Genomic DNA, 288,358 nt, shown 5'->3' with positions numbered 1-288,358 from the left:
AAAACACCTGAATCCAAAACACACCTGAATCCGACAAAATTTCAGGGAGGTTTTGCCAAAACGCGTCCGAATCCAAAACACGGCCGCGGAACCGAATTCAAAACCAAAACCCAAAACCCAAAATCCAAAAAATGTCCGGTACACATCACTAAAAAATACAGGGGCAGGAAGCTGGAAAGACAGGGGGCAGGATATTGTAAAAGACAGGAGGCTGGAGAGACACAAGTAGCAAGGGGCTGGAATGGATTTGGGGGGTAGGAGATGACACAGGGGGCACTAGTCTGGTTGAACCTCTGTTGTATGATGATAGGTATCTTCTGGACCATGTAATCCCCCATGTGAATATTGAATACTGACTTAAGACTGTCCAGGGAGGATACAATTCTTCATAGGTTCACCACTGCATAGAAACAACCATAAAGGTAAGGTGCATTTGAAATGGAATGGATAGGAATGTACCCAGAGTGATGAGAAATGGATGCTGTGTCATGCTGACAGACCACCCATTTTCAAGTGGCCATGCCATTTGTGACATGTAACCATTGCCATTTTTTGTGCCACTAAGAAATTGTCTTTACTTGCACCACCACTTTTACTGCAAATATAATTTGCAAATTTCTAATAATAAATATGAATTCAGGCACAGCAGCCTCTAGGCTAGTTAAGCTTAAAATCTGAATCCCCTACTAGAGGCAGACACACCCATAGGGCAAGATAACCAGAAAACTAATTGTCTCGACTATGGACAATACATTATTCACAGTTTTAAATCTGTACAGAGCTAGCATGTTGTCCATGTTGCATGGGTTTTGTCCAGGTGGTCTGATTTTCAGGCATCATTTATTGGTGGTTACTGTATTTAATAGTATTGAAAAGGAAAAAAAGTTCACCACTGACAATACTTAGGTATCCCTTTTTATAGAAATCGCAGTAGTTGAGTAGTGACTTCATTAACAGTGTTGTTCAAAGTTGTAAATAAGCTCGGACTCTAATGAGCAATACTCATATATATCTAGCTCCTGGGTTTTCCAAACTGAAGTCTGTGGGCTAAATCTTGCCAGCCACCTACTGTGATACCATTGGCTCTTTAGGAGGCTGCCAAAAAGGGACAAGCCAGAAACCAAAAAGTAATTCAGTTTTTACACAAATACAGCTGAGAGTGGAGTGAAGTGCTGTTGATCTATAAGCCTTGACTGAGCAAGTGTCAAAGTCAAAATGGGGCTATAGACCTCTGTAGAAGTGCCAGAAGAGTGATTCTAAAATCCTGTGTCAGCACTGGGAACCACAGCAGAGATCTCTGGAGGAGTGTGAGTTTAAACTGATAAAGGAAGATGTCTCTATTGAGTACAGTATATTCTGAGAATATTGTAAATATATTGAAAAGTACAGTATATTTAAAGTATATTTGGAGTATTTTGAAAGTAGTTCCGAGTAACCCTAACAATGACAAGAGACTGAATTAGAAATATAAACCTGCTGACAGCATACGCGCCCCATTTGAGTAACTTTTGAACCAGTGACCGTGTCTATCCATATAAAGAGAGGAAGCCATTTTGTGATAGAATGCTAAGCTGATTAAAGTGCACGTTGAGACTGAACTTTTGATACTATTAAGTGCTGAAGATAACTGTGCTACTAAAAGTGGAACTGTGTTTATTGTCTTAATCATTGTAAAGTCAAAGCTAGTGATCACTGGAATCCAGAAAGTCCAGCATTACATGCTATTCTATTACATCTGCCTACTGTGGATTACAAGCACATGGATGTTATACAGTAGTACAGTGACCATCTAGCAGAGACTACTCCAATGACAGAACTTCATGTTACTCTTAAAGTGAATGACTGAAAAGTCTGCAATTTTGGTCTGTTGAGTAAAAATCTGATTTGCAATTGTATTCATGTTTGTTTTTGGAAAGATATTGTTTGATTAGTGTCCAGTGCATTGCAGTATATTAATTGAGAAACACATTTTCCCCAATTATACTCAAAGATGTGATGGAGCAGTCAAGATAAAATAGCCTATTAAACTATCTGAAAGAGTTATTGCCCATTACCTATGTACTACTATACTGAGACTTGTCTTAGATTTACCATATTCCTTTTGTGCTGTAATTGCCATTCATATATATGGTGATTATTATTATTATTATTATTATTATTATTATTATTAATAATATAAAGAACAGTGACCTGCACTGGACTCATGTCCTCTTACACTCCCTTTAATAAATCTACTTGATTATTCTGTTTATCAAGGCTGTATGGGGCTAGCCTCTCTGCTAAAGCCTGAGGTGGATAAAGCATGTGGAATCAGAGAAGAAGACAAATCCTTTGGAGCTGCCATTTCAGCTGTAAGGTACCATCTACACCTGTTTTATCCTTTCCTGAACCAACACCTGGGAAACCACACTGCTGCAGTACATTTCTGATGTTTTTTTTAGTGTCTCTGTTGTGGTAAACTGCTAAAAGGACCACTGTCCTGATTTCAGCCTGCTCTCAGAAACTGCAAAGAAAGGGAGAATGGTGTGGAAGATGGCGCTATTGTAGGGGGGTTGGGTGATTTGGATCATAGATGAAGTATACTTATCCTAAAATGATGGTCAGTAGGAAAGGCCAGAAAAACAGATGGTGGATCAGATCTCAGACATCATATTTCCGGTGTTTGAAAGTTCCATTATAATCCAGATGGTTCCATTGATACCTTACTTACACTCTTATGGTGTCTGAAGCATAAATAAATATATCTTTAACAATGAAGGGCTTCTTTAAGTATTTCCTTAGATGACAAAGTGCAAGATTCATACCTAACTTACAGTATTAAGGTGTAAAGCACATATATAGCAGGTTATTTTATAAAAGACGTTAAGGATGCATACTGGTACTCACAGCTGGTGTAATAGGTTGACTCGCATCAGTGACCAGACCTCTTGGTTATTTGTTGTCCAATTTGGGTCGTCTTGTCTATGAGTGGAGGCACAGTACCCCACATGATAATTTTTTTCTATAGTTCATTCTATTATGTTTATAGTACGTATGTAAACTAGAGATGTGCTGCAGACACTTTTAAGGTTTTGTGTTTTTGGTTCTGGATTCCCGCTCATGTTTTGGATCTGGATTAGTTTTGCCAAAACCACCTTTTCGAGTTTTGGTTTTGGATCTGGATGATTTAAAAAAAAAACTGCTAAAATCACAGAATTTGGGGGTAATTTTGATCCTACGGTATTATTAACCTCAATAACATTCATTTCCACTCATTTCCAATCTATTCTGCACACTTCACAATATTGTTTTTAGGCCAAAAGGTTGCACCAAGGTCACTGGATGACTAAGCTAAGCGACACAAGTGAGCAGCACAAACACCTGGCACATCTAGGAGTGGCACTGCAGTGGCAGACAGGATGGCAGATTTAAAAACTAGGCCTCAAAGAGCACATAATGCAAAGAAAAAAAAAAGGTGCAAGATGGTATTGTCCTTGGGCCCTCCCACCCACCTTATGTTGTATAAACAGGACATGCACACTTTAACAAACCAATCATTTCAGCCACAGGGTCTGCCACATGACTGTGGCTGAAATGACTGGTTGGTTTGGGCCCCCACAAAAAAAGAAGCAATTAATCTCTCCTTGTGCAAAATGGCTCTACAATGGCTCCTCTGATTCCTCACCCCTTTCAGTGTGTACATCCTCATCCTCAATGAGTATTTAGTTCGTCCCCACTGGAATCCACTATCACAGGTCCCTGTGTACTTTCTAGAGGCAATTGCTGATAAATGTCTTCCTAGAGGAATTTATAATTCATTTTGATGAACATCATCATTTTGCAAAAGTAACCTCCTACGGCGATCAAGGTTACCGGCTGCACTAAACACTCTTTCAGAGTACACACTGGAGGGGAAGGGGGGCAACTTAGGTAAAATAAAACCAGTTTGTACAATGGACTCCAAATTGCCTCTTTTTCCTGCCAGTATACATACGGACTGTCTGACATGCCTACTTGGATGCTGTCACCAATATAATCTTCCACCATTCTTTCAGTGGTGACAGCATCATATGCAGTGACAGTAGACATGTCAGTAATTGTTGACATGTCCTTCAGTCCAGACCAGATGTCAACACTTGCTCCTGACTGCCCTTCATCACCACCAGCAGATGGGCTCCGAAATTTTATCCTTTTCCTCAAAGCCCCAGTTGCTGGAGAAAATGAAGAAGGAGCTGTTGACGGGTCTCGTTCCGCTTGAGTTGACAATTTTCTTACCAGCAGGTCTTTGAACCTCTGCAGTCTTGTGTCTCCTGGAAAGAGAGATAAAATGTAGGTTTTAAACCTAGGATTGAGCATGGTGGTCAAAATGTAGTACTCTGATTTCAACAAATTGACCACCCTTGAATCCTGGCAAAGCGAATGAAGGGCTCCATCCACAAGTCCCACATACTTTGCGGAATCGCTCCGTATTAGCTCAGCCTTCAATTTCTCCAGCTGCTTCATCAAAATCCTGATGAGGGGAATGACCTGACTCAAGCTGGCAGTGTCTGAACTGACTTTACGTGTGGCAAGTTTGCAGCATTGGAGAACCTTGCATAACACGGAAATCATTTATGACTGCGCTTGAGTCAGGTGCATTCCCCCTCCTTTGCCTATATCGTAGGTGGAAGTATAGGCTTGAATGGCCTTTTGCTGCTCCTCCATTCTCTGAAGCATATAGAATGCTGAATTCCACCTCATTACCACCTCTTGCTTCAGGTGATAGCAGGGCAGGTTCAGGAGTGTTTGCGTGTGCTCCTGTCTTCGGCATGCAGTCGCTAAATGTCAAAAGTAGCTCGTAATTTTTTGGGCCACCAACAACATCTCCTGCATACCCCTGTCATTTAAAAAAAAAATTCTGCACCACTAAATTAATTGTACGTGCAAAACATGGGACATGCTCAATTTTGCCCAGATGTAATGCATGCACAATATTGGTGGCATTGTCAGATATCACAAATCCCCAGGAGAGTCTTAGTGGAATAAGCCCATGTGCGATGATGTCCCTCAGTTTCCGTAAGAGGTTGTCAGTGGTGTGCCACTTACGGAAACTGGTGGTACACAGCATAGCCTGTCTAGGAAATATTTGGCATTTTTGAGATGCTGCTACTGGTACCGCTGCTGTTGTTGCTGTGGGAGGCAATATATATACCCAGTGGGCTGTCACAGTCATGTAGTCCTTAGTTTGCCCTGTTTCACTTGTCTACATGTCCGTAGTTAAGTGGACAGTGGGTACAACCGTATTTTTCAGGACACTGAGTACTTTTTTCTTAATGTCCCTGTACAGTCCGGGAATTGCTTGCCTAGTGAAGTGTCATCTAGAAGGGATTTGGTACCAGGGACACAGTACGTCCATCAAATGTCCAAATCCCACTGCACTAATGCCGGATACCGGATGCACGTCTAACATCATCATAGTTGTTATAGCTATAGCTATATTAACAACACCCATGTAAAGCTGCAGCACCCCTAACATCACATGAAACACCAGTGACAGCCAGGACAGCACCCCTAACATCACACGTACACCATAGTGACAGTAGCAGCACCCCTACAGAGCACACACTGACTTCACCCAACGCCACCACCCACAGGGAGACAGAGCTATGTCTCAATCACTCTCCAAGTCTGGAGTGAAAATGCCGGCAATGCACAGTTGTTTACATGGAATACAAAACCTGCGAGAATCTGACAGCGGGATGATGAAGTTTTTTTCGCTCGTTCTTGTTTCCGAGTCTGGCCGGAAGTCTCAATCCCAGATCCCGACTAGGAACGTGAAGTTTGACTGGGTTTGGTTCTCTGTGAACTGTACCCGCTCATCTCTAATGTAAACCAGTGTTTTTATTAAAACCTCTCCTTTACAAGATCTGACTGTAACCTCACATGCACCACTAAGAAACCCTGATGGGAGTCAATCTACTACAGCCACTATGATTACCGGTACTCATCCTTACCATACTGTATTTTATAAAAGAAACTATGCCTTGATCTAAATTGTACCCAAGTTGTTTTGGAAGGCAGCAATGGTAAACCTTGGTTCCAGTGCCCGAACTTTATAATATAATTTATCCTCAGTAGATGGTAAACCTGAATTCTAGCTGAATAACTAATTAAGCAGCATACCTGAAAGGGACCGATTGTGACAAATTGTTTTCTATGCCCAGGCCCACCTGCAGGCAAAGCACCTGTCTTTTAGAGACCACGTATAATCTGGCATCGAGTACCATAATCCGTTCTACAGTCACAATTTGTATTATGTGAGTGGATGGGCTAACATGGCAATGTTTGCCTCTTTGTAAGATGTGTTCTCATAGACCTAATATTTATGAGTCATATGGTGTAAGATGCATTGTGCAACTTAGACGCTCCACCATGGGTAGTGATTCCCTGGCTTTTGTACCTTTTCCTTAATTTTGCATCTTATTCACATCAAAGCTGCCTCAAAATGGCAGTGTCCAGGGCATTTAGGATTAGTACTTTTGATGCATTGGCATAAAGTGGCAAATTAACCACATCACTGTGTGGTGCGACGTATGGCATGGCTCAGTTGTCCTGGTCCTCAGTCTTCTGCCTTTTTACCCAGATTAGCATTTGAGTTGCATACAGTAAATGTAAGCAATGCACCAGTACCCAGACCACCTGTGCATTGCACTTTTGTTGCATTATTGATGGTAATACTTTATGATGCATTTTTTGTATAAAAAGAATGTGTGTGGCAGTATACACAGCTCAGCTTATTCTTAAAGACTGTGGTCTGGCAGAAAGAGGGTTGCTTAAGTACACATCCGTACAGTGGCGTAAGTTTGTCCCAGTTGCCCGGAGGCAAGATAAATATTGGTGCCCCCCTATTTCCTATATTAAGATAAATATATGTATGTACAGTATGTGTGCGGATATGTGCGCGTGTGTGTGTGTGTGTGTGTGTGTGTGTGTGTGTGTGTGTGTGTGTGTGTGTGTGTGTGTGTGTTTATGGGGTGTTCTGAAAAAAATGTATATACTGTTTTTATACATTTAATTGTCTTTTATTTTAAATCACACATTTCTTAGCAGTTATACCCAGGATTAGGACCCATGACCTGTTACACTGACAGCAGACACTTTACTGATGGAGCTATTTGCTTCTGTTCAGGAAACATGAGAATTCTAACTATATGAAGTTACATGTAATTGTCAGAGAAGTATCTTCATATAGTTAGAATTCTCATATTTCCTATACAGGAGCAAACAGCTTCATCAGTAAGGTGTCTGCTTCCAGTGTAATAGGTTGTGGTTTCTAATCCTGGGTGTGACACTTGTAAAATGTGTATATTCAGTATAATAAAGAGGGTGTAATGTGTAAGGTGCAGGGACCAGTGAGGAAGTCGGTCACTGAAAAGACAGCAGCAGTTATCAATTAACTTAATGCAATGGTGTCACAGAATGGGAGGAGAGGTGCCCCCTTCAGAGCAGGAGCCCGGCGGCAGATGACTCTGTTGCCTCCCAGAGTTCTGCCTCTGCATCCGTAGTCAGTGGGTGGAGTGAGAGACAGATTGTGACCCCGTGGGATCCTAAACAAGACACAGTTTTATTGCCTTCTCCCTTTCTCTGGCAAATTAGCCAGTGTGTCCAAGTTCAGCCACACAAGGGTTGGGAGAAATTTCATTGAAAATTGGTGGGGTTTGAAGTAGGTGATGGTGTAAGTAAGGCTTACGGCTTACGGTCATTAGGTCAATCAGACTTAAGTCGACAGTCATTAGGTCGACCACTATTGATCAACATGCACTAGGTCGACATGGCCGTCAGGTCGACATGGAAAAAGGTCAACATTTGTTTTTCACATTTAGTTTCTTTTTTTTCACTTTTTCATACTTTACGATCCACGTGGACTACGATTGGAACGGTAACCTGTGCCGAGTGCAGTGGTAGTGGAGCGAGGCACCTTGCCCGAAGCATGGTAAGCAAAGTGAGCCATGCAAGTGGACATGGTGCACTAATTGGGGTTCTCCATCACTTTACGAAGGAAGCAACACCATAAAAAGTAAAAAAAACTCATGTCAACCTTTTTCAAGGTCTACATTGTTTGTGTCTACCTAATGACCATGTCGACCTAATGACCCATACCCATAAGTAATGTAAGCAGTCATGCAGTGGGCAGGAACAGGCAGGAAAGGGCAGAGCCGGACTGCCCATCTGGCACTTCTGGCAAATGCCAGAAGGACTGATAGGCTGATGAGCTGGTTCGGTCACTCAGAGAACTGCACTGGAAAAGCAGCTCGGAATCCCGATGATCTGCTCGGCTGCCCGGCCCACATAGACAGGGGTTGGCTGAGCAAGCTCTGCCTCCTGGTGCTCTGCTTGGCCAGAGAGAGATGGCAGCAATCTGTGAGGCCAAACCCTCCATGACTCATGGTACACCCCCATGAGATGCAACCACACAATAACATAAACCAGTTCATCCCTGGGAAAGGGTAGCCTGCAACTATTTTTTTTTTTTACTGATTTACATTTATTTTCTATACTGGTTTATGTTCAGGTCTTAGAAAAAAATGCTCTTATCTCCAATATCTTGTTATATATATTCTTCAGGCACCAGCAACAGCCCGAAACTGTATTTATTCACCTTTAAATATTGACGTCTGCAACATTATTAAGTATTCTCACAGATAACACCATACAGAAACTCGGTTCCGCCGCTCTACATTACTACAGTTCAGTTGGTGTTTGACATGAACATGTTTAAATATTCAAATATGTACTAGGATTACATTTAAACTGAATTTCCCCCAAATATTTCACTTATTTTACAAAGAGAGCCGGTACAGTTTTCCTGCATCCTGCTCTAATCTCCAATATAAGCCACAGCTAAAATATAGTGCAATAGGTAGCAGTTTAAACTCCATGAATATTTTCTCCTTGATCTATATAAAATAGACCCAGGTGGCACTAAAATTCATAACACGTGAAAATTAAAAGCTTTAGGAAGCAGCGGAGGCAGTAGGGAAACATATTTCTCTGTCCATATCAAAAGGAAATCATCCAAATAATTAAAATGTCTACAAATGAAAAGTCAGAACAGTGTGTTTTTGTATCTTATATTCAAACAATGATATTAAACTTTAAGTACTGTACTTTACACCAGAAAAAAAAATACATTGAAAATGTACTAAACTGTTAATAGTAGTATTCTGAAACTTTTAATTGCAAACATTTGGCCCTCAAACGGCAATTATGGATAGAAGAAAAAGTGCAGACTCCCATTTCATTGTGCCCAATAATTCATTATATTACTGTTGCAAAGCAAATTGCACTACAAATGCCTCTATAATCATCTGCAGAGTCTTGCAGTTAAACATATATCTGGGACATCATAGAGGAAAAGTGTTATTACTCCCTGATGTGCAGAGAGACAACACTGCACAATGTAGATGAGAGTTAAAATGGAAAGTTGTAACTAATGGAATTCATGGGAAACAGAGGGAAGGAGTTGGGAAAAGAAAAAAGGATTTACCAGAGGCTTACTGTAAATCTTTTTAGAATGAAAGCAGGATTTTATTGTAGCGAGATAGAGCACAATACATCTTATGCAGACTTGGGACACCATCGGGTGTATCCAGGGCTGTAGAGAGATTGACCGGGACCCTATATAGAGGGGGGGGCATGGCCTAATAACAGAGGTTTGGTAATGCCCACTATTGGGGATAAATTGGGGAAAAAAATTGTATTTGTGTGCCGCTGAGCAATACCGACCTTAATGGGGGTGGGGGTGGGGTTTGGGAGTGAGCCCCCCAGCCATGAGCAGCACAGTGGGGGGCAGTGATCATCATGATTGCTACCACCCATGCAGGTAGAGAGACTGCAGCTGCCGGCTGGCAGATGGGTACTATAAGGGGGGTGAGAGGGAAGCACTTAACTCTGGACCCAGGTCTGGGAAATTACTACCTGATTTCTCCCCTCTCCCCTCTATCGGCCACTGGGTGTATCAGGGTATTGCTGGGCACTTGCACCAGTGGCACAAACCTGCTGCAGAGGTATACACTGCTGGGTCTGCTCTAATGTTTGTTGCTGGAGGTGTTAATGTGATAACTTGCAAATGCTAGTGTCAGCCTTTTCCTTGTGTACTAGCATGTGAATGAATATTCAAGCCCTGAGATGCCCACTTTGATCATCCATGCACACAGTAACACTGTAGTTCTAGACAATCTACCATTGGTGCTCCATCGCAAGCACCTGTCATGTGCACCATTGACACTTGCACCTGCCCTATGGAAGTTTCTCTGTCTGAGCATTTCCTCTATGAAAGTATCTATGCATGTAATATATACTATCCTAAAACTGGATCTTCAATATATATATTTTTATAGGGACCATTCCACTAGATACAGCGGGAATTGGAAAAATTCTTGTACCTATACCTTTTTCAGGTGCACACAATCTTTTGTATTTTGCTATTATGTTTATATATATGTAGTATTAGTGTAATTGGCACCTTGGGGTTGTTATAACACTTCTATTTTTGTGACAGAATGACCTAATGTCAAATAAAATCTGGTTTAGGAAAACAAACCATATGTTCCAATATGCAAAATTTATTAAAATTTATAAAAGATCATCTGATACTGTATTGATATAACTGTCCATAAAACATTTCAACCACCACTAACATCCAGTGGTGGTCCACATAAGAGCAGATGTACAAATATTTTTTTTTGCAAATTCCTCCTTCAAGGATTGTAAATTGGAGGTCAGATCACAACAAATTTGATAACCCAACACGTTTCATCTCTCGTAGAGACTTCATCAGGGGTACATCTTATTCGAGTAATTAGCCTCTAACAATCAATGGCTTTATTTGCTCTGGGATATTAACATCGGTAAAAAGTGGATCATCCACTATGAGTACATAGCCAATAATGCCTGGCCAATCAGGAGGGATAAAAGTGTGAAAATTATGGAATAAAAAACCCACTGGAGATTCATATAATTCACAACCTGATCAATCTTTAAAATCGGCATGTGATACTCAAAGAATCAAAATCAGTAGTAGCACTCAATGGTTTTGTACCAATAGTGTGCTGTGCTGTGCTGTGTCCCAGTATCACTTATGTTTATATATATGAATATATGTTTATATATAGGTGAAGGGACCACCTAGTGGTTGTTGCTGCACCTTTTTTAAAGCACTGGTTTATAATTTGTTGGGTTAATGAAAGTGTGACTTTGCTGGCAGGGGTAGGAAGGAGTAACACACACTTCTGTTGTCCTGACTGCTGCCCCCTTATCACTTGTATACAGAGCACATTGCAGTGGCATGGAAGAGCTGCAATCTGGATGAGAGAGTGTGATGAGTATCTGTAGACAGCTAGTGACCGTGTTCCTGACACTGGGTGCATGAGCGCCAGTATCTCAGAGTGGATTTTGTGTGGCAAATGCTTCTCCTCATGCTACCAAGTCCAGTAGTGCTGGCGGGAAACCCAGAAGTGGTGCATCCAATGATGCTGTGGATGACGTACGTTTCACCAAGGGCTTGCTCACATACAGTGATGCAAGGTTACAATACTTACAGTACTTCCCATGCTGCATAGAAAAGTACAAGGTACTGTACCAAGAATTTATACATGTAATGGGCTTGATATTTGAATCTTGAAGATAAGTATACATATTTCACCTGATCACTTTTGGCAGTCCTCTTGTGGTAGGGAGATATTAGATTGAAACTCTTTCTCCTCTTCCAACAGTATATATAGTAGGTGGAGATCTTTTGGTCCAATATCTATCTGCCAATACCAACAAGATAGTACACATGCAAAATTGGATATGCAGTATTAAGAATTACCATGGGGTATATTTACGAATGTTCGATTTTCAGTTTTGAGGGATTGCCATTCAATTTACTGTATATTTAATTTCAGTTGGATCTTGACTTTGGAGATTTACTAAAGGCAAAATAGAATATCAAATCGAACATAAAACTGAATTCCACGAATTTCTGCAAAACATAGATGTTTTACCATAGTCGAATATAGGATCATTCATTTAATAACATTCGATTTGCAAATCAAATGCAATTCGAACTCAAAATCAAACTCAAAATTGAACTTCAAACCCTCAAATAAATAGAATAATAAGAGACACCATTCTATTGGTAGGCAGGCAGAGGTTTTGTTACCAACAACTATGTGGGCACATAAAGTGGAAGGCACATTAGGGCTACACTTATTGCAAAGTATTTCAGCTGTATTTTTATATTTTTACAATTAAATATATATTATACAGTTATTTATGTACTGTATAACACAGTGTAAATACGGATTTTTTGGTAATGTTCTAATTTTGTATGGGCCAACAATAATCACTTTAAACTTATATGATTATCTAAAATTAAACAACAAACATTAGTTTAGTATGGTTAGGAAAAGAAAATAACTCCCTTTTACATTCACTTTCAGTTTTCTAGAGTGTGTATAAGTGTTTCCAATTGTCCCCCTGTTAGTTAGTGTATATGTGCTACATTTGGCCCAATAGGAAGGAATGAGAGAGTTGAGTTGAATTTTGCATTCGATTTTGCATCCGAGTTTGCATTCGATTAGGCAGGCGATTTCATGTTCATTTTTGGAAAAGAATTCCAAAACCGAACACAAAACTCCTTGCTGAAAGCAACCAAAATCGAATTTGACTTGAAAATTGAATGCAAAATCGAATATTAGTAAATGAGGCATTTTTTAAAGGATTTTGCAGATCGATTAGAATCGATTTCAGGTTTTCTTGGTTCATAAAATTGAATCCCAAATCGACTTTTAGTAAATTTACCCCCAGATATACTGAGCCATAAGACTTAATCATCATTTAAATATTCATGTTTTGTCTGAATAATTTTTTTGTTTTAACAAAATGAATAATAAAAGCTATGTTTTAGATTAACAAAATTTACCAAGAGTGCACCAATAAGGAGTATATCTTCTTGTTTTCTCCTAGAGACCACAACCTATATGTGTACCTTTGTAATTTACTACCAGCGCACCACCAATGCACGACAATACTGGTGCCCTGTTTATCCAAAGTAAGATAGTAATTGTATAGTTGGTCACATACTATAACACTTTTCATTCATTTCCTTTGTCTTGTGCAGAACCAAACTGTTTCTTTAGTAACATTGCAAGGTGCATAACGTCTTTCCAGAGATGAAAATAATAGAGGAAAACTCTTTATAAGATATTAAGGGTATCCGGTCTTTAGGTTGACCACACTTTGGTCAACAGTCATTCGGTTGACCACTATTGGTCGACATGCTTTAGGTCGACATGATCTTTAGGTTGACATGGTCAGTAGGTCGACATGACACATGAAAAAGTCGACTGGAGTTTTCCACTTTTTTTTCTTCATTTTTTTGTACTTTTTCATACTTTACAGTCCATGTGGACTGCGACTGGGAATAGTAACATATGCCAAGTGCAGCAGTAGCGGAGTGAGGCACCTTGCCTGAAGCATGGCGAGTGATACGAGCCATGCGAGGGGACACGTTGCACTAATTGGGGTTCCCAGTCACTTTATGAAGAAAACAACACCATTTAAAAAAAAAACCTCATGTAGACCTTTTTCCATGTTGACTTTTTCCATGTTAACCTAATGACCGTGTCGACCTATTTCAGGTGTTGACCTAGTCACTGTCGACAAATAGTGGTTGACCTAATGACTGTTGACCTAGTTAGGGTCAACTCAATGATCCACACCTAATATTAAGTTACTTGTCATGAATAACCTTCTTTGGTTTATCCCAAAATTTCTGAGAAAATGTGTCTCTTTCCTCATCCGTATATAAAGGATAATAATAATAATAATAATAGTAGTAATAATAATAATAATAAAAAGAAGAAGAAGAAGAAGAAGAAGAAGAAGAAGTAGCTGCAGTATGTATGAGGGGAGAGAAAAAGATGCTTATACATTCTAACAGTGAAAATAACAGTAGCAGTAACTATCTATAGTGGCTATATACTGTATTTGAATTTTAACACAAAGGGTTAAATGTAAAATAGCCTGCGAGCTGTCAGAAAGCGGCAATCATTTACACAGAAAAAACAGTTGTTTTTTTTTTATATAAATGCCTGCCACTTTAAAAATATGTCCTGTACCTCCATCGCCTCGTTGGCTATTACATTTAGCCTCAAGTTAAACAGCACAAATGTAGGTTATCATACAGTTGGCATTTAAAATGTTATTAGAATTTAGAATTTAGTATTTTCCATGTCTGTTGAAATGTTGAGGGGTTTATTCAAAGTAAAACTCCCATACACTTTAATCAACATTATTAATGATTAGTCAGTATACAAGACTGCATTAAGAAGTGCATTAATCATTACATTTATGAAAACCTGCCAGCGACCTAATGCAGCTATATTTGGTTATTGCCCCCGAAATCTAGGAAGGGTTCCAGGCAGTCCCAATTATCATACTGATCACATCAAGGTAATGATTCAGGCTTGGCAGACATACTATTCTCCTTTACCAAGAAACTAATAGAGACATACTAAATCTTGATATACTTATCAAATTTTGCTGTCATGTATGCATAATTATATTCAGGCAAGTATCCTACATCGCAATGAATTTCCAATTCGCCATGTAATGAAAAATGGGAATAAGCTCAGCATTAAAAACCAATATTGTTTCATTACTGAATAGCTATAATCAATTACAGTAATATAGGACAAGTGGTGCATCTTCATGTAAGGACATAGCTAATTCTGAGTTGGGAACAAACCATGTTTCAATGTACAGTATGGGGTGCAAATACTGTACATTATTTGTGTTTGCATGGAGATAAATACTGGCTGCTTTTGCATGTAGCTCGCAGATGCTGGACAGCTTTAGTCTGACCCTGCAATTTAAATCTGAGTTTGGACACTGCCCACACAAAACGTAATGTCTCTGCACATTTTACATCTGCTTCCTTGCAGTACAAGTTGCACAAAGTTATTTGCTTTAGTTTTGCTTTGTTCCCAATTTGGAATCATCCCAATAGTCATTTTATTTGTCCCACTCACAGAAGTGTGCGACAATAGCTAAGACTGCTAGGACCAACTCTGTTCAGAAGGTCCAGTTAAGCTGAAATTAAGTCATCAAATTTACAGTAAACACGCAAAGACAGAGTACACAGTCTGAAAGTTACAGTAAGAGAAAAAGGGTCTCGATGATTGCTAATGAAAAACAGGAACAAAGGTTAAACAATGAGTAAGATGGTCACGTTTTGGTCTGGCTTCTGAGAACACAAATTGTTGCAATCCTGTTATGGCAATCTATTTAACTGGTAAAGGCAAAAATATAATAACTACTGTCGCTGAAGTTCCTGTCTTTGCCCAGGTTTATATCTTCAAGTTATTACGTTTTCAGTGAGTTGGATGTAACTGTCAATTTTTTTTAAATAATTAGCAGCTTTGCAGCTCTTCCAACACACCCATGAGGTGGCTACCAAGTATTTTTTTGCTTTTTTTGTTGTTGTTTTTTTGGGTGTTGCCAGTAGCCCTAATCCCCAGCTTTCCTTTCTGTACAATTTTATAATCATATGGGTTTAAAGTTTTTCTTCTGTTATCCGTGTTGCAAATTCAAGGCTTTTGGGTACACAATATGTTTTAGTTCATTGATTTATGGTCATTTCAGCCAGTTATTACAGTTCATTCAAGTTTTTAGGCAAATCCATCCAGTGGAAAGCCCAGAACTGGCTCCCTGTGTCAAAATTCCTTCATGCGTACGCCAATGGGAGATCCAAACAGGAACTCAACCTTTTAGTATGTCTTTGGACTCAATGTTATAACTCTGTGAAGTTTTCTTCCAAATACATCCAGTAGAAGGCCCAGAACAGGCTCACAGGGTCAAAATTCTGCCTGGTGAACACTAGCAGGAGGTCCTACCAGGACTCCAATACCACAATATGTCTTCTGGGAGCTAATGTTACCACTTTGTGAATTTTCAGCCAAGGCTCAGAATATGCTCTCCCAGTCACAGTTCTAACCAGCGTACACCAACAGGAGGTCCGATGAGAACCCTAATCCACCTATAACCTAATCAGGATCCAACTGGACCATCTCACATTGGTTTTATCCCAATCTGTGCAGGTGTATCGGAATGCATAATTGGATAGACAAACAAACAGACCAATTCATTTTATATATTAGATTAACAGATTCTGCAATTTATGCTGCAACCTGAGCCTCCACTTATCACAGTGTCCCTTGTAATATTAAAGAGAACTGGAGGAGTGGTCTCTTTTTGACAACTTTTATAAAGCTCTGAGATGGTCAGCATATGTAAGGCTATTTGGATTTGTGGCCCCTTGTCTACTACAATCTGCAAATATGCTACAAAACCAACTGTCACTGATGATCAGAAAGTAAAGCAGATTCCAAAGAGTATCCCATGTACTGTACTAGTGTAATTTATCAGGGATTAATAAATCCAACATAAAATAATTTTTTAAAATATACTGTTATAAATGAAGTTTCATGAAAACAAACACCATGTTTTTAGTGTATTTTATCGCAACTTTGACGTCTAGTAACCTTGTGATTCCCATCATAGGATACAATGTAGCAATAAAAATACAGTAATGTTTCCCACCATTGAAGTCTACGAGGGAAAGTTTGATTGACAGTGTCGCTGCTCACAAGCAATCAGCAGGCTGCTGCTCCTATGGTGGTACCCACTGATTGTTTGGTGGCTCTACTAATGACAGGACTCTCATGGGTCCTGGTCATTTGCGTACAGGAAGTGTATGTCTTAACACATACACTTCCTAGTGTCCGTCTTACCAGGAAAAGGTAAGTATGGATTTTTTTATTACTGGCAATGAGATGCTACTGGATAAGAGGACCGGATGGCTACAGGGAGTGTAGGTAAGTATGTGTGAGGACTACACCAAGAACTGGGTGTTTGTTCTTCTAAATTCAGAGGAACCTCACACATGTTTTTTCCTGAATTTTAAGAACCAGGTCCGGCCAGTCAGTAGTATGGAAATTGATGGAAACACTCTTAAAAGAAAGAGTTGTAGATTATCTCAAAACCAGAAATTTACAGGATCCCAAACAGCATGGATTCACTGGGGGAGATCATGTCAAACAAATCCTACTGACTTTTTTGACTGTGTGACTAAAGTGATGGATAAAGGTGGAAACGTGGATATAGCTTATCTACACTTTAGTAAGGCTGTTGACACTGTTCCACATCGCAGACTGCTAAATAAACTTGAAAGCTTGGATTGGATACTAGGATTATTGAATGGATAAGATCCTGGTTGCAGGAAAGAAAACAGAGAGTTGTGGTAAATGGAGTGCATTCACAGGAGGGAAATGTTACCAGTGGAGTACCCCAGGGATCTGTACTTGGACCAGTGCTTTTAATATCTTTAATTGTGACATTGCAAATGGCATTAAATGGAAAGTCTGCCTTTTTGAAGATGACACAAATGTATGCAACAGGGTAGACACACCAGGTGGGGTAAAACAAATGACTGAGGATCTAGGTAACCTAGAGGAATGGTCAAGAGTGTTGCAATTACAGTTTAATGCCAAAAAATGCTAAATCATGCACTTGGGTCTCAAAAATCCAAAGTCTAAATATAGTATTAATGGCACTATACTGTAAACTACTGAGGAGGAAAGGGATCTACTGTAGGAGTCACTATTTCAGGTAACTTAAAGACAGGTAAGCAATGTAACAAAGCAATGAGGAAGGCTAGTCAGATGCTTGGCTGCATTGGGAGAGGAATCAGCAGTAGAAAGAAAGAAGTAATAATGCCACTGTATAGTTCATTGATATGGCCTCATCTAGGATACTGTGTTCAATTCTGGAGGCCATATCTTCAGAAGGATATAAATACATTAGAGACTGTACAAAGAAGGGCAACTAAAATGGTGCATGGCCTACATCACAAAACATATCCAGAAAGACTAAAAAATCTAAATATGTATAGTTTGGAGCAGAGAAGGGAAAGGGGGGGTCATGATAGAAACTTTCACCTATATCAAGGGTTTTAACAAATCCAGGATGGAAACATTCTCCAAATGAAGAGAAGCAATAGGACACAAGGACAAGCACTGATAGTAGAGGGGGGTGAGGTTAAGGGGAAATTTGAGGAAAAATTACTTCACAGAAAGGGTAGTGGACAAGTGGAATAGCCTCCCATCAGAGGTGGTATAGGCTAAGACAGTAGAGCAATTTAAACATACATGGGATAGACATAAGGATATCCTTACAAAGAAATAAGGATCAAATAAGGTTTGAGGTAAAAATATGGTTAAAAAAAAGGGCAGACTAGATGGGCCAAGTGGTTCTTATCTGCCATCAAATTCTATGTCTCTATGTTTTGACCACAAAATGTACAGCTACAATAATATATGTAATAGTCACAGGAAAATCCAGTGTAGAATATTAATGAAAGCTATGCTTAAAGGACACCGTCCAGATGTGTATGTAAAGGATTGAAATGTACATACCTGTAATAAACCCATGATGCTTTCAGGATTGCTCTACTTTTCACTCTTTAAGAGTTGATCAATCTGCTTTATAAAAATAGACTTCTGTTCCAAACTACCTTATAACTACCTGATGCTACACAGAATACACATGACTTGTCGGCGGACAGAATGCCGGCGGCCACACAGCCGACCAAGGCATCCCGACATTGAAGATGCCGACATCAGAGGGAGTATTTATAGCCCCCCTGTCCCCTACCCTAACCCTCCGGGGGTGTCGGCTACTGCTAACCCTCAGGGAGGTGGCTATGGCTAGTGCCTAACCATAACCCCCCCAGTGCCTAACCCTCCCCTCCGTGCCCTAACCCTTAGCCTGAACTCTGATACCCACCTTTGGAATGTCGCTATCGGTGTGCCGAAGCTAGTCTTCTGGCTTAATGTTTTAATGTGCCCATTTCTAGATAATTACCTATGTATCCCATAAAGAAAGCAGAAAAGCACTTATGCTTAAAATCGGGAGCAAAATAAGTTGATATTGTACATTTAATAAGCAGTGAAATAATATTGCTGGTTGCTCAGTAAATCTAGCGCAGACGTTTGATACTCGTAAGTAAATAACACAGTACAGGGTGAAAGTGAGATAAGGTTGCAAAAAAAGTCTAATCAGTTTAATATTAAACTGCATTTACACCTACTCACTGAGGCGGCTCGTTTCAACATCAATTCATTAAGCTGAATGTTTTAAAACAAGATACACTTCCATCAGATCATTATCTCCATTAATTGTCATTCTTTTTGTCCATGCCCTGAGAATTACCTTTCAAGGACTCCATCCAGTACTCATTGTTCTGCAGTGATTAATTAGATGTTGGTGTTTACGAAATTGACTGATTTTATATGGTCAACTAGAGAGATGATTTAACCTGATTACCAGGACTCATTTAAAAGAATTGACAAGTGATAATATATGCAGTCGGTAAATGCAGGGAGACTTTTATGGTCAATTAAGGTGGTGTAAATATCTGGCTACCAACCAATGTTATAATAGATATTGGCAGTGTCATTTAATATCTCAGTCGAGGTCAAACAGCAAAAGGTTTTGCTATTTACAGTTTACTAATCAAATGTCTAAGCGTTACTGCCTAGTGACAACTCTGAAAGTTATCGGTTTGAAATGTACAAGCTAATTTATATTCTCATTAAATTTATGCAAATTAAGTGTCGTACTGTCAAGATTTATAGTGTCAGTATAACGATCCACAAATTTCACCTACAGTACGTCTTTTCATGAACAAAAAAATGTTAGACCCCCCACACGGCGCTGCTAAAATAATAATGTGATATATTTTAGTCATTTACAGGCAATGAACCCGCTGCTGATCTCTGGAGATACAGACTGTAAACTTTCTCTCATTAGTGAGACAATATACCAAATATTCAAGTTGATACAATGTAAAAAGTTTAGGCAATTCTTCCAATTCCAGGAAATTCTTTTTTCAGTATTTTCTGGCTTTGATAAACTAAAGCAGGCAACACAGATGCTATTGGTAATTGTCCCAAAAAAACAAACTTTAAATAATGCATTGGTTGAATGAAATCTTCAGTACATTTTACGGAAGTTGGTAATGCTCTTAAATCAATGCAGGGCTAGATGAACAATGGTGGATGGGCCTCCATATAAAAATAGGACTATCATCGTCATGACAGCATGATGGTGACTAGCCGCCCAGCTGGCCACAAATTCCCCATTGATAGCAAGTTTTACAATTATGCTACTTTTTTACCTTTACGCATATAGGGAGACAATGGGGCTGATTGTGAATGTGTTGTACATGCCCACATGGTACTAGCCACACCCACACAAATCTGGACACACCCACACCATGGGGGTCATTCCGAGTTGATCGTAGCTGTGCTAAATTTAGCACAGCTACGATCATTCACACTGACATGCGGGGGGAACGCCCAGCTAGCCCGCCCCGCATGTCAGTGCCAGCCCCCCCGCAGAAGTGCAAAGGCATCGCACAGCGGCGATGCCTTTGCACTTCAAGAGTAGCTCCCGGACAGCACAGCTTTAGCGTGCTGGCTGGGAGATATTCATCGCTTCCCGGCCCGCAGCTGCGTGTGACATCATGCAGCCGCTGCGCCACCCCCCCCGTTTGGTCTGGCCATGCCTGCGTTGGCCGAACCGCTCCCACGAAACGGCGGCCAAATGCCGCTGTTCCGCCCCCTCCTGCCCAGCGATCACCTCTGCCTGTCAATCTGGCAGAGGCAATTGCAGCCCTGCTACGGCCTTCGGCCGTCTAGCATGCGCCAGCACACTGCGGCGCCGGGGCATGCGCAGTAGGGACCCATTCGCTCAGCTGCGACAAAAATCAGCTAGCGAATGGGTCAGAATGACCCCCCTTATCAGTCACACCCACATGGTCTGGCCCCACCCACACAGCAGCGGTCGCATCTTCTAAGCTTCACACGATACGTCCTTGATCATTTTCAGCCCTAGGCCGTTGAGGCTTTTAAACTACAGTAGGTCTAAATCCAAGCTTTTCTTTTAACTCACCCCTGCAATACACTTTCTGTTCAAGTCAAAGTACACTGGTGGTGGAGAACGTGCACGGGTTACAACAAGACAGACAACTAATGTCAGGTGTCAGTTATATTAGAGATGTGCGGCTGGCACTTTTCGTGTTTTGTGTTTTGGTTTTGGTTCTAATTCCACTTTCGTGTTTGTGTTTTGGCTTGGTTTTGCCAAAACCACCTTTTCGTGTTTTGGTTTTGGATCTGGATGATTTTTGAAAAAAAACAAACATAAAAACAGCTAAAATCACAGAATTTGGGGGTAATTTTGCTCCTACGGTATTATTAACCTCAATAGCATTCATTCCACTCATTTCCATTCTATTCTGAACACCTCACACCTCACAATATTGTTTTTATGCCTAAAAGTTGCACCGAGGTGGCTTTATGACCAAGCTAAGTGACACAAGTGGGCGGCACAAACACCTGGCCCATCTAGGAGTGGCACTGCAGTTGCAGACAAGATGGCACTATTCAAAAACTAGTCCCCAAACAGCACATGATGCAAAGAAGAAAAAGAGGTGCCATGAGATAGCTGGATGGCCTAGCTAAGCGACACAAGTGTGCGGCACAAACACATGGCCCATCTAGGAGTGGCACTGCAGCGGCAGACAGAATGGCACTTTTCAAAAGTTAGGCCCCAAACAGCACATCATGCAAAGATGTAGAAGAGGTGCATTGAGGTAGTTGTATGACTAAGCCAAGCAACACAAACAATTGACCCATCTAGGAGTGGCACTGCAGTGGCAGACAGGAGGGCAGATATCAATAAAAGGCTGAATGTCGAGAGTGGGCTGCAATTGTTCGGTCCACTGACAGCATCTCCAGCACGCCCCTGTCATTTAAAAAAAAATTCTGCAATTGATGGACTTATACGGCAGTACCCCAGGACTAATACAGCAGTATACCCCTGGACTCATATGGCAGTATCAGATAGGATGGCCCTTTTCAAAAACTAGGCCCCAAACAGCACATCATGCAAAGATGTCAAAGAGGTGCAATGAGGTAGCTGTATGACTAAGCCAAGCAACACAAACAAATCCCACTGGAATTATACGTCCAAATCACTGGAATTAAATGGCAAAATCACTGGAATTATAATGCAAAATCACTGGAATTATAATGCAAAATCACTGTAATGGTACTGCAAAATCACTGTAATTATACGTCTAAATCTCTGGAACTATACTGCAAAATCACTGTAATTATATGTCCAAATCACTTGAATTATACATCCAAATCACTACAATTGTACTGCAAAATCACTGGAATTATACGTCCAAATCACTGTAATTATACTACAGAATCACTGTAATTATACGTCCAAATCGCTGTAATTATACGTCCAAATCACTGGAATTATATGTCCAAATCACTGGAATTAAATGGCAAAATCACTGGAATTATACTTCCAAATCACTGGAATTATACTGCAAAATCACTGGAATTATACATCCAAATCTCTGGAATTGTACGGCAAAATCACTGGAATTATACAGCAAAATCACTGGAATTAAATGGCAGTACCACTGGACATATTCGGAAGTGTCAGACAGGATGGCACTTTAAAATTAGTCCCCAAACAGCACATCATACCAAGAAGTAAAGGAGGTGCAATGAGGTAGCTGTATGACTAACAAAGCGACACAAGTGTGCGGCAGAAACACCTGGCCCATCTAGGGTTGGCACTGCAGTCCTACTGCACTAATGGTGGATACCGGACGCACGTCTAACACCAGCATAGTTGTTATGGCCTCAGTAATTGGCTTTGCAACAGGGTATACATAAATATATATATATATATATATATATATATATACGGCAGTATCACTGGACTAGACTTATACGCCGGTACCACTGTAATTATACGGCAGGATCACTGGACTTATACGGCAAGATCACTGGATTTATACGGCAGGATCACTGTAATTATACGCCAGTACGACTGTAATTATATGGCAGGATTACTGGAATTAAATGGCAAAATCACTGGAATTATGCGTCCAAATCACTGGAATTAAATGGCAAAATCACTGGAATGATACATCAAAATCACTGTAATTATAAGGCCAAATCACTGGAATTATGCGTCCAAATCACTGGAATTATAAGCCAAAATCACTGAAATTATATGTCAGAATCACTAGAATTATATGTCCAAATCACTGGAATTATACTGCAATATCACTGGAATTATACTGCAAAATCACTGGAATTATACTTCCAAATCACTGGCATTAAATTGCAAAATCACTGGAATTATACATCCAAATTACTGGAATTAATTGGCAAAAAGGAGGTTGAGGGCTTCTATCGTCATGTGAAGCTGAACCACTAGTCATGAACATAGGCCAGGGCCTTAGCCATTCCTTGCCACTCCGTGTTGTAAATGGCATATTGGCAAGTTTACGCTTCTCCTCAGACCATTTAAATGTATTTTTTTGGGTGTTTTTACTGAATTTTGGCTTTTTGGATTTTACATGCCCTCTACTATTACATTAGGCATCGGCCTTGGCAGACGACGTTGATGGCATTTCATCATCTCTGTCATGGCTAGTGGCAGCAGCTTCAGAACTAGGAGAAAGTTATTCTTGATTTTTCCCTATTTTATCCTCCAAATGTTTGTTCTCCATTATTTTTCTGGAGTTATGTAACACAATATGCGACACAGAATAGCATACCTCTACACCTCACAGGGCAAAACCTGTAAAAATTATTTGGATTAAATATTAATAACCCCTTTATTTGGCGTAAATAATATACAGCACAGGGCAGCACCACTGGACTGGATTTATATGGAATTATATTGATTTATATGGAATTATACGGCAGGATAACTGGAATTATATGGCAGTATCATGGGAATTATATGGCAATTTCACTGGAATTATACGGCAATATCACAGGGCTTATACGCCAGTATCGCTGGAATTTTATGTCAATATCACTGGAATTATACAGCAATATCACAGGAATTATACGGCAAATATCACAAGAATTATACAGCAATATCACAGGAATTATACGGCAAATATCACAGGAATTATACGCCAGTATTCCGAGAATTATACGGCAACATCACTGGAATTATACGCCAGTATCACAGGAATTATATGGCAATATCACTGGAATTATACGGCAATATCACAGGAATTATACACCAGTATCACGGGAATTATACGGCAATATCACGGGAATTATACGGCAATATCACTAGTATTATACGCCAGTAACACTGGATATATAGTCTTCCGGTTCCGGCATGAAGGAGTTAGCAGCAGCTCCCATGCGCTCCTCCGTGCCGCCAGCCTCCCCGCTCGCTTTACCCGCTCACAGAGCCAACCTATAACCCCCGCTGACTGCAGCAAGCTCCGGACACTCTCCCTTATTATCCCCCGCCGCTATGGAGAAATTTCTGGGCCCGCTGGCGCCATCCAAGCTACCGCCGCCGGCGCTCCCTCCCAGGCAGGAGAAGCGCCGTGTTGAACAGACTGTTCCATCCTGCACGGATTCTAGCCCTGAGAAGCCGGCAGCAAAGAAGGCAATTCTTGCCGCTACGGGGGATTCTAAGGTGCGTTATGATATTGGTACAGTGGCTTCTTCCTCTCCCACCTACGCAGACATTGTAGCTGCAATCCATGACACGATGGCGCCACTGCTGCAGAAAGCAGTCAGCGACATCACAGCACAGATTCAGCAGCTTACACATCGAGTTACTGACACTGAGACTCGTTTAGGAACCACAATGGATGATGTTTCTGGTTTACAGAAGGCTGTTACATATCTGGAAAGGGATAACAAGCGCCTTCTAGAGAAAATTGATAATATTGAAAACCATACACGGAGGTGTAACCTCCGTATAGTTGGCTTGCCGGAATCACTAACGGGCCCGGGGCTGGAAAATTTTGTGCGGATTACTCTTCCAAAATTTCTTCATATTGAGGCTGAGTGTGCCGATTTAGTTATAGAAAGAGTTCACAGAATGGGAGACCGCATGCTCATAATAATAAACCGCCTCATAATAATAAACCGCGTGTAGTCATCTTTAAGACGACTTTGAACTTTCTACACAAATCTGCTATATGGAGAGCCTATCGTAAAACAGATTGTCTTAAATGGGAGGGAGCTACGCTTCGCATTTTTCAAGATTATTCCGTGGAACTTTCCCGCCTCCGCAAATCTTTCTCCCCTATCTGTGCCCTATTGATACAGAAGAAATGCAAATTTGCGTTGTTGTATCCCGCCCGTTTGAGAGTGTTTCAAGGATCCTCTTTCCTGGATTTCACCAACCCACAGGATGCCGAAGCATACTTTAAGGAGGTCTCTGCCTATTGTACGGATGACATTGCTGATACTGTCGAAGATTGACCCTCCTGCTGTACTGCGTATCTTCTCATTTCATGGTTATGTCATTCTGATTAGGCCTGTGATGCTTTATTTTACAATCCATTTTGAATGCAGCTGCGAGGCTAATCTTCCTTGCCAGACGTTCATCGTCTGCAGATCCGCTCTGTCAGTCCCTCCATTGGTTACCGGTATTCTACCGTATTAAATATAAAATACTTTTACTCACATACAAGGCTATTAACCAAACTGCACCAACATACATCTCTTCACTCATCTCAAAATATCTCCCTACCCGACCTCTCCGCTCTGCACAAGATCTACGTCTCTCATCCACACGCATTACTTGTTCACACTCAAAATTACAGGACTTTATCCGGGCTTCACCCACTCTGTGGAATGCCCTCCCACGCACAGTAAGACTCGCCTCTAGTCTCCAAACCTTTAAATGTTCCCTGAAAACTCACCTCTTCAGACAAGCCTATCAAATTCCAGACCCACCCACATAACCTTCAGTGCTTCCCTATCTAATTACATCCTCTGTAGAGTATTCATAACATCACATATCTTGTCTTTCTTTAGTCTCACACCCTCCTGACACTTGGATAACTTTGTGGGGTATCATCATACAACCCATTAAGAACCTAGCAATCAGGTGGACCATTATGCAATAGGTAGCATCTATCCTTGTGTATCTATGCCTATTTCCCTATAGATTGTAATCTTGCGAGCAGGGCCTTCCTACCTCTATGTCTGTCTGTTTTTACCCAGTTTTGTTCTATTACTGTTGTTCTAATTGTAAAGCGCAACGGTATATGCTGCGCTATATAAGAAACTGTTAATAAATAAATAAATAAATATTTTGTATTCAATCTTGCTGGCAACGGATGAACAGCCCTGCCGTTGGTCTAAATAATTGACGTTAGATGTTAAATAATATCTGTGTTCACCTGAAGTCTAATTTTTTCTTATGGGTTATTCTGATGCTTGCATCAGTCCATATTGATATGCTGTTTAAATTGATATTGCTCTTTCTTTCTTGTATATTGTCTGGGTTCCCCTATGTCTTTGTTTACTTTCCTTGTGTTTTTTCCTCCCCTCTTCCTTCCCTGTCCCTTGTTCTTAGAGTTGTTAGCAGCTTTTATGTTGCCCCGCTACCAGCCTTTGTAATTTATTTGTATACAGCAAAGTATGTCTTCTATTAAGATAGGCACTTTGAATGTGGGAGGAATTAACACTCCGGCAAAACGATGTAAAATATTGATGTATCTTAGCAAACAATCTATTGATATAGCTTGCTTACAGGAGACGCACCTGGTTTTACATGAGATGAAAAAATTGCAGATGTTGAATTGGGTAGTCCTAGGTGCAGCTTCTCTTAATTCAAAGTCGTGTGGTGTAGCCATTCTGGCGAAAAAATCTTTATCGGTTGAAGTGTTATCTACTACGGTAGACCCTGATGGCAGGTATGTCCTCATAGAATGTCAATTAGGAGACAAGAAATATTTTATCTGTAATGTTTATGCACCTAATGCATATAAGAAATCCTTTTTTATTTCCCTCCTAACTATGCTAAACAAATGTGATCTGTCCTCCCTATGTGTGGAGACCTGAATTTGGTTTCTTCTCTATATTTAGATAAGTCCCATTTTATTAAAACTTCTAGACACTTACCCAAGATAGGTGTCCCATGGATAACTAAAAGACTTAATCTTATTGATACATGGAGAGCGCTAAATCCAATCGAGAAGGAATTTACTGGTATATCGATGGCCCATAATACCTGGTCTCGGATTGACTATATATTAATTGCTTCTGTGCTTTTTCCGTATATACGTCAAGCAATTATAGAGCCGGTTTCTATATCAGATCATGGTTTGGTCTGGATAGAATTGGTTTACACGAAAGAACAATCTGGCCGACCTTTGTGGAAATTTCCCTCGCATTTGGGGAATTCAGAGGGCTTTAAAAATAAGATTTTGTCAGTTTGGGAAACATATAAAAGGACTAATGCAGTACATGAATCAGAAAACCCTTCTCTTTTCTGGCTTACTGCGAAATCTGTTTTAAGAGGCGAGGTAATTTCTTATGAATCTCACATTAAAAGACAATGTAATACCCTATATTTAGAGAGTCAACAAAACCTATCTCTGGCCTATCAAGCCTATAAAATTATCCCTACAACACGAACTAAAAACTCCTATTTAATAGCTAAAACTAGTTTTAATGATCTTTTACATTCCTCTGGTGAGAAGTATTATTTCAATGTTAGTTATAAGTTTCACCGCTTTGGAAACAAATCGGGGGAAACTTCTTACCACTCTGTTAAAGGGATCTAGAAAACCAATGACTATCCACCCCCTAAGGTTAGCTGATGGCTCTTACACATCTTCAAATGCCCATATTTCTAAGGTTATGAGGGTTTTTTATGCTAAATTATATTCTCCCCCTATTTCTCCTGTAGATGATACTTCTCCAAATCTGTCAACCTCCCATGAGCCCTATTCACAACAGTTCTGGGATAGCATATCATTACCTCAGGTTCCTTCGGCCTATGTCTCCTCTTTAACCTCTCCTATTTCAATTACTGAAATCTCCAATACTATTAAACAACTTAAACCATGTAAAGCCCCTGGCCCAGACGGGTATTCCTATGAATTTTATAAACTACTGGCATCACAAATATGCCCTACTCTACAAGCCGTTTATAATCATATTATGACTGATGGGACTCTCCCTTTATATTTTACTGACGCTGTGATCAAGGTCTTACCAAAAGAGGGTGGAGATCTTTCCCTACCGGGCTCATATAGACCGATATCACTGCTTAATGTTGATTTTAAAATTTTTACATCTATTTTAGCGCAAAGACTTAAAAATATTCTTCCTGTCCTGATCCACAAAGATCAAACTGGCTTTATTGCCGGTAGGCACTCAGTGGTGAATCTTCGGAGAGTTCTATCAGTCATACAACATGAAAATATTAATTTATCCCCAGACCCACCTCATAGTTTGATTCTTACCTTAGACGCAGAAAAGGCCTTCGACCTTTTATTGTGGCCCCACCTGTACCATACGTTGGAAAACTTCGGTTTCCCGGAGTCTTTTGTTTCTTTTATAAAAATCCTGTATTCCTCCCCTTCGTCTTATGTATCTTGCAATGGAGTAATGTCCCCTCCTTTCCTATTACAACAGGGAACGAGACAAGGGTGTCCCCTTTCCCCTCTCCTTTTTGACTTATCGATCGAACCGCTAGCTGTGGCCGTTCGTGAATCTAATCTTATTCAGGGGATAACAATAGGGTCGGAAACATTAAAAATAGCTTTATTCGCTGATGACACGCTTTTATTTTTTAACTAACCCAGAACAATCATTACCAGCTTTAATTCATTTAATTTCTTCCTTTGGGAAAATTGCAGGTTATAAGATTAATATTACGAAATCGGAAATTTTATTGTTAGGTAAAACCTCACCGACTACCTTTTTACGCCCTGATATTCCTCCTTTTAAAATATCCAAATCTCACTTTAAGTATCTAGGTATTAATATCTGCCCTGACCTAGTTAACTTGTATAAGATTCATTTTTCTCAGGCTATAGGTAATATAACTTTTAAATTAGAAGCATGGAAGGACCTTCCACTATCTCTACTTGGTAGAATAGAAGTTATTAAAAGTGTTCTGTTCCCCAAATTATTTTATTACATATAAATGCTTCCGCTTTCTCTCACACATTTTGATATTCTCAAACTTGAAGTTCTGTTTTCAAAATTTATATGGCGTGGTAAACGTCCAAGGATTGCTAAATTGAAGATGAAATCTGCTAAAAAAGATGGAGGTTTCGATTTCCCGGACTTAAAGGCCTACTCCCTGGCAGTACATTTCCGTTACATACTTGACTGGTTCCATAATACCTCACTTTATACTGACTTAGAGTTAGAACAAGCTATTTTTTCCCCATACTCGCCTGCTGCCTTAGTTCATTTACGCCCCTCTCAAATACCGCCTAAGATTAAGGACCACATTTTATTTAAGGACACCTTTTTAGCTTGGACCACTATTAACAAAAAGTGTAATAGAAATCCTTATTTTTCTCAGTTTGTTCCCTTTTGGGGCAACCCAGCTTTTTTGCCCTCATTACAAAACACTGCTTTTTTACTGTGGAAATCTAAGGGTCTCGACTCGTTTAACAAGATTTTTGATCCTGGTGGCTCTATCTATTCGTTTTCAGAATTGTGCCACAAATTTGACCTCCCTAAACATCACATGTTCATGTACTTCCAGGTGCGTCACTTTGTATATTCTATCAGCTCCCCTTCTCATTCAACCATGCCTAGTGGCTTAAAAACACTTCCTAATATTATTGATACTCTGCTTAAGTCTGTTTGTTTACTCCCCTATAAAGTGCAGTCCTTATATGCTGTTATACTGACCTGCTCCCCCACTGTTCAATGGTATAATATGTTATTAAAATGGAAAAGTGATATTCCAGCCTTGACAGGATGTCGCTGAACTTATTGACCCTTGCTTACGATCCCTTAAGTATCTCGGTTCATCGTATCTACAAGAGGTGCATTTGAGAACGATTCACAGGGCGTATATTACCCCGCTACAACGTAAACATATGATACCTAGTGAAACAGGGAACTGAATTAAATGCGGATTTTCTTCGGCATCCTTTCTACATTGTATGTGGGAGTGCAGGAAAGTTAAATTCCTTTGGAATAAACTTATAGCGTTTATTAACCAGTTGTTTTCCATAAATGTCCAACCAGATCCACTAGCATGCTTGTGTTAAAATTTTAAGAATTGGAACCTAAAACAGAGGATTTGTCCCTTGCTTAGTATTATACTCACACTTGGTAGAACATGTATATTGATTCGGAGGGTTCAACGTTCTGTTCCTTCTATTACTGAGGTTAAACAAAAGCTCTTACAACTAATGTATTATGATTGGAGAATGCTGTTGACATTATATTCCTCATTTGGACTCTGCAAATTCTGTTTAAAATGGAATTGTTTCATTGAATCTCTAGAACCTTCTACAAAAGCTCATGTTCTAAAAATGATAGACTGTAAAGTGGTGACATATAACCTGTATGTACAGGATTATTGATGTAATTTAGTATCTTTAATGCCTATTTTGAATTTCTAACTTACGGTAATATTTTGAGATATCTCAAAGGCTAGCCTCTATTATGCCATTATTTTAGAGCCGCTAACACCCCACTCTTTCCCTTCCCTTACCTCCCTTATGTGTGCTCCCCTTGTCTTTCTTTTTTCTTTCTCTTCTCTTTCCTTATCTATCTTTATTCAGTAATTAATACAGAGTCAGATTGTTCAAGGTTACATAGTAACATAGTAACATAGTATCTGAGGTTGAAAAAAGACAATTGTCCATCAAGTTCAACCTATTTGTGGTCTCCTATGCATGATGATTTGACTAAAATTTCTGACTGATGCTGCTGTCAGCCGTTACATTTTATCCCTATTTATAGTAACTAGAATGCATGACTATGCACCATACCCCTGGATATCCTTATCCATTAGGAATTTATCTAACCCATTCTTAAAGGTGTTGACAGATTCCGCCATTACAACTCCCTCGGGCAGGGAATTCCAAACATGTATTGTCCTTACCGTGAAAAAGCCTTTACGCCGTATTGTGCGGAATCTCCTCTCCTTTAACCTGAGCGAGTGTCCACAAGTCCTCTGTGTTGATCTAACCAAAAACAGGTCCCGCGCAAGCTCTGTGTATTGTCCCCTTATATATTTGTAGATGTTGATCATATCCCCTCTTAGTCTCCGCTTTTCCAATGTAAACATGCCTAGTCTTTCAAGCCTTTCCTTGTATTCCATCGTCTCCATGCCCATAATTAGTTTGGTCGCCCTCCTCTGTACCTTTTCAAGCTCCAAGATATCCTTTTTGTAGTACGGTGCCCAGAATTGTACACAGTATTCAAGGTGTGGCCTCACTAGTGATTTATATAACGGGAGTATAATACTCTCGTCCCTAGCATCAATACCCCATTTTATGCATGCTAATATCTTATTAGCCTTCTTTGCTGCAGTCCTACTTTGGGTACTACTGCTTAGCTTGCTATCTATGAGGACACCTAAGTCCTTTTCCAGTACAGAATCCCCTAATTTTACCCCATTTAGTAGGTAGGTGTAATTTATGTTCTTGTTACCACAGTGCATTACCTTACACTTGTCTGTGTTGAAGCGCATTCTCCATTTGGCTGCCCATGCTTCTAATTTAACTAAGTCGTTCTAAAGAGACTCGGCATCCTCCTCTGTATTTATAGCCTTACACAATTTGGTATCATCTGCAAAAATTTACACCATGCTCTCTAGACCTTCTGTTAGGTCGTTAATGAAAATATTGAACAATAGCGGTCCTAATACTGAGCCTTGCGGCACACCACTTAGCACTTCAGTCCAAGTTGAAAAAGATCCATTAACCACAACGCGCTGCTTCCTATTATCTAACCAGTTTTTGACCCAAGTGCATATTGTGCTTCCTAGCCCTGATTCTTGTAGCTTGTAGATAAGTCTCATGTGTGGTACAGTATCGAACGCTTTGGCAAAGTCTAAAAAGATTACATCCACGTCTTTACCCTGATCTAGGTTTGCGCTTACTGTTTCATAAAAGCCAAGTAAGTTGGTTTGACAGGATCTGTCCTTCATAAACCCATGTTGATTCCTTTTAATGACCTTATTGGTTTCAAGGAACTTCTGAATACTATCTCTTAGAATACCTTCCAATACTTTCCCCACTATAGATGTAAGACTAACTGGTCTATAATTACCTGGTTCAGCTTTACTTCCCTTTTTGAATATAGGCACTACTTCCGCTATACGCCAGTCTTTGGGAACCATACCTGATATAACAGAATCCTTAAAGATCAAAGATAGCGGTTTTGCCAGTTTAGAGTGAAGCTCCATTAGAACCCTTGGATGAATACCATCGGGCCCTGGTGATTTATTAATCTTTAAATGTTTTAATCGGTCACAGACTACTTCCTCGCTTAAATAAGTACCTATCAGTGTGATATTCTCATTATTGAGATTGTGCGTTAGTCCCTGAATTGGGTCCTCACGAGTGAATACTGTTGAAAAAAACTAATTTAGTGTGTCCGCTATGTCATTATCATTTTTGCTTAAGACTCCCAACTTGTCTTTTAAAGGGCCTATACTCTCCTTCTTTAATCTCTTGCTATTAATGTATTTAAATAATTTTTTGGGATTCGCTTTGCTTTCCTTTGCTACTAGTTTTTCAGTTTCTACTTTAGCCGCTCTTATTTCCTTTTTGCAAATTTTGTTACATTCCTTATAGTGCTGAAATGACTCTGCTTCCCCGTCAGATTTGTATTTTTTAAATGCTCGCCTTTTCTTGCCCATAAGTTCCTTAATCTTTTTGTTAAGCCACATCGGTTTATGATTTTTATTCCTTTTTTTGCTACTCATAGGAATACATTTGAGTGTATTTTTAGCTAGCAGGAATTTTAGTACCTCCCATTTCTCCGTAGTATTTTTTCCTAAAAACAAACCTTCCCATTCAATATCCCATAAAAATACCCTCATCTTTTCAAAATTTGCTTTGCTAAAGTTTAAAGTCCTAGTTGAGCCAGTATAGGGCTGTTTATAGAAACTGATATTGAATGTGACCATATTGTGGTCGCTGTTTCCTATGGGTTCCCCTACTATAACACCTGATACCAAATCCCCATTGTTTGTTAATACCAGGTCTAAGATTGCATTGTACCTAGTTGGTTCCTCAATTAGTTGGACTAAGTAGTTATCATTAAGTGTGTTTAAAAACATATTGCCCCTAGCAGTATCACATGAATCGTTTTTCCAGTTTATCTCTGGATAGTTAAAATCTCCCATCACTACTATGTCTCCTACTCCTGCTGCTCTTTCAATTTGCTTTAGTAACAATTCATCATCAGATGCGCTGATACCAGGCGGCCTATAGCATACACCCAATACTAACTTTTTTATTCCTTTTTCCCCGCATGCAATTTCTACCCATAATGTCTCGACAGTGTCTACAGTCCCCTCCTGAATATCTTCCCATATATTAGGTTTTAAAAATGGCTTTACGTAAAGACACACCCCTCCACCCTTTTTATTTAGTCTGTCTCTCCTAAACAGTGTATAGCCCTCTAGATTGACTGTCCAATCATGAGATTCATCCCACCAAGTTTCAGTAATGCCTATAATATCATACTGTTTGCTTGCTGCAAGTATTTCTAGTGCACCCTTTTTACCAGTAATGCTTCTGGCGTTTACATACATACAACTAAGATAAGTATTTTCCCTTGCGTTAGGGACATCTTTCACCTTATGTAGCAAGGATGACCTGTAATCGTCATTGGTTAGTGCTTTGGAAAAATCCCTTTTAGTACCCATGTTAGTAACTTTACCGCCTGCTCTTACCCTCCCCCCAACTTCTCCCCCATTTCGTTTACTACCGCCATTCCCACTATTCTCACTGCATGACCCGTAGTTTCTAGCTAAACCCTCCCCCCAGGCTCCTAGTTTAAAATCTCCTTCAACCTTCTAACCATCCTTCCCCCCCAGCACCGCTGCCCCCTCCTCAGTCAGGTGCAATCCGTCACGACAAAAAAGATGGCGCCTGACTGAGAAGTCCGCCCAGTGTTCCAGGAACACAAACCCCTCTTTCTGCACCAATCCCTAAGCCACACATTTACCTCCCTAATCTCCCTCTGCCTCCCTGGACTAGCGCGTGGCACGGGTAATAATTCCGAGAATATTACCTTAGATGTCCTTGCCTTCAGTTTCATTCCTAAGTCCCTATAGTCTTTCTTAAGGACATCCCACCTTCCGCTAACTTTGTCATTGGTGCCAACGTGCACCAAGACCGCCGGGTCTTTGCCAGCCCCTCCCAACAATCTATCTACCCGGTTCGCGATGTGCCGTACCCGAGCACCCGGGAGACAACAGACTGTACGGCGATCACGGTCCCGGTAGCAGATTGCCCTATCTGCCTTCCTGATGATAGAATCCCCTACCACCACCATCTGACTAGGTACCTCAATAATTTTAATGGCCTTGTGACTGTTTTGTTATACAATTTATTGTGATATAAGCTTGTGATTTTTTCTGACATGTACTTTTACGGTTTCAGTTGTCTTTCATAAAAGCCTAATAAATATATCTTTTAAAAAAAAAACACTGGATATAATATATGGCAGCAGAGGACACCACCACTGTGACTGGTCACTGGACTGATACTGCACAAGAGAGACACTACCCCTGGTCTGATGCAAGACAACACAGCAAAACTGCAAGGGACTTATACAGCAGCCAGGAGCACTGGGGACATATAGCAGCAGAGGACACCAACACTGTGACTGGCTGGACTGATGCAGCATAAGACACTGACTACACTGGACTGGACTGAGTATCACAAGACAGCACTAGAATCGCCACCCCACTTTCCCACCCCCACACAGACACTGAGGACGGAGACACGTGACGCGCGGCTCCTTATATGGTATCCAAATCCCGCGAGAATCCGACAGCGGGATGATGACTTTTTGCCTCGTTCTGGTTTCTGAGTCAGGTGGGAAAACCCGAGCCTGACTCGGAACCGGACTCGAATGGTAAAGTCTGGTAGGGTTCGGTTCTCAGAGAACCGAACCCGCTCATCCCTAATTTATATATATTTGAATATTTCCATTACATTGATAGAAAAGCTCCTAGAAATTAGAATTTCCATAAAAATGCTACTGGAAGGGGCAAAATGATTCCCATTAATACCGGAGTAAAATATCCTAGGCTCAAACGATATAGTGCAAACACACTGTGCAATCTTGGAAAAGACCTAAAGATACATCGAGGTCTATGTACTCAACCTTGGAGAGAGATAAACTACCAGCCAGTCAGCTCCTAACTGCCATGTTAAAGGCTGTGTTTGAAAATGACAGGAGCTGATTGGTTGGTACAGTACTTTATCTCCAACCACTTTTCTCTCTCCAAGACTACAGGGGAGATGTACTAAGTGATAAGAGTGGAAAAGTGAGCTGGTGGAGAAGTTACCCATGGCAACCAATCAACTGCTCTGTATAATTTTATAGTATGCAAATTATAAGTGTTCCTTCAGTGCTCATTGGTTACCATGGGCAACTTCTCTACTGGCTCACTTCTCCAGTCTTTTCACTGCTTAGTACATCTCCCCCATAGTACATAGACCCCACAGTTTCTTATCCACTCTCTCATGATTCCTCCTCACCTGCCAAAGGGAAAACAAAATACATTGCATATATGTTACTAAGTGACAACTTGTACATCATGATACTTCTGTTGTTTGTATCTTGTTTTTTTCATACTAATTGAAGCTGATTTTTAACATTCAGCATTTCTTTAACTGTTCTCTTTTGGTCATTTCACAAATGTTCAAATGTGTTTAAATGAAGTCTGGCAAATGTCAATTTAGAGGAAACAAAACAATAGACCACATTCTTATCTAAATAACTGAAATGCATAAGTTCATTCTGAAATCTACTTCGAAGGTTTAAATCAGACACATTGTGAGATTGCAATGCAATCCGTTTTATTCTGTCATTTGATGTCAGTTGTTTATCAACTCCAAAAGAAGTCATATCACAGAAGTACTAATTAATTGTCTAATTTATTTTTGGTTGTGGTTTTTGACTTTATAATAAGACATTAGGGAATAAATGGAATGGAACGCTTCAATTTATCTGAATAACAAAGCTATAGATTTGTGGCTCGTGAAACTGCAGAGGCCATTGAGTTTTCCAAGAGTTATAAAACCAAAGGCACATAACTTGGACAATCTCGTTTGCAAATTATCCTCGCTTTATTTTAACTCTCCACTTCTTAGTATCCAGAATATATTAATACCTTATATAGATTGTATTATAAGCCAGATGTATAACCTGGAGTCATTATATAGTATTACTTGTAAGGGTAAACATAGGAATATACTGTATATTTGTATCCTCTTTTATGTACTCTTTTAGATTTCCAACAATTAGAATATCGGCAAAGTCATGTCAACAAAGGCTGATAAAATAGACAATTTAGTTCATTTTTGACAACAGTCCATAAATATTTAAGTATTTAAATGTCTTTCTAGGGGAATGGTAGTCAACCTTCAGGCAGACAGATAAAAGTTTCATGAAGATCATTAATACTGTAGGTTGGTTAAGTGTAAGGAGGATTGGAGCATAACGCTAACCAACAAAGATGCGCAACTCTGATGATGGTAATATCCTATATGAGGTCAAGCAAAGGAAAATACACAGGTGAGCCCCAGTCAAGACCCTACATATGACTGAATAAACATTGGCCATTACAGGACCATACCAGTTACCCTGCTCTCCCATGTAGCATATTGAAAGTCACCATCAGCTATAATAGGAACAGAAATCGGAATTTAGAGAAGACTGGATTGGAAATTAAAACTTCTTGGTGGGAGATTTATAATCAAGTCTTGGAGAGAGATAAAACACCAACCAATCAACTTATAACTGCCATTTTATAGGCTGTGTTTGAAAAATGAAGGGACCTGATTGGTTGGTACTTTAGGGCCTATGTACTGAGGCTTGGAGAGGGATAAAGTGGACTGAGATAACTATTAGCCAATGAGCTTCTAAATGCCATGTTACATGGTGTGTTTGAAAAATTACAGTTATGAACTGATTGGCTGGTACATTATCTCCATCCATTTTATCTCTCTTCAAAGCTTAGTACATGTACCCCAAATCTCTCCAAGGTCTGATGCATCTCTCACATGCATGCTCAGGTTTATGTGCAAACTGGTCTCAATGGGGGTCATTCCGAGTTGTTCGCTCAGTATTTTTTTCTCGCAACGGAGCGATTAGTCGCTAATGCGCATGCGCAATGTCCGCAGTGTGACTGCGCCAAGTAAATTTGCTATGCAGTTAGGTATTTTACTCACGGCATTACAAGGTTTTTTCTTTGTTCTGGTGATCGGAGTGTGATTGACAGGAAGTGGGTGTTTCTGGGCGGAAACTGGCTGTTTTATGGGAGTGTGTGAAAAAACGCTGCCGTTTCTGGGAAAAACGCAGGAGTGGCTGGAGAAACGGGGGAGTGTCTGGGCGAACGCTGGGTGTGTTTGTGACGTCAAACCAGGAACGACAAGCACTGAACTGATAGCAGATGCCGAGTAAGTCTGGAGCTACTCAGAAACTGCTAAGAAGTGTCTATTCGCAATTCTGCTAATCTTTCGTTCGCAATTTTACTATGCTAAGATACACTCCCAGTAGGCGGCGGCTTAGCGTGTGCAAAGCTGCTAAAAGCAGCTTGCGAGCGAACAACTCGGAATGAGGGCCCATGTTTTGTTTTGTTTTTAACTTATTTTATATCTAGAGATTAAAAAAATATTTGAATAACTAACTACATGGATATAACATACTCCTGCTTTTATGATTGTTAATACTGTATTATATGACAAATTGAGGTGGGGAAGAAAAGAAACTAAAATATTCTGGAAAATTAGGTCTACTTATATTTCCCTTTGCATTTAAAGATGCATTTTAAATATATGTTAAAATGTCAATCATGGATAAATAAAAGTAACAATATTTTTGTCATGGAATTTATATAGTTTCCGTTATGACGACAGTAAAATCTGCACGCAGAGCAATTTGCTAGATTTCCATTGTTTACTTTCTCTTTGCCAGAATATTGTGGTCTCCTTCCAGAGCTCCCTTATTTGATCAAATAAAGGATTGTTAAATCTTTTCAAATTCAACCATTAGATGTGTAGCTCTGTGCCAAATGAAATGTATGTAATCTATGGGGGAGAAATGTGACATCATTGTTTTTATAGTCAACTTGGTTAAAAAAAAAAAATTAAAACAAATGAGCAAGGAAGCAGAACCGGAAGAACATGTATTTATAGCATGAACAGCGGGGTACCATGAAACTTCATTTAGCATACAGTATACATTATGCTGTGCTAGGCACAATTAATCACACAGTGCTGATGAGGTTATACAGTAGTTCCTCTGTAAAGACTAAATGTTATTATATTTCCACCCAAAAAAAACAATTACACCACCAACCTAACTACAACTACCATAGCTGTGGGTTGATCTGTCAGGACTCCAGGCTGCTTACAAAACATAGCCGCTAAATACCAACTGGTGTGCCAAAGATGGCTGACTCATATCTGGGGTGTCCTCACCTGTCCAGAGCTGTGAGAAGTTTATTTTTTTTACTTTTAAGATAATGTTCTCTCATTGCTCTGTCCCAAGCAAACCCAATAAGAACACTGAAGGGGAAGAAGAGTGACAATAATGCATAATTACTGGAGCATTTAGTGAGCTGGGGACCTCATGTGCAGCACCCCCTCCCCTCCCCCTGGTATTATCAGGGCAAGTGCTAGGGTGTTTGGCACCCTCCTGCAAACTCTAAATTTTGCGCCCTCCTACTCCGCTCTTATGCTACCCTCAAGCAGCCACCTCGCGCTTGCGACTAGCTGCATCCGGTTCGTGGGAGTGCACACACCATGCAATCGTATGGATCGTGGGTGCATGCACACCTACACATAGCCATGGGCAAGCTTATCATGGCAAACGAGTGTCATTTGCCATGATTAGTCTTTAAGCTGAGAAAGGACACATCTCTTTGTTCTTTTTACATGACTCTTTACAATGTTTCATAGTTTGAAATGTAAAAAGAGTGAGAGGGTGACAGGGAAAGGGTGAGAGTCAGTGGATGACAGAGAGGATAGCAGGAGAGAAAGGGTGAGGGGCAGAGGGTGAGACAGGAATGTCAGTGGGTGACAGGGAGAGGGTAACTACAGTGAGAGATAGTGGGAGACTAGCACAGAGTAAAGCTAGGGAGAGACAGTGGGCAACAGTGAGAGGCGGAAGGTGACAATGAGAGGTAGAGGGTTACAAGCAGAGGGTGAAAAAAGAGAATGACAGGAAGAGAGTGAGCGTCAGTGGGTGACAGGAGAGAGAGGTGTTGAGCAAAGGGTGAGAATCAGTGGGTGACAGGGATAGTTCGACAGGATAGAGAGGTGATGTGGAGAAGGGTGGATGACAGGGAGAGGGTGACAGGAGAGAGAGGTGATGGGGAGAGGGTTGGATGACAGGGAGAGAGTGACAGGAGAGAGGTGATGGGGAGAGGGTTGGATGACAGGAGAGAGCTGATGGGGAGGGGGGGTGACAGGGAGTGACAGGAGAAAGAGGTGATGCAGAGAGGGGTGGGTGACAGGGAGAGGGTGACAGGAGAGAGAGGTGTTGGGGAGAGGGTTGGATGACAGGAGAGAAAGGTGATGGGGATAGGGTTGGATGACAGGAGAGGAAGGTGATGGGGAGAGGGGGTGACAGGGAGGGAGTGACAGGAGAGAGAGGTGACGGGGAGAGGATGAGAGTGAGTGGCTGACAGGAGAGAGACAGGCGATGGCTGTGGAGAGGCAGCGGGTGGCAGGCAGTGGGAAAACTGCACTTAACATAAAAAAAAAAAAAATAGGAGCATAACAAGTCCGGACTTACAGTCCTATGAAGAGAAAACACTATCCCATGAAGAGAAAACACTTCCTATGGTACAGTAAGTCACTGCCACTGCTAGGCAGTTCCCGCGGGTGGCAGATTTTACTAGGGGGATGCACAGAGCCAGCCATAGGCATAGGCAAACTAGGCAATTGCCTAGGACATTTGATATGCCTAGGGGCATCAGCAGCTTCTGCTGATTAAAATGATATGCGGCATGCCTATATTCTGTGTGTAGCATTTCATATGAAGATACAGCCACAGTCTCACACAGTATATAGGCATGCTGCATATAATTTTAATCGGCAGAAGTGGCCCGTGCATCCTAGCCACATAGCAATGCAAATAAGCTGCATTTTCATAAAAAAGGTGCCCAACGTTAGCATTGAGGCAAGATTTATGAGGACACATCTGTATCCAAGCAGAGGCAGAGGTCACAGTGTTAGTAGCAGTGTGAGTGCTGTGTGCATGTGAGTGGGTTGGTTGTGCAGTAGTGTTCGGAATATGTGTAAGGAGCATTATGTGTGTCATGTAAAAATGCATTAATAATGTGCAACATATGTGTAAGGGGCACTATGTGTGTCATAATGTGTATAAGGGCATTAATAATATGCGGCATATGTGTAACAGGGTACTACTGTATGTGTGTCATTATGTGTATAGGGGCACTAATAATGTGCAGCAAATGTGTAGGGGACACTACATGTGTCATTATGTGAATAAGGGCATTAATAATGTGCGGCATATGTGCAAGGGACATTATATGTAAAAGGGTATTAATAAAGGTTGTCATAATGTGTAAGGCGCATTATGTTTATAAGGACATTAATAATGTGTCTCATATGTGTAAGGGGCATTACTGTGTGGAATTATGTGTATAAATGCATTACTAATGTGTGGCATTATGTGTATAAGGTGCTCTACTATGTGGCATTGCGTATAGAAAGGGCACTACTGTGTCGTCTAATGTGAATAAAGAGCAATAGTGTGTGGTGTAATGTGAATAAGGAGCAATTCAGTGTGATGTAATGTGAATAAGGGGCTCTACTGTGAGGAGTAACGTTTATAAGGTAAAGTGATACTACTGTGGGATGTAATATGAATTGATCAATTGTGAATAAAGTTGCAGTACTGTGTGGTGTAATTGGAATTGGGGTTACTATTGTGTGGCCATGCCCCTTGCCAGCAAAAACACCCCCCTTTTTGGACTTTGCGCCAAATGTGCGAACTGTTCCTTTTTAAAATATAGGGGTACAAACACCAAAATAAGGACTGCTATGGGTGAGGGTGATGGTGCTAGGAAAGAGGTGCAAGGTCAGAGGTAGAACCAGCTGTGGTGCAAGGGGGCACCAGCCAAAATCTTGCTTAGGGCATCATATTGGTTAGGGCCGGCTCTGGGGATGCAGCCCTGTAGTCCATAAGTAAAATCTGTCAGTCCTAGTGACCTTTCCACAACATATGAAGGTATCCTATTACCCACGGTCATTGATCATGGGTAATTGTGTCTCCGGGGGGCTATTCAATTAGCCTTGATAAGCCTGTGCAAGACATGTCTTATAAGGGATTTTCTTTCATCTACCTCCCCCCCAATGACTAAATAAGCAATTAATCCTCACTTCCCACACTCTACACCACAGCTACCCTGCAGCCCACTCCCCGTACACACTACACTACCGCCACTACCCAGCACACATTATATGCCACTTTATCCTCCCCAGCCCAGCACACAGTAACATACCAGTTTATCCCCCCACCCCAGCACACAGTAACATACCAGTTTATCCCCCCACCCCAGCACACAGTAACATACCAGTTTATGTCCTCCCGATCCCACGCTCCTGTCTCCCGACATATGCAGTGGGGAGGAGCAAGATGGACAGGGAAGGGGGAGGGCTCTGACACAGGAGGAGACTGAGGATCTAGTGTTCATGCTGCCGGCACCGCTTCTGCTTGCCACACGGTGTGACAGGCGAAGGCTGCGGCAACTGGCACCAACACTGCGCATCAGCAAGGTACCGTAGCAGAGTAGGGAGAGCGCCTTTAGTGCCTGACGCCTCCCTTCTTTGCAGACCTTGCTGAGCGGCTAGCGCCAGCACTGGGTACGATGGTGCTCTTTTTCTGATGATATATTAGTAAACATGGTACATACACAGAAGAGAACAAGTGCCACAGTCTTTGCTGTGTGTATGTGTGTAGGTGGTGGTGGTGGTGGTAGGGGTTTGCAGACACAACTGGGCAGCCACAGTTGTCAATCCTGGGAACATATACACAGTGTATGGTCCGGGGGCCCCTGGACCAATTCCCTATATACAGTGTACACCCTGCACTCCTCCTAATATATGCAACACTACGTATACTGTATGTGTGTGAGTGTGTTGTGTGAAGGCTAGAACGCAACAGAAAATGCAAATAAATAGATGGGTTTCCATATTTGTTCTCAGAGAACCATATGATATGGAGTCTTCTCAGCACATAAATGTCATAAATACTTCTCTCTACTACAATCCATTCTGAATGCAGCTGTGAGGCTAATCTTTCTCGCTAGACGTTCATCGTATGCAGATCTGCTCTGTCAGTCCCTCCAGTGGTTACCTGTACTCTACCGCATTCCATATAAAATAATGTTACTCACACACAAGGCAATTAACCAAATTACACCAATGTACATCACTTCTCTTATCTCAAAATATCTCCCAACCCGACCTCTCCACTCTTTACAAGATCTGCGTCTCTCATCCACATGCATTACTTGTTTCCATGCATGATTGCAGGACTTTCTTCGGGCTGCACCCTCTGTGGAATGCCCTCCCACACACAATAAGACTCTCCTCTAGTCTCCAAATCTTCAAGCTTACCCTGAAAACTCACCTCTTCAGGCAAGCCTATCACATTCCAGAACCGCCCACATAACTTTCATAAACTTTCCTATCCAATTATATCCTCACTGTACAGTCCACACATATCCTCCACATATTTCCTCTTTCTTCACTTTTCCTTCTGACCATGGCTCATCAATGCTGTGATGTGATATTACGCAGCCCACCTCTAACCTTTGCAATCCGGTGGTCAACTATGCAATAGATAGATCCTATCCTTGTGTATCAATGCCTATTTCCCTATAGATTGTAGCTTGTGAGCAGGGCCTTCCTACCTCTATGCCTGTTTGTTATTACCCAGTTTTGTTTTATCATCTCAGATGCAATCGCATCGCAAATGCAGAAAGGATTTGGTATGCACCTTCTCCTGCATTTGCATTGCAAAAAATTGCAATTGCAAATTTTGCAATTGCCAAGGTTGAAATAGGCCCGTAGTCAGGATCCCAACAGAATGGGTTAGAAACCAACGGGGGGTTATGGTTAGGCTGCGAGAGGGAACACTTAGGGTTAGGCTGTGGGAGGGAATTGTTAGGGTTAGGCCTAGGTTTAGAATATTCGGGGGGATTGTTGGAATTCTGACTGCTGGGATTCCGCTGTTGGGATTCTAACCGTTGGTATGATAACTGTAAAGGATAATGACCACCGGCATTTCATACCTAACCCCTATTCTCTGATTGGCTGCTCTAATTTATATTATTAATGTGCATTTAGCATGGGATGGGAGAAGACAATTCAATCTAAATAATCTTAAAACAACTCAGCAGATCGTCAGAAGAGTTTAAGCTTAGCTGGTGGAGTATAATGCTGAGCTCTATTTCTTACTGTATTTCTGAAATGTGCTTTCATTTTCACACTGCTTTGAAAGGAAAGGAATTATCATACTTACTGTAGGTTTTGTTTTCATTTAAATCTCATGTGGATTTCTTACTTCCTGTCTGACTTCAGGCTTCTGCAACCTTGGGCCTAGACATTGTGGCTCTCACTTCTGATGGTCTGCCATCTGTAACCTGTCCTCATGTGCACTGTTTGTGGTGCCCGGCGATAAAGGCTTTAGTTACTGTACACTCCCTCAGTCCTACCCAGTTTTGCTGCAGAATACCTAACAATACAGCCCATCTGCTTGTCTGGAGATCCCATGTTATCCCAGTGCTTTACATTACTTTGACCAGAGTTGTAATGAACCTGATTGCAATTTCTACTATAGATACTCTGGTTTATAACCACTTCTTGGACCACTCAATAGGCTGCTTTGCAATTAACCTACCCTGACTAGTGCACTGTATCCCACTGTCCCCATTTCACACTTTATATACCAAGGCTTCCATATTTGTTCTCAGAGAACCATATGATACGGAGTCTTCTCAGCGCATAAATGCCATAAATCTCTCCACTACAATCCATTCTGAATGCAGCTGCGAGGCTAATCTTCCTTGTTAGACATTCATTGGCTGCAGATCCACTCTGTCAGCCCCTCCAGTGGTTACCTGTATTCTACCGTATTCCATATAAAATAATGTTACTCAAACACAAGGCAATTAACCAAACTACACCAATGTACATCTCTTTGCTTATCTCAAAATATCTCCCAACCCGACCTCTCCGCTCTGCACAAGATCTACATTTCTCATCCACATGCATTGTTCCCATGAATGATTGCAGGACTGTCTTCGGGCTGCACCCACTCTGTGGAATGCCTTACCATGCACAATGAGACTCTCCCCTAGTCTCCAACTCTTCAAGCGTTCCCTGAAAACTCAACACTTCAGGCAGCTTTTCACATTCCAGAACCGCTCACATAACCTTCAAATGCTTTCCTATCCAATCATCCAATCCCCACTGTACAGTCCACACATATTCTCCACCTATCTTCTCTTTCTTACTTTACCTTCTGACCATGGCTCAACATTGCTGTGATGTAATATCATGCAGCACACATATCCTCCACATATTTTCATTAAATGTCCTGGCTTACTCAGCCACACATTCTCTTCGAGTCATATCAGCTCAGCTCTGTTATGCCCATTGCATGGCACTGTGGATCCTTTTCTGGCTCCTTACAAATAATGATGCATTGTAGACCACGCATGCCAGTCAGAGGAATGGAAAGTAACAACATAGCAGCAGAGCAAAGGTAATTGCCAATTATTTGTGGAAAAAAACTCCACTGGGGTCTTTATAGTGAACAACTGCAAGTAATTGTTAGTTACCTCTGCTCCGATCACAGATGTTGCTTCTAATAGGTAATTAAAAAATAGGCGGCATGTCCCCCAAGAAGATCACTAGGAGGGGTTCTTATTGCCCAGTATTCCGCTGTGTGCTCAAATCAGATGCTCTGTCAGGCAGAGACAAAATGATCACATAAATGGCATTTATTTATTTTTGTAAACTTCTACTCCTTTAAGTATGCAGCCAGCCAATGACAATGAGTGACGGCCATTTTAAGCTTAAGGTTGGAAACTGTCAACGTTCCCGATTCCCTCTGAAGTTGGGATTGTGAATATTGCCGCCATTGCATGTATGTTTCTGATGGCTCATCTGATGTGTAATTACGTACCTCAGTTCAACTGTTTCCAGCATACACTGCGCATGCACAATAATTACACAAAGTGCTGATCTTGGTACAGCAGTTAGCAGGGAAATATTACTATGCAGGATTGAGAAAGTGGAGGAATGGAGAGCTGTTCTGGACATGGAAAGTCTTGGATTAGGAAAAATGAAAGCAACAGCTGCATCAAAGTTAGAAATATGTATCTTCCAGTGAAGTGCAGTAAGGGCCTGTGCCTGGGGAGGCACTGGATGAATCACTAGCGCCACCCATGTTTAATATAAAAAAAAATGGTGCTCCCCCTATTTAAGAAAAACCAACCCCAGGCTGAACCAGTCAGGGGGGATAATGCCATAGCAGGGGACACACTCGGCATGGGGTCCCCCTGCCATAGCATTAAACACCCCCCAAACCAGTCAGCCCAGTGCTGAAATTACTCAGAAAGTTAGGTCCCCAGAAAAAATGAATGGGGTCCCCCCTCCCGAGAAACAACCAGCACTGCCTATGCCCCACACCCCTGGTGGCGGTGGGTGCGGGGTTCATGCCATGCTAATGTTGTTCTTTACAGGGGGCCTACAGGTCCCAGCAAGCCTGCCCCAGCATGCAGGCACTTGGAGAACCACAAGTGCCAGCAGCCCGGACATAAAGTGCCTGCTGGTAGTCCTCCTGTAAAGAAAATATTAAAATAAACACACAACACATTTAAAAAAAAAAAAAGTTTATTGTACAGGTTCTTCACCTGGGGGGGCGGCCTTTGGGCAGCTCTTTTGCATGGCCATCGCCTCCCCAGGACTTCTGAAGTCTTCTTTCTTCACCTGGGGGCCGCCGCCTCCCCAGGGCTTCCACGGTGTCTTCTGGCTTCACCTGATGGGCGGCGGCCGTTAAGCTCTTTTGCATGGCCGTCACCCATCCAGGACTTCCACGGTGTCTTCTGTCTTCACCTGGTGGGCGGCGGCCATTAAGCTCTTTTGCATGGTCGCCGCCCATCCAGGACTTCCACGGCGCCTTCTTGCTTCAGGAGCTCTTCTCTGCTCCACCTCCGCCGTTGGACTGACAGCCGCTCCCTCACGCTGACTTATGTCAGCCAGAAGGGGCGGAGCAATGACACGGCAAGCCGTGATTGGCTCGCGGCGGCCATCTTGAATTTCAAAAATGGCGCTGAGCCGCCATTTTTGAAATTGGAAGCCGCTCTCCTCTGCCAAACTCTGCAGGGTGGCTGGCAGGGACTGGATCCTCTTGGATCCAGGTCTGCCGCCAGCCACCATTTCCCCGCCGGATCCCGCTGCCACGATGCCCACCATGTCATGCTGCGGCATGTGTCCGCTGACCAGTGGATCCAGTGGATCCACTGGCCCAATCACATCTGGGGGACTGACAGGGGCGTTCATTCATGTGGGCTGAATTCACGCCCCTGTTATTGAGGCACCAGTATAGGTGCCGCTTCACCATACAATTTCAATGGGCTTTAACAGCCCATTGCTTTGCCCTGCCCCCTGCCCGCCCCCTGCTGCCCGGACTTTAATGTTAGCAGGGGGGGAATGGTTAAAATAATAAAAGAAGATATTTGTCACAGACTCTGTGTTATAAATATCTTCTTTTTACTATTTTAATCATTATAACAGGGGAGGCACTGCCTCCCCTGCCTCCCCTGACTGCACATCCCTGGTATCTTCCCACATAATTTGGGGGGGAGGGGAGGTCACTGTAATATAGGAGGAAGCTGGAAGAATTTGATCATCTCATTTCACTAAATGGTTTCTGCATGACCTCCAGTGATTTCTCTGCACTTTTCTTTGTTCTATGAAGTGAAATACAAATGAATGGCTTTCTCAAGCACAAATGCTGCAGAAATACCTATTCTGTTTACTTAATATAGAGCCCATAGTTAGACAATCTTTTTAACGGGATACGATCCTTAGGTCAACCTCATTTAGGTCGACAGTCATTAGGTCGACAACTATTGGTCAACATGCATTAGGTCGACACGGACATTAGGTCAACATGGCAAAGGTCGACACATGAAAAGGTCATCATGAGTTTTTTTCATTTTTTTTTTCATTTTTTTTAACTTTTTCATGCTTTATGATCCACATGGACTGAGATTGAGAATAGTAACGTGTGCTGAGCGCAGCGGTAGCCGAGCAGACACGATGCACTGATTGGGGTTCCCGGTCACTTTCCGAAAAAAACCGACACAAAAAACAACAACAAAACTCATGTCGACCTTTTTTCATGTCGACCTTTCTAAGTCGACCTGATGACCACGTCAAACTTTTCCAGGTGTCGACCTAGTGCCTGTCGACCAATAGTGGTTGACCTAATGAGTGTCGACCTAAATAGGGTCAACCCAACAAACCCTTTCCCTTTTTAACAGTAACCAATGATAACCAAATTCCCTGGGGTCTTTCAAGGAATCAGCGACTGCTGTAATCACATGGGCAGCTACCGTATGATGGAATTACCAGGATTCTGCTCCACTTGGACCCTTCCGATATAAGTAAACGTCCTCCCAGAGCCGAGGTGCAGTAATTACCTCCAATGCATTATGGTCATCCATCTTTTCACGGGAAGGTGAAACCATAATGTAAGGAATTAACCCTTTTTGTGCCCCCTCGATTTGATGACCTCTTTGGTACCAGTGAGAGTAAATCTTAACGCTATGTAAAGAATTCCGAGTCAATGGTTAAGAATCACTCTGTTTATTATAAAAATTACAGCGTACTATATAGATAAGAAACATGGGTGTATACAATATGTGCAAGCATATGATTGGATAAATAGAAGTAGCATACGACATTACATGCAGGATATTTAGTAACACACAGAAGTAGAAGTAACAGTTTTGATCTGGTATGTAATTGTCCTTGAAGATAGAGACACAAACAAGCCTTGTATTGTATGAACAGATAAGGGTATCCTGTAGAGAGTGCGTACGTGTCTATTCAAGCACATAACAGTTCATATAGCATGTTTAACCCTTCAATCCCCTCTTAGAATCATATATTTATATAACATGATTCTTTTCATGGAGCTTTTTATTTCTATATTCAGTTAGGTATTGCTTATAGGCTGCAGGGGAGTTAGGAGGGATTGTAAGGACGGCTTTATACATAAGCGAGTTTTCAATACCTTTTGTGGCGAGTTTTCTGCAGCAGGGTATAATGCAAAAGAAAACAACACAAAAAATTGCTATCACAATCAATATGTAGATTCCTAGTTGAACAAGACCCTGTTTCCAATTTTCAAACCAACCAAAGTATTGGCTCCATGGGTTATCAATACCTGAATTCTTTTTTAGCTCTATGGATAAATCATCTAGTTTTTTTATGGCTAGGGTAACTTTACCATTTGGCCCTGTGTTGTCAGGGATAAAGGTACAACATCCTTCTACCTGTTTTATGTAGACACAAACTCCACCCTTTTCAGCCAGTATCATGTCTAAGGCCATACGGTTTTGGAATGTCATTTGGGAGGTGGCTTCTAATTGTTCAGCTATACCTTTGAGTGCAACTTTGGTATCATTAATGAATCTCTGTTGGTTATAGTAGATATAATTGATCCATGCAACATTTTTATTGACAGTTATTATAGGGATTAAGGATTCAAATCCTGCAGCTACTTCATCTCTAGCTTTGAATTCGTCTGGCACCCCTCTTGGGACCCCAATTGTGTCAATATAAACATGTGGATCGAAGCTACCTATTGGAGCTTCCCTTTTTCTTCTATGTGTGGGAGCAGTGTTTGAGGTAGGGGAACCTTCATTAGTTGGGAGTATGTGTAATGGCATAATTATTTTGGCTAAGGCACATTGACCTTTCCATGGGATATCTAATCTAGTTCTGAGTTTTAAATCTCCACAGATATAATAAATGTCCCCTAGGGACTTGGTTTGATTAACTAGGATGGTGTTACGTGTTTCTGAGCAGTATCCAGGAGGAAAATTTTTAAAATCCTTGCCAGAGTGTCTAGTGGAGTTGTAGCAGGTGTAGTTACCTGGGTATATGGTTATTGTGTTACCAGGGTTGGGGTTTTTTGAGAGTATGGGGTATTCCTTTTTCCACATTTCACATTGGCTGTCATTGGTTTTTGGTGCCGTTGTAAAGGCTGAAAAAACAACTTTCCTGCTCTAGGGGTATATTAAGGGGCACGGTGCCTAGGTGAGGCCTAGATCTGCCACAAACATAGCAGTTACTTTTATTATGTTTATTGGCGCTATATTTCATCCATTCTAACCAGAAATTGATGTCAGAGAAACCAGTTTCAATAGCTAGGATGTCTTCAAAGGTGGGATTGTTAATGGCTATCATATCCTTGAAGGTAGCTATATGAGGCCTTAGGGGTTTACCTTGGGGGATAGCCTTAGACTGATACGCTGGATTGTTAAACATGTCCCATAAATGAAAGCTTTGCCTTTCGCTATAGTATCCTGTTCCCCACCATATTCCAACTACATAGGTACCATTATCTGCTCTGCTGGGGCGTTCTATGTTTAATCTGAACCTATATGCACTTAGGCCCTCGTCCATCTTAAAGATAGACATTCTAGAGAGTAGAGGTATTCCACCAGGTTGGCTCCATCTATTTAAGGCATCTGATGGTCTGTACCCCCAGTCAATTCCTGTGTTCCACCCCACAGATCCCCAGGAATCACAGTTGTATCCCCACCATGAATCAGTAACACAAATATAAACTGTCTCAGATATTCCTGATTTTCTTTTTTTTTGTGTATAGAGTGTTTTGCTTCAGCAAGCTTGGAGAACAGAAAGTAATCTAAGACATAGGTGGCTACGTGTGTGTTGGAGGAGTTATACCATAGGGAGGTTTGTCCATTTGTTTGTGTAATATCTACTTCAGTTCTGGATATGGGTGTCTGATAGGCAAGTATAAGTAGGGTAATCAGAGTCCATATTTGAGTAGAATTCTGGGTTTGTTTTGTCAGCAAAAGGGTCCTCTTCTCCATGTTGGAGGTCAGGGCTGTCTGCCCCCGTTAGTACCTCTCCTGGACTTGCTTCGCGGTTTGGGCTGGGTATCTTCTTTACTCGGGATGCATGTATCCACGTGGGCCCCTCTTCAGTAAGGACATCCGTCCTGGTCACTGCCACGACTTCCGTCTCTGGACCATAGGTGAAATCTCCTGGACCTTTATTCCTCGGGAGCACCTTCACAACGACTCTGTCTCCAACCTGGAAAGGGTGTGTTGATTCCTGTGGGTTAGAAGGATTTTTACAAACAACCTTGTGTTCAATTTCATCTAGTTTCGTTATAAGGGACCTGACGTATTCTTCCCTTATGAGCTCTAAGTCTCCTTCCTGTAATACTAATGGTTTCTTAGCCCAAGGTGTGGGAAAGGGTCTTCCCATGAGTATTTCAAAAGGTGAATAACCTAGGGTTTTCTGGGGAGTCATTCTGATTTCTGCTAGGATGATAGGGAGGGCTTGCTTGAGGTATACATGGTTTCCCCTCTTTGCAGATTAATCCTGTTTTAGGATTCTTCTGCATTATTGGAAACAACCAATCAGCTACATTTTTGGGGGAGGCAGAAACTTGGAGTTCAGTAAATATATACTGATCATCTATCATGGGTGGGGTTATGACGGCCATGGCTTGGTATGTGGAGTCATTTGGTCTAGCACAAGAGCCGTCAACAGAAACATGGTCAGAGCCAGGAACAGGTATGGGGGACATGTCCAGTCTGGGAGATGTCTCAGTCTCTATGGTCAGACAGCAGTCATGGTCGTCGGGCAAGTCATCTTGGGGACCTTTGAGACCAAGAAGAGCGTTTAGAATAGGGGCAGGACCTGAAGTTGTATTAGCATACTTGATGGTGAGGGAGGGATTTCCCAGCAATTGTACTTCATAGCCACTAAGGCGTTGGGCAGACATGTGTTGTGTATGTAATCCTTTAAGAATGGCCAAAACATCATGGGTTGTGTGAAGTACAGTGGTGTGTCCTAGGGTGAGTGTAGTTGCCATTTCAGCTACCATTGCACAGGCCGCTAGTGCCCGAAGACAGGCAGGCATACCTTGGACCGACACAGGCATTACTTTGGAAAAGAATGCCACGGGGCGCAGCTTGCCTCCATGAAATTGAGTCAGTACCCCTGCCATGGTTTTACAGTTGTCCCTTGCATAAAAATGAAATGGCAGTACATAGTTTGGGAGGCCCAGTGCCGGACTTTTTACCAACATACATTTTAGACTTTCATATGCAGTTAACATTTCTTGTGACCATTGAATCTGTTTAGGTTTGTCATTGAGAGTGGCTTGTCTCAAGATATTGTCATAGTAGGAACAATCAGATATCCACTGTCTGCAATAATTAATCATGCCCAGAAAGGATAGCATTTCCTTCTGAGTAGTTGGGGTGACCAGGCCCAGTACAGACTGAATGCGTTGTGGACTGATTTTCCTTTCTCCCTTTGTAAGTACAAAACCTAGATAATCAACATGCTTTTTACACCATTGCATTTTTGTTTTAGACACATTCACAGAGCCAGTTTAACAGTGATATACCATCCTCTCGGCAGGCCTCCTCCGTTTGACTACAGAGAAGCAGATCATCTGCATACTGTAGCAGGACAGAACCATAGGGGGGGTGCCAGGGAGCCAATGTGGCTTGGAGCACGATGCTATACACAACAGGTGAATAACCCTGTGGTAATCTGCACCATGTTAACTGCTTGCCCTCAAAAGAAAAGGCAAAAAGTAATTGTGTCTGAGGGTCCACTGGTATGCTGAAAAATGCATTTTTTAAATCAATTACTGAGAAAAATGCAGCGTGTACAGGGATGGCTGAGATGAGTGAGTTTACATCAGGTACAATAGGTGCAATGGGAACAATTAGCTGATTAATTGCCCTAAGATCTTGTACAAACCTTATAGTCCCATCTGATTTAGCTACAGGGTTAACTGGTGTGCAGTATGGGGATACTACATGTTTGAGAATTCCTTGCTTTAGGAATTGTTGTACCATGGGTCTAAGACCCTCTATCTTTTCTTGTGACAAAGGGTACTGTTTGTGGTACACTGGCTGTGAGTCTGGTTTTGAGTGTGGCCTTGTATGGTGTGCAAGATATCAGTCCTGTGTCGAAGGGACCTTCTGCCCACACAAGGGGGTCTATTGTATCTAGTTCAGTGGTCTCAGTGAGCACGGGGAAGTGTGGTGAGGTTATGTCCATACCCCCACCAGTAGGGGTGATGGTTATCTGTAGTTCAGTAAGGAGGTCTCCTCCCAGCAAGTTAACTGGACAGTCAGGTATGACAGTGAATGAGTGAGTCCCTATGTAATGTCCCCGTGGTGTGTCAATAGGGATAGGTACAGTGGAGTAAGCTTTTGTGGGTATCCCATTGATTCTCATTGAAGGAGCGGACTTTCTCAGGGGCCCATGGTACTGGTCCCTACAGAGAACACTGGTGGTGGCCCCGCTGTCAATCAGGAATGGGACACTTGTTCCATTGACACCTTGATTGATCATTGGGGGTTCCTTCCAGTGTTCTGTGAGCTGCATGAAAGTCGGGACACCCTCCTCCGGGCCCCGTCAGCGGGGCTGTCCCTACCAGTCAATCTGGAACCTTGGGGGGTCCCTGGGAACGTTGCTAAGGGGGGCAGATTCAGTTGATGGCTGCCTAGGTTTGTTAAGGGGGTAGGGGCAGTCCCTAGCCCAGTGTCCATCCTTGCCACAGTTAAAGCAGGATGTATGTCGTCTGTTTGGAGGTGCAGGGGGACCCCTATTATGTGGGGTGTCCCGCTGGGGGCGAGGGTTCCTGTGTTGCCTCCGGAGGTTCTGAAAACTGTGGGTCAGTACGTTTTGAGTAGTCTTTTTAATGTCAAAACAGCCTGCTGCTTCCTCCTCATATAAATGTTTACTGAATTCCTCAATGTTGTCTGAGGTCCAACTAGAAACACTTTGTTTTACTGTCAAGGTTACAGGAGGCAGCAGGTTGTTTATAAATGTGGAAATAAGTAAGCTGTCAGTATTTACTAGGGTGAGACCTGCTTCCTCTGGCCAGCATTTTTTAAATCTCTTCCAGAATTCAGTCACATTCTCACTAGGTTTCTGTTTGCAAGCTACTGCTAGGGACGAGCGGGTTTTAAACACTGCGTCCAGATGTTCACTCAGTTCATCCCACTAAATTGTCTAGCCAGGGGTTAACAAAGTAGTAATTTGTAGGGGAGACACGAGCAACATATTCCTTGCAGGTCTCTCCCGGGAGGGGAGGGGGGTATTCAGTCTCTTTACTCTGATCTGATCCCATATTACCAATAAGTAACTAACGTGTCTAAACTGAATTAATAACAATCTTTATCATAAAAAAAAAACATAGATTGTTCCAAACACAGTGTCATATAGTGCGTGTACACTTACCACCCACGCAATATATTTCTAAAAGAATTCACAAATAACAGGGAAGGGGAACAATAGTCTATGTATGCATTCAGCTGATCTGATCATAGATCATTGGTAACATGTGGGAGTGCATATTTCCTACACAAACTACCGGGAACAGAAAACAACAACAGTACAACTTGTGATACCAAATGTACGTACACTTACCACCCGTACAATTAATATCTCTGCAATCGTGGACAATGTTATTTGTTACAAATCAACTTTCAAATGTACTTAAAATCACTGTAAACAACAATGTCCTCTGGCACTCAGCGTCCGTGCACTTACCACCCGTTCACTGAGTGTCCTTAATAGAAAAATTACAATATGAGTACTTATAAGACAGACATACAAATATTTAGGTGATCAAATCGAGGAGGCATTGTTATTTGGACCCCTGGTCCATCTATGGTATCCCGGATACCTGTTTATGACGCCTTAAATACGTGGACCCCTGGTCCTTCTATGGTATCCCTGATACCTGTTTGTGGACCCCTGGTCCTTCTATGGTATCCCTGATACCTGTTTATGGCGCCTTAAAAAAAAATCCTTTACATAAAACTACGTAACATTAAGTCCCGGACTTAAATATTACCTTGTCACGTGTTCCCGGAACACGGAGTGAGTTCAGATCCAGTAGATGGTCGCAATCCCTTAGCGGACAAGACAGACAACAAAATTCTCTATCTTACCGATCAGGGGACGATCGGCTGGATCCCGGACGAGCCCCCAGCTGTAAGGAATTAACCCTTTTTGCGCCCCCTCGATTTGATGACCTCTTTGGTACCAGTGAGAGTAAATCTTAACGCTATGTAAAGAATTCCGAGTCAATGGTTAAGAATCACTCTGTTTATTATAAAAATTACAGCGTACTATATAGATAAGAAACATGGGTGTATACAATATGTGCAAGCATATGATTGGATAAATAGAAGTAGCATACGACATTACATGCAGGATATTTAGTAACACACAGAAGTAGAAGTAACAGTTTTGATCTGGTATGTAATTGTCCTTGAAGATAGAGACACAAACAAGCCTTGTATTGTATGAACAGATAAGGGTATCCTGTAGAGAGTGCGTACGTGTCTATTCAAGCACATAACAGTTCATATAGCATGTTTAACCCTTCACATAACGTCTCCAGTGCTTATGTAGTACAATTTTCCAATCAGAAACGTGATTGGAAATGGGAGAATCTTGTTCAACAAATGACGCACATTCCTGTTGTTGATTGCAAAGATACATTTAGGATCCACCTGTATAATTTACTATTGACAGATTTCAGCTTAGATATGTAATGCAACAATAACTGCAGATTGCAGAAGCAAAACTGGACTTGTAAGACAGATGGAGTAGTGAATGCCTGAGGAGCGTATATTGCTCGTGCTCTAGTACCACTTGACTGAAGGGGTATAACTGGAGTGTAATTGGGACGTAACTGGGTTCTCAAAGCCAGTGTAACTGTAGTAACAAAGGCTTACTAGGTTGAATATGTATACACTAGAAAAGAGGTATCTAAGAGGAGACATTAATATCTTCAAATATATAAAAGGACATTACAAGGAACTATCAGGCAATTTGTTTATTGAGAGAACTCTGCACAGGATACGTGGTCACCCTCTGAGGCTAGAGGAGAGATAATTTTGTACCCAATGTAGGAAAGGGTTCTTCACAGTAAGGGCCGTAAGGATTTGGTACTCTCTGCCAGAGAAGGTAGTAATGATGGACTCGGTAAATACATTTAAAAATGGATTAGATCAATTTCTTACTGAAAAAGATATCCATGGATATAGCATTTATTTATATAATTATATTTTGGGCAGAGCACGAATTATAGTTGTTAATTAGTCTTACTCTTAAAACATCACTTCAGCAGGGACATTATAGTAAACTCAGCTTAATACAGAAAAGGGTAAGAATTATAATACAGGTTGAACCCGATGGGCAATTTGTCTCTTTTCAACCTCACTAGCTATGTTACTATGGTGGTCATTCCAAGTAATTCGCTCGCCAGCTGCTTTAAGCAGTCATGCAAAGGCTATGTCACCGCCCACTGGGAGTGTATTTTAGCTTAGAAGAAGTGTGAACCAAAGGATCGCAGAGCGGCTACAAAACATTTTTGTGCAGTTTCAGAGTAGCTCCAGACCTATTCAGCGCTTGCGATCACTTCAGACTATTCAGTTCCTGTTTTGATGTCACAAACACACCCTGCGTTCGCCCAGCCACGCCTGCGGTTTTCCTGGCACGCCTGCGTTTTTCCCGAACACTCCGTGAAAACGGTCAGTTGACACCCAGAAACGCCCACTTCATATCAATCACTCTGCGGCCAGCAGTGCGACTGAAAAGCTTCGCTAGACCCTGTGTGACACTACATCGTTCGTTGTAATAGTATGACGTGCGTGCGCATTGCGCCGCATACGCATGCACAAAAGTGCCAATTTTTTGCTTGATCGCTGCGGTGCGACCGAAATCTGCTAGCGAACAATTCTGAATGACCACCTATGTTACTATATAACTGGTCATTCTCAAGTAGGCATAGTTAAAAGAGAGTGTTGATGGAATTCATAGTTGGACGTAAGTGTACATTGGGTATACGGTTACCATACCGCCCGACGGGATCCCAGCAGTCTCTCAACAAGCAAAGGCTGCTGGAAATGCAAACTGATGATGACACTGAGTGTCTGTAAAGGGACAGACTGCTCACAGATAAGCGAACAATTCTGCATCAATCTTGGGAAGTCTGCACAACTGTATACCTGCCATAACATTAGATTTGTGTAAAATCCCATTAAATTAAAACTGTTTGTGTTTCTGAGGGTTGAATACAAGAAGCATAAATGCACCACACATACTTTTTATATCCTCTGCATATTTCGACATTATGACATGCAGATCCATGCGCTTCACCAATAAACAAATGCATGACATCACAAAACATAATCTTAGATGATGTCATCACTATATGATGTCATCTTTTACCAAAATCCTAGAGTGTTTCTTAAACAAAGACTAATTATAAAACACCATCACTTCACAGGGGGCAAGCTAGACAGTCGTTTGTAATGGGTGGTCAGGAGAAATGTTATTTTACCAAGCAGAAAATAATTCACATTGTTCCTGTTACTTACTGTAGGCTTGGGACATTTTAAGCCTAAAGAGCAAACAAATACAGATGTGTCCTCAAAAACAAGGTTCATTCTAAACAGCAAGTGCCAGTTCCTGACAGGGGTCAACACTAAACCTCCGTCATGGGATAATCTCCAGTAACTTTCGCTCACTCCTAGATTTTAGCTGATTAATTGAATGTTGTAGTGTATTTCTAAAGGGGCTTGGTTTTGCAACAAGATGTGATGAACGAGCAATCCCAGTGGACAGTTTATGGCAGTCGTATCTCACGTATCAAGTTTCCTTGCCCTTGCGTAGTAAAATGGAAAAACAGTTAATCTCCTTCTTTATTTCCAAAGGGGTTTGGGCACCTTTCCAAAGTCTGATGAGTTGCCTTAAAATCTATTGAATTGGCCATTTCTTGACCTCATTACTAACTGCTGCACTGCAATGGACTCTTTACAGCAGCAACTCTCAGCTTTACAACTTAAAGAAGTGAGAAGTGAAGTCAGGTTGCAAATATATCAGGTGCAGACATGACTGTCACTAGTTAATGATTTTCTCAAAGCTAATACATAAAATTAAACATGTACTTTAATTTAAAGCAAACCTGCTATTATTTGATGTAATCAATTACAGCGCAGATGAACTGATCATTCTGTAGAAAAGATTTAAGAGCATTACTGTTTCTTAATATAAATAAAGTGAATTGCTTTGAAAACTCCTTGATGTGAGTTCAGGTCACTGGCTACAAATGACAGTAGTGCTGCGTTAGTAGTGTGAGTGGCAAATGTACAGTCGTAGTGAGTGAACATGTGCAATTACAGTTCTAATTTACCACCAAATTACAAAAATGACGATTGACAGTATAAGTAAATGACCTGAAAAATTTCTGTAAATGTGGGAAGGGTAAATCAATTTTAGGCATAGACAGGGTTCCATCACTGTTATACCTAGCTGCATAGGTAGTAATACTGAACTTAATGTTTGTAGAGTCACAGCAACACAAGGAGGAACAGGTCACAAGAGGAAGAACTAACATACAAGCAGGCAAAGCAGAGCTGGCCCTGGTGATGGGCCAAATAGTTGCCTAAGGCACCACTGCTTCAGGGTAGGGGGGGGGGGGGACACTATGTAGGCATAGTGGCATGCCACCGCGTGTTCGGTTGCAATTTGAGGGGAAGCTGCTAAAATATTGTCTAGGGTGCCAAATTGGTCAGTGATGGCTCTAAAGGGCCCCATACACTACAACGATATGTCTGAGGCTGAAGTCGGAGGCGATTTCCCTTGAACTCTCCCGGGAGCTTCCCGGGAGGGGTTCCATACGATTCCATGTGATTTGGTACATTTTGCATGCGATATCGTATGCGATACCAGTCATGTCTGCAGGAACCGACATATCACATGTGCAGCACTAACGATCTAGGGGAGCCGATCTGACCCTCACAGGAACGCGCATCGGATCGGATCGAATACACCTCCAAAATGCCCGATTTTACCCGCTATATCGGCCCAAATGCCCGAAATTGGATGAAATCGGGCATTATCGTTCTAGTGTATGGGGCCCTTAAGGCAAGGCATCATACTGGTAGATTGAGCAAACACCTGTAGACAGAATCAGCAATGTACAACTTCAAGAATATCACTGAAATAAAATAAGAGCAGACATTGTTCGTATCTCTTACCTGTTCTGGCAGCTCTGTTAACAGCTGTTTTTTGTTTGCTTGTTCCTGATCTTAGCTGATTCTGTATTCCTACTAGAATGTTGGGGTTTAGTTTTGAAAATTTGCCAAAATTGTATTATAACACACAATGTTTAAAAACCCTGAGTGATCGGCTTTAGGTTCAAATACAACACTTCATTATGGCCATATTAAACTACCCCATTGCCGAGGCAGGTGGATGGAAAATGACTCACTACTTGGCTCTCTAGTTTATTTACTGGAAAGCTATGGCATTTTGCTTAAGTTGTGTTGCGGTACAGTTTTTCAGATGATTATTCTATTCAATGATTGCCAAAGTCGTTTGCGTTGAAAAATTCCATTTATTTCAAGATGAATACATATAGAGGGCGTGATGTATCAAAGCTTGGAGAGAGATAAAGAGGAGAGAGAAATAAAGCACCAAATAATCAGCTCCTAATGTAACAGGATATGTTTGAAAAATTACAGTTTCGGAGGAGACTAGTTGGTACTTTATCTCTTTCCAATTTATCTCTCTCCAAAAACTGATACATCTCCCCATTAACACAAATTTCCTAGTTGACATATATTTACACATCTCTAAGACATCACAGAGCAATTGTGCTACAAGCCATCATTCTCATGCCTACAGTTTTATTCACCAAATGCGGGTCCACAAAACAAAGCACAATTATTAGTTAGCCCATCTGCAAGTAAACCCTGTTATAGTTAAAGGCTACACTCTTAAAATAAATTCACTCATTCAAAATCACAGCTGCATGGGTGAACAGTAAGGTTAGTGATAGCCTGAAACACTCCATTGAGCAATTCGTTCCCTTCTAGATATCATTCCTAACTTCTACAGTATATGAATTTCCTTTAATCAGTGGTTTTGCATTAAAAACACGTTCAGTACTACCGAGATTCGCCAAGGTATGGCACGACTTCAAGGACTGTTTAGCATAACAGCAGCAAGGATGTAAGAGGACACATCTGTGTGTGAACAAGCTGTAGTGGTCAAACTAAAGATTACATGACTGAGACATACCCTGAAATAAACTACTGGATAAAAAATCAGCTAGAGAAGCTGAAGGAGGAGATGAAGCTCAGCAAATTCATTAAGTACAGTATGTTGGACTTGTAAATCAACTTCTTTATTCCCTTTGCCAGGACCTAAGGGATTGCAACAATATTATATTTTGTCAACCAGGCTCGATCCTAAGTATAAAGATTTGATATTTGGAGACGTGTGCTAGCTAAATAATATATTCTCTGCTAGGCTTTACTTTTAGGCTAGTAGTTCATGAGTTCTTGATTAATGAAAACATTCTATGTTGTCAAAAAGTTTATGAAACTGCTATCCTGTCTGCCATTGCTGCACCGTAATGTTATATATATGTGTGTGTATATATATATATATATATATATATATATACTGCAGCCACCAAAAAAGTAGGATCTCTTTATATGCCCTGGGAGGATATCTATGTGCTTTTTGATCCTCTAAGGGACGTGGTCGACCAGTGGTTTCCATTGTAGAGATTATTATATTGATATCTACAATTTCGGATTCACCTTAAAACAGTAATTGGGCCGTTGGAGTTCATAATTATCAACTTTTTTCCTTATATTTGGGCCTTGTTGACTCTCCTAAGGACAGTTCTTGGCAGGCAAAGCCTGTTTTCTATCTTGATTTTTACCCCTGAAGAAGTGCATAGGATGAAACACGTAAGGTACTGGGTGATTGAATTTACCGTCTACACTAAGAACACCCACCAACAAAGGTCACACCCTAGGGCAGTGATGGCTAACCTTGACACTCCAGCTGTTGTTGAACTACACATCCCAGCATGCTCTGCTACAGTGTTGCTATTTGGCCATGCTAAAACGGATGCAGGGCATGCTGGGATGTGTAGTTCAACAACATCTGGAGTGTCAAGGTTAGCCATCACTGCCCTAGGGTGATTGGTGGCATTTATGACATCTATTCTTCTGTAGCACTGGTCTCCTATAAAAACACCTTTTTGTGATGTAAGATCTACTTTTATGTATGTTGGATTTATATTAGATGTTCCAGTAATGAAAGGCCTTGTTGCCGTGTTTTGGGTGTTGATTCTGGTGAGAGAGTATTTTCCAGGTCAAATACTTGGTTGAGTATAATCCAATTGGTGGTGTCCTAGGATTTCATCTAAACAACAGTCCCTGGTTGGGATCTCAATCAAGTCCCGTAGGAATGCACCTGAATACTTGAAAATTTGTCTTTTAAACTTCGTATGGACTTCCTTCCATTGTGGGCAATTGTCTGACGTCTCAGCACTCTCTGGTTTCTATATGATTATATATATATATATATATATATATATATATATATATATATATATATATAGGCAATAAAACATTTTCAGTTAATATGCTAATATGCTGTGCAAGTGGTGAAAGTTTTACTGTTATATCACATTTTAATCTGATTTGTGGTTACATTCAAGTTTTATGCAAATGTGTTCTTTTTCCCCCCACAATTCTAATATTGTTAATTATCCTACCATTCAAGTGAAATCAATACTTTATTACGAAAACCCCAGGTTGCAGCATATTTGAATGCTCACTTATTACATGCTGAAAATGAACGGATTTTATACTGAGTCCCTTGGTAGTATATAAGGTAAAGTCATTCTTCTATTTTCAATTGATCTAATAGCAAATTAAGTCCCATTGCATTTCTGTTGCCTAAAATAACGTTACCATCTGTTCTGTGTCTCAGGAATATTGACAGTTTATTATGTATGACAATGCAGCGTTTGTTCATCTGGAGCACTGCACAGATTCATGCTTTGTTTCCAAGGCTAATACCCAAATGGTTTCTTTATATCAAATCACAACCTATTTCCACTCCAAGCACCACACTGCTCCTAAGATTGTCATTTTACTCCATGCATCAATCCTTCATAGACAGACAGATAGACGGACGGACGGACGGACGGACGGACGGACGGACGGACTGACGGACGGACGGACGGACAGACAGACAGACAGACAGACAGACAGATAGATAGATAGATAGATAGATAGATAGATAGATAGATAGATAGATAGATAGATACTGTAGATAGATAATGAATAAAAAAAAGATAGATGGCTGTATAAATAAATGATAGCTAGATAGATAGATAGATAGATAGATAGATAGATAGATAGATAGATAGATAGATAATTAATAAAAAAAGATAGATGGCTGTATAAATAAATGACAGATAGATAGATAGATAGATAGATAGATAGATAGATAGATAGATAGATAGATAGATAGATAGATAGATAGATAGATAATACAAAAAAGATAGATGGCTGTATAAATAAATGATAGATAGATAGATAGATAGATAGATAGATAGATAGATAGATAGATAGATAGATAGATAGATAGATAGTGAATAAAAAAAATAGATGGCTGTATAAATAAATGATAGCTAGCTAGATAGAGAGATAGATAGAGAGATAGATAGATAGATAGATAATTAAAAGATAGATAGATAGATAGATAGATAGATAGATAGATAGATAGATAGATAGATAGATAGGTAGATAGATAGATAGATAGATAGATAGATAGATAGATATTGTGTACCCCTGCTGACACAGATTTGTCCTCATTTAACTAGAGCAAGAATTCCCAACCACGGTCCTCAAGGCACACTAACAGTCCAGGTTGTAAGGATGGCCATACTTGAGAACAGGTGTCTTCATTAGTATATCGGTTATTTTAATTTATCCATCTGTGCTCATGTACGGATATCACTAAATGATGGACTGTCTGTGTGCCATGAAGACGGATGTTGGGAACACTGACCTAGAGGTTTTGCTCCATATTGCACAAGACGCTTTGCGTGACTAGACACTCCGCCATGGGTAGTAGTTTGTTTATTGTTTTCCTGACTATTGCATCTTATTTGCAGTGTAGCCCTATACAAAGTCACACATAGTGTATCAGACACAGGAAATTAGTCATTTTTTTTGCAAAGGAATTTTTTTATAAAGTCGCAGATTAAGCATAAAGATATGGATCGTTTTTATTGGAACTCTGTCTTTTACCTTTGTGCCTAGAATTACATGAAATGCCAGCATCATAATAACAGCAGAACCTCACCCCCCGATAAACGGGTGTGGTTTGGAGGGTCGACAGTAACTAAGTCGACAGTGTCTAGGTCGACCATTAATGATAAGAGCGGAACCCAACCGATATACACTATCCAGCAGTGCAGCCCATAATAACAGCAGAACCCCATCGATATAAACTATCCAGCAGTGCAACCCATAATGAGAGTGGAACCCAACCGATATACACTATTCAGCAGTGTAACCCATGATAAGCTCGGATCCCCACCAATATACACTACCAGTGCACCCCATAATAACAGCGGAACCACACCGATAAACACTATCCAGCAGTGCACGCCATAATAACAGCGGAACCAAACCAATATACACTATCCAGAGGTGCACCTTATAAAAATAGCAGCACCCCTCCGATAAACAATATCCAGTAGTCCATCCCATAATAAAAGCAGAACCACACTGATATACACTTATTAGCAGTGCACCCCATAATACCAGCAGAACCACCAATATACACTATCCACCAGAGCACCCCATATAACAGCAGAACCACACTGATATACACTATCCACCAGAGCACCCCATAGTAACAGCAGAACCACACTGATATACTCTATCCACCAGAGAACCCCATAATAACAGCAGAACCACACTGATATACTCTATCCACCAGAGCACACCATATAACAGCAGAACTACACTGATATACACTATCCAGCAGTGCACCCCATAGTAACAGCAGAACTACACTGATGTACACTATCCAGCAGTGCACCTCATAATAACAGCAGAACCACCAATATAAACTATCCACCAGAGCACCCCATATAACAGCAGAACCACACTGATATACACTATCCAGCAGTGCACCCCATAGTAACAGCAGAACCACACTGATATACTCTATCCACCAGAGAACCCCATAATAACAGCAGAAACCCACCGATATACACTATCCAGCAGTGCACCCAATAATAACAGCAGTACCCAAGTAATATACACTGTCCACCAGTGAACCCCATAATAACAGCAGAACCACACTGATATACACTATCCAGCAGTGTACCCCATAATAACAGCAGAACTACACTGATATACACTATCCACCAGAGCACCCCATATAACAGCAGAACCACACTGATATACACTATCCACCAGAGAACCCCATAATAACAGCAGAACCCCACCGATATACACTATCCACCAGAGCACCCCATATAACAGCGGAACTAGACTGATATACACTATCCACCAGAGCACCCCATATAACAGCAGAACCACACTGATATACACTATCCACCAGTGCACCCCATAGTAACAGCAGAACCACACTGATATACTCTATCCACCAGAGAACCCCATAATAACAGCAGAAACCCACCGATATACACTATCCAGCAGTGCACCCCATAATAACAGCAGTACCCAAGTAATATACACTGTCCACCAGTGAACCCCATAATAACAGTAGAACCCAACCGATATACACTATCCAGCAGTGCACCCCATATAACAGCGGAACAACACTGATATACACTATCCACCAGAGCACCCCATATAACAGCAGAACCGCACTGATATACACTATCCATCAGAGCACCCCATATATACAGCAGAACCACACTGATATACACTATCCACCAGAGCACCCCATATAACAGCAGAACCCCACCAATATACACTATCCACCAGAGCACCCCATATAACAACAGAACCACACTGATATACACTATCCAGCAGTGCACCCCATATAACAGCGGAACCAAACTGATATACACTATCCACCAGAGAACCCCATATAACAGCAGAACCCCACCGATATACACTATCCAGCAGTGCACCCCATATAACAGCAGAACCCCACCAATATACACTATCCAGCAGTGCACCCCATATAACAGCAGAACCACACTGATATACACTATCCAGCAGAGAACCCCATATAACAGCAGAACCCCACCGATATACACTATCCAGCAGTGCACCCCATAGTAACAGCAGAACCCAACTAATATACACTATCCACCAGAGCACCCCATATAACAGCAGAACCACACTGATATACACTATCCACCAAAGCACACCATAATAACAGCGGAACCACACTGATATACACTATCCACCAAAGCACACCATAATAACAGCGGAACCACACTGATGTACACTATCCAGCAGTGCACCCCATAACAACAGCGGAACCACACTGATATACACTATCCAGCAGTGCACCTCAGAATAACAGCAGAACCACACTGATACACTATCCAGCAGTGCACCTCAGAATAACAGCAGAACCACACTGATATACACTATCCACCAGAGCACCCCATATAACAGCAGAACCACACTGATATACACTATTCAGCAGTGCACCCCATAATAACACTGGAACCACACTGATATACACTATCCACCAGAGGACCCCATAATAACAGCAGAACCACACTGATATACACTATCCACCAGAGGACCCCATAATAACAGCAGAACCACACTGATATACACTATCCAGCAGTGCACCCCATATAACAGCAGAACCACACTGATATCCACTATCCACCAGAGCACCCCACAGTAACAGCAGAACCACACTGATATACACTATCCACCAGAGCACCCCATAGTAACAGCAGAACCACACTGATATACACTATCCACCAGAGCACCCATATTACAGCAGAACCACACTGATATACACTGTCCACCAGTGCACCCCATAGTAACAGCAGAACCCAACCAATATACACTATCCACCAGAGCACCCCATATAACAGCAGAACCACACTGATATACACTATCCACCAGAGCACAACATAATAACAGCGGATCCACACTGATATACACTATCCAGCAGAGCACCCCATAATAACAGTGGAACCACACTGATATACACTATCCACCAGAGCACCCCATATAACAGCAGAACCACACTGATATACACTATCCAGCAGTGCACCCCATAATAACAGTGGAACCACACTGATATACACTATCCACCAGAGAACCCCATATAACAGCAGAACCACACTGATATACACTATCCAGCAGTGCACCCCATAATAACAGCAGAACCACACTGATATACACTATCCACCAGAGCACCCCATATAACAGCAGAACCACACTGATATACACTATCCACCAGAGCACACTATATAACAGCAGAACCACACTGATATACACTATCCAGCAGTGCACCCAATATAACAGCAGAACCACACTGATATACACTATCTACCAGAGCACCCCATATAACAGCAGAACCACACTGATATACACTATCCACCAGAGCACCCCATATAACAGCAGAACCCCACCTAGAGACACTATTCAGACGTGCTTACACGTAATACCAGCAAGTTCTTATACAGTACATGTAATGTCAGCAGTGATCGCATATGTCTTGTTCCACCATTGTCAACATACATTACTGTATGTACAGTAGGCAGTAGCGGATCTTGCTACAGGCAAGCAGGATTTTTGCCCAGGGTGCCGCCGCCGTCCAGAGAGCGCCACCGTTCTTCGCAAGATTGGCTATTGGGGCCGCCTGGTGCTGTTTAGAGTCTTTGCTTCATATGTGTGGTGCCATCTTCCCAAAGATATCCCCAGGAAGAATCCGCCACAGGCTGGCCGTAGCACAGGTATACACGGGTAGGGGGAGGGGGGGCATAGCGGACTGGGGCCCCTCCAGCAGCACGGACACGGGAGATTTGTACCCGCTCTACCCTCTCTTATCGCCAGTGCCCATATGGTGTATACTTTTAGTGTCCATATATATTTTATACCTGTAGTGCCTTCATGGAACTAAAACCAGTAGGTCAGACATATGTCTCGTACTTTTTGTGCTAAATACGTGATACTTGAAACAAATAATGTCGCACAATGGGCCTCATTCCATTCACACGCTGCATTTTCTCGCAGCTGTACGAATGGGTCTGAACTGCGCATGCGTGTGACCCGCAATGTGCAGGAGGGACGGGGGTCACCGGAGAGCGACGGCTTCAACAACGAAAGCGATCGCAGGGACGATCGCAAGAAGATTGACAGGCAGGAGGCTTTCCTGGGCGGTAACTCATAATTTTCTGGGAGTGCCGTGAAAAATGCAGGCATGCCCAGACATTGCAGAGGAGGGATCCTGACGTCACCGCCGGCCCCGATCATCGTAAGTCCTGGGCTGTGCAGAAACTGCACAAACTTTTGTTTATGCAGCTCACTGCACAGCCCATCGCACCCCTGCACAGCCCTTACCCCCTCCCCTGTAGGCAGCGATTACCTGGTCGCAGAAGTGCAAAAAATAGCCTGCGTGCGACCAGGTCTGAATTAGGCCTTATGTATACTAGTGCCAATATATAACTTGTACATGTAGTTCCTATAAGTTTCACACCAGCAGTGCCAAAATATTTTATACCTGTAATGCCAATGTTACATACCAGTCATCAGTGACAATATGGTTATACTAGTCATGTCCTTACTTGGCTTTTAAAGATTCATAGTTGTTGTTTCTGTGGCCCGTCAGGACTGCGCAAGAAAACATTTGTACACTGTATTTACTAACTCTAAGGTGTGTTCAATACAGTATATTTAACAGGCTGAAGCCAGGCTCAAGCATAGATGCTGCCAGTGCTTAAAGTGGTCCTAGAGTCAGAGGCGTAACTCTGGGAGGCAATGGAGTCGGCTGCCGCCGGGCTCCTGCCTTGAAGGGGGCACCACTCCTCAGGGATGTTGGGGACTGGAGTCCTAGCAGGCATTTGTAGCCATGGAGAGATAGAGCCATTGACATACCTTAGTGGTGCAAGCTGCCTCACTCTTCTGTGCACATCTGCCCCCTTCCCCTGGCAAGTACTACAGTCACCTGCTGCTGGCCAGTGGCTGCCGCTGTGCAGGGAGGATGGGGGTCTCTGCTGGTGGTTGCTGGCTCCTAAGTCTCCTCTGCGTTTTCTGCTGCTGCCTGTCCCTCCTCAGACCCTGCCCATCGAAGACACCCTGACGGCTACCATCACAGACACCCAGACCCCAAAGTACAGGCTGGGTGTTACTGTGTGTGTGGGGAGGGGGTGCTGTTTCAGGCATAGGCTGCATGTTAGTGTGTGTGTGTGTGTGTGTGTGTGTGTGTGTGTGTGTCTATCTAACTCTCTAAGGGGGGGCATCAACATTTATCTTGCCTCTGGGCACCTGCGACAAACTTACGCCACTGCCTTGAGTAGTGGTGTAACTCGCCCCTCCCCCTCCCTCCACCATGGGCGTGAAGTAAAGGGGCAGAAGAGGAATAAGCTGGTCGCCCGCTGGTAACAAAATCTCAGCGGGCGCCTGACTTCTCCCTGGGTTAGGTGAGCCGGAGGAGAGGGGACTGCGTTCCGGCTCCAAATGGAACTGACGGAACACAGTTATGCCCCGTTCCGGCTCACTTTAACCTCTGGATGCTGTACTCCGTAGATGAAACAGGCAGGGCTCCCGGCCTCCCAACTGGTTGATGCAATGCTGTCACCCAAAGCACCCAAACGCTATGACCCCCCAGACAGTACCAAAAATGCACCTTATAGCACGGCTATATGCTTGATGCATCCTCTCCCCGGGTTCACTACGGCTGGCCGGCGGTCGGGCTCCCGGCGACCAGCATACCGGCGCCGGGAGGCCGACCGCTGGCTTACCTACAGTGTGGCGAGCGCAAATGAGCCCCTTGCGGGCTCGCTGCACTCGCCACGCTACGGGCACGGTGGCGCGCTACGCGCGCCACACTATTTTATTCTCCCTCTATGGGGGTCGTGGACCCCCACGAGGGAAAATAAGTGTTGGTATGCCGGCTGTCGGGCTCCCGGCACCGGTATACTGAGCGCCGGGAGCCCGACCGCCGGCATACAGAAGACCACCCCTCTCCCCTATATATGACTTTATGTATACTTATGAACCATCACAAATAAATTAAAAACCACAGACATATATAAATAAGACTATAACAGCTATATTTGTATAACAGTGAAATACTAAATAAGTGCAGTTTTCCAGATAAGAGGAATTAGCTTAAGGTGGGTACACACTGGTCGATATATCAGCCGTTCTATTGAACGGCCAATATATTGCGGGTCTTTCGGCCAGTGTGTATGGGCGATATGTCTGTGAACTCCGTCATTCACAGACATATTGCGTCGGCCCCGCAGCACAGCCGGCGGCATCGCTGTGTGTGTACGGCTGCGGCCCGAGGCGGATTGGTCATAGGGTTTACAGGGAAGATTCCCGGTGGGCCGACACACCCGTGGGGCCTGTTTTGTTTGAGGACATGTGGTCCTTCTTATAGACATAATGAATAAGATGCAAAATAATTAGCATATATGAAAATGACTTGGCCACTTAGCCTGTGATTGCAGATGATCTAGTGTATGCTCTGTCTGCCTGCTTGGCTGACATATAAGACTGACTGAATAGTGATTGGGATACGGTTGGTGTAATAAGCAAGAAAATATCTTTCTAAAGAATGATATAGTTTCCTAAATTCTGAAGGTGCATCATATAATGTGCTCATAATATGTAATTTTATTTCTTTATAACTTCCCCCTAGATGCTGGACATCCCCACTATCTGGAAAGTCTTGGGGGGAGGGTGCTGCTGCCATGGCCCATGGCTAGACCTTACACCTCTGGTGCTGCCCATGTGGGGCAACTAGTACAAATTTTTCAAGGGCCGCTTTTTGATCCCAATCCGCCCCTGGCTGTGGCAGCCGGCGGTGATTGACAGCTGAACTTGGCGGGCGTGTGAACACGCCCGCCCAGTTCATGATGTAAGTCCCCGACGGATCGTGCAGTGTGTATGCTCAACACACTGCCCGATCCATCCATAGATATATCTGCCGATCAATTGATCGTCAGATTTATCTATCAGTGTGTACCCACCTTTAGAAATAACTGAAGCTTCCATGTTGAAATCTCTTATAAAGACAATTCCCCAATCTCAAATTGTGGTGGATTCACTTATCCATAACAGTCTCTTGTTCTATATCCTCTCTGCATGTGTGTAATCAGTAAGTTGTGATGTGGAGCGAACTAGAAATACATGTAACTTACTGCTTATATTGCAGCCTACTGTATCTCCAGTTCTGGCACGTTTCATGTGGAGTCAGTCTGTTATTTTTACAGCTTTTTTGCTCTCACTTATTACATTTTTTATTTCATTATGTACTTTAATATCATGTGCAATATATCTACATAGTTTTATATAGTTTTCCCCTGTTGTACATTGTTCCAATATATGTTGCTGCTATAGAAAGATATATTAATAATAATAATACTAATAATAATAATAATAATAATAATAAAAAAAGCAATAATGTAACTCATAGGTTCTCAAACTTTGTCCTAAGTATCCCAAAACAGTTCATGTTTTCCAGGTCTCCTCACGGAATCATAAGTGAAATAATTAGCTCCACCTCTAGATCTTTTAAAATGTGTCGGTGAGCAATGACTGCACCTGTGCACATGCTGGGTGACCTGGGTAAAGTGTCAGTGAGTATTGACTACACCTGTGCACCTGCTGGGTGACCTGGGTAAAGTGTCAGTGAGTATTGACTACACCTGTGCACCTGCTGGGTGACCTGGGTAATGTGTCAGTGAGCAATGACTAAACCTATGCACCTGCTGGGTGACCTGGGTAATGTGTCAGTGAGTAAAGACTACACCTGTACACCTGCTGGGTGACCTGGGTAATGTGTCAGTGAGCAATGACTACACCTGTGCACCTGCTGGGTGACCTGGGTAATGTGTCAGTGAGCAATGACTACACCTGTGCACCTGCTGGGTGACCTGGGTAATGTGTCAGTGAGCAATGACTACACCTGTGCACCTGCTGGGTGACCTGGGTAATGTGTCAGTGAGCAATGACTAAACCTGTGCACCTGCTGAGTGACCTGGGTAATGTGTCAGTGAGCAATGACTAAACCTGTGCACCTGCTGGGTGACCTGGGTAATGTGTCAGTGAGCAATGACTACACCTGTGCACCTGCTGGTTGACATGGGTAATGTGTCACTGTGTCAGTGAATAATGACTATACCTGTGCACATTCTGGGTGACCTGGGTAATGTGTCAGCGAGTAATGAGTACACCTGTGCACCTGTTAGGTGACCTGGTAATGCGTCAATGAGCAATGACTACACCTGTGCACCTGTTGGGTGACCTGGGTAATGTGTCAGTGAGCAATAACTACACCTGTGCACCTTCTAGGTGACCTGGTTAATGTGTCAATGAGCAATGACTACACCTGTGCACCTGCTGGGTGACATGGGTAATGTGTCACTGTGTCAGTGAATAATGACTACACCTGTACACATTCTGAGTGACCTGGGTAATGTGTCAGCGAGTAATGACTACACCTGTGCACCTGCTGGGTGACCTGGTTATTGTGTCAATGAGTAATGACTACACCTGTGCACCTTCTGGGTGACCTGGTTGTTGTGTCAATGAGTAATGACTACACCTGTGCACCTGTTGGGTGACCTGGGTAATGTGTCAGTGAGCAATGACTACACCTGTGTACCTGCTGGGTGACCTGGGTAATGTGTCACTGTGTCAGTGAATAATGACTACACCTGTGCACATTCTGGGTGACCTGGGTAATGTGTCAGTGAGCAATGACAACACCTGTGCACCTGCTGGGTGACCTGGATAATGTGTCACTGTGTCAGTGAGTAATGAGTACACCTGTGCACCTGCTAGGTGACCTGGGTAATGTGTCAATGAGCAATGACTACACCTGTGCACCTGTTGGGTGACCTGGGTAATGTGTCAGTTAATAATGACTACACCTGTGCACATTCTGGGTGACCTGGGTAATGTGTCAGTGAGTAATGACTACACCTGTGCACCTTCTGGGTGACCTGGTTATTGTGTCAATGAGCAATGACTACACCTGTGCACCTGCTGGGTGACCTGGGTAATGTGTCAGCGAGCATTGACTACACCTGTGCACCTGCTGGGTGACCTGGAAAACATAAGCGGTTTGGGGTCCCGAGGACCGAGTTTGAGAACCACTGATATACTGTAACTAATGTACAAAATTTTAAGCCCAGAATTATCTTTTGTCCACTCCTTCTATTTGTTTTATTTATACTGTATCTCATTACTGTCATAGCAAATCATTCCTTCAGCACATTACTAATAAAAAAAATACTACAATGAATGTTTTTGCTGTAATTGAAGTCTGAATAGTAGAGGATATCTGGAATTCTGAGATTAGATAGGAACACTGAAGAAAGGCTGGTGACTAAAGGAGAGTTGTAATTGATTAATGTTTGAACAGAGAAAGAAGCGTGTCTGTCACAGTTCCATCAGTACCTATACAGTATATTATATGAAATAAAACCCCGGCGTAAAAGGTTGACTTTACAGAAATTAAATAGGAACTCCAATCTTTCTCCAAAGTGATAATACAGACTGAAGAAGTCCATTAATAAGAAAAAGTTTTCAAGCTTTATCTAGCCACTTGTAGAACATACTTTTTTAATCATTTATGTTAACTTTAATTTAAAAGGCAGAACTAATTCTTAAGATGAACGGTATGTATGAGTATAGAATTAATTAAATGTGAACTGAATTCAGTTTTCAGGGTTCAGCCAATCACCACATATGGCAAACTGCTCTTAATATTATAGCAAATTTGAGCAGGAAGACTACATGAACGTTGTTGTATATATGGCAGGGGATCCGTTTGACAGGTCGGCCCTACTTATTTATTATTTATTTATTACCAGTTATTTATAAAGTGCACACATATTCCGCAGCGCTTTACAGAGAATATTTGGCCATTCACATCAGTCCCTGTCCTGGTGGAGCTTACACTCTATATTCCCTATTGCATGCACACCACACACATTCACACTAGAGATGAGCGCCTGAAATTTTTCGGGTTTTGTGTTTTGGTTTTGGGTTCGGTTCCGCGGCCGTGTTTTGGGTTCGAACGCGTTTTGGCAAAACCTCACCGAATTTTTTTTGTCGGATTCGGGTGTGTTTTGGATTCGGGTGTTTTTTTCCAAAAACACTAAAAAACAGCTTAAATCATAGAATTTGGGGGTCATTTTGATCCCAAAGTATTATTAACCTCAAAAACCATAATTTACACTCATTTTCAGTCTATTCTGAATACCTCACACCTCACAATATTATTTTTAGTCCTAAAATTTGCACCGAGGTCGCTGTGTGAGTAAGATAAGCGACCCTAGTGGCCGACACAAACACCGGGCCCATCTAGGAGTGGCACTGCAGTGTCACGCAGGATGTCCCTTCCAAAAAACCCTCCCCAAACAGCACATGACGCAAAGAAAAAAAGAGGCGCAATGAGGTAGCTGTGTGAGTAAGATTAGCGACCCTAGTGGCCGACACAAACACCGGGCCCATCTAGGAGTGGCACTGCAGTGTCACGCAGGATGGCCCTTCCAAAAAACCCTCCCCAAACAGCACATGACGCAAAGAAAAAAAGAGGCGCAATGAGGTAGCTGTGTGAGTAAGATTAGCGACCCTAGTGGCCGACACAAACACCGGGCCCATCTAGGAGTGGCACTGCAGTGTCACGCAGGATGTCCCTTCCAAAAAACCCTCCCCAAACAGCACATGACGCAAAGAAAAAAAGAGGCGCAATGAGGTAGCTGTGTGAGTAAGATTAGCGACCCTAGTGGCCGACACAAACACCGGGCCCATCTAGGAGTGGCACTGCAGTGTCACGCAGGATGTCCCTTCCAAAAAACCCTCCCCAAACAGCACATGGCGCAAAGAAAAAAAGAGGCGCAATGAGGTAGCTGACTGTGTGAGTAAGATTAGCGACCCTAGTGGCCGACACAAACACCGGGCCCATCTAGGAGTGGCACTGCAGTGTCACGCAGGATGTCCCTTCCAAAAAACCCTCCCCAATCAGCACATGATGCAAAGAAAAAGAAAAGAAAAAAGAGGTGCAAGATGGAATTGTCCTTGGGCCCTCCCACCCACCCTTATGTTGTATAAACAAAACAGGACATGCACACTTTAACCAACCCATCATTTCAGTGACAGGGTCTGCCACACGACTGTGACTGATATGACGGGTTGGTTTGGACCCCCCCCAAAAAAGAAGCAATTAATCTCTCCTTGCACAAACTGGCTCTACAGAGGCAAGATGTCCACCTCATCTTCACCCTCCGATATATCACCGTGTACATCCCCCTCCTCACAGATTATCAATTCGTCCCCACTGGAATCCACCATCTCAGCTCCCTGTGTACTTTGTGGAGGCAATTGCTGCTGGTCAATGTCTCCGCGGAGGAATTGATTATAATTCATTTTAATGAACATCATCTTCTCCACATTTTCTGGATGTAACCTCGTACGCCGATTGCTGACAAGGTGAGCGGCGGCACTAAACACTCTTTCGGAGTACACACTTGTGGGAGGGCAACTTAGGTAGAATAAAGCCAGTTTGTGCAAGGGCCTCCAAATTGCCTCTTTTTCCTGCCAGTATAAGTACGGACTGTGTGACGTGCCTACTTGGATGCGGTCACTCATATAATCCTCCACCATTCTATCAATGTTGAGAGAATCATATGCAGTGACAGTAGACGACATGTCCGTAATCGTTGTCAGGTCCTTCAGTCCGGACCAGATGTCAGCATCAGCAGTCGCTCCAGACTGCCCTGCATCACCGCCAGCGGGTGGGCTCGGAATTCTGAGCCTTTTCCTCGCACCCCCAGTTGCGGGAGAATGTGAAGGAGATGTTGACAGGTCGCGTTCCGCTTGACTTGACAATTTTGTCACCAGCAGGTCTTTCAACCCCAGCAGACCTGTGTCTGCCGGAAAGAGAGATCCAAGGTAGGCTTTAAATCTAGGATCGAGCACGGTGGCCAAAATGTAGTGCTCTGATTTCAACAGATTGACCACCCGTGAATCCTTGTTAAGCGAATTAAGGGCTGCATCCACAAGTCCCACATGCCTAGCGGAATCGCTCCCTTTTAGCTCCTCCTTCAATGCCTCCAGCTTCTTCTGCAAAAGCCTGATGAGGGGAATGACCTGACTCAGGCTGGCAGTGTCTGAACTGACTTCACGTGTGGCAAGTTCAAAGGGCATCAGAACCTTGCACAACGTTGAAATCATTCTCCACTGCACTTGAGACAGGTGCATTCCACCTACTATATCGTGCTCAATTGTATAGGCTTGAATGGCCTTTTGCTGCTCCTCCAACCTCTGAAGCATATAGAGGGTTGAATTCCACCTCGTTACCACTTCTTGCTTCAGATGATGGCAGGGCAGGATCAGTAGTTTTTGGTGGTGCTCCAGTCTTCTGTACGTGGTGCCTGTACGCCGAAAGTGTCCCGCAATTTTTCTGGCCAGCGACAGCATCTCTTGCACGCCCCTGTCGTTTTTTAAAAAATTCTGCACCACCAAATTCAAGGTATGTGCAAAACATGGGACGTGCTGGAATTTGCCCATATTTAATGCACACACAATATTGCTGGCGTTGTCCGATGCCACAAATCCACAGGAGAGTCCAATTGGGGTAAGCCATTCTGCGATGATCTTCCTCAGTTGCCGTAAGAGGTTTTCAGCTGTGTGCGTATTCTGGAAAGCGGTGATACAAAGCGTAGCCTGCCTAGGAAAGAGTTGGCGTTTGCGAGATGCTGCTACTGGTGCCGCCGCTGCTGTTCTTGCGGCGGGAGTCCATACATCTACCCAGTGGGCTGTCACAGTCATATAGTCCTGACCCTGCCCTGCTCCACTTGTCCACATGTCCGTGGTTAAGTGGACATTGGGTACAACTGCATTTTTTAGGACACTGGTGAGTCTTTTTCTGACGTCCGTGTACATTCTCGGTATCGCCTGCCTAGAGAAGTGGAACCTAGATGGTATTTGGTAACGGGGGCACACTGCCTCAATAAATTGTCTAGTTCCCTGTGAACTAACGGCGGATACCGGACGCACGTCTAACACCAACATAGTTGTCAAGGACTCAGTTATCCGCTTTGCAGTAGGATGACTGCTGTGATATTTCATCTTCCTCGCAAAGGACTGTTGAACAGTCAATTGCTTACTGGAAGTAGTACAAGTGGGCTTACGACTTCCCCTCTGGGATGACCATCGACTCCCAGCGGCAACAACAGCAGCGCCAGCAGCAGTAGGCGTTACACGCAAGGATGCATCGGAGGAATCCCAGGCAGGAGAGGACTCGTCAGAATTGCCAGTGACATGGCCAGCAGGACTATTGGCATTCCTGGGGAAGGAGGAAATTGACACTGAGGGAGTTGGTGGGGTGGTTTGCGTGAGCTTGGTTACAAGAGGAAGGGATTTACTGGTCAGTGGACTGCTTCCGCTGTCACCCAAAGTTTTTGAACTTGTCACTGACTTATTATGAATGCGCTGCAGGTGACGTATAAGGGAGGATGTTCCGAGGTGGTTAACGTCCTTACCCCTACTTATTACAGCTTGACAAAGGGAACACACGGCTTGACACCTGTTGTCCGCATTTCTGGTGAAATACCTCCACACCGAAGAGCTGATTTTTTTGGTATTTTCACCTGGCATGTCAACGGCCATATTCCTCCCACGGACAACAGGTGTCTCCCCGGTTGCCTGACTTAAACAAACCACCTCACCATCAGAATCCTCCTGGTCAATTTCCTCCCCAGCGCCAGCAACACCCATATCCTCCTCATCCTGGTGTACTTCAACACTGACATCTTCAATCTGACTATCAGGAACTGGACTGCGGGTGCTCCTTCCAGCACTTGCAGGGGGCGTGCAAATGGTGGAAGGCGCATGCTCTTCACGTCCAGTGTTGGGAAGGTCAGGCATCGCAACCGACACAATTGGACTCTCCTTGTGGATTTGGGATTTCAAAGAACGCACAGTTCTTTGCGGTGCTTTTGCCAGCTTGAGTCTTTTCAGTTTTCTAGCGAGAGGCTGAGTGCTTCCATCCTCATGTGAAGCTGAACCACTAGCCATGAACATAGGCCAGGGCCTCAGCCGTTCCTTGCCACTCCGTGTGGTAAATGGCATATTGGCAAGTTTACGCTTCTCCTCCGACAATTTTATTTTAGGTTTTGGAGTCCTTTTTTTACTGATATTTGGTGTTTTGGTTTTGACATGCTCTGTACTATGCCATTGGGCATCGGCCTTGGCAGACGACGTTGCTGGCATTTCATCGTCTCGGCCATGACTAGTGGCAGCAGCTTCAGCACGAGGTGGAAGTGGATCTTGATCTTTCCCTAATTTTGGAACCTCAACATTTTTGTTCTCCATATTTTAATAGGCACAACTAAAAGGCACCTCAGGTAAACAATGGAGATGGATGGATTGGATACTAGTATACAATTATGGACGGGCTGCCGAGTGCCGACACAGAGGTAGCCACAGCCGTGAACTACCGCACTGTACTGTGTCTGCTGCTAATATAGACTGGTTGATAAAGAGATAGTATACTCGTAACTAGTATGTATGTATAAAGAAAGAAAAAAAAACCACGGTTAGGTGGTATATACAATTATGGACGGGCTGCCGAGTGCCGACACAGAGGTAGCCACAGCCGTGAACTACCGCACTGTACTGTGTCTGCTGCTAATATATAGACTGGTTGATAAAGAGATAGTATACTCGTAACTAGTATGTATGTATAAAGAAAGAAAAAAAAACCACGGTTAGGTGGTATATACAATTATGGACGGGCTGCCGAGTGCCGACACAGAGGTAGCCACAGCCGTGAACTACCGCACTGTACTGTGTCTGCTGCTAATATAGACTGGTTGATAAAGAGATAGTATACTCGTAACTAGTATGTATGTATAAAGAATGAAAAAAAAACCACGGTTAGGTGGTATATACAATTATGGACGGGCTGCCGAGTGCCGACACAGAGGTAGCCACAGCCGTGAACTACCGCACTGTACTGTGTCTGCTGCTAATATATAGACTGGTTGATAAAGAGATAGTATACTCGTAACTAGTATGTATGTATAAAGAAAGAAAAAAAAACCACGGTTAGGTGGTATATACAATTATGGACGGGCTGCCGAGTGCCGACACAGAGGTAGCCACAGCCGTGAACTACCGCACTGTACTGTGTCTGCTGCTAATATATAGACTGGTTGATAAAGAGATAGTATACTCGTAACTAGTATGTATGTATAAAGAAAGAAAAAAAAACCACGGTTAGGTGGTATATACAATTATGGACGGGCTGCCGAGTGCCGACACAGAGGTAGCCACAGCCGTGAACTACCGCACTGTACTGTGTCTGCTGCTAATATAGACTGGTTGATAAAGAGATAGTATACTACTAATATTATATACTGGTGGTCAGGTCACTGGTCACTACTAGTCACACTGGCAGTGGCACTCCTGCAGCAAAAGTGTGCACTGTTTAATTTTAATATAATATTATGTACTCCTGGCTCCTGCTATAACCTATAACTGGCACTGCAGTAGTGCTCCCCAGTCTCCCCCACAATTATAAGCTGTGTGAGCTGAGCAGTCAGACAGATATATAATATATATAGATGATGCAGCACACTGGCCTGAGCATGAGCAGTGCACACAGATATGGTATGTGACTGACTGAGTCACTGTGTGTATCGCTTTTTTCAGGCAGAGAACGGATATATTAAATAAACTGCACTGTGTGTCTGGTGGTCACTCACTATATAATATATTATGTACTCCTGGCTCCTGCTATAACCTATAACTGGCACTGCAGTAGTGCTCCCCAGTCTCCCCCACAATTATAAGCTGTGTGAGCTGAGCAGTCAGACAGATATATATAATATTATATATAGATAATAGATGATGCAGCACACTGGCCTGAGCCTGAGCAGTGCACACAGATATGGTATGTGACTGAGTCACTGTGTGCTGTGTATCGCTTTTTTCAGGCAGAGAACGGATTATATTATGTACTCCTGGCTCCTGCTATAACCTATAACTGGCACTGCAGTAGTGCTCCCCAGTCTCCCCCACAATTATAAGCTGTGTGAGCTGAGCAGTCAGACAGATATATATATAATATTATATATAGATAATAGATGATGCAGCACACTGGCATGAGCATGAGCAGTGCACACAGATATGGTATGTGACTGAGTCACTGTGTGCTGTGTATCGCTTTTTTCAGGCAGAGAACGGATTATAAATAAAAGTGGTGGTCACTGGTCACTATCAGCAAAACTCTGCACTGTACACTACTGAGTACTCCTAATGCTCCCCAAAATTAGTAAATCAAGTGTCTCTCTAATCTATTCTAATTATAAACGGAGAGGACGCCAGCCACGTCCTCTCCCTATCAATCTCAATGCACGTGTGAAAATGGCGGCGACGCGCGGCTCCTTATATAGAATCCGAGTCTCGCGATAGAATCCGAGCCTCGCGAGAATCCGACAGCGTCATGATGACGTTCGGGCGCGCTCGGGTTAACCGAGCAAGGCGGGAAGATCCGAGTCGCTCGGACCCGTGAAAAAAAACATGAAGTTCTGGCGGGTTCGGATTCAGAGAAACCGAACCCGCTCATCTCTAATTCACACTAGGGTTAATTAATTTTTGTTGGGAGCCAATTAACCTACCAGTATATTTTTGGATTGTGGGAGGAAATCGGAGTACCCGGAGGAAACCCACGCAAGTACGGGGAGAAACTCCACACAGTTAGGGCCATGGTGGGAATTGAACCCATGACCTCAGTGCTGTGAGGCAGTAATGCTAACCATTACACCATCCGTACTGCCATACTACTTAGGTCGACAGTCACTAAGTCGACCACTAATGGTCAACATTGACATGGTCAAATGGTCGACACGTGAAAATGGTCAACACTGGACAGGTCAACGCATGAAAAGGTCCACATGGCTTTTTAAAATTGCTGGTCGACCTAATGACTGTCGACCTTAACATGGTCGACTATTCATACCAGAACCATATGGCAGTGCCTTACAAATGAACAAGCAGACCAGGTTGCTGTCAGGACTTAAGGTGCACCAGCAGTGGCCGGTTGATTACAGGCATTAATGGGACTTTGGGTCTAATTCAGACCCGATCGCTGTTGTGCGAAATCGCACAGCAGGTGATTATCGAATGACTGCACATGCGTACAGATCGTAATGCGCAGGCACGAGGCCAAACAGTGAAAATATCCTGCATTATTTTTTTATTACTAGGCGAACGCATGCTGATTGACATGAAGCGGGACATTTGGGGTTGGTAACTGCCCGTTTTCTGGGAGTGTCAGGGAAAACGCAGTGTAGGAGTAAGTCCTGGGCTGCGCACAGACTGCACAGACTGGAAAAATCATTAGATGGTGAGTGAGTTGCGAACAGATTTGTAAATGTCCGTTGCCTGGCAAAGTTTTCGCGCGGTGTACGCATGCATTCGCACACTTGCAAGGGGCGGATTTTCACTCTGTATGGTCGGCTGCTATCTGATCTCTGCAAAATCGCAGAGCAGCGATCAGGTTTGAATTAGACCCTTTGCCCGGTAAGGAAGTGTTGTGATGATGCGCGGGGAAAAGGGAGTAGTTGGCTAGTCAATGACTAATGGATAAATTAGCCAATCCTTCCCACTGTAGGCACACTGAAGCTTACTGATTAAGTGAAGGGGCCCTTCCTCCTCTCTGGCAAAGGGTGCAACAGACTGCAGACAGTGGGTAAGCATCTCAGTGGCACCTGCTGTACCGTGCGGTTAATGCAGTGTGCCTCCCGGTGAGGAGTCTTAATAGAACAGCCGCATTTGCCCACAGTTGTCTTCAAAGCTAAATACTACAGCTCCTTATATGTATGGCTGTGACATACTACTTATAAGCCATATGGTTTGCCAACACCAAGTCCTCATGTGCCGAAGAAACACTGACTGCAGAGGAGAATCTATATTTCTGCTTGGTTACAGTATCGCTAACAGTGTTTGCTGTTCAGTAGAACTCCTTAATGACACAACATGAACTCGCTTATGAAGAGGATAATAGCGTGACTTAGACCACTCATCTCAAGTGATGTTTTGTTTGATGGTCAAATATTATTTTTTCGTAAGTTTGCTGGAGTTTATTCTTCTCGTTTCGCCATACTGTATCCGTTTCATCGTCCCATGTCTTCACGTCAAGTAGGATGGAAGACTTTGTGGTAAAAGCTGGCTTTTTAGCTTTCTTCTATGCATATTGAGCCAGATGTTCCTCTTATTTCTCTTGGAGTCTCTTACTTTCCTCCACCTTATCAGAGCCGAACAAGTCAATGACGTTGTCATCCTCCTCTGGGGTTTTTCATTTGGAAGTTTGGAGGAACTTTGTATACCATCTTACCGATGGATATTTAATAATAAGATAGCAATATATATTATTCTATTACTACACTTACGTAACAAGAGATGAGCGGGTCCGCTTCTTGGGTTTCCCACCAGACTTGGATCCCAAAACGAGGCAAAACGTCATCATCCCATGTTGGATTCTCTCGGGGTTTTGGATTCTATAAAGGTCCCCAGCCCTACGGCTATGGAGAGTGCACTGAACGGACGTGTCCATCTCAGGGCTGGGTTGTGGGGTGTGGGGCTGCTGTAGGGCTGGTGTATCATTCCAGGGGTGCTCTGTCTAAGTGGCATCACAAGGGGTGTGCGGGTCGTGTGGCTGAGTGCTGCACTGTTGCATTATGTGCAGCACTCGGCTCCTGTCTCTATGTGCCCTCACTTCCAAATTCCCACAAGTGACAAAAAATGGGTGTTGGGACATGAAGCTCTGCCCCCTTTTTGGCCCTTCAATAGTCGAAAAATGGGTGCCGCCTGTGAAGCTCCGCCCCTCAAATGAAGCTTTGCCCATACCCGTGAAGACCCGCCCCTTTTCACCACCACGCCGGGTGTCAAGGAGGTGAGTGACACCTCTGCTCTGTCTGTTGTTAAGTTGTGTATCTGAAAAGGGGTGATCTGTCCATAATCTATATACATCCCTCTGCCCCAGTGGTAAAACCCAGTATACTGTGTGTACATCCAGGGGCTGGTGTGTCCTGGTGTGTCCTTTCAGTATCAGTCCCGTGGTGCTCTTTCTGTTGTCAGGTGGTGTATCTGACATGGGAGGCTCTATCAACCTAGGGGTGATCTGTCCCTCCATCAAGATGCTCTGCCCCAGTGTAAAATGAAATTCATAAAAGCTAAAAGCCTAAAATATAATTATAAAAATTATTATATATTTTTATTTTGTTTTTGCTGTATATCAGTGTACTATACAATTTTTATTTTATTTTCATAAGTACTCTGACACTGCTGGTCAGACTGCAGTATAGTATTATTTCGAACCATACTGTACATGTATTGTGTGACAACTGTTGGTGAAATTAAACCGCAGTATTTGATTACTATTCCTGACTCATACACGTATTGTGTGATATTATGGATGAAGGTGGTACCACAGTAATATATTTTTTCATACTCATCTCATACATGTATTGTGCAACACTCTAGGTGGTATGTTTTTTGTACAAATTGTGGTGTGTGCCATAATCCACTTTATTTGTGAGAAGAGAGCAGGAAGCACATACTAGTGGTGCAGGTTCTGCCATCAAACTTGATGATACAAGTCCATCAACGTCATCTACTAAGGCCGATGCCCAAGGGCATAGATGGGCATGTAAAATCAAAGAAGCAATATCATTTTCTAGTGGCAAAGAAAGAAAAACCCATCAAAAATAAAAATAGCTACAGAGAAAAATAAAAATGGCAATATGACATTCACCACACAAAGTGGCAAGGAAAGGCTATTTACTATACAAGTGGTAGTTCTGCAACTGTCAGTGAGGCATCTTCTTCTGCTTTTCATGACAATACAAGAACTTTTCCCTCAGAGTCTAGTAGATGGGTCAAAACATGAAAACAACTAAAGCAGTAGAACAAACTGTGCATTCAGAACCATCACACATTCATGAGGAATGTTTAAGGGTATCCAAGTTAGCTATGCTTGAGTTTGACATTTCTAATACTGTCCTCATAGAGAAGCCCCTTTCACCTCTTTCAACCATTTCTACACCATTTGCACATGTGGGGAGCAGTACACATAAAGATGGTGATGAGGGCATAATAGAAATTGAGGATTCATGTGTGGAAGTGGAACAGGATGAGGGGCATATGTGTATACTACAACTATCTGACACTGAGGATGTTAATAATGTGTGTAAGACAGCCAACAGTGGCTGCAGTTCTTGCTCGTGATAAAAAGAAAGCCATTGTGATGCCTGGGCATAAGACCAAAAAAGCCATCTCTTGGATGTGGAATTATTTTTCCACAAATCCAGGCAATGATTGTGAAGGCATTTGCTCCATTTGTAAGGCCAAAGTTAGTATAGGTAGGGACATTAGCCATCTAGGCACCTCCTCCACGTTACGTAATTTGCAGCAGATTTATTTTATAAAATATAATTAACACCTCATCATCAACCTCATCATTGGTGATAGGTGGTAGTCCTTCCAAAAAAAATGTTTTTTTGGCGGGCCCAAATAAAACAAGCACTTCAGTCACAAAAGTTTTACTCCCTGTCTCTAAATTGCTTGGTTTGTTACACTGTGCATGTCCTTTTTAATATACAACATAAGGGTGGGAGGAAGTGAGGGAGAGTTATAAGTAGAGATGTGCGCCGGCCGAAAACTCGGGTTTTGGGTTTTGGATCTGTATCTCCTTTGTGTTTTAGATCTGTATTGATTTTGCCGCAATTGCACTTGTGGGTTTAGTTTAGCTCTGTATTTATTTAGAAAAAAAATCATAAAAACACCTAAAATAACAGAACTTTGGCATGTTTTTGTTCCTGCAGTATTATTAACCTCAATAACAATCATTTCCACTTATTTCCAGCAGTTGTGACCACCACAGCTCACAATATTGTTTTCATTCATTAAAGCCAAAGGTTGCAGCAAGCTGACTGGTTACTAACTAACAGAGTAGTGGCACAAATACACGCCAGTTTATAGCACACCTATGAAACATTGTCACACAGCAGTTGCTATAGAGTGGTGCAAGATGGAATTGTCCTTGGGCCCTCCTACCCTTTTGTTGGATATTAAAAGGGCATGCACAGTTTAACAAACCAAGCACTTTAGCAACAGGGACTGCCTGAAGTGGGTCAAAGTGCTTAGTTTATATGGGAACCCACAAAACAAGCTACCAATGTGCTTAAGTAAGCTAAGTTAACAGTGTTGTCAATCTCTACAGCGGCAAGTTGTTGTCATCATTATTTTCCTTATACTCACCATCATTAGTGTGCACATCACCCTCACACAATATAATTTTTTCCCCATTGGAATCCACCATTTCAGAAGTCTCTGTACTTTGATGTTATTGCCGGTAAAAGTATTCTTCATTGAATTTCAAGTTCATTTTGCTGAACATCATCTTTTCCACATTTGAGGTAGCAGCCTCCTACGCCGATCGCCGACAAGGTCCCTGACTGTGCTGAAACTCTATCTGAGTACACAAAGGAGGGTGGACAGCTTAAGTAATACAAGGCAAGTTTGTACAAGGGCCTCCAAATTGCCTTTCAGTACTCAAAGGGACTCTGTAACATACCTATTTATAATTTATATGCTTTCATTGAAATAATCCTCCACCATTCTTTGGATATCGACTGTATCAGACCAACTTTTGGTAGAGGTGTTACTAATTTTGCACAATTCTATGAGACCAGACCAGATATCAAAATGTTGTGTTGACTCCTTTGCATCATCACTTGGACTCTTGGGAAAGCTGATTTTTATTCCTGACAGCACAGTTGCCAGAGAAACGAAATGAGGAGATGTCATCATGTCATGTACCACTTGAACTACCAACTTACTCACCATGAGCTCTTTGAATCTCGTCAGCTCTGGGTCAGTTGGAAAGAAGTACACCACTTAAACCTAAGATCAAGGACGATTGCCAAAATGTAGTGTGCCATACTTAGCAAAATTAATTCTTGAGCTGATTTTCCATAGTCTAATTATGGGAAATCACCTGACTCAAGCTGGCATTGTCTCAATTCACTTCACAGGTGACTGCTATGAATGGTTTCGGCACCTTGCACAACATGGAAAGTATTTTCCACTATTCTGGAGTAAGATACATTCCCCCTCCTCTCCCAATGTTATGACTTGTTGTGTAGCTTTGGATGGCTTTTTACTGTTGGAAGGTGGAATTCCACCTTGTTACCACGTCTTGCTATAGTTGGTCACTGTGTAGAATGAATGGACAGTAAACAGAAAAACACAGCAGCAACCACTGACTAGAGTTAATGGACATTTTAGACAGCACAATGGATACAGCACAGCCCAGCAGCCACTGTTTGGAGTGGATGGTCAGTGGACACAGTGCAGCAGCAGCCACTGCCTGGAGTGTATAGACACAGCAAAATGGAGACAACACAGCCCAGCAGCCACTGACTGAAGTAGATGGACAGTGGACACAGCACAATTGAGACAGCACAGCAGTCACTAAGTGGAGTGGATGGACAGTGGACACAGCAAAATGGAGACAACACAGCCCAGCAGCAGCCACTGACTGGAGTAGATGGACAGTGGACACAGCACAATTGAGGCAGCACAGCCCAGCAGCCACTAAGTAGAGTGGATGGACAGTGGACACAGTACAACACAGCAGCAGCTGCTGACTAGAGTGTATAGACACAATAAAATGGAGACAGTACAGCCCAAAAGCCAATGTCTGGTGTCGATGGACAGTGGACACAACACAACACAGCAGCAGCCACTGACTGGAATGGATGGATGGACTGTGGAGACAGCACAATGGAGGCAGCACAGCCCAGCAGCCACTGATTGGAGTGGATGGACAGTGGATACAGCACAACGGAGACAGCACAGCCCAGCAGCTACTGACTGGAATGGATAGACAGTGGACACAGCACAATGGAGACAGCGTAGACCAGCAGCAAAAGACTGGAGTGGATGGACAGTGGGCACAGCACAACACAGCAGCATCCACTGACTGGAGTATATGGACACAGTACATTGGGGAAAGCACAGCCCAGCAGCCAGAACAGCAGCATGGACAGTGAAAAGTTGTGCCGAGTCACTGCGATAGGGTCTTATATAGAATCGAAAACCCGCAAGAATCCGATGCCGGAATGATGACTTTTTGCCCCGTTTTGGAATCCGAGCAAAGCTGGAAAACCTGAGCCACTGCTCAAATTTACTGCTGTCGAGGAAGTTTGGGTGGACTCGGATCTCTGACATCCAAGCCTGCACATCCCCTTATATGAACCTTTGTGGAGTTAAGCTGTAAAAAGAAATATGTACAACATAAGTATATATAGAGCACATTACTGGATATGGAAATTATATATGTATATATATATATATGTGTGTGTGTACTATATGCTTTGGGATAGTTTATTTCTGGTCTGTAACTCTGTATACTGATGATCGCAATGTTTGGGATGGTACTGTTATACTGAAAGTAATTTTTCTCTTCTTTTATTCGGTCAGAAAGCCAGGTGCCATAAATCTCTTTGACTATGGAACTACAAAAAAATATTGATTAACCGGCTTCTGATACCTGATGCAGCTGCTGTGTGAAATTGAGAGAATTTCTGCAAGGCATCAATCCATTTTTTATTTGCCAATTCGTTCATCAATCTGATAATCCCTGGCAATATGTAGCAGAATTGTGTGCTGTGTATCCATCAACATCTACTCTACTAATATTTCTCTAATATGGGACATGTGCTACTATCATCAACAATCCTTTATGACGAGACTTTATATTTAGGGAAGGTAATGGTAATAGAAAAGGATTTTCAAGACATTTATACTGTATATTAAAATGTTTAGATGAGAGCAGGAAAATTATTTTTTGTACCTTTATATCGTGTGCTCACAACAACATCAGATTTCTTTAGATAGATTACATCTTCCAATTCATTAATTTCCTCAATTTATTGTTGCAACATCATGCGTAAATGTGTCTCTCATTGAACTGGAGGTTCATAGGCTGTAAAGATTTGCGTATATTTGTCTCTACCAATGACTGGTCTGTTATTAATAGTGTGAGTGGGCATGGTGGAAGTTGAAGTGGTGCACTAAGTTTATTACTATTGTTTATTATTATTATTATTATTATTATTATTATTAGTATTAATTTATATGGCACCACAAGGGTTCTGCAGCGCCTAACAAAGAACATAAACAAATTAGCAAAACAAGAAAACAGTGACTTATAGTGCAAGACAATACAGGACAAGTACATGACGCTGAAATAAGCATCAGGGAGGCAGAAACCCAGATGATAGTCTAAGTAAGATAAGGAAAAGTACACAGGGGATGAGGGCCCTGCTCGTGAGAGCTTACATTCTAAAGGGGAGTGGCAGACAGACAGGGGTGACACAGATGGGGTAGACGGTGACCATGGAACAGAGGGTTTGGATGACATATAGCTGGGTTTGACGAAGAAGTGGGTGGTTGCGATCCCATTTAAAGTTTATAGAGAGGTGGAGAGTCTGAGAAAATGAGGTAGAGAGTTCCAGTGATAGGGAGCAGCATATGCAAAATCTTGGTGGTGTGAGTGGGAGGAGAAAACCAGTAAACTGGAGAGGCAGCAAGCATTTGTGGAGCAAAGAGGATGAGGGGGTGCGGGGGGGGGGGGTGATCAGCAGACTGCTTGTTACATTACTGGCACCTACATCCCACCTCCCCCAAATCCCGATGGTCAGCATGCCGAGTAGCAGGGGCTATTGTCCACGGCACCCATAGAGTGGGATTAGAATATGTGCGGTGCTCGCTCCCCCCCCCCCCCCCCGCTGGCATTCTGCGGCCAGGATTCCAGCGTCAGCATGCTGATCACCAGGATCCGGGCCGCCGGTAACCCTTACCAACCCTGACAGGGAGAGGTAAAGGGAGATAAGGTCAGAGATGAAATTGGGAGAGGAGTGGGTGAAGGCTTTGTAAGTTAATGTGAGTAGCCTGAGTTGGATACTGAAGGGGAGCCAGTGTAGGGCGTGTAAAAGAGTCAGACATGGTGCATTTGGGAAGGAAGATGAGTAGGAGCATTGAGGACAGATTGCAGTGGAAAGAGGTGGTAGTCAGAGAGGCCAGATAGAAAGTAATTACAGTAATCCAATCTGAATATGAAAGGGTCTGATACCGGAAATATTTTTGAGCTAGAAATGGCAGGACTGCAAAAGGTACTGAATGTGTGGTTTGAAGTAGAGGGAAGAGATAAGGATAACTACATGACAGCGTACTTTGTGTCAAGAGAATATTGTTGAACCATTAACAGATAATGAATTGAATTAAGGTTACACAGGAGGATGAGAGGATGATCATCTCAGTTTTAGACATGTTAAGTTTAAGAAAGTGCTGGAACATCCAAGAGATAGCAGAGAGACCGTTGAAAATATGTGTGAGGAAAGAGGGGAAGAGGTCAGGTGAGGAAAGGTAGATCTGAGAATTATTAGCATAAAGGTGATGTTGGAAGTCAAAAGAGCTAATGAGCACACATAAAGAGAACATATAGAGGGAGAATAGGAGAGGCCCAAGAACAGAACCTTGGGGACATGTACTGTTAGTGGAAGTTGGGGATGAGTGTAGTCATGAGAGGAACCAGAGAAGGAACGTCAGAGAGGTAGGATAACAGAGACCATGGGAGTGAAGTATTTACAGGAGAGGGTGGTCCACAGTGTTAGAAGCAGCTGAAAGATCAAGGAGAATAAGCAGAGAGTAGTGACTGAAATTGGCAACAAGGAGGTCATTGCTGACTTTCATAAGGGCAGTTTCAGTTGGGTGTAGAGGATGTAAGCCAGAAATGGATCATATAGGGAGTATATGGGAAAGAAAGGCAATAAGGCAGTTGTTTTTTAAGAATTTGAAAGACAAGGGCATGCTTGAAGACAGAGGGGACAGAGCAAGAATTTAGGGAAAGATTGAGAAGGCACGAAAGATGGGAATAGCCAGATGGAGAGAGGAAGCAGAACAGAGAGGGTCAAGTGGAGAGGTAGAAGTGTGAGGGAGGGGGGGACAGGACATGATGAAGGCCATGACTTCATATCTAGGTACAGAGTAAAAAGAAGTCTTAGGTGATTAGATGATGGGGAGGGGTGGTCAGAGAAAGGAGAGTGCAGTTTGCTGAGGGCCAGGTGGGAAGTGATGTCATGACATACAGAGTCAATTTTGGATGTGAAGTAGATGACAAAGTTAAGGGCAGAGAGTGAGGAGGGAAGTTTAGGTCGGTGTGAGCAGAGGGGAGATTTCGGGGGATTGAAGACTGGGACAAGATAAGGTTCATGAAATACAGTATGACTTTTTAGAGAGAGAAATTGCAGCACTGTAGGGTGAAAGCGTAAATTTTAAATGGAATAAGTCTGCCTTTTCTGTATGAAGTTTGTTTTACGCTCAGGATTTTTCCATGTAGCTAAGTTTTCACTGCATTTTTGATTTTGGGACACTAATGAGTTGAAGAATTTATCTTGTTCATGGAGTCAAGTTTACAAATACTTGTGATATGAGACTCATCATGTTTCTTTAAATGAAAATGTGGGCAGTATTTTCTTTCTGATAATTAACTAGAACTCCCAATTCTGACCTTCCCTTAAGCAGATCTGCACACCTGCATCACATACAGTCAGTGTAATGTGTTTGGATCAGTTACATGGTTACTGCAGAGAAATGTAAAGTACATTGAATCCTATTCTTTTGTGTACTGAATAGCTTGAGCACATAACTTTTTTTTATATGAATTTAAAAGACCTCAAATGCATTAACTCTTTTTCAAACTCCTATCACAATAAATATGCCTGGACAGCCTAGCATGTCTTTGCACACTTGTCTGTCCCCAAGACTGCAAATGTGGTGGGGTAACAAGGTTACCCTTTAAATGAGATGGGGTACATCTATTTTTACAGAATTATAATGTTTAGATAATAACGTTGGAATGTATTCTGGTATGTAATCAAATTGTCAACTTATCTTTATACTACTATCTGGCGTCTAGGACTAGTTTTTTTAAATATTTTTTTCAAAGTTATGTAGGTATTACAGTTTATAATACTGCTAATTACTCACGAAGTGTTATGCATGAAAGTGCAAAGGCAAATACATTTTTATGGAGAGGCACATATATATATTCTAAGATCGTGGCATCTGCTGGAATCTAAACTCTATTATCAGAGGAACTAAGCTGATCATAGATGTTCCTTCCTCAGTGCTTGTGCCTTGTTGGGCACTGCGGAGAAGGGAGATTTCAGTTTGTGTGTTTAAATGAGATAAAGTAGTAGTGATGTTGCATTTAAATTGATATTTCTTTTTTTTTACACCAATTGGAAAGAAATGTTTGATTCTCAGTCCTACATTAAATACAGCTTTCTTCATCGGGGTCCATGCTGATTCACAGGGACATTGGGTGTAGGGCTGAGGAGTGGATACGGGCACCAGACATCTAAAGCTCTTAAGCTCCCAGGATGCTCTGGTCCTTCCTCCCTATACCCTGCCCCCTGGCCAAGGGACTTCAGTTTCGTTCTGGTGCCCGCTGGAGCCGGATTCAAAGTTCCTAGTCCTCAGGTCACTCCAGGAATCCCCTTATGAACCTCTGGACTCGGTAGACCTTAAATGGCTTACCGCTAAGATGCTATTTATTCTAGCAATTGCATCGGCCAGGAGAGTGTCTGACTTACACGTACTTTCGTGTAAATCCCCGTTCCTGGTCTTTCACCAGGATTGGGCTGTACTCCGAACTAGACCTGGCTTCCTCCCAAAGGTGGTCTCCAGTTTTCATGTCAATGAAGAAATTGTGGTTCCGGCTTTCATCTCTCCAGGCCTTTCCCCCAGTGCGGCCTCACTGGATGTTGTTCGAGCTTTACGGCTTTATTTACAGAGAACATTCTCTGTCAGGAAAACGAATTCGCTCTTCATCATGTATGGCTTTCACAAGAAAGGATGTCCAGCTAGTAAACGAACTCTGGCCAGATGACTCAGTTCGACCATCTCATATGCTTACCAACAGGCAGACTTCCCTGTGCTGGACACAGTCTCGGCTCATTCCACAAGGTCTGTTGGGACTTTGTGGGCAGTTTGCTGAGGGGCATCTCCAGAACAGCTTTGCATGGCAGCTACATGGTCCTCTGGCTTTTAAAATATTTGCTTCCTTTGAATGTCTGGTTCTCCTCTCAGAGGAGAGCAGAGAGAAAAGAAGTGGAGGGGGGTGGGGGGGGGGGGGGGCACCCCCCCTCCATTTCTTTTCTCTCTGCTCTCCTCTGCTCCAATGATTATCCTTATCACTCTGTTCATCTAAAACAAGGACATCCCTAAATTCACCATACTGTACAGTAAATCATATGTGTAGTACTAACAGACCCAAATTTCAATCAATACCACATACCCCCAAACAATGTCACCATCTCCCTTCCATTGCAACATTTACCAACAACTACCTTTAATCCTGATTGCCAGTTCCACATCTCCCTTATTTAATATCTAAGTGAATGCTGAATGCTTTTGTAACTTTAGTCCCTAATATCACATATACCCAAATGCCAAATCCCTAATCTATCCCCTGAACAAACTGTAAAGATTTATTTTCAAGCCCTAATAACAGTCACTTTACCCCTCACACTCACCCAACCATTCACACACTAATACGTAATACAGATGTTTTCTCACACACCTAGCCTCAATACACCATACAGTGCAAGATGCCTGACGTGAATGGGCCGCTCATTGAGGTGTGGCTTACCATCAAATTTGCGTCCAAATGCAGGGAAACACAACTCAAAATGTATTAGTCACGCCGGGCTGTGACTTTAACCCAACAGGAATTAGTTTTACACGTGTACAGAGTCGCAGATGCAGCACAACAGAACTTGGCATGAGAAAAAGCCGTGGCCACTGCAGCATAGCACTTTGTATGCAGAGTCAAACTCCTTTGCACACAGATGTACAAATGTTGTCAGTTTTGTCACTTCCAGTTGCTTTATTGTGAATAAAATGCACATTTTGAGCAAAGAAGATACTCCAGTTGGTGAATCCGTGTCACCTGGGACCTGGCATGTCAAGTGGAGCTATTTGGGGCAATTGGTGTTACAGTGAAGGAGTGTATGAGGACACATCTGTACATAAGTAAGTAAATATTGGCTTATACTTGAAATATCATAAATTAACAAACAGTCCAGATAGCTTATCACCAATTTGTTACTGGTGCACTTTTAAGAACAGTGGGACCCGGGTCTTAAAGTACAGTAAATGAGTACAACTCGGTAACTTCTTAAAATGCTCCAACGATTTTACAACTGCCATCAATTCTCTCTTTTGGGATCCTTTTGCAGCCTAATCAAATTGTTTATTAAGTTTTAGAAGTGTCCAGCAGTGTTTACTTCACTAAAGTCTCACAGTAGCGACTAATGTGCTGCACCTACCATTAACATTTCCAGATTAAATAAATTGTAAAGGACAGTAACATCTGCTGTTTTAGGTTTAGGTTATTCTATGTTGATTTGTTCACATTAATATTGTTGTGAGATATAATTAAATTTGGTAAATATAAACTCATTTTGAAACATATTTCATTGGTCGCCATTTCCCATTAACATCTTTCTTTGAATAACATCAGCTGTTTTAGGTTTTCTTCAGTGATTGGTTCATATTTTGTGTTTCAGCCTTCTGCTGACTTCCCTCATTCCAACTGCTCCACACCACTGGCGGCTGCACAGAAAGCCAGTCACGGACTGATAATTTGTTATGGCTTACTGATTAAAAAAAGCTGCTTCAGATTGGCCAGACACTGACACCAACATCCGTTACTATTATCCCACTACCTTACATACAGTACTGTACATTCCTTACCTTACATTTACTCTTTATTTATAAGACAATTTTTGCCTACAAATCTTCATCTTTTATAATTTCATTGTATGTAATTTGTTTTGTGTCATGATTCACTCAGATGGAGCCACAGTTATCTTGACTTCTCTGCTGCACCTAGGCGTACCATGGTTTGTTAGCATAAGCCTTTCATCTATTGTTCTCAGCTGCAATACAATAAGAGAGAAGAATACAGCAGGGGATTAAGACTGACTACCCTGGTCAATTAATTCTATTAAAGGTCAAGACAAAGATGGCTCTATCTGTATGTCAAAAAAGATAAATAATAATAATAATAATAATAATAATAATAAATGTCCTGTAATAGTCATTAGTCTATTCAGTATCTGCTCAGCAATAAGCAGTTGATTTACCGACGCATTTAATCCCGACAGCCATTGACTGACAGCCAGAAGACCGACATTTGAAATGCTGACACGTCAAAATGCCAACATGCGTTTTTAAGGAATTTTTGCCCAAAAACTGACTTGTTCATACTTTACCATCCCAGTGGACCAGGAGGGGGAATATAATAGTGTGACGAGGGGGAATATAATAGGGTGCCGAGCGCAGCGAACCATGTGAGGGGACGCGGTACACTTACATTGTGTCCATATCGACCTATGTCCACATTGACACTCAAAAAAGAAAAATGCATGTCGGTATTTTGAAACATCGGCATTTCAAATGTTGGTATTATGACTATGTTGGCATTTTGAACATGTCGGCATAGTGAATGTCGTTATTTTGGCCATGTTGTTATTTGACTGTCAGTCAATGGCTGTCGGTCAATGGGTGTCGGGATTATGACCGTCGGTACTGTGTACGTCAGTAAATCATACTGAACCCTGCTCAGGGTAATCATGTATAGATGGAATAATGCGTACTGCACTCAATGATATAATAGCTAAAATAAGACGACAGCTGAATAATCTTGAGGCTATGTAAGAATCCTTAGTTTTTTGCAATTTGTTTGGAATTCGTCAGCTGCTGCTAGGTAGATTTGGCTTGGGGAATTTATGTGATTGGTCAGGATTGGCCTATCAGGAAACTTCTAGGAGTGGCTATGTCTGAGCTGTATAAGGCTGGTGATGAGCCTGGCATTCATCTTGTAAATTGTGTTTGTCCCTTCCTCGATTCTCTCTCTTTTATTCATTTATTTTATGAACTCTTTGTTTATAAGGTGCTGTTGGGCGGGAGGGCGCTACAAACCAGTGGCTACGTAAGGTGTAAGAAGCCATTATGGAGCACATACTGTACCCTGTGAAGAGCGGTTAGTATGGCCTACCCCTGCGGGAGGAATTTGGCGTCAGTCTCTGAGGACATGCTCGTACTATCTGTTAGAAGGGGAAGTAGCAGATATTGTTGGTTAATTGCAATAAAGTTATGAATGCATTATCCCCTTTCACTAAATAGAAAATAAAAATAACAATCCACATTCATTGTCTGTGCCAAGTGAATAAAATGTTGCACTAAAGGCAGCTTCATCTGTAGATTTCAAATCAAATCCTTCATAGAGCTCCACATCAGTTTATCAAATATATTGGAAATCACAGGAATTTCTAAGCATTTCTCATTTAGGATCATATCTGAAGTGTCAGATATTCTTCAGAAAATCTGTCTATCCAAGTGCCCCCTTATGAGGGAACCAATACTAAGATATAAAATGTACAGTAAACAATTTACTTTTTATTCCAGATATTTGTATTATTACATTTATAAGTAACCTCATGGAAATTCCAGTTGTAGCACCACAATTTTCCAGAACACATTTCCAGAAAAGCAACATTGAAGCAGCTATTGTCACACTGCAGAGCTCAATGCTCGGTTAAGTACCTGGCACGTCATTTGGTAGAAAGAGTGCAATTGATCATGAATAATTTTCACTTTATTGGCCTGATGTATTTCACAGTAAAATGATTACACAATGAAGAGATTTTTAGGCAGAGCGTTATACAGATAGTCTCACAAGAGCCAGCGATTGTTTTCCTATCAAGTTTCAAAGAAAGATGTTAATGGGAAATGGCGTACAATAAAATATGTTTCAAAATGAATTTATATTTACCAAATGTAATTATATCCCACAACAAAATTAATGTGAACAAATCAACAAAGATAAATTATCTGTTTTTTTTCACATCTGTGAATTTACGCAGATGGGGCTTTTGTTACGTGTGTGCAACAAGATTACACCACATTTGTTGTCTCTCCAGTGACATTAATACGTTTTTTTTCATCATCCGATGATTTGACTTTTCTTGTCTTGTAAATGGTAAATTTCATGATGGATTAAAATGTTAGAAATTTATTTCACTGATAAAGGTGTCGACATTTAGCCTGCTTGGATTAATGAAACCTGTCTCTTCCGATTTGTGTCTAATTTATTTTGACTTTGTTTCTATGCAGATCTGCAGATCTCTGCAGGAATAAATGCATCTCTTCATAACGACGTTGGACCTATTGAGTAAAATATGGTAGACTTTTGTTATCAATGCTAACAACAATATACTGCAGATCTGAATGTATCTAGCAAATAACAGCATGGGGATTTTGTTCATATTTTGATAAAAATATTTAAGCGTGCAGCCCGTCATCAAGGGACCCTATATCTCTGCAAGTCCCTACTTACTAGCATATGTGCCCAGGGTCGGATTAAGGCAGGTGAGTGCCCAGGGTTAAGGTTGTGGGTGCCCCCACTATTGCTGGCAATGTTCCCCTTCCAACGTGCGTGCAAGTGTGCACACATACACCACACTAACACACACACCACATACACACGTGGACAACGCACCAGAGCACACTCACATGTACACACCATCCACCCACCTATCCACCTCTGGACATCCGGAGCATAGCAAGGCTGCAGCAGCATGACAGAGCACATAGAATGTCTTGTGGGATTTACCCTCACGCTCCCGCGAGACTGCATGTGCATGGAGGAGATCCCCGGCAGCCGCTGTTAATAAACAGCTGAGCCGCCGAAGCAGACTCCTCCAATTCAACAACAGAATGTGTGGGGACCGTGAGACGGCCGCCCCTGTTGCCCCTCACTTAATCCGGCTGTGTATATGTGCAGCACACCATTACATTGCAGTTAAATGTATCCACTTCTCAAGTACACAGAGTAAAATCTACAAAAGGGATCCAACGCCCAACTAGGTGGTATATTTACTAAAGTGCAGGTTTTCAGATGTGGAGTGGGGATGTTGCCCATTGCAACCAATCAGATTCTAGCTATTATCTTCTAGAAGGTGCAAGATACAGTAAATGATAAGTAGAATATGATTGGTTGATATGGCCTTGATTGAAAGTAGCCAGGATAATAAGTAAAGTGATAAAACCTGTGACCTGTCATTTCGGGTAGGCACTTTAACAGTGTACTGGGCATGTCTGGTGGACTCACTTGGTTTGTTATTTTACAGATGGATCATCCCTCATCTAGCCTTCTCTGCTGCACCATGGTGCACCAAGGTGTATTAGCATAAGCATTTTACCTGTTGTTCTCAGATGCAATACAATACAGAGAGAACAATACAGAAGGGGATTAAGTCATTACAGCAGGGGATTAAATCCGACAGCCCATCTCAATTAATAATATTAAAGGGATAGATGAGCAGGGCTCCATCTGTACCAAGACCATTGGATGCCTACTTGGACCAAAGAGGAGGCCATCCAAGGATATGGTAAGTATGTAATTTGTATTAGTTAAAATGCTGCCACAGTACAATGGTGTCCATGTCCTGTGGTTATTTTAATATTTTCTTTACAGGCATGCTACAGGTGACAGCAGGCAGTAATTGTCCGGGCATGCTGGCACTAGTTGTTTCACAAGTGGTGACATGCCGGAACAGGCTTGCTGGCACCTGTACTCTGCCTATTTTGAACAATAGTCTTTATTATGTAACCACTAGCACAGCACCCACTGCCACCAGTCTGTGGCAGGGATACCACATAAGCGGCAAACTTCTCAGAACGTGAGAGAGGCTAGGAAAGAAATACAGTGCTTCTTTCCAGGAATCGGAGGTACTGAGGGTCAAGACAGCTGGATTGTAATGCCATGGGAATATCTCCTCACTCTACCTTTACCAATACACCAAGACAGGGTATGAACCTCTTACTCCAACGATAATATATCTTATTTAAAGTAGAAGGGCCAACTGATAGTATTCCAACTACTGTATAAAAGAGAGATTAAACTGTAATATTAACCCTCACTACAAGGACAGTACTTTATTCAGATTAGACTAAAGGAAGCATATTAAAGCTGATTAATCCCTTCCTGAAAATCTCTGTAACCTACCACCTATGCATTGGCCTAATTCATAGTTGATCGCAGCAGCAAATTTGTTAGCAGTTGGGCAAAACCATGGGGGTCATTCTGAGTGATCGCTTGCTAGCTATTTTTTGCAGCGCTGCGAACAGATAGTCGCCGCCTATAGGGGAGTGTATTTTTGCTTTGCAAGCATGCGATCGCATGTGCAGCCGTGCACTACAAAAAAGTTATGTGCAGCTTCTGATTAGCTCAGAACTTACTCAGCCGCTGTGATCACTTCAGCCTGTTCTTGTCCAGATTTGACGTCAGACACCCGCCCTGCAAACGCTTGGACACGCCTGCGTTTTTCCAAACACTCCCAGAAAATGGTCAGTTGACACCCACAAACGCCTTCTTCCTGTCAATCTCCTTGCGATCGGCTGTGTGAATGGATTCTTTGTTAAATCCATCGCTCAGCAACAATCCACTTTGTACCTGTACGACGCGCCTGCGCATTGCGGTGCATACACATGCGCAGTAGTGACCTGATCGCAGTGCAGCGAAAAATCCTAGCGTGCGATCAAGTCTGAATGACCCTCCATGTGTACTGCAGGGGGGGGGCAGATATAACATGTGCAGAGAGAGTTAGATTTGGGTGGGGTGTGTTCAAACTGAAATCTAAATTGCAGTGTAAAAATAAAGCAGCCAGTATTTACCCTTCACAGAAACAAAATAACCCACCCAAATCTAATTAAATGTATATCATAGACTGTTCTTCATTCATACGCATAAACCAACATCCATAAAAGAAATAACTGACACTGACACCAGAATAGTGTTTGCCAATAAAATTGTCAGCTTTTATTAAATAAATGGTATGGTGGCAAGGAGGGATGGCCTATTTAAATAAAGTCCCTAGTTATTCTAACATTTTAAAACCTTTTAACTGTGGCTGACCCAAACACAAGAGGAGGCAAGGGCCCAACTTCAGCCCGGCCTCCATCGCATAACAAGGGGGCTTTAAGGGCCCAATTTCAGCCCAGCCCCCATCACATCACAGGGGGAGGCTATAAAGGGCCCAATTTCAGCCCAGCCCCCATCACATCACAAGGGGCCATAATGGGCCATTTGCCACCCCTTGTGTTACTTGCTCTTTATCGGGAATACCGTGGCCAAGTCTCCACTCAAGGTATTCCTCAACTCCAAAACAAAAGGTGCTCAGGTGTGTACCAACTCCACCGGAGACCGAAGCCCACCTGGTCTGATGGAACTCCGGCCCCGTAATGTATCAAACTCCACCACCTTCACATCTCCTGAGCACCTATAAAACTCTTTAAACTACAGCCACAATTTCAGGCCGTCCCAACCCGCCACAGTTTCAACGAAATCCCGCCACCATACCTCAAACCTTAAAAATCTCCTCTTACTACTCCTAAACTCCTTCTACCTATTCAATAAAATTCCTGACTACATACAGCGAACAACAGATCCTCCAGAAACATTTTCATACCCATCAAATTCAGATGGACACCATCGGCCATGTAAAGATGAGGGGCAGAAATTAAAATTGAGGGATGTGGGACCACAAACCCCCAATTTTCACTAACAGCCCTGCCCACCACATAATTGATCCGGCGCCGGACCAACTCTATGGCATCCGGTCTGTCCGCATCTCTCCAAACCAAACGTGGGATAATGTCAGACCATCCCACGCTCAGAAAAGACAACATGTTCTGCAAGCTAATCAAGTCCCTGACTATAGTTTTGCGAAGATACAGACCCGTCCTTCTGGTCAAGTCATTTCCACCAGCATGGAAAAGCACCCTCAGCGGGTATCCTGACCTCCCCAACTGTTGCCAAAACAGGGGCATGACTTGCTCCCAGCGTAGTCCCCTCACACCGTACCATCTGATAAGATTAGCTTCAGGGGACTGAAGGCACTCCACACCAGACCTCTCACCATGGTAAACATATGAGTGCCCAATAATCCATATGGGACACTCGTCCCAAGCGCAAATCTGAAAATACAAAAACCATATTCACAGAGCCTTAAAATACAAACAACCCCTAACACAAAATTCTTGAAACAACATCACCCAAAAAACATCCCATTATAACCATACTAACATAGTTTTTTTTTTTTTTAAACTCGTTTAATTTGGCCTCTAAGGTGAAAATTTTTGAAGCAGGGCTGAGAAGGGGGAAGGGTATGAGGAATCAGACTTGACGAGAGGCTAAAAACACACCTGCCAAGAGGGTATAAAACCCTAAAGCTTAGGGCACTTGACAGGATAAAAAAATCCTCAAGACCCCCAAATATGGCGAGTGGCTGAAACTTCAAGTCTGATTTTTAATCCACCAGGTCAACTCAAAACCTGATATATTTCCGAAATACATCAGACTTCCACCTCCCAAGAGCTCTAATTTGCCCGCTCGAACAGCCTTCAGCGGCTGCTGTTGTCACCGCACCTATACGAAACAAATGGGTACCGTATCTCAATACCGGCAAACCCATCATGCAAATACAACGTTCCAGCACCCATCTAAATTGAAATTGAGTAACCGGCATACCATCCATATTCTGCAACCATGGACGTGGCATATCAGCCCTTGTTCTCGAATAAACTTTTGCCATGGACACCGGACAAATCTCCTTGTTGTCCACACATCTCAAAACAACCCAACAACCTTTACCTAATTGGTCCGTTTTGGAACGTTGTACTTTGCACCATAAGCCTCCATCTTCCAGTGACACATGCTCATGAAGCATAGGTGACATCGCTGTTTTCGAAGCTGACACCAGTTCACTGACTCTAAAGGCCCCGAAAAAGGCCATGGCGAAACTCAATTTAAATAAGAGTGCTTCGTAATCAGATGCACAGACCTCATGCAACACGACCGCCATGCACCGCAATACAGAAATGGTTATTGGCCTTCGTGCATCTTGTACAGGGGGCATCACTCGAGGCCACCCTTTAAGAATCCTTGCTAAAAAGAAAGATTTAGTAACATCATGCCGGCCTTCAAGTCTCAAGAAATAAGAAAGAGCAGACAGTAAACGTGTTACAAACCCTCTTGACCTGCATGCGCTAAAACATTCCCAAACATAGTTCAATAACATTGTATAATCAGTCTTACCTTGCTCCTGATGTAAACGGACATATCTCTCCCACTCTCCCATAGCGGTTCTGTACCCTCGAAGGGTAGAAGGTGCCAAGGATCGTAGAGCTAAGCCCTCCAATCCGGGCGTATCACCTGCCAGGTATAAGACGGGCAGGGGTCACCAGATACATTCGCATCCGGAGCTAGCACCCTGAACCTGCGCCACTTGAAACGCGAAAGCGCATCTGCCACACCATTTTCAATGCCTGGAACATGCCTCGTGCGAAAACTTATATTTGATTGACGGCAACGCAAAACAATCTGACCCAACAATCATAGCACAGGAAGGCCTGCAGCTTTCTGACTGTTAATCGCATGAACCACTCCCAAATTGTAACACCAAAAAACTACTGACAGATTAGCCAAGACCTCATGCCATAACTCCAGTGCTACCATGATAGGGAACAATTCTAATAATAAAATATTACTAGTAAGTCCATCATCAAACCATGTATTAGGCCAAGGGGAAACACACCACCTACCCACTAGGTATGCTCCAAAACCCGTAGACCCTGCCGCATCAGTGAATAATTGTAACTCTACATTGGATCTGGGTATAGACTGCCAAATGCAAACACCATTAAAAGTAGTCAAAAACTCATCCCAAATATGCAGATCCCTACGAAACTCTTTGGGTAATCTTATAAAATGACTAGGTCTTTTAACACCCGCTGTCGCTCTGTCCAATGCAAAAACTACTACATTTTTCAAAATATGAACAAGATATAGAGCAACCCATTGGAAGACATCTACCAACATAGAAACCATCATTCATGCGGAACTTAAATAACGAAAAATTCCGGATCAATGGGCAAAAGTCGAAAAGCCGACTCTATATCAATTTTACTCATCAAATGCTCCTCTACCGAATGATCTAACCTTAGCCAATGCCTCCTCAAAAGACTGATAAATTACCATGGACAAATACTCAGGAATTGCATCATTAACTGAAGACCCTTCTGGAAAGGATAAGTGGTGAATTAATCAAAATTTTTACGTTTTTTTTTTTTTTTTTTGGGACAATTCCCACTGGGGACAAAATTAAATTAGACACCGGGGGGCAACTGAAAGGCCCAACCATCCTACCCAAAGCAACCTCCTTATAGACTTTCTCTTTTAAAATTATTGAAAACTCCTCAGCCGAGCGTAAATTACAAACAGAACCACAGTTTACTTGGCCTTTTATAGGCAACGGAAAACCCTTTGAAAAACCTAACCTTATCAACTCAGCGTCCTCTCTATTTGGATAATAATCCAACCAATACAATAATTTGTCCTATTTCACTGGATTAGGGGCCCTACTTAGTCCCTGCAGCTGCTGGGGCTCGCTGCTGCTTCTTGTGAGAACCCCCTCTACCATTGGAAGCCTGCTGACAGTTTTTAATGTGGTGAGATCCCTCACAGGGGATCCCCCAAACCCTCTGAACCACTCTTTAGAGGTTGAGTAACATCAACAAAAATTTCTACATCTTTTTTTTTTTTCAATACAAATTTTTATTATTTAAAATAAAGATGTATACATATACATATCAGAGAAGTATTATTAAAGAACAATGCAAAAATAGGGAATCCAAATACACAGTAATGAGTAATATGTTGCGGCAATCATTAAGAAATGAAGTATCCTGATAGGAAACAGCAACAAATGCGAGGCGCGGTAAACTATAAATGAGGATTCAAACATATCAATGTCTCATAAACAGTAATTCTATATCTTTTTTACCAAAATCTATGATTTCCTTGCCATTCGGTTTCCTACGAAACTCCTCATCATAGGACCTCCAGGCTGTTCCGCGCCCAGATCTCGCCAATTCGTGTAATAAATACATATATTTAATTATATTCATGTGCTCCTGAGGTCTAGACTCCAAATAACAAGCTGCAAAGATAAGCATGCCCTTCTGCCAATTAGAGTAAGACTTATAAGCCTCCTCACCTATCCCGATTTCTTTCTGGCCTCCACTAATGCTTTTTCGCTTTACTAGTTAACGCAAACATATTCACAAATTTGCCCTGTTGAATACGTCCTTAATTCTGGGACGTACCCCTCTCAAAACAGCAGTATTAGCTAGAGATGAGCGGGTTCGGTTTCTTTGAATCCGAACCCGCACGAACTTCACTTTTTTTTCCACGGGTCCGAGCGACTCGGATCTTCCCGCCTTGCTCGGTTAACCCGAGCGCGCCCGAACGTCATCATGACGCTGTCGGATTCTCGCGAGGCTCGGATTCTATCGCGAGACTCGGATTCTATATAAGGAGCCGCGCGTCGCCGCCATTTTCACTCGTGCATTGAGATTGATAGGGAGAGGACGTGTCTGGCGTCCTCTCCATTAGAATAGAGATAGATAGATTAGATAGAGAGAGATTGTGCAGAGTCGCAGACAGAGTTAGTTTACCACAGTCAGTGACCAGTGCAGTTGCTAGTTAACTTTTATTTAATATAATATATCCGTTCACTTCTCTCTGCTATATCCGTTCTCTGCCTGAAAAAAAAAACGATACACAGCACAGTCAGTCACACAGTGTGACTCAGTCTGTGTGCACTCAGCTCAGCCCAGTGTGCTGCACAGTCATCAATGTATAAATTAAAAGCTTATAATTAATTGTGGGGGAGACTGGGGAGCACTGCAGGTTGTTAGCAGGAGCCAGGAGTACAATTATATTAATTAACAGTGCACACTTTTGCTGCAGGAGTGGTGACCAGTGCCTGACCACCAGTATAGTATTGTTGTATACTACTAATATCTCTTTAAATATCAACCAGTCTATATTAGCAGCAGACACAGTACAGTGCGGTAGTTCACGGCTGTGGCTACCTCTGTGTCGGCACACGGCAGGCAGTCCGTCCGACCAGAATTGTATTATTTATTATTATATACCTACCACCTAACCGTGGTTTTTTTTTCATTCTTTATACCGTCATAGTGTCATCCTAATTGTTACGAGTATACTACTATCTCTTTATCAACCAGTGTACAGTGCGGTAGTTCACGGCTGTGGCTACCTCTGTGTCGGCACACGGCAGGCAGTCCGTCCGACCAGAATTGTATTATTTATTATTATATACCTACCACCTAACCGTGGTTTTTTTTTCATTCTTTATACCGTCATAGTGTCATCCTAATTGTTACGAGTATACTACTATCTCTTTATCAACCAGTGTACAGTGCGGTAGTTCACGGCTGTGGCTACCTCTGTGTCGGCACACGGCAGGCAGTCCGTCCGACCAGAATTGTATTATTTATTATTATATACCTACCACCTAACCGTGGTTTTTTTTTCATTCTTTATACCGTCATAGTGTCATCCTAATTGTTACGAGTATACTACTATCTCTTTATCAACCAGTGTACAGTGCGGTAGTTCACGGCTGTGGCTACCTCTGTGTCGGCACACGGCAGGCAGTCCGTCCGACCAGAATTGTATTATTTATTATTATATACCTACCACCTAACCGTGGTTTTTTTTTCATTCTTTATACCGTCATAGTGTCATCCTAATTGTTACGAGTATACTACTATCTCTTTATCAACCAGTGTACAGTGCGGTAGTTCACGGCTGTGGCTACCTCTGTGTCGGCACACGGCAGGCAGTCCGTCCGACCAGAATTGTATTATTTATTATTATATACCTACCACCTAACCGTGGTTTTTTTTTCATTCTTTATACCGTCATAGTGTCATCCTAATTGTTACGAGTATACTACTATCTCTTTATCAACCAGTGTACAGTGCGGTAGTTCACGGCTGTGGCTACCTCTGTGTCGGCACACGGCAGGCAGTCCGTCCGACCAGAATTGTATTATTTATTATTATATACCTACCACCTAACCGTGGTTTTTTTTTCATTCTTTATACCGTCATAGTGTCATCCTAATTGTTACGAGTATACTACTATCTCTTTATCAACCAGTGTACAGTGCGGTAGTTCACGGCTGTGGCTACCTCTGTGTCGGCACACGGCAGGCAGTCCGTCCGACCAGAATTGTATTATTTATTATTATATACCTACCACCTAACCGTGTTTTTTTTTTCATTCTTTATACCGTCATAGTGTCATCCTAATTGTTACGAGTATACTACTATCTCTTTATCAACCAGTGTACAGTGCGGTAGTTCACGGCTGTGGCTACCTCTGTGTCGGCAGTCGGCAGGCAGTCCGTCCATCCATAATTGTATTATTATTATAATATATACCACCTAACCGTGGTTTTTTTTTCATTCTTTATACCGTCGTCATAGTGTCATACTAGTTGTTACGAGTATACTACTATCTCTTTATCAACCAGTGTACAGTGCGGTAGTTCACGGCTGTGGCTACCTCTGTGTCGGCAGTCGGCAGGCAGTCCGTCCATCCATAATTGTATTATTATTATAATATATACCACCTAACTGTGGTATTTTTTTTTCTTTCTTTATACCGTCGTCATAGTGTCATACTAGTTGTTACGAGTATACTACTATCTCTTTATCAACCAGTGTACAGTGCGGTAGTTCACAGCTGTGGCTACCTCTGTGTCGGCAGTCGGCAGGCAGTCCGTCCATCCATAATTGTATTATTATTATAATATATACCACCTAACCGTGGTTTTTTTTTCATTCTTTATACCGTCGTCATAGTGTCATACTAGTTGTTACGAGTATACTACTATCTCTTTATCAACCAGTGTACAGTGCGGTAGTTCACGGCTGTGGCTACCTCTGTGTCGGCAGTCGGCAGGCAGTCCGTCCATCCATAATTGTATTATTATTATAATATATACCACCTAACCGTGGTTTTTTTTTCATTCTTTATACCGTCGTCATAGTGTCATACTAGTTGTTACGAGTATACTACTATCTCTTTATCAACCAGTGTACAGTGCGGTAGTTCACGGCTGTGGCTACCTCTGTGTCGGCACTCGGCAGCCCGTCCATAATTGTATATACCACCTAACCGTGGTTTTTTTTTCTTTCTTTATACATACATACTAGTTACGAGTATACTATCTCTTTATCAACCAGTCTATATATTAGCAGCAGACACAGTACAGTGCGGTAGTTCACGGCTGTGGCTACCTCTGTGTCGGCACTCGGCAGCCTGTCCATAATTGTATACTAGTATCCAATCCATCCATCTCCATTGTTTACCTGAGGTGCCTTTTAGTTGTGCCTATTAAAATATGGAGAACAAAAATGTTGAGGTTCCAAAATTAGGGAAAGATCAAGATCCACTTCCACCTCGTGCTGAAGCTGCTGCCACTAGTCATGGCCGAGACGATGAAATGCCAGCAACGTCGTCTGCCAAGGCCGATGCCCAATGTCATAGTACAGAGCATGTCAAATCCAAAACACCAAATATCAGTAAAAAGCCTCTTTTTTTCTTTGCGTCATGTGCTGTTTGGGGAGGGTTTTTTGGAAGGGCCATCCTGCGTGACACTGCAGTGCCACTCCTAGATGGGCCCGGTGTTTGTGTCGGCCACTAGGGTCGCTAATCTTACTCACACAGCTACCTCATTGCGCCTCTTTTTTTCTTTGCGTCATGTGCTGTTTGGGGAGGGTTTTTTGGAAGGGACATCCTGCGTGACACTGCAGTGCCACTCCTAGATGGGCCCGGTGTTTGTGTCGGCCACTAGGGTCGCTTATCTTACTCACACAGCGACCTCGGTGCAAATTTTAGGACTAAAAATAATATTGTGAGGTGTGAGGTATTCAGAATAGACTGAAAATGAGTGTAAATTATGGTTTTTGAGGTTAATAATACTTTGGGATCAAAATGACCCCCAAATTCTATGATTTAAGCTGTTTTTTAGTGTTTTTGGAAAAAAACACCCGAATCCAAAACACACCCGAATCCGACAAAAAAAATTCGGTGAGGTTTTGCCAAAACGCGTTCGAACCCAAAACACGGCCGCGGAACCGAACCCAAAACCAAAACACAAAACCCGAAAAATTTCAGGCGCTCATCTCTAGTATTAGCACATTGCAAAGAATCCTCAGGACCCTCCTCCGAGGACATACTAGAACTGCTGTGTCTGCGCCTTCTTTTATGTCTTTTCTTGCAACCACTGCAGCTGCTGTCAACTGAAGATGAGGACTCAGAGGAAGAAATGGATGAACCCCTGTAACTTCTGCACCTATGTTTACGTTTTTGCAAAGCTTTTTTCTTGCGCGATTTTTCTTTAACTGCGCCCATATTGCCTGAGCTAACCACTGCATCTTCTTGACGCGCTATAGGGTGCACCTCCGACTCACCATAAAGACCTCCCTCATCCAGGGCGGTCTCCACCACAGCCGCCGACTCCCCAGAATCCTCCTGTAATTCAGGGGCTACCAAGACATCTGCTGGAGACATGCAAGTAGAAACATCCACCAGACACTCATTAGGATTCATATTGCCCCTATTCCTTCTGCCCGGTCTGGCCCGTGAAACAGCAGCCGCTAAATCACTTACGCCATCCCCATTTAAACTGGAGGAATTCTGCTCACCCAAAAAATTCCCTTCAGTATGATTAGCATTCAGCACTGGGACCAGTGCTGATATAACTGAAGTGCATATAGATGCTACCTCAGACGAGTTCCAACCAGCGCCATTACGCCCAAAACGCACTTCATCAGCATATGACCTCCCTGTCACTGTGCCTCTCTTACTATGTACCTCAGGCACCCCTTTTTTACCCCTAATATTCACACTGGCGAGCCTTCCCTGCTGCCCTTCAGCATTTCTCATGCCCGAGGTAACCGCACGCTGGCCACCTACGTCCGTGTCTGCCCCGGTATCCCTTGATCTGACCGGACCCCTGTTTATTCCTCTGTACGGTGCTCCCACTCCTTGCACCAACAATTGTTCCCTTGTTCCACTTTCCGTCTGCTCACCTCTGGAAAGGACAGTGCTACGACGACCACCTTTTGCAACCATGGACCCCGCAGGCCCACGGGACGGCCGCGGCGTAATCCGGCACATGCACTCCTGAGGTAACTCCCCGAGATGTTACCACTCTCCTCAACACCCTGCTCTGCGACTCGACCATAGCACCCACGCTTCGAGACATTGCACTATCGGTAATTAGTTCTGAAGAATCAATTCCCACAGCACGAGTTGAACCAACAGCGCGTGACACAGACAAGCTGCTGACTCGGCCTCTGCGTGACACAGCTTCGCCCGCCAAACGCCTCTCAGGCGGTCGAGCCCAACCCCTGGCGGCGGCATTACCCACATTACTCCTGGCTTGACGCCTTCCTTGTACTGACAAATGCTGTTCCCTACCTGACACTGACACAGCAGCGTCCCTGTCACCGCTTTCAATCAAACGGATAGGGGGACGCACAGCACGACTGGGCCTCGGCATGTTAGAAGGTAGAAAAGATAGATAAAGAGAGAGTAAAAGAAAAAGGGGGTGAAAAGATTAGAGATTAGTAAAGATTGAAAAGAAATAATAAGAACATTACCACCAAATCACAAATAACACACAGTTCAGTAAAACACAAACGCAGAGCACTTCACTGTTCAATTTTTCCTGAGGAAAAGAGGGAGAACTTAGTTAGTCCTCTCCTTATAAGGGCTAAGCCCCTCCCATCACCAGATTCCTCAGTTAACTCATAGGCCCACTGTTACCATGGACACCTCTACCTGTCACAGCTGCTTCATTCAGCCTGCTATTCAGAATTTTATGTCACTACAGCCATATAAAATGTCCTCCGTTCTCTCTCTCTCTCTGCAAATGTTATATCTGTCACACCTGTAGCGCACATGGGGGGTCATTAAAAGTTGATCGCTCGCTAGCTATTTTTTGCAGTGCTGTGATCAGATAGTCACCGCCCATAGGGGAGTGTATTTTTATTTTGCAAGTGTGCGATCGCATGTGCAGCCGAGCGGTACAAAAAAAGTTTTGTGCAGTTTCTGAGTAGCCCAGAGTTACTCAGCCGCTGCGATCACTTCAGCCTGTTCTTGTCCGGAATTGACGTCAAACACCCGCCCTGCAAACGCTTGGACACGCCTGCATTTTTCCAAACACTCCCAGAAAATGGTCAGTTGACACCCACAAACACCCTCATCCTGTAAATCTCCTTGCGATCAGCTGTGTGAATGGATTCTTTGTTAAATCCATCGCTCAGCAACGATCCGCTTTGTACTTGTACGACACGCCTGCGCATTGCGGTATGCGCAGTAGTGACCTGATCGCAGTGCAGCGAAAAATCCTAGCGTGCAATCAGGTCAGAATGACCCCCATGGTTTTGTCCAACTGTTAACAAATTTGCTGCTTCAATCAACTCTGAATTACCCCTAATGTGAGGATAATATTCTGCCCATTCTAATAAGCAAGAAGACTTTTACAAAAAAAATCCACCTTATCAACTATATAAAAACAGTGTGCATAAGAATTCTTCAATAAAGGGAAATATCACAATATTGGCAGCCGCCATGTTTTTTTTTTCTGTATAAGAGCATCTAAAGTTAGTCTGTTGGTGTGTTATGTATCAATATCATTATTTGAGTAGAGTGATAATTTATCCTTTATTTAGGATGGCACAAGGGGAGGAATGTAATAGGGTGTGAGAATCAGAAAGTGAGAGATTTTGGGAAAATTCTTGTTTTTTTTTTAAAGTGCCAATCATTTACATGGCTCAGTCAACCTGATTTTACTATGTAAATGATTGCCACTTAAAAAAAAACCCAGGAGAATTCTCCCCAAATCTCTCACTCTCTGATTCTCACACCCTATTACATCTCCCCCCCCAAGCATCAATAACAAAATTATTAATAGAAAAACTAAATTTAAATGGTTGTGTCATTGACTGCGTCAGGGGGTAAGGATTCTTGCCTCTCTGATGGAGTTTTAAAGATGAAGCAACATGGAATGAGTAGAATGGTGAGAAAGTACACAACAAACATCTTCAAGCATACAAGGGTGCTACATTTTTATCTCCCAGTTATGACCAGTAGAATGAATACCATTTTTTACTTACATGTTACAGTATTCTATGAATCATGCTTCTCCAACTATGGGGGTCATTCCGAGTTGATCGCATGTATCAACTTTTTGCTGCTCGTGCGATCAACCTGACGTCGCCTATGGGGGAGTGTATTTTAGCATAGCAGGGCTGCGATCGCTTGTGTAGCTCTGCTATGCAAAAAAAGTTTCAAGTAAAACAAGACTAGCCCTGCAGCTACTTACCCAGTGCGACGGATCCAGCGATGAAGGTGTCGGCTGTGACGGCAGACATCCGCCCTCCAAACGCCTGGACACACCTGCATTGGACTCACCACGCCTGGAAAATGGTAAGTATCCATCCCGGAACGCCCCCCCCTTGACTGTCTTCTTGCGATCGCCACTGCGATCACTTTTCTCGCTGCTGGTGGCGTCGGGGGCCGGCGACGATACCATGTGCGTGCGCAATGTGTCCGCTGCGCATGTGCATTTCCGACCCGTTAGCACCACAGCGAAGAACCGCTGCGTGCGAACGGGTCGGAATGACCCCCTCTATCCTTAAGATGAACAGAAGTTGACCATAAGCTTGACATAGCTCGGGTCTGGACTGTGTGTTAGATCAGTTGTTGTTTTATATATAGCATAGTTGGTTGTGGTTATGCTAAGGTTATACACGGTCGAGTCACATTATTATGACCACCTCCTACATTTGACGTCGGCAGCGCATAGCCCATTAAGTACGTCACGTGTTGTTTGCTGGCTTAGTGGGTATATAAGGTGTGTAATATGCCATATGCACTCATATCGCTGTCATGGATAAAAGGGTCAATTTATCTGAGTGGCAATAAGGGATGATTATCAGCTTTCGGGCTAAGGGTGGCCGTATTTCTGAAACCACTCAGTTTTTGACCTGTCGGTGTGCTGCTGCGGTGAAGGTGGACAAATGGCCACATTGTGAATAACTGACGTGAAAACTACAGAACACCACGTGCCATTGATGTGAGAGGTGAACGTCAGCTACATGCGTGAGGGCCGGCCAACATGTTACAGTAGAGCAACTCACCGTCAGAATGAACCTGGGGGTACCAGACGTGTGTCTAAAATAACAGTGAGCGAACTCTGCTGCATATGGAGCTCCGAAGCAAACGGATGGTTATGCACCTAGCTGGTGGTCTTAATAATGTGACCCGACCATGTATAATTTAAGCTGTAAGTTATATAAGTTTGCCCATGATAGACTTTGGCCTCTTACATTTGGGTAATTTTCCACCCTCCCTTCACTGTTTTTTGATGTTGGTCAGGGATTTGTGACAGGAAAGAGCGACCAATCAGCATCCTCAGATGCCGTCAGCCGCTTGGGGGGCATTCACCTTTAGTGATATGCATAGAAAGGCTGTATCACCCTACCAGAGACAGCACATCACTTGACCAGGTGGGTTTGTGTGAATTGTTGGAAAGTCAAGTTGGATGCCCGTTCTTGTTTGGTTATAAAGGCATTAAGGCCGGTCATTGTTGTTACCCTTATTGCATTTGTTGGTTTTGCTGGTAAGCATTGCCTTTGTGTAAGATCTTATAACTGGATTTCCTTTCTCTGACACCATACAGTTTTGGAAAATAAATAAATAAATAAATAAACATTAAATAATAAATACATAAATACATTACTATGGTGGTCATTCCGAGTTGTTCGCTCGTTGACGATTTTCGCTAAGCTGCGATTTTCTGCTAACTGCGCATGCACATGGTACGCAGCACGCATGCGCTTAGTAATTTAACTAAGAACTTAGTAGATTTACACAAGCTCGAGCAAAGTTTTTTCAACGCTCGAGTGATCGTAGTGTGATTGACAGGAAGTTGGTGTTTCTGGGCGGAAACTCAGCGTTTTCACAGCGTTTGCAAAAAAACGCAGGCGTGCTAGGGAAAAACACGGGAGTGGTTGGAGAAACGGGGGAATGGCTGGCCGAACGCAGGGCGTGCTTGTGACGTCAAACCAGGAACTAAACAGACTGAGGTGATCGCAATCTGTGAGTAGGTCTGGAGCTACTCAGAAACTGCTAAGAATTATGTAGTAGCAAATCTGCTAATCTTTCGTTCGCTATTCTGCTAAGCTAAAATACACTCCCAGAGGGCGGCGGCCTAGCGTGTGCAATGCTGCTAAAAGCAGCTAGCGAGCGAACAACTCGGAATGAGGGCCTATGTGTTCTTTTCTGTCAATTTATGCCTCCAAGTCTTTATTTTATGTTGTTCTTATTTTTGCTATTGTGGTTCTTTAGATGACGCGCACACAATACTCACATTAGCCATTCGGAGGCTTAATGGTTTGACAGAACAAAGAAGAATTCAAGCATTTAACCAATTTTTTAGTGTGGGCTCAAACATTTCCATGAAACAATTGAAGTAAAGTGAGGGGATGGAGGCTAATAAGCTGAGGAATATACATATGAGACAAAGTGGGGGCAACAGCTAACAAGGTGAGGAGGTAAAGGTATACAACAAAAGAGTCAAATTGCAGTGACAACCAATAAGGAGAGGAAGAAAAGCATCACAAACTCGTGCAACTTTTCAGGTAATGGGCCTAATTCAAGGTTGATTGCAATACAAAATTTTCCTCTAATGGGCAAAACCATGTGCACTGCAGGTGGGGCAGATATAACATGTGCAGAGAGAGTTAGAGTTGGGTGGGTTATATTGTTTCTGTGCAGGGTAAATACTGGATGCTTTATTTTTACACTGCGATTTAGATTTCAGTTTGAACACACCCCACCCAAATCTAACTCTCTCTGCACATGTTACATCTGCCCCACCTGCACTGCACATGGTTTTGCCCATTACAGGAAAATGTTGTTTTGCAATCAACCTTGAATTAGGCCCAACCATTTGCTATAAAGCGCACGCAAACAGCCACAGTGCTGGGAACGTGCAATGATACCGTCTAATATTCTCTTCTAAAAGTACATTTCCCTAACTTGTATTGTATTGTTATTTCAATGCATTCTAAATGTTCCCAGGGAGTTTTCAGTCAAATATATGAAAAAATAATTAGATCTACATTTTTTTTTTTTATTTAAACACATGAAATGAAATCATAATGCGCTAATTAACATTCTAGTATATTGGGTATTGAACATAACAAAATATATCAGTGTGATCCGAGCCTGTCAGAAAAAAAGCCAAATAGTGTAATATATGCTGAACATGTTGGAGCATAAAACTGTCCAATTACATAGGTATAATTAGAAAAACTCCAGCTATCTTATGTGGTCAGATCTATTGAATTAGAAAGAGCTGATGAAGCATCCAGCGTGTAAGTGCATTTAAATAGGGGTTACTATCCTAATAAAGCACAAAGGAAAACAGGGAGAGGAGCTTTCGGACAGGTAATGAAAGAAAGAAAAAAATGAAATTCATCCAATTACGTCTCCAGAAAACCCATTACCAGTAAGTGTGAGCAGAGAGCCCCAGGAAAATTCAGATGCAAAACTAATAATGAAGGAGCTGTGTCCTTTCAACACATTCTAAATGAGCTCTAATTTTCTTACAACCAACGTTTCTAAACTATATAAATTTCAACTAAGCAGAAAAAAGTGACATGCTAGCATAATCGTTATTCCAAACAGACACAGCAGCTTGCTCACCTTAATTAGATGAAATCCCAACTGAGGAATATTCTCTTCCACTCCGATCTTAAAACTTTATTTTTTAGATATTGTTTAACCTATCAGCTGTTGCAGTGTTAGACGCATGCAACCCCGGAGATTATGCAGCACCGGATTCTGCATTATTACATGCAATGTTTATTCCATCACGTGTGCTCCCCTCCGTAATCATTAATATGTTGAAAATAGCTTTCCTTGCAGCATTTTTTATTGGTAATGTGAATAAATGTGTTTAAATTCACTATATGTAGATCTAGCTACCTACCTATATAATAGAGATGTGCGGCGGGCACTTTTCGTGTTTTGGTTTTGGTTTTGGATCTGGATGATTTTTGGAAAAAATACAAAAACAGCTAAAATCACAGAATTTGGGGGTAATTTGGATCCTACGGTATTATTAACCTCAATAACATTCATTTCCGCTCATTTCTAGTCTATTTTGAACACGTCACACCTCACAATATTGTATTTAGGCCAAAAGGTTGCACCAAGGTCGCTGGATGACTAAGCTAAGCGACACAAGTGTGCGGCACAAACACCGGGCCCATCTAGGAGTGGCACCGCAGTGTCAGACAGGATGGCAGTTTTAAAAACTAGGCCCCAAACAGCACATCATGCAAAGAAGAAAAAGAGGTGCAAGATGGAATTGTCCTTGGGCCCTCCCACCCACGCTTATGTTGTATAAACAGGACATGCACACTTTAACAAACCAATCATTTCAGCGACAGGGTCTGCCACATGACTGTGGCTGAAATGATTGCTTTGTTAGGGCCCCAACTAAAAGAGAAGCAATTAATCTCTCCTTGCACAAACTGGCTCTACAATAGCAAGATGTCGTCCTCATCCCCAGATTCCCCGCGCCCTTCAGTGTTTACATCCTCATCCTCACAGAGAAATAATATTCAAACAAAACCATATCATTTAGGTGTCAGTGGACTGCTTATGCTATTAACCCAAATTTCTGAACTTGACAATGACTTATGATGAATGCGCTGCAGGTGACATATAAGGAAGGATGTTCCTAGGTGGTTAATGTCCTAACCCCTACTTATTATGGATTGACAAAGGCAACAGATGGCTTGACACCTGTTGTCCGGATTTGGGGAGAAATAATTCCACACTGAAGAGGTGGCTTTTTTGGTATTTTGCCCAGGCATGACAATGGCCTAATTCATCCCATGGCCAACAACTGTCTCCATTGGTGCCTTATTCAAACAAACCACATCACCATCAGAATCCTCATCACCAACTTCCTCCACAGCGCCAGCTACACCCATATCCTCCTCATCCTGGTGTGCTTCTACAGTGACATCCTCAATCTCAATATCAGCAACTGGACTGGCGGTGCTCCTACCAGCACTTGCAGGGGGCATGCAAATGGTGGTTAGAGCCTACTCTTCCAATACAGTGTTGTGAAGGTCAGGCCTAGACATCGAAACTGCAGACAGTGCCATCACCCCCTTATTTTCACAACACCCCTTTAATTTTACAGCATGCAAGACAGGGCCAGTGTACATTGATTTTCAGTGCACCCTAGAATAATTACAGCATACAAGACAGGGCCAATGTACAGCAACACCCCTATATTTTACAGCATACAGCAGTGTGCTTTTAATTTTTAACAACTGCACCTCTGAATTTTTACAACGTACAGGGCCAGCAGCACCCCAATATTTTACAGCATACAGGAGCAGTGTGCTTTCAATTTTTAACAACTGCACCCCTGAATTTTTACAACATACAGGGCCAGAAGCACCCCAATATTTTACAGCATACAGGAGCAGTGTGCATTTAATTTTTAGCAACTGCACCTCTGAATTTTTACAACATACAAGGACTCGCAGCACCCCTATATTTTACAGCGTACAGGAGCAGTGTGCTTTTAATTTTTAACAACTGCATCCCTGAATTTTTACAACATACAGGACCAGCAGCACCACTATATTTTCCAGCATACAGGAGAAGAGTGCCCCTGCACCTTGTACAACACAGTGACAGCCAGGACAGCAACACCCATATACAGCTGCAGCACATGAAACAGCAGTGACAGCCCATGACAGCCAGGACAGCACCCTTAACACAGCACAGGTACACCACAGTGACTGCAGCACCACCCCTATAGAGCACACACTAACCCCACTTGATGCCACCACCCACAGAGAGAGACAGAGGTCTATCTCCCTCACTCGCCAAGTCTAGCCTGAACATGGCGGCAACGCGCAGCTGTTTATATGGGATCCAAAACCAGTGAAGTTCAGGAGGGTTCGGTTCTCAGGGAACCAAACCCGCTCATCTATACTATATATGTTCATTTTCTGAACCATAATAGGACCATAGTTAATGTTATGCCCCATAGTAGCGACCTAGTATTTTTTTATGAACCATATTACTGCCCTAGTTCACATTATGTCACATTTTAGGCTGCCAGTACATATTATGCAACACAGTACCCCTAATTCACATTATGCCATATGGTTTCGGATGAAAGGTCGACACTATTTAGGACAACAGTCAATAGGTTGACCACTACAGGTCGACATGGATAAAAGTTCAACATTGCACTTACTGGGATTCCCGGTCATTTTACAGAGAAAACGACACAACATTTTAAAAAAGCCTTGTGTCTTCCTTTTTCTGAGTCAACCTTTTTTGTGTCGACCTTTTAACAAAAGTCAACCATTTTCCTGTGTTGACCTTGTGCATCTCAAACTTTTGGGGTCGATCTAGACACCATCGACCTTTTTCAGGTTGACCCAATGATCAACACCCATGACATATTGGGGGGAATTCAAATGTTATCTCCCCCCGATCTTCCATCTAAAGTGACTGGAGATTGCAGTGGGTGATATACAATTGATGTCCCTGTTTTATCAATTTTTAAGAAATCCAAAACCAAATCTGAATTTGAGCCAAAACACTTAAGGGTGGTTTTACCAAAAACAAAAACAAAACATTGAGGTTGGTTTTGGCAAAACAAAAAAGACGAGGGTCAGGGCACATCTCCAATTACAACTCATAGGTACTTGACAGCCCAGTAACTTACATTATCACAGTGACTTACAGCACCACATGCTTCCTGATATAAATAACGAGAATTCTTATCACTAGGGATGTCAGCCGAGACAAAATAAAAGACTAATCAATAAACAAGCAGAGGGTAAGGTGGATGAAGTGGCTGAGTGGTTTAAGGTCAGGAGCAAGGAAAATTTGTAACTTTAGTAGTGATATACTTCAGTTGAGGCTTCTTCTATGTCCAGACTAGGGATGGACATCGATGGTTGATGTTTGCTAACCATCAATGTTTTTCTTTTGATGTTAGTGGTTTTACCATTCGATAGTGGCATTCTAATGCTTATCACCATCAAATGGTAATGATCCGATGGTGTAACTATGGTTTACTGTTTCTTTAATTCCTGAGAGCTGTACTGTCCCTGGCTCCTTCCTGGCTGCAGTAGGTCTGCATCAGGAGCATCTTGGGTTCGTTGGAGGCTGTCTCTGCAACTTTCTGACTCAGATGGGTCTGCTCTGATCCCTCCCCTCTATAGGCTGCTACTAGGCAACAGGTCACAAAACTAGCTCTGATTGGCTCTCTGAGATAGTGAGAACCAATCAGAGTGCAGCCTTCACCCCTACAGCAGCAACCAGCTAGGCTAGCTAGCTACACGGCTCATGAGGCTATCATTGCTGTGTACTATTAACCAACTAGTAAGCACCCTGCACTGGGAGTCAGGATCAGAAGACACTTTCCTCCTGACTCCTACATGTCACATGTCTGTGTGTGTTGTCGTGGTGCAATCCGACTCTGTCAACTGTGATTGAATCGGTTAGATAGGTTAGTCAGTGCTGTAGACAGTCACTGCTGTCACTCACTCGTGTGACATCCTGCAGTGAACTGCTCCACCTCTGGCTCCTCCCACTGGTGACAGATGCTCCGCAGGGATACTGTGCATGCGCAACTCCATATTACTATTCCAGAACTCGCCCCAATCCTGCCCCCTTCCATCCTTGCTGAACGGGTATTGCGCATACGCAAATGGGTTTTTGCACATGTGCATATCATATGAATCGTTTTTACCATCTAATTCTTTTGATGCGATGGTTAGTTACCATCACATTGAAAGTTTAGATGGTGGAAGCCCAGTCATCATTTGATGGTTGGATTCCGGTTTCCATCCCTAGTGCAGACTTTGGATGCGGGATGGTCCATCGCGTGACATGCCCCCCCGCACGACTCAGCTGGAAACGGAGCCCAAAAAAGATGGGAGAGCTTTGCACCTCCCAGCTTGCAGCTGCCGCCCACCAGGTGAGCTGAACACTGCTTGCCCAGCAGCTTCGGCGATAAAATGCTGCTGCCCGGCCGCCTGGCAGGCCCCGCCACTCTACATAAGTGGGCGTGGTTATAAACCACCGGGGTCCTCCGATGAATCCACCGATCCCCCGTCAGGCCAGTACGAGCCTGACTAAACCTTTCTCCTAGAAAAAACTTTTAGTGCAAAAAGAGCCCAGCTTGACTTTCAAATGGTAGAAGTGACACTGTGGCATTCATATGTATGTATATTTAATATTTAACGAAATATTTAAATGAGTGTAGAAAAATAAAACTCTGAAGAAACCATATTAATTTATGTTTCTATAGACTCTTTAATAATAACTGACTATATTTCTGGTCTCGCATAAGGTACTGCACATTTAATGACTTTGAGATTTTATAGCGATGAGAACCCTATGGGTGTAAGATGTTTCAAAACAAGTTTGCAGAAAATTTACCATAGGTTAGCAAATTTCTATGCTCATGCCATAATTTTTGTGCGTCTCTCTCCTGGGCATTGTAAATAAAATTATACGCCCAGTATAAAACTTATGTTCAAAGTGTTTAATTTGCTGAGGTCTGTACGGCAATTAAAAAAATGAAAAAATAAAAATAAAAAATAAAGTTTGTAACTGAAGCTTAAGTACCTCAATGAGAAAGGGGACGTCGGCGAATAGGACATTAAAAGCTGTTTACTTTAATGTCTTCCATAAATGCGATAAACAATATGGAAATTGAGAACTTACTTTCAGCAACAAATTGTTACTTGACACATTTTCTAATCATAATAAGACACTCCAGGGCTGGCTGTGTTTTTGCAATAATTGCATCTCTCAAGTGATTTAAGATGCAATGGCAGCATCCTGTACTCTGACAATACACCTGAGGGATACATTTAGGGCACAACAAATCAGTATCCTGTTGTGCCTCATTGCTCAATTAACTGTTATTATGAATGACAAAATCATATGGTAAAAGAAAATGAAGAAATTAATACAATGGCTTCCTCCCTTAAAAATACCTTTGGGACTGAATAAAGATCGCATAAACATAAAAGCTTATGCAACAGGAATAATTTGCCGTGGATGACGGCGAGCATGCACTTTGAAAACACTTTTACACTTCAAGTGACAATCTGTAATACATTAACCAGTTTAGAGGTTTTAATGCTTTGGTTTGTCATTACACATTTATTTGTAAGAGCATTAATGATGAGGAAATGCAACATTGCTAATAACGCACACACACAAACATATATAGGCGTTCACGCCTTGACAAAGGGGCTAAGGGCCCAGAAACGTTGGCCGTATGTGACCGTTTTTTGCTTCATCACTAAAGCTGCTTGTTTACTATTTACTGGAGTGGCGCTGCCATTCTTTTCCAGTATATATATATATATATATATATATATTTATAGAACTAGGAGACTGGGTGGCACTCAATGAGGACTTGATCAGCAGCAGTAAAAAAGAGACTCGGCTCCCGTATCGGGAGCCAAGTCTCTTTCTTACTGCTGCTGATCAAGTCCTCATTGAGTGCCACTTAGTCTCCTAGTTCTATGATTGCGTCCAGCAAGGGAGGGTACTGGGGCAATTGAGGAGGAGGTTTGAGTGCTGGTCACACACAGATATATATATATATATATATATATCTACAGTATGTTGCATACATGCCTTTAAGTTTGAATGTCTTCCTCTTTTTATAATATTCTTTTACACCTAAATTTTGTCATGTAATACATGGTTCAGTTTCGGCTCTTTATATTTACAGCCAAAATCAGGTTGTCACCACAATTTAGGATTACAGACACTCTTGTGTGAAATAATGATTCCTGTCAGCAGCTGTGATTGGTTAGGAGAAGATTAAAAAGGGGAGGCGCCTACAGAGCTGTTGTAAATAGTTACCAATCACATGCCACCACCTTCCTCTCACAACCAATAAAATGCTGCCCTCTCACACACACCGAACTTTCCCATTATCGCAACACTCTCCAGCTGTTTGCTGTTGAAAAGCAGATAACTATGCAACAGATATTTATTCATTTTACTAGTTTTTACTTTACAATTAACATGCACTTAACTGGACTGCAAATCAGGTGCGGTGTTGTCTACTGTAAAATTAAACTTACTGTATATTTGAAAAGTGTAGTTTAAGAGCGTGAAGACAATGGGACTTATTCAGAGTCACTCAAACAAACTTATGTCAGTCTAAAATTGCAATTTTTCGCACTGTGTATGTGAACTATTCAGAATCTGCATTTTTTTGTTTCAACTTTGACTTAAGACTTTCTGTGACTAGGGGGCTGAGAACGGGGCTGGAATCAATGTGGAATCACAGACTTGGATCTCTGAATGTACTTATGTATCAAATGAAAGGTAATAAAACATGTAAATTCATTCATACCCACATATACTGTAGGCCAGAGCCGGCCTTAGGCATAGGTAAACTAGGCAAATGCCTAGGGCATTTGGTATGCTTAGGGGCACCAGCAGCTTCTGCCAATTAAAATGATATGCAGCATGCCTATCTTCTGTGTGTGACTGCGGCTGTATCTGCATACGAAATGCTACGTTGCAGTGTATTCCTGGAAATCGCTGCAATGTAGCATTTCGTATGCAGATACAGCCTCAGTCGCACACAGAATATAGGCATGCTGCATATCATTTTAATCAGCAGAAGCTGTTTGTGCATCCTGGGTACATAGTAATGCAAATAAGATGCATTTTCATAAACAAAAGGTGCCCGATGTTAGCAGAGCTGCCAGCTGACTCATGCCAGGCATCTACTGCAGAACTAGCGGGGGTGCTAGGGGGCACCAGCCACAATCTTGCCTAGGGCATCACATTGGTTAGGGCCGGCTCTGCTGTAGGCAGACACACACATGGCACATAACAACCAGCAATACAACATCTGAGAACCAGTTTTACTTCACCCTTGTAAACATCCATTTCATGGAATTTCTAGTTTAAGGTTCTGATGCACAGTGAGCGCTATGTCAGTCTACATTTTATATATTGCCCGAAAGACGCTGTAAGTCCAAAAGATGGTCACATGCATACAGTACAGTATGCACCTATTAAGACTTCCGTGATCCGGCAGCTTGCTCTTGGAGAGGTGGGACAGGGAAGGGAAGGGACATGCTAACATAAAATAAGTACACAAAGAGCATGTTTGCATAATCACAGTAGGAATATATGCAGAATAATGGCAACCAAATGAATGTACATATGGGTAAGCCATATTATTTGTTGGCGGGCAGGTATAGGTGCAGTTGCACTAATGGAAATAATATTCACAAGCGAGCTGTGATTGGCTGATTGTGAATGAAGTGCTGATGCTGACAGGTGCTTAAGTCATCTAGAGCTGGGATCCTACTAGCCATAAAAACATCACCTAAAAACTGTTAACAAACTAACCCAACTAAAATAAAACATGGACGCATCTTCCCTCCTAAGTAGGACAGCGTGCCTCTCTTCAAAGGGGAAGTTCTTCACAACCACATCTTGCACCACCTATGGGTCTAATTCAGACCTGATCGCTAGACTGCGTTTCTGTACAGCGGGTGACCAGGTCTATACTGCGCATGCGTATGCACCGCAATGTATGCGTCGCACGGGTACAAAGCAGATCGCTGCTCAGCGCTGGCTTTGTGTGAAGAATCCATTCGCACGGGCGTCCGCAAGGAGATTGACAGGAAGAAGGCGTTTGTGGGTGACAACTGACCGTTTTCAGGGAGTATTTGGAAAAATGCAGGCGTGTCCAAGCAGGGAGGGTTCCTGATGTCAGTTCCAGTCCCAGACAGACTGAAGTGATCGCATTTAACCCATGACCTCAGTGCTGTGAGGCAGTGATGCTAATCATTACACCGTCCATGCTGCCCTTAAAATCACACCTGGCAGCTATGTAGTCACTGACAGCCTGCCGGGAGTATTCAGCCAGACCAGCACTAAAACCTTTTTTCGGCAGAAATCAGAAATGCCCTCCCGACTCCATGATCTGTCGGTGAGCCCCCTGGGACCCGCCGGGCCCTTTTCGGCTGCTTTGGATGCCTACTGGTAAATCCGCTACTGCCCGGTGGTGAGTTCCCTAACTTAATTGTCAGGCCTCGTATAATGGAGTCACACTACAGTCACTGATATATTGTCAATGCAGTCAGTCACTGAGAGGTGCAATAATGGATATTATAAGGGATGGGGGACCTGCTAATAGGGGATGGGTAATGTGCTACAATCAGTGTGTGTGTGTGTGCGTGTGTGTGTGTGTGGGCTGGGAGGCACTGATATATAATGCAGGCACCCATACCTTATAATACTCATTATTACACCCAGTTACTATAATGCAGTCAACACCCACAGTGTTGACTGCATTATAGTGCCCCCCCCCCACACTTACTGATTGTAGTAGCCCAGCAGGTCCCCCATCCCTTATAATACTCATTATTACACCCCTCAGTCAGTATTGACTGTATATCAGTGCCCCAATGATTGTAGAAGTCATCTCCCATACTCGGTAGTACTTAAAATACAGTATTATAGCATATTGATATATCACCAGTCAGTGTGTGCCTCCCCCAGCCATGATTGTCACAGGCAGATGTTAGACACTGTACTTAAAATAACACTTCCTTCCCATCCCCCCATCATTCCCCCCATCACCCCCCACTCACGCCCAACTGGAATTTGAAGTAGGTGGTGGATGTTTTATAAAATGTATAAAACACTGTAATAAAGTGCACTGGAAGACCTCATGTGTTTTTCTGTGTACATCCTTGCTCATCTCTCTAAGCATCTGATGTCATGCACATGCGTGTCATGACTGGTCACACACACAGTACTGCAGGACTAGAGACACAGGCATGCGCTGGAGCCGGCACCCAACAGATGCCTAATCACTGACAGCCTACCAGGAGTACTCAGCCAGCTCATCTCTCTGATCATTTTGGTGAAGCTCGTGGTCTGCCAGAAATGCCCTTTATACAGCCTTGTAGGTGGGCCCCCTGGGACCAGCAGGACCCCCTGAGACCAACAGGGCCCTAAGCAGCTGCTTTGGTTGCCTTGTGGTAAATCCTCCTTTGATGTTAGGACAAAGAAGAACATTATATAACATACAGATGAGCACGAAAAAACTAAGTACACCCTTGAGTATGAAGAGGATAAATAGGGGCAGATGGATGGAGAATTCAAAACAGAAAAAAGGGTGAGAGCTCGTCCAGCTAGCCTATTAAACATTAGGGTTAGGCACTTGTGGGGGGGTTAGGAGTAGTGATTAGTATTAGGGATAACAGGGAATTACTCATCCAAATGCCTGAAGATTGGAGGTCTGACCTGAAAGTAACAGTCACATGAGACCACTGAGACACAGAAGATGCCACTGGAGTAGCCTTGGGCAGGTAAGTCGCCGCTGGCCACCAAGGACAATATTGTACACATTCCAACATGTAGACATTTCCTCACTGTCTACATGATGAATGTTGACATAGTCAACATAGACAATTTGACTGCCATACCCAACCCCTGGGAACACTTAAAGACAAATTTGGGCAGCAAAATTTATAAAATGAGGTTAAAATTATGTAGAACAGTTTTGAAAATATTTCTTCATTTCCACAAAACTTGTCCCCACTCATTATAAGACAAAATTTAGAAAACTAAACTATAATTTAAACAAATGTTAGCTCAGGTTCTTCAAACCCTTGGTCAAAAACACTTTTTTTCCTTTCTTTCATCTTGATTTGATGTTGTCCGAATGGAAAAAAATGTAACAACCTGGAATGAGCCCAATGAAATGTCCAATAGACAATACTACCAATAGACAAATATATTTATTATGAACCATCATCCTGGTGGGAAGTTCAGTGACCTTGTGAGCTTGACTGGCACCACTTATTCTGGGGTGCACAATCTAACATAGCTCAGGTATTCACCAGTGGCCCCAAGTGTTCACCAGCTGATATGATCTTAACTGCTATGCAGATTATGGCATCCTAGGTAAGCATCAGGGTGACAGAGGAGACAGGGAAAGCATGTCAGTTGGCAGCTGTCAGAAGACGGTCAAGACAGGCCAACATTTGAGCAGACAGCAAGCAAGTGTAGTTGATCGGTGTGGTCTCAAGGATTGGATAATGTAGAATATCGATAACACAGTCCAAGATTGGGGCAGGCAGCAGAGAGTAATCCAGAAATCAGGTTGCGGTATGAAAACAAATGGTCAATGATGACAGAACAATCTACTGTAGGTCAATAACAAGAGCCAGGCAGAGTATCCAAGACAAATCAGGAAGTAGCTGTTAGCCAAAAATACAACCGTCACTGAATGACGTCACTTCCTGCCTTATATATGCACAGCCTGCAGGCAATTGGCTGTGACCAGGAAGTGGGTGGAGAGCAGGGACAGCTCAGAAAGTTCAATTATCTCCAAAGTAAAAGAAAAAAAAGTCTGAAAAGCTCGGCAGCCACTGCTGTTGCTCAGTCTGCATAAAAACACATCTACAGTGCAGAAGGTCCTGGGTTCAAATCTGGTAGAATAGTGATACACTAGTGTCTCAGTATTATAAGACCACGAATGTGTCTCAGTATTATAGGACATGCTTTAAACAATAATGACAGCACAACGATATATGTACCATCATACACATTATATTTTTTACAAGTTTTCTAAAATTGCAATATAAATAATCAAGAGCCGTCACATTACTAATAGTTGTGTTAAGCTCTTGACTGTTATTCTGAGACTCTTGATGAAAGGTAATGTCTGATAATATTTTAGGTACATTCAATTTTAATAAGAAATTTGTTCCTGTAACAAGTAAGATGCTGGAAGTAGTTTAATAGTCTAGCATGGAGCTGAAACTTTTCTTACGCCTCCCAGAAGTACACTTTTCAAAACCCATTGTACATTAACATAAAGGTCTGCAATCTGTCAGCTAATATGAATGTGGTCATTTGTTAGGAAGTTGAAATAACATGATGCACTTGGGGCTTGCTATTGCTGAACTTTTTGGCTATGATAATAGATTAGTCAATGATTTACTGAAAAGAATCACATGGGAAAGCTATTTAAATTTCAAGAAAAAACTGACTTTAGATCATCTCTGAAAATAAAATGCCCAAGGTTATTTCATGACTCGAATTTGCACAAATGAAGAAAATATTTTAGCAGGTATCTGCTAATTAGCTGTGTTTGATTAAACGTTAAACTATGTAAAAACTAAAGGACCTTTATGAATCTGCGATCTGCGCTAAGCACCGCTTTCTCCACCCTAAGCAATGTGTTCCCGCTTCCCCTGAGCCCTACTGCCGAAATCAAACCAACAAATACTATATTATTAGTCCGTAATTCATTTGTTGTAAGTTTGTGGGTTTAACTAATTAATGAAAATATTTTAATAGCTTCAAATGTGTTTAACATTCAGAATAAAAAAATAAAAAAGTCTAAAACTGCTTTTAGAATTATATTGAACTAAAGCATTAATATATATAAAGCATAGAAAAATGTATTAACCCTTTCAGAACCAGGTGTATTGGCCCATATGATCTGACCATTTTTCATATTTTCTTTATAAAGCGCTCACAGTAAAGGGAAAAAAAAATTAAAATATTTTGAGGCTAATCCAAGTAGCATTTATACTATTTAGTTACTATTATTATTATTGCAATACATTTTGGTGCAGTAGTTGTACAATAGTAAAAAAATGTGCTAAGCATTGGCTTTGGCCTCTGAAATTTTTAATTAGGGACTGATGCACAGCATGTGACTGAGGGGCAGATTTATTAAGCCTGGTGAAGTGATAAAGTGTAAGGTGATAACGCGGGATCCGGTCTGAAGATCGACGGTGTCTAGGTCGACAATGTTTAGGTCGACCACTATAGGTCGACAGTCACTAGGTCGACATGGATGGAAGGTCGACAGGGTTTCTAGGTCGACATGTGCTAGGTCGACAGGTCTAAAGGTCGACATGAGTTTTTCTCATTTTTTCTTTTTTTGAATTTTTTCATACTTAACGATCCACGTGGACTACGATTGGAACTGTAAAGTGTGCCGAGCGAAGCGGTAGCGGAGCGAAGGCACCATGCCCGAAGCATGGCGAGCGAAGCGAGCCATGCGAGGGGACGCGGTGCACTAATTTGGGATCCCGGTCACTCTACGAAGAAAACGACACACAAAAAAAAATCCTCATGTCGACCTTTAGATCTGTCGACCTAGCACATGTCGACCTAGAAACCCTGTCGATTTGATGAACCACACCCGATAACGCACCAGCCAGTCAACTCCTAACTGTCATTTTTCAAGCCCAGCCTGTAACATGGAAGTTAGAAGCTGATTGGTTGGTGCTTTGGGGGTCATTCCGAGTTGATCGCTCGTTGCCGATTTTCGCAACGGAGCGATTAAGGCAAAAATGCGCATGCGCATGGTACGCAGTGCACATGCGCTAAGTATTTTAGCACAAAACTTAGTAGATTTACTCACGTCCGAATGAAGAATTTTCATCGTTGAAATGATCGGAGTGTGATTGACAGGAAGTGGGTGTTTCTGGGTGGAAACTGACCGTTTTCAGGGAGTGAGCGGAAAAACGCAGGCGTGTCAGGATAAAATGCGGGAGTGTCTGGAGAAACGGGGGAGTGGCTGGCCGAACTCAGGGCATGTTTGTGACATCAAACCAGGAACGAAACGGGCTGAGCTGATCGCAGTGTAGGAGTAAGTCTCGAGCTACTCAGAAACTGCTAAGAATTTTCTATTCGCAATTCTGCTAATCTTTCGTTCGCTATTCTGCTAAGATAAGATTCACTCCCAGAGGGCGGCGGCATAGCGTGTGCAATGCTGCTAAAAGCAGCTAGCGAGCGAACATCTCAGAATCACCCCCTTTTATCTCCTTCCACTTTATCGCTTCACCAAGCTTAATAAATATGCCACTGAATATGTTACAGTTTATCAAGCTGGACCAATGCTCTTTCACCACTTGGCAACACCCATACTAATCTGCAATCAGGGGCGTTGTAAGAGAGGGGCACCTCCAGATGGGCCCCCTCCTCTGCACGGGGCAGTAGTCTCCGGCATTGTGCTAGAGTCTACCGTGTCCACCATGTTCTGGAGACCAATTTGACTACTGCGCATGTACGGCGGCCATTTTGACTGCAATTTTCGATGCAACTGCAGTACCTGATGCTGAACTCCAGAAAGGTAAGTATTATAATATGGGTGTGGTGTGGGTCTCCCCTGGACCCAGTGGCCTGTGTGCACCTCACACATTGCACCCATTATAAGAATGCCAATGCCTGCAATGTATATTGCTTGAACATCAAAGCGACATATTACAGATGCCGCAACACCGCTTTGCCACACCCAACAGCCCCGAATGCCTCTGCCTGTCAATCAGAAAGAGGCCTTCGCATTTTTGAGATGCATCTCCCTGCCTGCGCATGCACAGTGTGGGCCCTGCACGTGCTCACTGGGTGTGACATCGGGAGAATTCGATTGCATCTCAGTAGTGATGGCTACTGAATAAGGTCCAGTGTACACTATCAATGGAGTTTTTTCACTTCCTGTCATTTTAGCAGTGCATATAAGGAGCACGTTTTGAGAAAAAAGACATTTGGTGTGGCAACGTAGGAGGGATCGTGGTGTGTAAGTGGGGCACTTTTCACTCCTACAGCAAAAGCGTATGAGGACATTATAAAAAAGACATAGTAGAACTAGAAAAGGTGCAGAGGAGAGCTACTAAATCGATTTAAGGTTTAGAGTCCTTGGAATATGAGGAAAGGGTAGTTAAGTTGGGAATGTTTACTCTAGAGAAAAGGCGTCTGAGAGGGGATATGATTAATATCTTCAAGCACATGAAGGTACCTTATAGAGACCTTTCAGGCAATTTACTTATTGAGAAATCTGTACACAGGACACAAGGTCACTCTTTAAAGTTGGTGGAGTGGGAGTTCAACACCAAACGAAGGAAGGGTTTCTTTACCGTATGGGCGGTAAGATTATGGAACACACTGCAGGAGAAAGTGGTAATGTCTGAATCTATTGAGAAGTTCAAAATAGGTTTAGATACATTTTTAGCCGAAAATAGCATCCAAGGATATCATCTGTAAACAAAGATAACTCGGTGGAATAGCTCTATAGGTTGAACTCGATGGACAATGGTCTGTTTTCAACCTCAACAAATATGTTACTATGCTACTATGACCTGTCTTAACCTGTGTGTTGTTTTTGTGTTGTCCATGCTGATTCCTAAATTCACTTGTTTTCACATTATGACATTTTGTGACACTACTGGGTGTTTACTTGTATTTGCTGCACAAAAACATAAAAAATAAATGTTGTTTCTGTCACTGGGACATGCATCAATCAACTTACACTATTCTTGAATCGGCAGCCATTGGACAGTGTGTTTTCTGCATTGGTCTGTAGTCATCAGGTTACAGAACCTCACAGCAGACCATAGACAACATGCTCCGGGTTTTATGTCCTGGGGAATTGTAGAAACAAGGTGTGTATCTAGCGAATGGCTCAAAACCAGATGTGACTAAATGACATTAAGTCCTGAACATCGCAATCTCCCATCACACTGCATAATACGACAGACACATAATTCTGGGACTGAATATTTTCAACCAACCCGTCTTCAGTTAATCCCAACAAACAGAAATTGACAGCATATTTCACATTGTCAATACACATTAATGTTTCTCTCGTGATCAATACGTGCACTTGCTACAGAATGAGGCGAATAAACTGAAGTGTAAGATATGTCTAAACAATTAATGATGCTCACTAAGCCTGATTGATTTTGTCCTTTCACATTGCTAAGGATGCAATACGAATCATAAGATTTTCATTCTATGGAGTAAATATATAATAACAGTAAAGCAGAGTTGATAAATGAACTTTGTATCGTATTGAGCCCCACAAGTACACAAAGTAAGATCTTGTTAATGTTACTGGACATCTCTATCTAATTGTTATTCTGTTACGCTTATGCCTCACTTAGCTGTGGTTCACATGCTCACAAATTCATTCTATCATTACATAACATATATTATGTCACAGATTACCTAGTGATAGAAACACTATGTGTGAAGGAAAAGGTATTTATATTGAGGTATTATATTAAGATTCAGATATTATATTATGATTAAAGTATTATAATGTGGTCCAGATATTATAAGGTCGATTAGGCATTATATTGAGGATTATGTATTAAAATGAGAATGTGGTGTGGTACCCTAGCGGTAGTTGCACCACTTGTGGAGGTGCACGCGTGACATGTTTGCACCACAGGGAATCCTTACTGTGCTTGTGTGAGAGGCGTGGTGGTGGTACCACACTTACCGGCCAGTGATCAAGATGCGAGACCAGAAGGAAGACTTGTGGGAGACTAGTACCACCCATGACCAGCAATAAATGGTAGGTAGACGTGAGGGCAGTGTTATAAAATGAAATAGGGTGGTTGGGGGATGTTAAAATCTTACCCTTGGAGAGAGGAGGAGGTCTGGGGGAACTGGGAGCCATTGGTGCTACATCATAGCCCTGGATGGATAGATAGGGTAGAATACTGTACTTTATTAAGGATTTTTTTTGGGGGGAGGTCCCACCCTACTCACTTCCATTGAGTTCTATCTACTTAGATTCAGAGAATACTCATTTGGAGTTAAAGCAGGTCAACATTAGAGAAGGAGTCTGCCAAGTAGCCTAACCCTCTTCTTGCCCAGTTCAGCAATAATAGCAGGTAGGTGCTGGCAGGGGAACATACTTAATTCTGTCCTTTTCTACTGCAGCACTATATGGTGAGATCTGATATATTTCAACTATTATTAAGTAGTCACACAACAATAGTTCTCACAAGTCTCACACAGCAATTTAAGATACTGAACAAGTACTGTATGGAGACATTTTTAGTAGATAGATTCAGCTTTGCACACAACAAAACTTGAAATATTCACTGTCATTAATAAAGTGGATTTTCCAAGAAGCTTGTATGGTACTCACACAATCAGCCAGATGTACTAAGCTTGAAAAGTGATAAATATCACTGTGATAAAGCACCAGCCAATCGGCTCCTAACTGTCATTTTTCAAACACAGCCTGTGACATGGCAGTTAGGAGCCGATTGGCTGGTGCTTTATCACAGTGATATTTATCACTTTTCAAGCTTAGTACATCTGGCCCAATAACTGTAACCTGTTGGACACAGTTACACCAGCATAAGGGACTCTAGGATTAGGAAACTGTCAAAGCCTTTTTGAAATGACGGTAATATTACAGTATATAGACCAAGGGACAAAATATATACTCTCACTCTGCAGAGACTGAAGTACTGTAGATGACGGAGTCTACATACAACCCTTCCAGTTTGTTCCCCGAGACCCTACAAAAACAGTATGAACCAAAGGCAAAAAATATCTTTAGTATCAATATATACCGTATGTTTAATTCTCAAATAATTTTCACCTCAAGCTTAACAAAATAAAACCTATGTTATTCATCTGATTATGGGGGGTCATTCCGACCCGATCGCTCGCTGCAGTTTCTCGCAGTGCAGCGATCGGGTCAGAACTGCGTATGCGCCAGCGTCGCAGTGCGCCGGCGCATGCCAGCCCTCATTGCCTAATGATCGCCTCTGAGGCAGAGGCGGTCGCTGGGCGGGAGGGGGCTGGATGACGGCGTTAAGCAGCCGTGTAGCGGGCGCGGTCCAGCCACTCCTGCATTGGGGGGGGTAGGCCGCAGCGGCTGCGTGACGTCACACGCAGCGGCTGCGGGCCGGGTAGCGACGAGTAGCTCCCACCCAGCATGCTAAAGCTGCGTTGGTCGGGAGCTACTCTTGAAGTGCAAAGGCGTCGCCGCTGTGCGATGCCTTTGTACTTCTGTGGGGGGGGGGGGCGCGGCACTGACATGTAGGGTGGACTAGCCCTGTGTTGGGCGTCTCCCCGCATGTCAGTGTGAATGATCGTAGCTGTGCTAAATTTAGCACAGCTATGATCAACTCGGAATGACTCCCTATGTGCACCAGCAAGAGATGTTGGCCTTGTAAATAAAAATGTAAGAGATGGTAAATAGTTATCAAAATATAAGAACAGTTTAGAATAATTTTCTGAATAAGTTCTGTTGTATTAGTAAGGTAGACTTAATTTATTAGTTAATGTTATATGGTGTTTTAGTCTAGTAAGAGGTCATTCTAAAATACTATATGTCTGTGCTGTTATAATATATATTTAGATGTGAAAGGTATTCTTCGAAATTTGGTGAAGTAAGCAATTGTCTTCTTGACCTTACTTAGCAACCCAGGAATCTAATGTAACACTAGTCAATATAGAAATGTGGTAGCGTTATGGTGTTTGGAGGTGGGTGTTCTTACCTCTCTGCCTCAAGCTGGTCTTCATATAATATGAAAGAATGCTACAGAGGTATTATATTGTTGATGTGGTATTATACTGTGGTTGAACTGCTATATTGCAAATTATGTATTATATTCTGGATTAGGTTCTAGATACAGTAGATGTTTTCTCATATACTATAGCTGCAGTTGCACAACCAGCACTTCTTGGTCCTCCCGGTCCCAAGCGTCTCAGCTTGCGCTGAGTGTCTTTTTCACTCAAATGTGTATCTTAGTCACACAAATTAAACAATCAGATGCGACAAAATGACTTTAAGAGACTGCACTGATTTATTTTATGTGCAACACTTATACATCTGTGTGCAAATTAATCGGAATCTGTATATGAAGTGCTACATGACAAGTTCTGTTGTGCTTCACCTGCGACTTTGTACATATTTAAAACTAATTCCTGTGCAGCTGAATCACAGCCCGATGTCTCTGGTACAGATCGAATGTTGCTGGAACCAGGAAGAAAAGCAGTGGCCAGAGCATTCATAAGAACTTTTAATGCATTATAATCAGGCTGCAGGGCGCTGTTCCAGGTGCTTGGTGCCACTCACACACCCCTAGATACTGTATGTTCATGCCTTGGCTTTGTCTGGAAAACACTTTTTCTTTGTTAACACGATCTGGAAATTAGACGTAAATAAATATATGCCTGATGAGTATAGGAGCAGATACAAGTAGAAGGTGGTGCTGTTTTAGCTATAAAACAGATGACATATTGGAATACATCTTCAAATAAGAATGAGAAAAAGTAATGTAAAGGTTATACTCTACGTTTGAAGGCTAACTATATAGGAAATCAATGCAAGCTTGCAAGGCTGCAAGGTACCTTCTTCTGGCAGATTAAAATTAAGCTTAGATCATATGTCATAAATACACACACACACACACACACACACACACACACGCACGCACGCACACATATCAAATGTCAGTTTGTCAGGTGACACATATAGAAGGTCATTTTTATTCCTCAAATCGTATTTACAGTATAAGATAAACATGGAACTGAATACCCCTCAAATCAGCACATCTCACTACAAAATAAATCTTAGGGAACCTCCAAGAACAAAAATATTGAGAGTACAGAGTTAAATCACTAATTCTTAATAGTAAATAATTGACAATCATTTGTGAGAAATACCTCTGACCACTTCATAGTCTATGATTCAAATGTAACAGTCTGTGATTTGCAATGTTGCCTTAAAACAAATTGCTGCTTTAAATCTAGCCGTTACATTGCCATAATTGCACTAGTCGTGGTAAATGGCAAACTACTATATATTACATTTGGCCCTACACGTAGTAAATGTCTCCCTCGACAGTAAATGAAACCCGTGATAAATAAAAAACAAGACCTTCGTCGGCACTGCTACACTTGCTAGATTTATTTACCAAAAACTCAAAGTTATTAAGATCTTCCTACTGCCCAAAAATAGACAAGGATGGCAAGTTAGGACAACCCGGGGTTTCTGGTAGAGGCACCATAAAATAATACATTTCTCATAAATCCATAGTACAATTTACAACCTGATATGTGCAAGACCCCACAGGCTTACTAAACAACCTGGCTAACTACCAGGGTAACAGTCATCTAAAATATCGTACCTTGCATTTGTGTGGGAAATATATTCACAAGAGATGTTGAGATCTGATTGGGAACTCAATTTTCACCTTAATATTCAATTTTTTTTTTACTGTTAGCCAGAATGGTCAGTGGCAAACGCAGGATTTGCATGGGGGGGGGGGGTTTCCAGAACTGGGTGGAGCCAAGCTCGGGGGTGGGGACTGAGGTGACCCAGTATATGCTGAGTCCGTAAAACTAGTGTGTCTGTGTATATCTATCTATCTATCTATCTACCGACACACACATATATATATATATATATATATATATATACCGTATATACACAAACACATTAAACATGCATATATATATATATATATATATATATATATAGTAAACATATATATGCATATATGTATATCTTGTGTGTGTTTATATGTATGTATGTATATACATGTGTGTATATATGTATGCACATGGATATATATGTACTATAATTAAAATAAAGTAAACTTTTATTAAGCACTTACAAGTGCCACCAGGAAGACAGCAGGCTGCAGAGGACGCTAGACAGCCATTAATAATACTCATGCAGCTAAAAAAAAAAAAATTTGTGGAGGGGGGTTTCTGGGTGCCCGGAAACCCCCCCCGGGTGCACCACTGATGGTGGTACACCGATTTGTGTGGATTTACTCTGGGTGTTAAAATCTCCTCCCATAAAAATATACTAGTAACAACAAGGGAGAGATCTATCAAAGCTTGGAGCGAACTAAAGTGCAGTACCAACCACGCAGCCTGCAAAAAGACAGGAACTGATAGGTTGGTACTTTATATCTCTCTCCAAGACGTGATCAATTATCTCCTTAGTGTTTGCGTGGCAGATGACAGTTAGTTTCAATGCACTGAGGCAGAGACTGATGTGAATAATTAAGCATCATCTAGAAAGAACTGTATATTATGTTGGCACTATAAAAATAAAGTCAAAATATTGGCAATAGTAAAGGGCAGATTATTGCCAAGCCAAACACACAAATTCCTAATATACAGTACAATGCCATATAGAATATATACTGGTAATTTGGACTGGTAGTGTACAAGATATATTTCAGTTCCTCAAAAGATTCAAATAATTCCACCACACTGCTCACCTGAAAATTAACTATTTCATTTCCTACATCCTTCTGTATGTTACAGTGTTATACTGTACACTGACAATTTGCACCTGTCCCTGTACATACAGTACTAATCACTAGCATGGATTACACTTGACGCCTGGCTATTTAAGTCTGCCTGATCCAGCATTAATTGCTGGGTCATCAATGTCTCTGAATTCCTGTTTTGCTATGGACTATTGTGGTTTTGTATCTGCCAACAAAGGAACTATTACACACATTACCTTGCTTCTACCATCTGAAACCACTCTGTACTCTGATTGTTTTTCATGTATCCATGGCTGAATTTGCATCTGCCACTGTGACCACTCTGAATTATTTATTATTTGTGTATTCAGGACTTAATTTACCCCTGCTATTGTTATTGAACCCTGGTGAACATGTACTGCCTCATCATATTACTAGCCCTTATCTTTTAGCATTTCTAAGTATACAGTACTTTTATCTCAAAGTGTACCAGCATTTCTAAGAATACCTGAATCTCAAACTGTACCTGCATTCACTGGTTAATGTTTCTTCTCTTAATAAATGTTGTCTTAAATACATTACCATACTCCATGACTTCTTTTGTAACCGCAGCCAGGGGTTTCATGACAAATTGTTGTTTATGAATTGATGTAGATGTCAGTTTGTTGTTTTGCCTGTCAGTTTTTTAGTGGGATGGTTTTAGGTTATATTATGCTATTAGCAAGTTGGTTTGAATTTGAGTCATACTGTTTTCAGTTTGGATGTCCCTATCTCCCTTGCTCTGTTGCTTTTTTATTTTTATTTTTTGTCTTTTATTATTTATCAAATGGAGGAGACATACCGCAAAGCCACACCCCTGTAAGGAGTGGCTATGACTCACAGCACACCGCCCCTTTTTATTGTGCACAAAGCATTAATTGAGTCTTGGGGGAGTATTCAATTGTTTGAAAAGTCAGTTGGGTGTCTGTTTTTTCCTATCTAATAGACAGGGAAAAACAGACACCTTACCGACTTTTTAAACAATTGAATATCCCCCTAGGTTCAAATTACAGCTCCAGTCCATCCCTGTTTCAGAGGAATATAACATTTAGGGCTTGTACCTGAGAATCTGGCATGTTACGTAGCCAGCAAAATGCATGAGTTGCCAGAATTGAGAAACTAAGTAGATTCTTGGCCTTTCACAGTGGAACAGAGAAGAACTAAAAAAAAACACCTCAATCAGACAACATTATTGTGGCCCTGACCACAGTCTAACGGGTATGATGTTGCAGTTTAAAAATGAATTCCATTCTGGAAATTAAAGAAAAATTTGAGCATTTAAGTTCAAAACTTTTTAGCAGATTTGAGTTGAAGCTGAAGATTTATGGTCAGTTGAGAATCTCGAAGGCTGAATTTGCATATTTATTATGACTCATATCTCTTACCTGGATCTGCAGACAACCTGACACCATCTCCACTAAATACAGTACATACATTACAGTTACACATATATCACATTTCTTATAGGTCAGCAGAGATTTGAAAGCTTACAATGATTTCCAATATACTAGACTAAACCATCCTTACCCATTTTGGCTGCGTCAGAGTGGCATGTACAGTAACGTAGCCCCAATTTAGCCAACAACCCTGGCAAACGTACCCCTACATGCCCAATTGCCACCTGGTTAAACCAACTGAGTTGAAAATGGAAATACCACTTTGAGCTGTATAATCACGTTCAATCTGATAGCATATAATAACCTGTATTCAACCTAGTTTACACTTTTTTATGTTGTTGTTGTTCTCTTTTTTATTTTAAAGTTGACATATGGGTTGGAAAGAAGGGTAGTAAATTGGGACTATCAGAGGTGAGAATGAATAGAAGAAGAAGATCACTAAATTGGAAGGATACAGACAGATTTTTTGTACGCCTCAGAGGAATATACTGTATTTCTTTGTAATATCAGTATGAAGATTTATGGAGCAACCTGCTGCCATAGTCAATAGAACCTGAAAACTACAACGTAAAGGTCACCCCAACACCCTGGGAAATAAGTTGACCATTACTAAAAATTACACCGTCTGATGAAGCTGGGTGGCCTTTGCCCCAGGAAACATGTAGAGAGATTATATTATTTTCTTGCCACTCTTTTGGATGCTGCAACATTTACCTGCCAACTGGATCTTGATATGATCTGAGATGTTATTCACCAATGGGACTCTGCTAACTCCCCACCTGAACTACTACACCTGCAGCAAAGGACTGCTTTGGACATCAATCCATACAATTTGGGTAATACCTTGCTGCTGTCTCTCAGTGACTATTTGTGGGAGCTGTAGTCCATATCTATTTACCAGCTTTTAAGTCCAGGATCCAATTAAGTGTGGCTTAATATAAATGACATTTTTTATACTGTAAACGACAAATTTTATTTTGTATCCAGTCACGTGACATTTTAATCCCTCAATCTTTACATGTTTTAATAAATGAGATATATTATCTTTGCAAACGTATCCGTTCCAATTATTTACATTTGTCTCGCGCCGGTTTCTTTAATTTTTGCCATTGCTTCTATTGGGACTGACAATCCCTTCCTGGCTGGTATCCAGTAGCGGATCTTGCCTGGGGCGCCGCCTTCCGGAGGGCACCGCCGCCGTATCAAGATCCTCTACTGGTCGTCCCCCCCCCGGGTGACAGGACTGCTGTGCGGTGCGTGATGAAGTCATCGCTCACCGCACTGCATTGTGGGAGCGGCACTTAGACACTAGGGGTCATGATTGACCTCTAGTGTCTGTGCGGTTCTATGGGAGAGACATCATGACGTCTCTCCCATAGATCAGAGGAGTGGCACCAGCGGCCAGAGATGGAGGGCAGCAGCAGTCGGGCATTAGGAGCGAGGATGGTATGGTAAGTATTATTTTTTTTTATTTTTTTATAAAAAGCGGCACAAACGGGGGCAATACTACTGGGGCCACAGGTTACTCGCGGTCAGCCGCTGACCGTGAGTTACCTCATCGCTGACCGCAAAGTTCCCACCATTGAAGATAATGGAGCGGTAGTGCTATGTGCCGTCTGACAGCTCAGACGCGCACAGCCAATCAGGAGAGTGCTACAACGTGGTGCTCCCTTATTGGCTCAAGGGACTCTCTGTGACAGGAGTCACGGGGGGTCTCAGCAGTCGGGGAAAGGGGTCCCATGTGCGTGGTCCGGGTTTTGCGGGGTTTTTTTTTGGCCAAGTACGTGGATTACAAAACAGAAGAGGACCGATCTACACTGGATTTTGGTGAGTATCATTTTATTTTCAAGTACCCCGTGGATTCTACTTGGAGAAGTGGACCGAGTCGGCGTGTGAACATAGGTAAGTAAGTGTGTGTCGGCATGTATGTAATAAAGTTTTACTTTCACGGTGTGCGTGTACTGTTTTTATTTGAGTATTTTTTTTGCAGTAGAACTACAGGTACCAGCGGGCCCGTTGCCCCCTCGCATGCTGGTACTTGTGGTTCTCCAAGTACCAGCTTGGGGGGAGGCTTGCTGGGACTTGTAGTTCTGCTACAAAAAACAATATTCTTTTTTTGTGTCACTTGGCTATCAGCCTCCCATCCGCAGCCCATGGATGGGGGGACAGCCTCGGGCTTCACCCCTGGCCCTTGGGTGGCTGGAGGGGGGGACCACTTGATTTAAGGGGTCCCCACTCCTCCAGGGTACCCCGGCCAGGGGTGACTAGTTAGTGATTTAAAGCCACGGCCGCAGGGACCGATATAAAAGTGTCCCCCGGCTGTGGCATTATCTCTCTGACTAGTGAAGCCCGGTGCTGGTGTTAAAAATACCCCTACGTTTTTTGTCCCCCATATTTTTGGCACCAGGACCGGATGCAGAGCCGGGGGATCCCCTGTCATTCCCCCCCCCCCCCACCGTATTTTTACAACCAGGACCAGCTCAAAGAGCCCGAGGCTGGTTATGCTTAGGAGGGGGGACCCCACACATTTTTTTTCTTGATTTTAACCCATTCCCACCCCTTCCCACTGAAAAACATGCTCTGATCTCTCCATATAATTTTTTTTAGTTAAAAAAAAAATATTCTTTTAAAAAATATATAAATAATACTTGTGGCTCCTAATAGACAAACCAAGTACATAATCCCTTCTAATATAAATAGATATGCTATTAGCAATAAAAAAAAACACAAAAAAAAGTTTTACATTTTTTTTATTAGATTCCGCCAGCAAAGTGAGGCGGAATGAAATTGATGAAATGACTGTCGAAAAGCACTGTTGTCGAATCGACATTCTTCAATTGAATATACTTTTGTCGAAAAGCCGCATTTTTACCATTGCAGACATGTCGAATTGCAAAAAGTCGAATTTGAAACTGCCGTTTTTTTGTCGAAAAGTACTGTATTGCATTTTCGAATCATTTTTTGTGTCGAAAATGCCCCATTTTTTGACATTTGTGGCAATTCGACCGCAATTGTATATACCTATTAGTCTTTACTTTCATGGCAATAGACAAGCATGATGCAATTTACTGATTTTGTATCCAGCTTTTATCTTCTTTCTTTTGGTATGTGCACAATCATCGTACTTTCAAAAGTTTTGAGATAATTTACATCTGTGTTTCTCTTTGCTCACGCTTCAATAGGTGTATTGTCCTTTAGGGCAACTGTGGGAGAATGGTTTTTGAAGTAAACTGCTGTGGACTTGGCTTCCTCCCTAAATGGCTTATCTAGGTCTTCATCCTTCAGCATAGATCCTGCTTTCTCCACCAGTCTATGGTTTGTTCACTAACATTGTTTTTCTCAAGAGAGTAGGCAATGGTCAATTGATGATGACAAAAACATATAGGATACCACTGAGTAAGCGCTGTCTGGAGGTCAGGACCAAACGTATTCTTACAGTCTTTTTCTCTTAGTTCGTCAAACCGGAAAAAGAAAGAGAATTGTGGACTATAGTGCAGTACCTTAGGTTAAAGGATTTTATTACACACCACACAAGAAAAACATTAAAAACATCCTGAGTTGAAAGAAATGTTTGACACTTAAAATGTACAGCCTTTGCTGTTAGGCATTCTCTGGTGGACTTAATCCGACATAGATAAAGGCAGTGGGTAATTACCAGATGTAGGTGAAAAACTGGCAAAATACAGTTCCACAGGCGTGTGAACATCAGGCTTTTCCGGCTGCAGCAGGAGAGTTCTCTGATGTTGGTCGGCCTTCCTACTCTGGCATAGGTACTTTTAAACTGGATGAGGAGAAGTATCTGGCATTCACAGAGGGAGTTGACCTTGAGTAAGACCCAGGCATGGTCGGAACGCGTGGGTGCCCCAGTGGACTTACCTGACCAGAGGAGAACGTGGTACCATCTATGCCAGAGTAGGAAGGCCGACCAACATCAGAGAACTCTCCTGCTGCAGCCGGAAAAGCCTGATGTTCACACGCCTGTGGAACTGTATTTTGCCAGTTTTTCACCTACATCTGGTAATTACCCACTGCCTTTATCTATGTCGGATTAAGTCCACCAGAGAATGCCTAACAGCAAAGGCTGTACATTTTAAGTGTCAAACATTTCTTTCAACTCAGGATGTTTTTAATGTTTTTCTTGTGTGGTGTGTAATAAAATCCTTTAACCTAAGGTACTGCACTATAGTCCACAATTCTCTTTCTTTTTCCGGTTTGACGAACTAAGAGAAAAAGACTGTAAGAATACGTTTGGTCCTGACCTCCAGACAGCGCTTACTCAGTGGTATCCTATATGTTTTTGTCATTGTCTGTGTATTTTGAGGGTGGAGATACCTCAATAGTGATACCCGGATCAGCTGCTGTGACAGCGCACTAATATCTATCAAACCGGTATTTTGCAATGGTCAATTGATGAGCTATTTCGTATTTCTCAAGACGAGTTCCACCTCTTGGTTTAGATATTCTCCACCATTATCAGATCTCAAGTTGCTGAGACTGTTACCTATTTGTTTCTCCACAAGACTCTTGTAGTCTGCAATCTCCCTCACTACTTCAGACTTCTGTCTAATTAACTATATGTGTGCCATTTTTGGAAGTCATCTATGAACGTCACAAAGTATCTGTACTCACTGACAGACTTTATTTCCACTGAACCACACATATCTGAATGCACTAACAAGTGGTTTTATATCTCTTCTTGTTGGCTATGGAAATGGCTGAAGATTCTTTTCCCTAGTATGCAGCTATCACACATGAGTTTCTCTGTGTTAGTCCCTGACATTCCTGTGATCATCCCGTTATTAGCTTTTGAACACTGTTCTATCCAAGGTGACCACATTTTCTGTGCCATAGTTCTAGTAACTACAGCTCAGTTGTCATCATCGTATAGCAGTGCTGTGATAAAGGGCGTATAATTGCTGACATCATGTGGATATTGATATTACAGTGCCTTTTCTGTTCTGCAAAATGCACTTTCCTTTAGTCAAGTGAACTCTGTGACCTATTTGTTCTAGACACTTATGGCTATAAGATTTGTCCTTATCTCTGGTACTTAAGGCACATCTTGTATTTCTGTGACTATTGTCCTAATTCCAGTTTTTAAGCAGGCATAAATTTTTCCAGTTCTTATAACTATATACACTTAGTTCCTTGGATCACATTTGGCTAACAAAGTAATCAATTCCTCATCACAGCTGAAATGCATTGTTGCATCTATATCGATATACCAATAATCGTTTCTGTGGCTATCGGTGACACTAAGGGCTGACTTGTCTTTGTTGTTACATTCCTTATTTTGCACAGGATTCACATTCTTTTGCTTGGACTCAAAAATGTTGTGACCTATCTTGTGTCATATGTGGTACTTGAACTTCACTTTAAGTTTCTTTTTATTTCTGTTTTATGCAGTACTCTCAGCATTTGTCTCACACATTCTTGGAACTGGAGTAACTTTGCTTTTTCTGTGAGGGAGATATACTCTCCTAAATATAATTTTACAGGCTGTGTTTGAAAAATGACAGGCACTAATTGGTTGGTATTTTATCTCTCTGTGCTTTATCGCTTTTCAAGTTTTGATACATCTCTCCCTCTGTAGTTAACTTTGCTGTGTTTTCCATCTACATCACAACTAGGAATTCAAACTCTTATGTTTTGTAGCATCATTGTTGCGATTTCTTCATCATCTACTTGCACTCAGATATTACTTGCTGAGAAATAGAAATCATTTTGTAAATGCAATCAATCCTGCTGCTGCATTTTCATAAATTGGATTGCATCACATACAGTTACTTGGTATTGTAAAATACATGTAGATTAATCCTTCTCATGAAACCCTCTTCTTGGTATGCAGCCTGCAGTTCTGTCCACTTGCTGACATCTTCCCATGTATAATAGAGTACTCATGTTGCTCTACACTAAAGCCAATAGTTCTCATGGCTCTCTCTACATCATCTGGGTTTGGAATGTCCTGGGATCTACTATAACTTGCAACAACATTTCACGCTTTAGTTGCATTTCTGTAGCAAACTTCCATGTTGTATAATTTTTTGCCTCTTTCAGATTGATAAACCCATTATGGACATGGCTCCTGTGTATTTGCTTCTCACATACATAACTGTGCAGCCTCTGGCGTGTAATCAGTCTTACTGCAGCCACGCTGCACAGGAAACACTCTGTGCTGTTCTCACTCTGTGCTCTGTAGCAGTCAGTGTCTTCCATATACCTAAAATGGTGTATGTGTGCTGCGCTGTGCATTCTAGTAGCTTGGGGCCTGTGTACTTGTACCCTGTGTGCCTGTGCCCATAACCTGTTCGAAATATTGTGTACAGGTTGGTGATATGGCAGAGTTACTGTACACAGCATCGGAGGCCCTGAGACAGCCCAATTAACCAGTGAAGTGGTTACTTGGTGGTAAAAAAAAAAAGTTACATCCATACTCACTGTTATACACAATGGTTCTCATGGAGCAGAGATGAGTGTAGTGGGTTGTCATACAGTGAGCATACACGGATGTTAGGTAGAGATGTGGGCACTCTAAGATGCTTGTAGATTGCAGGTAATCACAGGTGTCTAAGCAGCTAAGTGAAAGACTTGTGTCCCCCACTGTGATGCTCCAACACAGTGACCAAGGTGGTGTCACACATGTGCAGTACTAACCTAATGGCAATCTTCTTAAAGGAGAATTAAGCCTCCTTGGATGAACAATGTGACGTATGCGCAGTAACGCTCTCTGTCTTCAACAAGTTTAAGATCTCCCTTAAAAAAAAGATCCCTTCTTGAGATGTAATTAAAACTTTGATGAATACCTTCTTGATTGGAGCAGAATAAGCTGCCAGGGGTGAAGTCTCATCTGAAAACTTCACCACATTTCAACAAATACATGGAAATACAAGGAGATGAAGAACCGAAATTACAGGCGCTCACAAAAATATTAAATAGAAACAGATGGTAATATTATACAATACAGTATGTCCCTTTTGATTTGGGAATAGAAGACGATAACATTAATGCTGGTTCTCTTCCAACTTGTAGTGTCATATGTGGGGGGTGGAAAAAACAAAGAAAACAATGTGTAGACCAGTTTTAAATTAATACAAAATTACACCATCTGTGATGTTATAAGGCTAAATGGAGGTGATGGGATAGTGATCGTACCCTGACTCACACAATGTTAGACAGTTCTGTGTATATCAAGGTTTCTTTTCCAGAGAGATAGAATTTCTCAGCTCCCATCAGATGATCTTCACCCAGTGTGTATAAACCCAAATGGTAAATGGGCATACTGCAGTCACTGATATAGCAAAAAAAGTCCAGAAACACAAAGGTATCTTTAACACATCAGGTTGTTACAAATAATGGTGGTGCACCCTTCTCACGGTAAGAGTGGATGCTTTTTGTCTCATTATATTGGCCAATGAGGGTAATTCAGATTCGACCGTAGATGTGCTAAATTTAGCACATCTACGATCACTTTCACAGACAAGCAGGGAGTTGCCCAGCACAGGGCTAGTTTGCCCGCATTTTTAGGTCTCCCCCCCCCCCCTTCCACACAGGTACAAAAGCATCACCCGCATTTTATGGCCAAGCCCCCCCGCGCGCGCACAGTCTGGGCACGCCTGAATTTCCTGGACTGTGCACCCAAAATGGTGGCCCAACGCCGCCGGCCTGCCCCCTCCCTCGCAGCGAACACCTCTGCCTGTCAATCAGTCAAAGGTAATCGCTGGGCTGAGATGCCGATCCCATCTCTGGCATGCACCGGCACACTGCGGTGCCAGCGCATGCGCAGTTCAGACCTGATAGCCCGCTGGGCGAAAACGCACAGCGACGATCCGGTCTGAATTATCCCCAATGTTATTCCAAAAACCTTGTATATGATTTATAATTATTACATTTATTATAATTCTAAAGGTGTACCTGTTGTCTTGTTTCTATGTTGTACTTTTGCACTCTCTAATGCTAAGTAAATCTCTCCCTCTGTGTCCTACTTCCCACTGGGACTGCCATGGCAAGATCATCGCGGCATACGCGCAGTGAGTCTCAGACACAGTAGGAAAAACATCAGACATTTGTGAAAAAAATACTGGCATAGTGTCCACCTCTGGTACAGGATCTTGGTTGCACAATTACTGTAGATGCTGATGCAGACCTGCATGCAAGACCATTAGATCTTATATGTGTTCACACCGTGCATGCTTCGCAGCTGAGTGCATTTGTCTATGGGCAATTCAGAATCATACACTTCTCAGTAGCATCTAAACTTGTAGCTGAAGGGTAGTAACTCTGAGCTAGCGCAACGGCTGCATGTAGGCTACATTTTTGAGTGCGTGTGTAGTTGGAGTTTCCTATATGCACAGTTACCCATATGCACAGACCTGTCTATTTTCAAATGGATCTCTTGCACCGAAGATTGGGCTGGTAGTTTTGTGCACGCAATGCGATTGCAACTGCAGCTGACTTGCGTGTAACTCTGGAACAGCCACTTACAGCGTAAGGTAGAAATCATATAAAGAAATGAACTTCTATTACATGTAATCCGGGAATATTAATCATATCTCCTGCTCTAGTATTATGTAGTCTGACTCATTTTTTCGTTAAGTGATTTATTATCCAAATGTCCTTTCTGAGCAATTTCTAATTGAACACTTGACCACATCAAGGAGATAAGTCACAATTCATACTTGCAATTCATTAGCAGTGATCACAGCTATCAATGGCCAAGGTACTTTTAATGTACTTTCTAGTGATTTATATGGAGTGATAATTTGCATGTGCATAAGACAAAGAGATAGATAAAAAAAGGGGAGATGAAAACATTTGACCGTGAACTAAACCGTCTCCTATCCTACTAATAATAATAATTTGTTCAACATTTAAAATAAAAATCATAATTAGCGAGGAAGAGCTACAATGGGAAAATAGATCATAGGACTTTAAAGGGCAAATTGATGTAGTGCAGATTAAGAGAAGTGTTTGTCCACGCAATATTCCCGCTACGCGACTCCTAACAGACCCCTAGCTGTGTCACAGCAGCAATAACATAATGAGATCTTAGGAAAATACTATTCAAATATCTCTGCACTTTCCGAAATGTTAGCACATTAGGTGAAGGTGATAAATAAAGTGATTAACATTTCAAGTACGCTCAGATGGCTGTAGTAAAAAAAAAAATCTATTTATCTCATCCACACACTTGAATTCTTAATTAGTAACATTGTGCAAATGACACAAAGATTCAGTAACCCATGAGAGCCAATCAGTTTTTACTTCCCATCTGTCTAGCTAGCACTGAGCTGATTGGTTGAACATATTGTATGTAGTATTTCCAAAAGCTTATAAATAAATGTGTTTAAAAAATATACAGTATATACCTTTTTAACCCTGTGATGACATAGTTTACTCTGTAGCTTCATGGTCAGACCCAATGTTTTTGGTACGGTATGTGCTGGTTAAGTTAGCATGTTATTTTTTTAAAATCTGTTAGGGTACCTGAGTGTATGGTCTATTTGTTAACATGTTTTAGAGTGATTTGATTTAAAAAAAGGCAAATAAAATGAGAGATGTGCGCAGACCCCTGAGTTTTGGTTCTAATTTCATTCTCGTGTTTTGGTTTTAGTTATGCAAAACCACCTTCAAGTTTTGGTTCAGATTCAGATTCGATTTAAAATTGATAAAGAAAAATCAATGATCATTGATAAAAATCAATAAAAACAGCTAAAATCATGTCATTTTTGCAATCCTAAACTCAAAATTCGGATTTGAAATCCAAATTATGACTTGGTTCAGATAGGATCTCATCGGGAGATCGGGAATGGGTTTTGTTTCAGTTCGTATCCGCAAAATTTGAGTGGATTTGAACTTCTGGAGAACCGAAGCACATATTTCTAAATACACGTTTTCCATGATTATATCTATAATTACTTGTCTACATAAAAATATCTAAGGGTTTTGTCCTCAGTATGACAGAGTAGATATTGCAGATAATTAAGAATACATGTGAGTTATTTCAGCACCTGTTTGTCTGTCCTTATCGGGGCTGATATAAGATTTCAGCACCTGTTTGTCTGTCCTTATTGGGGCTGATATAAGATTTCAGCACCTGTTTGTCTGTCCTTATCGGGGCTGATATAAGATTTCAGCACCTGTTTGTCTGTCCTTATCGGGGCTGATATAAGATTTCAGCACCTGTTTGTCTGTCCTTATCGGGACTGATATAAGACTTCAGCATCTGTTTGTCTGTCCTTATCGGGACTGATATAAGATTTCAGCACTTGTTTGTCTGTCCTTACCGGGGCTGATATAAGATTTCAGCACCTGTTTGTCTGTCCTTACCGGGGCTGATATATGATTTCAGCAACTGTTTGTCTGTCCTTATTGGGGCTGATATAAGATTAGCACCTGTTTGTCTGCCCTTATCGGGGCTGATATAAGATTTCAGCACCTGTTTGTCTGTCCTTATCGGGATTAATATAAGATTTCAGCACCTGTTTGTCCTTATCGGGACTGATATAAGATTTCAACACCTGTTTGTCTGTCCTTATCGGGACTGATATAAGATTTCAGCACTTGTTTGTCTGTCCTTACCGGGGCTGATATAAGATTTCAGCACCTGTTTGTCTGTCCTTACCGGGGCTGATATAAGATTTCAGCACCTGTTTGTCTGTCCTTATCGGGGATGATATAAGCTGTAACTGAAGCTGAATCAAACTCGAATTTTAGTTTTATTTGATCTTGCACTGAGATATAATCTTGAACTACTCAGATTTACGGTAAATACACAGTATACAATTATTGGTCCGATTTGCCAGTAACCTGACCATTTTAGTGTGTGGTGTGCATATAAAGACAACGTTTCACCAATAAAACATTTACAAATCATCCCAGAAATGCAGACGCCGGAATTGCCACACTGCTCCGAATCACGGCATCAGAATACCGACTGCCGGGATTCCGAACAAGTGTTTGTTGGCAGCCGGAGAGATAAGATGGGAGGGGGGATTTAGGCTGCGGGGGGGGGGGGGGGTTAGGGTTAGGCTGCAGGTAAGGGGGGTTAGGTTTAGGCGGCGTGGGAGGGGTGTTAGGATTAGGCACCCCTGGGGAGGGTTAGGGTTAGGCTGCAGGTGGGGGGAGGGTTAGGTTTAGGCTGCAGGAAGGAGGGTTAGGTTTAAGCTTCGGGAAGGGGAGTTAGGTTTAGGCACCACCAGGGAGGGTTAGGATTAGGCTGTGTGGGTGGGGTAGGTTTTGGCTGCAGGAAGGGGGGCATTGGGGATAGGTAAGTATTCTTTTCTTGCCCCTGTTTCGATTCTCACCACTGGGATACCGCAGTCGGTATTTTGACCGCCTGCATATCAGACCCAACCCGATACACCTTTATTCTTAGGGTCTTATTAAATGCTGATGGGAACATACACCATCTTTGATACACTACACTAGGAGATATACACTAAAGAGAGCCTCAGGTAACATTACAGCACTCCCCTTGTTATTGTACTTATTACACCAATATTGGTCTGTGCTTTTGAGCACTGCATTAATACATAAGACATTTAAATGTACATCAAATAGCATCAAGGATGGCGTAAGATTCATAGGCAGTTATAAACTATTATTCCTAAACAATCTTTAAGCCACTCCAATTTCTAGAAATACTATGAAACCCCACAGCAGATAAAATGGTGAATTAAACCCAGCACTGAAAGCTGTAGTAAGATGCACTTGGCTCTGCTTCTAAATATTTCCCTGTATAGAAGCATTTTAATGATGAATGTAATGTGCTATGATACATTAGTTTTACAGCAGTTCAGAATAATGAAAGCATAATTTTGGCCAGCGTTTACGTACACCTCATAGTGTGAGATAATCATGAGTCGCATAGTTATCCTGTAATTAGTCATCTTGAAATTGACGGTGAATAAAAAGCTCTGATGGCGGGAGGAGTGAGAGAGAAACGTTGTTTATACAATGTGGTGAGATTGAAGTAGATGTAATAGGACAGAAGTGACTGACTGCATCGCTCACTGATCCTGCAGGTGCATGGATAGCAAATTTGATTGTAGTACTGCGTTATTATGCTTTATTCCACAGCGCTGTACAACAGGAAAACCAGGGAGGCAACAGCAGATCCTGATCAGTGTAATAGAGGCTGCTAGGCACACAACTGATGGTACCGATGGACTGGCCATAGTACTCTTGCCAGCCCAGTCATTAAGCAGAACAGCACCCACCTCTCACACCCTACCCAGATAAATAGTGTTTAACAAGCAAACCTCCAAATCAGTCTATTCCACATTACTCTTATTAGCTGTGTGTGTGCATATTGGTGCCTGCTACTTATAGGTATTGGTGCCTAATTCTTTGTCCAACCATGACTGCGAGTAATACTTAAGAAAACAGTTGCATCATTTGATATTTTGGATAGTTGTTGTCAGAGTGGAGTGATCTCCTGCTCCTGTATTGAGGCCAGCCAGCCACCTTTACCAAGATGGCCGCCGGAACCCTTACTGTGCACACGTGACCCAGCACCATCTTGTATAGTGCTTAATGTGCCGCAAATGTTCCTCTAGAGTGTGGGTACATTCAATTAACACCACTGTCACCACCACTGTCTCTAGTGACACACACCGCTTTCTCTGCATTTATCTGTGTTACACTGTTACCATTGACAACCACTGTTATGTCTGTTAGACATCAGAGGCAGAACCAGTAGCGGTGCAGCCGGTGCATTGCTCCGGGGCACACTGCAATGAAGGAGCCCGCAGCCAGTGGCATTATGCAGTCCAGCCATGTACTAATAATGAGTCACACTGACTCATTATAGTGCACCTGCATGCAAACTATTGCGCTGACTGCTGTTCCCATTCCAGCTGCAGAAGCTCTAGGAGGTAGTCAATGCTGAAATCAGTAATGAGCCATCAGTGCTTCTCCAGCATTGCTGGCTCACCAGTAGGCAGGGAGAGAAGGAGGGAGATGGGATAATGCAGGTGATGCATCCTGCAAATCCTTAAATCCTCATCCCACTGGACAGTCCACCTTTAAGTTTGACTGCAAAAATATAGAGATTCAAGATCTTCTGAGGTTATCTCACAAGTGCCGCAGGTGGGAAGAGAGGGCCTCTTGAAGTCCTTAGAGTAGTGTCCAGCTGCTGCCCAGGCAGAAGGTAACCCTTTACCTCTCCCTATCACCTTCCACCCATCACTCTCTACCTCTCCAAGTCACCATCTGTCACACACAGCCTCTGCCGATCACCCTCTGCCTCTCCCTGTCACCCTCTACCCATCACCCATTGCATCTCCCTATCACTCTCAACCCATCAACCACTACATCTCTCTGTCTCCCTCTATCTTACCCCAATCACAGTCACACTCTCCCCATCACCCACTGCCTCTCTCTGTCACCCTCTGCCTCTGCCCGCCACCCTCTGCCAGCTGACCCATCTGTGGAGTCTCAGAGCTCAGTGGCTGATATGAGACTTTAGTGAGTTTAAAGGGGTCACAGATTATTATTAGACACTGGGATGCTGTCTGTGTTGTTTGGCAGTCACGTGTCACACTACAATATTTTACAACAGCATATTATTGTACCTGGGAGCACCACTTGCAAGTTCCACCACTGATAAAGAGGATGGTTAAGAATAACATATTGTGATCAGACACTGGAAACGTTGAGTAGGAAAAGTTAGATACCATGTAGAGGTGGGTAAAGACTGGGTCACGTTTGTGACTATACTAATGAGCAGGTGTCTTGGACTAATGTGTGAGGCCAAACTATAAGTTGAGGCAGATATTGTTGGGTGTGGCTCAGAGGTTCTCTAAAGCAGTCCTCAAGGCACCCCAACAGTCCAGGTTTTAAGTTTATCCATGCTTGGCCACAGGTGACTTAATTAGAACCTCAGTCAATTTTATTTAACCATCTGTGCTGAACCGTGGCTATACCTAAACCCTAGCCCGTTGGGGGGAAATTGAGGACTGTGTTTGAGAATCTCTGGTGTAGCTGGTATGTCTGGTTCAAACTTCAAAGGCAATATTAAAACATTACTCATGATAATAGTAAGGATATCATTGAAGAGGTATGGGAGAACTAATGATCCAACAATTAAGAGGCAGGTCATAGTGATGGCAGAACAATTTGAGTTGCAGAAGGAGGACACCCTGATCCTCAAATACAGTACTAAAAGTATAGAAAAAAAAAGTGCAAAAAAAAAAAAAATGAAGAGACAACATTCTTTACAGCCTGACATTCTCAAACGAAATACCGGCCATTAAAAGTTATTTTACTTTTCAGTTGAAACCTACTGAGTTTGGGTGATAGGACTACTTTGTCAATATTTTTGTAATGCATTTTTACAGACGAATAAACCGAGCTTCAGTGCAACATATTGCATCTCTCCACGGACCAACAGAAAGCAATTTCTGAAGGACTGAAACCAAAAAAAATAAAAAAAATAAGCATCTTGTGGTATGTTGTACGCCATACAATCCCAGGCATCTCAGTTAAACAGTGAACATTTCATTTATAATTTAGAGATGTACCGAGAAGATTCTTTCCAACATATAAAATCTATCTCTAAGCATTGGACTTATGAGATTGGGAAGCAGGCTGCTGCGGCTTATTATATTACAGTAAATTTAAAGCAAAAGTCGTTTCTCTTAAACGTTTGCAATTTTCCTGACTTCTTGCAGAATGCTTCATTGTGTTCAACTAATATTTACAGCGTATATTGCAGAGCTATTTTCTGTTATCTCCTAGGTTTGACTTACCCGGCTTACTTTATAGGGCTCTTAAATATACTGGATCTGCAGAGATATATACAAATGAGATATTTCTTGGGTTAAAAGGTTCTCATAAATAAAGAGCTGAGCGAGCTTGCCTTAGCGGAGTTTTACAAATCTCATAAAGCAAAGATATATTTGTGACCTTGTTGTACAGAAGACATCCTGTCTTTATCAACACAGACACTCATTAACAGTTCACCGGAAGGAACAAATTTAAAGTGTGTACCTGACCTTCAAAGTGGTACTTGCAGGCGGAAAATATTACAATTTGAGCACTTAAAGAATACACTATATATTAACTAAGCTAAGCCATGTTCCTCAAAGAGGTATACCTCATTTTGATTATATACACATAAAGGCGACAAAAGTTATCCACATTTTTATGTTTTGGCTTGGAACTGCTCTTTCCCAGTCCCCCTGGCTCCTGTTAGAACAAGGTGCTGTGGATAAATGGATAGATAAGGATGTAATGCAGATGAAATGTCGGATGTTAAACTTTCATTTGCAGAAACATGCACTGTACTGTACCAATTTCACAGAGTCACTGGCATAGGTATCGGTGCTTGTTAGAGTACTGTAATAGTAGAATTTTTGTACAAGCTTAAAATATTTCATTTTTTTTATTTTTTTATTTTTTTGTTACTCTGCAATTGCACAGCAGCAATGATTGAATGCAAGACATAATAGACTGTTTCCTCCCAAGTAACTGCAAGGAGATTATATCCAACCTCATAACCTTCAGTAAGTGCAGAGTGAGGAATGCAAGGATGGCACGGGGACATTCCCTCCTTCGGCCTGTGTCTCACTTTGTATGCTCCTGAACATATTTACGAAAACAGGGTAAACTGAACATTCGCCACAAATATCACTCAAATTTCCAAAAATATACCTTCAATTAACTATAAAAGCAAATTTAAAACATGAACACATTGCCATCTTGCACTGATTCATACAGAATAAAAACCCTACAGAATAACCCTCTAGAGCAGGGCTGGCCAAACCGGTCCTCGAGATCTACCAACAGGTCATGTTTTCCAGGCCTCCTGGAGATCTGTAGAATTGTCAGTTAGGAATGAATGCAGCACATCTTAATTAGTAATGACTACACCTGTGCACCAGCTAGGTGGTTTGGAAAATGTGAACTGCTGGTAATAATAATAATTTTATTTATATAGCGCTCTTTCTCCAATAGGACTCAAGGCGCTTAACAGATACATAGCATAATATAGTACAGAAAATAATGAAGTACATTTTCATAAAATACAGAAGCATGAAGATACTGAAAGGGACATTATGGAAATGCTTGAGTAAACAGAAAAGTCTTAAGTCTACTTTTGAAGGATTCTATAGTTGGGGCCTCTCGCACTGTGCGGGGAAGTGAGTTCCATAGAGTCGGAGCCGCATGACTAAAAGCTCGACCCCCAGATGAATTACAGTAGATTCTAGGTACTGCTAAAAGTCTTTCATCTACAGATCGCAGTAATCGAGTGGAGCAGTATGGGGTGAGAAGCTGTTTCAGGTACCTTGGGCCCTGGTCATGTAATGCTTTGAAACTCAGTAAGCCAATCTTGAAGATGATTCGCCATCTTACAGGCAGCCAGTGAAGGGAGTAGAGGATGGGTGTTATGTGGCTAGAACGGGGCTGGTTGGTTAATAGCCTGGCCTGGTAGATCTCGAGGACCGGATTGGCCAGGCCTGCTCTAGAGCTTTATACCATACCAAAATTGGGGTGATATGTAACTTATGACTGTTCCATTCAGGACAGCTTTGACCTGTAACAATCAGGTAACTTTCAAATGATTAATTACCAAATACACAGGATTGCCACTTTTAGTATCACTGGAATAAAGATACTGTACTCTATCACATTCCCACAAGACACGTTGACTTCACACTTTGAAAACCGTCCACTTGAAAGGATTCTCCCATCTCCTCCACAATAAAGGGCTTTCACACCTCTTCCCAGCCCCACTTTGTCATGAATTCATTTATGTGACTTTTGCGTTAGTAACACCATAGAAAACATACTCCGGATTATTTCATATTCTCTAGCTCAATTCAATGTCCTAAAGGCAACATTTTTTGGTGGGATGTTCAACTAAAATGTCTAGCATCATGGACAGAACCTTCTCAGCACAATGAAAGCCCTTTAGCTCACATAAGTTATTTCCTCTGCTATGCAGAAAAGTAATCAGACTTAGGGAGATGTACTGTATCAAACCATTGGTGTTTCTATAATGGATGCAATGTGCGCAATGCACATGGGCTCTGGGTCCAGGGAAGCTCAAACCACATACATTGCACCCATATTTTAATACTTACCTTTCAGGATTCCCGCATTGGGGGCTGCAGCAAAAATCTCTTCCAAAATGACTGCCACACATGCACAGTAGTGAATTTGGTCTCTGGATCATGGTGGGCGCCATGTTTCCATAGACCTGTGCATGCGCAGTAGACTCTGGCACAATGCTGGAGACTACTGCGCCATGCAGAGGAGGGGGCACACTCGGAGTCTGCACAGGGGCCCCCTCCTCTGTTAAAATGTCCCGGTACCAACCAATCAACTTCTAACTGTCATTTTTCAAACCCCCACCCCCAAGACAGTTAGGAGCGGATTTGCTGATACTTGGCAGGGCAGATGTACTAATCCTATGAGAGTGATATAGTGGAGAAAGATGAAGTACCAACCAATCAACTCCCACAACTTGATAGTTAAGAGCTGATTGGTTGGCAGTTTATCTCTCTCCCCTTATCACCCTCCAAGGCTTAGTACATATCTCTCGGTATGCGATACATCCCACCACTTATTGCATGTATAGTGGATTTTATTAACACCTTATGCATATATAATTGTGAATAATTATGCACAGGACAGCTCTCCTTATAAGAGCCGCCCCTTGCGCTGTGATGGCTTCTGGTGTTTAAGAACTAGGGCTCATATTGCACAGCCTGTGCACGTGCTAGGTATGGGGGATACAGAGAGGGTTCAGAATCAGAATCAATCAACTTTATTGGCCAGGTATACAAGCGTATACTAGGAATTTGTTTCCGGTTTCCAAAGCATCAGCCAGGTATTCACATAGAGAGGGTAAAAACATACGACATACATGCGGTACACAGTGCAGTAAAATACAGTTATACTGTAAATATAATACCAATCACGAAAGACTACAATACCATAAAATGGAAGTGTCTCCTAGTTGTTGTTCAACAGGTGGATTGCTTGCAGGAAAAAAACTTTTTAAGCGTCTAGCTGACTTTGCAGGTAGCGCCCTTTATCGCCTGCCTGATGGTAGCAATTTGAGCAAGTCGTGGCCAGGATGTAACTGATCCCCTGCTATTTTCCCTGCATGCTTGTTCGCCTACCGGTCTACTTAGGGAGGTTCTTAGCGGGGATTGGTGTGAAAAGAAGCCCATAGGTTTCTATAGTGGCGTTCCCTATAAGGTACAAGATCTGGAAAGTCTTGTTCTCCTGAGCTTGATGCATATGGGGATTGTGGCAAACGTCTGAACACCAGTATTTTTCCACAGTTAGACTGCATTCTAGCCTTTAGTACTGTACATATCACCCCTAGTCGCCGCCAAACATGACTTTGTACAATGTGATGCCCTGCTGTCAACCAATGAGGGTGTTATTCCATGAGATCTGACAGAAATTCTGGCATTTTCTAATGTACAGTAATCGTTGTCCTTGAGGATCCTTGCTCTTTATATGGTTGTCATAGCTGTAACTAGTACCAAGGACACATGCTTATAAAGCTTATGGAGAAGAAACAGTACAATGCAAAATAAGGCAAAGCGAATAAAGCATTATGAAGAATATCATTGCATAATTAAGACATGCCAGTTTCCTCAAGTATTTGATTACTGAGCCACTACTGGTCATAATGCCCAATACTTAGTTATTTCTTTATTATCATCCTCATTGTCATTATTATTATTATTATTAATACTACTACTACTACAACAAATGATAAATCTAGATGTACAATATGAAGGTGGTATTATATTATATCCTTCTGAAATAATCCTTAGCATCCTTAAGTGTTGTAAGCTGTCTTCATGGAAGCACTTTCACCGATAGAGAGACCTGTCTATGTAAGTATTCTGAACCATATTATTTATAGAGTAGTGCAGAGAACAGTGCTTTGCCTTATTATTTCCCCATAGTTACCACCTTTCATCTTTCTAGATTACATAACGTGTAAACAACGCTCTTTGCTATTATATTATAGAGATGAGCGCCTGAAATTTTTCGGGTTTTGTGTTTTGGTTTTGGGTTCGGTTCCGCGGCCGTGTTTTGGGTTCGAACGCGTTTTGGCAAAACCTCACCGAATTATTTTTGTCGGATTCGGGTGTGTTTTGGATTCGGGTGTTTTTTTCCAAAAACACTAAAAAACAGCTTAAATCATAGAATTTGGGGGTCATTTTGATCCCAAAGTATTATTAACCTCAAAAACCATAATTTACACTCATTTTCAGTCTATTCTGAATACCTCACACCTCACAATATTATTTTTAGTCCTAAAATTTGCACCGAGGTCGCTGTGTGAGTAAGATAAGCGACCCTAGTGGCCGACACAAACACCGGGCCCATCTAGGAGTGGCACTGCAGTGTCACGCAGGATGTCCCTTCCAAAAAACCCTCCCCAAACAGCACATGACGCAAAGAAAAAAAGAGGCGCAATGAGGTAGCTGTGTGAGTAAGATTAGCGACCCTAGTGGCCGACACAAACACCGGGCCCATCTAGGAGTGGCATTTTTGTTCTCCATATTTTAATAGGCACAACTAAAAGGCACCTCAGGTAAACAATGGAGATGGATGGATTGGATACTAGTATACAATTATGGACGGGCTGCCGAGTGCCGACACAGAGGTAGCCACAGCCGTGAACTACCGCACTGTACTGTGTCTGCTGCTAATATATAGACTGGTTGATAAAGAGATAGTATACTCGTAACTAGTATGTATGTATAAAGAAAGAAAAAAAAACCACGGTTAGGTGGTATATACAATTATGGACGGGCTGCCGAGTGCCGACACAGAGGTAGCCACAGCCGTGAACTACCGCACTGTACTGTGTCTGCTGCTAATATATAGACTGGTTGATAAAGAGATAGTATACTCGTAACTAGTATGTATGTATAAAGAAAGAAAAAAAAACCACGGTTAGGTCACTGGTATATACAATTATGGACGGGCTGCCGAGTGCCGACACAGAGGTAGCCACAGCCGTGAACTACCGCACTGTACTGTGTCTGCTGCTAATATATAGACTGGTTGATAAAGAGATAGTATACTCGTAACTAGTATGTATGTATAAAGAAAGAAAAAAAAACCACGGTTAGGTCACTGGTATATACAATTATGGACGGGCTGCCGAGTGCCGACACAGAGGTAGCCACAGCCGTGAACTACCGCACTGTACACTGGTTGATAAAGAGATAGTAGTATACTCGTAACAACTAGTATGACTGACTATGACGGTATAAAGAATGAAAAAAAAACCACGGTTAGGTGGTATATATTATAATACAATTATGGATGGACGGACTGCCTGCCGAGTGCCGACACAGAGGTAGCCACAGCCGTGAACTACCGCACTGTACACTGGTTGATAAAGAGATAGTAGTATACTCGTAACAACTAGTATGACTGACTATGACGGTATAAAGAATGAAAAAAAAACCACGGTTAGGTGGTATATATTATAATACAATTATGGATGGACGGACTGCCTGCCGACTGCCGACACAGAGGTAGCCACAGCCGTGAACTACCGCACTGTACACTGGTTGATAAAGAGATAGTAGTATACTCGTAACAACTAGTATGACACTATGACGGTATAAAGAATGAAAAAAAAACCACGGTTAGGTGGTATATATTATAATACAATTATGGATGGACGGACTGCCTGCCGACTGCCGACACAGAGGTAGCCACAGCCGTGAACTACCGCACTGTACACTGGTTGATAAAGAGATAGTAGTATACTCATAACAACTAGTATGACACTATGACGGTATAAAGAATGAAAAAAAAACCACGGTTAGGTGGTATATATTATAATAATACAATTATGGATGGACGGACTGCCTGCCGACTGCCGACACAGAGGTAGCCACAGCCGTGAACTACCGCACTGTACACTGGTTGATAAAGAGATAGTAGTATACTCGTAACAACTAGTATGACTATGACGACGGTATAAAGAAAGAAAAAAAAATACCACGGTTAGGTGGTATATAATTATACAATTATGGATGGACGGACTGCCTGCCGAGTGCCGACTGCCGACACAGAGGTAGCCACAGCCGTGAACTACCGCACTGTACTGTGTCTGCTGCTAATATAGACTGGTTGATAAAGAGATAGTATACAACAATATACTACTATACTGGTGGTCAGGCACTGGTCACCACTAGTCACACTGGCAGTGGCACTCCTGCAGCAAAAGTGTGCACTGTTTAATTTTAAATTAATATAATATTATGTACTCCTGGCTCCTGCTATAACAACCTGCAGTGCTCCCCAGTCTCCCCCACAATTATTATAAGCTTTTATACATTGATGTGCAGCACACTGGGCTGAGCTGAGTGCACACAGACTGAGTCACACTGTGTGACTCCTGTGTATCGTTTTTTTCAGGCAGAGAACGGATATAGCAGAGAACGGATATATTAAATAAAAGTTAACTTAACAACAACTGCACTGGTCACTGTGGTAAACTCTGTCTGCACAATCTCTCTCTCTCTCTCTCTCTTCTAATCTATTCTAATGGAGAGGACGCCAGCCACGTCCTCTCCCTATCAATCTCAATGCACGTGTGAAAATGGCGGCGACGCGCGGCTCCTTATATAGAATCCGAGTCTCGCGAGAATCCGACAGCGTCATGATGACGTTCGGGCGCGCTCGGGTTAACCGAGCAAGGCGGGAAGATCCGAGTCGCTCGGACCCGTGAAAAAAAAAGTGAAGTTCGTGCGGGTTCGGATTCAAAGAAACCGAACCCGCTCATCTCTATTATATTATAGGATCTGGGGCTTTTTATTTGCAAATTGTGACTTAATAAGTGATATATTGACAACTGTTTCTTTTTGCAATGTTGTTGAATTGAATTGGGTATTATTATTATTACATTTTATTTATAAGGCGCCGCAAGTGGTTCACAGCGCCGTACATTAAGCAGACATTAGAACAATACAGAGTACACAGAACTTAACACTACAATAAGGAAAAACTAAAACAGAGCACAGGTAACAATTAGCACCACAATTATCAGTACACAACCATTGTACTACTAGGGACAGGCAGCTGTTGGAACAGATGAACAGTTACGTGACAGAGGAGATGCGGATATAGACAGTCGCTGAGTAGGAGAGAGCTGTAAGGAGGGAAGAGGGCCCTGCTCCGAGGACATTACAATCTAGGGTACAGAACATCAGGAATCCTATATTCCTATGGAGACAATGTTTAGCTTATGACATAACATAGCTCAGAAGATCGTACTGTGTGAATTTTAACTTCTTAGCAACCTACATATTCCATTTATTTTTATTCTATTTATGTGGTACCATAAAGCCTCCATAGCACCTTACAAAGTACTTTGTTGCAGAACATGGAATACAGCTATAATAACTCAAAGGTTTGATGCAACTTGAGTATTGATCGAATAGTATATTTCTGTTCGTTCTTTTAGTGGTTCCGTATGCATCATTGGAATTCGAGTGGAAGTCTAAAAGATTAAGACTACATATGTTATACACAGCTCACTTTATTTAGTGTTTGGTATGTGTACACTTGAACAGTCATACGTTCTGTGGTACTTGCAATACTACACTGTAGAACATGATCTTTTTCTGGATATTTACCTGAAAGAACAACAGGATTCAGAGTCAAAGGTAGCCTATCAAATAGGGGCATGTAATAATCAAAGTATTCTTAAATTTCCCTTATTTTCACTACTTTCTAAACACTATTTTGGGATCTACTCAGAGATGGTGCCTCCACTTATTTTCTGTATCTTTGATATTAATTACGAGATGACTTAGAACACAAAATCTGGGAAGCAGACAGTCAAAAATTTGTCAACAAACCTTTCAATGTGGATATTGAAAGCCAACCAAAAATGTAACAAAAATGTGGATGATATGGAATCTGGAGACATTGCTGTAAAAAGAAGCCAGACTGGTGGAATATTGCAGGACTTGCACAATATCTAAAAGTCAATCAAAAGTCTAAGGGATTTAGAACATTAAAAGCATCAATTTATGGTAATGACTATCCCAGTACATTTTTCAGAGATTGATACAATTTTATACAATTACTCCCAGAAATTGATTCATATTATTATTAGTGAGAAAAAAGGGAACTAGACAATATTTGTAAAGAGCTAAAAAAGAAGGAAAGTATGTTGGACCCTCATAAAGGAAATTAGGATTTCAAAAACAAATGAAACAGTTTAAAAAAAAAACTGGAGAGGGATCACACATACTGCATAAAAAGTAAAAAGTTCATTAGAGATGAACATGATTATAAGGAATATAAAATTAAGAAACAGAAAAGGAACAATGGTAAAACTAGAAAAGCTAATGAGAAAAATAGATATTCAAAACAAAATATCTATAGTGAATGGATTTGATCAATACTGGAAGTTGAGTTGCAGAATTTGGGGGAAACTACTGTAGCACATGAAAATAGGTTTATTGCTTTAAGCAAAGTAAATTTTGACAGTTTTTGCATGGAACAGAACCGTCACATGGGACTGGAATGGGCATGTAGTGGGTTACACCATAGAATTGCATATTCTGGAAGTAATACCTATTTCATATATATCTCTTGCATATAGCATAGACCTGCAAGAACTGCAGCCACTGGTGGCTGACTTACACGCACAAAATCAATAACATGCTCAGTGTCAGATAGTAGTACCATACACATATTCCCCTCATCCTGTTCTACTTCCACACATGAATCCTCAATTTCTATTATAACCTCATCACCATATTTACGTGTACTGCTCCCCACATGTGCAGATGGTGTGGAAATGGTGGAGGGAGGTGAAAGAGGCTTCTCTATGAGGACAGTGTGAGAAATGTCAGACACAAAGCTAACATGGACAGCCATAAACATTTTTCAGGAATGTGTGATGGTTCTGAACGCACAGTTTGTTCTACTGCTTTAGTTGTTTTAATTTTTTTGACCCCTCTCCTAGACTCTGAGTAAAAAGTTCTTGCAGCATCATGAGAAGCAGAAGTAGATGTCTCACTGACAGTTGCAGAACCACCGCTTATAAATAAAGGCTAAGGCCTGAGTCTTTCCTTGTCACTTTGTGTGTTGACTGGCATATTGCCAATTTTATGTTTCTCTGCAGCTAACTTTACTTTTGATGTTTTTTTATTCACCATTGTAAAATTATATTGCTTCTTTGGAGTTTACATGCCCCAACTTAAGCCCTCTATGCCCTTGGCCATCGGCCTTAGTAGATGATGTAGAAGGACTAGTATTGTCGTGACTGATGACAGCAACTGCAGCACTAGTATGTGCTTCCTGCTCTCCTCTCAATTGTTTGTCCTCCATATCTATCGAGTATAAACAAGCACGAATGAAGTGGGGTACAGCACACACCACAATTAGTACAAAAAAGTACCACCTACAGTGTCACAATACGTGTATGAGTCACTGCAGTTTTTTTTTCAACGACAGTGTCACACAATACGTGTACAGTATGAGTATGAAATAAAATATATACCTGTGGTACCACCTTCACCCACAGTCTCGCACAATACATGTGTGAGTCAGAAATAGTAATCAAACACTATGGTTTAATTTCACCAACAGTGTCACACAATATGTGTATGAGTATGACATAAAATATATTATTGTAGTACCACCTTTACCCACAGTGTCACAAAATACGTGTGAGTGCAAAATAAAATATATTACTGTGGTACCACCTTTTACCCACAGTGCCACACAATACATGTCTCAGTATAAAATATATTATTGTAGTACCACCTTCACCCACAGTGTCACACAATATGTGTTTTAGTACAATATAATAATATACTGCAATCTGACCGGCAGTGTCACAGTACTTATGAAAATAAAATAAAAATTGGATAGTACACTGGGATACAGCACAAACAAAAATATATATAATAATATTTTAGGCTTTTTAGCATTTATTATTTTAATTTTAAACTGGGGCGGAGCCCCTGGATCGATGGACAGAACACCCCTGGATGTATACTGGGGTACAGTACAAAAAAAAATTATTTAAATTAATAAAATATTAGTTTTATTTTTTAACACTGGGGCAGAGAGCCCCTGGATGTATGGGCAGATCTCCCCTAGGTGGACAGAGCATGACTGGAGGGCATAGCAGCCCCTTGTCAGATACAGCAGATGACAGAGCACCCTTGGACTGATGCACCAGCCCCACAGCAACCACCAGGGCCATACACACGCCCCATGCCACACAACTCAGTACTTAGACGGACACGTACATTCAGTACACTATTCTCAGCTGTAGTGATAATCACCGGGATCTTTATAAAATCCCAACAATCCGATATCGGGATGATTACTTTTTGCCTCGTTTTGGGATCTGAGTCTGGCGGGAAACCCAGAGCCAGACTCAGATCGAGACTCAGATCCCAAAGTTCGGGTGGGTCCAGTTTTCAGAGAACAGAACCCGCTCATCTCTAATGCAGACAGGTCTAAAGCAAGTGAGTGCTGAGAGGAACTAGACAAGCCCTGATTTAAACATAAAATGTTGCTAGAGGAGATTTTTCAAAATATAACACAAAAAAATCCCCTAAAGATTACACTTGTTCTATTCTTACTTATGATACAGTACAGTAGTTGTGAGAAGAAAAGTGTGAAAACATTAAGTAAACATTGGAGCCTATTACCAATGGAACCTGGAAATGTTTCTTCCTGAAAATCCACAATTGATTTTAAAAGAGTAATGAATTTAAAAAAACATATTGGCATGCAGATTGTTGAGACTGGTTTCTAGCATTGTGAGTTTAAAGAGAAATAAGTGGATAGGTTTTTACAAATGTGAAAAGTGTAATGTCTTTACGTTTGCAAATCTAATCTTTCTAATACAGGTACTGATAATTCCAAAACAAAGAAATTAGTGAATTGCATCACAAAGTTATTTATTTTTGTGTGAATGCTCCTGTCAAATGAAATACGTGTGTAAGACTAAATGGCCATTTAAACTAGGACTAAGGAGAATGTTAGTAGTACTGTACTGTATTTCTTCAAGGGACCCCTGAAGAAAACCAACTGGGATTTGGATGAAACGGCTGTCGGGTGGGTTGCTGCCACTGACTTTTTCTATTTACTATATGTGATTCTGCATTGCACTAAAACTGCTAAACGTGAGTGCTGGTTTTATTTTGCTTTTTTTTTTAAGTGAGTATATATATATATATATGTATACACAGCAAAAGAGTCCTTTCTGCGCAAGTCCAATGTCTCAAAAATTATTACAAGATGTCCTGCATTTATTGCAAGTCCACATGAAGTGCTGCTCTCCTTATGAGCCCTATCCAACGGGCTGGATCTGTATTGTGGAAAAATTAAAGGAGGCGCATAATAGCGAAGTATGTCTAAAAAAAAACAGTATATTTGAATAAATAATGCACTCACAAAGAGCAAGATATAAGCAGGCATATAATGCATAACAGAGGTCTTAGATCACCGGACACTCAGCACCAAGCGGAGACTCCGCTATTCTCGGCGTACCGGAAGTTCCCGGAGTCAACTCGGAAGCAGGTCACAGTCCAAGCCTCCATCAGCGTGTGCAGACATCACACCCACCGTGTCACAGCCAACCGCCCATATACAATAGGTCTATCAATAGAAATGTGCTTATAACATGTTTCTGTCCACCATTGTTTTTTCCACACCAAATATGGCCATCTCCATTGTATGGACTACAAAAACATGTCCGTTTAACAATATTTATTGATTACTTTACTCCTCTTTGAAATAAGCATAACTAACTATTAAGGTTCTGTTTCAAAACTATTCCATAGATAAGGCTTATAAATTATCTTTCATCAGTCCTTGCTGTAAATTGATATGTCTTTGCACAGGTGCAGCCAATATTGATAGTTGTGTAAACGTTTGTGCTGTAGTCCTATGCATAGAGTTTTTCTGATGTGCTCTCGCGTTAATGAAAGTCTGATGCATGAGCAGTAAACATTTTGAGTCATATTGTGCCCATAAACCAATCTTTAAAGTGTCACATTAATGTGGATGCATGCACAAAAAATAGTTTTATGAGGTATTAAATACAGCCATGGACACTTTATTTCAAGAAGTCAAAGTACCTATGCCTTATATAGGCTAAAATAAAATGAAATAAAGATAAAATATATACAGGTCTTCAAAATGTTCACATTGAGGATGCAGATGATCAGATATTGGGGGGAATTTAAATGTTTGAAAAGTCGGTTGGGTGTCTATTTTTTCCTGTTGATTAGAGAGGAAAAAAACAGCCAGCCAACTGACTTTTCAAACAATTGAATATCACCCATTGTGCATTTAATTGGTAGATTAGGCAGGAATAAAAATGTAGACCAGTGCAACCTTCAGCAAGTGAATTCAGAGAAATCTAGCAATATAAAACATAATAGTTTTTGTTTCAGAGGCAAAAAGTAAGTCTCATATTAAAATGATAAACTGTTATTGTAGGTGCCCATCCGAAAGAGATCAATGTGCCATGGAAAATGGGCATCCACAGTTTTACTAAAATGTGCATTTAAAACATCATGCAAAAAAGTGAGTTTATAAAATCTATATTATTGCAACTTTCATCAGATATTTCCTTCTTTTCTTTGTGTCCTAAGTGTGCACTTCTATTTTGGATTGTGTATTGTATTTTCAGTCACAGTAATGTAGTAACCATTTAATGGATTTGGAAGTTGGGGGTCTGCTGACCAACCCACCCTTCCCCTGAAAATGTGTATGTATAGAAGATTCTGACTGTCTTGTTTTTGTCCCAGCACACATGCCATCTATATATAGGTGTTATTATTCAGTGCAGCATTTTTACTGCCAACTTAAGTAGTATGTCAAAGGCAGGAGATATGGTAAATCCCACATCAAAATGATTAATTATTAGAGTGGGTTCAAATCAGAAAGAGGTCACCTGTGGAGTTCAACAAATATCTTATTATTGTCTGTGTTGGCATATGTGGTACATTTTAAAATTTACTTATCTGGTTTTTGCTCACTTATATTTAAGAAAGGAAATTATTTAGCTTAGAATTTATTTTAGTGGTAACAGTATCTTATGCATATGGTAGATATAGATCCTTCCTATACAGTACTGTTTATAATCAGAGGCATACTTTAACACTTGTAGCAGGATGTAATGTAGCATTATTTTAAAGGGGCAATCATTTACAAGTAATTGCCCCTTTAAAAAATGTCCGAGATCACCAGCATCCTGTATCTTCTGCGATCTTGGACTCCATTACTTTCCGCCCTCGGTGTCTATGATCCATTTCAAGGGGGCATGTGTGGAGGCCATCACATCTGGAACCTGAAAGCCCAGATGAGCCTTCAATGCACATGAGCTGGACTCATTGCATGCTCAGAAGTTCAGATTAAGAAGCGCAGAGCAGTGCTTCCAAAGCAGATGGATCAGTGTTGCAGGACCTCTTTTTGCAATCACTTAAGAACCTGTATATTATTGTAGTTTATTTTACAGATTAAGGACATGAGGTTCAAGATAAAAAAATTTGGAGAGATAATGAATTTTCTTCTTAAATATAATATTATCCCCAAATGTAGGGTACAGCAAGGGGATCTATGTGTGACCCTTCCAATACCTGATTTTAGGTGAACTACTGTAAATGACATAGTGACTAGTTTATATAAGAACACCTTGCATATTAACATAATATATGGTAAGTACATACTGTAGGAAAGATAATTATTTGATTTGAAAAACAAAGTTAAGGATCAGTAGTTGATTACTTCAACCAATTAAAAGAAAACTGCAGGAAATATATTACAAAGTCACCATCTATCATATCTCATTAAGGATATCCCTATTGGTCAATTTATTCACTATTGCAGAATTTTTTTCATATAAGTAATTTAATTAATAAGGAATTTGGGAGATTTAGCACACATTTTAAATGGTATGATAGAAGTTGAGGTGGAATTTTGAGCAGATCAAAATTCCCTTAAACAAAAGACTACTTTTAGAGGTCCAAAGTTTTGTATTATGTATTTACACTTTATAAATTCTAGCACCTGCTGCCCTATTAATGGATCAAATTCATAATTATTTCTTTAGTTTGTGTCAATACTGCAGTAAAGATTTATTATATATTGGACAGAGCAAAGTGGTCATGTTGAAAGATATTTTGAGACAAGTGTATATTGGTGCAATTTTGCTAATGATCTTGTCTGTTACTAGAAGCAATTTATATTGGATTCTGTTTTAAAAATAATGTAGGGGTAAAACTCTAGGCAAAATTTAGAAAGACAGAAATTACAGGGGTCATTGCATTTCTGAGATCATGAGTACACAAATACAATACATTAGCAGTGTTTTGTGTGTGATATCTGCATAATTTTGAAATGTTTCTTTTATATATATATATATATATATATATATATATATTGTACAGCAGACTAATAGAGGCGGCACTCAGAGGCTTGTGAAACCAACAAACAAGTGTATTGCAAAGTCAACGTTTCAGGGACCACTTCCCCGTCTTCAGGACAACCATGTAGTGTATAAATCAACATTTATATACAGTAACTTACCCCCCATCGATTCTCCCCACTGGCGATGTCCACGGCCACGCCAGCCGAACTTCCTGCCCGACGTCTTGCTGCGCATCATGTGATGCGGACATGACGTCCCAGCACTTAGCCGGCCGGGTAACCATGGCGACGCTGGAAAACACACATAACAAGTATATTAAAATCCTGGACGGTGTGTGGTCGCTGTTAGTACTGTGCAATATATTAAACACAGGAGTATCACCACTAGCTTTCCAGATATCCATGAATGATACAAAGTGTCGGCTGGCGTGGCCGTGTCGGTCGCCGGTGGGGAGAATCGATAGGGGTAAGTTACTGTATATAAATGTTGATTTGTACACTACATGGTTGTCCTGAAGACAGGGAAGTGGTCTCCGAAACGTTGACTTTGCAATACACTTGTTTTTTTGTTTCACAAGCCTCTGAGTACCGCCTCTATTTGTCTGCTGTACCATACAAGAGCTGTGTGCCTTGTGGAGGGCACCGGAATAGTGGTGTATATATATATATATATATAGAGATGCAGCAGCTCCGGCACTCCAATTGATTAGCTAATAGTGGATCCTTGCTCCTGTGCCTTCCATCAGGGGGGCTACCCCAGGATAATAGGTAAAGAAAGAGGCGGCACTCGGAGTCAGCAAAAAGACAAAACTTGTATTGAAAAGACTGTTGACGTTTCGGGGACGCCTGAGTCCGTCCAGAAAGTGACGGACTCCGGCGTATGAGCGTGCTGACGTCACCACACCCGGAGGCGCACAGAGCGGATCCCGTCCTCACTCTCCTTCCGTCGCGTGTGTCCCGTTCGCGGGTCTTCTTGGCTTATTTAAAGGTATGTAGATGTTGTGTACACTTATATCACCTTGACAAAGGGGCGTTAGCGCCCCGAAACCTTGGTCACCTTTTGTGTTGCTGCTTTTTATGGATTAAAGAATCTACTTTTGCACCTTAACCTTTGGGATCAGTCTCTGAGTGCCGCTGCATGTCTCCAATTTTGCCTACACTATATATATATATATATATATAGTAAGATGATTTTGATACGGACAAGGAACAAAGAACAGATCTGAGTCAACAATGACACTTAAACAGCAAGCATTAAGCAGTTGAGTTTCTTGTTAACTTGTAAACAGAGATAGATTTCACTTGTGGAATTTGGCCTTGAGCTACTTGTGCTACCCCAACCATACCACGCAGCAGAATGGATTACCCATTGTTGTCAGCTGTATTTATAGATTGTAAATTATGTAAAATGTGAATGTATATAAATATATTATGCAACAGTGAAACAAAAGCGGCATTAATAGAAAATACAGTTAATTTTGCAATCTGCAGCAAATTTAATTTGTTTTATATTCATTGTAACATCAGTCAACCTTATTCCAATGGCAACCTGTTTTAGCAATAAACAGTAGTAAATATTATTGGCTTTGTATGTCTGTATGGCTTGTACTGTACATTGTTGATGATTTATATTATTTATTATATATTGAAGTATTAAATAATTTTAATGTCCCATTTATGATTTCTGTGAAGTAAATTTGCTCATGTTCACTATTGCCGTTATATGATTGTTGCACAGTCATCATGTCAACAGTGTTCATGGTTAGACCTCTAATGCTGCAAAGTTCCCATATCCCTAATCCCTACCCCTAACCCTAGCCTCTCCCTCCACAGCCTAACCATAACAACTACCCCACCCCATGCAGCCTAGCCCTACCCCTACCATCTGCAGCCTAACCATCTGCAACTGAAATACTGACATGTCACATGGCAACATTTCTCATGATGACTCTGTCAACCTATCGATAGTTTGACATGTTTGACCTATGAATTATAGACAGTTTTAACCTTGTGGATATTTTTTCATGTAGACATTGTAGAGTTGACCATCTGAACATCGATATGGTAAATGTTGGTCATTAGTCCGGATACTGTTTAGTATTTATAGTTCCTTTAATATAGGAAATTATAATTTACTACAATGCTGGTAGTAGTTGTGTTAGGTGATAGTGTATGAGTTGGCCATGTGTCTAACATTGATTAGACTGGCCATATGTCTAATACGACAATATTAATGACTATTTTGTGTATATATTTTATTATTTTGTTTTTATTATTTTAGTAAATTATGCAATTATAACTTGACATGGGTAAATTATAATTTGAAAGGTTACATATACATTTCTTCTCTTTCTTTTAAAATTATATTTAAATCCCTCTTCAACATATGTTAAAGCTGCAACAGTCTGATGCTCCAAAGTTGGGAAAATATCAGCTGTTCTTTTCCCTGGTGGCTACTTAGATATGTCTTGTAGCAGAGTCGGAGCTGAGAGATGTAATCTTCACATTTCACACCCAAATATTTTCAGGTAGCCTCTCCGGCCTTTAGCATTCCTTAATGCCAAAATTGTTTCCAGCAGGTGGTGCTCTAATCCCGGAGAATAAGTCTCTTGGCTGCCACTGCTGGAGACATCCTGACTTCAGTTTGGCACTTTGACTTCTGGGGCCCTCAGTGGATTCATCTGAAAACAACCAGCACCACTGCAAGTCCCCTATGGTGTTGCTTTACTTCTGCTGCCAGCAAGGGCCTATGCAGCCCTTCCACTGGACAACCAGGGATGGGCAATACACCAAGGCACAACAGCTCTTGGAACCGGAATGGAAGCACCACACCACTCACTGATGGTATCTTGATCCCAACTAAACTATGTGAAAAGGTCAAATGTATTTATTTAATTGAAATACAGCTTCTTAAATAAAACAAATGATATGTACAGCACTTGATGCCCATATTGCAATTTGCAACCTACACAAAGTACATATATTTAACCACTTTGGCGCTGCAGTGCAGGTCACTTTCTTTATGTGGGCGGAAGCCACAAGTACACTACTGAATACTAGGGCTGTCTAGCTTTTGTGATGGTTAGCATAAGTCAAGGTTAGTGGCATCCTCAGGCATCAGTGATTCATACTGCAATCATCATTTCCTTTGCTCCAGGAAAATAATTAAGTTACAGCTACAATACCATAAAGCAACATGCAGAAAAATCAGAAATAATTCAATATAAAAAGATGAAATTTATTGCAAATGTTTGTGTCTCAAATTTTTTTTTTTTTTTTTTTTTTTTTACCAATAAAAGTATAGTAACTATATAAATATAATTACATTTACGGATATTTGCGACATTCAAGGCACAAACCCATTACAGTTAAATAGATTTACATTAGATGTAACTTTGCTGAATTTTGTTACTTAAAAATAAAATAACATTACGAGCATAAAATCCCGAGATTTCAAGCATCAAGTCCTTAAAAAAAGGCTTTTGTAGTCTTGTGAATAATTAAACATTTTCCCAACAGTTATGTGATTATGATTATATAGAAAATGGCATTGGAAGGTCTGGAGATAATCTCCATCTGTGGCTTTGTGCTTTATGATATCAATATATTATGTTCCCAGCATTATATGCCATAGTTCAGCACAGTTAATTTTGTATGTCACCCAATGAAGCTATTACAAGTTTTGACTATTACAGTACTTTAGTTCAGCACATAGACATGCATTTTGTATTCATATTAGGCTATGTGATTGCATAGCTGTTTTGATGTTGTCTTCTTTCTATAATAATAATAATAATAAGCTTCAAAATGTGAATTGTTTTTCTTAAGAGCTACTGGAGAATTACTTTGCTGTTTCAGATTATGTAGATGAGCTAATGTTTAATGGAAAACTCATGTTTCTTAACAAATATTCTTTCATGTAATCAAAGCAGTTCAAGGAATATTTGCATAGTTCTAATTGTATTGTTACATTTTTATTTATAGCTTTTTTCTAGTATTGACAGTTAAAAAAAAAGCAGATTACTTGCCAAACGTACCTACTCTATGCAGGTAGATTTGAAGCAGATTCAGTATGATATACTGACAGCCGAAATACCGGCTGTCGGTATACCGTCAGTGGCATCACAGCCACCAATATGCCGGCAGCAGGGCGAGTGCTAGAAAGCCCCTTGCGGGCTCTCTGCGCTCGCCATGCTGTGGGTACGGTGGCTCACTGCAAACGCCACAGGTTATATTCAGTAGCGGATCTTGCCATGGGCAAGCAGGACTTTTGCCCGGGGCGCCGCCTTCCGGAGGGCGCCATCCGGAGGGTGTCGCATCAGGGCAAGATCCGCTGCTGCTGTGCCCCCCGCTGCCGCTGCCCGCTGTGAAGGGAAACTAGATGCTACGCATCTAGTTTCCCTTTGTGGAGAGGACCTTTACTGTGCGGTGCGCAATGACGTCATCGTGCACCGCACATCATGTCAGAGCGCTACTACTGTACAGGGGGCGTAAATGACCACGCCCCCTGTATGAAGCCACACACCCTATTGCCGCCCAGGGCGCAAAAAGCCCCTGAACCGGCCCTGGTTATATTCTCTCTCTATGGTTGTTGTGGACACCCACAGAGAGAGAATAGCCTGTGTCACCGGTAATCTGGCATCAGTGTTTTGCCACTTGTCGGGATTCCGGCGTCTTTTGGGATCGCCGGGACCCTGACTGGTGGTATGATAACCGCTTCCCCTTGAAGCTACTAATAACAGGTTCAGTGCCAGTGTTACCATTAAAAGCATTGTCTATGACACCAATGGTTAGGGCTAAAACACACAGGCCCAAATGTACTAAGCCTTAAAAAGTGATAAAAGGGAGTCTTATAAAGAGTTCTAATAAATGACCAGCCAATCAGCTTCCTAACTGTCATGTCACAGGCTGTGTTTGAAAAAATGACAGGAGCTGATTGGCTGGCGCTTTATCTCTCAATATCACTCTCCTCTTTATCGCTTTTTAAGACTTAATACATTTGGGCCACAATGAGCAACTTAGTGTCACTCATCCAGTGTTTAATGCCCCTGCAGTGCCCCCATACTGAGTGTTGGTAATTTACGTAATGGAAAGAAGTTACTGTAGCAGCTTATTACTAGGGAATAGAGCACCACACTTCCAGTGCCAGGAGGAGAGGTTATCGCCCACATCTGAGAACTACAAAAGTAAGCAGCACGGATATAATTTAAGGGTGTTGCATCTTCTGATAGGAGGGGGTGCTACCTAGGTCACCCCAAGGTTAATACTGATCATGAATGTAGTAGGATAAGAGCTGCTACTGCACCTGACAATTTAGGACAGTAACAGGACTATTTATCAAATAATATCTATGGGATATCTTTGGGGGATACTGGCAAGTACAAAGTATACCCCAAATGTTCTATGGAGGGACTGAAGCAGATCCTTTGTAGCCTATAGACTATAGTGCCTATCACAAAACTTACTGGGAGAGGGGTCAGTAGACCGTCCATGCATGGAAGTCACAATAGAGGAGTGAAGCTACTGCTGATGTGGTCACTTCACTCTGAACATATCACAGGTACGGGTTCCTCTCAGAGCCCCTATCCTGTGTGTGCCTTTTAATACATTCAGGCGGGACTTCATTAGTTATTGCCATGAATAGCGGCTGTAGGAAATTACAGTTTTCTGATCTGAAACCGGATAATTGATAAATATGCCCTTAAGGCCCCTCAGCTGCCAAGACACAAGTAGCTGAAACCCATGCTACAGTTTTCTGGAACTTGCTACCTGCCTGGTGTTGGCAGGAAGCAGAGAGTTTAACAAGATCTCTGCCGTTTGACAGCCAACACCACAAGTAATTCATTCCGCTAAAATGAGAAGGGATTCTGATATTTTCTTCTGCTCTGGCATAATGTCATATACACTAGGGCACAGCAGAGGAAGAAGAAGAGGTAAATGAGGTAGCTCTAAAATCCTTGGAGTCTCTTCAATATTTCGATCTGGCCCAAAGTAAATGGGGTTTCCCACTTTTGGAAAACTTCCCCTTAATATCATCTGTCCAACCTACTGTAAAATGAGCAAATAATCCAAACCATACAGCAACCTGCCTATGCTACAGTATGTAGGACAATCTGTTGAATCCTTTATAGGCTGTATGGAGTTTTATTGAAGATACTTGATTGAGTGTAGTCTTGTTGCTAGCTTAAGGTAAGGGTTGGTCCATCTATGTGCTACATGGTACAAGATATCTTGGGATGGCTACTTTGTTTGCTTCTTCACACTCAAATATTAAAATATTTGTGCATCGAAAGCTCATTGGTGGAAAATTAATTAAATCAGTAACATTCTTGGTTATTATTATTTTGTTCCACAACACTATTCAGTGTCATAGAATATGAGAAAAGCTTGGAAGATAGGATAATCAAAGACTGTGAATACTGTAATACTGTATCTTTCTGCCATTGTGCCATCATCACATCTATCATATTTAGCTTTGGTCCCAAACTTGTTCTTAAAGGCACCCTAACAGTCCATGTTTTAAGTATATCCATAGTTGAGAACATCTAAATGAATAAGGTAATAATTAAGTCACCTGTGCTCAAACAAGGATATTCATAAGACCTGGACCAATAGGGTGTCTTGAGGAGCGGGTTTGGAAACCACTGATTCATAGTGTAAATTCATGTAATACCCACTACAAGTCTGGATTTTTCTTAAATGCAATCAGTTTGCAGTCAGTAACACATTTTTAAATAAATGACAACAACAAATGTAATAAACATGGGGATTTCTGATTGGTTTGTGATGCTACCAATGCAAGCAGCAGAGATTTCTTGACTCCGGATAACATACATGGGCCAATATTTACTAAAAAATCGTGTTTGTCCGATTTGTGTTTTTTTTTTTCAAAGTCCCAATCCGGGAATTCACTAAGCACAAATCTCGGCAGTGTCTGGTCTATTCGTAATGGATTTAACGGCAAAGTTCTGAAATACGAATGAATAGACCATCGGTCAAACGCGGCTGTTATTTCATACAATACGGGTATTCACTATTCATTCGTATTTGGGTTTTAGTCTCTGAGTGCTCAAGTGCGGGTCTATTTTTTTGCGAATCGTTAAAAAAACAGCAAAAAAATAGACCTGCTTTTTCCAGTCGAGTTTGGATAGCCATGCACGGATCAGTGAGATCTGTGCATGGTTATCTATGGGAAAGGGTGTGTTTAGTGTAAAAACAGAAAAAAAAATTGCGTGGGGTCCCCCCTCCTAAGCATAACCAGCCTCGGGCTCTTTGAGCCGGTCCTGGTTGAAAAAATATGGGGGAAAAATGACAGGGGTTCCCCCGTATTTCATCAACCAGCACCGGGCTCTGCGCCTGGTCCTGGTTCAAAAAATACAGGGGACAAAAAGCGTAGGGGTCCCCCGTATTTCTTAAACCAGCACCGGGCTCCACTAGCCAGGTACATAATGCCACAGCCGGGGGACACTTTTATTGTGGTCCCGGCGGCCCTGGCATTACATACCCAACTAGTCACCCCTGGCCGGGGTACCCTGGAGGAATGGGAACCCCTTAAATCAAGGGGTCCCCCCCTCCAGCCACCCAAGGGCCAGGGGTGAAGCCCGAGGCTGTCCCCCCCATCCAAGGGTGGCAGATGGGGGGCTGATAGCCTTGTGTAAAAAAATGAGAATATTGTTTTTAGTAGCAGTACTACAAGTCCCAGCAAGCCTCCCCCGCAAGCTGGTACTTGGAGAACCACAAGTACCAGCATGCGGTGGAAAACTGGGCCCGCTGGTACCTGTAGTACTACTACTAAAAAAATACCCAACAAAAAACAGGACACACACCGTGACAGTATAAGTTTATTACATACATGCACACCTCCAAACATACATACTTACCTATGTTCACACGAGGCTCGGTCCTCTTCTCCATGTAGAATCCTCGGGGTACCTGTGAAAAAAATTATACTCACATAATCCAGTGTTGCTTGTCTTCTTTGTACAATCCACGTACTTGGCAAAACAAAAAAACGGAAACACGACCACGCACTGAAAGGGGTCCCGCTGACCGCAAAGTTCCCACCATTGGATACAATGGAGCGCATAGGCGCTACATTGTATCTCTGCCGTGTGCAGCCTCACAGACACTACAGGAGCACACAGCCAATCAGGAGAGTGCCACGACGTGGCGCTCCCTGATTTGCTGAAGGGACCCTCTTTGACAGGAGTCAGGGTGGGTCCTGGCAGTCGGGGAAAGGTGTCCCATGTGTAAAACATGGGACCCCTTTCACATGCGTGGTCGGGTTTCCGTTTTTTTGTTTTGCCAAGTACGTGGATTATACAAAGAAGACAAGCAACACTGGATTATGTGAGTATAATTTTTTTCACAGGTACCCCGAGGATTCTACATGGAGAAGTGGACCGAGCCTCGTGTGAACATAGGTAAGTATGTATGTTTGGAGGTGTGCATGTATGTAATAAACTTATACTGTCTCTGTGTGTGTGTCCTGTTTTTTGTTGGGTATTTTTTTAGTAGTAGTACTACAGGTACCAGCGGGCCCGGTTTTCCACCGCATGCTGGTACTTGTGGTTCTCCAAGTACCAGCTTGCGGGGGAGGCTTGCTGGGACTTGTAGTACTGCTACTAAAAACAATATTCTCATTATTTACACTTGGCTATCTGCCCCCCATCCGCCGCCCTTGGATGGGGGGGACAGCCTCGGGCTTCACCTCTGGCCCTTGGGTGGCAGGAGGGGGACCCCTTGATTTAAGGGGATCCCACTCCTCCAGGCTACCCAGGCCAGGAGTGACTAGTTGGGTATGTAATGCCAGGGCCGCCGGGACCACAATAAAAGTGTCCCCCGGCTGTGGCATCATGTACCTGGCTAGTGGAGCCCGGTGCTGGTTTAAGAAATACGGGGGACCCCTACGCTTTTTGTCCCCCGTATTTTTTGAAACAGGACCAGGCGCAGAGCCCGGTGCTGGTTGATTAAATTTGGGGGAACCCCTGTCATTTTCCCCCCCATATTTTTCAACCAGGACCGGCTCAAAGAGCCAGAGGCTGGTTGTGCTTAGGAGGGGGGACCCCACGCAATTTTTATCTGAATTTTTAACACTTTAAACACCTTCTTAAGGTACACAATGAAGCCCTGCACGGATCTCACAGATCCGGCCGGGATTCCTTGTGTTTTATCAGGCAGTGTTTTACTCATCACTCCCATAAAACACTGCCTGACATTACGAATCACATCGACATCGGAAAATACGAATTTGGAAAAATCGGCAGCTTAGTGAATGATCGTATCAGGATTCAAAAAGTTGCAGTAAAATGCACCCGATACCATTCGAGTTCAAACACCCTTAAAAACGGCAACAACACAAATCTTTGTAAATATACCCCATAGAGTCTTCAGAATGGTTTTCTTGTGCTACATTCCATCCTAAAGGTGGCAAGTAAAAACTTTTAGCATTGACGAGCGTAAAAATAGGATTTTAATTACCTACTGGTAAATCTTTTTCTCGTAGTCCGTAGAGGATGCTGGGGTCCATTTTAGTAACATGGGGTATAGACGGTTGCGCAGGAGCCTTCGGCACTTTAAGACTTTTCAACAGTGTGAACTGGCTCCTCGTTCTATGCCCATCCTCCAGACCTCAGTATAAGAACTGTGCCCGAGGAGACGGACAACTTCGAGAGAAGAATTTACATTAAACTAGTGGCGAGATTCACACCAGCTCACACCAAACAAAACATGCTTCCTAACAAGGCTTTCAACATAACCCATGCTAACGTGCAATCATAACGCAACAGCAACAGCTGTGAACATCTTAACACTTGAGAACCTGTGTAAAAAGATAAAACGTAATTCTGCAGGAAAAATTAGCACTGGGCGGGTGCCCAGAATCCTCTACGGACTACGAGAAAAGGATTTACCGGTAGGTAATTAAAATCCTATTTTCTCTTACGTCCTAGAGGATGCTGGGGTCCATTTTAGTACCATGGGGATGTACCAAAGCTCCCAGTACGGGCGGGAAAGTGCTAATGTTCCTGCAGAACTGACTAACCAAACTGAAGGTCGTCAGCAGCCAAGGTGTCAAACCTGTAAAACTTAGCAAACGTGTTTGCCCCTGACCAAGTAGCTGCTCTGCAAATTTGCAACGCCAAGACACCCTGGGCAGCCGCCCAGGAAGAACCCACTTTCCTTGTAGAGTGGGCCTTTACTGAACTAGGTAACAGCAATCCTGCCGTGGAATAAGCGTGCTGAATGGTACCTCTGATCCAGTGCGCAATAGTCTGCTTAGAAGCAGGACCCCCAATCTTGTTGGGGTCATAGAGGACAAACAAAGATTCTGTTTTAATTATCCGAGCCATTCTTGCAACATAAGTCCTCAACGCTCTGACAACATCCAAGGACTTTGAAACGGCTGAGGTGTCAGAACAGAAGCCACTGGCACCACCACAGGTTGGTTGATATGGAAATAAGACACAACCTTTAGAAGAAAATGCTGACGCACCCGCAGTTCAGCTCTATCTTCATGAAAAATCAAATAAGGACTCATGTGTGACCGAGCCCCTAATTCAGACACTCATCTGCCTGAGGCCAAGGCCAACAGCATGACCACTTTCCAAGTGAGAAACTTCAACTCTACCTCTTGTAGAGGCTCAAACTAGTCCGATTTAAGGAACTGCAACACCACATTAAGATCCCATGGTGCTGGAGGAGGCACAAAGGGAGGTTGTATGTGCAGAACCCCCTTCACGAATGTCTGGACCTCAGGAAGGGAAGCCAACTGTTTCTGAAAGAAAATGGACAAGGCCGAAATTTGGACCTTGATAGACCCTAATCTCAAGCCAGCATCCATTCCCGCCTGTAGAAATAGGAGAAGACATCCTAATTTAAACTCCACCGCAGTAGACTTCTTGGATTCACACCAAGATACATATTTTCTCCAAATACGATGGTAATGTTTGGACGTTACCCCTTTCCTTGCCAGAATAAGTGTGGGAATGACTTCATTGGGAATACCCTTACGGGCTAGGATCTGGCGCTCAACAGCCATGCCGTCAAACCCATGCCATCAAACGCAGCCGCGGTAAGTCTTGATAAACAAACAGCCCCTGCTGAAGCAGGTCCTCGTGAAGAGGAAGAGGCTGAGGATCTTCCAGCAATAACTCCTGAAGATCTGGATACCAAGCCCTCCTTGGCCAGTCTGGAGCAATGAGAATTGCTTGAACCCTTGTTCTTCTGATGATCTTGAGAACTTTTGGTATTAGTGGAAGTGGAGGGAACAGATACACTGACTGAAATACCCACTGGGTCACAAGTGCATCCACTGCTATTGCTTGTGGGTCTCTCGACCTGGAATTATATTTCTGAAGCTTCTTGTTGAGACGTGATGCCATCATATCTACTTGAGGAACGCCCCAACGATCTGCTACCTCAGCAAAGACTTCAGGGTGGAGGCCCCATTCTCCTGGATGGAGATTGTGTGTGCTGAGGAAGTCTGCTTCCCAGTTGTCCACTCCCAGAATGAAAATTGCCGACAGAGCTTTTGCATGTCTTTCTGCCCAGTGGAGTATCTTTGTCACCTCTGTCATTGCCGCTCTGCTTTTTGTTCCGCCCTGGCGGTTTATGTAAGCTACTGCCGTTACATTGCCTGACTGGATCTGTGTGGGACGACCTTGAAGAAGGTGTGCCGCTTGATGAAGGCTGTTGTACACAGCTCTCAATTCCAGAATGTTTATGTGAAGGAGTACTTCTTGACTTGACCATCGTCCATGGAAGCTTTCCCCTTGCGTGACTGCTCCCCAACCTCGGAGGCTTGCATCTGTGGTCACCAGGATCCAAGTCTGAATCCCGAACCTGTGTCCCTCCAGGAGGAGAGAACTTTGAAGCCACCAAAAGAGGGAAATACTGGCTTTTGTTGACAGGATTGTCCTCCGGTGCATGTGAAGGTGCGATCTGGACCACTTGTCCAGTAGGTCCCATTGGAACACCCTGGCGTGGAATCGGCCAAATTGTAGCGCCTCGTAGGCCGCTACCATATTCCCCAGCAGGCGGATGCACTGATGAATCGATATGCGTGCTGGTTTTAAAACTTGTTTGATCATCCTCTGGATCTCCAGAGCCTTTTCCACCAGTAGGAATACTTTCTGTGCTTCCGTGTCCAATATCATTCCCAGAAATTATAACCTCATTGTGGGTTCCAATTGTGATTTTGGAAGGTTTATGATCCAACCGTGCTGTTGAAGCACCATCAGGGAAAGTGCAATGTTCTGCACTAGTTTCTCCCTGGATCTCACTTTTATGAGGAGATTTTCCAAGCATGGGATGACTTTGACTCCTCTCTTGCGAAGAAGAACCATCATCTCCGCCATCACCTTGGTGAATATTCTCGGAGCCGTGGAGAGCCCGAAAGGCAATGTTTGGAACTGGTAGTGGCAGTCCTGCACCGCAAACCTCAGGTATACCTGATGCGGCGGGTAGATGGGAACATGTAAATAAGCATCTTTGATGTCCATCAATACCAGAAATTCCTTTTCCTCCAAGCTGGAGATCACCGCTCTCAGGGATTCCATCTTGAATTTGAACCTTTTCAAATAAAGGTTCACAGTCTTTAGGTTAAAAATCGGTCTGACCGAGCCATCCGGTTTCGGCACTACAAACAGGATTGAATAAAACCCTTCTTCCTGTTGTGCCACAGGAATTAAGGAAATTACATTTTCTTGACATAATTTCTGTATTGCATTCAGCACTTTTGCTCTGTCCTGAACAGAAGCTGGTAAGGCTGATTTGAAAAATCAGCATGGGGATGGTCCTGAAATTCCAATGTGTACCCTTGGGATACTATCTGCAATACTCAAGGATCCATATCTGAGTGAACCCAGACCTGGCTGAAAGACAGTAGACGTGCCCCCACCCGATCATACTCCCGCAGGGGAGCCCCAGCGTCATGCTGATATTTTAGCAGAAGTAGCTGTTGACTTCTGCTCCTGCGAGCCTGATGGTGTTGTAGATTTTTTACCTCTTCCTCGACCTCTTCCTGCGAAGAAAGGGGAACCCTTTGCCTTTTTGGACTTGTTGGGCTGAAAGGATTGCATCGTGTGAGAATGAAAACCTTTCCTAGGTGGAGCAGCTGCGGAAGGCAGAAATGCTGACTTGACTGATGTAGTTGTTGAAATCATGGCATCCAGCTTGTCTCCAAAGAGGGCTTCTCCATTGTAAGGAAGCGCCTCAATATTCTTTTTTGATTCCGCATCAGCATTCCATTGGTGGATCCACAGTGCCCTGCGGGCTGAATCGCCATAGCAGAGGATCTTGAACTCAGCAACCCAATATCCTTCATAGCTTCAACTAAGTAACTTGCAGCATATTTGATATGGCCGAGAGTTAGGACTATTTCATCCCTGTCAACTGTGTCTATGTTAACAAGCAAGTTGTCAGACCATTTTTTCCACAGCATTACCTACCCATGCACAAGCAATGGTGGGCCTGAGCACCGTATATATGGATTTTAGGGTTGTTTCTTACTTACGGTCAGCTGGATCTTTTACAGAGGCTGAACCAGGGGCAGGTTAAACTATTTTCTTAGACAGCCGAGAAACTGAGGTGTCTATCATTGGGGGTGTCTCCCATTTGTGCCTGTCTTCCTCAGGGAAAGGGTACGCTACACATATCCTTCTGGGAAGGGTAAATTTCTTCTCAGGGTTAGCCCAGGATTCTTCAGAGAATGCATTTAAATCCTTTGAAGGAGGAAAAGTCACAACCTGCTTTTTATTTAATTTAAAATAATCCTTTTCCTCTGGGACCAGTGTTGTTTCAGGAAACTCCAATACTTCCTTTATAGCAACTATCATACATTGTATGCTTTTTACTAATTTGGGGTCTACCTCTCTCAAATCCCCAGTGTCGACGTCAGAGTCGGAATCTGTGTCTGTGTCCCCTTGCATTATCTGAGCCAGAGACCTTTTCTGGGAACTGGATGGGACCCAAGTGGATGATATGGAGGGGTCAGTAAACAGTGCATCCTCCACAGCCTGCCTCCAATATTTAGTCTGTTGTTCAGACTCAGAGAATTTCTTTGCAAGCATTGACATATTCTTTTGCAACATTTTCACCCACTCCGGCTCCTTCTGAGAGGGAAGGGCCACCACATTACCCTCTTGTGCATCTAAAATGGGTTCTTCCTGGGAAGAACCCTCCCCAATGTCTGACATGTTACACACTTGTGTACACACGCACACACACACACACACACACACACACACACACCCTTATCACACAGGGGGGCTATTGGGGACAGACCCACTCTAAAGTCTGTCAGAGAGACACAGAGAGATCTGCCAGTCCACACACTGCGCCTTATTGTGAATTGTGGAAATATTACCCTCTTACAGCGCATATACCAATAATAGGCCCACAGACCTAATTATAATGAACACTCTCTGCCCCTTCTATAACACCCTGTACTTATATCAGCGTTGTCATGAGGAGAAACAGCGTTCAGGAGCTTCACACTGGAGTTTCTGCAGGAGAAAATGGCACCCAGTGAGTGTTCTAGCAAGTCTGAGGAGAAGCTCCGCCCTTCAGCCTCAGCAATGTAATATTTATACTGGCTGGGGATGGCACCCTTGTGCTGAGAGACATGGCGCGCAGCTTCCCGCAACTGCGCGTTTACCTATATGCCGCCAACGATGACCGGAGGATCCCCTCTCTGCAGGACTCCGGTAATATACTCACCAGCCTTCTGACTTCTGGCTCAGTTAGGGGGTGGCGGCAGTGCTGTGGGAGTGAATGCTGGCCAGGCTTGGGCTGTGTTCAGTACCCTTCAGGAGGTAATGGTGTCCTGTCAGCGGAAGCAGAACCATTAACTAATTGAGAAGTTGGTTCCTACTTCCCCCCCTAAGTCCCACGAAGCAGGGAAGCTGTTGCTAGCAGCTTCCCTGGAAAATAAAAAACCTAAGAAAGTCTCTTTCCAGCAAAGCTCTGTAGAGCTCCACTAGTGTGCATCCAGTCTCCTGGGCACATTTTCTAAACTGAGGTCTGGAGGAGGGGCATAGAGGGAGGAGCCAGTTCACACTGTTGAAAAGTCTTAAAGTGCCGAAGGCTCCTGCGGAACCGTCTATACCCCATTGTACTAAAATGGACCCCAGCATCCTCTAGGACAGTGGTGGCCAAACAGTCGATCACGGACATGCGACCAGTCGATCGCGATCCGCCGCCCATCCACCCGAGGTGAGGAGAGCACAGCGCGCGCCTCTCCTGCCTGCCGCCCTGCCCTTCACTCTGGCAGTGACAGCGGAGTGTATAGCTCAAATCAGGTGCCAGTTCGTTAGCCAATCACAGGTCGCGGACCGGTGCCTGATTTGAGATATACATGCTGCCGTCACCGCCGGAGACCAGACTGAGAGGCAGGGCAGCAGGCAGGAGAAGCGTGCGCTGCACTATCCACACACAGCAAAACGGTGAGCACTAGTATGGGGGCATATGTGTATCTGGCACTGTGGGGGCATATGTGTTTGAGGTTTTTACCTGTGGGGGCCAATGTGTTGTTTCGTGCGAGACAGTCATTACACTCTGTGCAGCAAGGCTACGTTCCTTTTTTGTTATACCACGCCCACTTTTTGTTATGCCACACCCCTTTTTTATTATCCCACCTAGGTAGATTGGAAAAGCTTTTCAGCTTTCAAAATAGATCGCCGACTCCAAAAGTCAGGCCACCCCTGCTCTAGGACATAAGAGAAAAGTTTATTTCAGTAGTTCAAAACCTCCCAGTTTATTAACACATGTAAACATGCTGATAAATTTGTTTGTGGAATGAATTAGTCCCAACATATTGTAGAACATGGAGGTTACAACTGATTTCAAATTGAATTGACTCCATGAAACTTTAGCATATATTTGAATTTAATTTGATTGTGTTTTGGATTTACAGCAGCATCTGCTGAAGTCACATTTTACTTTTATGAAGGCCAAGGCGATCAGGGGATACACTTTATATAAAATGTATAATTAAAAAGAGCTAAGAGTATAAATTTAGGACACGTCTGTTATAGTTTAATTACTAAATGCAGTTTATACACAAAAGAATGTTTTTGCTTTTTTTACCCCTTTTGATAGTTTTTTTGTCACATTTCCCAATTTTCAGCATGTCAAGGAGCTGCCATCGTGAACTATTGCCCCTGGGCCTCTAATTTTTATTTCATCTTAACCTCTCTCCTACAACGCAGCTACTGTCATAGTGAGCCTCATTTGCTGACGCATAATAATTTAGATTACTTTATCAAGTTACATCTATTAAAAGAAACGTTGAAAACATGTAAAGTCTGTGGATTCCCAGCTAGACTAATGGGCCGCTAGCAAAAAGTAAAGTTCTGTTTCCAAAAAACATTTACTTACTAATTTTACCTGTCACGTAGCTTGTTAAATTGTTTCCAAGCTATGAATAGCGCAAAATTCTTCATGTTCCACATTCATTTATTCTGTTAATCCCTAAATTTTCTAATTTTCACAGAAATTCTAAACAGTCTGATTTTTTGGTTTTGATTTGACTTTTATCTTCAAGTAAAAATCTTTACTAACATTTTGATTATTCTTGTTTTAATTTGATTATTGAATAAACACTTGGGGTGGGATGTACTAATGTACATCGCCGCCCATCGCCTCCCTGCGCCATGATGCTGATCGCATATGTACTAACATATGCGATCAACATTGCGGAGGACAGCTCTTCCGATAAGAGCTGTCCTCCGCGGTGCGCAGCGGCAGCCTGACTTCCGGGATTCGGCCCCAGGAGTCAGTCTGCGCATGCGTGGGGTGACGGGGGCGGCCGCAGGGCATGCTGGGAGGGATCCGATCGGATCCCTCACACAGCGCCGCGGAGAGAAGCCCATAGGCTTCTATGGACGTACCCCGCCGCGGCGCTGTCCTGCCGGCCGGGGGTTAGTACATCAGGAAAATGCGGTAAACAGGGAGTTTACCGCATTTTCCGCTTAGTACATCCCGCCGATAGATCTAATAATGAACATTTATTTTAATGTCAGCTGAAAGAATCAAGGAGGTCATTCCGAGTTGTTCACTCACAAGGCGATTTTAGCAGAGTTGCTCACGCTAAGCCGCCGCCTACTGGGAGTGAATCTTAGCATCTTAAAATTGTGAACGACGTATTCTCAATTTTGCGATTACAAACTTCTTAGCAGTTTCAGAGTAGCTTCAGACTTACTCGGCATCTGCGATCAGTTCAGTGCTTGTCGTTCCTGGTTTGACGTCATAAACACACCCAGCGTTCGCCCAGACACTCCTCCGTTTCTCCAGCCACTCCCGTGTTTTTTCCAGAAACGGTAGCGTTTTTTCCCACACGCCCATAAAACGGCCTGTTTCCGCCCAGTAACACCCATTTCCTGTCAATCACACTACGATCGCCTGAGCGAAGAAAAAGCCGTGAGTAAAAATCCTAACTTCATAGCAAATTTACTTGCTTGCTGCTGCGATGCGAAGAAATTTTCCGAGCGAACGACTCGGAATGACCTCCAAAGAGCCTATTTCAGACCTGATCGCAGCAGCAAATTTGTTAGCTAATGGGCAAAACCATGGTGGTCATTCCGAGTTGATCGCTAGCGGCATTTGTTCGCAGCGCAGTGATCAGGCTAAAAAACGGCAGTTCTGCGCATGCATATGCGGCGCAATGCGCACGCGCGACGTATGGGCACAACGAACGATGCAGTTTTGCACAGAGTCTAGTGATGCATTTCAGTCGCACTGGTTGCCGCAGAGTGATTGACATGAAGTGGGCGTTTCTGGGTGGCAACTGACCGTTTTCAGGGAGTGTTCGGAAAAACGCAGGCGTGACAGAGAAAATGCTGGCGTGGCTGGGCGAACGCTGGGCGGGTGTGTGACGTCATATCCGGAACTGAATAGTCGATCGCAAGTGCTGAGTAGGTTTTGAGCTACTCTGAAACTACACAAAATATTTTGCACTTCTGCTAAACTAAAATACACTCCCAGTGGGCGGCAGCATAGCGTTTGCACGGCTGCTAAAATAAGATTTTACTCACCGGTAAATCTATTTCTCGTAGTCCGTAGTGGATGCTGGGAACTCCGTAAGGACCATGGGGATAGCGGGCTCCGAAGGAGGCTGGGCACTCTAGAAAGATTTATGACTACCTGGTGTGCACTAGCTCCTCCCACTATGACCCTCCTCCAAGCCTCAGTTAGGACACTGTGCCCGGACGAGCTGACATAATAAGGAAGGATTTTGAATCCCGGGTAAGACTCATACTAGCCACACCAATCACACCGTACAACTCGTGATACTATATCCAGTTTGACAGTATGAAAACAACTGAGCCTCTCAACAGATGGCTCAACAATAACCCTTTAGATAGCAATAACTATTTTCAAGTATTGCAGACAATCCGCACTTGGGATGGGCGCCCAGCATCTACTACGGACTACGAGAAATAGATTTACCGGTGAGTAAAATCTTATTTTCTCTGACGTCCTAGTGGATGCTGGGAACTCCGTAAGGACCATGGGGATTATACCAAAGCTCCCAAACGGGCGGGAGAGTGCGGATGACTCTGCAGCACCGAATGAGAGAACTCAAGGTCCTCCTCAGCCAGGGTATCAATTTTGTAGAATTTTGCAAACGTGTTTGCCCCTGACCAAGTAACATCTCGGCAAAGTTGTAAAGCCGAGACCCCTCGGGCAGCCGCCCAAGATGAGCCCCCCTTCCCTGTGGAATGGGCTTTCACTGATTTAGGATGCGGCAGTCCAGCCGCAGAATGCTCCTGCTGAATCGTGTCACAGATCCAGCGAGCGATAGTCTGCTTAGAAGCAGGAGCACCCAGCCTGTTGGGTGCATACAGGATAAATAGCGAGTCAATTTTCCTGACTCTAGCCGTCCTGGAAACATAATTTTTCAAGGCCCTGACTACGTCCAGTAACTTGGAATCCTCCAAGTCTCTAGCAGCCGCAGGCACCACAATAGGTTGGTTCAAGTGAAAAACTGATACCACCTGAAGGAGAAACTGGGGACGAGTCCTCAATTCTGCCCTATCCATATGGAAAATCAGATAAGGACTTTTATATGACAAAGCCGCCAATTCTGATACACGCCTGGCCGAAACCAAGGCCAATAACATGACCACTTTCAACGTGAGATATTTTAGATCCACGGTTTTTAGTGGTTCAAACCAATGTGATTTTAAGAAAACTCAACACCACGTTGAGATCCCAAGGTGCCACTGGAGGCACAACTGGGGGCTGAATATGCAGCACTCCTTTTACAATGTCTGAACTTCAGGTACTGAAGCTAATTTTTTCTGGAAGAAAATCGACAGAGCCGAGATCTGTATCTTAATGGAGCCTAATTTTAGGCCCATAGACACTCCTGCTTGTAGGAAATGCAGAATTCGACCTAGTTGAAATTCCTCTGTTGGGGCCTTTTTGGCCTCACACCAAGCAACATATTTCCGCCATATGCGGTGATAATGTTTTGCAGTAACATCTTTCCTGGCTTGAATCAGCGTAGGAATGACTTCCTCCGGAATGCCCTTTTCCTTTAGGATCCGGCGTTCAACCGCCATGCCATCAAAACGTAGCCGCGGTAAGTCTTGGAACAGACAGGGCCCCTGCTGCAGCAGGTCCTGTCTGAGCGGCAGAGGCCATGGGTCCTCTGATATATAGTTTCTTGAAGTTCTGGGTACCAGGCTCTTCTTGGCCAATCCGGACCCACGAGTATCGTTCTTACTCCTCGCCTTCTTATTATTCTCAGTATCTTTGGTATGAGAGGCAGAGGGGGGAACACATAAACCGACTGGTACACCCACGGTGTTACCAGAGCGTCCACAGCTATCGCCTGAAGGTCCCTTGACCTGGCGCAATATATTTTATAGCTTTTTGTTGAGGCGGGACGCCTTCATGTCCACCTGTGGCCTTTCCCAATGGTGTACAATCCTTTGGAAGACTTCTGGATGAAGTCCCCACACTCTCGGGTGGAAGTCATGTCTGCTGAGAAGATCTGCTTCCCAGTTGTCCACTCCGGGAATGAACACTGCTGACAGTGTTAACACATGATTTTCCGCCCATCGGAGAATCCTTGTGGCTTCTGCCATCGCCATCCTGCTTCTTGTGCCGCCCTGTTGGTTTACATGGGCGACTGCCGTGATGTTGCCTGATTGGATCAGGACCGGCTGGTTTTGAAGCAGAGGCCTTGCCTGACTCAGGGCATTGTAAATGTCCCTCTGTTCCAGAATATTTATGTAGGGAAGTCACCTGACTGACCAAAGTCCCTGGAAGGTTCTTCCCTGTGTGACTGCCCCCCAGCCTCAAAGGCTGGCATCCATGGTCACTAGGACCTAGTCCTGTATGTCGAACCTGCGGCCCTCTTAAAGATGGGCACTCTGCAGCCACTACAGTAGAGATACCCTGGTCCTTGGAGACAGGGTTATCAGCCTAATGCATCTGAAGATGCGACCCGGACCACTTGTCTAACAGGTCCCCCTGAAAAGTTCTTGCATGGAACCTGCGGAATGGGATTGCTTCGTAGGAAGCTATCATTTTTCCCAGGACTCGCGTGCAATGATGCACCGATAACTGTTTTGGCTTCAGGAGGTCTCTGACTAGAGATGACAGATCCTTGGCTTTCTCCTCCTGGAGAAACACTTATTTCTGGTCTGTGTCCAGAACCATCCCCAGGAACAGTAGACGTGTCGTAGGAACCAGCTGTGACTCTGGACTGTTTAGAATCCAACCGTGCTGTTGTAGCACTTTCCACAATAGTGCTACCCCGACTAGCAACTGCTCCTTGGACCTCGCCCTTATAAGGAGATTGTCCAAATACGGGATAATTAAAAACTCCCCTTTTCGAAGGAGTATCCTCATTCCGGCCATTACCATGGTAACACCCTCGGTGCCCTGTACAGTCCAAACGGCAGAGTCTGGACTTGGTAATGGTAATCCTGTACCACAATCTGAGGTACTCCTGGCGAGGATAGTAAATATGGACATGCAGGTAAGCATCCTTGATGTCCCGGGATACCATGTAATCCTCCTCGTCCAGGCTTGCAATAACCGCCCTGAGCGATTCCATCTTGAACTTGAATTTTTTATGTATGTGTTCAAGGATTTTAAATATAAAAAAGGGTCACCCCGAACCATGCGGTTTCGGTACCCCAAAACCGTGTGGAATAGTAACCCTGTCCTTGTTGGAGTAGGGGCACCTTAAGTATTACCTTCTGGGAATACAGCTTATTAATTGCCTCTAGCACAGCCTCCCTGCCTGAGGGAGTTGTCGGCAAGGCATATTTGAGGAAACGGTGGGGGGAAGACATAACGAATTCCAGCATGTACCCCTGAAATACTACTTGAATGAAACAGGGATCCACCTGTGAGCGAGCCCACTGATCGCTGAAATTTTTGAGACGGACCCCCACCGTACCTGGCTACACCTGTGGAGCCCCCGCGTCATGCTGTGGACTCAGAGGAAGCGAGAGAAGAATTATGATTCTGGGAACAGGCTGACTGGTGCAGCTTTTTCCCTCTTCCCTTGTCTCTGTACAGAAAGGAAGCGCCATTGACCCGCTTGCTTTTCTGAAGGCGAAAGGACTGTACCAGATAATACAGTGCTTTCTTAGTCTGTGAGGAAACTTGAGGTAAAATATTTCTTCCCAGCTGTTGCTGCGGATACGAGGTCCCACAGACCATCCCCAAATAATTCCTCACCCTTATAAGGCAGAATCTCTATGCGCCTTTTAAGGGCAGCATCACCTGTCCAATGACAGGTCTCTAATACCCTCCTGACAGAATGGACATTACATTCATTTTGGATGCCAGCCGGCAAAATATCCCTCTGTGCATCCCTCATATATAAGACGACGTCTTTAATATGTTCTCATGTTAGCAAACTAGTATGTTTGACAGGGTCACCGACCACGCTGCAGCAGCACGCTCTGCAGGTTTTAGTCTAGTACCTGAGTGTGTAAATACAGACTTCAGGATAGCCTCCTGCTTTTTATCAACAGGTACCTTCAAAGTGGCCGTTCCTAAAACGGCAGTGCCAAACCTATTTTGACAACCGTGTGAGCGCCTTATCCACCCTAGGGGATATCTCCCAGGGTAACTTATCCCCTGGCGGGAAAAGGTACGCCATCAGTAACTTTTTAGAAATTACCAGTTTCTTATCAGGGGGAACCCACGCTTTTCACACACTTCATTCATTCATCTGATGGGGGAACAAAACACTGCCTGCTTTTTCTCCCCAAACATAAAAACCCATTTTTTAGAGGTTAATGTCATAAATGTGTAACACATTTTTTATTGCCGGGATCAAGTCACGGATGTTCCTAGTGGATTGTGTATATGTCTCAACCTAGTCGACACTGGAGTCAGACTCCGTGTCGACATCTGTGTCTGCCATCTGAATGAGCGGGCGTTTTTGAGCCCCTGATGGCCTTTGAGACGCCTGGGCAGGCACGGGCTGAGAAGCCGGCTGTCCCACAGCTGTTACGTCATCCACCCTTTTATGTAAGGAGTTGACACTGTCGGTTAATACCTTTTACCTAACCATCCACTCTGGTGTCGGCCCCACAGGGGGCGACATCACATTTATCGGCATCTGCTCCGTCACTATATAAGCCTCCTCCTCAAACCTGTCGACACAGCTGTACCGACACACCGCACACACACAGGGAATGCTCTGACTGAGGACAGGACCCACAAAGCCCTTTGGGGAGACAGAGAGAGAGTATGCCAGCACACACCAGAGCGCCATATAATGTGGGGATTAACACTATAACTGAGTGAATTTTCCCCCATAGCTGCTTGTATATACAATATTGCGCCTAAATTTAGTGCCCCCCCTCTCTTTTTAACCCTTTGAGCCTGAAAACTACAGGGGGGAGCCTGGGGAGCTTTCTTCCAGTTGCACTGTGAAGAGAAAATGGCGCCAGTGTGTCTGAGGGAGATAGCTCCGCCCCTTTTCCGCGGCCTATTCTCCCGCTTTTTCCTGGATTCTGGCAGGGGTATTTACCACATATATAGCCTCTGGGGCTATATATTGTGGTATTTTTGCCAGCCAAGGTGTTTTTAGTGCTGCTCAGGGCACCCCCCCCCCAGCGCCCTGCACCCTCAGTGACCGGAGTGTGAAGTGTGCATGAGGAGCAATGGCGCACAGCTGCAGTGCTGTGCGCTACCTTGGTGAAGACTGATGTCTTCTGCCGCCGATTTTCCGGACCTCTTCTTGCTTCTGGCTCTGTAAGGGGGACGGCGGCGCGGCTCCGGGACCGAGCACCAAGGACTGGGCCTGCGATCGATCCCTCTGGAGCTAATGGTGTCCAGTAGCCTAAGAAGCCCAATCTGGCTGCAAGCAGGCGAGTTCGCTTCTTCTCCCCTTAGTCCCTCGCTGCAGTGAGCCTGTTGCCAGCAGGTCTCACTGAAAATAAAAAACCTAATTCTATACTTTCTTTCTAGAGGCTCAGGAGAGCCCCTAGTGTGCATCCAACCTCGGCCGGGCACAAGATCTAACTGAGGCTTGGAGGAGGGTCATAGTGGGAGGAGCCAGTGCACACCAGGTAGTCATAAATCTTTCTAGAGTGCCCAGCCTCCTTCGGAGCCCGCTATCCCCATGGTCCTTACGGAGTTCCCAGCATCCACTAGGACGTCAGAGAAAAACTGCTAGCGAGCGATCAACTCGGAATGACCCCCCATGTGCACTGCAGGTGTGGCAGATGTAACATGTGCAGAGAGTTAGATTTGGGTGGGTTATATCGTTTCTGTGCAGTGTAAATACTGGCTGCTTTATTTTTACACTGCTATTTAGATTTCAGTTTGAACACACCACACCCAAATCTACCTCTCTCTGCACATGTTACGTCTGTCCTACCTGCCGTGCACATGGTTTTGCCCAACTGCTAAAAAATTTACTGCTGCGATCAGATCTGAATTAGGCCCTAAATGCACAACACAATATTACTGAAGACATCTAGTTAATCTTATGGTACTGCAAATTAAAAATTCCAAAAAACATTTTTTTAAAGAGGAGCTAAAACTTACATAAGTGCCATTGCTATGCCTCAATAGAAGGCCAACAGTCAATAGCAATATTGTTTTACACTGTCACCTGTCTTGAATGTCTTGTATGCAGTCATCATTTACTATGTTGACAGTTTTAAGGTGGAAACCAGAAAGTCGAATGTTAACATTTTGACATGATTAAGTTTTCGACACCTAACATCATGATCTGCAAAATGTCGACAAACTTAAGATATCAACACATAGCATGTCGACATACTCAGAATGTTGACCATAGAGATGTTAGGGTGAGGGTTAGCTTTAGGATTAGAGTTAAAACTGTTTGTTGACATTACCACCATGTCGGCATTTCATCAGTGTTGACATGCTGATAGTCAACCTTGCTTTTGTCGATATACTGAACATGGAGGGTAATTCCAAGTTGATCGCAGCAGGATTTTTGATAGCAACTGGGCAAAACCATGTGCACTGCAGGGGAGGCAGATATAACATGTGCAGAGAGAGTTAGATTTGGGTGTGGTGTGTTCAATCTGCAATCTAATTTGCAGTGTAAAAATAAAGCAGCCAATATTTACCCTGCACAGAAATAAAATAACCCACCCAAATCTAACTCTTTCTGCAAATGTTATATCTGCCTCCTCTGCAGTGCACATGGTTTTGCCCAGTTGCTATCAAAAATCCTGCTGCGATCAACTTGGAATTACCCCCATGGTTGTTGACATTCTGAACATAATGAATGTAAACATGATAAACCAACACAATTTTGAAAAACCCAGATATCTAATATGTTCAATCAAAATACAGTATGGGGGTAATTCCAAGTTGATCGCCGCAGGAAATTTTTTAGCAGTTGGGCAAAACCATGTGCACGGCAGGGGGGGGCAGCTATAACATGTGCAGAGAGAGATAGATTTGGGTGTGGTGAGTTCAATCTGCAATCTAAATTGCAGTGTAAAAATAAAGCAGCCAGTATTTACCCTGCACAGAAACAAAATAACCCACCCATATCTAACTCTCCCTGCAAATGTTATATCTGCCCCCCCCCCCTGCAGTGCACATGGTTTTGCCCAACTGCTAAAAAATTTCCTGCTGCGATCAACTTGGAATGACCCCCTATATTCAGTATATTTGTCTTAATTTCTCTTTCAATTTCATCCTGAGTTTATTTTATTTGTCTCATACCTGTACTCATTTTATTTTGAGGGTGCTGATCAAGGCACATTTATTGAAAGATTGAATGGTCTATTTACTAAGCCTTGGATGGAGATAAAGTGCCAGCCAATCAGCTCTTAACTGTCACTTTTCAAACACAGCCATGGCAGACATGGCAGTTAAGAGCTGATTGGCTGGTACTTTATCTCCATCCAAGGCTTAGTAAATAGACCCCTTAGTCTTCTTTTTGATGTCGGGGGTAATTCAGATCTGATCGCAGCAGCAAATTTGTTAGCTAATGGGCAAAACCATGTGCACTGCTGGTGGGGCAGGTGTAACATGTGCAGAGAGAGTTAGAATCGGGTGGGTTATTTTTTTCTGTGCAGAGTAAATATTGGCTGCTTTAACTTTACACTGCAATTTAGATTGCAGATTGAACACACCACACCCAAATCTAACTCTCTCTGCACATGTTACATATGCCACTCCTGCAGTGCACATGGGGGGTCATTCCAACCCAATCGCACGCTGCAGTTTTTTGCAGCGGTGCGATCAGGTCAGAACTGCGCATGCGCCTGATTGAAAGGCAGAGGCGGTCGCTGGGTAGGAGGGGCGGCATAGCAGCGTTTGGCTGCCGTTTTCGGGGCGGTCAATGCAGGTGTGGCCGGACTGTGCGGGGGGGCGGGGCGCAGAAGCTGCATGACGTCACACACAGCCGCTGCGACCCTGGCACCGACTAGTAACTCCCAGCTAGCTGCAGGAGCTGCGCTGGCTGGGAGTTACTCTGGAGGTCATTCCGAGTTGTTCGCTCGCAAGGCGATTTTAGCAGAGTTGCTCACGCTAAGCCGCCGCCTACTGGGAGTAAATCTTAGCTTCTTGAAATTGCGAACGAAAGATTCGCAACATTGCGATTACAAACTTCTTAGCAGTTTCAGAGTAGCTTCAGACTTACTCGGCATCTGCGATCAGTTCAGTGCTTGTCGTTCCTGGTTTGACGTCACAAACACATCCAGCGTTCGCCCAGACACTCCCCCGTTTCTCCAGCCACTCCCGCGTTTTTTCCGGAAACGGTAGCATTTTTTCCCACACGCCCATAAAACGGCCTGTTTCCGCCCAGAAACACCCACTTCCTGTCAATCACACTACGATCGCCTGAGCGATGAAAAAGCCGTGAGTAAAAATACTAACTTCATAGCAAATTTACTTGGCGCAGTCGCAGTGCGGACATTGCGCATGCGCACTAAGCGGAAAATCGCTGCGATGCGATGAAATTTACCGAGCGAACAACTCGGAATGAGGGCCTCTGTGCGATGCTTTTGTACTTGTGTGGTGGGGCCAAGCCAGACAAGCGGGGCGGACTTGCCCTGTGCTGGGTGTCCCCCCGCATGTCTGTGTCAGTGATCGTAGCTGTGCTAAATTTAGTAGTAGTTCATGAAACTGGTGCTAATAATTCATAGTGCACCTACTTCATATAATTAATTACTAGCCGCTTAATGGGGATAATTCCAAGTTGATCGCAGCAGGATTTTTTTTAGCAATTGGGCAAAACCATGTGCACTGCAGGGTAGGCAGATATAACATGTGCAGAGAGAGTTAGATTTGGGTGGGTTATTTTGTTTCTGTGCAGGGTAAATACTGGCTGCTTTATTTTTACACTGCAACTTAGATTGCAGATTGAACACACCCCATCCAAATCTAACTCTCTCTGCACATGTTACATCTGCCTCCCCTGCAGTGCACATGGTTTTGCCCAATTACTAATAAAAATCCTGCTGCGATCAACTAGGAATTACCCCCCATGAGAGACTTGCTGAAAATAATAACTGCAGAGGTGGCTTTGTGTTTGAATGATATAGCAATCCCTCCGTGTCACAGAGCATACTGAGGTAGTGTGTAATGACAGCTGCAGCATCTGTGTTCCGCTCATACCAGTTACCATGTCTGTGTCTGCGGTAATGTGCTCAGATACAGCTCCTAGTGCTGTCTTTAAACATTGCCCAGCTTTAGAAATATAAGGCTGGCCACTCCCAAGACTCCGCCTTCTTAAGTTCCCATTGGTGGTCACTGGATGCTCCCTCCCCCTATTTCTCCCTCGGCAGTGGTGTATGTGTGTGCAGGGAAAGGTTTCTCACCACACCAGCGTAGCTCCTGACAGTGGCTGCCTGTCTGTCACTTCTGCCGCCATTCCCCCAACTCCTCCCGTCCCTCGCAGTGACAGGCTATGCGGCCTTGGACATTCCCCTAGCTGGCTGCTTCACACCATCACTGTAAGGGAGACTCAGCTCACTGGCTCCATTTCCAGTCAATGGCACACCCCATTTTCAGTGGCCACACCCTTTCTGGGACGTGGCCACAACCATTTTTTCGCAGTGCGCGCACATACTTCCGTTTACGAGTGTTTTTTTTTTGTGTGTAGAGGAGGGGTGCCATTTTTAATCTTGCCCTGAGCAACGAAAACACTTGTTACGCCTCTTATGTACAGTAGTACACTAATATTTATTGAATTCTTTACATTTTCTAGATGATTTAGAGTAATTGGTAAAAGGCTACACTATTGATAAAAGGCTATACAGTTTAATGCCAAACAAAATGCAAAATCGTGCACTTGGGTCTCAAACATCCAAAAGATAAATATAGTATTAATGGCACTATACTGGAAACTACTGAGGAGGAAAGGGATCTAGGAGTCACTATCTCAGGTGACATAAAGGATAAATATAGTATTAATGGCACTATACTGGGTACTACTGAGGAGGAAAGGGATCTAGGAGTCACTATTTCAGGTGACATAAAGGCAGGAAAGCAATGTAACAAAGCAATGAGGAAGGCTAGTCAGATGCTTGGCTGCATTGGGAGAGGAATCAGCAGCAGAAAGAAAGAAGTAATAATGCCACTGTATAGGTCATTGGTACGGCCTCATCTAGAATACTGTGTTCAGTTCTGGAGGCCATGTCTCCAAAAGGATATTAATACATTAGAGACTGTACAAAGAAGGGCAACTAAAATGGTGCATGGCCTACATCACAAAACATACCCAGAAAGACTATGAAATCTCAATATGTATAGTGTGGAGTAGAGAAGGGAAAGGGGAGACATAATAGAGACTGTCACATATATCAAGGGTTTTAACAAAGTCCAGGAGGGAAACATTCTCCAAATGAAGAGAAGCAATAGGACACGAGGACATGCACTGAGACTGGAGGGGGGGAGGTTCAGGAGAAATATGAGGAAAAATTACTTCACAGAAAGGGTAGTGTATAAGTGGAATAGCCTCCCATCAGAGGTGGTAGAGGCTAAGACAGTGGAGCAATTTAAACATGCATGGGATAGACATAAGGATATCCTTACAAAGAAATAAGAATAAAAAAAAGTTTTGAGATAAAATGTGGTTAAAAAAGGGGCAGACTAGATGGGCCAAGGGGTTCTTATTCTATGTTTCCATGTTTACTTTATAATAAAGATGATTAGTATAGAAGCGTATATAGAAATTCAATTGTCTATTATTGGTTACATCAAAGTTTCTCAAACTTTGCCATTACAGTCCAGGCTTTAAGGAAATCTATGCTTGAGTCCAGATGGGTAAATCAAATTAACTGAAGTACTAATTAAGTCACCTGTGCTTAAGCACAGATATCCTTACAGATAGAGTCTGGGTTACACTACAGCTACAGTAGTTACACTATGGTATAGCGCTGGGGTATATTAGACTTTTGCCACACACAATGACCCAAACAGGGTTGCGTAGCAGCAGTATATACATCACATATTGAAGAAAAAAGATCTGTAACATTGAGGTCCACAGCTGTCAACAGAACAGTACTTTATCACTGGTATTTTTTTCCCTTTCACCTTAAGCAATACCGTCAGAGGCAGAACTCTGGGAGGCAACGGAGTCAGCTGCCGCCGGGCTCCTGCTTTGAAGGGGGCACCTCTCCTCCTGTTCTGTGTGTTCAGCAACATTAATCAATTAAGTTACTTGACAACAGCCGGTAACTCTTCTGTAGCCAACTTCCCCGCTAGTCACTACACCTTACAAATCACACCCTCTTTATTATAGATACACTGGAAGCAGACACCTTACTGATGAAGCTATTTGCTCCTATAAAGGAAACATGAGAATTCTAACTATATGAAGTTATTTCTCTGACGATTACAAGTAACTTCATATAGTTAGAATTCTCATACTTCCTATGCAACAGCAGATATCTCCATCAGTAAGGTACATGCTTCCAGTGTAATAGGTTGTGGGTTCTAATCCTGGATATGACACTTGCAAATTAATTGTCAGATAAATAATCAGCATTGGGAGTGACTGAGCAGATCTATGTAGGTTGTGGCTGGACCCCTATATAGATCTGCCTAGTTGCAGTGGTTTTGTAGTAGCTTCATATAGTGAGAATCTGCAGGCTTGCTATGCAGGAGCAAATTATATACATGAGGGGGCACCAATATTTTTCTTGCCTCCGGGCAACTGAGACAAACATACGCCACTGAATATCGTGCTTCAAAAATATAAAAAAATTCTCTATTACGCTCATCTATAGTTAAAACAATTTTCCTTTCTACCCTTAATAATTGTCAAAGAATGCACTAAACATTCTTTTTCCAAGCTGTCGGTGAAAGCGTTTATTTGGGTAAAAGAGAAATGTGTGTTCTTAACTCTAGTGCAGCACATTGCACCTGTAAAAGCTGACATTATTCTACAAAGCTGTGAATATACAGTTCCTTGTCAGTTAGAAATAACAAAACTCAGCTAAGCTGTCATCTCTGACAGGTCAGTGTAATGAGCAAAAGAATGCTGAGTTTGTTTAAAAGTTTTCATTCAAGTCAGCTGGGTATAGCTGTATTTAGTGATAACACTGCACATATGTGCTTCATTAAAGGTGTCACATTATCAAATATTGACACCCACATTATCACAGTGCAACACATTTCTGGTAATACTCTTTTTGTTTCTCTTGGGGTTTAAATGTGACAGCTCGAAACTCATAAATCTCTTTTGAAAGAAGGTGGAATTAGCTATTACGGAGGAATATCAGATTTTCCGGCAAATACATTTGTGCTTTCATTAGAGTTTAAACTAATGTACACTTAAAAATGTTCAACGTCAATGTGTGGGACCACTGGGACTGGTGGCTTGGATAGATGCACAAATATATGATATACTGTGTGTATGTATACAGAGCCGGCCCTAATCAATATGATGCCCTAGGCAAGATTTTGGCTGGTGCCCCCTGCCACCACCGCTAGTTCTGCCTCTGACCCTGCACCCCTTTCCCAGCACCATCACTCCCCACCCGTGGCAGTCTTTTTTTTGTTTTCCTACCCCATGTAATTTAAATAAGAACAGTGTGCACATTTGGCGCACAGCCCAAAAAGGTATGTGTTTTTGCTGGCAAGGGGCATGGCCACACAATAGTACCCCCAATTCAACTTATGCCTCACAGTAGTGCAACTTTATTCACAATTTATAATGTGATAGTGTCCATTATTCACATTACATCACACAGTAGTACCACTTTACCTTATATACGTTACTCCACACAGTAGTGCCCCTCATTCACATAACATCATACTGAATTGCTCCTTATTCACATTACACCACACCATATTGCTCTTTATTCTCATTACACCACACCATATTGCTCCTTATTCACATTACACCACACCATATTGCTCTTTATTCACATTAGACCACACAGTAGTGCCCTTTCTATATGGTACACCACACAGTAGAGCACCTTAAACACATAATGCCACACATTGGTAATGCATTTATACACATAATACCACACAGTAATGCCCCTTACACATATGACACACATTATTAATGTCCTTATAAACATAATGCGCCTTACACATTATGCCAACCCTTATTAATGCCCTTATACACATAATTTCCCTTACACATATGCCACACATTGTTAATGCCCTTATACACATAATGACAAACATAATGTCCCTTACACATATGCTGCACATTATTAGTGCCCTTATACACATAATGACACACATAATGTCCCTTACACATATGCCGTACATTATTAGTGCCCTTATACACATAATGACACATATAGTTCCTGGCGTGAGTCAACTCGCAGCTCTGCTAACGTTGGGTGCCTATTTTTTATGAAAATGCATCTTATTTGCATTGCTATGTGGCTAGGATGCACAAGCAGCTTCTGCTGATTAAAATGATATGCGGCATGCCTATATACTGTGTGCGACTGTGGCTGTATCTGCATACAAAATGCTACACACAGAATATAGGCATGCCACATATCATTTTAATCAGCAGAAGCTGCTTGTGCCCCTAGGCATACCAGATGCCCTAGGCAATTGCCTATTTTGCCTATGCCTAGGGCCAGCTCTGTATGTATATATGTATATATATATATATATATATAGAGAGAGAGAGAGAGAGAGAGAGAGAGAGAGTGAGAGAAAGAGAGAGAGAGAGGTTCTCGCGCTCTCACCCAAAGCTCTCACCCTTGCTGGGGTGCCAATAAGAGTCCTACCCAGACTGATCTGGAAGGCCCATAGTACAGTGTAGAGTATCCCATATACAGTATATACACACGGTCGAGTCACATTATTATGACCACCTTCTACTGTACATCTGACATCGGCAGCGCGTAGCCCGTGAAGTACGTCACGTGACGTGCGCTGGCTTGGTAGGTATATAAGGTGTGCGATAGGCCATCTGCACACATATCACGCGTTGCTGTCATGGGTAAAAGGGGCGACTTATCCATGCAGCAAAAAGAGATGATTATCATCGGCTTTTAGGCTAAGGGTGGCCGTATTTCTGACATAGCCAAGTCTGCGGACTGTTCATGTGCTCCTGCGGTGAAGGTGCATCGTGACTGGACAAATGACACCACTGCGAATAACCAATGTGGAAACTGCGGAGCACCACGTGCCATTGATGTGAGAGGTGAACGTCGGCTGCGAAGGTGCGTGAGGGCCGACCGACACGCTACAGTGGAGCAGCTCACCGTCACAATGATCCTGGGGGCTGCCAGACGTGTGTTTAAAATGATGGTTCAGCCGTCTAGCTGCTGTCTATGCTGCACATGGTGGTTACTAATAGCTGATGGTCATAATAATGTTACTCACCCTTGTATATTACAATATTACTGTATGTGTACTGAGTGGGAGGCATGTCAAAGAAAAAATATAGAAAAATCCTACACTGGTGACAGGGCCGGTTCTAGACCTTGTGGAGCTCAAGGTGAAAATTTTCTTTGGGCATCCCACATGTTTAAAACAGGGACAATGCGCGCGGAGTGTGCACCCCCTCTGCTTCTCTTCCTGCGTGTACAGCGGCTCTCAGTATAGCCGACAGAAGGAAGGGAAGGGAAGGCGACGCAACCTCTAACTTTTCCAGCGCCGGAGCTCGCGCTCCACCGGAGCCACCCTTGCTACACCCATGAATAGCAGCAAATCCTAGCTCAGTCCAGCATGGCAGAGAAGCAAGGGTTCCCCAACCAGACACAATGACAGACAAAACATATGTAATTAATCACATTTTATATGAACAATACTTCTCGGAAACCGACCCCCCTGAACTTCTCCCATTTTACACGGGTCCGAGGCATACCCGAATTCTCCCGTATGGCTCGGTTAACCCGAGCATGCCCGAACGTCATCATACCGCGGTCGGATTCTCGCGAGATTCGTATTCTAAATAAGGAGCCGCGCGTCACCGCCATTTTCACTCGTGCATTGGAAATGTTAGGGAGAGGACGTGGCTGGCGTCCTCTCCGTTTATTAATGTTGCTGCAAATATTTGTGCTTATTGCTTAATTGTGGGGACTGGGGAGCAGCTGTATTATATAGGAGGAGTACAGTGCAGAGTTTTGCTGACCAGTGACCACCAGTATACGTTGTCTGCCTGAAAAACGCTTCATATCTGTGCTCAGTGTGCTGCATATATCTGTGCTCACACTGCTTTATTGTGGGGACTGGGGACCAGCAGTATTATATAGGAGGAGTACAGTGCAGAGTTTTGCTGACAGTGACCACCAGTATATATAGCAGTAGCTGCAGTCCGGTACGGAAGGCCACTGCTCTACCTACCTCTGTGTCGTCAAATATACTATCCATCTACATTCTATACCTGTGGTGCATTTTAGTTTTGCAGTTTGCTGACAGTGACCACCAGTATATATAGCAGTACGGTACGGAAGGCCACTGCTCTACCTACCTCTGTGTCGTCAAGTATACTATCCATCTAGATTCTATACCTGTGGTGCATTTCAGTTGTGCAGTTTGCTGACACAGTGACCACCAGTATATATAGCAGTACGGTACGGAAGGCCACTGCTGTACCTACCTCTGCGTCGTCAAGTATACTATCCATCTACATTCTATACCTGTGGTGCATTTTAGTTTTGCAGTTTGCTGACAGTGACCACCAGTATATATAGCAGTACGGTACGAAAGGCCACTGCTGTACCTACCTCTGTGTCATCAAGTATACTATCCATCTACATTCTATACCAGTGGTGCATTTTAGTTTTGCAGTTTGCTGACAGTGACCACCAGTATATATAGCAGTTTGGTACGGAAGGCCACTGCTGTACCTACCTCTGTGTCGTCATTAAGTATACTATCCACCTACATTCTATACCTGTGGTGCATTTCAGTTGTGCAGTTTGCTGACACAGTGACCACCAGTATATATAGCAGTACGGTACGGAAGGCCACTGCTGTACCTACCTCTGTGTTGTCAAGTATACTATCCATCTACATTCTATACCTGTGGTGCATTTTAGTTTTGCAGTTTGCTGACAGTGACCACCAGTATATATAGCAGTATGGTACGGAAGGCCACTGCTGTACCTACCTCTGTGTCATCAAGTATACTATCCATCTAGATTCTATACCTGTGGTGCATTTCAGTTGTGCAGTTTGCTGACACAGTGACCACCAGTCTATATAGCAGTAAGGTACGGAAGGCCACTGCTACCTACCTCTGTGTCGTCAAGTATACTATCCATCTACATTCAATACCTGTGGTGCATTTTAGTTTTGCAGTTTGCTGACAGTGACCACCAGTATATATAGCAGTACGGTACGGAAGGCCACTGCTGTACCTACCTCTGTGTCATCAAGTATACTATGCATCTACATTCTATACCTGTGGTGCATTTTAGTTTTGCAGTTTGCTGATAGTGACCACCAGTATATAGAGCAGTACGGTACGGAAGGCCACTGCTGTACCTACCTCTGTGTCGTCAAGTATACTATCCATCTACATTCTATACCTGTGGTGCATTTTAGTTTTGCAGTTTGCTGACAGTGACCACCAGTATATATAGCAGTACGGTACGGAAGGCCACTGCTGTACCTACCTCTGTGTCGTCAAGTATACTATCCATCTACATTCTATACCTGTGGTGCATTTCAGTTGTGCAGTTTGCTGACACAGTGACCACCAGTATATATAGCAGTACGGTACGGAAGGCCACTGCTGTACCTACCTCTGTGTTGTCAAGAATACTATTCATCTACATTCTATACCTGTGGTGCATTTTAGTTTTGCAGTTTGCTAACAGTGACCACCAGTATATATAGCAGTATGGTACGGAAGGCCACTGCTGTACCTACCTCTGTGTCGCCAAGTATACTATCCATCTAGATTATATACCTGTGGTGCATTTCAGTTGTGCAGTTTGCTGACACAGTGACCACCAGTATATATAGCAGTACGGTATGAAAGGCCACTGCTGTACCTACCTCTGTGTCGTCAAGTATACTATCCATCTACATTCTATACCTGTGGTGCATTTTAGTTTTGCAGTTTGCTGACAGTGACCACCAGTATATATAGCAGTACGGCACGGAAGGCCCCTGCTGTACCTACCTCTGTGTCGTCAAGTATACTATGCATCTACATTCTATACCTGTGGTGCATTTTAGTTTTGCAGTTTGCTGACAGTGACCACCAGTATATATAGCAATACGGTACGGAAGGCCACTGCTCTACCTACCTCTGTGTCGTCAAGTATACTATCCATCCATACCTGTGGTGCATTTCAGTTTTGCACAGTTTGCAGACCACCAGTATATAATATATAGCATTACGGTACAGCAGGCCACTGCTCTACCTACCTCTGTGTCGTCAAGTATACTATCCATCCATACCTGTGGTGCATTTCAGTTGTGCGCAGTATTTATAGTAGTAGGCCATTGCTATTGATACTGGCATATAATTCCACACATTAAAAAATGGAGAACAAAAATGTGGAGGTTAAAATAGGGAAAGATCAAGAACCACTTCCACCTCATGCTAAAGCTGCTGCCACTAGTCATGGCCGAGACAATGAAATGCCATCAACGTTGTCTGCCAAGGCCGATGCCCAATGTCATAGTAGAGAGCATGTAAAATCCAAAAAACAAAAGTTCAGTACAATGACCCAAAAATCAAAATTGAAAGCGTCTGATGAGAAGCGTAAACTTGCCAATATGCCATTTACGACACGGAGTGGCAAGGAACGGCTGAGGCCCTGGCCTATGTTCATGTCTAGTGGTTCAGATTCACATGAGGATGGAAGCACTCATCCTCTCGCTAGAAAAATTAAAAGACTTAAGCTGGCAAAAGCACAGCAAAGAACTGTGCATTCTTCTAAATCACAAATCCCCAAGGAGAGTCCAATTGTGTCAGTTGCGATGGCTGACCTTCCCAACACTGGATGGGAAGAGCTTGCGCCTTCCACCATTTGCACGCCACCTGCAAGTGCTGGAAGGAGCACCCGCAGTCCAGTTCCTGATAGTCAAATTGAAGATCTCACTGTTGAAGTACACTAGGATGAGGATATGGGTGTTGCTGGCGCTGGGGAGGAAATTGACAAGGAGGATTCTGATGGTGAGGTGGTTTGTTTAAGTCAGGCACCCGGGGAGAGAGCTGTTGCCCGTGGGACAAATATGTCCATTGACATGCCTGGTCAAAATACAAAAAAAAATCACCTCTTCGGTGTGGAATTATTTCAACACAAATGCGGACAACAGGTGTCAAGCCGTGTGTTGCCTTTGTCAAGCTGTAATAAGTAGGGGTAAGGACATTAACAACCTAGGAACATCCTCCCTTATACGTCACCTGGACCGCATTCATCAGAAGTCAGTGACAAGTTCAAAAACTTTTGATGACAGCGGAAGCAGTCCACTGCCAACTAAATCCCTTCCTCTTGTAACCAAGCTCCTGCAAACCACACCACCAACTCCCTCAGTGTCAATTTCCACCTTACACAGGAAAGCCAATAGTCCTGCAGGCCATGTCACTGGCAAGTATGACGAGTCCTCTCCTGCCTGGGATTCCTCTGATGCATCCTTGAGTGTAACGCCTACTGCTGCTGGCGCTGCTGTTGTTGATGCTGGGAGTCGATCGTCATCCCAAAGGGGAAGTCGGAAGACCACTTGTACTAGTTCCAGTAAGCAATTGACTGTCCAACAGTCCTTTGTGAGGAAGATGAAATATCACAGCAGTCATCCTGCTGCAAAGCGGATAACTCAGGCCTTGGCAGCCTGGGCGGTGAGAAACGTGGTTCCGGTATCCACCGTTAATTCAGAGGCAACTAGAGACTTGATTGAGGTACTGTGTCCCCGGTACCAAATACCATCTAGGTTCCATTTCTCTAGGCAGGCGATACCGAAAATGTACACAGACCTCAGAAAAAGACTCACCAGTGTCCTAAAAAATGCAGTTGTACCCAATGTCCACTTAACCACGGACATGTGGACAAGTGGAGCAGGGCAGACTCAGGACTATATGACTGTGACAGCCCACTGGGTAGATGTATTGCCTCCCGCTGCAAGAACAGCAGCGGCGGCACCAGTAGCAGCATCTCGCAAACGCCAACTCGTTCCTAGGCAGGCTACGCTTTGTATCACCGCTTTCCAGAAGAGGCACACAGCTGACAACCTTTTACGGAAACTGAGGAACATCATCGCAGAATGGCTTACCCATATTGGACTCTCCTGTGGATTTGTGACAACGCCAGCAATATTGTGCGTGCATTACATCTGGGCAAATTCCAGCACGTCCCATGTTTTGCACATACACTGAATTTGGTGGTGCAGAATTATTTAAAAAACGACAGGGGCGTGCAAGAGATGCTGTCGGTGGCCCGAAGAATTGCGTTCGGCAATTCAGCCACCGCGTACCGAAGACTGGAGCACCACCAAACATTTCTGAACCTGCCCTGCCATCATCTGAAGCAAGAGGTGGTAACGAGGTGGAATTCAACCCTCTATATGCTTCAGAGGATGGAGGAGCAGCAATAGGCCATTCAAGCCTATACATCTGCCCACGATATATAGGCAAATGAGGGGGAATGCACCTGACTCAAGCGCAGTGGAGAATGATTTCAACGTTGTGCAAGGTTCTGCAACCCTTTGAACTTGCCACACGTGAAGTCAGTACAGACACTGCCAGCCTGAGTCAGGTCATTCCCCTCATCAGGCTTTTGCAGAAGAAGCTGGAGACATTGAAGGAGGAGCAAAAACAGAGCGATTCCGCTAGGCATGTGGGACTTGTGGATGGAGCCCTTAATTCGCTTAACCAGGATTCATGGGTGGTCAATCTGTTGAAATCAGAGCACTACATTTTGGCCACCGTGCTCGATCCTAGATTTAAAACCTACGTTGTATCTCTCTTTCCGGCAGACACAAGTCTGCAGAGGTTCAAAGACCTGCTGGTGAGAAAATTGTCAAGTCAAGCGGAACGTGACCCATCGACATCTACTCCTTCACATTCTCCCGCAACTGGGGATGCGAGGAAAAGGCTAAGAATTCCGAGCCCTCCCGCTGGCGGTGATGCAGGGCAGTCTGGAGCGAGTGCTGACATCTGGTCCGGACTGAAAGACCTGCCAACGATTACTGTCATGTCGTCTACTGTCACTGCATATGATTCTCTCACCATTGAAAGAATGGTGGAGGATTATATGAGTGACCGCATCCAAGTAGGTACGTCAGACAGTCCGTACGTATACTGGCAGGAAAAAGAGGCAAATTGGAGGCCCTTGCACAAACTGGCTTTATTCTACCTAAGTTGCCCTCCCTCCAGTGTGTACTCCGAAAGAGTGTTTAGTGCAGCCGCTCACCTTGTCAGCAATCGACGTACGAGGTTACTTCCAGAAAATGTGGAGAAGATGATGTACATCAAAATGAATTATAATCAATTCCTCCGTGGAGACATTCACCAGCAGCAATTGCCTCCAGAAAGTACACAGGGACCTGAGATGGTGGATACCAGTGGGGACGAATTAATAATCTGTGAGGAGGGGGATGTACACAGTGAAAGGGGTGAGGAATCGGAGGATGATGATGAGGTGGACATCTTGCCTCTGTAGAGCCAGTTTGTGCAAGGAGAGATTGATTGCTTCTTTTTTTGGTGGGGGCCCAAACCAACCAGTCATTTCAGTCACAGTCGTGTGGCAGACCCTGTCGCTGAAATTATGGGTTCGTTAAAGTGTGCATGTCCTGTTTATACAACATAAGGGTGGGTGGGAGGGCCCAAGGACAATTCCATCTTGCACCTCTTTTTTCTTTCATTTTTCTTTGCATCATGTGCTGTTTGGGGATAATTTTTTTGAAGTGCCATCCTGCCTGACACTGCAGTGCCACTCCTAGATGGGCCAGGTGTTTGTGTCGGCCACTTGTGTCGCTTAGCTTAGTCACACAGCGACCTTGGTGCGCCTCTTTTTTCCTTTGCATCATGTGCTGTTTGGGGACTATTTTTTTGAAGTGCCATCCTGCCTGACACTGCAGTGCCACTCCTAGATGGGCCAGGTGTTTGTGTCGGCCACTTGTGTCGCTTAGCTTAGCCATCCAGCGACCTCGGTGCAAATTTTAGTACTAAAAATAATATTGTGAGGTGTGAGGTGTTCAGAATAGACTGGAAATGAGTGGAAATTATGGTTATTGAGTTTAATAATACTATGGGATCAAAATGACCCCCAAATTCTATGATTTAAGCTGTTTTTTTAGGGTTTTTTGTAAAAAAAACCCGAATCCAAAACACACCCGAATCCGACAAAAATTTTTCGGTGAGGTTTTACCAAAACGCGTCCGAATCCAAAACACGGCCGCGGAACCGAATCCAAAACCAAAACACAAAACCCGAAAAATGTCCGGTGCACATCACTAGTTTTCGGGGACTCCTAAAAGACCTACCATTGAGTTAAAGATGAAACAAAACAACAACAGCCAGCCTGTATTAATAAACACTTTCAACTGTGAAATCAAAATGCCAAATATGTTCAAGCAATTTGACTCCGGAGCATTTTACCTTCTACCTTAAGATAAATTCAGTTCCCCCACTGCGATCATTAAAGATTTACATGGAGTGTCTTGCTGAGAAAGAATGGAAGCATTTTAAGATTGAAATAGTGAATCAAAGTAGTTATAAAAGATTTATTCTTTACTGAAAAGCAGAAGTGTCCCTGTAGTTTAGCTATTTGATATCTATCCTATCAATGAAAGATGTGATGTATGATGGATCATTTTTACCTATGTATGATCTCTGCTCAGTCAAATTCTCTTAATACCAGGTAAATTACCTTCCAAATCACTGTAAACTATCTGTAGCCATAAAATACATATAAACACAGTGACATTTTATTTCAATCAATAGTACGTAGCGCTCTGTGGACCAGAGGTGGAAAATGGACGGAATGGAAAGTTGAGAAAAGAATAGACTGTAGAGGAATGATTTCACAATTTAGCAGGTGTTAAGCACTAGACAGAAGCACAGAGAAAACACATAGTTCCCACTACAGGCCAATGTTTTTCTTTTCAACTAGAAATATTTCACTTTATTGCTTTTTTATATAGGCAACTTTAATGACCAGAAGTTGCATCTCACCACGTGTGGTCTGCAGCCAGCAGCAAAGAAAACTTGTGATACAATGGTCCCTGATTACGCAATATAAGGCCTGGTTCAGAGATGTACGCAAACATTATTTTACGCAGTTGTGACAGAGTCATGTGCTGCGATGGTCTTGTGATGGTGGCAACAGAGAGAGTGATTGGCAGTCAGGGATCCTTTGGGTGTGGTAATGGGAAAAAATGCATTTTTGAAGCTTAGACTGCAATTCTGTATGCAGCTGCAATGTCTCTGGCATATAACGTCCTGCAGCCATGTTGCACAACCATAGGGCTTACTCAGAACTTCAATAATAAAGGGATCTGTGATGGATGATTTATCTTTATACGGATCCTCTAGGATCTTCAAAGGATCAATACAAATCCAGGTGCTTACATCACTAAATCAGGCACTGATCACTTCGGAAGTAGTCTTGAGTTATATCGATATAAAACCTCTTTAGACCAAGACTGCTTGGCTGACTACAAACCTCCCATTACTAGAGATTAGTGGTTCAGTTGTGTTGAAAACCAAACACACCTGAACTCTGGGATCTGAGTGGAGCCGAGTCCTGAGTTGGGTCTTACCTTAAGTTCGGAACGGAATCTGGGGTCTTGGATTGCATGTACAGTAAGTCCCTCCCATGTGATTTCAGGTTCCATATCACTCAGAAGAGTGTATGGTAAGGTGGGCAACATTCACTGGAAATGACTGGAAATGAATGGCATTGATGTTAATAATACTATAGGACCAAAAACATGTCCAAGTTACGTGGTTTTAGCTGTTTTTATTGATTTAAAAAAAAAAACAGATCCAAACCTAAACCCAAAGGCAAAACACTTGACAGTGGTTTTGCAAAACCAAAATTAAAACATGATGATGGTTTAGAACCAAAACCAAAATATAGGATTGGTTTTGCTGTCGTACCATGAAATGTAAAATTCATTCCAATGATGTTTCTGAAGCCACCATTGTACTGTTCTGAATCTGAAAGTAGCAATAATTTAGAAGGCAAAACCAAACTGGTTTTTCCTTTTAAATTATTGATACTTTAAAATATCGTCCAGACTTGATTGGAACTTGACGATACCTGTTAGCTGCTTGCTCTTACATTTAGCCCTTGGTGTTGTCCTTGATCGTATCTTGACAGGAAAACATCAGTTATTGATTGTAGTTAGTTTTGTCTTTGTTCAGAGGAACATACTCAGAATCATGAACATACGCAGAATCATGGGTGTAGCTTTAGTGGGTGCAGGGTGTGCCATTGCTTTGGGGCCCGGAGGCATAGGGGTCCCTGATCCAAGGTTATATACAGTTATATATTAATTTCCCATATTTGTCTGATAAGCTATTTGGTCTCATCTATTATCCAGCGTAAATGGGGTGACATTTTATTTTTAGTGAGTTGTTTAGTATGTATAGGTGATGTTATAATGATAAGGGAGCAATGATGTAATGTAGCATAATCTGAACTGGAAGTCAATGTGGCTAAATCTGACCTATTCATTGTAATGTAGTACAATATGAAGTGAAGGTTACTATAGTGTTACATAACTGCTGACACAGGGCTGTTTCTAGCCAATTTGGCTCCCAGTGCGAGATTAAAAAAAATGCGCTCCCCCATGACATAAAAAAATGTCCCCCCCCCCACCTAGATGGAAAAAAAATTGTGTGTGCACCCGACAAGGGGGCGTGGCCTCATCTAAATGGGTGTGGCCTCATTTAAATGGGCATGGCCTCGTCTGATAAGACTCCCTCACAATCCAGTTTTTGACCCTGCTCCAACGGATCACGACCACCACAGGAAAAAAAAATTCTACCATATTAAGCCCCACACAGTAATGCCCCCTGCACCATATTATGCCACACACCGCAATGCCCTTGATACATTAAAACTAGAGATGAGCGGTTTCGGTTTCTCTGAATCCGAACCCGCCAGAACTTCATGTTTTTTTTCACGGGTCCGAGCGACTCGGATCTTCCCGCCTTGCTCGGTTAACCCGAGCGCGCCCGAACGTCATCATGACGCTGTCGGATTCTCGCGAGGCTCGGATTCTATCGCGAGACTCGGATTCTATATAAGGAGCCGCGCGTCGCCGCCATTTTCACACGTGCATTGAGATTGATAGGGAGAGGACGTGGCTGGCGTCCTCTCCATTTAGATTATAAGAGACTGAGAGAGATTTACTGGAGCTGACTAGGAGGAGTACTGTTACTGTAAAAGTGTAGAGACTGAGTGGAGAGAGTTTACTAGTGAGGACAGTGCAGTTTACTTTATAATCCGTTCTCTGCCTGAAAAAAGCGATACACAGCACACAGTGACTCAGTCACATACCATATCTGTGTGCACTGCTCAGGCTCAGGCCAGTGTGCTGCATCATCTATTATCTATATATAATATTATATATATCTGTCTGACTGCTCAGCTCACACAGCTTATAATTGTGGGGGAGACTGGGGAGCACTACTGCAGTGCCAGTTATAGGTTATAGCAGGAGCCAGGAGTACATAATATATTATATAGTGAGTGACCACCAGACACACAGTGCAGTTTATTTAATATATCCGTTCTCTGCCTGAAAAAAGCGATACACACAGTGACTCAGTCAGTCACATACCATATCTGTGTGCACTGCTCATGCTCAGGCCAGTGTGCTGCATCATCTATATATATTATATATCTGTCTGACTGCTCAGCTCACACAGCTTATAATTGTGGGGGAGACTGGGGAGCACTACTGCAGTGCCAGTTATAGGTTATAGCAGGAGCCAGGAGTACATAATATTATATTAAAATTAAACAGTGCACACTTTTGCTGCAGGAGTGCCACTGCCAGTGTGACTAGTGACCAGTGACCTGACCACCAGTATATATAATATTAGTAGTATACTATCTCTTTATCAACCAGTCTATATTAGCAGCAGACACAGTACAGTGCGGTAGTTCACGGCTGTGGCTACCTCTGTGTCGGCACTCGGCAGCCCGTCCATAATTGTATATACCACCTAACCGTGGTTTTTTTTTCTTTCTTTATAGTCATACTAGTTACGAGTATACTATCTCTTTATCAACCAGTCTATATTAGCAGCAGACACAGTACAGTGCGGTAGTTCACGGCTGTGGCTACCTCTGTGTCGGCACTCGGCAGCCCGTCCATAATTGTATATACCACCTAACCGTGGTTTTTTTTTCTTTCTTTATACATACATACTAGTTACGAGTATACTATCTCTTTATCAACCAGTCTATATTAGCAGCAGACACAGTACAGTGCGGTAGTTCACGGCTGTGGCTACCTCTGTGTCGGCACTCGGCAGCCCGTCCATAATTGTATATACCACCTAACCGTGGTTTTTTTTTCTTTCTTTATACATACATACTAGTTACGAGTATACTATCTCTTTATCAACCAGTCTATATATTAGCAGCAGACACAGTACAGTGCGGTAGTTCACGGCTGTGGCTACCTCTGTGTCGGCACTCGGCAGCCCGTCCATAATTGTATATACCACCTAACCGTGTTTTTTTTTTCTTTCTTTATAGTCATACTAGTTACGAGTATACTATCTCTTTATCAACCAGTCTATATTAGCAGCAGACACAGTACAGTGCGGTAGTTCACGGCTGTGGCTACCTCTGTGTCGGCACTCGGCAGCCCGTCCATAATTGTATATACCACCTAACCGTGTTTTTTTTTTCTTTCTTTATACATACATACTAGTTACGAGTATACTATCTCTTTATCAACCAGTCTATATTAGCAGCAGACACAGTACAGTGCGGTAGTTCACGGCTGTGGCTACCTCTGTGTCGGCACTCGGCAGCCCGTCCATAATTGTATATACCACCTAACCGTGGTTTTTTTTTTCTTTCTTTATACATACATACTAGTTACGAGTATACTATCTCTTTATCAACCAGTCTATATATTAGCAGCAGACACAGTACAGTGCGGTAGTTCACGGCTGTGGCTACCTCTGTGTCGGCACTCGGCAGCCCGTCCATAATTGTATATACCACCTAACCGTGGTTTTTTTTTCTTTCTTTATACATACATACTAGTTACGAGTATACTATCTCTTTATCAACCAGTCTATATTAGCAGCAGACACAGTACAGTGCGGTAGTTCACGGCTGTGGCTACCTCTGTGTCGGCACTCGGCAGCCCGTCCATAATTGTATATACCACCTAACCGTGGTTTTTTTTTCTTTCTTTATACATACATACTAGTTACGAGTATACTATCTCTTTATCAACCAGTCTATATATTAGCAGCAGACACAGTACAGTGCGGTAGTTCACGGCTGTTGCTACCTCTGTGTCGGCACTCGGCAGCCCGTCCATAATTGTATATACCACCTAACCGTGGTTTTTTTTTCTTTCTTTATACATATATACTAGTTACGAGTATACTATCTCTTTATCAACCAGTCTATATATTAGCAGCAGACACAGTACAGTGCGGTAGTTCACGGCTGTGGCTACCTCTGTGTCGGCACTCGGCAGCCCGTCCATAATTATATATACCACCTAACCGTGGTTTTTTTTTCTTTCTTTATACATACATACTAGTTACGAGTATACTATCTCTTTATCAACCAGTCTATATATTAGCAGCAGACACAGTACAGTGCGGTAGTTCACGGCTGTGGCTACCTCTGTGTCGGCACTCGGCAGCCCGTCCATAATTGTATATACCACCTAACCGTGTTTTTTTTTTCTTTCTTTATACATACATACTAGTTACGAGTATACTATCTCTTTATCAACCAGTCTATATTAGCAGCAGACACAGTACAGTGCGGTAGTTCACGGCTGTGGCTACCTCTGTGCCGGCACTCGGCAGCCCGTCCATAATTGTATATACCACCTAACCGTGGTTTTTTTTTCTTTCTTTATACATACATACTAGTTACGAGTATACTATCTCTTTATCAACCAGTCTATATATTAGCAGCAGACACAGTACAGTGCGGTAGTTCACGGCTGTGGCTACCTCTGTGTCGGCACTCGGCAGCCCGTCCATAATTGTATACTAGTATCCAATCCATCCATCTCCATTGTTTACCTGAGGTGCCTTTTAGTTGTGCCTATTAAAATATGGAGAACAAAAATGTTGAGGTTCCAAAATTAGGGAAAGATCAAGATCCACTTCCACCTCGTGCTGAAGCTGCTGCCACTAGTCATGGCCGAGACGATGAAATGCCAGCAACGTCGTCTGCCAAGGCCGATGCCCAATGTCATAGTACAGAGCATGTCAAATCCAAAACACCAAATATCAGAAAAAAAAGGACTCCAAAACCTAAAATAAAATTGTCGGAGGAGAAGCGTAAACTTGCCAATATGCCATTTACCACACGGAGTGGCAAGGAACGGCTGAGGCCCTGGCCTATGTTCAAGGCTAGTGGTTCAGCTTCACATGAGGATGGAAGCACTCAGCCTCTCGCTAGAAAAATGAAAAGACTCAAGCTGGCAAAAGCAGCACAGCAAAGAACTGTGCATTCTTCGAAATCCCAAATCCACAAGGAGAGTCCAATTGTGTCGGTTGCGATGCCTGACCTTCCCAACACTGGACGTGAAGAGCATGCGCCTTCCACCATTTGCACGCCCCCTGCAAGTGCTGGAAGGAGCACCCGCAGTCCAGTTCCTGATAGTCAGATTGAAGATGTCAGTGTTGAAGTACACCAGGATGAGGAGGATATGGGTGTTGCTGGCGCTGGGGAGGAAATTGACCAGGAGGATTCTGATGGTGAGGTGGTTTGTTTAAGTCAGGCACCCGGGGAGACACCTGTTGTCCGTGGGAGGAATATGGCCGTTGACATGCCAGGTGAAAATACCAAAAAAATCAGCTCTTCGGTGTGGAGGTATTTCACCAGAAATGCGGACAACAGGTGTCAAGCCGTGTGTTCCCTTTGTCAAGCTGTAATAAGTAGGGGTAAGGACGTTAACCACCTCGGAACATCCTCCCTTATACGTCACCTGCAGCGCATTCATAATAAGTCAGTGACAAGTTCAAAAACTTTGGGTGACAGCGGAAGCAGTCCACTGACCAGTAAATCCCTTCCTCTTGTAACCGAGCTCACGCAAACCACCCCACCAACTCCCTCAGTGTCAATTTCCTCCTTCCCCAGGAATGCCAATAGTCCTGCAGGCCATGTCACTGGCAATTCTGACGAGTCCTCTCCTGCCTGGGATTCCTCCGATGCATCCTTGCGTGTAACGCCTACTGCTGCTGGCGCTGCTGTTGTTGCCGCTGGGAGTCGATGGTCATCCCAGAGGGGAAGTCGTAAGCCCACTTGTACTACTTCCAGTAAGCAATTGACTGTTCAACAGTCCTTTGCGAGGAAGATGAAATATCACAGCAGTCATCCTACTGCAAAGCGGATAACTGAGGCCTTGACAACTATGTTGGTGTTAGACGTGCGTCCGGTATCCGCCGTTAGTTCACAGGGAACTAGACAATTTATTGAGGCAGTGTGCCCCCGTTACCAAATACCATCTAGGTTCCACTTCTCTAGGCAGGCGATACCGAGAATGTACACGGACGTCAGAAAAAGACTCACCAGTGTCCTAAAAAATGCAGTTGTACCCAATGTCCACTTAACCACGGACATGTGGACAAGTGGAGCAGGGCAGGGTCAGGACTATATGACTGTGACAGCCCACTGGGTAGATGTATGGACTCCCGCCGCAAGAACAGCAGCGGCGGCACCAGTAGCAGCATCTCGCAAACGCCAACTCTTTCCTAGGCAGGCTACGCTTTGTATCACCGCTTTCCAGAATACGCACACAGCTGAAAACCTCTTACGGCAACTGAGGAAGATCATCGCGGAATGGCTTACCCCAATTGGACTCTCCTGTGGATTTGTGGCATCGGACAACGCCAGCAATATTGTGTGTGCATTAAATATGGGCAAATTCCAGCACGTCCCATGTTTTGCACATACCTTGAATTTGGTGGTGCAGAATTTTTTAAAAAACGACAGGGGCGTGCAAGAGATGCTGTCGGTGGCCAGAAAAATTGCGGGACACTTTTGGCGTACAGGCACCACGTACAGAAGACTGGAGCACCACCAAAAACTACTGAACCTGCCCTGCCATCATCTGAAGCAAGAAGTGGTAACGAGGTGGAATTCAACCCTCTATATGCTTCAGAGGTTGGAGGAGCAGCAAAAGGCCATTCAAGCCTATACAATTGAGCACGATATAGGAGGTGGAATGCACCTGTCTCAAGTGCAGTGGAGAATGATTTCAACGTTGTGCAAGGTTCTGATGCCCTTTGAACTTGCCACACGTGAAGTCAGTTCAGACATTGCCAGCCTGAGTCAGGTCATTCCCCTCATCAGGCTTTTGCAGAAGAAGCTGGAGGCATTGAAGAAGGAGCTAAAAGGGAGCGATTCCGCTAGGCATGTGGGACTTGTGGATGCAGCCCTTAATTCGCTTAACAAGGATTCACGGGCGGTCAATCTGTTGAAATCAGAGCACTACATTTTGGCCACCGTGCTCGATCCTAGATTTAAAGCCTACCTTGGATCTCTCTTTCCGGCAGACACAGGTCTGCTGGGGTTGAAAGACCTGCTGGTGACAAAATTGTCAAGTCAAGCGGAACGCGACCTGTCAACATCTCCTCCTTCACATTCTCCCGCAACTGGGGGTGCGAGGAAAAGGCTCAGAATTCCGAGCCCACCCGCTGGCGGTGATGCAGGGCAGTCTGGAGCGACTGCTGATGCTGACATCTGGTCCGGACTGAAGGACCTGACAATGATTACGGACATGTCGTCTACTGTCACTGCATATGATTCTCTCAACATTGATAGAATGGTGGAGGATTATATGAGTGACCGCATCCAAGTAGGCACGTCACACAGTCCGTACTTATACTGGCAGGAAAAAGAGGCAATTTGGAGGCCCTTGCACAAACTGGCTTTATTCTACCTAAGTTGCCCTCCCACAAGTGTGTACTCCGAAAGAGTGTTTAGTGCCGCCGCTCACCTTGTCAGCAATCGGCGTACGAGGTTACATCCAGAAAATGTGGAGAAGATGATGTTCATTAAAATGAATTATAATCAATTCCTCCGCGGAGACATTGACCAGCAGCAATTGCCTCCACAAAGTACACAGGGAGCTGAGATGGTGGATTCCAGTGGGGACGAATTGATAATCTGTGAGGAGGGGGATGTACACGGTGATATATCGGAGGGTGAAGATGAGGTGGACATCTTGCCTCTGTAGAGCCAGTTTGTGCAAGGAGAGATTAATTGCTTCTTTTTTGGGGGGGGTCCAAACCAACCCGTCATATCAGTCACAGTCGTGTGGCAGACCCTGTCACTGAAATGATGGGTTGGTTAAAGTGTGCATGTCCTGTTTTGTTTATACAACATAAGGGTGGGTGGGAGGGCCCAAGGACAATTCCATCTTGCACCTCTTTTTTCTTTTCTTTTTCTTTGCATCATGTGCTGATTGGGGAGGGTTTTTTGGAAGGGACATCCTGCGTGACACTGCAGTGCCACTCCTAGATGGGCCCGGTGTTTGTGTCGGCCACTAGGGTCGCTAATCTTACTCACACAGTCAGCTACCTCATTGCGCCTCTTTTTTTCTTTGCGTCATGTGCTGTTTGGGGAGGGTTTTTTGGAAGGGACATCCTGCGTGACACTGCAGTGCCACTCCTAGATGGGCCCGGTGTTTGTGTCGGCCACTAGGGTCGCTAATCTTACTCACACAGCTACCTCATTGCGCCTCTTTTTTTCTTTGCGTCATGTGCTGTTTGGGGAGGGTTTTTTGGAAGGGACATCCTGCGTGACACTGCAGTGCCACTCCTAGATGGGCCCGGTGTTTGTGTCGGCCACTAGGGTCGCTAATCTTACTCACACAGCTACCTCATTGCGCCTCTTTTTTTCTTTGCGTCATGTGCTGTTTGGGGAGGGTTTTTTGGAAGGGACATCCTGCGTGACACTGCAGTGCCACTCCTAGATGGGCCCGGTGTTTGTGTCGGCCACTAGGGTCGCTAATCTTACTCACACAGCTACCTCATTGCGCCTCTTTTTTTCTTTGCGTCATGTGCTGTTTGGGGAGGGTTTTTTGGAAGGGCCATCCTGCGTGACACTGCAGTGCCACTCCTAGATGGGCCCGGTGTTTGTGTCGGCCACTAGGGTCGCTAATCTTACTCACACAGCTACCTCATTGCGCCTCTTTTTTTCTTTGCGTCATGTGCTGTTTGGGGAGGGTTTTTTGGAAGGGACATCCTGCGTGACACTGCAGTGCCACTCCTAGATGGGCCCGGTGTTTGTGTCGGCCACTAGGGTCGCTTATCTTACTCACACAGCGACCTCGGTGCAAATTTTAGGACTAAAAATAATATTGTGAGGTGTGAGGTATTCAGAATAGACTGAAAATGAGTGTAAATTATGGTTTTTGAGGTTAATAATACTTTGGGATCAAAATGACCCCCAAATTCTATGATTTAAGCTGTTTTTTAGTGTTTTTTGAAAAAAACACCCGAATCCAAAACACACCCGAATCCGACAAAAAAAATTTGGTGAGGTTTTGCCAAAACGCGTTCGAACCCAAAACACGGCCGCGGAACCGAACCCAAAACCAAAACACAAAACCCGAAAAATTTCAGGCGCTCATCTCTAGTTACGAGTATACTATCTCTTTATCAACCAGTCTATATATTAGCAGCAGACACAGTACAGTGCGGTAGTTCACGGCTGTGGCTACCTCTGTGTCGGCACTCGGCAGCCCGTCCATAATTGTATATACCACCTAACCGTGGTTTTTTTTTTCTTTCTTTATACATACATACTAGTTACGATTATACTATCTCTTTATCAACCAGTCTATATATTAGCAGCAGACAGAGTGTTTAGTGCCGCCGCTCACCTTGTCAGCAATCGGCGTACGAGGTTACATCCAGAAAATGTGGAGAAGATGATGTTCATTAAAATGAATTATAATCAATTCCTCCGCGGAGACATTGACCAGCAGCAATTGCCTCCACAAAGTACACAGGGAGCTGAGATGGTGGATTCCAGTGGGGACGAATTGATAATCTGTGAGGAGGGGGATGTACACGGTGATATATCGGAGGGTGAAGATGAGGTGGACATCTTGCCTCTGTAGAGCCAGTTTGTGCAAGGAGAGATTAATTGCTTCTTTTTTGGGGGGGTCCAAACCAACCCGTCATATCAGTCACAGTCGTGTGGCAGACCCTGTCACTGAAATGATGGGTTGGTTAAAGTGTGCATGTCCTGTTTTGTTTATACAACATAAGGGTGGGTGGGAGGGCCCAAGGACAATTCCATCTTGCACCTCTTTTTTCTTTTCTTTTTCTTTGCATCATGTGCTGATTGGGGAGGGTTTTTTGGAAGGTACATCCTGCGTGACACTGCAGTGCCACTCCTAGATGGGCCCGGTGTTTGTGTCGGCCACTAGGGTCGCTAATCTTACTCACACAGTCAGCTACCTCATTGCGCCTCTTTTTTTCTTTGCGTCATGTGCTGTTTGGGGAGGGTTTTTTGGAAGGGACATCCTGCGTGACACTGCAGTGCCACTCCTAGATGGGCCCGGTGTTTGTGTCGGCCACTAGGGTCGCTAATCTTACTCACACAGCTACCTCATTGCGCCTCTTTTTTTCTTTGCGTCATGTGCTGTTTGGGGAGGGTTTTTTGGAAGGGCCATCCTGCGTGACACTGCAGTGCCACTCCTAGATGGGCCCGGTGTTTGTGTCGGCCACTAGGGTCGCTAATCTTACTCACACAGCTACCTCATTGCGCCTCTTTTTTTCTTTGCGTCATGTGCTGTTTGGGGAGGGTTTTTTGGAAGGGACATCCTGCGTGACACTGCAGTGCCACTCCTAGATGGGCCCGGTGTTTGTGTCGGCCACTAGGGTCGCTTATCTTACTCACACAGCGACCTCGGTGCAAATTTTAGGACTAAAAATAATATTGTGAGGTGTGAGGTATTCAGAATAGACTGAAAATGAGTGGAAATTATGGTTTTTGAGGTTAATAATACTTTGGGATCAAAATGACCCCCAAATTCTATGATTTAAGCTGTTTTTTAGTGTTTTTTGAAAAAAACACCCGAATCCAAAACACACCCGAATCCGACAAAAAAAATTCGGTGAGGTTTTGCCAAAACGCGTTCGAACCCAAAACACGGCCGCGGAACCGAACCCAAAACCAAAACACAAAACCCGAAAAATTTCAGGCGCTCATCTCTAAAACCCCACACTATGGCAGGCAAGAGTCCCCATTTCACACATTACGGCAGGTGTCCCCATTTTACACATTGAGAGAGAGAGAAAGAAAGAGAGAATACTTACAGAGGCGATTACCGCTCTTCGGCCCGCCTCACCAGTTGCTCCTCGCGCCGGCCTTTCCCTCTTCCTAACTTGGATCCCCTTCTGTACTCTGCTCGGGGGGGGGGGGGGGAGTTTTGCGGAGTGACGGGGTTGCGTCGTGACGTAACGACACAACCGCGTCATTACGTGAAACTCCGCCCACCGAGCGGGTTACTCGGGGAGAAATAGGAAGGGGAGCAGGGAGCCACAGTTAGTGCCGCGGCGGGCGCCCAGTGCGGTTGCACTGCTCGACTGCCCCAAGAAACGGCCCTGCTGACACTGCTGTATGTCATAATATGAATTAGGGGTACTGTGTAGCATAATATGAATTGAGAGTAGTGTGTGGCATAGTGTGTACCGGCAGCCATAACATGTGAAGGAAATTAAGGACAAGTGTTGTGTGACATGACGTGAACTAGGACAACTATGGTTCATATAAGTGCAGTGATTCACATCAGTGTGTAAAAAAAAAAATATGAAAAAAAACTAAAACAAGAAATACAAAATACTTGTGTGTGTTAACTTCAGGGCAAGGCCGTGCACCACTGCATTTAGAAATATAAGCACTCTGAGTCCGCAGTGTGAATTGTCATTTGTGAAAAAACAAAAAAATAGTTGTTTTCAATTTTTTTTTGTAATACAGATGTGTCTATTTACATCTTTGCTGCAGTTGTGCTAAACAGCCCTTGAAGTTGCGCCATGCTGTGATGGGACTCGGTAGCACCGAGCATCTTTTTTGCATTTTCTCTTTGAAAATGTGTTGAGGTGCTAAGTAATGTAATAGGACGCACAAGCAGGTTCTGCTGAGTAAAATTATATGCAACATGTTTATATTCTGTGTGTAACTGCGGCTCTATCTGCCTCCGAAATGCCACATTACAGTGTTTTCACATTTTTGCGGAAAAAGAAAACACTAAAAAAGATGCTTGGCACAAACCAGTCACATGGCACTCACACGTCATGTGTAACACAACTTGTAGAGCATGGAGCAAAGATGTAAGAGGACACATCTGTACTTGTGTGTTCAATAAAGCTAAGTAGCTACAGTGCCCCACTATGTTCATAAAGAAAAGCATTGAGTCCGCATGTGAGTTGTAATTTGTAAAAAAAAACCTTAAAAGTTGTTTTCAATTGTTTATACACCTTGTGTGTTTGCAATAAAGCTCAGTAAGTGCCGTGTCTCACTGTTTTCATAAATAGGAGCACAGTGAGTCCGCAGTTAAAGTTTTTATTTGTGAAAAAAAAAAAGTTTTTGGTACAACTTATATGAGTTAAATAAAGCTCAGTAGATGCCTGGCTCTATTGCATTAATAAACAAAAACACTGTGAGTCCACAGTGTGAATTTGTCATTTGTGAAAAAGCTGTTAATTTGTTGTAAAACTTGTGCGTTCAATAAAGCCCAATAGATGCTGTGCCCTACCACATTAATAATTATAAGCACTGAGTCAATATGGATCATGATCAGTTGAAGAGCAGGAGCAGCAATCAAGTACAAGTGCTATGGCTGCTGCCAGTCATGATAGCACTGAAACATCACCTAAAGGTGGTCCACGGAGCAGAAAGTTTAGGAAAGGACACCTGAAATCAAAATCAGTCACAGTGTTAAAAAAGAGGGTTAGAGGTGGCAGTTTGAATACCAACAAATCATGCCACCCCCAAAAAGAAAAAAAATAATAATAATAAAATAAGAACACTAATGCTGAAGAACAAACCATGTGTTCACAAATCCCTAAGGAGAGTCTAGGGGTGTCAACATTAGCTATGTGTGAGTCTGACATTTTTCACACTGCACTCGTAAAGAAGTCTCCTCCTCTTTCCACCATCTGCAAATGTGGGGACGAGCAGTACAAGCAAAATCGTGATGATGACATAATAGAAATTAAGGATGCTAGTGTGGAAGTGGAACAGTATGAGGGGGGTATTTATGTATTATCTTAAAAAGAAAGCCATTTTCATGCCTGGACATAAGACCAAAAAAAGCCACTTCTTGGGTGTGGGACCTTTTTTACCCAAATCCCGCCATTTGTGAAGGCATCTGCTCCATTTGTAATGCCAAATTTAGTATAGGCATTAGCATATCTATAATGGGCACAAAGTGTGCAATGCACATAGGCCCCTGGGTCCAGAGGGCCCTTACACTGCACACCATGGACCCATTTTCTTATACTCATCTCTCTGTTGGGCCAAATTTAGCTGAACTGCTGCAAAAATGACTCAGAAAATGGCCGCTGCGGCTATTTTCAGGTGACTTACACATGCACAATAGAACTGTCCCCGGAAACGCGGCACAGGTGCCATGTTCCCAGAGACCAATGCCAGAGTTTACAGCACTGCTGGAGAGGAGGGGGCCCAATTGGAGCCTGCATACAGGCCCCCTCCTCTCTTAAAGCGCCTCTGAGTAGAGGTAGAGATATTAACTATCTAGGCACCTCCTTTATGTTACATCATTTGCAGCAAGTTCTTTTCTGCCACTGCTGTTTGGCAAAGTTTCATAGATGTGTTTTAAACTGCCGTATGTTTGTGCCGCTGCTCTGTTGCTTAGTAACTAGCCGGCTCACAGCAACATTTAGCCAATCTTGATGAAATCAGTATTATGAGCTGCGAGGTAGTCAATCTTGACTGAAAATAACTGAACATGAATGTTATTGAGGTTAATAATACTGTAGGAACAAAAAAAAGGCCCAAATCATGTCATTTTAGTGGTTTTTATAAAATGTTGAAAATAATACAGATCCAGAACCAAAACTAAAACACATAAGTGGAGTTTAGCAAAACCAAAACCCGATAATGAATAAGAACCAAAGCCAAAATCCATGAGGTTGGCACACATCTCTAAAAGACACAGTTGCACTGGCACCAGCGGGCATGTTAGAACATACATTCTGCACCACAACCGTGCTAGTGCAACATCTGTGCCAGATGTGTTACTGATGGTGCCGATGGCTTTATATGCAATAAAATTGCAAAAAGCGTGATTGTATGGGTAAGGTTTCAGTCAGAGCAATATCTGAATCTTGAAAATGACAATTCATTGTTTGTTTTTTTGCTCATTTTTGCAGTCTCAATTTAAAAGCATACAATGGGCCCGATATAATGACGCCTGAGTTTGGTTACTTTTTTAAGGGGCAATGGGGGTCATTCCGAGTTGTTCGCTCGTTATTTTTTTCTCGCAATGGAGCGATTAGTCGCTAATGCGCATGCGCAATGTCTGCAGTGCGAATGCGCCAAGTAAATTTGCTATGCAGTTAGGTATTTTACTCACGGCATTACGAGGTTTTTTCTTCTGGTGATCGTAATGTGATTGACAGGAAGTGGGTGTTTCTGGGCGGAAACTGGCCGTTTTATGGGTGTGTGCGAAAAAACGCTACCGTTTCGGGGAAAAACGCGGGAGTGGCTGGAGAAACGGAGGAGTGTCTGGCCGAACGCTGGGTGTGTTTGTGACGTCAAACCAGGAACGAAACTGACTGAACTGATCGCAGATAAGGTAAGTCTGGAGCTACTCAGAAACTGCTAAGAAGTGTCTATTCGCAATTCTGCTAATCTTTCGTTCGCAATTTTGATAAGCTAAGATTCACTCCCAGTAGGCGGCGGCTTAGCGTGTGCAAAGCTGCTAAAAGCAGCTTGCGAGCGAACAACTCGGAATGACCCCCAATAACTTACAAAGCATGGTTTTGCCTTGTTTAGCCAGTTGCAGTTTTGCAACATTCGCAAAACTGCAAATGATACTGAATAAGGTCCAAGATTCACAAGGGGAAATTTGTGGATGTCTTCTCCCTTATAGATGACATGAAGAAATGTTTGCATAAGGCCAAAAAATCCGAGGGTGCAGTAGGTGAATCTTGTTGTAGCTTTCATCATAGGGTGACATAGTAGCATATTGCTTTTATTTTGTGGTCTACTACCTCGAAACTCGCCCTGAGGAGTACTGGAATGTCATTAAGTACATTGATTTTGTGCATGATGTGTTTGTGAAGTCCAAGGGGTTTCTATGGTGAAAGTATGATGAGCATTGTCAGCAGAAACATGACTAAAACTTACTATGTCTCTGGGTTGTAAGGATGTGGAGGTATAGTTAGCAGTCACTCAAGATTCCAAGGATTCTCTGGACAGTGCACAGTGGCACAAGGTAGGAAAGTGAACCCCTGCCACCCCCAACCTACCTGCGCTTGAGGCAGTGGCACTGGACAATGGGAAGTGTTTCACCTTTTCATCTTTAATGATTCTTAGTGTATGAGGGGAGTGGAGGTGCATCTGCCATGTCTGCAATGGAGGGCATTCCCCCCAAGGAGTGTAAGTCAGCTCCCAAAAGCAGTTCTGGGGGCAAGGGTGATATCGCTGGGGCCAATAAGTAAGGCGTTTTCTTTTTTGGTTTTATCTGAGTTAGGTAAGTGACTGGACTGGTATCCCTTGTGGAATGATGCCCAGTTTTGGTAATATGGTCTTCTTTCTGGGTTTTTGGTTGCCCATTGTTGCTTCTTTCCATGTGGTAGACCATGGAACTTGCGTTTGGCCAGAGAGCTTCCCATATGGTACAGCAGAAATTGTTGGCATAGGTGGCACTGGGGTGCATGTGCAGGCCAGTTTATGCCCCTCCTCTGCAGTTTCACACTGGAGTTTGTAACCAAAAAGCTCCCTGGGCAGTTTTGTGCAATTCTTCCCCTAGCTTACCCACAAGGCTGATCTATGAACAACACAAATCCTCATGTGCTGTGTCGTGTTCATTATCAGATATTTGATGAGGCACTTGCATTAATTCAAGGTTTTGGCCCTGGGTATAAGGCAAAGGTGGATATTGAATCTGCTTTCTTTCATCTTCTGCTTTTGCATCCAGATTCCTTGCATTTTATGGGTTTTAAGTTGGATGGCCAGGGTTTCATTGACAGGTGCATCCCTAAAGGCTGGGCTATCTAATGTGCTTATTTTTAGAAGTTTAGTACTTTCTTGCATTGGTGAATACAGGTCAATACCAGTCATGCGGGTATTGGCAATTGTCTGGGTGACTTTTTGTTTGTGGACCCATCTGATAGTGCAGTCTGTGTGGAGGTGCATCGTTCCGGGTGTTGGGAGTGCCAATGGAAGAACTGACTTCCTGCTTGTGTTATCTGGGCATTGAGGTTGATACTGTTGCTCGCTGATGCCATTGTGATAAGCTTTAAGTTGTATAATTATCTGCCCAAAAACATTGCTTACCTACCAGTTTTTTAATGGCTAGCATTTAAAAACTGGTGGGATGGGGGGGTGCAGATGGTTTTTGTTTAATTTTTACTCCGAGGGGTCCTTAATTCAACTGGCTTATAGTTCTCATGTTCCATGGGAGTTGTTGCTTTTTTTAGATTTTCTCATCATTTGACAGACAGGACTCCTCTCTTTCAATTGTTGGTGTCCCCACATGTGCAGGTGCAATTATAGTTGTGATAAGGCATACTGGGGTCTTTTCATTAACCCTTAATTTGTACAAAAGTAGGTGAAATTTAGCATTCTCGCATACTTTTGTATAAATTGTCAGGGCTTTTCATGATAAAGGTATTGCAGGAGATGTCACAGATATCTCCAGTCTACTTTCAGGCCTAATATAGCCTGCTGTTCTTATACACTAGTCAGGTTCTAAAGCACTACATTATCAGAGCTTGACTGCAGGAACATTTGCACATATGTCCTCGCACCCCTGCTGAATACCTATTGGTAGCAGTGCCATCAAGTTGGGTCCCTCCGATACTGCTGAGATCCTTCCACCGGAAGTCGCGCATGCGTGACCCCAAGTGCAACATGTATAGTAGCACTGCTATGTCACACTAAAGCAGCGGTGAAAGTACGCGCTGGTATTGCACTGGAGCAATGTGATGCTCACCGCGAATAGAAAACTGAATTATCTGGTCGCCCATAATTAGCATAATGAATTTGGTTTACGTTGTTGTCCATATACAAAACATTTTTTCCTTGGTGGAGGGCAATATTGTCACAGATGATCATAAAAGGGGGGATTAATTAAAGCTTTGAGAGGGATGAAGTACCAACCATTCTGCTCCGGTGATTTTTTTAAACCCAATCTGTAAAATTACAGTTAGGAACTGATTGTTTGGTACTTTATCTTTCTCCACTTTACCTCTCTGCAAGATTTGGTAAATCTCTACCAGAGGGATCTAGCCAGATACAGGGAGTGTGGGGCAGCAACGGAACTAAACCCCAAAGCCCTGTGCACTGTGCGACAGCACCAATTGCAAACCTATAGTATACGACCCATGGAACCCTTGCAAGTGCACTGCAGCACCCCAGGGTATCTTGACACCCCAGAGGAGGCGGGATGCAGTAAGAAGCACATAGGCTTCTATAGGGTAACTCCATAAAAAGCTGACGATACCCTCCGCATCAATAAGCAGGCAGCGGGGGTTAGTACATTTGAAAATGCAATAAAAACCCAGAAAACTGAGTTTTTACCGCATTTTTCCTTTAGTACATCCCAGTCACTGAGCTGATCAGAAATTGATCTCCTGGGAAAATGGAAAATGTTGCATTCCTTAACATATGTTAAAAATAGTTGACATTTTACCAGTTTTTAATTAGTCCTCAAACTTAACACAAATAGATGACAGCAGGTTAAAGTTTAACTGTTGCAAAACATATCTATTATTATTAACAGTTATTTATATAGCGCACACATATTCCACAGCGCTGTACAGAGAATATTTGCACATTCACCCTGCCCCAGTGGAGTTTACAATCTAAATTCCCTATCACATGTACACAGACACATTCATACTAGGGTTAATTTTGTTGTGAGCCGATTAACCTACCAATATACTTTTTGGATTGTGGGAGGAAACCGGAAAACTCAGAGGAAACCCACGCAAGTAGGAATTGAACCCATGACCTCAGTGCTGTGAGGCAGGAGGCAGTAATGCTAACCATTACACCATCCGTACTGCCCCTTGACTGTCTCAACGACAAAGTGGGCAAAATGATTGTTAGACATTTGAACAGGGAGCTGAGTTCTAGCACTCAATATACCATTGTGGGTAATTCAGACATAGCAGCACATTTGTTAGCAGTTGGGCAAAATCATGGGGGTCATTCCGAGTTGATCGCTTGCTAGCGGTTTTTAGCAGCCGTGTAAACGCTATGCCACAACCCACTGGGGGGTGTATTTTAGCTTAGCAGAAGTGCGAACGTGTGTGCAGCCGAGCTCTACAAAAACATTTTGTGCAGTTTCAGAGTAGCTCTGAACCTACTCAGCGCTTGCGATCACTTCAGCCTATTCGTGTCCGGATTTGACGTCATACACCCGCCCAGCGAACATCCAGCCATGCCTGCGTTTTTTCAGACACGCCTGCATTTTTGCAAACACTCCCTGAAAACGGTCAGTTGACACCCAGTAACGCCCCCTTCCTGTCAATCTTCTTGCGGCTGCCAGTGCGAAGGAAAACTTCGCTAGAACCTGAGCACAACCACAAAGAGCTTTGTACCCGTACATCATGCGTGCGCATTGCGGGACATACACGTGCGCAGATATGCAATTTTTTCATCTGATCGCTGCGCTGTGAAAATCGGAAGCGAGCGATCAACTCGGATGACCCCCCATGTGCACTTCAGGTGGGACAGATATAACATGTGCAGAGAGAGTTAGATTTGGGTGGGTTATAGTGTTTCTGTGCATGGTAAATACTGGCTGCTTTATTTTTACAATGCAATTTAGATTTCAGTTTGAACACACCCCACCCAAATCTAACTCTCTCTGCACATGTTATATCTGCCCCCGCCCCCCCTACAGTCAGGGCCGTTTCTAGACAATTTGGCTCCTAGTGCGAGATTTCAAAATGCGCCCCCCCCCCCATTGCTATAAAAAAAAATTGCGTGCCCCCCCAAACAGCTATAAAAAGAAAAAGCATGCACGCGCCGAAGGCGCGCGCGCTCCCGACAAGGGTGTGTGGCCTGATTAAAAGGGGTGTGGTCTCATTAAAGTGGGTGTGGCCTCATCTGATATCATCACGCCCACCACAGGGGGGAAAAATAGAAATAAAAAAAGTCCCCATTTTACACATTACAGCAGGCAAGTGTCCCCATTTTACACAGCAAGTGACCCCATTTTACACTTTTTACACAGCGCGGCATGCAGGTGTCCCCATTTTACAAAGTGCGGCAGGCAGGTATCCCCATTTTACACAGTGCAGCAGGCAGGTATCCCCATTTTACACAGTGCGGCAGGCAGGTAACCCCATTTTACACAGTGCGGCAGGCAGGTATCCCCATTTTACACAGTATGCGTCATTCCGCGAAACTCCGCCTCCTGAGCAGGAGCGCTCGGGAAGAGGGAGGAGAGGAGATAAGGACACACAAAGTGCCGCGGCGGGCGCCCCGTGCGGTTGCACGGCTCGCCCGCCGCTAGAATCAGCACTGCCTACAGTGCACATGGTTTTACCCAACTGCTAACAAATTTGCTGCTACGATCAGGTCTGAATTACCCCCATAGTAAGTTAGATGCTGCATTTGTATATAGACTACATATTGCGGGTCTGTAAGATACATCGCTTTAGAACTGAAATAATATTTAATTATACATGAAAAAAATCACAATGCACATTGATTGGATCTTATTTTCAATTAAATTCTAACAGTTTTATTTTAATCACTTCAATCCTCTACCTTAATTCGTTGCATATCTTACTAGCCATCATTTCTTGTTCGAAATATATTTTGATGTCATTTTTGTGACAGAATTTATCTGTTAATGAACACTTGGCCTCTCAGTGTTGGCTTGCGACACTGCACTTTGCAGTACAGATGGAGAATGTCCGTTTTTACAGCAGCAATGTGTTATGGTAATGAGTGGTGAAAGGTTTTTTAAAGGGTGTTGAATGTGATAAACCTGGATTGGAGGATGGACCAGCTGCCTCTTTGATCCACTGAGTATTTACTGTTTTGTGAAAATAAACAACTTTTAAATAAAAAAAAGTTAATTTAAAGAATAAGTAATAGATTAATATTAATAAAAGTCCATTATCTTAATTTAACCTGTGTAGTTTATGTGGAGTGTTCACAAGTAGGTATTTGTCTATACACAGGCAGGGTCCGTGCGCACCAAATTCACGCGCCATAAAATAGGGGTGTGGTCTCAGTAGCACAAAGGTATTCACATAACAGAGCACGTAGTGCCCCTAATTCACATTACACCAAATAGTGGTTTCCCCTGTTCACATTATGAATACAGTAGTACTCCTTATACACGTTACACCACGCAGTAGTGCCCCTTATACACAATGCCCACAGTAGTGCCCTTTATACACAGAATGTTCACAGTAGTAGTGCCCCTTACACATAATACCTACAATAGTAGTGCCCCTTACACATAATGCCCAAAGTTGTAGCGCACATAATGCTGTCAGTGAGGGGGGGAGGTGCTGCGCAGAGGGGGGGGTGACAGATGGTGGGCACAGAATATCGAAAGACAGAAAGAAACATATAGAAGACAGATGCTGGTCAGAGTATGGAGGAGACAGACACTGGGCAGAGAGAGGGGGGAGACAGATATTTGGCAGAGAGAAAGGGCACATGCTGGACACAGAGGAGGGAAACAGATGCTAGAAAGAGAGCGGGGAACAGATGCTGGGGAGAGAGTGGGGACTGATGCTGGGTAGAGGGGAAGACAGATGTTGGTCAGAGAGAGGGGGGATAGGTGATCGGCACAGAGAGGGGAGGCAGACAGGTGCTGGGCAGAGAGAGGAGGGACAGATGCTGGACAGAGAGAAAGGGGAGCGTAAGATGCCGGTACTTGGTTCCCTGCATGCATGGCATTAAGGGCCCATTGGTACCTATAGTCGCCTGTAAAGGAAATATTAAAATAAAGACAGTACTCACACACCATATAACATAATAATTTAATACATACAGTACACTTACACTTTACTCACCTTGTCCCTGGTGCTGATCGATCCTCTTGTCCAGTATAATCCCACTACATGGATAAATATATATATACAGTACATTCTCACCTAACCCTTGGCACAGATCGATCCTCTTCTTCATGTAGCATACCTGGCATTGGTATTTCTATAATGGGTGCAATGTGTGTGGAGCACAAGGGCCCCTGGGTGTGGGCTGCTAACTTTGCTGTGCTGCATTCAGATAGTCGCCGCCTCCAGGGGGAGTGTAAATTCGCTGTGCAAGTGTGCGGTCCTATGTGTACGCTGAGCTGAAAAAATCCACTGTGTGCAGTGTGTGCGCAGCCCAGGACTTACTCCTACAGTGCGATGAGAACAGGCTGATTGGGGCCGTAGCTGATGTCAGACACCCTCCCTAAAACGCTTGGGCACACCTGCGTTTTTCCGGACACTCCCAGTTAACGGTCAGTTACCACCCACAAACGGCCTCTTCATATCAATCACCTTGTGAACGCCCGTGCAGTCGGAATTTTCACACCATCCTGACGCTGACCAGCGATGCCTGTTTTTTTCCAATGTGCTTGCGCATTGCGGTGCGTAAAGGGTGTTCTCCCCTCTCCCCACCCGCATAACCCTCCCTACCCGCAGCCTAACCCTTACCTTCCCCCTTGGTGCCTACCCCTAACACCACCCACCAAAGGTGCTTAAACCTAGAACGCCCCCCCCCCCCGTCCCTGGTGCCTAACCCTAACCTCCGGAATGCAGCCTATACTTACACCACCACACCACCCCCTTCATTCGCATTACGGCTGTCGGGATTCCAGTGCACCAATTCTGAATGCTGGTGTTGGCATTCAGAATAGGGTCGGGATTCCAGGGTCGGTATTCTGACTTCCGGGATCCTGACTGCTTCCCGTGTGATGTTGCTTATAAGTTGAACTCTGCTGCAGAGACTTCCTCCTGCCGGCCTCACCGGTTCCTGTGTTCACCACTGTTAACACGGATCAGTAACTGCTGGAGCTTCTTAGAAGTGCTGCTGCTGACTTCATGGGCTCCTGTCTTCCCTGCTGTTCCTGGTGATCAGGAACTCCTGGGGCTAGTTAGAGATGCAGGTGTTGGCTTCACCGGCTCCTGTCTTCCCTGCTGGTATTAATAGCTGAGAAACACTGTGGCGTTTTAGAAGTGTAGGAAGTCCAATACTTCTTTGAGTGTTCCTGCTAGCCATTCCGGCTCCTGTGTTCCCTGCATTTCACAATTACTTGGTACTCCCAGAGCTTTCTAGAGTCCCTGCACTCTGACAGGTTCCCTAGTGTCATCTGTCACTTCTGTCTGTTGGATCCAATCAGTGGCCGCTACCATGGTAACAGGTCACAGGTTGGCTGAGAGACAACAATTCTCAGCCCACCAGTGGCCTGTTACCATGGTAGCGGCCGCTGATTAGATCCAACAGACAGAAATGAGGCAATCCAAAACATGGAAGTTCCAATGCCGGAAAGAGGATCTCTTCCCTCATTTTCGGATCTGAGCCTGATGGGAAGACCTGAGCCGGGACTCGGATCTGCTCATAACTGGTAAGTTGGGGAGGTTTCAGTTTCCAGGAAACCGAACCCGCTCAGCTCTATCAATAGCAGCCCTATATATAGTATAATGTATAGTTGACATGTAGTCAAGTTTAGCTCCTTACCATGCTGCTCATACCCACCCCCATTCTATGATTGGCCTCCGAGTTAGGCATGCCCTCATTTAGCTCCGCCACCTTCCATGATTGGCACACTATAAACAGTCCTGCGCTGTCAGAAGTAGTGCCTCCTAAGCCGCACCCTGATGATGCTGCCGTTTTGAGGCAGGGATGGAGGCCGTTTAACAAAACAGAAGTGTGTCACCCCCATTTTGCAGTCATGCTGAGGCCAGGATCTCTATGTTCTGACTCAGATTTCCTGGTCCGGGCAACATGAACGCACCGGGCATCCTGAGTAACCTGAACAATGATCGTGCAAAGGAATCCCTGGAGTCTCTAGTGAGCTGGATTATTTTGAAGAACAGCTGGTTTTACAGGGTGCAGCATGCTTTGGGGTTCTCCCAGCCTCATTTCCAGATCTCAGTGTCACCGAAAATTCACAAAGCAGCTGTGTAGATTGAAGAGACCTGGGGGGTCATTCCGACCCGTTTGCATGCAGCGTTTTTTAGCTGTGGTGCGAACAGGTGCGGAATGCGCATGCACGGCGGCCGCAGTGCGCATGCGCGACGTTGCCTGGTGACAGGGGTTGTCGGGTTTACGTCACGGCAACCGATGGAAGCGGTCGCAGAGCCGACCGCAAAGAAGTTTGACAGGAAGAAGGCGTTCCAGGGCGGATCCGAACCGTTTGAAGCCGTTTTCGGGGAGTGGTGAGTAAAACGCAGGTGTGTCCAGGAGAACGGAGGGCGGAGGTGTGACGTCAAAGCCGGCTCCAGCATCGCAGAGATCGTCGCACAGGGTAAGTAGGTATAGGCCTAGTCTTCTTTTGCTTCAATTTTTTTTAGCTTAGCAGTGCTGCACAAGTGATCGCAGCCCTGCTAAGCTAAAATACACTCCCCCATAGGCAGAGCCAGCCCTAACCAATATGATGCCCTAGGCAAGATTTTTGCTGGTGCCCCCTAGCACCGCCGCTAGTTCTGCAGGAGATGTCTGGCATGAGTCAACTGGCAGCTCTGCTAATGTCAGGCGCCTTTTGTTTATAAAAATGCGTCTTATTTGCATTACTATGTGGCTAGGATGCACAAGCAGCTTCTGCTGATTAAAATGATATGCGGCATGCCTATATTCTGTGTGTGACTGCGGCTATATCTGCATATGAAATGCTACATTACAGTGATTTCCAGGACTACACTGCAACGTAGCATTTTGTATGCAGATACAGCCGCAGTCACACACAGAATATAGACATGCTGCATATCATTTTAATCAGCAGAAGCTGCTGGTGCCCCTAAGCACACCAAATGCCCTAGGCAATTGCCTAGTTTGCATATGCCTAAGACCGGCTCTGCCCATAGGCGGGGACTAGTTGATCGCAGCAGCAGCAAAAAGTTGCTGGCTGCGATCAACTCGGAATGACCACCCTGAATCATCAAAACAAGACATTTTTGCCCAATACCGCCAAGTTGTTAGTAAATGGGCTGTAATGTGATATGTGTTGTATCCGGGAGTGTTGTCCCATGCACTGCATAGTTTTATGTTTTTTTTTATTTTTAACTTATTTGGTTTGTGATGGAAGAAATTCAGTACACACGTACATATAACAGTATTAGCTTTGGATTGTTGATGTGCAGTAGTGAAATATACTTTTCATCAGTTAAAGAGGGACCTTGTAGGATATTCTACTTTGTTGTATAGTATATACAGTACTGTACGGACGTCTTTATAGTTACGTGGAGATAGATGTTTTCCGGATTCTTCAGAGACATCTTGCACTCACTTCATCGTCTTCAATTTCAAATTGGCTCAATTTACCCCACAGCCAGCATTTGGGGGAAAACTGCCTAACTTGAACTCTTTTCCACCGCACACCCTGCATCCATTATACAGTAGATACACCAGATCTTACCACTGTACCAAGTGCTTCTCTCCATCACAGCCATGTAGAAATGACCGGTGTTTCCTGAATTTATGGTCACATTGCAACAAAAGTGTACAGTTGTCTAGATACAGGGGGTGGGTCAACCCACTGGCACATATTCCCCTAAGGGAGATACCTCTGTATTGTGCTGTATGGTGTTGTTTTAGCAGTAGGGCTGCCATCAGAAATTGTGGGGCCTGGGACTGCCCCCTCTGGTTTCCACAATCAGGATCCAGCACTGGTTACAGTCGGTACACTGGCAGGTAGCCAAGAATAGCCAGAACTGGCAGCATTTTATGCCAATCAGAGCTGGCGGACCGGAAGCTGATCTGGAGCTGCCGCCGCTGCTGCTCCTGATTAGCTGCAGATCCAAGAGCTCCGATTGCCACACGGCCGGTTCCAGATTCAAAATGAGGCCAGTGTTGTCTATCTATCGGCTTCCTGCCGGTATGCTAGCTGTATCCAGCCAATCTACGATGCTGCCACCCGGGCCCCCCACTGCTCAGCAGTACCTTGGAGATCATACTCGGACTGTGGCAGAAATTGCAGGACTCTGCACACTCCTCCATACAATGAAAAACGCTGTGTGCCGCTGTGAGGATAGAGTCGCTGTACTGCCGCAGCTTTCAGCTATAGTTACAGTCACACATAACTGTTTAAATGGCTCCCAAACCATAATTTTCGGTTTGCCCGCATGATTCTCTGGGTGTGGTATGTTAGATAGAATAGACTATTGGTCGAAAGTAAGTAGGTCGACATGGTTTCTAGGTCGACAAGGTCTCTAGATCGACATGTGCTAGGTTGACATGAAAAAAGGTCGACATGAGTTTTTAAAAAAAAAAATTGGTGTCGCTTTCTTCGTAGAGTGAGCGGGAACCCCAATTAGTGCACCGTGTCTCCTCGCATGCCGCTACCGATGTGCTCAGCACAGATTACCATTCCAAATTGTAGTCCACGTGGATTGTAAAGTATGAAATAGTTAAAAAAAATGAAAAACAAATGTGAAAAACTCATGTCGACCTTTTGTCATGTCGACCTAGAGTCCCTGTCTACCTAGAAACCACGTCAACCTACTTACTGTTGACCAATAGCATACCTCCCAACTGTCCCGATTTTCGCTGGACAGTCCCGTTTTTTCGGGACTGTCTTGCTGTCCCATCCGTGGGCCGCAGTGTACCGCGGTGAGTGGGGGGGGGGCAGTTGGGAGACTCATGTACTCGCTGCCCTGCTTAGCAGAGCAGTGGTGAATAGACGCTGTGGAGTCAGAGGGAGAGGGGGCATACCAGCGGCTCACAGAGCGCTGGGCATGCCCCCTCAGTGACGAAAACAGGGCGTAGCTCGCGATCGTGGGTCCTCCCATGAAGCCACACCCCTTATCTTAGACAACGCCCCTTTTTGGGAGCATGCGCGGCTTTGACGCGCGTGTGTCCCTCCTTAGCAAAATCAAAAGTTGGGAGGTATGCAATATTGGTCGACCTAGACAGTGTTGACCTAAGTCTTGTCCACCTAGAGACCGGATCCCGATTCTCTAACAGGGCTCCATAAAATGATTTTGAAATGGGTGAAAAATCTACTGCAAATTCAAGTTTCAGGATTGGTTTTTTTTTTTCTCCTTCTCTTCAGTGACATTACGTAACCTGTACTGCGGAATGTTTGTAAACCAAACATGTTTTTTTGGAAACCAAAGTGCTCTGTTACACGCAGGACATGAATAATGAAACGTCTGCCTACAATATTAAGCATGTGCATTCATTTTCCCCCTCTCCATCATCGGCCAGCCAGCTTTCTAATAAACCAGCGAGAGCGTGCAGACGGAGTGAGGCTGCAGCAGCCATTCACAGAAATAAAATAGCCTGCTTTATAGTCACCTTAAACGAAGGCAAGTTGCAGAATCATGTTTTATAGTAGCTTCAAACCCTGAAATGCGGTATGTAAACATCCTCCAGCACTATACAGCTGGAGCCCTGGAGCACCGAGCTACAAGCGCTGCTGCTGTGCTGTGTATTTGCAAGTACAAGACAGAAAATCTATGTAATTACCTTTGAAGCAGAAGACACAGTGCAGCCTGACAGAACAGCGTGTGTATGAAGCACTTTGTGAGGTCTCTGCTGACTAATTCCCAGCTCCACATGATTTTATCCATAAGTTTTCTCCATTAACCCCTCTCTCGCGTAGACGCTTCGGGTCTACTGTGTTTCCTCATTCTGTGCCGCAATGTAACTTATTCTATTGTTTGTAAGATGCAGTTTGCATGTGCGGCTTTTTAGGTTAACCTGTAGGATTATGAAACAGCATCTGCTTATTTCAACAAAGCATATGCCGCGCCGTCTTCAGCAGACGATAATATTGGGCAGAAGTGCTGATGTACTGAAAAGTGGCTCAAGCCGTTCGGCAGACGCTTGTTCCAAAGAATGACTTTTTTTACTTGCTTGCTTAACTCTTCCTTAACTTTTAGCTACCAACTATAAAGTAAAATGCGGAGTAGTTAGTTATTCCCCTTTCACACTGCACAAATAACATCGACACGGTATATTGCCGGGTCGACGTGGGTCGCTGTGTGGTGTGAAAGGTAGAGATGAGCGGGTTCGGTTCCTCGGAATCCGAACCCGCCCGAACTTCAGGTTTTTTTACACGGGGCCGAGCGACTCGGATCTTCCCGCCTTGCTCGGTTAACCCGAGCGCGCCCGAACGTCATCATCCCGCTGTCGGATTCTCGCGAGGCTCGTATTCTATCGCGAGACTCGGATTCTATATAAGGAGCCGCGCGTCGCCGCCTTTTTCACACGAGCATTGAGATTGATAGGGAGAGGACGTGGCTGGCGTCCTCTCCGTTTAGACTAGAGTACTAGAGAGAGACACAAATTTTGGGGAGCATATTATTAGGAGGAGTACTACTTGCTGCTGATAGTGTGACCAGTGACCACCAGTTTAATTAATCCGTTCTCTGCCTGATAAAAAGCGATACACAGTGTGACACAGTCACATACCATATCTGTGCTCAGCCCAGTGTGCTGCATCATATGTAATACTGTATATCATTATCTGACTGTGCTGAGTGCTCACTGCTCACACAGCTTAATTGTGGGGGAGACTGGGGAGCAGTTATAGCAGGAGTACATATTTTAAGTACAGTGCACACTTTTGCTGCCAGAGTGCCACTGCCAGTGTGACTGACCAGTGACCACTGACCACCAGTATTGTGATTGTCTGCTGACCACCAGTATATTGTGATTGTCTGCCTGAAAAAGTTAAACACTCGTCGTGTGGTGTTTTTATAAACGCATTCTGCAGACAGTGTCCAGCAGGTCCGTCATTACATAATATATACCTGTCCGGCTGCAGTACTAGTGTGATATATATATATTTTAATTTTATCTCATTATCATCCAGTCTATATTAGCAGCAGACACAGTACGGTAGTCCACGGCTGTAGCTACGTCTGTGTCGGCAGTCGCTCGTCCATCCATAATTGTATACCACCTACCCGTGGTTTTTTTTTTTCTATCTTCTTGATACTAGTAGCTTACTTTAGGAGTCTGCAGTGCTGAGTCTGACAGACAGTGTCCAGCAGGTCCGTCATTACATAATATATACCTGTCCGGCTGCAGTACTAGTGTGATATATATATATTTAAATTTTATCTCATTATCATCCAGTCTATATTAGCAGCAGACACAGTACGGTAGTCCACGGCTGTAGCTACCTCTGTGTCGGCAGTCGCTCGTCCATCCATAATTGTATACCACCTACCCGTGGTTTTTTTTTTCTATCTTCTTGATACTAGTAGCTTACTTTAGGAGTTTGCAGTGCTGACAGACAGTGTCCAGCAGGTCCGTCATTACATAATATATACCTGTCCGGCCGCAGTACTAGTGTGATATATATATATATATTTTAATTTTATCTCATTATCATCCAGTCTATATTAGCAGCAGACACAGTACGGTAGGCCACGGCTGTAGCTACCTCTGTGTCGGCAGTCGCTCGTCCATCCATAATTGTATACCACCTACCCGTGGTTTTTTTTTTTCTATCTTCTTGATACTAGTAGCTTACTTTAGGAGTCTGCAGTGCTGACAGACAGTGTCCAGCAGGTCCGTCATTACATAATATATACCTGTCCGGCTGCAGTACTAGTGTGATATATATATATATTTTAATTTTATCTCATTATCATCCAGTCTATATTAGCAGCAGACACAGTACGGTAGTCCACGGCTGTAGCTACCTCTGTGTCGGCAGTCGCTCGTCCATCCATAATTGTATACCACCTACCCGTGTTTTTTTTTTTTTTTCTATCTTCTTGATACTAGTAGCTTACTTTAGGAGTCTGCAGTGCTGAGTCTGACAGACAGTGTCCAGCAGGTCCGTCATTACATAATATATACCTGTCCGGCTGCAGTACTAGTGTGATATATATATATATATTAATTTTATCTCATTATCATCCAGTCTATATTAGCAGCAGACACAGTACGGTAGTCCACGGCTGTAGCTACCTCTGTGTCGGCAGTCGCTCGTCCATCCATAATTGTATACCACCTACCCGTGGGTTTTTTTTTTTCTATCTTCTTGATACTAGTAGCTTACTTTAGGAGTCTGCAGTGCTGAGTCTGACAGACAGTGTCCAGCAGGTCCGTCATTACATAATATATACCTGTCCGGCTGCAGTACTAGTGTGATATATATATATATTTTAATTTTATCTCATTATCATCCAGTCTATATTAGCAGCAGACACAGTACGGTAGTCCACGGCTGTAGCTACCTCTGTGTCGGCAGTCGCCGGGGAGTGTTTTTTGGAAGGGCCATCCTGCGTGACACTGCAGTGCCACTCCTAGATGGGCCAGGTGTTTGTGTCGGCCACTAGGGTCGCTTATCTTACTCACACAGCTACCTCATTGCGCCTCTTTTTTTCTTTGCGTCATGTGCTGTTTGGGGAGTGTTTTTTGGAAGGGCCATCCTGCGTGACACTGCAGTGCCACTCCTAGATGGGCCAGGTGTTTGTGTCGGCCACTAGGGTCGCTTAGCTTAGTCATCCAGCGACCTCGGTGCAAATTTTAGGACTAAAAATAATATTGTGAGGTGTTCGGTGTTCAGAATAGACTGAAAATGAGTGGAAATTATGGTTTTTGAGGTTAATAATACTTTGGGATCAAAATGACCCCCAAATTCTATGATTTAAGCTGTTTTTTAGTGTTTTTTGAAAAAAACACCCGAACCCAAAACACACCCGAATCCGACAAAAAAAATTCGGTGAGGTTTTGCCAAAACGCGGTCGAACCCAAAACACGGCCGCGGAACCGAACCCAAAACCAAAACACAAAACCCGAAAAATTTCAAGTGCACATCTCTAGTGAAAGGGTCATTCCCGATTTCCCGGGTCGCCTGACCCAGTAATTCATCCTTGGAATAAAGAAGGGTATTACCGGATCATGTGCAGTGTGAACGGGTTACCTGGGCTGATGTGACTCGGTACCCGTTCACAGCATAGGGAGAGGAAACGCGGAGATGATCTCATTTCCCAGCGCTGCCCACAATTGCACCATGGTCCCAGCCCCCAATTGCAACCCAGCTCTCAGAGTCCAATGCCGGGTCGCACCCGGGAAGCACCCGTTTCCAATTCCCGGGTGCGACTCGGCATTTGCGATCTGAAAGCCGCATAAATGGGGGCAGATGTATCAAACCTTGGAGAGAGACAAAAATACTTATCAATCAGCTCCTAACTGCCATTATACAGGCTATGGTTTATAAATGGCAGGTGCTGATTGGTTGGTACTTTATCTCCCTTCACTTTATCTCTCTCCAAGCTTTGATACATCTCACCCATCAGTTTTAGCCAGCAGTCAGCGTACTACTATTCCAGAAAATAAACTAAATTAATCAGAATATCTGCCACATCAATGATTTTGGGTGTAAATAAGTCATTGTCCCCTTACATTCGGTATCTGTCCTCCTTTTCCTCTAAAAGTAACAACTTTCACTATGATGCTACAGGTATATTATTGGGGGGGGGGGGGGGGTCCTGCTCGTTTTTGGCTTTTCCCCAACTCAGAATCATTCCCAGTTAGCCTACTTCTTTTAGTTTGTCTATTTAATAAAGAAATGATTTGACCTTATAGCAGTATGGTGACATTTGGCGGCTAGGAGATGGCATTGGATGTAAATGAAAAAGACAGCAAGAGCAGCCCAGGTAGATAGTTGGAGTTATTATTTCCAGTGTTGGTAGTACTGGATTGCACCATGACTAATACAGGACAACAGCAGTTGTGCATTGCAATGGCATTGGAAATTAAATTACTATACACTTAGGGGGTCATTCCGACCTGTTCGCATGCTGACGGGTCGGGACTGCACCTGCGCGGCACCCGCAATGTGCAAGCGTGTCGTTGTCCAGCGACAACAGAGTATCCGCCAGGCAACAACCAGAAAAAAAAAGAAAGTGATCGCTAGCGCGATCGCAAGAAGATTGACAGCGGGGAGGCGTTCCGGGGCAGATACTCACCGTTTTCGGGGAGTGGTGAGTCCAACGCAGGTGTGTCCAGGCGTTTGGAGGGCGGATGTCTGACGTCAATCCCGGGACCTGCATCGCTGGTTCCATCACACAGGGTAAGTAGGTCTGACCCTGGTTTTGTTTTACAGGAATCTTTTTTTGCATAGCAGGGCTGCACAAGCAATCGTAGCCCCGCTATGCAGAAATATACTCCCCCATAGGCGGCGTCTAGTTGATCGCATGGGCAGCAAAAAGTTGCTACGTGTGATCAACTCGGAATGACCCCCTTAAGCCGCAATTGCAATCCAACGTGCAATTTCCCAGTGTCAGGAAACTGTACATGTGCAGGATCCATTCTGCACACGTGACGAACGGGTCCTGCGAACAAATCGCAGGGATGCGAACGCCTCTGCCTGATTGAGGGGTGGGGACGGCCGGCGTTGTCGGAAATGGGGGCGTGCAACTGCATATTTGTTATGACAAGAGGAGGTAGAGGTAGGACTGGTAATAATACATAGTAATACGTAAAACATACACCTCGGATGGCCCTATGTTAGGTAAAAAGCAACAAAGGGGCAGAGGCGGAGCTACAGAGGTCAGCGGGAAGTCTTGTGAGTGGGAGGACTGTGGCACATGCTACTAGGGCATATAAAGCAGAACCTAGAGCAATGGAGGAAGCCAGGGTGAAAATTCCGGGGCTGGTTCCCATAGATGACCGCCTTTTATTCTCTCCCATATTTCCACCCCTGTATAGGACACAATATAAGTTTTATGGGGATACATTCTTCTAAAGCGAGAATGTTAAGCAATTTGACATCAATGGGAATTATTAAAGAGTTAGAACATTTCCATAAATGGGTAATGCAGGTTGATATAAATGTAATCTCTTGTAAGATTTGATATTTCTGTTTATGTGTTTGGTGAACTTTCTGCGTTTTAGAAGTGATATCATTTAATTTAATTCAGAAATGTCAACAGGCAACAAAGATCTACTTTTATTAGTTTAATTAGAAGCGATGCAAGAAAACTAAAAGACGCTGTTTTATGAATACATGCTTCTATCTATAGAAATAGTTGATTTTCGTCTTGTGCTGGATTAATTTATTTAGTACTTACTTTTTATTTGCATGGGGGAGAGATTGGTTACCGGTCACCAATTGAGACTGTGGCTGTAGCTATTATCTTGTATGGAATATTAAAGGAAATAAATCAAATACCGTAATTACTACAATTAAGTTATATGGGGCAAATGTGTGAAGCAAGTTTAACCATTTTTTTCTGCATTTTCCATGACGGTTTTTCCAAATTTCTGAAGAGATTTTTCCAGCGGCTCCATGGCATCTGTTGCTGACCCCATCGATATTGCTGGTGAAGCATGAACTGTGCTTACTGACCAATGACAGGCTGAGTTTTTTAGTGCTTCACAATAGTACATCTCTGCCTTGTCTGTACTGGAACTGACTTGGAATGGCTGCCGGCGGCCGCGCTGTGCATACGCAATATCTCACAAAACCACAAGGTCGCAATCTGGACCGACGGTGCATATGCAAAGAAATCAGATGGCACTGGTAAGTAACACATAGCTCCGCCCCCGAGGACCTACTCCCTGGGCGGCGGCAATGTTCGCCCCTCACTCGTTATGTCCCTGCTTATTGGCATAATTCAATAGATAATATCAATTAATTTAATAGTATTTACAGAATTTTAGCTAGCAATGAAAAGATGTAGATCTGAAATCTGTTCTTCTTTCTTCCGATGGTTTATATTAATTTCCGATGTTTTCTGCACTTTGCATGCTGACCCATTGTACACATATGCAGAAAGAGCCATATGTCATCAGACGCAGTTTGCGGCTGTTTTGGGTCGGGGAGGGGGTGACGAAGGTAAGCGTCTCCTAAAGTGTCACCTCTGTTTTGTAGGAGTGCTGAAGCAGATTTACTGGGCCCCTGCAGTGTGAGTAACCTCAGGGACACTCAGATGGCTGATGATCACACAGAGTGGTTCATTGTTTCGTCTATGGATGCTACAGCGGAACACACAAACACGCAGAAGTCTTCTGTTTCCATAAGACTCCTTCCATTGGCATTAGTATATTTTCGCACAGCTGCGGCTGCGTCCAAACTCGCAGCTGTTGTGTGTACTACATCCATCGCTGAATCACGCCCAGTATACAGTAAAGGTCATACTCTCTACTACTGAAAAAAGAAACATGGCACCAATATGGGGGGCTAATAATAATAATAATTATGCTTCCAAAAAGCAGTGACAGTCACTCTGGTACAGGACCGGTGCTAGGGTATTCGGCGCCCCCCTGCAAACTATAAATTTGCGCCTTCCTTCATACCTTACAGCATTCAAAGGCATTGCAAAAAAGGTGTTTGTGCTCACAATGAAGGGGCGTGGCCACACAATAGTACCTGCATTTCAAATTACACCACACAGTTGCACAATCTTATTTACATTTCACCGCCCGTAGTGACCGATTCATATTACACAACACAGTAGTGTCCCTACTTCACGTTACGACACACAGTAGTGTCCCTTATTCATGTTACGCTACACATTAGTGCCTCTCATATACAATGCCCACAGTAGTGCCCCTTATACACAATGCCCGCAGTAGTGCCCCTTATACACAATGTCCATAATAGTTCCCCTTATACACATTGCCCACAGTAGTGCCCCTTATACACAATGCCCACAGTAGTAGTGTCCCATATACACATAATGCCCACAGTAGTATTGCCCCTTATACGCAATGCTAACAGTAGTAGTGCTGCTTATAAACATAATGCCAACAGTAGTAGTGCCACTTATACACATAATGCCCAAAGGAGGGGAGAGATGGAGGAGTGTGGTACTTACACGGGAGATCAGTGGGTGGATTGGAGACTGTCTGGTACTTTAAAGCAATACCTCCAACCATAGCATAATACTGCAGCAGCTAAATATTAGTTAAGTAGAACAATGTCTAAAATAAATTTGTAAATCCCTGAGACACATAATTAGAGAACACAAAAAAAGTAAAAATAAGTTATTTTTAATTGCAATTCATTCATTTGGAAATATGTCGGAATGATCATATCAATTTTGAGTTGCTGACAGTGCAAATGAGCAAGTGGAAAATATGACTTACAGTAATATATATGTATGAGAATTTGAAAAAGTAATCAGAGATAGAGAAAAAAAGCTATTAAATAATATTTATGGCACTGGTTGATTTGCCCGGTCACACTATTCAGTAGCTCATTCTTTCCCTAATAGTGGCCCTCATTCAAAACCTGTTGCGGCTCACGTGCCAAAGTACCGATATTTGTTACTTTACGAATGCGCCGGACCCTTACTGGGCGTGTGCATTACAGGTCTGTGATGTTCATCGCACTGCGGCATCAGACTATCAGCGATTGACCGTCTGATGCCACTTGCGGGCAGGTAGTGGGCTGCAACTGCCTTCTTTTCTCCAAACGGAGGCATGATACCTCCATTGCAGAGGGGGTCGATGGCAGGATCGTCATCAGAGATGGGAGATTTCCTGGCCTCCAGGTAGGGCTTGTGGTGGCCGGCTTGCACAACCCCATGGGCCACTCAGACAGCCGATGGTGTCGCAGTTCATCCTATACTGTGTCCTTGGATGATAATCCCCAACCACATCTGAATGACACCAATATTTTTGACTTTTGGATTCTGCAGCACATAGCCTTACCGCTGCTGTCATAGCTCAGCCTATTGAAATGGCGCATCATCGCAATAGCAACAACACTGGTGCAATCTGCGCTAACAGTTGAGGTTATGTAAGAGGAAAGTCTCAGACAGCAGACTCCAAAACAGCAGCTTTTCAAATGGGTTACTTCTATTAGGTGCGAGAGTCATGGAGACATCTGTAAGGGTGTGGAAAAGCACCCCCTCGCGGCACATTCCTACACCAGACTCACAGATTTTTGTATGCAGTCCTACGGGGATGTGGACAAAAACCAATGAGTCTGGAGTTACCGTAAGTGCTGCATACCATATAGCCACACTTGTTCATGTCACGAGCCTACTCGGAGCTACAGTAATAGGATTGACCCCATAGTGTTAAAAGGAAGACAAAGAAAAGAGAAAACACTTGTAATAGAGAAATACAAAGAGCTACAGTGGCAGGAAGATATCTTATTTTTGCTAGTACTGGAATGACGATGCAAAGTATCGAGGTCATGTATCTTCTCTAACTTCTCATGCATCACCTTCTAGCCTTACTTATTGGTTTGACACTTCCAAAACAGTTCAACGAATCTAAAGAGGAAAGCTGAGGCTGAAGGAGAACCTCTTGGGCCTTTACATCATCTACCCTAGCTAAATAAAGGGATGTAGTCAAAAGGTTGACAATGACAAATCTGGCCTTTATAATGTTGACAACCACAATGTCGACGGTTATGATGTTGACACTGTTAAGATGTTACAAACATTTAGAAGAAAAAAGAGAGACTCTTCGTTGGGTCACTACTAAATTTTCCAGGCACACCACCAACATCAGCATAATAGAGAATATACTCCCCTATTGGGAGCGACATTATTGGTTTATTGTTGGAAATATAAAAAGATAGATAGAAATTGTCTGAAAAAAACATTGTACAATATCCTGCGTGGCATCAATCTTTTTCTTGGGTTCACATTATGAGAATGTTGACAGGTGAAATTTTGACATAATTAGAATGTCGACAATAGTGTTAGGCTGCTGGCAGGAGGGTTAAGGTCAGGCTGTTGGGGGAGGTTAGGGTTAGGCTGTGAAGGGGCTTAGGGTTTTGGGGTTAGGGATAGGGAAATACTCACCTGAACACCAGAGGACTGGAGATCTGACCCGGGACCCTCAGTCACATGACCGCGGGGGCAGTGATGATGACGCTGCAGCTATCAGGAGAAGGTAAGTCATAGAGATGAGCGGGTTCGGATTTACTCGGTTTTACTCGGTTCCCAAAACGGCATCTTATTGGCTCACGGATGTCATGTGTTTTGGATAGCCAATAAGAAAAATTCAGATAAAACCGAACTGGCGTTAATTCTGGCGTTACATCCGAACCTGCTCATCTCTAGTAAGTCACCACTGAGCCACCATGGCATCTCAACATTTTATCACTCTCTACTTGATGAATTGCAGTGTAAAAATAAAGCAGACAGTATTTACCCTGCACAGAAACAAAATAACCCACCCAAATCTAACTCTCTCTGCACATGTTGCATCTGCCCCCCCTGCAGTGCACATGGGGGGTAATTCAGATCTAATCACTGCTGTGCACAGCGGCCGATCAGATCCGAACTGCGCTTGTGTATGCACCGCACTGCGCCGACGCGTCGCACAGCTGCAACGGGGATGGCCGGTCAGCGATGGGTTTGTGCAAAGGATCCACTCGCACGGTTGTTCACAAGGAGATTGACAGGAAGAAGGCGTTTGTGGGAGTCAACTGACCGTTTTTTAGGGAGTGTCTGGAAAAACGCAGGCGTGTCCATGCATTTGAAGCGAGGGTGTCTGAGGTCAAATCCGGTCCCAGACAGGCTGGTTTTATAGCAGCGGCTGAGTAAGTCCTGGGCTGCGCAGAGACTTCACAAAATGAGTTTGTTAATCTCTGCTACGCATGCGATCGCACACTTCCACCGCAAAAATACACTCCCCCTGTAGGCGGCGACTATGTGATCGCAGCAGTGCAAAAATCTCTGCCTAGCGGTCAGATCTGAATTACCCCCATGGTTTTGCCCTTAAGCTAACAAATTTGCTGCTGCGATCAGATCTGAATTAGGCCTACAGTGAATGTCAACATATTATGACTGTGAACTTATCATACCAGACCCTTGGATAAACTATTGCATGGCCTGCTGACTCTACTGATAAAGATGGGAGGACAATGCTATCTTTTCGTACTACTGTATAATTAGGAAATATTGATCTCTGTAACCTCTATTATCTATCATTGCATTACGTATTGCAGGCTGCTCTTTTCAACTGTTTCATTTGTGTCAAATGCTATACAGTATTCTTGTTCTATATCTGAGAAGTGCTGGACTTTGCCTCTCTACTGCCCCCTGACTCTCTACTGCCCCCTGGCTCTCTACTGCCCCCTGACTCTCCAGCTGAGGCTACTCTGTCCGTCTCTTTATGTATGTCCACTTTCATCTTCTTGTAGTGGTGACAAAATTCTAGCTCTGCCCCCCTGTCTCCCATCTGCTGCTGTTCTGCCGCTCTAATTCATCTGCATCCACCGCCTTCTACTTGTAATAGCATGAAATGTATATTTTATTAAACTGCTGACTGCCTTCAGTGGCATCATTCCGCAGCAGGAAGACAAAACACTGCCTGGAGGATAGACTTTTGTCTATAGATAAAAGAAAAACATAATAAGTCAATAAATGTACAGTAATGTAGACAATCTTATTTTGCATAGTTCTGTTACACAAACCCATTTGGTATTGAATCAGGGTGTGGTTCATCAAATCGACAGTATCTAAGTCGACAATGTTTAGGTCGACCACTATAGGTCGGCAGTCACTAGGTCGACATGGATGGAAGGTCGATAGGGTTTCTAGGTCGACATGTGCTAGGTCGACAGGTCTAAAGGTCGACATGAGGATTTTTTTTGTGTGTGTCGTTTTCTTCGTAGAGTGACCGGGATCCCAAATTAGTGCACCGCGTCCCCTCGCATGGCTCGCTTCGCTCACCATGCTTCGGGCATGGTGCCTTCGCTCCGCTACCGCTTCGCTCGGCACACTTTACTGTTCCAATCGTAGTCCACGTGGATCGTTAAGTATGAAAAAATTCAAAAAAAGAAAAAAATGTGAAAAACTCATGTCGACCTTTAGACCTGTCGACCTAGCACATGTCGACCTAGAAACCCTGTCGACCTTCCATCCATGTCGACCTAGTGACTGTCGACCTATAGTGGTCGACCTAAACATTGTCGACCTAGATACTGTCGATCTTCAGACCGGATCCCATTGAATCAAGTTAACAGTTTCGGCCAGAAACTTTCCTGTAGCTTAAAACGCTAGTTGTGAAGTTGTCTCTTTAAAACAGACTTAATGATTTTTGGATGTTTTTCTTTTCACAGGAGTCAGAAAAGAACGAGGTTATTGTAAATGAGTTTGAGGAGTGTGAATTACAGTAGCTGCCAGTAAAGAAAGAGATTGTTGCATATCAAATAGTGACTATAAACTGCAGAAGTTGTCAGCGGTTGTCAGAGAAGATATTCACTGTTGTTGTTGTTGTTGTTGTTATTATTATGCTTTATATTTATGGCACCACAAGGGATCCACAGCGCCAAAATACAGAGTACATAAACAAATAATGAAAACAGGAAAACAGACTTACAGGATATAGGACAAGTACAGAGTGCATAATCATAGCTGCATCAGGAGATGACACTGACATAAGTATCAGGGCATCAGGGAAATCGTGGGATGTGGTGCTCTTTGAAGATAGTTACATAGTTGTGGAGGTTGAAAAAAAGACAAATGTCCATCGAGTTCAACCTGTATTATAAATTTTATATTAATGAATTTCTGTATCCTTGGATATTTTTTTCAGCTAGGAATTTATCTAATACATTTTTAAACTTATCGATTGATTCCACCATTACTACCTTCTCCTGAGGAGAATTCCAAATCCTTACTGCTCTTACTGTGAAGAACCCTTTTCTCCGTTGTGTATGATTTTTTTTTTCTTCTAACCTCAGGGGGTGTCCTTGTGTCCTATCTAGTGTTTTTTTGATAACAAATCGTTTGATAAATCCTTGTATTGTCCCTTTATGTATTTATAAATTTTAATAATGTCCCCTCTAAGTCACCTTTTTTTCCAGTGTAAACAAATCTAACCTTTTAAGTCTTTCCTCATAGTTCAGTGCCTCTAACTCCTTAACCAGTTTGGTTGCTCGTCTCTGAACCCTTTTGAGTTCCAAGATATCTTTTTATAATGAGGTGCCCAGAACTGTACACAATATTCCAGGTGTGGCCGCACCAATGATTTATACAGTGGCAGGATTACTCTCTCATCCCTTGTCTCCATTCCACCATTTAATGCATAATAACACCTTATTAGCTTTTGTTGCTGCATTTTGACATTGCGTACTGCTACTAAGTTTATTATCGATGAGCACCCCCAGATCTTTTTCAACTACCATTATCCCTACATTTTCCCCATTTAGTTTATAGGCTCCCTGATTGTTCTTAGTCCCAAAGTGCATAACTTAACATTTGTCTATATTGAACCTCATTCTCCATTTATCCGCCCAGACCTCAAGTCCGGATAAGTCATTCTGTACAGACTCAACATCCTTGTCTGAATTAATGACTCTACATAGTTTGGTATTATCTGTGAAAATTGACACTGTGCTTTCCAGTCCCTCTCCTAGGTCATTAATGAATATGTTAAACAACAATGTTCCAAGTACTGAACCCTGTGGTATTCCACTGAGCACTGAAGCCCATTCAGAGTACATCCCATTAACCCCCACTCGCTTTTCCCTATTAAACAGCCAGTTACTCACCCAAGTACAAATAGTGTCCCCTACCTCAAGCTCCCTTAATTTGAGAATTAGCCTCTTATGTGGAACTTTGTCAAAGGCCTTAGGAAGTCCAAAAAGTACAAATCCACTGCATGACCCTGATCAATATTATCACTCACTTTCTCATAGAAGCTTATTAAGTTAGTTTGAAATGACCTGTCCTTCACAAAACCATGCTGATTCTTATTAATAACCTTGGAGGTATCCAAGTACTCTAGTATGCTATCTCTTAATATACCTTCTAGTATTTTCCCCGCTATAGATGTCAAACTTACCAGTCTATAGTTACCAGAATGAGCTTTAATACCCTTTTTAAATATTGGGACTACCTCTGCTATATGCCAGTTCTTTGGTATCATTCCTGATGCAATTGACTCGCTGAAAATCAAATTAAGGGGTCTCGATATCTCTAAATTAAGTTCCATTAGAACCCTGGGGTTAAGTCTATCCGGCCCAGAAGAATAATTTATCTTAATTTTACTTAGTATCTCCCAGACTACTTCCTCATTTAACCAAGTACCTAGCAATGGGTCAATATTATAGCTTATATTGTGCTCTACTCTCGTCAACCTGTCCTCTCTCGTGAATACTGATGAAAAGAATTTAATCAATAAATCCACATTTTCCCTATCATCATTAATCAAGACATCCAACTTGCCCTTTAAAGGCCCAATATTCTCCTTTCTTAACCTTTTTCCGTTTATTTACTTAAATAACTTTTTGGGGTTTATTTTACTCTCATTTACGATTTGTTTTTCATTTTCTATTTTAGCTGCTCTGATTTCTTTTTTGCATTTTTTGTTACATTCCTTGTAGAACTGGAATAATTCCACCATCCCGTCAGACTTACATGCTTTGAAAGCATGCCTCTTTTTATCCATTTGTTCCTTGAATTTCTTATTAAGCCACATCAGTTTGAATTTACTACTACTGTTTTTGTTGACCTTGGGAATACACAAATTAGTGTACTTATTGAGCGCAGTTGTAAAAACATTCCACATTTCAGCCATATTCTTACCATGAAATACAATTTCCCAATTGATGTCCTTCATTACTTGTTTCAGCAATATGAAATTGGCTTTTTTAAAGTTAAAAGTCTTAGTTAGACCCTTATATTGTTGTTTTTGAAAGCTGATATCGAATGTGATCATATACTATTTCCTAAGGTCTCCCCTACTTTAGTATTTGATATTAATTCCTCATTAATAGTTAGTACTAGGTCCAGTATAGCCCTTTGCGTAGTTGGTTCCCTGATTACCTGGGACAAGTTATGATCTTTTAGCATGTTTAAGAACCTGTTACCCCTAGCTGTATTTACTGTTTCGGTGTTCCAATTTATCTCCGGGTAATTAAAGTCCCCAACAATATTGACGTCGCCCATTCCTGCAACTTTTTCGATTTGCTGCAAGAGTTGTAATTCATCAGAAACACTAATATTTGTCAGTTTATAGCATGTCCCTATTAAAAGCGTTTTGTATCTTTACCCCCACTGGAAATCTCAACCCATAATGACTCCATGTTATCTCCAGTCCCCTCATAAATGACCTCCTTTATATACGGTTTTAAGAATGGTTTAACATAAAGACAAACACCCCCTCACTTTCTATTAGTCCTATATCTCCTGAAGAGGGTGTACCCCTCTATGTTTGCTGCCCAGTCATGAGAATCGTCCCACCATGTCTCTGTAATGCCTATTATATCATATTGGTCATTAAGTGCAATTGTTTCTAATTCCCCCATTTTACTTGTTTGGCTTCTTGCATTTGCAATCATACACTTAAGTTTAGTAATTCCCTGATCCGCAAGTTTTGTTGTAGATAATTTTTCCTTAGGAACTTAAGTTTTCCTTAAATTACCATCGCAGACTATTTTTCTCCTTCCCCCCTCTCCACCCCATTATACTTTATATATCCCTCTTTTCTTCACTCTCTAGTTGTCCCACCAATTCATTCTAATCCTTCCCCCCAGGCACCTAGTTTAAAATCTCCTCCAACCTTCTAACCATCCTTCCCCCCAGCACTGCTGCCCCTTCCTCATTCAGGTGCAATCCATCGTGACAAAAAAAGATGGCGCCTGACTGAGAAGTCTGCCCAGAGTTCCAAGAACACAAACCCATCTTTCCTACACCAGTCTCTGAGCCACACATTTACCTCCCTAATCTCCCACTTCCTCCCTGGACTAGCGCGTGGCACAGGTATTATTTCAGAGAATATTACCTTAGATGTCCTTGCCTTTAGTTTTTGGACTAGGTACCTATAATCTATCATATGGACATCCCACCTACCACTAACTTTGTAGTTGGTGCCAACATGAAACAAGACCGCCAAATCATTCACGGCCCCTCCCAACAATCTTTCTACCCAGTCCGCAATGCGCTGTACCCGAGCACCCGGAGACAACAGTCTGTATGGTGATCACGGCCCCAGTAGCAGATTGCCCTATCTGTCTTCCTGATAATATAATCACCTACCACCACAATCTGACTAGGTACCTTGCTTTCTCTTGTTCCCTTTGTCCTGGAGGGACCACTCCTCTGGTTGCTAGAGGGAACAGTATCCTCCAGCTCCATCATTTCCTCACTGCCATCCCCAGAATCTTCGTCCAATCGGGCGAATTTATTGGGGTTTGGCAGATTGGAGATGTCCTGTCTCCCCCTCTTCTTCTTCCTTCTAACCGTGACCCAGCTAGCTACCTGATTGTCCTTGTCCTCTTCTACCGGTCTGTGTCCCCCCCGCAACTCCTCCACTGTTCTTTCTAAGCTATGCTCGAGATTGTGAATACCCCTCAGTCACATAACTTTTTGCTCTAGATCAGTTACCTGGGCTTTCAGGGAAACCATTCACACACCTCGTGCAGATGTACTCACACCGGGACGGTTGCGCCAGGTGCTCATACATCTTGCACGACATGCACTGAGTGAGATTCTCAATCACAGCTCCACCCATTTTGTTTAAAAACTCTAACTCCCTGTTACCTTAAGAACAACAATGTAATACAATACAAACAATACAGACTATGTAATACAATACAAACAATACAGACTATGCAATACAATACTATACCATAGCATAGCTGTGGAAAGAAACAATTTTCAAGACAGTAATGTAATTGGTAGTACAATGTATAATAATGTATCAATGGAAATTAGTCAATACAATAATAAAAATGGTACTTGCATGTCTGGGGGGGGGGGGGTCATGACCACCTGCAGCAACACCTACTCACTGGTACCTGCTTCCCCTGTGTTGTCTCTTTCCTGCAGCCCTGCTCCTGGCTCCAGCCTCAGTCAGACTCCCGCTAATTTCCAAGATGGTTTAAGTAAGGGAAGAAAAAGCATATGAGGACAGATGATCCTGCTCATGAGATCTTACATTTTAAAGGGAGGGGCAAATAGACAGGGGTGATACAGATGGGGTAGACAGTGAGTGTGGAACAGAGGGCAAGGAATGAGAGATGGCTGTATGAAGTTTTGTAGAGAGGTGGAAAGTCTATTGTGGATGAATCGGGGTAGTGTGGATACCACTAGCTCATGGAGTATAAAGAGGCCATTCTGGATAAATAGGAGATTTAAAAAAGCCATAATTAATTAAATAGGAGTGTGAGGATACGGGGTTCTTCTAATCACTCAGACACAGAGCAGATGAAACCAAGGTGATGGTTTGTTTCTCACTGCACACATGAAAATATATCACACAGGCAGAGGCGTAACTAGGATAGGGTGAGTGGGGCACGTGCCCTGGGCGCCTTGGCAGGCCCAGCAGAGGGGGGCACCACCGGCGGCCAGGGCATCATGCCCCACTCGCCCCCCTCACACCGCAATGTGAGGAGAGGAGAGCGCAGCGTCTCTCCCTCCCCACACCGCCGCTGCCAGCACCTGAGCACCAGCAGCGCTGCGTGTGTCCGGTCTCCGGTGGCGTTAGCCAATCAGAGCTTGTGGACCGGCTCCTGATTGGCTGCCGGTCCGCAAGCTCTGATTGGCTAGAGAACCGGCACCACATAGCCACCGCAGGAGACCTGGAGCGGTAAGGGGAAGGAGATGTGCTGCGCTCTCCTCCCCTCACATATCAGAGCTACAAGGAAGCGGTGAGTGACCGGCGGGGGAGGGAGCACAGTGGGGCATGTATCTGGCACTGTGGGGCATGTATCTGGCACTGCATTGTAACTGGCACTGTGGGGCATTGTAACTGGCACTGTGGGGCATGTATCTGGCACTGTGGGGCATGTATCTGGCACTGTGGGGCATTGTAACTGGCATTGTGGGGCATGTATCTGGCACTGTGGGGCATTGTAACTGGCACTGTGGGGCATGTATCTGGCACTGTGGGGTATGTAACTGGCACTGTGGGGCATGTAACTGGCACTGTGGGGCAATGTAACTGGCAAGGTGGGGCAATGTAACTGGCACTGTGGGGCATGTATCTGGCACTGTGGGGCATGTATCTGGCACTGTAGGGCATTTTCAGTTGCCACACCCCTTCTGGTGCATGGCCACACCCCTTCTTGTGTGTGACCACGCCCATTTTTTGTTTGGTGTTGTTTTTTGTTTTTTTGGGGGGGCGCCACTCTTCATCTTGCCCTGGGCTCTGCACACAGGAAACAGGTTAATATAGCCCAGAAACAATACGTAGGTAGCAGCCCAGATAGTAAGTCCCAGTAGACGATTTAGGTCCACAGCAATTCCACACAGAAGTTACAGATAAACCGGTCCACACAGCAGAACTATCACTGAATCCACACAACAGTGATAGCAGATTAGTCCACAGCAGAATTTGTGTATACTGTGGGGTATATGCAATTCCGGGCGAATTGCGGCACTTTTTCGCCCGTTTTTAAATTCAACACAATTCGACCGTCGAATTCCGGCAGGTGGGTGCCGGAATTCGACATATTCAATAAAAAACGAATTCTACAGTCCCGCTGTCGAAAAATGACCGATTTGACGGATTTTGATTAGATTTTTAAAAATGTCTAAAAAATGGAAAAAAAACTGTAAAAAACCCGAAAAAAAATTGTGTGGGGTCCCCCCTCCTAAGCATAACCAGCCTCGGGTTCTTTGAGCCAGTCCTAGTTGCAAAAATACGGGGGAAAAATGACAGGGGATCCCCCATATTTTAACAACCAGCACCGGGCTCTGCGCCTGGTCCTGGTGCAAAACATACGGTCCTGGTGCAAAAAATATTCTTACATTTTCAACAAGGCTATCAGCCCCCCATCCGCAGCCCTTGGATGGGGGGGACAGCCTCGGGCTTCACCCCTGGCCCTTGGGTGGCTGGGGGGGACTCCTTGATTGAAGGGGTCCCCACTCCTCCAGGGTACCCCGGCCATGGGTGACTAGTTGGGTATTTAATGCCACGGCCGCAGGGCGCTGTATAAAAGTGACCCCCGGCTGTGGCATTATCTGTCCAGCTAGTGGAGCCCGGTGCTCGTACAAAAAATACGGGGGACCCCTACTCTTTTTGTCCCCCTAATTTTTTGCACCAGGACCAGGCGCAGAGCCCGGTGCTGGTTGTTAAAATACGGGGGATCCCCTGTCATTTTTCCCCCCATATTTTGGCAACCAGGACCGGCTCAAAGAGCCCGAGGCTGGTTATGCTTAGGAGGGGGGACCCCACGCATTTTTTTTTCTGATTTTTACACCATTCCATTTAAAAAAGAAAAAAATAATAAATAATATTTTTAAAAATATCTCCTAAATAATAGCCCAGATCTGTGACTTTGTGACTCATTTGCTAACGCTGGGTGGAGTCACAACACTGGGCGGAGTTAGTCAAATGAGTCACAGATCTGGGCAAATCTATAGGAGACTAGGAGCAGAAGCAGATGGTATAGGCATGGCACAGGCAGGGGTGCATACCTCCCAGCTTTCTTCAGGCAGGCAGGGGTGCATACCTCCCAGCTTTCTTCAGGCAGAAGGAGGGATACACGTGCAGTGAAAAGGGGGCGTGGCCAACAAAAGGGGCGTGGCTTCACGGGAGGGCCCCCGTTTTCGTCAGTGAGGGGGCATGCCCAGCGCTCTGTGAGCTGCTGGCATGCCTCCAGGGGCGGATTATGAGTCCGGGGGGCCCAGGGCACTTGAGACAGGGGAGCCCTATCTCATTGCTGTGCCTGCTGTGGGTTGGGGGCATGGCCTAATTGCGGGACGCGTGGCCATGCCCCTTTATGCAAATTCCACTGTTTTTTTAAATGGAATTTTGGCCCCTCAGCTAGGGCTAAATCCAGAGGAGGTGCTCGCTCCCCCCTACACACCCACACAGGCAGAAGAAAGCAGGGAGGCTGCTGCCTCCCTGCAACACCACAGACCTGCCAACACGCAGCAGCGTGTGCTGACTGTAGCACAATGCTGTTGCTGGCAGGACGGGGGAGCTTCAGAGCTGGGACAGAGCTACTCCAGCCGGGGGCCACCTAAAACTGTGGGGCCCACGGTACGTACCCCCTGCCCCCCCCCCTTAATCCGTACCCCTGATGCCCCCTCTCCCTCTGTCTCCCTCTGTCTCTACTAAATAGACGCTGTGCGCATGCGCACAGTGTCTATTCACCGCTGCTCTGCTAAGCAGAAAAGCGAGTACAGGAGCTTCCCAACTGCCTCCCCCCCCCCCCCCCCGCGGGACACTGCGACCCGCGGGTGGGACAGCGGGACCTACCCCCAAAAATGGGACTGTCCCGAGAAAATCGGGACAGGGACAGTTGGGAGGTATGGGGGTGTGTGAGGGGGTATGCCATACAGAAATACAGAAAGACGGGCACCGGCTCACATCAGCATACTCAGCAGGGTCTCTGGCGCTGAGGAGCGTCACTTTCTAGCACACTCTACGCTTCTTAGCTGCAGTTTTGTGGGGCACCTGCCGCTGTGCAGGTTCCGTACTGCCTCTATTATCTCCAGCCCCGGCAACCCCACCACTAGCTGCAGCGCTGCCGTCTGCAGTGAGGTGCGCCCAGCTCCTTCACACACTTTAGCCAGCGGGCAGCGCTGCAGAAGTCCGAGCTGCTTGCAGGCTCCGACCCCCTCCTCCCTCCAGCCGCAGCGTCTCCTGGGAGCTAACCAGTCACTCCCAGTCTCCCCTTACCACAGTGCCCAGCAGCCGCGAGGTCTGCGCCGCGTGCATGCTATAACCCCCTCCTCCCTCCAGCCGCAGCGTCTCCTGGGGGCTAACCAGTCACTCCCAGTCTCGCCTTACCACAGGGCCCGGCAGCTGCGCGAGGTCTGCGGTGTGTGACTGAGGAGGGGGGGAGGGATGCGGACGAGCAGAGGAAGCAGGACTCCAGCCTGAGAGAATCAGCCATGCCAAGTCTCCACCAGCAGCAGATCCCAACAGGTTGGAGTGGAACAGCAGCAGCCAGCAGCAGTGACTCCGGTAAGACACATCTGTCTATCACCACTGTTTTGTCCCTAATACCAATCTCTCCCATGCCCTGTGTTCTGTCATGTCCCTGTCACCCTTATCCTGGCCCTTTCACCCTTATGCTGGCCCTGTTACCCCTATCCTGGCCCTGTTACCCCTGTGCTTGCCCTGTCAACCCTATACTGGCCCTGTCACCCCTGTCCTGGTCCTGCTGCCCCTACCCTGGCCCTGTCACCCCTATCCTGTCCATGTAATTTCTGTCCTGGCCCTGTCAACCCTGTCCTGGCCCCGTCACCCCTGTCCTTGCCCCGTCACCCCTGTCCTGGCCCTTTCAACCCTGTCCTGGCCCCATCACCCCTGTTCTGACCCTGTCACCCCTGTCCTGGCCCCGTCTCCCCTGTTCTGGCCCTGTTACTGTATACCCTCCAACTACCTTTTTGGCAGGTACAGTACCTTCAGCGCCTCCAGACCCCTCCCCAATGCCTCCGCACCTTCCCCTCCACCACATGCGGCACTCCACCCGTCCCCCACACGCTGTGCCTCCAGACCCCCTACACCACCCGCAGCTCCCAGTCCTCCGCCCCTCCACCACCCACAGCACCTCCAGACCCCCTCCACCATCCACCCCCCATATATGTCTCCCCCACACCTGCCCCCCTCCACCCGCAGCATCTGCAGACACCCTCCTCCATCCGCGGTCCCCCCCTCCCCCACCCCTCCCCCACCCATGGCACCGCCGCACCTGCCCCTCCACCTGCAGCGCCTCCGGACCCCCGTCCCCATCCACCGCACCACCCGTACCTGCCCCTCGCCTACCCACTGCGCCTTCGGACCCCCTACCCCACCCCCAGCACCACTGCCCCTTCCCATCCCACAGCACCTACGGAACCCTTCACCCATCCGCAACATCCCTGCACCTGCCCCTCTCCCACCCGTGGCACCTCTGCCCCTCCCCCACCTACAGTTCCTCCGTACCCTTCCCCATCTGCATCACCCACTCCTCTGCCCCTCCCCCACCCGCAGCACCTCCCGACCCTTCCCCATCCGCCCCCCCCCCGCTTCCGCCCCCCCTCCACCCGCAGCATCTACAGACACCCTCCCCCATCCGCAGTCCCCCCCGCACCCGCTACATTCTGTACATCGTGCCCTGCAGGTGCTGTTCACACCGTCGCAAGGGGCTGCGCCTCCTTCACCATCGCACGCCCTTTCATTGTGCAATATTTAACCACTAACAAAGGAATGCAGGTAATACTCCATATAATACAAATATTGAACCCCAGAAAGGCATGCAAGAGTTAAGGGGGCGTAGCCCCTTGCGACGGTGTGAAGAGCGCCCGTAGGGCGCGATGAAGAACCTAGTATAAATAATACTTGTGCCTCCTAAATAGACAAACCAAGTACCTAATCCCTTCTAATATAAATAGATATGCTATTACCAATAAAAAAAACACAAAAAAAAAAACATGTTTTTAAATTTTTTTATTAGATTCCGCCAGCAAAGTGTGGCAGATTGAAAATGACGAATTTACTGTCTAAACGCACTGTTGTCGAATTTACAATCTTCAATTGAATATACTTTTGTCGAAATGCCGCATTTGTACCATTGCAGAAATGTCGAATTTGACAAATGTCGAATTTCAGAAAGTCGAATTTGGAATGGCCGTTTTTTTTTGGCGAAAAGTACTGTATTGCATTGTCGATTTTTTTTTTTGCCAAAATGTCCCGTTTTTCGTCATTTTTGGGAATTCGACCGCAATTGCATATACCCCTGTAAGTCCATGCAGGAGTAAATACGTGTAAGTCCACACAGCACTGGTTATGTGTTCCACAAGGTACCCTGGCAGAGAATCACCCCTTAGCCAGAGTCCTGCAACTAACATGAGGAGCTGACCTGTGCAACCTCTTTTAAAACCTTCCAAATGCCCATCATGCCGCGCTCACCTGGGGAGGATACACAGGTTCCTGTTTGGTGGGATCCCACCTCAGGTATTTCCCTACTCCCCCCACAGCTGGCCTTCTCCTGCTGACCACATGCTGGGTCAGGCTCCGAGTTGTCTGTCAGAGACCAGAGTTTAACAAAGGACAGTATACAGAAGGAACAATGAAAGGGAAATTGGTTTAGGTCCTGATTGTCCCCTGTAGAGGAGCATCTTCAGAGAGACATTACCTGGTCCTCAAATTTATTTCCTGTGTGACAATATAAGGATCATAGATGGGTTAAACAGGATTATCCATGATAACTTGTAACCTCATACACATAATGGCATCCTCCTACAACATAACATGACAGCACTAGGTGCCAGGTCACAGCCCACCTGTATTTACTAGAGATGAGCGCCGGAAATTTTTCGGGTTTTGTGTTTTGGTTTTGGGTTCGGTTCCGCGGCCGTGTTTTGGGTTCGACCGCGTTTTGGCAAAACCTCACCGAATTTTTTTTGTCGGATTCGGGTGTGTTTTGGATTCGGGTGTTTTTTTCAAAAAACACTAAAAAACAGCTTAAATCATAGAATTTGGGGGTCATTTTGATCCCAAAGTATTATTAACCTCAAAAACTATAATTTACACTCATTTTCAGTCTATTCTGAATACCTCACACCTCACAATATTATTTTTAGTCCTAAAATTTGCACCTAGGTCGCTGGATGACTAAGCTAAGCGACCCTAGTGGCCGACACAAACACCGGGCCCATCTAGGAGTGTCACTGCAGTGTCACGCAGGATGGCCCTTCCAAAAAACACTCCCCAAACAGCACATGACGCAAAGAAAAAAAGAGGCGCAATGAGGTAGCTGTGTGAGTAAGATAAGCGACCCTAGTGGCCGACACAAACACCGGGCCCATCTAGGAGTGTCACTGCAGTGTCACGCAGGATGTCCCTTCCAAAAAACCCTCCCCAAACAGCACATGACGCAAAGAAAAAAAGAGGCGCAATGAGGTAGCTGTGTGAGTAAGATAAGCGACCCTAGTGGCCGACACAAACACCGGGCCCATCTAGGAGTGGCACTGCAGTGTCACGCAGGATGTCCCTTCCAAAAAACCCTCCCCAAACAGCACATGACGCAAAGAAAAATGAAAGAAAAAAGAGGTGCAAGATGGAATTGTCCTTGGGCCCTCCCACCCACCCTTATGTTGTATAAACAGGACATGCACACTTTAACCAACCCATCATTTCAGTGACAGGGTCTGCCACACGACTGTGACTGAAATGACGGGTTGGTTTGGACCCCCACCAAAAAAGAAGCAATTAATCTCTCCTTGCACAAACTGGCTCTACAGAGGCAAGATGTCCACCTCATCATCATCCTCCGATATATCACCGTGTACATCCCCCTCCTCACAGATTATCAATTTGTCCCCACTGGAATCCACCATCTCAGCTCCCTGTGTACTTTGTGGAGGCAATTGCTGCTGGTCAATGTCTCCACGGAGGAATTGATTATAATTCATTTTAATGAACATAATCTTCTCCACATTTTCTGGATGTAACCTCGTACGCCGATTGCTGACAAGGTGAGCGGCGGCACTAAACACTCTTTCGGAGTACACACTTGTGGGAGGGCAACTTAGGTAGAATAAAGCCAGTTTGTGCAAGGGCCTCCAAATTGCCTCTTTTTCCTGCCAGTATAAGTACGGACTGTGTGACGTGCCTACTTGGATGCGGTCACTCATATAATCCTCCACCATTCTTTCAATGTTGAGAGAATCATATGCAGTGACAGTAGACGACATGTCCGTAATCGTTGTCAGGTCCTTCAGTCCGGACCAGATGTCAGCATCAGCAGTCGCTCCAGACTGCCCTGCATCACCGCCAGCGGGTGGGCTCGGAATTCTGAGCCTTTTCCTCGCACCCCCAGTTGCGGGAGAATGTGAAGGAGGAGATGTTGACAGGTCGCGTTCCGCTTGACTTGACAATTTTCTCACCAGCAGGTCTTTCAACCCCAGCAGACTTGTGTCTGCCGGAAAGAGAGATCCAAGGTAGGCTTTAAATCTAGGATCGAGCACGGTGGCCAAAATGTAGTGCTCTGATTTCAACAGATTGACCACCCGTGAATCCTTGTTAAGCGAATTAAGGGCTCCATCCACAAGTCCCACATGCCTAGCGGAATCGCTCCGTGTTAGCTCCTCCTTCAATGTCTCCAGCTTCTTCTGCAAAAGCCTGATGAGGGGAATGACCTGACTCAGGCTGGCAGTGTCTGAACTGACTTCACGTGTGGCAAGTTCAAAGGGCATCAGAACCTTGCACAATGTTGAAATCATTCTCCACTGCACTTGAGACAGGTGCATTCCACCTCCTATATCGTGCTCAATTGTATAGGCTTGAATGGCCTTTTGCTGCTCCTCCAACCTCTGAAGCATATAGAGGGTTGAATTCCACCTCGTTACCACTTCTTGCTTCAGATGATGGCAGGGCAGGTTCAGTAGTTTTTGGTGGTGCTCCAGTCTTCTGTACGTGGTGCCTGTACGCCGAAAGTGTCCCGCAATTCTTCTGGCCACCGACAGCATCTCTTGCACGCCCCTGTCGTTTTTTAAAAAATTCTGCACCACCAAATTCAAGGTATGTGCAAAACATGGGACGTGCTGGAATTTGCCCATATTTAATGCACACACAATATTGCTGGCGTTGTCCGATGCCACAAATCCTCAGGAGAGTCCAATTGGGGTAAGCCATTCCGCGATGATCTTCCTCAGTTGCCGTAAGAGGTTTTCAGCTGTGTGCGTATTTTGGAAACCGGTGATACAAAGCGTAGCCTGCCTAGGAAAGAGTTGTCGTTTGCGAGATGCTGCTACTGGTGCCGCCGCTGCTGTTCTTGCGGCGGGAGTCCATACATCTACCCAGTGGGCTGTCACAGTCATATAGTCCTGACCCTGCCCTGCTCCACTTGTCCACATGTCCGTGGTTAAGTGGACATTGGGTACAGCTGCATTTTTTAGGACACTGGTGACTCTTTTTCTGAGGTCTGTGTACATTTTCGGTATCGCCTGCCTAGAGAAATGGAACCTAGATGGTATTTGGTACCGGGGACACAGTACCTCCAACAAGTCTCTAGTTGGCTCTGCAGTAATGATGGATACTGGAACCACGTTTCTCACCACCCAGGATGCCAAGGCCTCAGTTATCCGCTTTGCAGCAGGATGACTGCTGTGATATTTCATCTTCCTCGCAAAGGACTGTTGGACAGTCAATTGCTTACTGGAAGTAGTACAAGTGGTCTTCCGACTTCCCCTCTGGGATGACCATCGACTCCCAGCAGCAACAACAGCAGCGCCAGCAGCAGTAGGCGTTACACGCAAGGATGCATCGGAGGAATCCCAGGCAGGAGAGGACTCGTCAGAATTGCCAGTGACATGGCCTGCAGGACTATTGGCATTCCTGGGGAAGGAGGAAATTGACACTGAGGGAGTTGGTGGTGGGGTGGTTTGCGTGAGCTTGGTTACAAGAGGAAGGGATTTACTGGTCAGTGGACTGCTTCCGCTGTCACCCAAAGTTTTTGAACTTGTCACTGACTTATTATGAATGCGCTGCAGGTGACGTATAAGGGAGGATGTTCCGAGGTGGTTAACGTCCTTACCCCTACTTATTACAGCTTGACAAAGGCAACACACGGCTTGACAAATGTTGTCCGCATTTCTGGTGAAATACTTCCACACCGAAGAGCTGATTTTTTTGGTATTTTCACCAGGCATGTCAACGGCCCTATTCCTCCCACGGACAACAGGTGTCTCCCCGGGTGCCTGACTTAAACAAACCACCTCACCATCAGAATCCTCCTTGTCAATTTCTTCCCCAGCGCCAGCAACACCCATATCCTCCTCATCCTGGTGTACTTCAACACTGACATTTTCAATCTGACTATCAGGAACTGGACTGCGGGTGCTCCTTCCAGCACTTGCAGGGGGCGTGCAAATGGTGGAAGGCGCATGCTCTTCACGTCCAGTGTTGGGAAGGTCAGGCATCGCAACCGACACAATTGGACTCTCCTTGTGGATTTGGGATTTCGAAGAACGCACAGTTCTTTGCGGTGCTTTTGCCAGCTTGAGTCTTTTCAGTTTTCTAGCGAGAGGCTGAGTGCTTCCATCCTCCTGTGAAGCTGAACCACTAGCCATGAACATAGGCCAGGGCCTCAGCCGTTCCTTGCCACTCCGTGTGGTAAATGGCATATTGGCAAGTTTACGCTTCTCCTCCGACAATTTTATTTTAGGTTTTGGAGTCCTTTTTTTACTGATATTTGGTGTTTTGGATTTGACATGCTCTGTACTATGCCATTGGGCATCGGCCTTGGCAGACGACGTTGCTGGCATTTCATCGTCTCGGCCATGACTAGTGGCAGCAGCTTCAGCACGAGGTGGAAGTGGATCTTGATCTTTCCCTAATTTTGGAACCTCAACATTTTTGTTCTCCATATTTTAATAGGCACAACTAAAAGGCACCTCAGGTAAACAATGGAGATGGATGGATACTAGTATACAATTATGGATGGACTGCCGAGTGCCGACACAGAGGTAGCTACAGCCGTGGACTACCGTACTGTGTCTGCTGCTAATATAGACTGGATGATTGATAATGAGATGAAATCAATATATATATGTATGTATATATAATATCACTGGTACTGCAGCCGGACAGGTAGATAATATATTTATTAGGTATTGGTAATGATGACTGATGACGGACCTGCTGGACACTGTCAGCTCAGCAGCACCGCAGACTGCTACAGTAAGCTACTATACTATAGTAGTATGTACAAAGAAGAAAGAAAAAAAAAAACATGGGTAGGTGGTATACAATATTATATATATATATATATATATATATATATATATTATATACAATTATATATATATTAAACTGGTGGTGATTGATTATTAAACTGGTGGTCAGGTCACGTTGCAACTTGCAACTAGTACTCCGAGTCCTAAGCAGACAATCACAAAATATATTATTATACTGGTGGTCAGTGTGGTCACAACAATGGCAGTGTGGCACTGACTCTGGCAGCAAAAGTGTGCACTGTACGTTATATGTTGAGAATGCTGATTTTTATTACCTTATTAAACACTCTACGAGGTTAAGAGACTTTGTACGCTATTGGAGTATGTAGTACCGTAAGGGTACGCTCTTAGCGTAGCGGACGCTGTAGCGGGAGCGAGCCGCTCGAGCGACACAAACGCTCGCGAGAATACGCTGTTGGTATCGGGCACACTATAGGTGAGCGACTACCGTAATGCTACGCTATCAGCGTAGCGGACGCTCGAGACCACGAGGAGATCACGAGCGGCGCAGATGCTCACACGATAACAATCATTAAAACTTGTATGTAACACGCTGGAAAGATATTCTTATGCTGTATACCTTGTATCCGAACCAATGTAGTGATGTAACGCTGTTTAACCTTATAGATACTAAAGCTGTTCGAGCGATCGAGACGCTCCTATTACCCCTTGCAATATAACAAATACACACTACCGTTTTAAGGGTCCAAAGCCTTTTACTAACACATATCTAAAGTTACTTCAAAAGGGGAAACAGTTCACAAGTCATACGCTACAAACTAACATATAGATCTAACAGAATATCTAGACAGAAATATACAATAACGTTTACAATCTTAAACTAAACCGAAAGAGAGAGAATGTGGCCAATACAATGAAAGAGCAATGATTACAGAGAATTACTTACATACACACACTGGGAACGATCGCAGCGCAGCCTGGTACCAGACCCCAAGTTTGTCAATATGATAACCCTTTGTGGAGAGAGTCTGTTGGCTATTCAGGCTGGCTGACCTTATATACACTACACACAATACAGTACAATGGTCCCTATAATCCCATTGTTCATTGGACACAGGAATTCGGCTTCGCATTATAACAAAAGGTCATAGGTTGATTCATACAGGTGGGCTGTGACTGCTTCCAACTGTTCAGGTGGGTGGGATACTGGGTTTCCCGCCGCATGACTAAATAAGAACAAATAATAGTAAATGGACATAAACTTCTTATGTCCATAACTATTCGCACGAGCGATTAATCCGCTCCAAACCAACACCGGAATATTGCTATTTAAATACTCTTCCGATGGGTACCAAACACCACTGTATGACTCCTGCCTGACCCTTCGTACAATACAAAGAGGGATCTCTCTGTTCAGGAACATGCTATGTTAACTAAACTTTCAGAATCTATCAAAGGGACCATGATCTACAAAATACATTATATAGTGAAAATATGTAACGATTGAGTCGCACGCTACGATCACATAAACTCTACCGTAAATACGCATACCGTGCACCTGCGGGTGCCCGCGACTGTGAGTATGCGCACGTACGGGAGAGCGTACGCATGCGCAGCACGGACCTGTGTGAGGTGCAAATATGGCAGTGTGCATAGAGATATTTTTCTGACTTTGACAGTCCACCCTTTGGCAGTCAATAATAACTGCCACCTTCTAAAACATTTCAAAAAGAGAAAAATATATGTCAGGGGTTAATACATTTCCATGGTTGGGTAAGGGAGGAGAGAGGAGAAGGTGTGAAGAGGGTATGACCTAGTGAGATAGCAGAAGCATGTGTGTATGAGTCCATGTTTGGGGGGTCATGTATCATCGTGCCGTACGTGTGGTACATCAAGCTTCGAGGTATTGCGAAGTATACATTTGAATTCCTTCTTATCCCATGGTACGGGTCTGTGGATGGGCTGTCAAACTTTACCGAGCTCTTTTCTGCTTTGGTTGTAACAAAATGGGGGAGCACATTTTAGTTGATGATACATGAATGGGGGAGATATGTGATTGCTGATATCTGTGCCTGTATTCCCTATCGACTATGTGTGTCATTACCTGAGGGTTGTAGAAATGAAGAAAAGACATAATTACGGTAAATGCGGTGGTATTCTATGTCAAGTAAATGTACATTCGTCGATTGAGGTCTTGTTTGGTGTCTGTTGAATGCAGTCTTCTTTGTGCTTTTGCCCATAAGGTGAGAGCAAAAGCTGTCAATGTCCATAGATTTACAAAAGTGTTGGGCTAGCGTAATTTTAAAATTTCTAGGGAAACTGGGGATCCATGGCATAGTTCATCAAAAATCTGTGTATCAGGTTGTCAAAACTTCTTCTTTAATCCATCTGTTGTCTGTATATCGGCTCATCAAATTCCTCGTCCAAGTGGGTCTTTTTACCTTGGAGGAAACGGAAAAACAGGTGAAAGAAACGGACCGTAGAAATCGCATTTTCATCACATCATTGTTTCTACATTTGGGTCATAAATCAAGTCCATTGGAATTACAGTTTCCTCACTCCTTAAACTCATTACCCTAGTACGATGATTGCACCTCATTAATGCCTGACCGCATCTAAATATCAAACCAATCGATATGACAACACCTAAGATACATAGGAGAAACTTCCCAACATCCATTATGACTCCTTGAGCCCAGTCTCCTAAACCAGAGAACCAATTTTGCGGGTTCAACCATGACACCCAACCAGTCAGCTCATTACCTACAGCAGCAAGAGTGAGATTGTGTCTCCTGCGAAATTCCCACTTCAGTTGGAGAATATCGTCCATCTTTTGGTCTATGACCTCGACCGGGTCCTCGGTGCTATTCGTAATATATGTGCAACATTTCACGCCGTATTGTATTGCCAGTGTGACACAATATCCGCCTGTCACTGCTGTGAGGTAATTAAGAACCATTCTATGCTGTACCAGTTCTGTTTTATAAGCCTGAAGTTCTCTTCCAGTATACCTAAACGTGTCATCATACATTTCAGTGATATTATCTAACAAATTGGCGAGCGCAGATATGTATTTATAATTCAACACTCCTCTAGCGGTGCGAGTGATATCTAACGCGATTAGAAACTGAATCCCGGTGGATTCATGGATCATGTCAGAGGCCGGATGCTCTGTTCTTTCTATCAGGTGTCGTTTAACTACGTGCTCGTAATGGGTGTGAGTATAAGGAGTTTGGGCAACACGGTGTATGTCTTTCATTTTGTCATGTGACACAGTCATTACTTCAGGCAGTACTTTTCCAATATAACACAATCCTTCAGAGTTTGGGGCAAGCCACTTATACGCCTTTCTCCCGCATATGAAATATGCATCATCGGGGAGAACATATGGGACGGAGTAGGACATAACCATATTACACACCTTCCATGTGAAATCTCCTAACCCTAATTCTTCCATCTGCTTAGTACACGTATCAGGTTGTACGATATGTGCACAGTATCCTGGTGATACCTCTCCAACTCTCGTAATCCTATTTCCTAAGGTATACCTATACCGGAAAGATTTTCCTCTACTGGCTATGTGGCGTATAAGCTCTGTATCTGTAGGCATTCTATCTGCTCTATGCGAAAAGGTCATGGTTTGATTACTCCATGACACTTCCCAATTTCCCGGCTTTCGGGGATTGGAGATGTTAAAACATAATAGGGACCTATCCACATGGTATTGGTGGAGCTTCAAACTAGGAGGGCTGGAGATATTAAACCTCCTGTCCACCGGTCTCCCACCACTTAACTCAAGTACCTCCCCTAACGTTAAAGGAAATGGTACTAGCCCTGATTTGCTATGACCTTGAGGTACTTGAGAGCATACTCAACAATCTGTTTTATTTAACACACTACCCACTAAGGAGTGATAGTCACTCAATGGATGCCGGTCCATATGGATATTAAAACTGGATTGGCATTTCTTTATGCACCCATCCTCAATTACATTGCTACAGAGCCTACAGATACAGTTTTCTTTTCAGCTAACAATGTTTGCAAATAACATGGCTGTTAGATCGTTTCCGGTACTCGCCTTTGCTCGGTGCTTGTGTTGCTATTGGAAATTTACACCTCCGTCTTAGTCATTGGAACCTTTCTGGATCCTTTCTCGACCTCACTGGTACTCTCACCGAAACAGACTGCTCGGGTCAACGTCATGGTCAACAGGAAAATCCATATCACAGTCTCTCGGGGCAAGTCCATCTTACAGGAGGAGAAAAGAAGAAATTTGTAATGGGGTACAAAAAATCAGTTTGAGGGGGAGAGAAACTTGTTACGATAATTAGTTCTCTCGTCTTGTTGTTCTTCTTGTTCTGCTGTCTTCTCAAAGGTGCTGTCTCTCAGTCTTCCAAACGAACATTCCGATGATGCAATATTCTTTCCAAATCAGCGATCCCTCTGTAAGGAGCAAAAATCTTGCATTACCATTTGTCTAACTGATGTGTGACATACCATCTTTAAACATGAAAACATGAGTGAGAAGAGAGAGAGAGAAAAAACAAAAGAGAGAACAATTCATATGCATATATATTACATAACTCAACAGTAACTACACAATCGGAAATGAGAAAAAAAAAACATTTTTAAAACTTTTTTTTTTAAAACATTGTCAGCATTAGGAAAACATTGTCAGATCATCAGGCTGTCATATCTACGTGTCCTATGGTTTCCTTGAGCAGTCCCTCCCCACCAGCACCTGCATTACTCCACTGTCTGTATCTGGCCAGAATACATTGTGGCGGATAGGTCATGCTGGGGTTTGGTAGACTTCTGCAAGGACCAAGCGGATATGCAATGTTTGAATTCTTACCAATAATCGTCAGAGATGGGGATAGAGAGAGAGAAAAAAACATTTTTTTTTTTCACAAATACATTTACAACATTTCACCTGGTCATTCCTGTGTCTTCAGTGAATGACCTCCCAATTTATTAACCGTTACCTCAGGCTTACCATCAGTCCTAATGATCACCTTTCCTGACTACATATCATGGGTGTGGCCCAAAATTCTTCCTAAAAGATCCCTGATTATAATTGTGTGTGTTATAATTTTGCTCATTTCTTGGTCTAGGGGGTCTGACTTTATGTGGATTTTGTCTACTCCCTGATCTGCAATCTCTTGCAAAATGGCCTTCCTTCTGGCAATTATAACACCTTATCACCTTGGACTTACCCACAGGGATCTGAGGCTCCTTACGTCTCTGTGTTTCCCTGTGCTTGCTGATGTTTTGCTCATGCCCAACAGCAGAGTCCCTTAATGCAGTTACTGATTTATCTCTCCAGTATGGATTGGTGATCTGTATCCTTGCTCTCAACACTTCCTTTAAACCATCCATTAGCACAGATATTGCTACTTCTCTGTGCGGTGCACTTGTTTCGATGTTTTCTACACCCGTATACCTAGTCATGTCCTGCAATGCCCGGTGGAAATAATTAGAAGTACTTTCCCCTTCGTTTTGTCTTATGGAGAAAATCTCATTCCACTTGACAATGGCAGGGAAATATACTCCTAACTGTCGGTTGATCTGCTTAATACATTCCTGATTGTTTTCCTCCGTATGAGGTACCTCTGTGTTTAATTTACAATCAGCAATAAATTTCGCAGGCTCAACGCTGGAGGGCAAACATGCCCTCAGCACTGTCCGCCAATCTTTGTTGGTGGGTTCTGTGGAGTTTCCTAGTTCTTTAATAAACCTTTGACATGTTACTAGATTTTTCCTAGGATCAGGAAATTCAGACATAATTGATCTCAATTCCATCCGGGACCAGGGACGGCGCATTGCACTGTCCTTGACGGGAATGATTCCCTGATCGTCAGTCTTCCCATTGGGGACTGTGATCACCCTGATAGGACTAAACTCAATTACATCATCTTGCCTTGGTTCTACAATATGAGGTACATTTGTTTGTGCATGATATAAAACTTTGTACGTACCTGTGGACACGACCTCACCTGACCCTTCGTTAGGGGGTTTGATTATTGCCTTTACCGATTTGGTCGCGTCCACCTGGATGTCTTGTGTGATGGCTGCTGGAAGAGGTGTCGACATCGTTCTGGGCTCACTTTCTTGCTGATAATCCTGAGGGAAGTTTAACATGGGGTGCGACTTGCACAGGTTAACATTTGTACATTTAACACTTTCATTTTCATAAACATTATTACATTTTACACTTTCATTCTTAACACAGTTACTAAGTGCATTTTTATCGTACACCAGTGCGTCATTCTCTGTAACCACCCTCTCCTTCATTGCCACACTTCTCTCACCAAGGTGAGAGTCAGCTGTATGAGCTAGCTCTCCTTGTATTTCACTTTCCCGTTGCCATAACTGTAAACAATCATTTTGTCTAATCCTCTGCTTAGCAGATTTTATTAGACCTATCCTTTTTCGTGGGTTCTGCAATACCTCAGGGTTCAGACTGCCTACCCGGGGAGACTGTTCCCCATTATCCTCTGTCATAAGTTCCCATTCGTTGCATAATACCTGATACCTGGCGGACCCTTTGGGCCAGCAACTACCAACGTGAACCCTTGTTGGACGTCCCTTCTTTGAGCAACTGGCCCCCATCGTTTGCAGATATTGCTGTCTTAGCCAATTCTGACAAACAGACCAAATTGCCCGCGGTAAGGCGACGGTGAAAGTTCAACTAGTGCTTTCACTCACTCTGCGCCCCAATTGGCCTATCCAATCCGTGGGATCTTTTGTAACCTCTATTTACTGGGGCGCGTGGGAGTATGCGATCCCTCCCCAGCAAGTATTGGTCGTTAGAGATTTGCTTAGTGAACAGCGAAACTCCCTTAAAATAACAAAAACCTACACAAATCACGTTAGAATGTACAAGTAGCGTTTATGATCCCACAATAAATTGTTGATGGGTACCAAGGTAACAAACTAATGCACACAATTACGTGCGGTCCAGTCGCACAGCGCATAAATAACTAAATATTTATACGCTTTACGACCAATGGAATCGGTTGTTTAGGCTGCGAAACCTTCAGCCGGAGCTTTAACTATATGGGTGCTACGCAAACCCCCCCCGGGGCTGCGCTTAAATACCTCGCAGTCCTTTTGTCTGCGGAAACTACTTGCTCCTTTACCTTATATAATGTTAACGCGGGCAAGCCAGTCCCACGCCACTAAGTGTCCACTCACCTGATGTGGTCTCCGACGGGATCCCGATTTGTGGGTTCACAAAAACAATACCTTAAGTTCCACACTCACTCCTATTCAATCATATACACTTTTAATCTTTCTGTACAGAAATTCCTTTCATACAGGTAGGAGTCCAATCCCTGGGTTTTGCAGTAGAAAAAGGTTTTCTTTTCACTAATACTTTTAGTAAAACTGAACTGAACAACTGTGTGCTATTTACCAGGTGGCTATACTATACCGCCCACCCTAAACAAGATTATTGTGTGATATGAGTCTCAATGGGCGTATCCGTACGCTCCGTTGCGTAAAACACGCCACGTGCGTATGCCTTTGCGTCACGTACGTGCTTTTGCACGTTGTCCGAGACAAAAGTGCAGATACGCCCACAGCGACACAATCAACACGCTTCTATCAATGTAAACAATACTCAACAGAAATCGCTTACCGTACACCACACAGTATTTGCTATGCTGTGTGTGTGTTCTTTACAGTTATACCCTTAACAATTTTCCTTTGTAATCTTAACTAAATAGCACCAGATTCCTCAGCACGTGTCTAATAATCAATTCTAATGGCAACAAGAAAGTGAGTTACAACAATGTAGATGCGTGCGTGTATGCGTGTGTGCGTATGCAAAAGCAGAAATAAACAGTTTTAAAAGATAATAGCGTATTGTTCTTACCTCCGGTTCCGGATTCCACCCCAGCACTCCTACAGCGTAGCGAAACAGACGCTTATCTAGTCAGCACTACTGTATCCCTCACCGCCAATACGGATACGAAAGGATACTGCGTTCCCGCCCTTTGCTGACAGATAAAGTCTGTTTTAGCTAGTGCGGATGGATGTGTGGAGGGAGGACGAGCCCTCAATTGAGAATGCTGATTTTTATTACCTTATTAAACACTCTACGAGGTTAAGAGACTTTGTACGCTATTGGAGTATGTAGTACCGTAAGGGTACGCTCTTAGCGTAGCGGACGCTGTAGCGGGAGCGAGCCGCTCGAGCGACACAAACGCTCGCGAGAATACGCTGTTGGTATCGGGCACACTATAGGTGAGCGACTACCGTAATGCTACGCTATCAGCGTAGCGGACGCTCGAGACCACGAGGAGATCACGAGCGGCGCAGACGCTCACACGATAACAATCATTAAAACTTGTATGTAACACGCTGGAAAGATATTCTTATGCTGTATACCTTGTATCCGAACCAATGTAGTGATGTAACGCTGTTTAACCTTATAGATACTAAAGCTGTTCGAGCGATCGAGACGCTCCTATTACCCCTTGCAATATAACAAATACACACTACCGTTTTAAGGGTCCAAAGCCTTTTACTAACACATATCTAAAGTTACTTCAAAAGGGGAAACAGTTCACAAGTCATACGCTACAAACTAACATATAGATCTAACAGAATATCTAGACAGAAATATACAATAACGTTTACAATCTTAAACTAAACCGAAAGAGAGAGAATGTGGCCAATACAATGAAAGAGCAATGATTACAGAGAATTACTTACATACACACACTGGGAACGATCGCAGCGCAGCCTGGTACCAGACCCCAAGTTTGTCAATATGATAACCCTTTGTGGAGAGAGTCTGTTGGCTATTCAGGCTGGCTGACCTTATATACACTACACACAATACAGTACAATGGTCCCTATAATCCCATTGTTCATTGGACACAGGAATTCGGCTTCGCATTATAACAAAAGGTCATAGGTTGATTCATACAGGTGGGCTGTGACTGCTTCCAACTGTTCAGGTGGGTGGGATACTGGGTTTCCCGCCGCATGACTAAATAAGAACAAATAGTAGTAAATGGACATAAACTTCTTATGTCCATAACTATTCGCACGAGCGATTAATCCGCTCCAAACCAACACCGGAATATTGCTATTTAAATACTCTTCCGATGGGTACCAAACACCACTGTATGACTCCTGTCTGACCCTTCGTACAATACAAAGAGGGATCTCTCTGTTCAGGAACATGCTATGTTAACTAAACTTTCAGAATCTATCAAAGGGACCATGATCTACAAAATACATTATATAGTGAAAATATGTAACGATTGAGTCGCACGCTACGATCACATAAACTCTACCGTAAATACGCATACCGTGCGCCTGCGGGTGCCCGCGACTGTGAGTATGCGCACGTACGGGAGAGCGTACGCATGCGCAGCACGGACCTGTGTGAGGTGCAAATATGGCAGTGTGCATAGAGATATTTTTCTGACTTTGACAATGTACTCCTGAGTCCTGCTCTCAGACTCTAACTGCTCCCCACTGTCAGTGTCTCCCCCACAAGTCAGATAATACACTTACAGTCACACTATCTAATCTATAAATATCACTTCAGCAAGTAGTATAGTAGTATACAGTATAGTAGTACTCCTCCTAATAATGCTCCCCAAATTACTGTGTCTCTCTCTTCTCTAAACGGAGAGGACGCCAGCCACGTCCTCTCCCTATGACTCTATAAATATCACTTCAGCAAGTAGTAGAGTAGTATACAGTATAGTAGTACTCCTCCTAATAATGCTCCCCAAAATAGTATACTGTGTCTCTCTCTTCTCTAAACGGAGAGGACGCCAGCCACGTCCTCTCCCTATGACTCTATAAATATCACTTCAGCAAGTAGTATAGTAGTATACAGTATAGTAGTACTCCTCCTAATAATGCTCCCCAAAATACTGTGTCTCTCTCTTCTCTAAACGGAGAGGACGCCAGCCACGTCCTCTCCCTATGACTCTATAAATATCACTTCAGCAAGTAGTAGAGTAGTATACAGTATAGTAGTACTCCTCCTAATAATGCTCCCCAAAATACTGTGTCTGAGTAGTATACAGTATAGTAGTACTCCTCCTAATAATGCTCCCCAAAATACTGTGTCTCTCTCTTCTCTAAACGGAGAGGACGCCAGCCACGTCCTCTCCCTATGACTCTATAAATATCACTTCAGCAAGTAGTAGAGTAGTATACAGTATAGTAGTACTCCTCCTAATAATGCTCCCCAAAATACTGTGTCTGAGTAGTATACAGTATAGTAGTACTCCTCCTAATAATGCTCCCCAAAATACTGTGTCTCTCTCTTCTCTAAACGGAGAGGACGCCAGCCACGTCCTCTCCCTATGACTCTATAAATATCACTTCAGCAAGTAGTATAGTAGTATACAGTATAGTAGTACTCCTCCTAATAATGCTCCCCAAAATAGTATACTGTGTCTCTCTCTTCTCTAAACGGAGAGGACGCCAGCCACGTCCTCTCCCTATGACTCTATAAATATCACTTCAGCAAGTAGTATAGTAGTATACAGTATAGTAGTAATCCTCCTAATAATGCTCCCCAAAATAGTATACTGTCTCTCTCTCTTCTCTAAACGGAGAGGACGCCAGCCACGTCCTCTCCCTATGACTCTATAAATATCACTTCAGCAAGTAGTATAGTAGTATACAGTATAGTAGTACTCCTCCTAATAATGCTCCCCAAAATACTGTGTCTCTCTCTTCTCTAAACGGAGAGGACGCCAGCCACGTCCTCTCCCTATGACTCTATAAATATCACTTCAGCAAGTAGTAGAGTAGTATACAGTATAGTAGTACTCCTCCTAATAATGCTCCCCAAAATACTGTGTCTGAGTAGTATACAGTATAGTAGTACTCCTCCTAATAATGCTCCCCAAAATACTGTGTCTCTCTCTTCTCTAAACGGAGAGGACGCCAGCCACGTCCTCTCCCTATGACTCTATAAATATCACTTCAGCAAGTAGTAGAGTAGTATACAGTATAGTAGTACTCCTCCTAATAATGCTCCCCAAAATAGTATACTGTGTCTCTCTCTTCTCTAAACGGAGAGGACGCCAGCCACGTCCTCTCCCTATGACTCTATAAATATCACTTCAGCAAGTAGTAGAGTAGTATACAGTATAGTAGTACTCCTCCTAATAATGCTCCCCTAAATACTGTGTCTCTCTCTTCTCTAAACGGAGAGGACGCCAGCCACGTCCTCTCCCTATGACTCTATAAATATCACTTCAGCAAGTAGTAGAGTAGTATACAGTATAGTAGTACTCCTCCTAATAATGCTCCCCAAAATACTGTGTCTCTCTCTTCTCTAAACGGAGAGGACGCCAGCCACGTCCTCTCCCTATGACTCTATAAATATCACTTCAGCAAGTAGTAGAGTAGTATACAGTATAGTAGTACTCCTCCTAATAATGCTCCCCAAAATACTGTGTCTCTCTCTTCTCTAAACGGAGAGGACGCCAGCCACGTCCTCTCCCTATGACTCTATAAATATCACTTCAGCAAGTAGTAGAGTAGTATACAGTATAGTAGTACTCCTCCTAATAATTAGTGATGAGCGCCTGAAATTTTTCGGGTTTTGTGTTCGGTTCCGCGGCCGTGTTTTGGGTTCGACCGCATTTTGGCAAAACCTCACCGAATTTTTTTTGTCGGATTCGGGTGTGTTTTGGATTCGGGTGTTTTTTTCAAAAAACCCTAAAAAACAGCTTAAATCATAGAATTTGGGGGTCATTTTGATCCCATATTATTATTAACCTCAAAAACCATAATTTCCACTCATTTTCAGTCTATTCTGAATACCTCACACCTCACAATATTATTTTTAGTCCTAAAATTTGCACCGAGGTCGCTGGATGACTAAGCTAAGCGACCCTAGTGGCCGACACAAACACCTGGCCCATCTAGGAGTGGCACTGCAGTGTCACGCAGGATGTCCCTTCCAAAAAACCCTCCCCAAACAGCACATGACGCAAAGAAAAAAAGAGGCGCAATGAGGTAGCTGTGTGAGTAAGATTAGCGACCCTAGTGGCCGACACAAACACCGGGCCCATTTAGGAGTGGCACTGCAGTGTCACGCAGGATGTCCCTTCCAAAAAACCCTCCCCAAACAGCACATGACGCAAAGAAAAAAAGAGGCGCAATGAGGTAGCTGTGTGAGTAAGATTAGCGACCCTAGTGGCCGACACAAACACCGGGCCCATCTAGGAGTGGCACTGCAGTGTCACGTAGGATGTCCCTTCCAAAAAACCCTCCCCAAACAGCACATGACGCAAATAAAAAAAGAGGCGCAATGAGGTAGCTGTGTGAGTAAGATTAGCGACCGTAGTGGCCGACACAAACACCGGGCCCATTTAGGAGTGGCACTGCAGTGTCACGCAGGATGTCCCTTCCAAAAAACCCTCCCCAAACAGCACATGACGCAAAGAAAAAAAGAGGCGCAATGAGGTAGCTGTGTGAGTAATATTAGCGACCCTAGTGGCCGACACAAACACCGGGCCCATCTAGGAGTGGCACTGCAGTGTCACGCAGGATGTCCCTTCCAAAAAACCCTCCCCAAACAGCACATGACGCAAAGAAAAAAAGAGGCGCAATGAGGTAGCTGTGTGAGTAAGATTAGCGACCGTAGTGGCCGACACAAACACCGGGCCCATTTAGGAGTGGCACTGCAGTGTCACGCAGGATGTCCCTTCCAAAAAACCCTCCCCAAACAGCACATGACGCAAAGAAAAAAAGAGGCGCAATGAGGTAGCTGTGTGAGTAAGATTAGCGACCCTAGTGGCCGACACAAACACCGGGCCCATCTAGGAGTGGCACTGCAGTGTCACGCAGGATGGCCCTTCCAAAAAACCCTCCCCAAACAGCACATGACGCAAAGAAAAAGAAAAGAAAAAAGAGGTGCAAGATGGAATTGTCCTTGGGCCCTCCCACCCACCCTTATGTTGTATAAACAAAACAGGACATGCACACTTTAACCAACCCATCATTTCAGTGACAGGGTCTGCCACACGACTGTGACTGATATGACAGGTTGGTTTGGACCCCCCCCAAAAAAGAAGCAATTAATCTCTCCTTGCACAAACTGGCTCTACAGAGGCAAGATGTCCACCTCATCATCATCCTCCGATATATCACCGTGTACATCCCCCTCCTCACAGATTATCAATTCGTCCCCACTGGAATCCACCATCTCAGCTCCCTGTGTACTTTGTGGAGGCAATTGCTGCTGGTCAATGTCTCCGCGGAGGAATTGATTATAATTCATTTTAATGAACATCATCTTCTCCACATTTTCTGGATGTAACCTCGTACGCCGATTGCTGACAAGGTGAGCGGCGGCACTAAACACTCTTTCGGAGTACACACTTGTGGGAGGGCAACTTAGGTAGAATAAAGCCAGTTTGTGCAAGGGCCTCCAAATTGCCTCTTTTTCCTGCCAGTATAAGTATGGACTGTGTGACGTGCCTACTTGGATGCGGTCACTCATATAATCCTCCACCATTCTTTCAATGGGGAGAGAATCATATGCAGTGACAGTAGAGATGAGCGCCTGAAATTTTTCGGGTTTTGTGTTTTGGTTTTGGGTTCGGTTCCGCGGCCGTGTTTTGGGTTCGAACGCGTTTTGGCAAAACCTCACCGAATTTTTTTTGTCGGATTCGGGTGTGTTTTGGATTCGGGTGTTTTTTTCAAAAAACACTAAAAAACAGCTTAAATCATAGAATTTGGGGGTCATTTTGATCCCAAAGTATTATTAACCTCAAAAACCATAATTTACACTCATTTTCAGTCTATTCTGAATACCTCACACCTCACAATATTATTTTTAGTCCTAAAATTTGCACCGAGGTCGCTGTGTGAGTAAGATAAGCGACCCTAGTGGCCGACACAAACACCGGGCCCATCTAGGAGTGGCACTGCAGTGTCACGCAGGATGGCCCTTCCAAAAAACACTCCCCAAACAGCACATGACGCAAAGAAAAAAAGAGGCGCAATGAGGTAGCTGTGTGAGTAAGATTAGCGACCCTAGTGGCCGACACAAACACCGGGCCCATCTAGGAGTGGCACTGCAGTGTCACGCAGGATGGCCCTTCCAAAAAACCCTCCCCAAACAGCACATGACGCAAAGAAAAAAAGAGGCGCAATGAGGTAGCTGTGTGAGTAAGATTAGCGACCCTAGTGGCCGACACAAACACCGGGCCCATCTAGGAGTGGCACTGCAGTGTCACGCAGGATGGCCCTTCCAAAAACCCTCCCCAAACAGCACATGACGCAAAGAAAAAAAGAGGCGCAATGAGGTAGCTGTGTGAGTAAGATTAGCGACCCTAGTGGCCGACACAAACACCGGGCCCATCTAGGAGTGGCACTGCAGTGTCACGCAGGATGGCCCTTCCAAAAAACCCTCCCCAAACAGCACATGACGCAAAGAAAAAAAGAGGCGCAATGAGGTAGCTGTGTGAGTAAGATTAGCGACCCTAGTGGCCGACACAAACACCGGGCCCATCTAGGAGTGGCACTGCAGTGTCACGCAGGATGTCCCTTCCAAAAAACCCTCCCCAAACAGCACATGACGCAAAGAAAAAAAGAGGCGCAATGAGGTAGCTGTGTGAGTAAGATTAGCGACCCTAGTGGCCGACACAAACACCGGGCCCATCTAGGAGTGGCACTGCAGTGTCACGCAGGATGTCCCTTCCAAAAAACCCTCCCCAAACAGCACATGACGCAAAGAAAAAAAGAGGCGCAATGAGGTAGCTGTGTGAGTAAGATTAGCGACCCTAGTGGCCGACACAAACACCGGGCCCATCTAGGAGTGGCACTGCAGTGTCACGCAGGATGTCCCTTCCAAAAAACCCTCCCCAAACAGCACATGACGCAAAGAAAAAAAGAGGCGCAATGAGGTAGCTGACTGTGTGAGTAAGATTAGCGACCCTAGTGGCCGACACAAACACCGGGCCCATCTAGGAGTGGCACTGCAGTGTCACGCAGGATGTCCCTTCCAAAAAAACCCTCCCCAATCAGCACATGATGCAAAGAAAAGAAAAGAAAAAAGAGGTGCAAGATGGAATAGTCCTTGGGCCCTCCCACCCACCCTTATGTTGTATAAACAAAACAGGACATGCACACTTTAACCAACCCATCATTTCAGTGACAGGGTCTGCCACACGACTGTGACTGATATGACGGGTTGGTTTGGACCCCCCCCAAAAAAGAAGCAATTAATCTCTCCTTGCACAAACTGGCTCTACAGAGGCAAGATGTCCACCTCATCTTCACCCTCCGATATATCACCGTGTACATCCCCCTCCTCACAGATTATCAATTCGTCCCCACTGGAATCCACCATCTCAGCTCCCTGTGTACTTTGTGGAGGCAATTGCTGCTGGTCAATGTCTCCGCGGAGGAATTGATTATAATTCATTTTAATGAACATCATCTTCTCCACATTTTCTGGATGTAACCTCGTACGCCGATTGCTGACAAGGTGAGCGGCGGCACTAAACACTCTTTCGGAGTACACACTTGTGGGAGGGCAACTTAGGTAGAATAAAGCCAGTTTGTGCAAGGGCCTCCAAATTGCCTCTTTTTCCTGCCAGTATAAGTACGGACTGTGTGACGTGCCTACTTGGATGCGGTCACTCATATAATCCTCCACCATTCTATCAATGTTGAGAGAATCATATGCAGTGACAGTAGACGACATGTCCGTAATCGTTGTCAGGTCCTTCAGTCCGGACCAGATGTCAGCATCAGCAGTCGCTCCAGACTGCCCTGCATCACCGCCAGCGGGTGGGCTCGGAATTCTGAGCCTTTTCCTCGCACCCCCAGTTGCGGGAGAATGTGAAGGAGGAGATGTTGACAGGTCGCGTTCCGCTTGACTTGACAATTTTGTCACCAGCAGGTCTTTCAACCCCAGCAGACCTGTGTCTGCCGGAAAGAGAGATCCAAGGTAGGCTTTAAATCTAGGATCGAGCACGGTGGCCAAAATGTAGTGCTCTGATTTCAACAGATTGACCACCCGTGAATCCTTGTTAAGCGAATTAAGGGCTGCATCCACAAGTCCCACATGCCTAGCGGAATCGCTCCCTTTTAGCTCCTTCTTCAATGCCTCCAGCTTCTTCTGCAAAAGCCTGATGAGGGGAATGACCTGACTCAGGCTGGCAGTGTCTGAACTGACTTCACGTGTGGCAAGTTCAAAGGGCATCAGAACCTTGCACAACGTTGAAATCATTCTCCACTGCACTTGAGACAGGTGCATTCCACCTACTATATCGTGCTCAATTGTATAGGCTTGAATGGCCTTTTGCTGCTCCTCCAACCTCTGAAGCATATAGAGGGTTGAATTCCACCTCGTTACCACTTCTTGCTTCAGATGATGGCAGGGCAGGTTCAGTAGTTTTTGGTGGTGCTCCAGTTTTCTGTACGTGGTGCCTGTACGCCGAAAGTGTCCCGCAATTCTTCTGGCCACCGACAGCATCTCTTGCACGCCCCTGTCGTTTTTTAAAAAAATTCTGCACCACCAAATTCAAGGTATGTGCAAAACATGGGACGTGCTGGAATTAGCCCAGATTTAATGCACACACAATATTGCTGGCGTTGTCCGATGCCACAAATCCACAGGAGAGTCCAATTGGGGTAAGCCATTCCGCGATGATCTTCCTCAGTTGCCGTAAGAGGTTTTCAGCTGTGTGCGTATTCTGGAAAGCGGTGATACAAAGCGTAGCCTGCCTAGGAAAGAGTTGGCATTTGCGAGATGCTGCTACTGGTGCCGCCGCTGCTGTTCTTGCGGCGGGAGTCCATACATCTACCCAGTGGGCTGTCACAGTCATATAGTCCTGACCCTGCCCTGCTCCACTTGTCCACATGTCCGTGGTTAAGTGGACATTGGGTACAGCTGCATTTTTTAGGACACTGGTGACTCTTTTTCTGAGGTCTGTGTACATTTTCGGTATCGCCTGCCTAGAGAAATGGAACCTAGATGGTATTTGGTACCGGGGACACAGTACCTCCAACAAGTCTCTAGTTGGCTCTGCAATAATGATGGATACCGGAACCACGTTTCTCACCACCCAGGATGCCAAGGCCTCAGTTATCCGCTTTGCAGTAGGATGACTGCTGTGATATTTCATCTTCCTCGCAAAGGACTGTTGAACAGTCAATTGCTTACTGGAAGTAGTACAAGTGGGCTTACGACTTCCCCTCTGGGATGACCATCGACTCCCAGCGGCAACAACAGCAGCGCCAGCAGCAGTAGGCGTTACACGCAAGGATGCATCGGAGGAATCCCAGGCAGGAGAGGACTCGTCAGAATTGCCAGTGACATGGCCTGCAGGACTATTGGCATTCCTGGGGAAGGAGGAAATTGACACTGAGGGAGTTGGTGGGGTGGTTTGCGTGAGCTTGGTTACAAGAGGAAGGGATTTACTGGTCAGTGGACTGCTTCCGCTGTCACCCAAAGTTTTTGAACTTGTCACTGACTTATTATGAATGCGCTGCAGGTGACGTATAAGGGAGGATGTTCCGAGGTGGTTAACGTCCTTACCCCTACTTATTACAGCTTGACAAAGGGAACACACGGCTTGACACCTGTTGTCCGCATTTCTGGTGAAATACCTCCACACCGAAGAGCTGATTTTTTTGGTATTTTCACCTGGCATGTCAACGGCCATATTCCTCCCACGGACAACAGGTGTCTCCCCGGGTGCCTGACTTAAACAAACCACCTCACCATCAGAATCCTCCTGGTCAATTTCCTCCCCAGCGCCAGCAACACCCATATCCTCCTCATCCTGGTGTACTTCAACACTGACATCTTCAATCTGACTATCAGGAACTGGACTGCGGGTGCTCCTTCCAGCACTTGCAGGGGGCGTGCAAATGGTGGAAGGCGCATGCTCTTCACGTCCAGTGTTGGGAAGGTCAGGCATCGCAACCGACACAATTGGACTCTCCTTGTGGATTTGGGATTTCAAAGAACGCACAGTTCTTTGCGGTGCTTTGCCTTTTGCCAGCTTGAGTCTTTTCAGTTTTCTAGCGAGAGGCTGAGTGCTTCCATCCTCATGTGAAGCTGAACCACTAGCCATGAACATAGGCCAGGGCCTCAGCCGTTCCTTGCCACTCCGTGTGGTAAATGGCATATTGGCAAGTTTACGCTTCTCCTCCGACAATTTTATTTTAGGTTTTGGAGTCCTTTTTTTACTGATATTTGGTGTTTTGGTTTTGACATGCTCTGTACTATGCCATTGGGCATCGGCCTTGGCAGACGACGTTGCTGGCATTTCATCGTCTCGGCCATGACTAGTGGCAGCAGCTTCAGCACGAGGTGGAAGTGGATCTTGATCTTTCCCTAATTTTGGAACCTCAACATTTTTGTTCTCCATATTTTAATAGGCACAACTAAAAGGCACCTCAGGTAAACAATGGAGATGGATGGATTGGATACTAGTATACAATTATGGACGGGCTGCCGAGTGCCGACACAGAGGTAGCCACAGCCGTGAACTACCGCACTGTACTGTGTCTGCTGCTAATATATAGACTGGTTGATAAAGAGATAGTATACTCGTAACTAGTATGTATGTATAAAGAAAGAAAAAAAAACCACGGTTAGGTGGTATATACAATTATGGACGGGCTGCCGAGTGCCGACACAGAGGTAGCCACAGCCGTGAACTACCGCACTGTACTGTGTCTGCTGCTAATATATAGACTGGTTGATAAAGAGATAGTATACTCGTAACTAGTATGTATGTATAAAGAAAGAAAAAAAAACCACGGTTAGGTGGTATATACAATTATGGACGGGCTGCCGAGTGCCGACACAGAGGTAGCCACAGCCGTGAACTACCGCACTGTACTGTGTCTGCTGCTAATATATAGACTGGTTGATAAAGAGATAGTATACTCGTAACTAGTATGTATGTATAAAGAAAGAAAAAAAACCCACGGTTAGGTGGTATATACAATTATGGACGGGCTGCCGAGTGCCGACACAGAGGTAGCCACAGCCGTGAACTACCGCACTGTACTGTGTCTGCTGCTAATATATAGACTGGTTGATAAAGAGATAGTATACTCATAACTAGTATGTATGTATAAAGAAAGAAAAAAAAACCACGGTTAGGTGGTATATACAATTATGGACGGGCTGCCGAGTGCCGACACAGAGGTAGCCACAGCCGTGAACTACCGCACTGTACTGTGTCTGCTGCTAATATATAGACTGGTTGATAAAGAGATAGTATACTCGTAACTAGTATGTATGTATAAAGAAAGAAAAAAAAACCACGGTTAGGTGGTATATACAATTATGGACGGGCTGCCGAGTGCCGACACAGAGGTAGCCACAGCCGTGAACTACCGCACTGTACTGTGTCTGCTGCTAATATAGACTGGTTGATAAAGAGATAGTATACTACTAATATTATATACTGGTGGTCAGGTCACTGGTCACTAGTCACACTGGCAGTGGCACTCCTGCAGCAAAAGTGTGCACTGTTTAATTTTAATATAATATTATGTACTCCTGGCTCCTGCTATAACCTATAACTGGCACTGCAGTAGTGCTCCCCAGTCTCCCCCACAATTATAAGCTGTGTGAGCTGAGCAGTCAGACAGATATATAATATATATAGATGATGCAGCACACTGGCCTGAGCCTGAGCAGTGCACACAGATATGGTATGTGACTGACTGAGTCACTGTGTGTATCGCTTTTTTCAGGCAGAGAACGGATATATTAAATAAACTGCACTGTGTGTCTGGTGGTCACTCACTATATAATATATTATGTACTCCTGGCTCCTGCTATAACCTATAACTGGCACTGCAGTAGTGCTCCCCAGTCTCCCCCACAATTATAAACTGTGTGAGCTGAGCAGTCAGACAGATATATAATATTATATATAGATAATAGATGATGCAGCACACTGGCCTGAGCCTGAGCAGTGCACACAGATATGGTATGTGACTGAGTCACTGTGTGCTGTGTATCGCTTTTTTCAGGCAGAGAACGGATTATAAATAAAAGTGGTGGTCACTGGTCACTATCAGCAAAACTCTGCACTGTACACTACTGAGTACTCCTAATGCTCCCCAAAATTAGTAAATCAAGTGTCTAAACGGAGAGGACGCCAGCCACGTCCTCTCCCTATCAATCTCAATGCACGTGTGAAAATGGCGGCGACGCGCGGCTCCTTATATAGAATCCGAGTCTCGCGATAGAATCCGAGCCTCGCGAGAATCCGACAGCGTCATGATGACGTTCGGGCGCGCTCGGGTTAACCGAGCAAGGCGGGAAGATCCGAGTCGCTCGGACCCGTGAAAAAAAACATGAAGTTCTGGCGGGTTCGGATTCAGAGAAACCGAACCCGCTCATCTCTAAGTGACAGTAGGCGACATGTCCGTAATCGTTGTCAGGTCCTTCAGTCCGGACCAGATGTCAGCATCAGCAGTCGCTCCAGACTGCCCTGCATCACCGCCAGCGGGTGGGCTCGGAATTCTGAGCCTTTTCCTCGCACCCCCAGTTGCGGGAGAATGTGAAGGAGGAGATGTTGACAGGTCGCGTTCCGCTTGACTTGACAATTTTCTCACCAGCAGGTCTTTCAACCCCAGCAGACTTGTGTCTGCCGGAAAGAGAGATCCAAGGTAGGCTTTAAATCTAGGATCGAGCATGGTGGCCAAAATGTAGTGCTCTGATTTCAACAGATTGACCACCCGTGAATCCTTGTTAAGCGAATTAAGGGCTCCATCCACAAGTCCCACATGCCTAGCGGAATCGCTCCGTGTTAGCTCCTCCTTCAATGTCTCCAGCTTCTTCTGCAAAAGCCTGATGAGGGGAATGACCTGACTCAGGCTGGCAGTGTCTGAACTGACTTCACGTGTGGCAAGTTCAAAGGGCAGCAGAACCTTGCACAACGTTGAAATCATTCTCCACTGCGCTTGAGACAGGTGCATTCCACCTCCTATATCGTGCTCAATTGTATAGGCTTGAATGGCCTTTTGCTGCTCCTCCAACCTCTGAAGCATATAGAGGGTTGAATTCCACCTCGTTACCACTTCTTGCTTCAGATGATGGCAGGGCAGGTTCAGTAGTTTTTGGTGGTGCTCCAGTCTTCTGTACGTGGTGCCTGTACGCCGAAAGTGTCCCGCAATTCTTCTGGCCACCGACAGCATCTCTTGCACGCCCCTGTCGTTTTTTAAATAATTCTGCACCACCAAATTCAAGGTATGTGCAAAACATGGGACGTGCTGGAATTTGCCCATATTTAATGCACACACAATATTGCTGGCGTTGTCCGATGCCACAAATCCACAGGAGAGTCCAATTGGGGTAAGCCATTCCGCGATGATCTTCCTCAGTTGCCGTAAGAGGTTTTCAGCTGTGTGCGTATTCTGGAAACCGGTGATACAAAGCGTAGCCTGCCTAGGAAAGAGTTGGCGTTTGCGAGATGCTGCTACTGGTGCCGCCGCTGCTGTTCTTGCGGCGGGAGTCCATACATCTACCCAGTGGGCTGTCACAGTCATATAGTCCTGACCCTGCCCTGCTCCACTTGTCCACATGTCCGTGGTTAAGTGGACATTGGGTACAGCTGCATTTTTTAGGACACTGGTGACTCTTTTTCTGAGGTCTGTGTACATTTTCGGTATCGCCTGCCTAGAGAAATGGAACCTAGATGGTATTTGGTACCGGGGACACAGTACCTCCAACAAGTCTCTAGTTGGCTCTGCAGTAATGATGGATACCGGAACCATGTTTCTCACCACCCAGGATGCCAAGGCCTCAGTTATCCGCTTTGCAGTAGGATGACTGCTGTGATATTTCATCTTCCTCGCAAAGGACTGTTGGACAGTCAATTGCTTGGTGGAAGTAGTAAAAGTGGTCTTACGACTTCCCCTCTGGGATGACCATCGACTCCCAGCAGCAACAACAGCAGCGCCAGCAGCAGTAGGCGTTACACGCAAGGATGCATCGGAGGAATCCCAGGCAGGAGAGGAATCATCAGAATTGCCAGTGACATGGCCTGCAGGACTATTGGCATTCCTGGGGAAGGAGGAAATTGACACTGAGGGAGTAGGTGGGGTGGTTTGCGTGAGCTTGGTTACAAGAGGAAGGGATTTACTGGTCAGTGGACTGCTTCCGCTGTCACCCAAAGTTTTTGAACTTGTCACTGACTTATTATGAATGCGCTGCAGGTGACGTATAAGGGAGGATGTTCCGAGGTGGTTAACGTCCTTACCCCTACTTATTACAGCTTGACAAAGGGAACACACGGCTTGACACCTGTTGTCCGCATTTCTGTTGAAATAGTTCCACATCGAAGAGCTGATTTTTTTGGTATTTTCACCAGGCATGTCAACGGCCATATTCCTCCCACGGACAACAGGTGTCTCCCCGGGTGCCTGACTTAAACAAACCACCTCACCATCAGAATCCTCCTGGTCAATTTCCTCCCCAGCGCCAGCAACACCCATATCCTCCTCATCCTGGTGTACTTCAACACTGACATCTTCAATCTGACTATCAGGAACTGGACTGCGGGTGCTCCTTCCAGCACTTGCAGGGGGCGTGCAAATGGTGGAAGGCGCATGCTCTTCACGTCCAGTGTTGGGAAGGTCAGGCATCGCAACCGACACAATTGGACTCTCCTTGTGGATTTGGGATTTCGAAGAACGCACAGTTCTTTGCGGTGATACTGCTTTGGCCAGCTTGAGTCTTTTCATTTTTCTAGCGAGAGGCTGAGTGCCTCCATCCTCATGTGAAGCTGAACCACTAGCCATGAACATAGGCCAGGGCCTCAGCCGTTCCTTGCCACTCCGTGTGGTAAATGGCATATTGGCAAGTTTACGCTTCTCCTCCGACAATTTTATTTTAGGTTTTGGAGTCCTTTTTTTACTGATATTTGGTGTTTTGGATTTGACATGCTCTGTACTATGACATTGGGCATCGGCCTTGGCAGACAACGTTGCTGGCATTTCATCGTCTCGGCCATGACTAGTGGCAGCAGCTTCAGCACGAGGTGGAAGTGGATGTTGATCTTTCCATAATTTTGGAACCTCAACATTTTTGTTCTCCATATTTTAATAGGCACAACTAAAAGGCACCTCAGGTAAACAATGGAGAGGATGGATACTAGTATACATTTATGGACGGACTGCCGAGTGCCGACACAGAGGTAGCTACAGCCGTGGACTACCGTACTGTACTGTGTCTGCTGCTAATATAGACTGGTTGATAAAGAGATGTAGTAGTATGTATGTATAAAGAAGAAAGAAAAAAAAACCACGGGTAGGTGGTATACAATTATGGACGGACTGCCGAGTGCCGACACAGAGGTAGCTACAGCCGTGAACTACCGTACTGTACTGTGTCTGCTGCTAATATAGACTGGTTGATAAAGAGATGTAGTAGTATGTATGTATAAAGAAGAAAGAAAAAAAAACCACGGGTAGGTGGTATACAATTATGGACGGACTGCCGAGTGCCGACACAGAGGTAGCTACAGCCGTGGACTACCGTACTGTACTGTGTCTGCTGCTAATATAGACTGGTTGATAAAGAGATGTAGTAGTATGTATGTATAAAGAAGAAAGAAAAAAAAACCACGGGTAGGTGGTATACAATTATGGACGGACTGCCGAGTGCCGACACAGAGGTAGCTACAGCCGTGGACTACCGTACTGTACTGTGTCTGCTGCTAATATAGACTGGTTGATAAAGAGATGTAGTAGTATGTATGTATAAAGAAGAAAGAAAAAAAAACCACGGGTAGGTGGTATACAATTATGGACGGACTGCCGAGTGCCGACACAGAGGTAGTTACAGCCGTGGACTACCGTACTGTACTGTGTCTGCTGCTAATATAGACTGGTTGATAAAGAGATGTAGTAGTATGTATGTATAAAGAAGAAAGAAAAAAAAACCACGGGTAGGTGGTATACAATTATGGACGGACTGCCGAGTGCCGACACAGAGGTAGCTACAGCCGTGAACTACCGTACTGTACTGTGTCTGCTGCTAATATAGACTGGTTGATAAAGAGATGTAGCAGTATGTATGTATAAAGAAGAAAGAAAAAAAAACCACGGGTAGGTGGTATACAATTATGGACGGACTGTTGATTGCCGACACAGAGGTAGCTACAGCCATGGACTACCGTACTGTACTGTGTCTGCTGCTAATATAGACTGGTTGATAAAGAGATGTAGTAGTATGTATGTATAAAGAAGAAAGAAAAAAAAACCTCGGGTAGGTGGTATACAATTATGGACGGACTGCCGAGTGCCGACACAGAGGTAGTTACAGCCGTGGACTACCGTACTGTACTGTGTCTGCTGCTAATATAGACTGGTTGATAAAGAGATGTAGTAGTATGTATGTATAAAGAAGAAAGAAAAAAAAAACACGGGTAGGTGGTATACAATTATGGACGGACTGCCGAGTGCCGACACAGAAGTAGCTACAGCCGTGGACTACCGTACTGTACTTTGTCTGCTGCTAATATAGACTGGTTGATAAAGAGATGTAGTAGTATGTATGTATAAAGAAGTAAGAAAAAAAAAACCACGGGTAGGTGGTATACAATTATGGACGGACTGCCGAGTGCCGACACAGAGGTAGCTACAGCCGTGAACTACCGTACTGTACTGTGTCTGCTGCTAATATAGACTGGTTGATAAAGAGATGTAGTAGTATGTATGTATAAAGAAGAAAGAAAAAAAAAACCACGGGTAGGTGGTATACAATTATGGACGGACTGCCGAGTGCCGACACAGAGGTAGCTACAGCCGTGGACTACCGTACTGTACTGTGTCTGCTGCTAATATAGACTGGTTGATAAAGAGATGTAGTAGTATGTATGTATAAAGAAGAAAGAAAAAAAAACCTCGGGTAGGTGGTATACAATTATGGACGGACTGCCGAGTGCCGACACAGAGGTAGCTACAGCCGTGGACTACCGTACTGTACTGTGTCTGCTGCTAATATAGACTGGTTGATAAAGAGATGTAGTAGTATGTATGTATAAAGAAGAAAGAAAAAAAAACCACGGGTAGGTGGTATACAATTATGGACGGACTGCCGAGTGCCGACACAGAGGTAGCTACAGCCGTGGACTACCGTACTGTACTGTGTCTGCTGCTAATATAGACTGGTTGATAAAGAGATGTAGTAGTATGTATGTATAAAGAAGAAAGAAAAAAAACCACGGGTAGGTGGTATACAATTATGGACGGACTGCCGAGTGCCGACACAGAGGTAGCTACAGCCGTGGACTACCGTACTGTACTGTGTCTGCTGCTAATATAGACTGGTTGATAAAGAGATGTAGTAGTATGTATGTATAAAGAAGAAAGAAGAAAAAACCACGGGTAGGTGGTATACAATTATGGCAGGGACGTGCAGTCAGGGGAGGCAGGGGAGGCAGTGCCTCCCCTGTCATTAATGATTGAAATAATACAAAGAGATACTTATGACACATATTCTGTGTCATAAGTATCTGCTTTAGTGTTGATATTAGTTTAATCATTTTTTTCTGTGTAAAAAACCTGTTTTACATGTCTTTCAGAGGCACCGATGTCAGTGCCTCCAGCTGTCAGTGTAAGAGAGCAGGAAGAGGGGGGCGGGGCCAAGCGCTGGGCAGGGAAAGCCCGTAAAAAATCTACCAGAAGCGGCACCTTGCAGAAGTGCCGCTTTAGACTGGGGCGTGCTTTCAGCTCATATGAAAGCATGCCCCCGTCACAGGCAGATGTAATTGGCCTCCTGCCCTATTGTCTGAGCAGCGGCCTGCGGCCGCTGCCCTCCTCCCCCACACGCACACACCACTTTCAGCTGCTGTCTGATCATGCAGACATGTCACAGTCTGACATATCTGCTGCAGCACAGGCAGCAGCAGCAGTGCACGATGTCTGCTTCCCCCTACCCTCTTTGCATGGCCACTCCCTCCCCCTGCAGCAGCAACCAATCTCTACTGCAGGCTGTAGCAATACATCCATTCTTATTCCCCTCCAGAGGCCCCGCCCCCTCGCGGCAGAGGCCCCGCCCCTTTCCGACTCTACTAGGGAAGATATGATTTCTCCCCAGCCAGCTCCGTGGGACAAACCAGGGAGTGAATATATAGAGACTGCAGCTGAACCTCCCACAATCAAAGGTGAGGATCTGTGAGGTGTTTGGGGGGGAAGGGGGTTATGGGTGTTTTTTTTTATATATGGGGGTTGGGGTATATAATATATTAATATTATATAGGGGTTTTGTATTAGTATTTAGGGGAGTGGTTTGGTAAATAATATTGGGTGGGGGTGGGGGTTGTATCACCATCATGGGGTTGTGTACTATTTTGTATTATAGTATCTGTATATTGAAGTTATTTGGGAATGGTGTAATGTAGTGTGTGGTGGGGAGGGGGGGGGGTAGTGATGTTTTGTGGGATTTGGTTTTATTTTAATCTGCGCACGCACACAGCCAGGTGTTTTCAGCAAGGAGGGGTCATTGTGCCGTCTTCATCCGGGCCCCCTTCTCTAGCCAGCGGTACAAGTAATACCCCTTTCAGACCACCTAAGGCGGGTCGCACACTGGAGCCTGATACGGGAGCTCACAGTGTGCAACCAGCTGCAGGCCCCTCGCCACTGCTGTCTGCAACCCAGCATATTGGGTTGGTGACGCCAGTGGCGACGCTGCGGGGGCGGTGCTTGGAGATCACATGATCTCCAACCGCAGCCCATATACACACACAGTGAACGAGAAACTGATCGCATCGACCTGGCTCCCGTTCATAACACACAGTGAGCCGGGTTGAACATGAGTTCAACCCTGCTCGCAACCAAGTTTAAAATACAGAGTCGTTCGACCAAGTATTTTAACCCTTGCACCTGTCAGACCGCACCTGAACACGGGTTATGTGCGTTCATGTGCCAATATCCCGTGTTCATAGGTGGTGGTCTGAAAGGAGTATGAGTAGACTCTGGTGCTGTCCTAGAGTCTACTCACCAGCTTTTCCCAAAAGTCACTTGTGTGGGTTTTTGAGGGAGGTTGGGTGGTAGGCTAAAATTTATCCTAGGGCGCAGTACCACCATGCACCAGCCCTGCTCCCAGACACGGCCCCGTACCTGTGGAGCTAGGAAGTGCTGGAGGAAGAGCAGCCCCACCACAGGGAGCAGGTTTGTTGTTTCCTCTCCCTGTTACCGGCTGCAACAGGGGCTGGCCAGGATTTGCGTGGGAGAGTGGCGGATACTTTAATTTGACATGGTCTAAGCTCACCGGGGACCGGGCTGTACTGCTTATATTCCATGCTATACTGCGAACAGAGTGGGATAGTAATATGCTCTCCATAGTATTTATTTATTAACAGTTTCTTATATAGCGCAGCAAATTCCGTTGTCACCCACTGCTGTCACCCTCTCCCTGGCATCACCCTATCCCTGGCGTCACCCTCTTCCTGTCATTTGCAGTTGGCACCGACTGCTGTCTCCCTTTCCCTGTCACCAGCTCCCTGGCATCACCCTCTTCCTGTCACCCACTGCCTCTCTCCATCACCCCTTTACCTGTCACCCTCTCCCCGTCAACCACTGCCTCTCTCCGTCACCCCCTGCATCACTGTCTCCCCATCACCATCTCTCGTCACCCTCTGCCTTTCCAAGGCATCACCTTCTCCGTCATATGGATACAGCATTCCCATTGAGAACTTGTTGTTTGGTCACATTCTCAATGCAAGACTACGCCCAGTTTTCCGAGAGCTTGTGTGCTTTTCGCACATGCAGGGACAGTGGCAGTAGTGGGCATGGTAGATGCTAGAACCAAGTGAGCTAAAGGACCTCTGATGTCAGGGGGAGGAGCTAGGCCGGCGGGATAGCTCTTTCACTATGCACGCCATCAACTACTCCCTTTAGTAACCTGGTGGCGAGCAGAGCGAGCCACAGTGCCCAAAGCACGGCGAATTAAGCGAGCCCGCAAGGGTACATTTCGGGTTCCCTGCTCGGCGCTGGTGACGTCAGAGGTTCTTTCTCCAACTGTGTTTTAGCCATTTTAATGGGCATCGGCAAAAGGGCGGTAGCTTACATTGGCTCGACGGCGGTAGGGGTTATTGGTGGGACTCGGCGGACATTATGGCTGCAGTGCCTCACCAGCCACTGACCTCACCGCACGCCACTGAATTATGGATGGACTGCCGAGTGCCGACACAGAGGTAGCTACAGCCGTGAACTACCGTACTGTGTCTGCTGCGACTGGATGATAAATAATGATATAAAAAAAATATATATATCACTACTGCAGCCGGAAAGGTATATATTATATAATGACGGACCTGCTGGACACTGTCTGTCAGCAGAATGAGTTTTTTATAGAATAAAAAAAAAAACACCACACAAGTGAAGTCACACGACGAGTGTTTACCTTTTTCAGGCAATCACAATATAGTATACTACTAACTATACTGGTGGTCAGTGTGGTCAGGTCACTGGTCAGTCACACTGGCAGTGGCACTCCTGCAGAAAAAGTGTGCACTGTTTAATTTTAATATAATATGTACTCCTGGCTCCTGCTATAACCTATAACTGGCACTGCAGTGCTCCCCAGTCTCCCCCACAATTATAAGCTGTGTGAGCTGAGCACAGTCAGATATATATACATAGACGATGCAGCACACTGGGCTGAGCAGTGCACACAGATATGGTATGTGACTGAGTCACTGTGTGTATCGTTTTTTTCAGGCAGAGAACGGATATATTAAATAAAACAAAACTGCACTGTCTGGTGGTCACTGTGGTCAGTCACTAGTAAACTCTGCACTCTCTACACTTCTACAGTACTCCTAAGCTCCAGTAAATCAGGTCAATCTCTCTCTCTCTCTCTTCTAATCTAAATGGAGAGGACGCCAGCCACGTCCTCTCCCTATCAATCTCAATGCACGTGTGAAAATGGCGGCGACGCGCGGCTCCTTATATAGAATCCGAGTCTCGCGAGAATCCGACAGCGTCATGATGACGTTCGGGCGCGCTCGGGTTAACCGAGCAAGGCGGGAGGATCCGAGTCTGCTCGGACCCGTGAAAAAAAACATGAAGTTCGGGCGGGTTCGGATTCAGAGAAACCGAACCCGCTCATCTCTACTAATAATGCTCCCCAAAATACTGTGTCTGAGTAGTATACAGTATAGTAGTACTCCTCCTAATAATGCTCCCCAAAATACTGTGTCTCTCTCTTCTCTAAACGGAGAGGACGCCAGCCACGTCCTCTCCCTATGACTCTATAAATATCACTTCAGCAAGTAGTAGAGTAGTATACAGTATAGTAGTACTCCTCCTAATAATGCTCCCCAAAATAGTATACTGTGTCTCTCTCTTCTCTAAACGGAGAGGACGCCAGCCACGTCCTCTCCCTATGACTCTATAAATATCACTTCAGCAAGTAGTAGAGTAGTATACAGTATAGTAGTACTCCTCCTAATAATGCTCCCCAAAATACTGTGTCTCTCTCTTCTCTAAATGGAGAGGACGCCAGCCACGTCCTCTCCCTATGACTCTCAATGCACGTGTGAAAATGGCGGCGACGCGCGGCTCCTTATATAGAATCCGAGTCTCGCGAGAATCCGACAGCGGGATGATGACGTTCGGGCGTGCTCGGGTTAACCGAGCAAGGCGGGAGGATCCGAGCCTGCTCGGACCCGTGGAAAAAAGCTGAAGTTCGGGCGGGTTCGGATTCAGAGGAACCGAACCCGCTCATCACTAGTATTTACCTGAGTAAGATTATAGTACAGAATATATAGGCTAACGAATGAACACACACATGGGGTAATAGTGACACAAGCCAGATAGATTATGGAACAAAAGGAATAAAAAGTACTTTAAACGCTATAAAGATTGAAACGCCATAAATACAGTTTTACCCTCTGTCTCGTATCTTTACAAGGAGAATTTAAAAAAGCATTAATTTATTTTGATTAAGTGGAATACTATCCACATGAAACTGATAAACGAGTTATAAAAATAAATAACTACAGAAATGGGCAGAAGAAAAACAAAAAAGTTTAAGTGGAATAACTGTTAAGAAAACAGGCACAGCGAAAACATGTTATCTGAAACGCTGAAACAAACTTATACTGGACAGTCCTGAATTCAGAGGTAAAAAATATTGTGCTCTGCAGGCAAAATGGTTTTGTTTCATAGCCAATGGGCATAATTAGGATTGAACAGGTGTGGGTTGTTGGTGTGCCTAGATGTTTTATCATACTAATGGACATAAAATGTGTTGAACAGGTGTGAAAAGCAGTTGTGTCCTTAGTGTTGTGTGCAGGCAAATTACCATAAAATAAAATATACGGTTGTGGGTGTGGCCTGCATGTTCTCATTTTGCAGTTTGAAATAGTGCAAAGAATGGCATACAAACAATTGGGGAGTTAATTAGTAAGGGATTATGGTCTGCTTTAATGATGTACAGTTGCTATATTTTTACTTTTTTATTTTACCAAAGTCAGTGGAAAGTTTTAGTTTTATTAGTTTGGAAAAACTACCCTCTAGTGTTTTATTTTTGCTTTTTGTTTTAGATCTGGCTCATTTTTTTTCTTTCCAAAATTACAAAAACAGTTAAAACCATGTGGACCAATTTTTGCTTCTACAGTGTTGTTAACATTAATAACATTAATTTCCAGTAATTTCCAGTGTGAAATGGCACCTGGAATCTCGAGGCAGAGAATTGCATGCAATTCAAATCATGTAAGATTCGTATTTTAGATTTGAGATTCGAACTTGGAGGGGTGACCCGTGTTGGGACTTGATTCCACTCAGAAACCCAAAGTGACCTAAGCTGTGACTCCATTCC

This window comes from Pseudophryne corroboree, chromosome 1 (assembly GCF_028390025.1).
Source record: "Pseudophryne corroboree isolate aPseCor3 chromosome 1, aPseCor3.hap2, whole genome shotgun sequence".
Lineage (NCBI taxonomy): Eukaryota > Metazoa > Chordata > Amphibia > Anura > Myobatrachidae > Pseudophryne > Pseudophryne corroboree.
This window is presented reverse-complemented; position numbering follows the sequence as displayed.